Source organism: Pinus tabuliformis, chromosome 3_2 (assembly GCF_031772625.1).
Source record: "Pinus tabuliformis cultivar Carrire ecotype Pingquan chromosome 3_2, CPIR1, whole genome shotgun sequence".
NCBI lineage: Eukaryota > Viridiplantae > Streptophyta > Pinopsida > Pinales > Pinaceae > Pinus > Pinus tabuliformis.
Genome location: NC_142302.1, coordinates 794,931,124 through 795,219,481, shown reverse-complemented (window position 1 = coordinate 795,219,481; position 288,358 = coordinate 794,931,124). Strand labels below are relative to the sequence as shown.

Here is a 288,358-nt window from a genome sequence, read left to right as displayed (position 1 = left end):
AATTTTCTGAATCACTGATCTAAAACGATATTTCAGCCCATTTTCTCCCTTGAGAAAAATAATTTTCTGAATCAACGATCTAAAACGATTTTTCAGCTCGTTTTCCCCGTTTCTCTGCCTGCTCCCACAATGTATATAGTCCCATACCTAACACCATTGTACAACCCCCATACCCAGTACCGTCGTGCACATGACCACCCATGCCATCCTATTTTCCACCATTTCTCCTCCTCGCTACTCTGTTTCTTTGTCCACCATTGCTCCTCCTCGCTGCTTTGTTTCTTTGTTGTGGAAGTGTTTCACCTCCAGCACGTCAGTGGAGACCGACAGAGCTTCTGACTCTTAGTCATGGTCATGTTTTCTGAGCATTCTGAGTCATGATAGAAGGATTGTCTGGATATTCGAACACGGAACACATAAGTGGTGCAGAAACTAGAAGAGGTCGCTTCTAGCTCGACTTTAGCGAAGAATTGCTCTTACTGTTATAAAAGTTGATATCGATCACTGAGTATATACATACTCTCATAGTGTTGATGCATCCCCCAGGGAGCTTTTCTTAATCCTGTGCAATTTGTAATGAAAGCTTGGCAAGGAGGGATTCAATACAATGAACCTTTGATAAAAAAAAAGGATTTCAATATTACCATTCAACTGGATATCAATAAAACTACATTTAATCAACCTTGCAATCTAGTTCACACTAAATTCTTTAATTCCAATGTACAGTATGAGTAGACCTAACTTACATTTTCCTTTGGGCCATATCTTCTCTGTAGACTTCTTGATATCATTTTCCAACATCTTCAATACATCCACTGGCAACATGAAAGCTTTCCATGCCAAACTACACCTAGAACTCAGCCTATGTAACATACCCAAAACATAATAAAACACCTCAAGATGAAATTCCATCACAAGTTCTGAGATGAATCAAAACAAATCATTCATTCTACTACTTTATGTGGCCAAAAGAGTAAAATCCTTTCAATCAGGGAAAATTTTAAAGATGGAAATATATCTTAAATATTAGAAACTTTGGCAAATCTTACTAATCCATAATATGAAAATTATAAAATTCTTGGTGATATTTCAGTAAAAATATTCAAACTTCTAATGATTTTATATATTCTCTATCATTTTTTGGCATTTTCGAAGGTAAAATATTTGTTTTTTATAAAATTTAGGTGAATTATTTTTAGGAAAAAATGAGAATTAACGAATATTTTTTTTGGATAAAGCATGGAAAATTAGCCCATTTGTGAATATTAGCTCCTAAAATTTTCCTTACTTTCAATCAATCAATAAATTTGTTTCTAGTTGTAAAAGGGGAAATTGGAGAGCATTAAGCATCAACAAGAATGATTTTATCTTGCGATTTAAACAAGTTTTTAAGAGCCCATTGGAGAGCGTTGATGTTCTCTTCAATCTCGTCTATGGCCACCAATATGAGCCTTCTTGATTTCTTCTGCTCTCCCATGGTTTCCAACCAAAAATAACACAAATTTTTGTCTCTGCTTCCCTTTCGTCCTCCCAACTTACATTGACTCATTGAACAAAAACAACCAAAGATACATGTATCCAAAGCTGCCGGTATTGGAATTGTTTAAACTTTGGTTTACGGTTTCCTCTGATTATAAGAGTGGTAATTACACTTTCCCTGATGCATGCCTTCTCATCTGCCACATCTAAAGGTCTAGAAATGTAGAAAAATTATCTTCCCATGCTCTTCAGCGTGCTGACATGCAATTTTCAGAACTTGCGTTAGGAGAGGAGAAGAATAAACGACGTCTTTGGTGGCAGTAACAACATTCCCTTACCAAGAAAAGGTTTTAACTCAAACTAGCCCATGTGTCCTCTTTATCTCCTTTAGGGGCAAGGAACTAGAGGCCTAAAATAAGCCAACACGATGTCACATCTACGGTTCGGGTGCATTCTCATGTCAAACTTGTAGTGGTTGATCTACAACTTTTGGGATAATACAGGTAAATGATGTTGATGGTAAGTGTTTACAGAGGAACTCTCTTGGAAATGGTAATTAACATGTATGTATGATTTTTTAAACAATTCACTAGGAAAATCTCTCTCAGTATTTCCAGCCTTGGCCAAGGTAGATCTTTTCATTTCCTCACCTTTCTCTTGCTCTTGTGCAGGACTCACAAAAAAACAAGATGGGTTAACTCCCTCCTGCCTAGTTTCGAGCAGTTCATTATATATATATATATATATATATATATATATATATATATATATATATAAAGTCATAAAATGCAATATATAGTCCAGTTGTTGGAAATATTAATCCCAACCACCATGTTAAACACTTGTCAAAAATATTTTTCGCAGGTTGTGTTTTTGTTTGAAGATGGAAGGACTGAAGCCAGAACTGAGTACCACGTGAATCATTTCTCAACACAACAAAGAAGTTAAGGCATTTAATGTATTTTGGTAATTAGATATGGACAAGCATTCATTCCATGATTATTGCCCATACTCCATAGACAAGTGTGTGATTTCCACACTCAACAACAATAACAACATATTAATTATTTTTCTATGTCATGTATCTCAAATTGTGTGTTGAGATAAATATGCATGTAAAAATCATTTTGCACAATAACAACATATTAATTATTTTTCTATGTCATGTATCTCAAATTGTGTGTTGAGATAAATATGCATGTAAAAATCATTTTGCAAACAAAAAAGAGAGAAAGAGAGCGGGAGTCTCTAAGGAGAAAATGGTGGAGCAAATTTTAGTGGGCCCATGAAAAACAAAAGTTATTATGTTTTACTGTGTGTTATTTTGCGTAAGTGTAAATCAATGTAAAACCTTTGTTTTACCTAGTGAATGAGCCGCAGTCTCATGTGAATGTATTTTCATGATTTAGAATTCAATCCTAAGTTTTAGTGTGTTGCTCCAAACATACTCTGTTCCTTTTCTTCTGTGAGTGAATACTGGTTTTTTAAGTCTCTGTGTAGCTGCGCGAAATCTAGCTTTGTGACTGCGGGAAATCGAGCTATGCGACTCTGCGAAATTGAGCTGCACGAAATTAGCTTCACGAAAGTCACTACTCTGCCTCTCCGTGTAAATTTTGTTTAATTTTTCTAACATGGTACCAAAGCAGGTTAAACTCTATTAGTGTAAAAACAGGTGTTTTTATCAGCAGTTAAAATTGTTTTGAGGGCAGAATTTTTGGAGCATATTTACGAGTGTGTAGAAAGTTTTTTTTCACTCAAAAATGGCAACAAAAATTATGATTATTGGGATATTACAATGAAGGCCCTGTTTTCGTCTCAAGACATTTTGGATTTGTTGGAGAATGGTTTTCAAGAACCAGCAGATGCAACAGCATACAACGCCTTATCTCAACTAGAAAGAGATTTGTTAAGGGACAACAGGAAGAAGGATTCAAAAGCCCTGTTCTATATTTTCCAAGCAGTTCATGAAAGTATTTTCCCAAGGGTTGCAGCAACAATGAAGTCCAAGCAAGCATGGGACACCCTCTAGACAACCTACCAAGGCATGGCAAAACTCAAGACAACAAAGCTGCAAATGTTGAGAAGATATTTTGAAACACTTTGTATAAAAGAGTCTAAGAATGTAGACTCGTTTTTTACACATGTAAGTGGGCTGGTTACTCAAATCAGGTCTCATGGTGAGACACTTGAGGAAAGAAAAATAGTTGAGAAAGTTTTGAGAAGTTTGCCAGCAAGGTTTGATGCCATTGTTGTGGCCATAGAAGAGACAAAGAATCTCTCATAGTTTTCAGTGGATGAGCTTAATGCATCACTGATTTCTCATGAACATAGACTGAATAGAGAAACAAGCTCCCCATTGGAGCATACCTTCAAGACACAAGTATCATTTGGTCAAGGTCGAGGGAGAGGAAGATCATGTGCTAGAGGAAGAGGAAGAAGCCCACACAAAGGTGGAAGAAGCAGCCCTTCAAGCTCAAATAAAAAAGGCAACATTCAAAATCCAAGTCAAGGCCCAAGCCAAAATGAAGCACAAGGTCAGAGGTATAATAAATATCAAGTTCAATGTCTTTGCTGTAAGAAGTATGGTCATTATGCAAATGAATGTAGAAAGAAACAATATGACATTAGTAACAAACCAAGTGTAAATTTCACAAAAGAAAATCAGAACCATGATAGCATGTTTTTAGCTTGTAATGTAGCATAAGAAAAACAGAGTGATATATGGTATCTAGATTTAGGGTGCAGCAATCACATGTCAGGAAACATAGAAATGTTTTTCAATCTAGATGAAAGTGTGAAATCTGAAGTGACATTAGGGACTAATAGCAAAGTATCTGTCATGGGAAAATGAAGAGTTAATATCCTAACAAAGAAGGGGGAGAGGAAGTACATCTTAGATGTTTAATTTGTCCACGGTCTATAGCATAACCTCATAAGCATTGGACAACTCATGCAAAAGGGCTACAGTGTATTTTTCAAGAATGATGTATGCACAATTTTCAATAAGCCTCCAAGCAGACAGCCGATTGCAAAGTTTCAGATGAAAAACAATAGAATGTTCCCCCTAAAATTAAAATCAAATTTGCAAAAAAAAGGTGCACAAGCACAACTCTCAATGAACTTACAACAGAATGGAAGAAAATATGCAGCTGTCACACAAGTAAACTTTCAAGAAGAGGTCAAAGATGAAAATTGGCTATGGCATTTGAGATTTGGACATCTCAACTTTGGGGGTTTGAATTTGCTACATAGGAAAGGCATAGTGAAGGGACTACCACTCATAGAAAAACCAGACAACCTGTGTGAAGGATGTATCTTGGCCAAGCAACATAGAGAGACATTTACAAGAGGAAAGTCAGTAAGGGAAAAAACACCTTTGGAGATTTTCCACAAATTTATGTGGACCAATGCAGACACCATTAATTGGTGGCAGCCACTATTTATTGACCTTCATATATGACTACACAAGGAAGGCATCGGTATTTCTCCTAAAACAAAAAAGTGAAGTGTTTGAGCGCTTTTGCCAATACAAGGCTCTTGTTGAAAAGCAAAGTGGACACTACATCAAAGTTCTTAGGACTGACAGAGGTGGAGAATACATATCAGATGATTTCCTTCGTTTTTGTAGGGAGCATGGAATTCACAAGCAATTTACAACAAGGTATACACCTCAGCAAAATGGTGTGGCAGAAAGGGAGAATAGGACCATTATGGAAATGGCAAGAAGTATGATGAAGGCAAATCATTTGCCAAATGATTATTGGGCTGAAGTTGTCGCTTGTTCACCATATATCTTGAATAGATGTCCAACCAAGAGCATCCAGAACTTAGTTCCTGAAGAGGCATGGAATGGAAGAAAGCATAGTGTCACTCACATAAGAGTTTTTGGATGTGTGGCTTATGCACATGTCCCGGATGAGTTGAGGAAGAAGTTGGATAGCAAGGAGGAGAAATGTATATTTGTTGGATACAGTGATGAATCCAAGGCATACAAACTCTACAATCCATTAACCAAGAAGGTCATAAGCGGCAGAGATATGCAGTTCATAGAAGAGGAAGCATGAGATGGAAGTTTAGAAAAAATAGCCAATGTCAAAGCATGTATACCACATGAGGACAAAGAGGAATTAACAACAGCAAGTAATTCCTCAACAGTGACTCCCTCTACTCCTATTCAAGTGCAACAAAGTAGGCAACAAGCAACACCATCAACAAATAATAGGACAGCTTCACGCAGCCAAGCAAGTGCTTCTCCAAGCACACCGCAAAGTGCAACACCAAGTGACATGTCAAGCCCATCTTCAGCAAGCACAAGAAGACCAAAATTCATAAATTTAAATGAAATTTATGAGCAAGATGAAGTTGATAGTAGCACTGGTCTGAATTCCTTATTTGCCTTGTTTTTTCATGTAGATGACCCAATCCATTTTGAGGATGCAGTCAAAAAAGAAAAATGGGTTGTCACAATGGAGGAAGAAGTAGAAACAAGAGAAAGGAATGACACATGGGAGTTAGTGAACCTTCCGAAAGGAAAACATGTCATTAGAGTGAAGTGGGTTTATAAGACCAAAAGTAACATTGAGGGAAATATTGAAAGGCACAAAGTAAGGTTAGTTGTCAAAGGATACAACCAGTAGCATGGAAGAGATTACGAGGAGATGTTCGCACCAGTGGCGAGGATGGAGACAGTGTGCAAAGTTGTGGCGATTTCCATGCAGCATAAATGGAGAGTGTATCAAATGGACGTAAAATCAGCATTCTTGAATGGAGTGCTAAAAGATGAAGTGTATGTTGCGCAACCACCTAGTTATGAGGTAGAAGGCCAAGGAGACAAAGTGTATCAGTTGAGGAAAGCTCTTTATGGGTTGAAGCAAACACCACGCGTATGGTATAGCATGATAGATGCCTACTTGTTGGACAATGGTTTCGACAAATGTGACGATGAATCCACTCTCTACATCAAAGAGAGTGAAGGTAAGATTCTCATTGTCGTCTTATATGTAGATGATCTGTCTTTTACAGACAGTGATGATTTCCTCATTGCTGATTTCAAACAAGTCATGAAGAGTGAATTTGAAATCACTGACTTGGGATTGTTAAGATATTTTTTGGGCATAGAAGTGAAGCAAACATGAAATGTCATTTTTATCTCTCAAGCGAAGTATGTGGCAGACATTTTGGAGAGGTTTAAAATGCAGAACAGCAAGCCTGCACCGACTCCAACTATCATGGGGTTGAAGTTGAGCAAAGAAGATTGCATCAACAATGTCAATCCAGCATTATATAAAAGCATGATAGGGAACTTGATGTATTTGACTGCCACTAGGCTGGATATAATGTATGCAGTAAGTTTGGTGTCGAGGTTTATGGAGACACCCAAGGAGACACATTGGCAAGCAACGAAAAGGATTTTAAGGTATGTCAATGGGACAAAACATTATGACATTTTGTACACAGCAACAAGTGATTTCAAGCTGCTTAGATACACTGACAGTGATTGGGCTGGAAGTGTCAATGATAGAAGGAGCTCTTTAGGATATGTTTTTCAATTGCGTTCAGAGCCATTTCATGGGCCTCTAAGAAGCAGCCAATAGTGTCACTGTCAACAACAGAGACTGAATATGTCGCAGCAACCACAACAACGTCTCAGGCAGTTTGGATGAGAATGATTTTGAGGGATCTTCGTCATGACCAAGAGGGAATAACAACTATTTTCTACGATAACACCTTAGCAATTGCATTGTCAAAGAATTATGTCTTTCACAAAAGGACCAAGCATATTGATGCTAAATATCATTTTATTAGAGAGTTGATTAACAATGATGAAATTTTGTTGTAGCACTACAGGTTACAGGATCAATTTGCTGATATCATCACAAAGCTCTTAGCACGTGAAAGTTTTGTTTATCTTAGACACTATTTGGGAATTGTCAATCGGGGCAATTGTGATTAAGGGGGAGTGTTGGAAATATTAATCCCAACCACTGCGTTAAACACCCTGACATCAGCCATACTTGTCAGAAGTATTTTTCGCAGGTTGTGTCTCTGTTTGAAGATAGAAGGAATGAATCTAGAACAGAGTACCGAGCGAACCATTCCTCAACACAGTGAAGAATTTAAGGCATTTAATGTATTTTGGTAATTAGATATGGGCAAGCATTCATTCTGCGATTATTGCCCATACTCCACAGACACCTGCCCAATTTCCACACTCAACAACAACAACGTATTAATTATTTTTCTCTGTCATGTATTAATGTCAAATTATTTGTTGAGATAAATATGTATATAAGAATCATTTTGCAAAAACAAAGAGAGAAAGAGAGCGACACTGTCTCAGGAGAAAATGGTGGAGCAAATTTTGGTGGCGGCCTGAAAAACAACGGTTACTATGTTTTACTGTGTGTTATTCCGCCTAAGTGTAATTCACTATAAGACCGTTGTTTTACTAATGTATTTTCATGATTTAGAAATCAATTCTAAATTTTAGTGTGTTGCTCCAAACTTACTCTGTTCCTTTTTTGCTGTGAATGAATATTGCTTTCTTAAGTCTCTCTGTAGCTGCACAAAATCTAGCTCTGCGACTTCGCGAAATTGAGCTTTGCCAAAGTCACTACTCCGCCTCTCCGCGTAAATTTTTACTTTAATTTTTCTAACATGAGTGACTACTTTCCCGACACACAAAGCACTGACGAAATAGTGGTTCAGATAAACAAAACCCAATATCTACAAGATAATATTTCACGACACGTAATTCCCATTCATGAAGTAAATGGTAAGTATGTATCGCAGGAGAAACTCGACATGATCCTTGAAGCAATGACGATAGGCATCCAGGCATCCAGGAATACCAGGTGATTAGGAACAACTTACCTTACAACATTTCATTGGGTATACTTGTAAGTATGATATATCTCCCAAATTCTGCGCAGATGGCGCCGCTCAACATGCCATAGTTTCACGGTTCACCTTCTTCTTGCTATAAGTCAAATGCCATAGTTTTTCTATGACGTAGCCATAGAAAATTTGACCATGAATTTGGTCAGCGACTTACCTCATAACACTCACTTACAGTTTCATTGAGATTTGTCCAAAAATATCTCATTCTACAGTGACATATTACTGGAAGAATATATCAAATTTCATTGGGGGAGTGGCAAAATTCGTTTTTGAAAATTTTTAGATTCATTTCTTGAGAGACATAGATAGACAAATCTAAACACATATCAAATATATTCACAATTTTATTGCTAAAATTTGCATACAAAAATAAAATCTTAAGTTTACTAGGGAGTATATGATCTTGTTATGAATACACAAATTTGACAGAGCATAGCAATAATCACACCAAGAAGACAAAGGTATGCAAGTTTTATGCATCTAGCTGAGGGCAAAGAGCATTCTTCGGTGTGAAGATTAAAGCTCGATCCTAGACAATAGAACAAACATAAAGTTCAGGTCAAACTAAATTTGATCTGCCCCTTCGTAGAATTATTTTTTATAGCTTTAAGTTTAGGTATGTGTTTTCTCAATAGAAAATAATTTTAAAACAATAGTTATATCTTGTCTTTTTAATATTTAATATTTGAAAGTGTTGTGAAGTTATAGTTCTAGAAATATTGGTGATTACATCTTTTAATATTTAATATTTGAAAGTGTTGTGAAGTTATAGCTAAATGCTCTCTTTTGTTATTGCCAGATGCTGAGTAATGCAATGATATGGGGAGAGCTACCAGCCAACAAATTTGTCGAGACATCAGAAAATTGCAGAATCTTATTTTTCTTTTCAGAAAATTTGATAGTAAAAATGTTTGAATTCAGTTGAATTTAATTTCAGCATTCTTTGTACCTCTCGATACAATTGCTAGTTTAAATTGTATGCGTGAACTATCTCCCTATTTGGAAGATATGATATTGTTATTAGGAATGTACCATTCAACAATTATGCGAATCCGTCGACCTCATGAGTGAATGGAGCCATACCCGCATAAAGAATCCTCTCTACATTTCTCGATTCCCTTCGGTGCTTCTCCTCCATCGTTTCAGCGCCTGCAAAAAACTTTGATTCATCGTGATTACACAATTCACTTAGTTGCTCCAACTCATCAATGCGGGCAATGAAACCGTGATGATACGTTCTGAGATCTTTGAAATACTGCGACTGAGAAATCTTCAATTCAGATTCTTTTTTCAGTAGAGCTTCAGGTTGTTGCTGCCCCTTGCATACATCGGTTCCCCACTTTATCACTGGATTCCCAAAGTGAAAATTCTCTCCATTAAGCAGAGATTCCACCACATTCTTCTGCCCTTTTGGAAGCAATGCACGCAGTTTGCATCTCTCTGCTGCGCTAAGATTTTCTCGCCACGTCTTCACTGTTAAAACATTTCTCAGGTCATCCAAAAGAAGTATATTCAGGGGCAAAACAGTGGTTTCAGCTATCCCACCTTCCCTTATCTTGTATTCACCGCTTATACATTGTTTAGTTATGCCAACCGTTAATCCTTCGGAACTGCAAAACAATTATTGATACAGTTAATATACAAACAGTAAATTGAGCAAACTTCGGAAATTATGAGCATTACCCACCTATTTGTTATGATCTTCCTTCTCTTAAAATTTGTTGGTAATCCAATTTCGCTCAAGTTGTCCGAACCTACTCCATCATGGGAAGAGATAACGGTCTCATTTATTTCAGGTTCCTTTATCTTGGCTTATTATTGTTGTGTGACACAGTGGTTTCAGTTTCAGTTATTTCAGGTTTCTTTATCTTGGGTTTATTATTGTTGGGCGACACGGTGGTCTCAGTTATTTGAGGTTCTTTGATCTTCAACTTATTATTCTTGGGTGACACAGTGGTCTCAGTTTCAGTTATTTCTGGTTCCTTCATCTTGGGCTTATTATTGTTAGGCAACACAGTGGTTTCAGTCTTCAGATATTATTTCAATGGTTACTGGTAGGACATTGTCTTGCCAGACCGATCTTCGATACGTGAGACCTGCAGAACAATTCATGCGAGTTTTAATATAAAAACTGGAATTTGCGAAAAACATGGAAAGCGAGGAGCAGTATTGTAATAACAGACCTGTCCTTCCTAATTTGCTTTCTCTTGGAAGAATATGTTCGCAACATGTCCCGATGATGTTCGCAGTAACTGCTACCCTTCACCCGGAGATTACAACACCGCCAATGCCTGCTATCAGCCCGATTGCATCGCAATTCTTCTGCCAAATTGCATTCGACTTGCTTTCATCTTGCTTTCTCGTGATGATGATGTTTATTATTTAGCTGAAAATCAGGTTTCACAACCTTAGATCACCGATTAAACTATTCCAAATATAATTTTGTATTATTAATATAAGCCTCTGAAAATTGTGAAGAATTGATGTTACATGTTGAGGTTAAAAATGTTAATTTGGACCAATCCTGCAAACAAATTATATGATCCTCCGGTCGATGTTTGCGTTGGAGAATGAGGGTATCTTCACAGAATAGGTCGGCCTTTTATATGTTGATTTCTTGTGGACTTGAGCGTGAGTCCGCCGACTTGTGGTGTGCCACAGACGACCGTTTTGTTTTTAAATTACAATACATTTTAAAATTAATCCCCACATTCAACTGCACATAAGTATATATCTGAAACAACAGATTATCCCCGTCCCGACCTTTGGGGAGATTTATTGGTTTGTTATTTATTAAAATGCATAATTGCCTCAAATAAATAAATAACATAACATTGAGAGTTTTTCATCTTCAATCCTCTTAGTATCACAAATGTGACAAATTCTTTCATCTCACAGTTTTTTGGGAATAGCTCAATGTCTGAGTTCACTTTGAAGTTCATTAGAATTATTTCTTATTATCTTTGCAATGTTCATTTTCTTCTTGGTATTGGTCAAGACAAAAAGGTAAAATTGGTTAGCAATGGTGGAGTTGATCACCTCCTTATAATAGCTTAGCATTTTTTTCCCCCTAGCTCTTTATCATCCCACAATTTATCCTTAACTTTGGAGGTAATAGTATTTTTAATACTATCCTTATTCCTCAAGATGGTCTCCTCCTTTATTCCGCAATGGTGGTTGAGCAAACTCGACATCCTTATGCCATCCACACTTGAGACAGAGGTGAGGATCTTAGCTAGAGTTAGAAGTGATTTTGGAAAACCTCTTAGCTTCTATGTTGTAAATCTTCTTCTTATACATAAGATACCTAAACATAGTCATGTTTTCAATGGGGAAATACTATGATAGACAATATTTCCTTTAATCTGACGTTGTAGGTTATAAATTACTTTTTAATCATCTCGATCTTCCTCCATGACTCACCTAAACATAGTCATGTTTTCAATGGGGAAATACTATGATAGACAATATTTCCTTTAATCTGAGGTTGTAGGTTATAAATTACTTTTTAATCATCTCGATCTTCCTCCATGACTCTCTAGATATACTGCAACCCCAAACCTCACATCCATATAAACCTCACATCCATATAAAATAACAGGGTTGGCGAGAGTCTTGAAGTCTCAAAAATTAACATTTTTTTACTCCAAATCAAAAGATCCACTGACTTACAAATGTTTTTAGGCTCATAATAAGCGTTCCAACCTCCAATAATTCCAATTGCGCTGATGAAGAATGTCAATACCTAAATATTTGTATGATGAAACCTGCTCCAATTAATTGTTATCATAGATCAAATTACCATGGTTGATATTTTTAGATTTAATTACCATCACTTTAGTCTTGTCATCAAACCCATCTTTGAGTTGTAATCATTGAGGATCTTAAGCTACTTGTCGAGATCATCATGGCTTCTAGCTAGAAGATCGATATCATCAACATAAAGGAGAAGAGTAATGACCATACCAGTGAGTTCGGGGCCATTAGTTTCCAAACACTCTTTTAACTTATCAATATAAATATCAAAAAATAAGAAATAAAAGACACATTTACTCACCTCTGATATCACATTTAATTTCTTTAAACTATTTTTTTTTGGGTGTTATTTTGGTCTAAAACTCATAATTCAACATATATAAATTTATATCAAGTTTAATATAAATTAAAATCAATATATAAAATTTGAAACGGATTATAACTTTAGATAAATACAATTTATATAAGTAATATATATTTATATTAATTTTTTTTATTGAAAATATTTTTATATAAATGTAAATTAAATATATTTTTATACTTAAAATATTTTATTCAAATTTATTTATTTTATTTAAATTTATTAATAGTTAAAAAATATTTAATAAAAGAAATTATAATAAAATTAATTAATTAAAAGCCTTATTTAAAAAATCTATATTATTATTATTATTTATTGATTGTATGTTTCATAAGATATAGATATAATTTAATATTATATAAATCTATTTTAATAAATAAATTAAATGCATATTATACAAAATTGTCATAATTATATTTTAAAAATATAGTTTATAATATATAAGGTATTTGTCATAGTTTTAAAATCAAATTATTTATTATGATAATGGATGAAATTGATAAAGTTTGTTTGTTTTTAAATATGTAATTATTTAATATCATTTAGATGATGTGTTTGTGTTGAAATGAGATTTTCAGAATTTTAATTTAATTATCAATAATTATTAAGTGAATGGTAGAGATTTAATATTTATATAATATTTTAAAATATTTTTAATAATAGTCATAAATCAAAGCCTAGTAAGCCACAATATTGTAACAAATTCTATTTACAAGTTAAGAATAAAGTGAAAGTGAATCTCCATAGTTAGAAACTTGTTATTAATTTCACATATTAATTCTTTTATAATTATTATTAGGAGTAACTTAAATTAAAGTTATAATTTAATTTTTTCCCCTTGGAAAAAAATAGCATACTTGTTATTTCATTGAAATCAAAGTATACAAATTATTGTTCAATTACAACCTGGACATGTCTGTTAAGAGCTATGGAACCAATCCAAAACATAAAACAGTGAAACATAAAAAACATCCAAGGTCTCAATGATTGCAAACAACTTCAGTTTCATAAAATGTTGTTGGTATTCACCCTAAGAACATTGACATTTTTTTCTTAATCACTAAATGTCCTATAGGCTAAAGTAATGCTTCCTTTTATTTTCTATCCACATTAACATTGTGTTCCCTGTGGATATGTGATACCCCCAACACCTCAAAAAAAAAACTTGTATTTGGAAAATTATTTGTTGCTAAGGATTTAAGGCTAAGTGTGTAATGTATTGATCCCAAAGAACCAATCAATAACAATTCCATAATTGTCAAATATTTGTAAGAACTTCACCTTCTTGTACATTGTAAATTCAAGGGAAATCCAAAGCCCAATTAATTCATATTTATTATTAGATCTAGGCTCTAGCCCAAGGCTAATAACGAAAGTGTGATGATTGTTTGGGTCAAATGTAACTTTCGCTCCGCGTACAACCCTGACATGAATTTTGGCTCCATCAAATAAGTCCCAAGCCTTCGAAGTATCTATTCTGGGCCAAATTGTAATTATGTTCTTCTTCTTTAAACCTTTTGTTCTAATCTCCTTCATTGTTGCGTTTATTTTGTGTGCCACCTATCATGTATTTTGGATCTGGCTATCAAAGATGGTAGGCTATTACGACATAACCATATATGCCAAAGGACTAATCTCGAAATTCTAGAAAGATGCTCAAAGGGCAAGGGTTTTGTCCACGCTGTGAGGCATTTCCCTAATGAACTACTCGAACACGTCCCCATGCAAGCATCCTCAAACAAGATTGTTTTCGACACTGCTTGTGAAAGAGCACAATCCATGAACATGTGTCTTGTTGACTCTTGATTATTGCAACAGATTGGGTAACTTATAGGTCCTTCCCAGCCTCGCCTCTAGATATTATCCTATGTGAGGATCCTATTATTTAGCACCAACCATAAATAGAGGTATATATTTAAAGGACAACACCACTTCCAAACAACTTTATACAATTGAAAAGCGTCTAATTTTACTTCTTGTGTCACCATCTCTTCATAAGCTAGTTTCATCGTCACCACCCTACATTCTTTGTTTATCTTCCACATGAGTTTGTTTGAGTCTCTTCTCACTCTGATGCCATTATATGCAAGTGACAAGAAAAAATTGGTCCATTCCCATACTAGATTCGTTGAGAGACCTAGAGTAATAAAGCTATTTTCCAATACCTCAGGAACATCTCAATGACTAATTTTTATAGTTGTTTTCAAGTTTAATTTAATTAATTTTAATGATTTTTTTAATCTTGGAAATATGAGATGTATCATAAAATAAATGTTCTGATGTTTGTTAGCATTTACTAGCCATTTGAATTATATAAATAAATTAGTTAATTATAAAATTTTGCTGATTTATTTTTTGGTTGTTTAAAAGAATCCAAAAAACACCATAGAATTTAGCCTCTTGGAGGGGGCAACCTCCTTTACATTACACAAATGAACAATTCTTGGATGATACAAATGAAAAGACCTCCTTTCTATATATAGGAGTCTAAGGGGTCATAACATAATCAGAGCCGGCATAACAATAATAATGTAAGGGCACAATAATAACATTAGTGGGCTTCTATGGGGCACAATGGTAACAATATGGGAACTACATGGGTACATCAATATAATAAGTGGGTTTTACTAATAACAATAAGGGGTTACACTAGTAGTATAGGGGCCTAACATGCCCCTCTCCTTCAAAAAGCGTTGTCCTCAACGCTTGAGTAGTTCTTGATGCTTCTGTATAAAATTCTTGTCCTCCCATGTGGAATCTTCAGCGGGTAAGTTCTTCCACTTGATGAGATACTCTGAAATTGATCTATTTCATAGCTTTCGGGTTCTTGTTTCTGTGACTGCTGCAGGTTCCAATATGATTTTTCCTTCCTCTTCAATTTCTGCAAATATTGTTTGAATTGGGATCTTTTGCAACTTTTGAATAAGTGGCCATACTTCTTCGTCCTTCTTCCATTCATCCCTTGCTTCATTTATCCAATCTAGTTGGATAATAGAAATAGCACAAAACGATGCTTCCACATCCTCATCCTTGAAGAGTCTTCCCATTCAGTAAGGTTGCCATTTTTTAAGTGCATGTAGTATTGCCAACATTTCCTTCTCATAAATATCTTGCTTGAGATGTAGCAGTAAAAATACCCAATCACCTACATCAAAACATTTTTCACTACGATGTTGATCTACTTGCTGTTTCGTTTGATTTTGCACCGAAGTGGCGTTATCCTTTAAAAGTTGGAGAACTTGTTGTTGATGCTCGATGTGATATTTCACTGCTTGAACCTTTTTCTTCTTGATATGTCCTTCTATCTCTAGAGTTTGAGGAGTGGTAATTTCTTCCAATCCTTTACAAGATATGGTTGGATTCATTTCTTGATGCTCGATGTGATCTTTCACTTCTTGAACATTTTTCTTCATGATATGTCCTTCTATCTTGATAGTTTGAGGAGTGGTAATTTCGACCAATGAATTACAAGATATGGTTGGGTTCATTTCTTCTTTCTCAATGTGATCTTTCACTTCTTGCACCTTTTTCTTCTTGATATGTCCTTCTATCTTGAGATTTTGAGGAGTGGTAATTCTTGCCAATGCTTTACAAGATATGGTCTGATTCATTTCTTCTTTCTCTGGGGTGGGGTCTTGGCGTATATCTTCTTCTTTTGATGTTTCTTGATCCTTTTCTTCCTCCTCTTCATATTTTATGTAAAATAATTTCTTCTCAGCACACTTATGACCTTTAGTGCATTTGCTATCACAATTGTAATGAAGCCCTTTTTCTCTTTTTTCTTCCAATTGTTGTGTTGTAAACCTTGTAGGTTGTGGAAGGCTAGGAGAAACAACACTTCCATCTTTATAGTTGTGAGGGGTATGCTTCTTGGTTTCCATAATTTTGCTTTCCACTATGTCACAAAGCCCTTTTACTCTTTCCAATTGTTGTGGTGTTGCTCTAAAGAAGGTGTTGCTCTTTGTATCCTCATAATGTGCTATCATTTCCTCTGTGAAAATTGACCACGTAACAAGTTTTTTATGAGAACAAAGCCCTTCATACCATAAAAATTGATCCAGTTCTAAATATGAAGATGCAATACATACCTTTTGTAATAGTGGTACACCATGTAGATCAAAATATTGCTCCATCTAAAGTATCCAATTTACCGGATCCTTGCCATCAAACTTCCTCATCTTGCTTTTTCTTGATTTTAGGAGCTCGATCTAGAAACGACTGAAACTCTCTACTTTCGGATCTTTAAGTTCTAAAATTGCAACCTGTAGTAGCCCTCTGTGTCCTCTTTCCAATGCCACCAGTCTGATCCAAATTGGATTCTCCAAGAAAGAGTTATGCGCAATCTCCTAAGATACCCTGATTATAGACCTTTCCAGAAGAGCGAACTTGTATGAAGTGCCATGTGTCACTGTTTTGACCTTTGGCACTGAAAAATATCTACAAGAAACTACAGTCCGTATTCTTTCTGTAACTTCTTATGAAATTTCAATCCAATGCTCAGAGAGAAAGTTATGACGATTTTCCCCAGGTCACCTGTTTGGAATGTAATTCAGGAGTCTGGAAAAAGACCAACTTCCTTAGATCATATCTTTGCAAATATAGCGCGAAAAGCTCTGAAATTCAGACCCGAGGTTTAGCGCGATGTCTTCTCAAATGGGTTTTTTTTAGCTTCTGAAACGTCGCAGAAAAAAGTTATAAGCGAAAATTTCACAATGACCTATTTGGAGCAGCGAAACCCTAGAATCCAAAGCTCTGATACCAAATGTTATGAAACTAGCTCACAAAAAGATAGAAAAGAGAGATAAATGCCTTAGAATTCAGCCTCTTCGAGGGGGAAACCTCCTTTACATTACACAAATGAACAATTCTTGGATGATACAAATGAAAAGACCTCCTTTCTATATATAGGAGTCTAAGGGGTCATAACATAATCAGAGCCGACATAACAATAATAATGTAAGGGCACAATAATAACATTAGTGGGCTTCTATGGGGCACAATAGTAACAATATGGGCACTACATGGGTACATCAATATAATAAGTGGGTTGTACTAATAACAATAAGGGGTTACACTAGTAGTATAGGGGCCTAACAAATTCTCACTCATTTTAATATCTCTATCCCTATTTAAATTATTCAAATTGGTATACAGTTAATTATCTTTATAACCTCTAAAATGATATTTATAATACATATTTTATATTCCAAAAAAATAAGCATTTTACAAACACATGGTCATAGAAAATTTTAGGCACGAGTCTTAGCCTATGGGTGAAATTTAAGGGGTTTTATATTTTAGAGGGGTGAATTTTTTATATTATGCCCATTTTGTATAGTTGGTCCAAAAATTACTTAAAAAATAAGTAATTATTATATTTTAGCCAATGATAAATAAGAGAAAATAAACATTCAAGGCTCAATTCGCCTAGTTGGTAGGTTGAATTTGCTTCAATCACCCCAATTTCATGTCAGATTTGCTTCCAATTGCCCATATTTCCAGGAATGGCACTCGTTAGGGGCTATTTTGCCCTCTACCATTCTTGGAAAATAAGGGTAGGGTTGAATTCACCCTGGAGTTTAGGGGTTTTTTGTTTGATTTGCTAGCACAAATTTGTATCAACATACTACAATCCTCCTCATTGTTGAGCTACGGGTGTGTAGGGGTTCCATGTATCACTATGTTTCTATCCCAGAGTTTCTCCTACATGCACGATATTCTTGTTCTCTGGATATTATCTGCGATTCAAACCCAAGTCAACAATGTGAAGGGGGCATAGGACTCGTGAGCCACAAAATACTAAAAACCTTTACAATTTACTCATCATCTATGAATTAAATTGTACCCTTCATTTTAACTAAACCCACTATGGTTGTTGAGCAGATCATCTGTTGGGTGGATATCAAGGCATGCACATGTCTAATTTGGCAACCACTTCACTCTAGATCTCTACTAACTAGTAGCGGTATGTATTGAATTTTTTTTCTTTGACTTACATGGGTTTGTATGATTGGGACGCTGCCCTTGCTTCTGAGGCAATTTGTAAATACAAACGTGATAGGGGATCAACATATTTGTATCCTGAAAAAGTCAAGGTGCGGGAAGTTAGAGTTCCATATTATCATTCTGTATGTAGCCTATCCACCACAGATCACAAACCCTCCAGTGTATAATGGCAAAGATATGACCTTCGATCTGAGTAATAGGTCCATTCCACCTCAATACATTTCTAATTGGATGTACCACAAAGCTCAAGCAAATCCAAACTCAAAGTAGGGAAATTTCAACATAAAGCAATATCCCCACCAGAGTATGGATGCACTTACAGATACTTGCAAAAACATGATTTATTGGCTTTAGATTTTATAACAACATCTTGATGACAGCTCAGCTGCTTTGATACAACAAAGCTGCATCTTTACAAAATTAGCATGAGTGGATCTATGGGTTATGGGCCCACGTATATATCGGAAGCCTTCAAATCAGCGAACTTCAACAAATCCCAACCAATCACCATAGGTCCTTCGTTGAACATTTATGGCCAGAACTCAACGAGGTTTTAATCTCGTTGTATAGAACCTTATCGCGTCTGAATCAAATGTTAACCTTCGCACACTTTTGGAAGTGATATGCGTCTGATTACCATTAAACGAAGGGTCCAATCATCTTGAAGTATAAACTCTTTTCAATGAGTTTATCGGGTCCGTTAGTTGACGTAACTTGCTTGCAAGTTTCCCACGTGATCACCATATATCTTCTTCCATCGAATGGTTATCGCATCGTTAGCTCGCCAACTAGGCCAGATGATCTCCACCGTTGATGTGACCTCGCTTGATCCAATGGCTGTCGCGCGATCTCGTGCTCCAATTAGCACGATGGTTAATACTCTGAAAGCACACGAGAAAAGTTATTTTTCTGTGCTACATGTCAATCGCTAAGATCAATCATGTAGAATTTATAAATATAGCTTCCCAACTTTAGGGCACACGAGATACCACTTCCCATCTTTGAAAACCGCCCACGTGCTTAAATCAAAACCTTTAAAAAACTTGACTTAATAAAGGTTTAGCGCTTAATCTCTGCCATTCCTCTTCCGTCGATCTGGCCGATCCGACAGTTTCTATTGTGTTGACTCCAGTTTCAATTGAAACTCCCCTCTGTTGATTTTTTCTCGATCCAACGGATCTCTTGGTTGCTTATTGGTGGAATTTGCATTACACAGGAATCCATCTCTGCCATACTTTATCTAAGTCAAAGTTGATAGGAACTTTGTCCTTTATACTCGCACACTCATATTTATTAAATGACAGTAAACAACTAAACGTAAACCATACATAGACACATAAAACTCAGATAACACGCAGATGTATAATAACACGTATATTTTAATTATGTACAAGAGTCGATTACAAGCTAAGGCCTCTCGGCCTTAGTCACAAATTTCCCTGTGTCTACATTGTATCCTTCCCTCCTCCTTTCACACAACACAGACTCTTTTATATAGGAAATTACAAAAATGTGGATCATCTAAGATCCACGATTTTCTCCTACAAATTGCCTAAATCTCTATATTCGCATACATGGCAAATATTTACATTTAATTAAGCCTTCTAGAGACTTATCAATTCCATCAATTTAGCTATGTTTAAACAGAATTTTCCCCGGTTTACAAAGATTGTCCATGTTTCCTCTTTCACAACTTTGAATTTGAGTTTTGATTAAGCATTGTCAAATGCTCTTGCATCACATATCTTTACGTTTTTATTGATTTGATGACTTGGACAATGATTCATTTCGAGAAGAATTGGAATGTGAATTTCTCATAAACAACTTAGTTAATGGAAACATCTATGATCCTAAATTCAATTCAAGTGAGTAGAAATTCAATGGGATGTGTATTTATGATTGTCATGAAGGCCCCAACACTCATTCTGGCACAATGGCTATGTCAACTAGTTTCATTTATGTTTTGACACTCACAATTATGATTTGCTTGTAATAAATGGGCTCAAATATTTATCCAAAATATGGTGTGAATGGCAAAATAAACCATTACAAGGCAACACATCCTAGAACCAATATTTCAATACTTTCACATGGGGAACATTGGTCTCCTCACAATGGATTGGTTGTTTTTGTTCTTCGTGACATGTCATGCTTAATGCAGAACACAAGAAATGATGATTGTCTCTTGTCTATCCTCATCATAAATATTGATCACAAAAATGTTGTACACCAACCTTAGATGAAAACTGATAGAGTTGAAATTGTTGTTATCTTGGCTATGTAGTCTAAACCAAAAGCCATGGTTTCATAAACTAGTGCAATCAATGATCGATATAGGATTTTAAGGAAAAGTATTTAGGCTAGAAGGGAGGTTGTGGGTCGAATGGCAGTTGCTTGGATTGATTGATATAGGATTTTAAGGAAAAGTATTTAGGCTAGAAGGGAGGTTGTGGGTCGAATGGCAGTTGCTTGGAATATGTCTCTCCAAAATTCCTTAAGGCGTGTTGGGTCATTGGCCTTGATAAGGGAACATCTTACTCATGGGTAACAATTGGTAGCATGACATAATTGGAATTATTTTTAATGATGATAAGGGAAACATAACCACTCCTTCCATGTTTTCTTCCACCCCATTATAAATATTAATTGGAGTTGCCACCAACTATTAGGTGTCAACTAATCCGCAAAACTCTGTCTTCATTTCCAAGAGACTCACCTAAGGGTGATACAATGGTCCTTGTGTTCAGAGTGACAGAATACACTGCCCCTTCACTGTTGTTGTAGGAAACAATGGTCAACCAATTATCCAAATGGAGTACAAAGGTAAGTTAAAGTAGTTTGTAGTTCAGGAGATATCTTCTATGATTTTAATGAAAATGAAAAAGATAGCTAAAGGTTTCCTAGGTTGTGATGTGAAAAAGGTGGGGCTCATTGTGCCTACCTATTTTAACATTTCCCAGTGGAGGGATACCAAAGGTGTGACAAATGTTGTTGGTCTTAGTGTAATGAAAATTATTAATGAACCCACCATTACAACTATAACCTATGGATTTCACACAAATGTTTATTCGTATAATAAAAGTAAGGTAATCATGGTTTTTAACTTAGGTGGAGGCACCTTCGACATCTCCATTCTTAAATTTTCATGGTGGTAAATTTGAGTTGAAGGAAAACATATTGTTCAGTCATTATGTTTAACACTTCGAGACTTCATTCAGAATGTGAGAAGGAAAACAAAATCTATCTTTTATAATAAATACTTATAGATATTGATTGTGTCTACAAAGGATTAGATTTTAACATGAAGATCACAAGACCCAAGTTTGAAGAGATCAACACTAATTTGTTTGGAAATTCCATGATAATTTTGAAGAAATGTCTGGAAGACACCAAGATAAACATAGAGAAAATTGACGAAGTTGTATTGGAACAAGGGGATATTCATTTTGGATGTTGTTTGGGCTACATTCTGTGGTTTTTTTCCATAAGTTGTTTGTGTTGTGATAAGAACTACAGTTGATAGTCCTTACTCCAACATTTGATCCAAAATAATTATCTGGCAGTTCTTTGCCGAGATCTAGTTTGGTGCTTAATTTGGCATAGGTGAATACTCTAGTTTTCCTATTCTTGATTCTTGAGTTAATATATTTTCCAAAGGGATTACCAATTATTTAACAGACTTATTCTTTTCAAAAATGGAGTGGAATATTTTGGAAGCCTCACCCACACTGGTGTCGTGGTGACAAACATTTGCTGGAATGGATTCTGGAGACCATGGCTTCAAGAAGAATCCCACTCTTTCCCAAAACCAAGGTCTGCTAGTTAAGACTATATATACCTCCTCTGAAGTTTTGAGATAAAACATAAAGAAAACTCTAGAACAAAAATTAATGTAATAATTCTAGCCCAATTTTTGGCTATCTTTTTATTACGATTTCTCCGTTCTTCCAGGTTCTGTTGAATTTGTAGATGTATATGCATTATATGTAATGATGGAGCTTGTTTTTAGCTTTATTCTAAGATTATTATAAAGATTTTTATTTTCCAATTTATTTATACTATATAATGAAGCTAATCTGTTATATAGGGTGTTTCTTTGCTTTGATGTCCAATACATGTTTTCCTACTTTGAGTGCTTATAAGGGAAGAAGAGGATAATTTCCCATGTAGGCTTGATCCTTTCCTACTCAAAGTTATATTCACATTGTTGTTTTCTAGGAAATGGTTGAGGTTTGTTGGACAAAAGTTGAAGGGTGGAGTGTTGTTGTTGGAGAAAGTTCCATAGTTTTTGGATTACAAATGATGGAGAAACGGGTAATACATATTCTATTCTTTATATAGATGGGAATGGATGAGGGATATGTTGGGTGTGCCTTATATTCTTTCCATGACTAGCCCTATGCGCAGGGGGGTCACGGGGGAAATATTACCCCTTGTTCGTCGCGTTGGGTGCAACAGGGGGGCAGCAACCCCCCTCTACGTGGTCGGGGTCAACGCCTTGGGGAAAAATATTTGGACCCTATATTAGCTGGGTGGACCTACCTAAGGTTTTGTGCATGATTTTCACAATTTTTTTTGGGCATGATGGTTTTCTGTCCATGGTATTTTTGTAGGTCTGGTCAAGGGAACTATGGTTATGTTTTAATCCAGGGTTAATGGATTGGCCTTTATGGATTCTTTAGCATGTATAAATATGTATTGTAACATTGAAAGGAATATAATGAAAAATCATTCTGGTAGTCCCTATTTTTGGATCCAGGGGAAAATCTTTGTGTATATATGTTTTATGTTTTATGCTATCGCCATTGTTCATTTTTTGTTTTTTAGAATTCGTATGCAAATAATTCTTATACAGGGTTAAAACCTACATTTGGTGTCACGGCCAAGTTTTGGCTTCAAGGGGACGCCTTTGCTACTGAGGGGTTTTTCTTGGAATCGTGGTAGATCCTGTTCAGTGGGATTGATTCTTGTGGTGAAAGAAGATGGTGAGCAGTGGAAAGATAGAGATCGAGAAATTTAGTGGTCATAGTTTTGAGTTGTGGAAACTCAAGATGGAGGATCTACTGGTGGTTAAAGATCAGTGGATCACGGTAGATACATGTACTAAACCAACGACAATGTCAGCTAAAGACTGGGCGAAGTTGGATTGGAAGGTAAAGAGCACAATATAATTGTGTATTTCAGATTTAGTATTGTTGAATGTATCAAGGGAAGCTCCGGTAAAGGCTTTGTGGGATAAGTTAGGGACTTTGTACCAATCTAAGTCTTTGGTGAATAAATTTTTCCTATGGAAAAAGTTATATAACCCGAGGATGAAGGATGGAGACTTGGTGACAGAGCGTTTGAACACCTTTAATACTGTGGTAAGCCAATTGTTATCTTTTGATATAAAAATTTTAGACATAGATATGTGCATTGGTTTGTTATGTTCCCTACCAAATTTGTGGTATAGTGTGGTTGTTGCAATAGTTAGCAATGTGACCACCTTGCAGTTTGATGAAATAGTCTCATCCTTACCATTAGAGGAGATGAGATGGAAAAATATGGTGGTCCAGAATGGTGATGCCTTGTCTGTACAAGGACGGTCTCAAAATAGAAACAAAAATAAATCCTCGAGTCAGAGATCTAAATCTCCAGGAAAACATGTGAAGGTGTGTTGTAAATGTGGAAAGGAAGGGAACTTTAAAAAGGAATGTAGATCTAAAGCTCTTGAGAAAGGAAATAGATCTGATGATGCTCCTTCTGCAAAAGTGAAAACCACCCCAGATGAAGGTGGGGATGTGTACTTGGCTTCTTCTTCAAGTACACATGCAGATCATGAAGCATGGTTGATTGACGCAGGTGAATCCTTTCACTTCACTCCCCATAGGGAGTGGTTCTACTAGTATGATAAATATGATGGTGGTGATGTCTTCTTAGGGGAAGATAGGAAGGGTAGAATCATTGGGCACGGAAAATTCAAGTTGAAGTTGCAAGGTGTAAAATAGTGTTCAAGAAAGATACCTACAAGATGGTTTGGGGAGAACTGGTATTGAAGTGGGGAGTTCAGATTGGAACTTTGTACAAGCTTCAAGGTAGCATTGTTATTGATGGGTGCAACAGTTATGTTGTTCCTAAAGGTGGAGTAGAAAATCTAGTGCTCTCTGGAGAAAAGACCATGCTATGGCATCAAAGGCTTTAACATATTAGAGAGAAGAGCATTCAAATACTTCATGGTAATGGTATGATATAAGGTACATCTAATTTCTCTATGGATTTTGATTTATGTGAAAATTGTGTATATGGGAAGTAGAAAGGGTGATTTTCCCCAATGGTGCTAAGAGGATGAAACAGATATTAGAGCTTGTGCACAGTGATGTGTTTGGACCTATGTTAGTTCCATCACTGGGTGAGTTTGTGTACTATGTATCATTTATAGATGACTTCTCAAGGAATATATGGATATATTTCCTCTGGAAGAAATCTGAAGCCTTTGACAGGTTTAAAGAATTTAATGCTCTGGTGGAAAACCAAGCATAGAAGAAGATAAAGGTGTTGAGGATAGCTAACGGTGGAAAGTTTTGAAAGAAGGAATCTGAAGAGCTCCGTAAGAAGTGTGGTAGAGCACGACAGAAGACTACTCCATACACACCTCAACAAAATGGATTTGAATAAAGAATGAACAAGACATTGATGGAAAAGGAAAGAAGCATGCTTAGTGGTGTTGGGTTAGGACAGGAATTCCATGTAGAGGCGGTGGAGACTGCATGTTACCTGGTTAATAGATCACCTCCATCAGCATTGGAGGATAAGACTCCACAAGAGGTATGGACTGGTAAGAAGCCCTCTCTTTCACATCTGAGGGTATTTGGATGTGACGCATATGTACATGTTCCAAAGGAGAAAAGAACCAAGTTGGATAGTAAATCTTAAAGGTGCATCTTTATTGGGTATAAGGATGGTCTAGAAGGTTATAAGCTTTGGAACCCAAAAACAAGGAAGGTTGTGTATAACTGCGATGTGGTGTTTAGAGAGGTGAATGATGTTATTAAACATGATGTTCTAGCAAAGGAACCAAGAAGATAGAGTTTGAGCTAAAGGAAGATGAATCATACTCTACAACAGAAGAGAAATCAGAAGATGAAGAGCCACAAACTCTAGCTGTGAGAAGATCAGTTTGAGAAAGAAGGCAATTAGAAAGGTATAGTCCAATTCTTTTTGTTCAAATTTTTATTTACCTATTATTGATGATGATCCCAGAACTATTATGGATGAACTATATTAAGAGGAAGGCAAACTCTGGAAAAAGGCGATGGTTGATCAAATGGAATCTTTCCAAGGCTTGGGATCTAGTGTAGTTGCTTGATGGAAGGAAACCTATTGAAAACAAATGTGTGTTTAAGAAGAATATGAATGCAGAGGAAAGGTGGAGAAATACAAAGCTCGGTTGGGAACGAAAGGTTATTCCCAGGTGTCAGGAATTGATTTTGGTGATAATTTTTCTTCCGTTTCCAAGGTAGCTTCTATTAGATTACCTTTATCTGTTGTTGCTGCTTTTGATTTTGAGGTAGAACAGATGGATTTGAAGACAACATTTCTTCATGGGGATCTGGAAGAAGAGATTTACATGAAGAAACCTGAATGTTTTACAATGAAGGGTAAGAAAGATCTGGTGTGCACATTAAAAAAGTCTTTGTATGGGTTAAAACAATCACCAAGAATGTGGTATCATAAATTTGATACATATATAAAGGGACTTGGCTTCATGAGAAGAAAAGTAGATCATTGTGTGTATTTTAAATTAATTTGTGACCATGTTATTTATTTGGTATTGTATGTGGATGATATGTTGGTGATTGGAAATAACAAAGAAATTATCGAGGAATTGAAGACACAATTGTCCTACAAATTTGACATGAAATATCTTGGTGCTGCAAACTATATTTCGGGCATGGAAATTAAACGAGATTGGGAAAAAAGGAAGCTCTAGTTAAACTAGAGGAAGTATGTCGAGACAATATTGCAGAGGTTTAATATGCAGGATAGTAAACCGATGAAGGTTCCTATTTCTGTCATTGTAAAGTTATCTGTTGAACAGTGTCCCAAGACACAAGAAGAGGAATAGGACATGTCCTATGTTCCATATGCAAGTGTAGTTGGTAGCATAAAGTATGCAATTGTATGCACTAGACCAGAAATTGCACATGCAGTGGGATCATTGAAAAAGTTTATGTCAAAACCAACGAAGGCGCATTCGACAACAATGAAGTGGGTTTTCAGCTATTTGGTTCACTAGTGATTATGGTCTGTGCTACCAAGGAAGACAAGGATTGGATAGATTTTTGGACATCCATGGATTTGTTGATGCGTACTGGGATGCGGATCTGGATCAGAGAAGATCTACAAGTGGGTATGCATTTAACATGTTTAGAGTTGTAGTCAGTTGGATGAGCAAGAGACATTTTGTAGTGATATTTCAACTACAAAAGCAGAATACATGGCAGCCACTCATGTAATCAAGGAAGCAGTTTGGTTGTAGATATTGTGTTCAATTATGGGGTTGGTACAATGAGCTATAAGGATGGACTATGACAACCAAACTACAATTTTCTTGACAAAGAACCCTGCTTATCATTCAAAGACAAAGCACATTGATGTTCAATATCACTTTGTGAAGAATATGGTTGAGGACAAAAAGGTGTTACTGGTAAAGATGGACACTTTGAATTCTATAGATGCATTGACGAATTCTGTGAGCATTGAGAAGTTTTCTTGGTGTAGAGAAACAATGGGCATTCGAGGGCTGGACCAATGACTAAGTTCTCTTGTGGCCCCTCGTGGAAAATCTTTGTGTATATCTATTTTATGTTTTATGCTCTCGCCATTGTTTATTTTATATTTTTTAGAATTCGTATGTAGGTAATTTATGTATAGGGTTAAAACCTACAGGGTCATGGATGAGTTCCATTGGAGATACTATGTGATCCATGGATGTGTGCTTATTTTGTAAGCTATGGTGGTGTCTCTATGAATCTATATAGGTTCAGCAAGAACCCTATGAATAATTAGAGGGGATTAGTTTGCTTCCTTACCATCTTATCATCTACATTGAACAAAAGAATCATTAGGAAAAACTAGCATATATCAATCACTAAGTAACTAGTGCAATGCAATCTATAATATATTTGTTATATTGTTGGTAATAAAAGTTCAAACCTAAAAACCATTTAAGGATCTCTCTCTCTCTCTCTCTCACACACACACACATACAAAAAAACCCATAATAATTATTTCCAAGCAGTATACTATAGGGAGAGAAAATCCATGATGACAAAAAATTCAATAAGACTAAGAAAAACTACTAAATTACTCATTGAAAATATAAAATAGATAATAGTAAGGTGGTGGTGTAAAAGAACTCCTTTAAGCTAGCTATGAAAATAATCAAAGAAACAAAAATGATGGCAAATGATAAGGTTCCATTGTACAATCCACAACCTCTTTCCATTGAAGAAAATAAAATTACCAGAATGGAAATCATATGATTGGATCTACTCATGCTTTATGGAGGTATTATTGGTAAGGAATAACACAAACTGAAGGAAGTTGATCAGGAAAGAAATAATGTACATAGTGTGTTTGGTTAGATTGACTAAAAATTATCTCCAAAACCTAGAAAAACCAATGTCCAAGACCAAATGTCCTTAGGTCACACAACCATATATTTCAGAAGTTGAGGCCAGTGCTAGACAATGGGATTGGAAATTGGATTGGAACTATTACTTTATTGAGTCCATGATGCTCCAAAATTATTGTGGTTACACAAATACAAGAACTACTAAACCAAATTCTAGTTATATGTCTTTGGTCACTTGTATGTTGTTTGCATGTAACATTTAGTTTGGTCAAATTGGAAAGCCTAGAAGCTTCTCTTGGGATTGTTAAATCCATAGTGAAATTTTATGCTTTGTCATAACAACTTGCAACTTGCAACTTAACATGTTTAGATTCAAGTTTTGCATAGTTATAGATTACATTGAAATAACATGCATAGGGACGGTCCATAAGTACATAAAAAATGCATAATTCAGAGTTATGGGAAGCATGGTTACTAGATTTGGTCCTTGTCTACATAGAATCATACATCTAGAAGCTTCTCTTAGGATTTCTAAATCGACAATGAAATTTTATACTTTTTCATAACGATTTGCAGCTTGCAACCTAACATGTTGAGATTCAATTTTGCATAGCCACAAATTACATTGAAATAACATGCATGGGGACACAAAAGTACTTAAAAAATACATAATTCTAAGTTAGGGGAAGCATGTTTACTGGATTTGGCCCTAGTCTGCGTAGACTCATGAGTATAATTCAATTGGATTACAACATTTGGTTGAGATAGACCTGGCCTAGCAGACCCAGTCAATGATTCCATAAATTGGTTAGAACAGGAGAAGTTTGGCATAAACTTAGTTGTGTATTTGTTCCTGCAGAGTTGACTTGCCAACAATTGGGGAGTTAATTCAATCAATGTTTGCAAAAGGGAAGAAATCACCGATAAGGTCATTTCTACATCTTCCTTTTGAAATTTTTGATATCCTCTATGGTCCTTATCCAACAAACTCAGGCCATGTTTGACATGCATCCATGGCACACCAACAATGCTCTTTCTTTGCATATTTTGCACCACTTTTACCTTCATAATTTCCTCAAACTTTCACGGTGTTAGCTAGGGTACATGAACACGAAATTTTCAAATAATATTTTTAGTTTATTTTCAACAAGAAGGGGATTATCTTCACCGAAAACATTTAGGAATCATATTTTTGGAGCTAGGGAAACATTTTTGTAGTATTTCTGAGTATTCTCCCAAATTATTTAAGTAGAAACAATAGTGTTTCTAAGAACTTTTCTAGATTTGTTTTAGCTAGTTTAACTTGAAAAATGCCAATTGAAAGGGATTTTTCTCGAAACTATTGCACACCAATCAAATGGGTCAAGTGAAATTGATCTTTTGTAAAAAATAAACTAACATGACCATCAACATTTTCAATCTTCAAAAGTCATATCACCCACCCCTAAAGGTGAAGTGGAAAATTGTACAAAGTTGATTCATGGTGTTCAACATCAATCTAATCTAGCTTGGAAGCCATTAAGGTGGAAGATAATTACAGGAAAAAAGTCTCATTAGTGGGTCAAACAATATAGTAAATGGCTATGTGCCCATAGTGTTTTCTAAAGAGCATTCTTTCATCATTCTTAAATGGAATCATAATTATGCTTTCATCATAGATGGTTCTATAGTCATGTTTGTGAGAGAGATTTTTTGAAGCCTAAGAAAATAAATGGGGAAAAATAATGTAGTGTGTGGCACTGTGATAATGCTTTTTGATCTTGATGATAATCATAATTATGCTTTCATCATTGAAGGTTCTATGTTTGTGTCTATGAGAGAAAGTTCTTTAAGCCTTAAAATCCAAGTGGGTAAAAATAATATGTGAGTGGTATTCTACCCATATTATTTTCTAAAGAGCGGGCTTTCACCATTCCTAAAACATAATTATAATTATGCTTTCAACATATATCTTTTTATGTCCGTGTCTATGAGAATATTTATTATCCAAAAGATAGAGAACCGATCACTCGACAATCTATGTTATTTAGAGAAAATCCTATTACTTGTCATTGTAAATTGGATCTTGCATGATTGAGTTTATAGTTGGTTGTGTTCTTACTAATGATGGTAAGTTACAATTTGAGTGGATCATAATTTTGTATGATATTGTTGGAAACATTAGCTATAATAAAAGACAAAGGGTACATTGTTATATTAAAAATATACATATCTCCTCACCATACGTAATTCCAATAAGGTGCACAACACAAATGTGTTTTATATATATATATATATATATATATAGTCTTTGGATGGAGAGGTGTTTTGTAAAGGATGATTAAAGTTATTGTAATACTTTGTTATTTTGTTTAAAGCTCCCAAGTGTTTATTAGGTGATTTAGAGATATGAATTAATTTAATGAAAAGTTTTATATATTTTACATTTGAATGATGTTCTTTGTTTTATAGATGATGAGTCATGATGTTATTGTTTTGCATATCATGATTTATTTTTTCTTTTGGGCTTGGCATAACATTTAATAAAAAATTGTTTAATGGTTTTTGCGAACATTGCATTTATTTTACATTTAAGACTACTTACAAATTTAGTATTGATGCAAGTTTCTAGATTGATTTGAAATTTTACTTGTGGAATATTCAATGAGATGAAAAAGATAATAATGGGAAGAAACCATCAAGGCAAATGGATGTATTATCATACTTTCAAAAGCCTCCATCCAAGAATACACATTCTCTTCATGATTCAATCTCCTTTGAACAATCTATTACTATGAGAGATGTTAACTCTTGTGAAAATGCATATGATATCCATATGATGGATGAAATAATAGGTTCCCCAAGTGGTCAGTGTGAGATAAATGCAGTTTCAACAAAAATTGATGATGAAAATGTTGAACATTTTTTTTGGAAGGTGACACAATCCATTCACGGAAAAGGAAAAAAGGCCATTGGACCAAAGGGAGACAATTCCAAGAAGATTGAGTCTCAAGTTTTCCATTTATTAAAGAAATACCTCCTACAAATGAGAATGAGGTTTCCCAAGAATTTAGATGTAATGCATGTAGTTGGAAAACTCACAAGGTACTAAAATTTCAGATGAATATCGATGGAATACAGAAGCATACAAGAAAGGTGTATGAAAAGAAAATTGTAAATGGTGAAGAGAAATATATTCTCATATGGAAATCTTCTGAGGAATTTTGACATATCCAATATGCATAAGGATACAGGAAATAATTAATAAGTAAAAGAAAACTTGAGGCAAGTGGAGGAACCATCATATCTCTATTTGAAAAGACTACGGAAAGAAGTCTTTTATCCCATACAATACAATTCAACATTGTATTTAACATCTTATCTAAATATCATCTTGTGACAGATTATCCAGATCAGATGACATATATGTCTTTTCTTCAAGTGTCAAACTGTCCATATTCTCATTGGTCAGAAACCAATGGTTGGGAATGGGCAAGATATCTAGCTCAAGTATAAAAAGATGATTTGAAAGAGAAGATTGCAAATGCTAGGTTTTTGGCATTTTCTTTGGATGACGTTACGAATATAGATAATACTTCATGGATTTGCATAAGCATTTATATGGTTAATGACCATATTAGGCAGTCCTATATACTTGGGACTAAAAATATGAGATAGACTTCTACAACTGAAAACATTTGTGAATATGTTCTTAATAGTTTGAAGGAAAATGGCATGGACTATTTAATGATTGGCAAAAAAATTGGCCTTTTTGTTAGAATACAACTATCACCTTCACCACATATGCTTAGTATTCATTATATGGATTACAGGATGAATCTTTCATTTTAAATAGTAAGAAAGTTTCCAATAGTTTCAAAAGTTGAAGATTTTGTACGTGAGGCTCATATATACTTTTCTTGTAGTCCGAAATGATTTTTAGAGTTTCAAAATTTGCAGGTGGTGTTACGGATGGAAAAAAACTATTGAAAAGATATTGATACAAGATGGATCTCATTGAATGGACCATATCTAAGACTATTTAATGAGTTCAAATCTTTGGTAGGGGCAATGTATGAAAATCTCTACTATGTAGACAAAGCTCAAGATATTCTTTTTCGACTAACTGATATAGATACATTATTGACATTCTATTGAATTCTTCTTATGTTACATGAAATGAATGTCCTTGTGAAAATATACCAAAATCTCACAATTTATATTACAGAATACACAAGTGCAAGAAAGTTAGCATGCCTTGCATTAGATAATTTGTATATGATTCGAGAATCTTTTACTGGTCCAAATTTTACAAGTTTGACTAAGATCATCCATATAGAAAATACTGATTTTTTTTATTTTTTTTTTAATGAAAAAGGGATACTATGTATCACAGTGCATTGGTATATGGTTCCATTTTATTATATCAGTAATACAAGACAAATCACCAAAGATTTCCTTGTGTCAAGGGACTAATTTGATAATATTGTGATTTCAGTGAGACAAAATTTGAATGAAATTGCAAGATCACTAGCATCAGAGATAAGAGAACAATTTCCTTGAGATGAATTATTGGAAAAAATGTCAATGTCAAATAACTTTAAAAGCCGATTTTCAAAAGAGATTACATGGAGAACAAATTGAAGGTATTTTAGATTCATCAAAATTATATAAAAAAGGTGGACACTTTATTGAAACAATGTGGAAGAAATATCCTTTTTGGTAGAATCCTAATGAAAATGGTGTTATAACAAGATTATGGACTACTTTAAGTGCTAGCCAATACTTGCAAAAAACATATCAAAATATATTTCAAATTAGCATATTTTTGTCAAACCATCATTTTAGGATCAGTGGAGGATGAGAGAATGTTTAGTGCGCTATCATTCTTGAAGTCAAATTTGAGGAACAAACTTGATAAACATATGGATACATGTTTAAGATTATATGTAACAATTCATGACATTAACAATTTTCTATATGAAAGAGCACTAGCTCTTTAGCAATCAGACTCTGGTAGAAGTAGAGGAAACTATATAACAAATTTCTCCAATGAAATTGATACATAAAATAATTTTTTGTAGGCTCATAATGACAGTTCATTTGGAAAATATCATGCTCACAATGTAGAAAATGAGGACCAAGATGAGAACTATGAAATTGATATACCCTAAGATGTAATCTATTTCGATATGTGTGAGGGGACTCTTATTTTGGTATACATGTTCCATTGATCATTCAAGATTAATATATGTCAATTTCAAGTAAAAACATATTCTATATTTTGTATTTTTCATTGTAATATAGCAACTACATTTCTTTGATGTGTGTTATTTGAAGATTGATATTTCATATTTAATTATTACATTGTATGTTTCTTATCCGTGACATGAAATGAAGTTAGATTTGATGAAGTTGGGACCAATTTCTTTTCACATAGATAATGTCTAACTAGTATTAAGTGATAAATAACTAATTTAACAAGACTAACACAAAGCAAAAATGGGCTCATTCAAGTACATGAAACTAACTTGATGTCTAGCTCCGATATCTTGGAAAATTTTAATGGTTTATATGTTGCTTGTGTTTGGGGCATTTTGTTGAGTTTTGAGTTTTGGATTTTTTTTGGTCAAAGATTATGTTAGTCCCTTGAATGATTTTAGTTCTTATTTCATGCTTAGATTCATAGATCTAATTTTATAATTAATATTGTTTTCTTTATATATTTGGTGGTTTGAAGAAAGTTGTTTCTATTTCCTTTCACTTTGTGGCATGACTTTAGCATCTTAACTTTTAGAATCTAGTAGATTACTATGCTTATTTCATATTTTCTTGGAAAATGATTATTGATATTTGGAAAGGGAAATGAGCCATGGGTAGCTAAGAGAGGAGAAAAATGGTTTGTACTAGGTTCCTGCACATTAATCGTAGGAGACCTATTGACACGAGACTGACATTTTTTTGTATAGAGTCTTCTCGGTCACTTGTTGGCAATGCGTTCAAGTCTTTTAGGTACTAAGTTGTTCGGGTCCCCGCAGTACCTTATGACCATTAAGGGATGAGATAACATGAGTCAGTCCAACTCATGCCCTGAATATGCTTTTTACCTATTGATGTAAGTGTTTTGTGACCACTTCTTATCACCAACAAAATTCTACCATAACATAACCCAACTTGAAGACAATGCTTCTCATCTTCCTTTTACATAAATTCTCTATGGATCTCCCTTCTATACTTTGCTAGGACCAACTTTCCTTCATGGTAGGTCTCTCCACCATACCGCTAATCACACAATAGACACACACTAGTAACTACCACATTCTATAAATCTCTCTAGTCTCAGTTATTGGTGTCTCTATCACACTCAACCAATATAGTATTGCAGGTTTATTTTTTTGTCATATATTTACTTTTTGTTAATTTGTGTCTTTAACTTTAGCACCATCTTGTATTTCAACATTTGTAGGTAGTGAGAAATGGTTACTATGACATAACACTAGCAACTCAATTGTCAGCATAATTATTGATTACAAGAGTGTGGCATTCAATATCACAAAAGGAGCTATTGATTTTTTTCGTTGCATGAAGGTTGATTGAATTGACATTGAATTGCTACCTATCTAGTAGTGTTGATATTGAGTATTCAATGTCTTACATGATCATGTTAGATTTAGAAAAGTTCAATTTTTGTCAGGGATATATTTTTGTTAGGTTATGAAAAGGATTATATGAGGGGTCTAAGTGGTTAGGTGTTAAGATTTATAGAGAGTGCTCGATTTTATATTGGTACTAGAAATGAAGATGGATTTGATCTTCGACTAGAAATCAAGTCAAATTTGATGGCATTGGGAATTATTTATTTTCACATAGATAGTGTTCTAGTATTCGATGATAAATAACTAATTTAAGAAGACTAACGCTAAGAAAAAATGGGCTTATTCAAGTATATGACATTGAGTTGATGTCTAGCTCTGATATCTTGGGAAATTTTAGTGGTTTGTTTGTTGCTTGTGTTTAGAGAATTTTGTCGAGTTTGAAATATTTGACTTGTTTTTTTCAAAGATTTTGTTAGTCCCTCGAATTCTTATAGTACTTAATTCATTCATAGATCCATAGATCTAGTTTTATTATTGTAATTATTATTGTTTTATTTATATATTTGGTGGTTTGAGGAAAGATATTTTATTTTCTTTCACTTTGTGCCAGTGGCTTGATTTCAACATCTTCACCTTTTAGAATATAGTAAAATATTATTCTTATTTTATATTTTCTTGGTAAATAATTATTGACATTTGGAAAAGGAAATAAGACCTGGGTAGCTAAGCGAAGAGAAAAATGGTCTATGTACTAGGTTCCTGTGCATCCATCATAGGAGACATATTGGCATGAGACTGACATTCCTTTTATGCAATTGCAATTTTGATGCCAATTCTAAAAGAAAATATGTTTCTTTCCTTTGAGGATGGTTTTTTTTGCTTGTTTCATAATTTTCTATGACTATTATCATATGCCTTTTAGACTTCATGAGTAAGAACACTAATCTGTGTGTCGATATGGAATCACACGAGTAGAATCTATGTTTCCATCTTTCAATATTCATCAACATGTGTAAGGGTACTGTTAACACCCAGGTTGTTCCCTTTGCCTCCTGAGGGAATACGGCCGGGGTAACCACTAACCAAGCTTTGGATTACAGGCTCTAGCCTACCTGTAATCAGAGAGGGCTCTCTCTTTTAGTTTTAACTTTGTTCTTTGAAGATTTTAGGCTAGCTGTGAGGTGAGAGTTTTGTTTAGAGTTTTGGTTGGATGATGTCTTCCAGTAGCTGAGATGAGATCTTCAGAAGGTTCAGTCCATTGGGCAATGGAGTCTGTGATTATGGGTTGTTTGGGATATTGAGTAAGATTGCTACAACTGCAGGGCCATTTAGATATATCATGAAACAAACTTAAAATTGGGAATATGAAATATGTCTAGCCAGTGAGAGGCAACTAAGAGTCTTTCACTAAGCTGGTGATGTGGGAAAAGGATATATCACTCAGTAGAAGCTTTGAATTCCTGAATAATACTCACTGTGAAAGTTTTAGTATGAAGGTGAAGCAAATAAGAATTACACTTTCATAGCTAATACTGAAGAAAACACTCATAACAACATATATTGAGTTCAGGGTGTTTAATGGACAAATCCTGAACTATTCTTTTTTTGTGCTATTAAACTGTGAAATATAGAGCATGAACGGATTATGATAGAATGAAATGCATAACAAGAAGGTTCAGGAAACTTATTGTGCCATGAAATACGCAGGAATCCTGTAGCAGTAAGAAATCACACCACAAAACATCAAAACAACTCAGAACTTTAGAAATTCCATCAGCTCCCTGTATTAAAAATCTAAAATTTACAGCATAAGTTCTCCAGAAGAGAAAATCAACCACCCCAGCAAGCTTATGTGAGGGGATATATATACAATCAGTTTTACAAAATATCTGAACGCTGAGTCATTTGCTCAATAACTGCGTTCACCAACTTTTTGAATAGTAGATAAGAAAGTTATTGCTATTTTTAAATATACAATGAATACCCTTCAGTTATGTCAGAAACCTTTTTGACTTTTGGAGGCCACTGAGTCGGTTGGGCACTTTGTATTAACTCTGAATGATAAGCTCTTTATTGCTTTATCGTGCTGTAGCTTTCTCGGCCCTGTCATCTGCATCTGTCAGTGTTTCTTTAGTGTCCAAATTTGTTTGCTGCGTTGGCTCTGTCCAGTCCTCTCCAGTCGTAAATGAATGTATCGATTTTCTGAACATGATGATACAAGTTTTGATGAAAGTTTGTTTTTTACAGCAATGTCTGTATCATGCTTGTCCACCATTCCTGAGTAGGCAACTGATGTCTCAAAATTGTACCTAATGTTTCATCTGCCTCAGTATATTTGTAGTAATTAGGAGGCACTTCAAACAGATGTCTGATCTCATTCATGATAAAAAACAAATTTTCTATTCTGTCATAGAGGCTCTGCCCAGATGCAGGCCCTGTTTCCTCTGGGGTACTTGATGCTGCAGTGATCTGATTGGTGGCAAATGTATTTACCCTTTTGGCATAGTTTTCATGGGATAGTAGCCTTCCTGCGCTGTTCAGTAAGCTGGGAAGGCCTCTGTTATGTAATGTTGTGAATTTCTCTGTGAACTTGTTCACCTCTGTCTGCATTTCCTGACATCTTCTATCCAATGTTTGCACAAGACTTCTTAAAGTGAGCACCCTTTTCACCAGTAAGATGGTGTCAGTTCTGTTGGGGATTCCTATTGCTGCCAACTGAGGGCCTGTGCGGTTGTTCAGGACATTGATCATCCTATTGGCTATCTCAGGAATATTGCCTAGAGATGCCCTTGCTCTCTGACTTTCCTTGTGGGCCCTGCCGATGAGATCCATGTGCTCATGAATGGTTTCAATATACTGCCATTGATCTGTTATGGATTGACCAATATTGGCCCACAGGACTTTCTTGATTTCTGCCACCACTTTGTCAAGAGAGAGCTCTTTCTCCAGCTCTTTTATCCTTTTCTCAAGAGCCTTCACCTCTCTTTTTTTCTCAGCTACAGTTTTCTTTGATTTATCATATTTTTCATTAAGTGTAGCCAATTTTTCCTTGGCTTCATTTAGCTCTGCCATTTGGGCCTCTAGAACTTGAATCTCCTTCATCATCTTCTGCATATCAAGGCTCGGTGCCTGATCTGATGTTGTTGCTGGTGCTGATGTTGATGGGCCTGTCCCAGCTGTTTGCTCTGTGGGAGGACTGATAATTTGAGGAGGCTCCTCAAGATTAATCACTGGCTGAGGGGGCTAAGATGTCTGGCCTCCTACTTTCTGTTTCAGGGCTGCCTGTAATGCACCCTCTGTTTCTACCAATTTCCCTTCTGTTTCCACCAATTGTTTGTGTAGTGTTAGCAGCATGGCTGCTACATCTTGGTCTTTTCTCTGCTGAGCAACCTCTTCTGTTTGAGGGTGAAGGGTTGCTGGAATCTTGACCATCTTCCTCAAAGCTGCTATATCTGCATCTCTTACCTTTAATAATGCCTGCACAGCTTTGGGATCACTTGGGTCATGCCCAAGCTCTATAATGATATCTTCCAAAGACTTAATCCTGTTGTCTTTGGCTTGTGAAGATGCTTTCTCCAATTCTAATTGTGCAGTAGTATTATGGAGACTATTTTGCAATTTGTGTGCAAGGAAGGTTTTGTCTGCAAGAGTGGAATAGACCATCTCACCCATTTGCTAATGAAGCTCTATCTGGTCCATTGGGTGGATGTCTTTTGCAAATACCTCCAGGTTGGTCCTTATATAATCTGGAGCTCACTGTGGCTGCAGCATAGTAGGCATGAAATGACTCATGGTCATCTTCCCCTCTGTTATGTCATATGCCGACATAAGCCTCTGCTGGTTTGTGGGAGCCGTTTTGAGTAAGTGATTGTATAGCTGGAGTCTAACTGGCTCATTTCTCTTCTTGATGTCAATAAATTTCTGTTTTATGCTTGATTCTACCCTTTTTTGCTAGCTTGAGGAGCTGACCTCTCCTCCAAGTGTTCTTTCTTGTTCCTGTTGGAAGGAACTGGCAGATGCTTCCATGCTAGGGGGGGCCATACCCATGGATGGCCCAATAGGCATCTCTTCTTCAGAAAGAGGATTTAACCTTTGCATTTTCTCCCCTTGTTGACTTGTTGAAGTAGTGAGGGGAGTTTCCTGCTCTCTATCCCTCTTCCTGGTCTTTTCTTCATTTAATGGAGTTTGGAGCACCATGGCATCCACTACTGTTTCCCGCCTTGGAGGCACACTTTCTTGAGCCTGTTGCTCTGTAGATATGGGGGCCTCAGCCATTTCCTCTTGTTGTTTGGGCTCCTCTTTTTGTTGTTCTGCTGTTGGGGGTGGCTGCTCCTGTTCCATCTCTTTTCCTTTACCTGTGCTGGCTGTCTGAGGAGTAGTTTGAGCTGCCTGCTGGGGGGCTGTGGAGGATGAGGCAGCTGCTCCAAATTGAATTTGATAAGAAGAGGAAACCTGCCCACAATTTTCCAAGTCAGCTTCCTTCTCAAGATTCTTTGCTTCTTTTTGTAGTATTTCCTCTTTAGTACTTGCCTCTTCTAATGTGCCTTCTTTCCATCTTAACAGATTTGCATATTTTTCAATATGAGGCAGCCTGACATGATCATAGCTAGCCAACTTATACTTAACCCTTCTAAGGCTAATGAAATGATTGGGATCATAGGGTATCCAGAGGAAACTGGTTTGCAATCCGAGGCGTTGCAGGATCTTATCTGCTTCTTGCCATGCCTCTTCTCTTTTATTATAAATGAATGGGCCTAGCTGATTTCTGACTTTTAGTTGCACCTTCTTATTTTTGCTGTGGAAATGGACCATGTCTGCATTTCCAAATTGTCTGAAATACTCTAAGGCAAAGAGTCTCATAGGGACATATCTTGGTAGCCTATATGGAGCCAACTCACAGCCATATATTCTGATTACTGTATGGTGTTGGTAAAAGTACCAATCCCCAATGCTGTAGGCCTTTGAGAGCTGGAGGATTCTTTGCATCTCATCTGTTAATCTTGGAGGAGGGGCACTCAACAGCAAGGACATGGCTGGATGGATAAACAGGTCTATGAATTCACAGTAGTTATATGGTGAAAAAGATATGTGATGGAAAACTGAAGACCAAAATACTACAGATCTTTGGTTCCCTTGGGCATCAAGCTTCTTGAGAGTAATAGGGAAGCTATCAGGCTGATAGAATAGAAACAGTGATAGATGTAAGAAGTGTATCTGAATATCCTTTCTCTCTCTAGATTCATCAATTGCTCATGAATCTTATTGGCAATGTAGGCAGCATAATCATAGTGAACAGAAGGAGGCTTTCCAGGGGAGAAGATGGACAACATCGCCAGAATGGTTTCATCAGCATCCTCAGATGACCTATAACCCAGGACATAACTGATCATATCCACAAGCATCCTGCCCAACTCATTGAAATATACATTTCCTATGGGAGGAGTCCTCACAGTTTCAGAGCCTGGTTGAATGAATAATTGATTGATCTTTAAAATTTGGGCACTAGACAGCTTGCCTCCTTTCTTTAGCAAGTCCATCATGGAGAGAGGAGTCAATGGCTTTGCAGTATGAAAGTGTAGCATCTCATTTATGGCCTCAGGGGTGACATGGAACAAAACTGAGCCTGAGGAATTGAGGACAGCTCTCTGACATGGGTCATAGTTGGCACTGCATCTATGTATCAAGTCTGGGAGGATATTGACCTGAGGGAGATTGAAAATGGGCAAATTGGAGTCCCAAATCCCTAGGATATCATTTCCACTGAGATGCTTGGCTTTAAGGTCATTGAGTACATGAATGTGGTATTTGCTGTAGTCTGGGATTCCCTCTGCCATTTGGTAGTCTCTGTCAGCCAGGGCCTGCCATTCTAGCTCTCTTTGTGGGGCATTTAGAGGTGTTACATTCAATGCCACTGGTGTTTCCATGGTTTTGGTACTTTGAATTATATTTGACCTTAATTTTTTGGGCACAGCGATACAGAGTAGTGAATTTTGCAGTAGCAGGGCAATTTACAGAGGAAACAGGGTGAACTATGGTGAAAACAAGTTGAAATGCTCCTGAAAAAAGGTTTAATGAGCAAATGCTGGGACTTAAGAGCTGTTTTCCCGGTGGACTTGTGTAGCAGAGGTTTTAGTTTGCGAATGCGCAAACAGACTGTAAACTTGTGGAGATTGGACACAATGGGGACTTTTGTAAGTAAAATTGGGCTTACAGTGTGGAGAAATACCAATGGTTCCTGAAGATTTGTTGAATCTTACAGTGTTTTTTTTTCCTTTTCTTAATTTGCTCAGAGAACTATGGGAAAAACCAGGCGCGGAGGGGAAGCTTTGATAAATACCTGGTAAACTCGGGCAATGGTGGCAATGCAGACGAATTGAGGGTGCCCACGGTCTCTAAAATCAATTTCTGCAGGTTGGCGGTGAGAACGTCGTTATATTTCATGCAGGAGCACAGTAGTATTTTGGTGAACAAATGAGAAAAAACACGATTTTTGGCGAAAATATTGGAAATTTTGGGCTTCTACCGCGTTTTTGGATGACGTCAGCATGACATCATCGGGTGGGGTCAGGTACGGAAAGGTGACGTGGCGGCCTGTGAGTGGTCCACGGGGATTGATGAGGTGGCGGACAGCGTGGAGCAATGGCGAGCCATGCGCTGATGCGGGGTCGACTTGGCATGACGTGGGCATGACGTGGGCAGGCGGTATACGGAGGGCGGTAAGCGGTATTATCGGACCGCTTATAGTACGGGAGCAGTTTTGGTAGGCGGCCTCCCGATACAATTTGGGAGCGACGCGTGTCATTGCCCTGACGTCATGGTCTGACACTTTTCGGGAGGTAACGTACCGCTATCGGGGGCGGTCCGATATCAATGTGAGTCGTCGGATGGGTGGGCCCAGATCCGACGGTTGACGGGGTGCAAAGCTGATAGGACAATACGACGGGACCCGACGGCATTATATTAATAATTTCCTTTGTTTTATGTGAAATGCGCATTTTGACAAAACTTTGTATAAGCGGCAAAAGTGGGTTTTTAACAATGTTTTGCAAATAGTGCGGGTAAAGTATTGGTGAAGGGGTTGTAAGGGGAAAAGGGTAGGGTTTAGGTTATTAAACCAACCAGGGGTTAGTTTAATCCCAGAATTTAAACAAACCATATACAACAAGACTTTGATTCTGCATGGTTTTCTAATATTTGAACGTATGGCTATAATGCCAAAGGGGAGGGATATATACATATTTTGGGTTATTTATACACAATAGTGATATAGTAATAGGGAAAGGGGAACATAGGGAGTTAAGTGTAGATAGAGTTAGTAGTTAGTATTGGAGGGGAATGTGGAAGAGACGAGGCAAAGACTAAGTTGTTAGGGAACAAACTTAGTTAGGAGAGTAGATCAAAATGAAAAGATTTTTACACAAGAAATGTGACTCTTTATGCTACAAGGATCAATGAATGAGTTTGATTTCTCTCATAAACCAAGGTGATAGAGGGATGTTAGCAAGGAATTTGATGGGGGATGATTGGGAGGTTAGACATGCTCCACTTTGTTGCTCCAAAATTGCTTAATAGGAATATCTGCACTGGCCACCATGTGTTTCCTTTGCTCAGGCCAGTGATGTGAAAGAAATCATGCTTCTGCAACCCCATCTACCTACCCATTCTATTGCCTAGCATTTTTTGTTACTTCAAGGAGGGTGCACTTAGACTAGCAAACCCTTATGTGCCTTTTTCTTTTCCTTTGGCATTTTCTTTTGATTTTCTATCTAAGGCTAGCCTTATTACTTCCAAGGCCCCAGATTAAGCAGTTGGGCACCTTCATTCTCTACCTAACTACTTATCTGCCAAGATTGAACAACTTGGACAGATTTCTTTCTCTAGTCTACAACAAAAAATTGAAATATGGCATGACCCAGCTTAGATTGTTGGATCACCCATTCAGAAGTAGGACTGGTATCAAGCAACTGCAGATAGGTGTTTTCCACACAAATATGAGATCTTTGCACCATCAAAGTAGATCATATTAGCACTTCCCCTGCCAATCATGAAAAATGAAACCTATGGGTATAGGTAGCTAACAGTGGCTCCACTTGGGGATGGTTTTTCTACTTGAAAGACCAAGAACAGCAGGTCAGAATGCCTTGGCCCTTGACTTCTTCTCAAAACTTGAAAGCTTTCTCATTGGACTTCAACACTGGAATCTGTCACCATTGTGGAACTTCTGAAATGAAAGCCTTTTCCTGCTTGTTTACAAAACTTCTTAAACTGAACTATTTATATGCTGAAAGAAAACAATATATACAACTGACAATGTACAGGGCCGAGCCATGCTATATACATGGAAAGTAATCAAAATAGTGCTTTAACATGCGGCCATTTACAGGGCCCTCTTCTGCTTCAGTGCCATCCAAATTTTTCAAGAAATAAGTGTTATTTCCTTGCACTGCTTGAATTACAAAGGGTCCCCTCCAAAGGGAATCAAACTTACCATGCTTTCCCTTGTCTTCTCTTCTTGAATCCCATTTAAGCACTTTATCCCCAATGAAGAAATCTTCAGCCTTATTTCTTCTATCAAAGGCTTTCTTCAGCTTCTCTTGTAGGACTTGGACTCTGCTATACACTTGATCTCTGGTTTGCTGTAAACATATTATCTGGTTTATTCTTCTTCGCATGTCATTTGGTTCAGCTTGACTTTCTTGAAGTAGCTTCATGACAGGGACCCCTAATGATGAAGGGAATTTGGCTTCCATTCCATAAACCAATTCATATGGGCTGACCCCAATAGATCTCTTGGTTGTTAGCCTGTCTGCCCACAAGGCATTTACAAGCTTTTTGTGCCAATTTTTCTTATTCTCTTCCAGTATCTTCTTAATGATGTTGATAAGACTTTTGTTAGATGATTCAGCTAAACCATTGCCTTGAGGATAGTATGCAGTAGAATGGCCCAAAGTGATATGGAATTTGTGACAAAATCTCACCATCTTCTTGGATCTGAAATTAGCAGCATTGTCTGTTATAATCTTGTCAGGACAACCAAATCTGGAAAGAATATTAGTTTCAAGGAACTGAATGATAGTAGAATCATTTGCTTGTCTGCATGGAACAACCTCAATCCATTTAGTAAAGTAGTCTGTGGCTGTCAAGATCCATCTATGTTGGCCTGAAGATGAAGGATGGATTTCCCCAATGAAATCCAAGCCCCATTGCTGAAAAGGCCTTTCTGTTGCAATAGGCTTTAAGGGAAGTGGTAGTAACTTTCTTTTTCCCTCAAACACTTGACACTTATGGCATGTAGTGGTGAAATTTTTAACATTAGAGAACAAAGTGGGCCAATAGTAACCAGCCCTTAATATCTTATCCACAGTGGACTTCCAGTACAAATGTCCACCACAATCACCTACATGAAATTCTTTCATAACATTGTTAGTCTCATCCATATTCAAACAGTTTAGCAGTATACCTTCATGATTTTTCCATAGTAAATTACCATTTATAACACAAAATCTTGAAGCCTTCATTTTTAAAAATCTAGATTTGGTTCTGGACAATCCTGGGGGAGCACACAGGTTTTGCAATATATAACAGATATCAGAATACCACAGGGATTGTTCAAAGGCTGCATTGATATTTGGAGTCGCCAGCTCCGATTCATTGTCCAGTTGGTTAATATCCAAGGCTTGGAAGTTTGCTTCAGACATCAATTTAGCCAAACATTACCCTTTTATCAGTTTTGTAGGTCTGATTTCAATGTCAAATTCTAAAATGTTAGCAATCCACTTTCCTCTTCTACCCTCTAAGTTTTCTTGAGTCAGTATGTCTTTCACAATTGGATTTGGCACATAAGCAATAACATGGGAGTATAGGATGTAGATCCTAAAGTCTTTGATGGCTTTGACCAAAGCATAAGCTTGTTTTTCCATGATCTGATATCTCAGAGGTGCATCTCTAAGGGCTCTACTGAAGAAAGCAATAGGTTTTGCATTCCCTTGATCATCTTTCTGCAATAAGACAGCATCAATGGTATGCTGGGAGGAAAAAGAGAAAATGATAAATTCTCTGTCAAATTTGGGATTTGTTAAGACTGGGGTTTTGGTGAGGGCCAATTTAATACCTTCAAAAACTTGATTTGCTTCTACTATCCATTTCACTTTTGAATCCTTTTTTAGCATATTGTTTAGTAATCTGATCAATTCTGCTAGGTTTGGGATAAATCTCTTTAAAAAGTAGATCTTTCCCAAGAAGGCTTGTAATTCTTTAATATTTCTTGGATGGGGCATTTGCAAGATGGCCTGTATTCTGTCTGGGTCAATTCTAATGCCCTCCTTTGAAATGATATGACCCAATAGCTTACCTTCTTCCAAACCAAATAGAGACTTCTTAGGATTTAAGGAAATCCCATATTTCCTACATGTTATGAATATTTGTCTCAAGTGTTTCAGATGTTCTTGGTCAGATTTTGAGAAAGGTGTGAGGTCATCTAAGTAAATAACAAGGAATTCATGAATCTCTTTAGCAAAAGCAATATCCATTGCTCTCTGAAATGTAGCTCCTGCATTTTTTAACCCAAAAGGCATTTTAACATATTTGAAAGTTCCCCATGGGGTTGTGAAAGCTGTTTTATCTTGATCATCAGGGTGGGCTAGGATCTGATTGAAACGTGAAAATCCATCAAGTAATGAGATTCTTGAAGCCCCTACCACTCTTTGGAGAATGTGATCCATTTTAGGTAAGGGATAATTGTCTTTGAGGGATACTTGATTCAAATTCCTTAGATCAACACAAAGCCTAATCTCACCAATCTTCTTTCTTGTGGGGACCAAATTTGAAATCCAGTCTGAAAAACTGATTGGTGCTATGATACCAGCTTTAAACATTTTTTGTATCTCTTTCTCAATTGAAGGGAGAAGCATAGGATTAATTATTCTCAATTTTTGCTTGAATGGCTTTTGATTAGGCTTGAGAGGGATGGTGTGTTGAATAACAGAGGTTTCATAGGATTTCAAATCCTCATAACTCCATGCAAACACATCTTGGAACTCTTTAAAGAGGTCAATGTATTTAGGCTTCTGGTCAGGAGGTAAAGATGCAGACAATTTTATTATCTTGGGTTTTTCAGTAGTTCCAATGTTGCACTCTTCTATGGCAGCATTAAGGGGTTGCATTGTTGGTTTTCTAGGAACATCATTTGAGTCAAAAATGTCCTCCAATGGAGTTAGGCCTGTTGGTAGAAAATTGTCTTTTAGCTCTATGATTTCAGCCTCTGCACCAGCTATTTCATCAAAATGCAATTGTTCAAGTTCTTGTAATTTTTCCTTGTCAAAGGTTGTTGGACAAAGTATTTGATTTGCTGTTTTGGGTGATATAGCTGTTTGGTCCTTTTCAGTTAGTGGCTGCGTGTCTTTCACAGAATCAACATCAATGTTCAAACCTGCAAATTCATGTTGTAAGGTCAAGAAACTATTTATCTGTGTGTCATCCTCAAATACTTGCCAATCTTTAATATTGTTTGGGATAGAAGGTCTGTGTTTTATCTCAGCTGCAAAACAATGGTTGGGTTCAAAAGGGAATTTGCATGTACTGGCAAATGTAGCTAAACTGTGTGCATGAAGGTTGTGGGTCCTCGGTATTTTGGTCATCTGAAATTCAGTGAAAGCCTTAAGTATTTCAATAGCAGCAGATCTGTATGATCTTAGTCTTTTGTCATTGGTGACAAAATTACCTTTCACTTGTTGAATAATTAAGTCTGAGTCTCCCATGATTGAAACTTTTGTGGCCTGTAAGGATTTTACCAGTTTGAGGCCTAGCAGAAGAGCCTCATATTCTGCCATATTGTTAGTACATCTGAAATTAAGCCTATAGGCTCGACCCTCTGCATGATTTCTTTGTTTGTTATGAATCCACACTCCAGCTCTTGCCCCTAATTTGTTGACTGATCCATCAAACTCAAGGAACCAAAGGATCTCTTGATTTAGGGGAGACTTGGAAGCCTCTCTATGACTTGGAATTATGAGCTGGAGATTTTGTTTTTCATCGGGTTTGTCTTCTAGCATTGTCACATCAATTGATTTCTCCATCTTGATTTCTTGGGAGCTTGATTTCTCATCCATATGCAGATCTTGTTCAAGTAAGACAGATTTGTCATCACATATTGGACCTATATTGTCATTGAACAGAATGAAGGAATCCATGTTTGAATGGACTGCATAAATAGGGAAATTTTGGGGTTTTTCTGCACTGCTGACCATGTATTTCATGAGTGACTCTCTGTATAGCCTCTTTGGCTGCCCAAAAATAGTGATAGTGGCATATGACATATCCAATTGCAGGGAACCTTGGAGTTTGGCTCCCCATGATCTTGATAACAGCATTCCATATTTGGGTGGGATATCAGCAACTACGACATCCATTAAGATTGTTTTATTTGGGTACTGGACAAGGGACACACATAGATCTTTTATCATGCCTAAACACTTAACTTGGCTGGAGTCAAATGAAAATAGGTCCTTATATGGTCTTGTGATGTCTAGATTTAATCTATCCATTACTAACTTAGGCATAAGGTTATGAGAAGCGCCTGAATCAAACATTGCATTGTGTAATATCTTATCATGAACATGCAAGCTGACATAAAAAGGTAAGATTCCAGTGGCTGCTATTTTTCCATCAACCTCTGGACCGAAAAGTAGTTCTCGGGTATCATCCAACACATTGACATCATATTTGTTGTGGGTCAGTTGAAGGGACTTCTTCATTTGTTGTTTGTAAATGTTATGCTTGGCTAGCTCTGAAAGAGGAATGGCTATCTTTAATTTGCCAATTTCAGCTTCTAAGTCAAAAAGTCTTTCAGATTGGATCTTGGTGTTCTGGTTAACACCCCTTTCTTTCTCAATTGAGTTTTTAGAGTCTTCTTCTTGATTTTCAATCTGATCTTGAGGTTTGTCCTTTTTTCTCACCTTTTGAAAAGTGTTACTTGGATTGTGCTGTAAAGGAGGTGTAACCTTTGTTTCTTGATTTGAGGGAAATGGTTCGGTTACCTCTTCAACTGTTACTTCATCTACAATTGAATCAGTTTTGTTAATAGGCTCTGTGACAATAAATTTCTTAGGCTGCAGGCTATCCTTTGTTTTCTCAGGCTGTGGCACATTTGCAGTTCTGCTTCTCAATTTGTATTGTTTATGAACTTCAAAAACAGTTGTGTCATAGCCTTGTTTGAAATCAAATGATTCACCTGATCTAGTTTGGAACTGGCTTATGTCTTCCTCTTCATGATCTTCTTGACTCAGAAAAACTTGCCGATCATCATTCTGGCCCATCAAATTGATGTGGGTATCATCTATCTGCTCACTAGAAGTAGATGCTTCAGCATAGTTTTCTTGGAACGGAGGCCTTATCTCTGGTTCAGGGCTGGCCTTGCCAACATTGGGATTTTGATTTCTTCTAAAATTGGGATTCCTGATTGGATTATTCTGTGGTGCTTCCCATGATGACTTCCTCTCAACTGATTCTACTCTGTCACCTAATCTATGCATACCAGTGATTATTGCATCTAATTTTTGATCCCAGCCTGAAGGCTCTTCTTTGAAGGTAGTCTTTCTTTCAGTTCTGGTCCTATTCCTCTTAGCTATCAGGTTGGCTTCTACACTAACTGCTATGTCTTGCATCTCAGCTAAAGTCCGGGGAGCCCTTTCTCTTAATTGGTATGCCATATCTGAATCAAACCCATCAGGGAAGGTATATAGAGCTAGATCAGGTGGGGGTCTGAGATTTTGGGGAATAGCATTGTAGACACTGTTGAACCGAGCACAATAATCCAAGACAGTTTCTTGGGGACCTCTTTTGATAGTATTGTATTCAGATAAAATATGAAGTGGATCCTTTTTCTTCTCCCATCTGTTGATAAAGGTTTGATACAGGGCTTCAAGGTCAGCTATGGAGTTTGCTGGGAGCGACCTAAACCATGATCTTAGATCTCCTGTTAGGCTTTGCACAAAAATTTGCATTCTAACCCCATCATCATCTATCTCATAATTTTCAAAATAATCCTGCGTTTTCTTAGTATGTTGAAGGGCGGGATAAGAGATAGTACCATCAAAATATGAAATCTTGCTTTGGTAATCTTGAGGCATAGGCCCTGGATTGGCAGGTAACTGCAATGGAGCATACCTATTAGCCATTTTTGGTGGGACAATAGGGATAACAGGAACTAATGGGACAAGTGGAGGAAAAGGGATGAGAAGGGTACGTGTAGTTGATGGAGGGGTTGAAAGGACACCTTGTGAAGTAGATGAAGAACTAGGAGGTTGTGGCACAGTGGTGTGAGGATGTAGAGAAACCTTAGCAGGGGTTGGAATATCAGTCTGAAAACCTGCTTCAGAACTTGAATCTGATAAAGTCCCTTCTGATTTGTGTCTCTTAAGGATTCTTGAAATCAAGTTTGGATTTTGGAACTCAAGTGGTGGATCAGGATCTGGGTTAGATCTTGTATAGCGTGTTTTCTTCATAGGAGCCAGTTTCTGTGTTTTTCTTTAGGAGATTTTTTTTTTTTTTTTAAGAAGGTAGTGATATTTGACAAGGACTGATCAGGTATAGCACAACTGTATGGAACTTAAGACTGAATAAAGATTGACTGAGGCAGCTTTTATGTACTCCTGCAAATGCAAAGCAGAGGCAGTTTCTAAGGTTGTCTGGCTGTCACTCAGGCTTTATCTACAATATTAAGAATCAAACAGGGGGTTTATGAATTTCATTCAGTTCCCCGGTGGAGTCGCCATTTATGTTAACACCCAGGTTGTTCCCTTTGACTCTTGAGGGAATACGGCCGGGGTAACCACTAACCAAGCTTTGGATTACAGGCTCTAGCCTACCTATAATCAGAGAGGGCTCTCTCTTTTAGTTTTAACTTTGTTCTTTGAAGATTTTAGGCTAGCTGTGAGGTGAGAGTTTTGTTTAGAGTTTTGGTTGGATGATGTCTTCCAGTAGCTGAGATGAGATCTTTAGAAGGTTCAGTCCATTGGGCAATGGAGTCTGTGATTATGGGTTGTTTGGGATATTGAGTAAGATTACTACAACTGCAGGGCCATTTAGATATATCATGAAACAAACTTAAAATTGGGAATATGAAATATGTCTAGCCAGTGAGAGGCAACTAAGAGTCTTTCACTAAGCTGGTGATGTGGGAAAAGGATATATCACTCAGGAGCAGCTTTGAATTCCTGAATAATACTCACTGTGAAAGTTTTAGTATGAAGGTGAAGCAACTAAGAATTACACTTTCATAGCTAATACTGAAGAAAACATTCATAACAGCATAGATTGAGTTCAGGGTGTTTAATGGACAAATCCTGAACTATTCTTTTTCTGTGCTATTAAACTGTGAAATATAGAGCATGAACGGATTATGATAGAATGAAATGCATAACAAGAAGGTTCAGGAAACTTATTGTGCCATGAAATACGCAGGAATCCTGTAGCAGTAAGCAATCACACCACAAAACATCAAAACAACTCAGAACTTTAGAAATTCCATCAGCTCCCTGTATTAAAAATCTGAAATTTACAGCATAAGTTCTCCAGAAGAGAAAATCAACAACCCCAGCAAGCTTATGCGAGGGGATATATATACAATCAGTTTTACAAAATATCTGAACGCTGAGTCATTTGCTCAATAACTGCGTTCACCAACTTTTTGAATAGCAGATAAGAAAGTTATTGCTATTTTTAAATATACAATGAATACCCTTCAGTTCTGTCAGAAACTTTTTTGACTTTTGGAGGCCACTGAGTCGGTTGGGCACTTTGTATTAACTCTGAATGATAAGCTCTTTATTGCTTTATCATGCTGTAGCTTTCTCGGCCCTGTCATCTGCATCTGTCAGTGTTGCTTTAGTGTCCAAATTTGTTTGCTGAGTTGGCTCTGTCCAGTCCTCTCCAGTCGTAAATGAATGTATCAATTTTCTGAACATGATGATACAAGTTTTGATGAAAGTCTGTTTTTTACAGCAATGTCTGTATCATGCTTGTCCACCATTCCTGAGTAGGCAACTGATGTCTCAAAATTGTGCCTAATGTTTCATCTGCCTCAGTATATTTGTAGTAATTAGGAGGCACTTCAAACAGATGTCTGATCTCATTCATGATAAAAAAACAAATTTTCTATTCTGTCATAGAGGCTCTGCCCAGATGCAGGCCCTGTTTCCTCTGGGGTACTTGATGCTGCAGTGATCTGATTGGTGGCAAATGTATTTACCCTTTTGGCATAGTTTTCATGGGATAGTAGCCTTCCTATGCTGTTCAGTAAGCTGGGAAGGCCTCTGTTATGTAATGTTGTGAATTTCTCTGTGAACTTGTTCACCTCTGTCTGCATTTCCTGACATCTTCTATCCAATGTTTGCACAAGACTTCTTAAAACGAGAACCCTTTTCACCAGTAAGATGGTGTCAGTTCTGTTGGGGATTCCTATTGCTGCCAGATGAGGGCCTGTGCGGTTGTTCAGGACATTGATCATCCTATTGGCTATCTCAGGCATATTGCCTAGAGATGCCCTTGCTCTCTGACTTTCCTTGTGGGCCCTGCCTATGAGATCCATGTGCTCATGAATGGTTTCTATATACTGCCATTGATCTGTTATGGATTGACCAATATTGGCCCACAGGACTTTCTTGATTTCTGCCACCACTTTGTCAAGAGAGAGCTCTTTCTCCAGCTCTTTTATCCTTTTCTCAAGAGCCTTCACCTCTCTTGTTTTCTCAGCTATAGTTTGCTTTGATTTATCATATTTTTCATTAAGTGTAGCCAATTTTTCCTTGGCTTCATTTAGCTCTGCCATTTGGGCCTCTAGAACTTGAATCTCCTTCATCATCTTCTGCATATCAAGGCTCGGTGCCTGATCTGATGTTGTTGCTGGTGCTGATGTTGATGGACCTGTCCCAACTGTTTGCTCTGTGGGAGGAATGATAATTTGAGGAGGCTCCTCAAGATTAATCATTGGCTGAGGCGGCTGAGATGTCTAGCCTCCTACTTTCTGTTTCAGGTCTGCCTGTAATGCACCCTTTGTTTCTACCAATTTCCCCTCTGTTTCCACCAATTGTTTGTGTAGTGTTAGCAGCATGGCTGCTACATCTTGGTCTTTTCTCTGCTGAGCAACCTCTTCTGTTTGAGGGTGAAGGGTTGCTGGAATCTTGACCATCTTCCTCAAAGCTGCTATATCTGCATCTCTTACCTTTAATAATGCCTGCACAGCTTTGGGATCACTTGGTTCATGCCCAAGCTCTATAATGATATCTTCCAAAGAATTAATCATGTTGTCTTTGGCTTGTGAGGATGCTTTCTCCAATTCTAATTGTGCAGTAGTATTATGGAGACTATTTTGCAATTTGTGTGCAAGGAAGGTTTTGTCTGCAAGAGTGGAATAGACCATCTCACCCGTTTGCTTATGAAGCTCTATCTGGTCCATTGGGTGGATGTCTTTTGCAAATACCTCCAGGTTGGTCCTTATATAATCTGCAGCTGACTGTGGCTGCAGCATAGTAGGCATGAAATGACTCATGGTCATCTTCCCCTCTGTTATGTCATATGCCGACATAAGCCTTTGCTGGTTTGTGGGAGCCATTTTGAGTAAGTGATTGTATAGCTGGAGTCTAACTGGCTCATTTCTCTTCTTGATGTCAATAAATTGCTGTTTTATGCTTGATTCTGCCCTTTTTTGCTGGCTTGAGGAGCTGACCTCTCCTCCAAGTGTTCTTTCTTGTTCCTGTTGGAAGGAACTGGCAGATGCTTCCATGCTAGGGGGGCCCATACCCATGGATGGCCCAATAGGCATCTCTTCTTCAGAAAGAGGATTTAACCTTTGCCTTTTCTCCCCTTGTTGACTTGTTGAAGTAGTGAGGGGAGTTTCCTGCTCTCTATCCCTCTTCCTGGTCCTTTCTTCATTTAATGGAGTTTGGAGCACCGAGGCATCCACTACTGTTTCCTGCCTTGGAGGCACACCTTCTTGAGCCTGTTGCTCTGTAGATATCGGGGCCTCAGCCATTTTCTCTTGCTGTTTGGGCTGCTCTTTCTATTGTTCTGCTGTTGGGGGTGGCTGCTCCTGTTCCATGTCTTTTCCTTTACCTGTGCTGGCTGTCTGAGGAGTAGTTTGAGCTGCCTGCTAGGGGGCTGTGGAAGATGAGGCAGCTGCTCCAAATTGAATTTGATAAGAAGCGGAAACCTGCCCACAATTTTCCAAGTCAGCTTCCTTCTCAAGATTCTTTGCTTCTTTTTGTAGTATTTCCTCTTTAGTACTTGCCTCTTCTAATGTGCCTTCTTTCCATCTTAACAGATTTGCATATTTTTCAATATGAGGCAGCCTGACATGATCATAGCTAGCCAACTTATACTTAACCCTACTAAGGCTAATGAAATGATTGGGATCATAGGGTATCCAGAGGAAACTGGTTTGGAATTCGAGGCGTTGCAGGATCTTATCTGCTTCTTGCCATGCCTCTTCTCTTTTATTATAAATGAATGGGCCTAGCTGATTTCTGACTTTTAGTTGCACCTTCTTATTTTTGTTGTGGAAATGGACCATGTCTGAATTTCCAAATTGTCTGAAATACTCTAAGGAAAAGAGTCTCATAGGGACATATCTTGGTAGCCTATATGGAGCCAACTCACAGCCATATATTCTGATTACTGTATGGTGTTGGTAAAAGTACCAATCCCCAATGCTGTAGGCCTTTGAGAGCTGGAGGATTCTTTGCATCTCATCTGTTAATCTTGGAGGAGGGGCACTCAACAGCAAGGACATGGCTGGATGGATAAACAGGTCTATGAATTCACAGTAGTTATATGGTGAAAAAGATATGTGATGGAAAACTGAAGTCCAAAATACTACAGATCTTTGGTTCCCTTGGGCATCAAGATTCTTGAGAATAATAGGGAAGCTATCAGGCTGATAGAATAGAAACAGGTGATAGATGTAAGAAGTGTATCTGAATATCCTTTCTCTCTCTAGATTCATCAATTGCTCATGAATATTATTGGCAATGTAGGCAGCATAATCATAGTGAACAGAAGGAGGCTTTCCAGGGGAGAAGATGGACAGCATCGCCAGAATGGTTTCATCAGCATCCTCAGATGACCTCTAACCCAGGACATAACTGATCATATCCAAAAGCATCCTGCCCAACTCATTGAAATATACATTTCCTATGGGAGGAGTCCTCACAGTTTCAGATCCTGGTTGAATGAATAATTGATTGATCTTTAAAATTTGGGCACTAGACAGCTTGCCTCCTTTCTTTAGTAAGTCCATCATGGAGATAGGATTCAATGGCTTTGCAGTATGAAAGTGTAGCATCTCATTTATGGCCTCAGGGGTGACATGGAACAAAACTGAGCCTGAGGAATTGAGGACAGCTCTCTGACAAGGGTCATAGTTGGCACTGCATCTATGTATCAAGTCTGGGAGGATATTGACCTGAGGGAGATTGAAAATGGGAAAATTGGAGTCCAAAATCCCTAGGATATAATTTCCACTAAGATGCTTGGCTTTAAGGTCATTGAGTACATGAATGTGGTATTTGCTGTAGTCTGGGATTCCCTCTTCCATTTGGTAGTCTCTGTCAGCCAGGGCCTGCCATTCTAGCTCTCTTTGTGGGGCATTTAGAGGTGTTACATTCAATGCCACTAGTGTTTCCATGGTTTTGGTACTTTGAATTATATTTGAACTTAATTTTCTGGGCACAGCGATACAGAGTAGTGAATTTTGCAATAGCAGGGAAATTTACAGAGGAAACAAGGTGAACTATGGTGAAAACAAGTTGAAATGCTCCTGAAAAAAGGTTTAATGAGCAAATACTGGGACTTAAGAGCTGTTTTCACAGTGGACTTGTGTAGCAAAGGTTTTAGTTTGCGAATGCGCAAACAGACCGTAAACTTGTGGAGATTGGACACAATGGGGACTTCTGCAAGTAAAATTGGGCTTACAGTGTGGAGAAAGACCAATGGTTCCTGAAGATTTGCTGAATATTACAATGTTTTTTTTTTCCTTTTCTTAATTTGCTCAGAGAACTATGGGAAAAACCAGGCGCGGAGGGGAAGCTTTGATAAATACCTGGTAAACTCAGGCAATGGTGGCAATGCAGACGAATTGAGGGCGCCCACAGTCTCTAAAATCAATTTCTGCAGGTTGGCGGCGAGAACGTCGTTATATTTCATGCAGGAGCACAATAGTCTTTTGGTGAACAAATGAGAAAAAACGCGATTTTTGGCGAAAATATTGGAAATTTTGGGCTTCTGGCGCGCTTTTGGATGACGTCAGCATGATGTCATCGGGTGGGGTCGGGTACGGAAAGGTGACGTGGTGGCCTGTGAGTGGTCCATGGGGATTGATGAGGTGGCGGACATCGTGGAGCAATGGCGGGCCATGCGCTGATGCGGGGTCGACTTGGCATGACGTGGGAATGACGTGGGCAGGCGGTATATGGAGGGCGGTAAGCGGTATTATCGGACCGCTTATAGTACGGGAGCAGTTTTGGCAGGTGGCCTCCCGATACAATTTGGGAGCGACTCGTGTCATTGCCCTGACGTCATGGTCTGACACTTTTCGGGAGGTAACGTACCGCTATCGGGGGCGGTCCGATATCAATGTGAGCCGTCGGATGGGAGGGCCCAGATCCGACGGTTGACGGGGCGCAAAGCTGATAGGACAATACGGCGGGACCCGGCGGCATTATATTAATAATTTCCTTTGTTTTATGTGAAATGCGCATTTTAACAAAACTTTGGATAGGCGGCAAAAGTGGGTTTTTAACAATGTTTTGCAAATAGTGCGGGTAAAGTATTTGTGAAGGGGTTGTAAGGGGAAAAGGGTAGGGTTTAGGTTATTAAACCAACCAGGGGTTAGTTTAATCCCCGACTTTAAACAAACCATATACAACAAGACTTTGATTCTGCATGGTTTTCTAATATTTGAACGTATGGCTATAATGCCAAAGGGGAGGGATATATACATATTTTGGGTTATTTATACACAATAGTGATATAGTAATAGGGAAAGGGGAACATAGGGAGTTAAGTGTAGATAGAGTTAGTAGTTAGTATTGGAGGGGAATGTGGAAGAGAGGAGGCAAAGACTAAGTTGTTAGGGAACAAACTTAGTTAGGAGAGTAGATCAAAATGAAAATATTTTTACACAAGAAATGTGGCTCTTTATGCTACAAGGATCAATGAATGAGTTTGATTTCTCTCATAAACCAAGGTGATAGAGGGATGTTAGCAAGGAATTTGATGGGGGATGATTAGGAGGTTAGACATGCTCCACTTTGTTGCTCCAAAAATTGCTTAATAGGAATATCTACACTGGCCACCATGTGTTTCCTTTGCTCAGGCCAGTGATGTGAAAGAAATCATGCTTCTGCAACCCCATATACCTACCCATTCTATTGCCTAGCATTTTTTGTTACTTCAAGGAGGGTGCACTTAGACTGGCAAACCCTTATGTGCCTTTTTATTTTCCTTTGGCATTTTCTTTTGATTTTCTATCTAAGGCTAGCCGTATTACTTCCAAGGCCCCAGATTAAGCAGTTGGGCACCTTCGTTCTCTACCTAACTACTTATCTACCAAGATTGAACAGTTTGGACAGATTTCTTTCTCTAGTCTACAACAAAAAATTGAAATATGGCATGACCCAGCTTAGACTGTTGGATCACCCATTTAGAAGTAGGACTGGTATCAAGCAACTGCAGATAGGTGTTTTCCACACAAATATGAGATCTTTGCACCATCAAAGTAGATCATATTAGCACTTCCCCTGCCAATCATGAAAAATGAAACCTATGGGTATAGGTAGCTAACTGGTACCAATATGTGGAGAAGAACTTGGTTCTTAGGATGCTTTATCCCTAGGTTTAAAACATTCCTCTAGGTAATTCAAACTCTTCTTCAAGCATAAATATAAGTTTTTTGTTCATAAGAAGTGCATGTTCATGTGCAATTTTGTAGATGTGTAAGAAATTCATGTTCATAAAAAGTAATGAAGCATCAAAACTTCCAAATTCTAGAGGAAATCAGTGAGATTTGACAGACAACACTGTTGAAGAATCTCTAACAATATATTTAGCTTTCACTTCTCATTTTTTTAATTTGGTAGATATGTACTGGTAGAATTTGGTTGCAACAAACTGAATTATTAAGTTTGTATCATCATCCAATGTTTGCTATAGATATAATAAGTTAAAATACTTTATATTATTATCTTTCTATAATGCTTGATTTAAAATTATGTAAGTTATCCTTTTGTGTTTTGTCTTTTTTGTGAATTGGAGATAATATAGACACCTTTGGATTAAGATATTTGAAGTTTTTTTAGTCCTTGTGTGATTTTGGTTTCATTCTTTATTGTTGTTTTTCTAACAATTTATGATTAGGGAAAAAAACAATTTTGCCCATACCAAACAAGCATCTAGGATGAAGTTGAAGCATTGCATTTGTGAACTATCTGGTAGATCTTACAAGATTTCTCTCTTTCAGGACCAACACACATTCTAGTTGTTCATGGTTTAGATGAGAATGTTGATGAAGATATGTTACATTATGAATGTTTATACCATGCTCCTATAAATGTAACCATGATAGATTTGATTACTCTGCTTCATGTGATTAATGAATAAGTTACTCTTTCCAGATAATAAGTGTCACAAAGTAACCTTTTTGTAGGACCTTTGACTTGTTCGTGACAAATTTACTCATGTTTTAAGTGGCTGTGAATTTGTACCTTTTCAATTAGTATTGAGTGTCATAAATTTATCTATGAAATCTCCAAAGTTGATTCCCATTCTTTGCTACTAATTTTCCTTTTTCATATGCATACTTTGTTTTGATATGCATGAGTATCCTTCTAGGTTAAAGAAGTAACGAAGGCATTGAAGGAAACTAACGGATAAAAGTTGGAAAGGAATGGTCAAGTCTTGAGGGTTGCATATGCAAATAGTAATCATGGTCTAGGCTCCTCTATTGGTACTTCTCAGTCCAATAGCCTTGCAGTGCTACAATTGAAGTTGCAACCTTTGCACATCAGGTTTTTTATTATATCATCTTGTTTTCTAAACATCATTTAAGCTTTCAAGAAAAGTAATTTTTTTTTTTTTTTTTGTATAATTTTGTTGCATTGGATTTCAAGATAAAAAAATTAGTTCTCTTTTTAATTTGCATAAGTTGATAATTACTACTACTTGACACAATATATTGCTAAATAAGAAATTGGATGCTAGGAAATTGTGCTAGATTCTACCTCCATTGTCTAAAGTATCATTATTTTTACATCGCTCATCTATTTCTTTTTGCAGTATGGCTCTATTGGATGGTAACCTAAGGAGTACAACCTGGATGATAAGTGACACATTGAAGGAAAAATGATGGGCACAAATGTTGAAGGTTATGATGTAGGAAATTCAACTATTGACCCTTTTGAAGGAGGCACAATTTCTTAGTCTGAGTTTGTCTGGGATAAAGCATTCGGTTTTTACTATGATGGTCATACTGGTATGCATTTATTTTGTCTCATATTACCCCTCTTTTGCTAGGTTTTTTTCATGAGTTCATGCCCTTCTAACGTTAGGTATTATCATTGAGCACTAGTTGCGTAGTTTGGAAAATGTGTATTATGGATGAGACTTACAGCACCAAACACTAGTCTTATGTTCCTTACCTTAATTATTTGGACAATCATATAGGCCTTTATTATGATGCTACTAATGGTACTTGGTATTCTTATGACCAATAGACACAATAGTATGTGCCTTATGTGGATCAAGCTAGTGACATGAATAATACATCAAGCCAGTCTACTGAGGGGAAACTAATCATTGAAAGATGGTCATTTAAGCTCTAGATGCAAAAATCACTACTAATAATGAAGATTTAGAAAAAAACCCTCTTTACTAGATGATGTCCACACTGTTGCAATTGCTGCACAGGAAACTACAAAGAAAGATAAGGAAAAAATAAAAGAAATTACGCTGGCCTCTAAAGGAAATATATTGGCTAGTAAAAAAAATCAACATTGTCTTAACAATGTGGAAGCAATGTAATCATGAAGGGCAGGTTTCTCAGATTATCCTAGATGATGATTCCTCCCTAGAAACATTACCTACCTCTTTAGATGAGAAGCATAATAATACTAATAATGAAAATTTGTTTGGTAAAGGTGTAAGTGCTCCAAAATTTAAGTCTAATACGGTAAATGTCAAATAAGCTAATCAGGGACTGTCATCTCTAAGACATGGAGCATGAAATCCATTTGGTGGTAGTTATGAAATATATTTTATTAGCCTGGTAGCAGATGCTAGGATGGTGAATAATTGTTGTGTTGGTTGGAAAAATTCATAGTTTCCATTGATATGGATCACATCTGCTTTTTCTTGCCTCTGTGTTTTGTAGCTTTAGGCTCTAGTCTATGTACCGAGTACTTTCGTTTATATATTAGCAGTTGGTTGGTTTTGCAGTTTCTCTTTTGTATATTCATGATTCCAGTTATGTTTGAATCCATTATACCTGATTAAGAGATTTTTTAAATTACACTAGAATTTGGTCAAGTGATGTGTGAGGTTTTTAAAACTAGTGAGTTCTATACAAGCCAACTTTTCTAAGATTTGGAATTAATTTATATTTTAACTACTTCAAGAGAAACCAAAATTGTTTCTTTATTTGATTTGCAAACTCATTTTCTTTCAATTATTTTCCTTTCCTTTATCAAATTGGGGAAAATTTATTTGGAGATGAAAATTATGAAGGCTTATAAAATTGATGTTGTCTCAAAGCATGATACCAAGAGGCTATGTCCTGTTAGGGGTCGGGAACAAAATTCAGCACAAAAAAATGTCCTTTTAGTGGGTGGCGTCACTTAGGTCAATTTTACTATTTATGTAATGAACTACTATTTTGTCATTCATTTGACATTTTTGTAGCATTTTATGCTACTGTTGAATAATTTTTTTCTTGTATATACATAAGTTTTTCACCTTCTTAAATTTCCTTTTCCAAAATCCTGTTTATATAGTCACTTTCTCTATTTGCTATTTTAATATGGTTGTTTCCATCATTTTTAACATAAAGTGCTCTAGACTTATACAATAATGCAACGAAATATAGATATCAACATAAACATAAACATAGAGATGCAATAGAAATAAAACTTCATTTCATTAAAATCAAAGAACTGAAATATGCTTACATACAGAATGGAAATAATCTATCTTGGGCAATGGTATCTTATCTCTGAGAAGAGATGTGGCATCTACATGCCTCTGAATTGTGTTACAATGAGTCTCAAAGGCCTATTTATTATTAAGAAATAGTGGAAACCTTAAACATCCAAAAACATAACCCTGGGTGATGAAGCGCCAAAATTGTGGGCCCTATTTGGGTAAATTGGTACATCAACTTCCCGATGTTGTAAATTTTGACTGAAAATGTTATTGAAAGACTCACATTTTCCCATTTTCCAAAAAAAAGTCGTTTAGGGCCTCAAAATGGCTTTGAAAATTCAGGACCCGAAAACATGCCAAAAATAGTAAACTATGCTATAATTAAGGAAACTAAAAAATTGAAAGAAACAATGGTCGGGGTACAAGTGGAATAGGTGGGTGGCCACCAATATCCTTATGGATCAGTGCTCTTCCCTTAGTAAGGAATGGTAACCATTGCTTTTAATTCCTCGATGAGATGGGGAAACTTCTGCTGAACTTGGTCCTTGGAAAGCCACTTCCCTTGGTGCAGGAGTTAGCTAGCTTTGACAACCCAATACAATTGGATCCTCTGTTGGCGAGTGTTCTTGATATGCATGTCCATGATCTGATCAATTATGGCCTATTCCATGTAATCTGGATTTAACTTTGTTGGTGTGAGTTGTTCTGCAACATCTAGTGTGTCCAGTAATGGTGGAAAGTATGGTTGAAGGCGGTCCACATTGAACACTAGGTGAGGCCAATGAATGGTGGAATGTCGAGCTTCAAATAATTGTCCCCTATAGCTTTAATGATGGTGTAAGGCACATATTGGAGTAGGCAAAGCTTGTGGCGGGGCCCAATGAGGTGCTTTTCTACAAATGTAACCAGACTTTGTTTCCCTCTTGGAACTTGTGTGGCACCCAATGTTGATCATGATGTTGCTTGTACTTAGCATTCAATCTGTCCAATATGTTATGGACCTACTTGTAGATGTGTTGAATACACTCAATGAATTTTCTAACCATGCTAGCTTCACACTAGACATGAACCGCATCTATCTTAGTAATTGCAAATGGTATGGCCACATCAATGGGATGTAATGGATGGAATCCCATCCCCACTTGAAAGGTGCCTTGGCTAGTTGAGCTATGGAAAGATATTTTGTAGTTTTACTAGACATAAGGGTGGCTTTCATCTCATGTGCGTAGATGCTTCTAGTTGTACATATGTAGAATGTGCATGATCATCCTATTGACAACCTTTGTTTGGCGATCAATTTGGGGGTGGAAGGTCATGGTCTTAGTAAGCTTGGTATCCAACATCGACCACAGGCTTGACCAAAATGTACTTAGGAACCTACTATCCTAATTTGAGATAATGGAATTTTGGATCCCAAAGTGTACTCATTCAAAGAAGAGCTTAGCAGTGGATTATGCTATGATCCTGAGAATGGCAATCTTAGAGAATCTATCAACAACCACGAAATCACATTCATTTCCATGCTTAGGAGAAGGAAGGCCTGATATGTAATCCATGGATATGGATTCCCAAGGCTGACTAGGAGTAATCATAGGAGTATATAGGCCTTGATTCTCGATTTTCAGTTTGGAAATGACATAGGAAATGAAGGATATGATGTGCTTCCCAACATCACGTCAAAGGTTCGACCAATAAAAGTACTTCTGTAGCATTGCCACTATTTTCTTTAATCTAAAATGTCCAACGATTGAACTATAATGTGCCTCCCAAATCATCTTGCCACACTCGCTTGAAGTAACACAGAGGTGTCCCAGGTGGTATAACAATGTGCCCTGGAGGTCAAAATATGGAACTTGCTTACCTTCCAAGAGCATTTGGTATGTGCTTCCAAATTCTGGATCGCTCTTGTAAATTTGTGGCCACCCCAAAGTCTCATGTCCATACGAGTCGAGTAGAGTGGTCAGTGCATAACCAATGGTTAGTTAAGGTATTCTAAAAATTATTGGTGTTTCCGTCCTTTTACTTGATGTTAAGTTGTGTTATACAACAACCACCCCCCCCCCCCACAATTCAATTTTTAAACTCTTAGTCTTAAAATACTAAATAAGAAATGGGTTCGCTTTTGAATATAAATAAAAGCAATAAACTTTTAAATAAAATAAATTTTCCATAGAAGTCATATCAAAATTGCTTTTCGAAGAGTTAGAAGCGCTCATCACAAATCGCATTTCTTTAAGAACTCGTGAAAATCGATTTGAAGAGCTTGTGATGCGATCATAGTCATAATAAACCCTCATTGCAAAGTTTTATCAAAGTAAACCTTTTATACGCATGATGTAATAAAACTATCGCATCTCGCACAACGTTAATCCCACGGATGACTGAAAGCGACATTGAAACTTTGTGATGCGATAAGGCTATTTCCAAATTGCATAACACTGATTCATAGTAAATCATCCATCAAACTCCATTGAAATCTTGTGATGCGATAAGGTTATCACAAATTGCATATCGCTGATTCATAAAGAAACATCCAATATATCGCATTGAAGAATCGAAATGTGATTTAATTATCGGCAAAGGAATAAATTGATAAATAGAAAAATAACATGATTTGCCAATATTAAAGCCAGTTGTCTCCCTATGCCAGCTCAACACTCATCGCAATCGCAACTATGCAAATAAATCTTTTAAGTATGGCACTTGTAACTCTCGATTTATGATGCACGATTATTAAACAAATATTAAAATAATGCAATCGCTGATCACAAATCGCGGAGTCATGACACCTATTCTACAAAAGATGGTTACAAGACTTGCGATGTGACATATGGTTTCAGCATTAAAATTTCACGTTGGAGGTTACGACGAAACATTAAGGAGCAGTTATGGGTACGCCCTTCGAAGATTTCATCTGAGATAGCTAAGTACAACATAACATCTCATGAAACTAAACCACTTAACTGCATTTAGTTTTTAATTTGTATTATCTATGTTCAAGTTTTTTGACTGTTACGCTCCTCTTTCTCATTTTGCAGAATTGACTGAGTATCACACATCAAGTAAGATGTCTAGGAAATCTCGGCAAGCAAAGGCCCCTGTTGTAGTGGAAGAATCACCAGCAAATTGGTGGTAATTGCAGATACTACCTGTCTAGGACTCAATAAAATCTCATGGGAAGGCATCTATACTTCACTTGAAGCAGAAAATATAATGGAGATAGAAGAAGAAGCAACATCAGATGGAACCTATAAAACAAAGAGCACGCTCAATGACTTCGCTAGCTCCTTCCTCCATAAAATAGCAGACCGAGCCAAATTTTTACCATATAATGATCTAGTGAGATGGGTGATTGAAAGTATTAATATAACAGATCGAGACTTCTTCATAGCTGATGGGAAGATGTTCAGGACATTCAAGCCTGGAGATGTTAAGAAAATGTACCATTGGAAGCTTTCGCTAAAGAGAATGACCTAGAGTCAGACCCCATCAAACAGTGGAGACATTTTCCAAACAAGCATAACCACGAATCCTCTGGTATGTACTTTGTGGACTCTTTTGCATCTCAGCATTGTTATGGTGCTGCAATGGTATGTAGGCTCTTTGGGAGCCCAGATTCCACTAGGTTTTCTATAGAAATGGTCTCACTAATAGAAGCAACAGCCAAGTCTTTTATTATGGATTGGGCAACTATTCTATCCGATAAAATAGCAAGCCAAATATTAGATTATAGAAGAAACAGATTTCTCACCACCAGATTCATGCCCCCATTTTATATGAGCACCTACATAATGGACACTATGTGTTTCAATTCTGACTTTACTATTCTGGGTTGGAAATGGAGTGTTCAAGACCCAATCCCTATCCACATTTATCACAAGTATCTATGGAAATCAGACTACAAAAATCAAATCTACAGAATTTGCCATGGTTTTGTTTTACTTGTTCATCAAGACATTTTTAACAAGCCTACTCCTTGAGTCTCTCACGAAGCCAGCATTGACTTAACTTCAATCGGCAGTTGGTTCGAAGAGGAGAATTTCACCTATATTAGAGTTTTTGGGAGTATAACAGACCTTCATGTCCTTCCACTCTATATGTCAGACAAGCTATTAGCTAGGTAAATAGCATACCAAATGGTGGAGAAGGGAATGACTAAAAACCTCAGAGACTCTAAAAAACAAGTATGGCCTCCATTTCTCCTCTGTTGTGGCACTTACAGATTGCATGAATTTAAGCATGCTGAGAGAGAAGCAGAGAAAACTAAGGACCTGAATCTAGCAGTAATTCCTAAGAGACAGTATGATCCAAACAAGGTCGCTTACAATTTCACCAATCAGGTGAAAATTGCTAAATTTATACATGAAGAGGATGAGTTTGATGATTTATTGACTTCTGCAGAGCTATTTTCACAAGTAACTCATCCGGAAAGATCCAAACTAGGAACCACAAAGATGAACTAATTCATGGAATACAGGGCAAGGAAGTTACAGACATTGCCTCTAGATTTATTGAATACTACTCTTACTGTTCAACAAGCAGATCAAAGTTGTGAGCATACTATTGAAGAGATTTTCACGGAAGGGGGAATAGTTGAAAGGACCAGTAAACCCATTAGCATAGATGTTAATATTTACCCCATCTTGATAAAATAATGGGAACAATTTGATCAGTAGACCAAAATCTAGAGTGACCCCCAAAATAGTATTGCATCAGCATCGCCCACAACTCAATAGCCCATCGTTATAGAGAGCATGATTGAAAAGACACCCAGTATAGTCATACCTTAGAAATAAGCTGAAATAATCCCTGAAAATCCTTCAGGTGAAATCATATTAAATATTGAGGATATACCACCTCTAAATGTCTTTTACAGTCCTAAGCACAGGGTTGTAGTCAGGAAACAAAGGAAAATGAGGAAATTGACCAGACATCATTCATAGCTCCTCAATCGGAATTTATGAATGTTATATGGAAGGATTCAGAGGTCAATCCTTCTGAAGATTTGACTAAGCTATCCCAATATGCAGGGGCTTACATAGCTCCCACAATTGATAAGGCCACTGAGGTTAATATATTAATCAAAGAAAAAGATCCAAGGATTTCCCAACTTGAAGAGCAAACAACAGCGGAAGAACAGAAGATTAATTGGCTTGAGGAATAGTTGGCTAAAGAAAAATAGATGAACGAGCAACTCAAAGTTCAATTAAACCTCGAGAAACAAAATATTGACCACCACGCCATGCAGAAAGAACAACAGTTGTCCCAACACCTCGAACAACTTCAATTGACATATCAATAAGGAATGAAGTCAAAAGAGGAGGAAATCTCACAGCTTCAACTATATACATAACAGTTTAGAGATTATCCTAAAGTCGAGGAATTCAAGAAGGAAGCCCTAGAAGCAAATAAGGCCTTATTGCAACAGCTCAACCTCCTTTGCCATAAAATATTGCTCGTCGACCCACTATGCATCATAACTGCATCGCTGATCGATCAGGCAATTAATACCAGATTGGAATTTGAGGACGCAGATGACAAGGTCTCAAATTTCCTCAAATGGCAAAGCACAGTGGAAGGCAGAGCTACTAACCTACCAAAAATTCAAGAGTCACATAAAGAAGTATTGTTTTTAGAATGGGAAACACAGTTAATAACGGCAGAAAGGGCTACTTCTAGGGTGAGAGCTATAATGAAGAATGTGATAGAGTTGGTAAATGATAATTTATATGGAGTAAATTTGATTTCTGACTATTCCCCTGGAAGGCTCCCAAAAGCGAAAATTTTAGAAAATCAATGGAAGCGGGATTTGGCCACCAAATAAGAACAACTTAACGGAGTACAAAGCCTTACTTGGGATGCATTTTGGTCCTTTTTGGTTAAGCGACACAGTCAACAGATGACCATTAAATTCCTTACCAATGTTGTTGATCGCATGGTGCCCGAGCTTTCAGATGCCACGTACACGGGACAACTACACTCAAGGATGAGTCATCCTCCAAAAATTCAAAACATGCCCTCAATTTGTCAGTTGTCGGTACAAGAAGAGAAATAGATACAATGAATCCTTTTTAAAGGCAATCACACTACTATTTTTGCAATGCAAATCCCAGTTTTACATATTTACAGTTCCAACAATTCTAAGTGATTTATGTTGACAGTTTGTTTTAGTTCTATTATATAAACCCTTTCAATGTATCGCAGAAAGGGTCCTCAATTTGTACAAAAACTAGACTTGAGAAGTTTCACTTCTGCGCTTCTAAATTTATTTTTTTTATAAGCAGTGGATCAAGGTTTCAGATTTTTGTGTGAAAGAAATTTTTCAAGACCTACATTTTTGTATCTCCTGGAAGTTTCTGGAATAAAGAGGTGGAACCGTAATGTTATTTACAGATCAAGACTCAAATGCATGCGATATTTCTATCATTGTTCTTTTAGTCTTGATTTAATTGTCATTTCATTTAACGGTTCTATTGTTGATATATTCATAGGCTTCAAATAATTCTATATTGAGTCATTTTTGAACGATTTAGAATTGTTACAATTAGAGATATGTATCAGAAATAAATATTACGATGTCATGAAATATGTTTTCATAATTACTTTGTTTAATTTCTTAAAAAAAGTAATCATTATTTGAATACACCTTTCCATAGATAAGTAAATCATCTATATGATCATTTGCCTGTTAGGAATTGTCAAGAGTTGCATTGTTATTATATTACCTGGGTTATGTAGGTATATTTGTATATTTTAAAGTCATAGAATAAACCACTTACCATCTTTGATATACATTAAAACATTCATTCATCAAACCACACACATTATTTGGAAACTAGTCCCATAACCCCCAGTCGAAGCCACCATCCCAAATAGGAAAGGAGTTGTACTAAGGTCCAGACTGGGTGGTTATCCCCCAACATTGGTGCTACGATTTTAGAGGCATCAACATGTTCAAATGGAACTATTTCATATATGTGGATAATTGTTTATGGCGATTGTTCTGCAACTTCCCTTGTGTTTGTATGAACTGCAAGGGTCAGTTGTCTATGTGGATGATCGTTTCCTTCCCCAGAATGTAATACTTCCATTTTCGGTAGGCCTGTAATGGAATGCATCTCTTCCTCATAAGTGGGGTACTTTTTCACTGTATCTGAAAGCGTCTCGCTATGGTATGGCACCCAAAGCCCCTATTGGGTAAGAACTACACCAATAGTCAGAGGCCTCTGTCTCAATTTCAAATGGTTATTCTAGGTCTAGAAATGTGAGCACTAGTGGAAAGCAGAGGTGATGCTTCAACTCGAAAAATGCCTTCTCTTTTAGATTCATACCAAAATAAATTTGCTTTCACTCTACCCTTAGTGACTTGACTCAAAGGCCAAGTGATATGAGAGAATCCCAACATGAACCTGCGATAGAAATTGGCAAGACCTAGAAAGTTGCGGAGCTCTGTTAGGGTGGCTGGGGCTGGCCAATCCCAAATAACTTTTATCTTGGATGGGTCCACATGCTCACCTCACTCATCAATAATGTACCCTAGATATTGAACCTTAGTCATCCAAAAACTGCATTTCTCCAAATTGGCACACAATTAGTGCGTCACAAGGACTAGAGGACCTGTCGGATATGGTTTATGTGATCTTCCCAAATCTGGGTGAATATTAGGATGTCGTCCAAGTATACTACCACAAACAAGTTGGTGAAGGGCTGCAATATGTTGTCCATCAGCCACATGAAGGTTGCGTGGGAATTTATCAACCCAAAAGGTATGACCAGCCATTCGAAAAGACCCTCCTTGGATTTGAAGGAAATTTTATACACATCGGAGGGTTCAATTAGTACCTAGTGATAACCAAACTTAAAGTCAATATTGATGAAATTTTTGGCACCATTGACTTAGTCTAGAAGGTCATCAATCTATAGGATTGGACACCTATTCCAAATAGTGATGTTATTTAGTGCCTGATAGTCAATATAAATCGTTCGGGTTCCATCCTTCTTCTGTACTAACACAATCAAGCTCCCACATGGTCATGAACTTGGCCTGATGAGCCCTTTCTATAATAGCTCCTGAATCTTCCTCCTAATATCGTCGTTCTCCATAATAGAGTGTCGATAAATTTGTCCATTGGGTACCAGCGTGAACAATATCATATCAATGGAGTTCTTGACTTGACAGTGTAGGGGTACACCTGTGGGTGAGGTGAAGATGTCCTTGTACTCCTCCATGACCTTGCCCATTTGTTGTTTGCATGTGGAGAAGCCTTGTTTTGAGGCCATGTTGGTGGCCATAATCTTCTCCTTCTTGCCCTGAGTGTGAATCATAAGGAAGAAAAATTTCTTGGTATGGGAAATGATCTTACTGCATTTCTTCATAGAGATTAAAGAGATGGCAATAGGTGGCGCTACCTCTGTTATCATGTATAACTTATTTCCCAGAGTAATAATAACAGTGTGAGGCCTAGAATCATACATAGCATGACTCTTCCACAACTATGGTTGGCCTAATAATACATCACAAACTTCAATAGGAGCAACATCACATAATACCTCATCTATGAAGGGCTTGATGTTGTAGGGAAAGTGGCACTATTAGCTGATGTGGAGATCGCGTCCTTGGTGAAGCCACTGATGGTGTATGGATGTGGATATGGTGTGGTTCGTAGGCCCATCCTCTTCATGAACTATGATGAAATGAGGTTCTTTTGTCTCCCATAGTCTATAATGAATTGTAGTGGAGAACCCTTCACCCACATCTATGAGTGGAAGAGGTGCTCCCCATCCTCTGGTTGTTCAGGCTTAATCTTATGGACCTTAGTGGTGGCAATGGTGGAACTGTACTCTGTGTTAATAATCTTCTTCTCTTTGTCATTCCTCTTGATGGGTTTTGACGCAAAGTTAGAACATGCATCTAATTCAAAAGCCTTCAACTCGGCCACTAGTGAGTGCTTGGCTCAACACTCACTTGTGTTGTGAGTGGGGCTCTTATGGAACTCACACCATTTTCCCATTTCATTCTTTGTCGTTGTTGTGTTGTTATTTTCTTGTGGCATCGACCATTTTTCCTAGGTTGCCTTGACTTGGCTTTGTCCTTTATTCTGTGTTTTGGCAATACCTTTCCCCTACTTTGAGTTCACATATCCAAAGTCTCACTTATTATGTTTAAATTTCTTCTCGATCTTGACGGCGTATCGATAGGCAGTGTCAAGCAAGGAGATGTCCAAGAACCCCATGTCATTCTGGATGTAGTTGTGTAGAAACTCACGGTACTTGAGTACCAAATGTCGCTCAAAATCCTTGATACCCAACTTCGTGCAAAGGGTATGAAAATATTTTTGAACTCCAGCACGCCTTGGTCCCTTCCCTTGCTGCAACGTGGTCCATTTTATGTATTTATCTTCATAGCTCTTGATAGGGTAATACTTCTCCTTGATGGTGTCTCAAAAAGAATTCCAAGTGGGTGTGGCTATAAATAGTGAGGTTTCCCTCTTGTTCCTCTTCTTACAGTAGGTTTCCCACCAGTCCTTGATGTGGGGGGCAGATTTGAGTAGTGAAAAAGTAATATTTTCTTGATTGGAAAATTTATGGACTGAAAAATATCCTTCTAACATATTTAACCATTTATCTGTGACATCTCCATCTATTTAGCCTTCAAATATGGGGACGTCAAAGTTGACTTGTGCCTTAAAGGGAGTAGTGCCTCCAGTGTGGCTGTTAGATGAGGATGCATCGCTTGTGGGTATCCGACAAAGGATCTGGAGAAAATTTTCCATCATCGTGTTCCTTTGTCACTTGAGGGATTCCTTGAGTAATATTTTGAAATAGCCTCCTACTTCCTCGTCTTTATTTTCTTCCTCCATGGCAGGACGTAAGGTTTTGCGAGGATGGTCTTGCAAAGCTTCAACCAGTTTAAGACCTAACTCCTTATACCTTGACCTTGTTGGGGACATGCAAAGAAAAAGAGAGAAAGAGCAGACCACTTTGATACCACTAATTCAAACTTATACAGGAACACAATGGAATATAGATATAATGATAAACACAAAGATGCAGTAGAAATAAAACTTCATTTTATTAATATCAAAAAACTGAAATATGTGTAGATACAGAATAGAAATAAACTAGCTCGGGCAATGGTAGCTTATATATGAGAAGAGATGTGGCGGCTACATGTCTTCGAACTATGTTACAATGAGGCTCAAAGGCCTATTTATTATTGAGAAACAATGGAAAACCCTAAACATCCAAAAACCTAACCCTACGAGATGAAGCGCCAAAAAGGTGGGCCCTGTTTGGGTAAATTGGTACATCAACTTCCTGGGGTGGTAATTTTTGTATAAAAACATTATTCAAATACTCATATTTTCCCGTTTTCCAAGAAAACATCGTTTAGAGCCTCAAAATGGCTCTAGAAGTTCAGGACATGAAAAACTGCCAAAAATAGTAAATTGTGCTACAATTAAGGAAACTGAAAAACTGAAAGAAACAATGGTGGGCATCCAAGTGGAATAGGTGGGTGGCCACTAATATCCACCTGGATCATAAAGTTTATTGTTTAATTATTTTTTTTAAGTTTTATCATAGAATGATATAAGCTTTTTACTCTAATTGCTCATTGTCCATCTTATTTTTTATCTTTTGTGTCTTTACAAAATATTTTCAAACATTCAAGGCATCTTGTAGGAAGGCATCATTTATGGTTGGCATAAGTATCATGTTGTAATGAATTATTAATTAACAGTTTGCTTTTATACTTTTTGTAAAAGATATTTAAATGGATTCCACATTCATGTTGTGGTTGTCCAGTCATATAACTTAGCATATTTAAATTGAGTTGAAATAGTTGGCTACTGTAGATGTATCTAGAACAGTGCTTGAGTAGTGTTTTGTATTATAAATTGCTCAAACTAGATGTAAGGAAATGGGAGGCTTCAATATTATTTTTGTATTTTGTGTCAGTATAGCCAAGTGGATGCCACCTTATTTGGTTGATGCCTATCTAAATTGAGTTGAAACAGTTGGCAATGTTTGGTATTACAAACTTCTCAAACAGGATGTAAGAAATTGGGTTTAATGAAGTTATTGTATATCTTACATTGCATCTTTCATCTTTTGTGTTGATTCCTGACATTTACTCTTACATCTATTAGGTTTTATTAGATCCTTTGGATCCAATCATCTACCTTCATGATTAGTGTCAACCTTACAAGTTACCCAACACATGAAATTCTCATACTCTTGCATAGGAAGTTATGTGATATGAGCTATACTAAAGGTCCCCTTGCATAGGAAGGTAGGTGATATGAGATAGAGTGGATTGTTGTTTGTCATTGAAAAATATTATCAATACATGATGTTCCTATCAACTCACAAGTCAAATTTGTGAGAGTTTCCTTGTGTCGAAATTAGACAGAGAAAAGAAAAATTTTCAGTGTCAAACAACTTTTTTAGAAGGATCTCACAAAAAATGTATGTGCAATGCAATGAAATACTTAGGCTAATGCTATTATTAATGATTTTTGTCTGGTTACCCAAATGACCTATGGTTAGGATTCTGGTCTACACCTCTCCGAAAGTATTCATTTGAACGTCCATGTTCAACCCATATTATAATAATTAACTACAAAGGTAATCATGAGAAGCTTAGTGAGTAATGTACCTTCATTCTTTCTTATTACTATTCTAGAGGCATGTTGTAATGAAACATACATGTAAGGCATTGAAAGAATTGTAATATTATCTCTGATTCAAAGCATGGTAAGGTCCTTGTACACAACCCTTATTGTAATAATTAATTATGAAGTTAATCATGAGAATCTTGAAGTTAATAAATAATGTACCTTTTGTCTTTCAGGAAGATACAAATAGTAAAGCCTGGGATCTGAGAAAGGACTAGTGACACTAGGTAGGTGAATGCAAATTATGTATTAATTTCATGCAAACTACAATAAGGCAACAACAATGCTTAGTACAAATTTTGGCTACATCTGAGAGGCCACATGTCCCTGTAATATGGTAGATGCCATGCAGGGTAGTTGATAGCTTGCTAGTATTTGAACAAGTTGTGGCATATATCTATTGAATCATGGCCCTCTTATTGTGGGGTAGGAGGGCATTGAAGTAATCTTTCTGAGCAGGGTTTTCTCAGGAAGATACAAAGGGTAAACCGTAAGATCTACACAAGGACTAATGGTACTAGCTAAATCAATGTAAACTGTGCAATAATTGCTTACAAGCTACACCAATGTTTGGTACAAATTGTTCTTTCCAAGCAATCTGAGTTCAGGAAGATATGAAAGGTAAACCCTAAGATTTGAGCAAGGACAAGTGGTCCTAGATAGGTCAATTCAAAGTATGTATTAATTTCCTGCATGCTATAGCAAGGCAACAATAATTCTTGGCAAAAATTGTGGCTACATCTGATAAGCCACATGACCCTATAATATGGCAGACCCCATCCAAGGTAGTTGATAGCTTGCCAGTATTTGAAACTACTATGTTGTATATATGTTGAACCCTGGCCTTTGAATTGTGGGGGCGAGGAGGGCATTGAAGTAATATTTCCAAGCAATGTGAGTTCAAAAAGATATAAAGGGTAAACCCTGAGATCTGAGCAAGGTCTAGTGGTACAAGGTAGGTCAACGCAAATTGTGTATTAATTGCTTGGACGCTACAACAAGGAAATAACAATTCTTGGTACAAATTGTTCTTTCCAAGCAATCTGACTTCAAGAAGATATGAAAGGTAAACCCTGAGATCCGAGCAAGGACTAATGGTACTAGGTAGGTCAACACAAATTATGCATTAATTTCTTTCACGCTATAACAAGGCAACAATCTGCTAGGCACAAATTGTAGCTACATCTGAGAGGCCACATGGCCCTATAATATGGCAGACCCCATGATGGTTAGTTGATAGCTTGCATGTACTTGAACCTATTGTGTTTATTGGATTGATAATCTGTATCCATAGAAAATTTAAGGGTGAATCTTAGCCCATGGATGAAATGGAAAACACTCTAACTTGAAACTAGACTACACATTGCCTTACCAAAATTATGTGTGTTGGTACCAAGTTGTAATAAACACACAATAATTATAATATAAAAATTAAAACAATAAATGAATTGACATATATTAACTAAAGTACATGACTATCCTCTCAACCATTGTGACTAGTCAATGCTAAGTACACCATCATATGGCTTTGTAATTATATTATTCATTACATATCCTCCATTTTTTTCAATACATGAGAAATATCTTTATATTGCATGTGAAAAATATACATATTTCCGTCCTTGAGGGATTGCCTAGACAACAAGGACCATAACCATTACAAGAAATACTCCTTATGAGTTCAAGACATTGTCACATGTAGGATTTCTCCCTACCACCTATGCTAAACCTTATTGACTTTCCATGAGAAATATCATTATATTCCATATAAGGAATATACTTGTTTTGGTTCTTGATGGATTTCTCAGCAAGTCTTGAAGCCATTACAAGAAATATTCAATATGAACTTTGTTAGCCCTTTACAAAGTTTTTATTTAGTGAAAGATTCGCTAAGATCTTACAAGATTTTATAATTCAGTGAAAGATTCACCATAATTTTACAAGATAATATAATTTGGTCAGAGATTCGTCCCAATTTTACAAGATAATTTAATTTCGTGAGAGATTCACCAATGTATATATATATCGGTAGAATCATCATCCGTTTTTCCTATGTATCATGAGGATTTGCTCATTTATTATACATATAAATTTAGGAAAAATCTTAAATTTTTCCATACACATGGTACTTGATGATAAGAAAGTGTTCCACTAATATCAAAATATAACTACATTTACATTTATTATAAACATTTTCATTACATTCTTTAATAATAAAGATTAAATTTACATTATACATTACTTTTCATACGAACCTACAACCTTATAAACAACCTTGAGTTAAAAAAGATCAATAATATCATTTACAAGCCTCAAATCAATAATCTCTTTTACAAAACTCACCTTATACCTTTAAGAATTTTACAAAAGAGTAAAACCTCTATCTTCCTTAAAATTACTCCATAAATTTGAAAAATGTACTTTCTTTATTTTGTATTTATAGTTATGAGACCTAAAACCCTTCCCACCTCTTTAAAAACACTTCTAACATCACCTTTTTTATATATATATATATATATATATATATATATATATATAAATGCTAATACATCTATAAACATATATTACCTTTAAATTTAAGTTTTATTTAGTATATCTCCAATTTGCTGATACCAAGTTAATATACAAACGTTATGCACAAAGAAATTTAGTTTTCATAAAAGAACACACATAAAAGAACTATGAGGTAAGGGTGCCATCTATTATTATTACACCAAAAAAGTGACAAGATAACAATTACACATGTCATAGGTTTTCAATTAGACAACAATTAGGAAGGTCATAGCTTTTTAATATCTATTGCGAAATCCACCTACGGGGAATGCCCTTTATGGCCTTTGCAAAACTAAATGATATTAAAAATACATTTGATAATAAATATTACAAAAATATAGTAATATTTATTTTTTAGTAAATAAAAGATATATAATTTAATTAATAGATAAAATGATATTTTTTATTAGAATTTGATAATATAATTTAAAATGTATTATTAAATATATAAATAAATTTAATATTTAAAAAAATCTAAACACTTAAAACATTATAAATTAAACAATTTAAATTATAATTTTTAAAAAACTTTATAAAAACTAAACGAAAAAAAATCATCATTTAATTAAACTGCATAAATGAAACAACTTCCGTAATGTTAAAATTTATTGCAAAAAAATTACTATCACTCATAACATATTCAAAAAAAAGGTTAATAGCTAAATCTTCACATGCTGAAGATAGTCGCAAACTATCATAATGGAGTTTTTGATACATTTCATCTTGATTTTTATGGTAAGGAAAAAGGTAAGACCCCTAATTCGATATATTTTGTAACGAATGAACCCCCATTAAATCTCACATGGAAGAGGTAAATGTATAAAGTATGGTGGTTTGCATATTCTTTTATTTTTTTAATATTTAAATAAATAATGTTTAAGTTCTTTGAATGGAATTATTATTTAGTGAAATATTATTTTATAATAATTTAATTTAATTAAAATTAGTAATGGCTTTAAAAGTACTAAGATTATCATTCTAAAAATAAAGCAAAAAATAAATTCATAATTAAATTTTAAAATTCGAAATCAACTACATAATTTCAAAAAAAAAATTTAATAACACAAATAATCATAAATTTTTATTTATAAAATACAAATAAGTAAATAAATTTAATTACATACAACATAAAGATGACAGATAAATATTCATTTTTATTAGACTTTACATGCACACAAAAAATTGTAATAAAAAAAGTTCTATATCTTACACCATATTTAATTTTAAATATAGAATTTCAAAATAACAATAATTATTTTCATATTTTTACATGTTAATATTTCACCCTATATCATTTTCACATTTTTACATGTTAACAGTTCACCCTATTTAATTTTACATAGTGTGAATTCATACTGCAACGTTTGTTTGACACAGGTGGGTTCCTCATGGAAAGGTCTTAAGGGATGCATATCAACGCCATTGGTGTTATATTTCAAGCATTGGAAAAGCCAATTCCAACTCTGTCATCACATTGAAGAAAGACATCTACAATAGGTAAACATTTCCATCGCATTGTCGTTTTGAGAAACCATGTTTGTGACTAGTGTTTATTTTTCTAGCTTGGGCGGTACTCCAAGCGTTGAGGATCGAGGGTTTGGAGGAAGGACCTCCACAAGTGACCTTGTGGGCTTGAAACCCAAGCTTGGGGTTTTTCACCCATCGATGTTGGGGACAAAAATATGGAGATATTTCGACATGTGATGGATGAGGATAATAGTACTCATCAAGACGAATCCAATGCATTGAAAATCATATGATTCCGAGTTATGGTCGAAAAGAAATGAATTTTTGAAGTTAAGATGGGTAAATTTGTCTAGTTGGGCAGGTCGGCTTGAGGTTAAAGTAATGCTCAAAGACAAATTCTTTGGAGCCATTGATGCCTATAAATATAGGTCAAGTTTGAGGCATTTAGACACATCCATGGTGCAACACATCTATAAGAAGATCTCTGAAATCAGACAAAGAAGGAAGGAGATAGGGCACAAGGGATGGAGCACATGTTTTTGGGAGGTTAGTTCTATTTTGGTGTGAATTTCTCTCTGAGGGAAATCCACAGCTCTAGGGAACCTTGCATAGAGGTAAGGAGGAGTGTTTTTTAGTAGTTTTACCTCCCAAATGTGGTGCGATTTCATTGTAGGTCCTAGTCGCAAGAGAAGAGGGATGTTTGGGTTTGTTTTGGAGTGTCATTGTGAACATAATTCCCTATGGTGGCCACAGCCAAGGAAAGACGGTCGAGACTATTGGAGGATGGTCTTAGGGTCTGTTTTAGGGGATGTGTGTTGCAGGAAAAGGGAGCCCATAGAGGAGAAGAGTGACAATTCTATGGTGGCCACAAAACATAAGAATCTTCAACAAAGGGAAAGGAGTTCAGTTTGGCTTCTTGATGATTGTTTGAAGGTGCAGAGAAGTTTGCTAGAAGGACGAATTAGAAGAGAGTTGTTATGGGCTAGTAGAGCGAAGAAATTCCTTTCTAAAGTAGGTCGAAGTGATGACCTTGCTGGGATGATTAGGTCATAGGCCTATAGTGGTTATTTTGAAGGACAAACAACCGTAAACAGGGAGCTATAGGAGCCTTCTCAAGTAGCTAGGTCACCAACATTGTGAAGGGAAGGAAGCCGCAATAAATAATTTGACATTTGGTTGGATTAGTGAGCTATTGTATGCTACAAGAGAAGCCCTAACCAGTGACTAGAAATGTTGAAAATGGCTACAAGAAATGCTAAAAATAGAAGTGCTAAAAATAGCACTGCTATAAATAGCAGTTTGGGTACCAGTGCTGGATTGAGCAACAGGGAATGAAAAACGCAGTTCAGGATGGATTCAAATTTTAGTCAGTCCCTAAACTAAAATATTGAAGTAAAATTCGAATTTGAACTTAACAGTTGTTTGAAAATAAATAAATTAATTCACCATGAGTTAATTAGTTGTGAAAAGTCAAACATAAAGTCTATGTGAGGACATGAAACAGTTTCTCCATTAATTGAGGAATTTATCCATCAGTTAAAGAGATAAGGATGAGTTCTAATTTGAGTTGTAATTAGTTGGCTCAGTTAATTGAGGCAAGTCCAGATAGATTGATTTAAACAGTTTGTTTAAATTAATGTGAGTTCAGTTAGTAAATGCATGCTTGCATATAACTGCTGCACTTAAGATAACTGAATATTCTCTCATGAATAACTCATGCATGTCAGTTCAGACAAAGACCCAGTTGAGATCAGAGGAGGGACAATGTACTATTAGTTGGATAGATTTTTCATATAAAGGAAGCTCATCCATGGAGAAGGATTTATCTCCTTCAGGATTGCGCAGTTAGATCAGAGGTTGGTGAGTGTGTGAAGAGGCCAATTCACACAAGTGGCTGCACTGAACCCCAAGGAAAATGTGCAAAGAAATAGGAGGCTTGGAGGGCAGAGGAGAAGGTTTGAGAGAGGCCTTTGACTATCTATGAGTAGCAGAGGGATTGTAGAGAGAACAGGATAGCTTGTGAGCTGATTCTTTTGTAATCCAGACTATATTTCCACTTGTATGATAATACAGAGTTGGGTTTTTAGTCTAAGGCTTTGCCCGGGTTATTTATTTTGTGTTATGTGTGATTGCTTCTCATTCTTAGTTATATGTGTTCTCATTGATCGTGCTCAATTTGATTAAGCTTCCGCAAAGTGTTGTAGAAGTAGATCTTGTATTGCGTTTTAGTATATTGCATAATCTGTTGATCTACAGTGGGAATTTCTACAAGAAATTTGTCCATGAACAACAGTCAAGAGGTATGTCATTTCTCCATTGATGAATTATGTTGGATCCTAGGATTTGGATCAGTTTGGATGAGATTAAGTTGCATCCTGTGGGAGCCATGTATTGGGGTTTTCTTGGATGTTAAGAAACCATAACTAGGATCAGATTTCACAGTGGTTTTGTGATAGTTGGATGAGCATCCTAGAAAAGGAAAAATTGAGGATTTTTTTGGCAACCAAGAGGAGGGATTCGTAGGTGTGAGGATGTCCTAGCCAGAGGTAGATGTTACAACAAGCATTGGTCACTCATGGACTGTTGGAGGGCAGCATGAGAGTGGACCAAGTGTGGGTGTGGATTGGTCATTTATGGTATGCTCGAGGACAATGTGATAGTGCCCAAGTTGGAGCCCAATGTGCACCATCTTGATGGACCTAGATGGTTGCTAGAGTGGCAAAAGTTGAGCTCAAGGGTTGATGATCCAGAGTAGTAGTTGAGAAGCCCTAGACTTGCGTGTCGAAAAGGACCTCTATAGTAGATGATGGGAAATCCTCCTAGCCCATGTTCATTATGAGAGATGGAAATATTGAGGTGATAGGTGGCACCGTGCCTTATGTTTGTCTTCATTGGAGTAGCATAGGAAGACCATAGTGGCACATTTAATTGTGGACTCAATAAGAATTTCTTTCAAATATTATATACATCCATATGGCGATCCTTTATATCACATGATATATATATATATATATATATATATATATATATATATATATATATATATATATATATATATATATATATATATATATATATATATATATATATATATATATATATATATAGATATATATATGTATACCTAGATTTATTTCCTACCATAATTTAAGCAAGTCTTTCCACCAAAATAGATAGGGTTTGTATACCTAGTTAGAGTTACTACCCAATAGTAGTGATGTCTTTCTTAGAAAAAAAATAGATAGAAGTAAAAATTTGATAGTTGCTTCACTTAACATCTATTTTAACAATAAAAATTTCATATAAAAATACATATAGGATAAATTAATAATTATTTATTATTTATTGATTTATATAATTAAAGTACAAAGAAATGATGATTCACACTTATCAATATATATTAATGATTACATTATATAATGATTATTTTATAAATATTATCATATTATAATTATTTATGATATTATGATATTAGATTTAATATAAGCTAGATATCTTACAAGATATTTCGTCCTATTAAGTTATTTAAGTGAGATAAGATTGTTGTATGTTTTGGAGATGAAGGTGATGCTTCTCTCATGGAATTCATGAAGATTTTGTCGGGAATAAACTTCAAAATGATAGAAAAAGAGGTGAACACTGCCCCTTTGGACATTTCTATCCAATTTTCCCTTACTATAACTTGAGAGATGGATGCAAGTTTAGGTATTTGAATAATATAAAGAGTTTTAATATAATATTGGGTTTAATATTAATATTAAATTTTTAATATTATTATATTGTTTATTAATATTTTTAGCTTTAATAATTATGTATTAATCTAATATTGACTTTAATAGAATACTAGGTTTAATATATTATAATATATATATTAATGCATTAGTATAGAGAGATTTAATATAATACTATAATACAAAATACTAAAAAAGGGAATTAATATTATTTATATAAAATAATTTACATTGGTAGATGCCTATAGCATTCTAGAGGCTATTATAGCCCAAAAAGGATTCCCAAATGGCATGAGTTATTCTTATCCTCACCTTATGATAAATTTTTGTAGTTCCTTCCTTATACATTGTCAATATGGTATCAACATAGATAGTTGAACAATCACAAAATGTAAACAAAGAGTAGAATCTTGAAATGTCCCATGGGTGTGCATCTTAATTTTATATTATGATTTGTAAATTGTTTTCCATGCATCCTTCCTCTGGAATGAGAAAAATGAAATATTTCCAACTGATTTCTCATAGAAACAAAGAAGTTGAAATGCTTGAGATATCTTAATTTAATTATTGCCATAGGTTGAGAAGATGTTTTGTGATATGGAAATCCTTTTGTTCGACAATATTTGCACTTCCCTCTTCCATTTCCATTCCAATCTTCGAGAGATCACCAATGCATTGATTCATGTCTATATGAATGTGCTCAAATGTGATATGAGTGAAGTGCATAAGATTTGTAATAATTATTTGATATACAGATAGTAATGTGTATTTCCTCAATCGAGATGTGTCATTCATCCAGTCTATAACAACTTTGGAGTCTCCATAGATATGAATGGTGGAGAGGTCCAAATTTTTTACAACTCTTAGAAGGATGTTCAAAGCAAACGTTTTTGCATAATTATTGGTGATTGTGCCTATGTTTCCTAGAAGGAGAAGAAATGTGAATTGTTTATCAAGATTTGGTCATTGATTCCTCCTTTTGGAAGGGTATGTTTAGTTTCTCCATCAAATAATTCTCGATTGTTTTTATTTTTGATAATAGTGAGGGTTAGGACTTTACGGTCTAAAGGGGCGTGGAGGGCATAAACCAAAGAAGGTTTCCATTTCATCATGGCGAGGGAAACAATCAAATATCCATACATAAAGTAACCTCCCTTCTGATAGCATTCCTTGCAAGCATGGAATAAATCATCAAGTAAATACTTATACAAATTAAGTTAAATGCCTTGAACACACAATTCGACAATAGAGATGGTATCTAGGTTAGAGTCTCATTTTTTGTAGTGTCGTGTGACCTTTCTAGTGATAAGGATGCATGAAAAATTAATATAACATTATTAATTAGGTTGATAGTAGGCCCTCATCCCCGACACTTCAACCCATATTTCTGGTACAAATTAGTAGTGCTTGTCTTCTTATTGTGTTTGGATCCTCCTTGGAATGCGGTAGAGACGTCCTGGCCCACCATCAATAATATCGTCAATTTATGAATGTCATGCACCTAAATGGGATACTCCTTGTTGAGCTGGAATGAACCATTATGGATTTTGTTGATGAGGAATTTCTCGCATCGAGAAACTTCTCACAACACAAGTAGCGTGGCCTCATATGACAACTTGAATTTTAGTTTTACTTGAGGATCAATATTGCCAAACATCATGGGAATGAATTCCATATATACTTTGGGCTTGAGATATGGGAAAAAACTACCATCAATATAATCATTATTAACAAGGGTATCCTTCTCATATTATCCATACAGATCATGTAAGGGGTGGGCACGAGGGTCAAACAATTCAAAATGGATGGCATATTTAAGAGAATGAACCATATTTGAATGATTACAACAATAAACTTAACACATATGGGGACGATGGAAAAAATCAGAGACCAAAGACACATACTCAAATGCCAGTGCAAAAGCTCAAGCAAGACTAAAAAACAGATCACTAAAAATGACGCAATTCTCAATACTTATAGACTTGTGTATCAAATCCCAACAATGAATTTCCCATTTAGCCATTGAATAAAATAGGTGAGGAAAGGATGGAAAAAATTGAACTCAATTTGAGAAATTAATTATAGAAAAGACTCATATCCCAAACCAATACACCACTAATCGAAAAGGGTGATAAGACAAAAATAAAAGGTAAAGAAATCAATAGACAAAACCAAAAAGTGATAACTAACTCAACAATTTTGACTGTTAAAGAAGGGATGACTCGGGATAATCAATAAAAATGAAAAGAAAAATACTGAAAACTATGTGACATGTCAACTCTACCTCCTCGACCACAATTGGTTGTGGTATAATACAATAGGAAAAAAGGACACAACTGACACAACTACAGTAAGTGATCAGAATTGAAAACACTGGCTAACCGACTCTAACCTAAAACCTAACCTATGCTCTTGGAAAGAGATCAATGATTAATAAAAGAGTTAGGGACAATAGTAAGGCTTCAGGAGAGTCTCATTCACACAACTAGGCTGAAGAGTACCATTAATTTGTGCAAGCGTGACAACTCCCGAATCTCTAATATCCATAATTGTAAAGGATCCTAATTATTGCATTTGAAGTTTCCCAGGATGCTTCAAGTACTTGCTACCATATAGAAGGACTTGCTCTCTGAAAAAAATATTTCCTTTTGATATGGTGGTCATGCCAAACCTTCTTCCTTTGCTTCTCCACAGTTTGTTGAAAATATGCCAGAAATTTGTACTCATCTAATTCCCATAGCTGCTAAAGCCTTACCACAACAAATTCATCATCAGTCATCTTGATATATTTTTCAATATATAAATTAGTGTTGATAGTGTTGGATACTTCCAACATGCAAGGGGTCTCCCTGATAAAAAGTCCCAATTAGACTTCACACAGTTTGGTGTAGGAGCCATTCTGGAGGCTCGATCGCTATATTTTCTTAGAGATTTTCCTTGGCTACAATTTTTAGCATGAGAGAGTAATGTGCATGTGTTTTTGAATGAAAAAGTGAGTATTCTTTGTGTAATGTTCATTTGTAGAATTTATTAAGGTTCTTTTACTGAAAGGGGAAATAAAAGTCAGCCTTTAACATAAGGGTAATAGTACTAATCTAGTAAAGACACGAGAATATGTATGAATGAATCATTGATCACGTAGAAAAATAGTTCACATAGAAGAAATGATTGTTAAAAATAGTACAACACATCTTCAACAAGATAAGCACCAAAGTGACTGAAATACTTCAATTTCTTTAGTACAGATGAAAACAACATATATTGCAAACGTTCAAAGAGTAGTCTTACAACATTTACGACATACACATGAAATTTTGTTGTATCAACAAGCTTCAATTATTAAGAAAAAGTTCCAAGATACATTAGTACAATATTGAACACAACTAGCCCCAATAGTGGAGCATTAGAGCAGCCACTTGCTCCTCCAAAAGAACTGTCTCCCTCTCTAATGCTTGGTAGGAGGAGCCAAGGTGAAAATTCCTTTGCATGAGCTATGAGGGAGTATATATAACAAATGGGGTGACTCTTCACCTCTCTTCTAACTCTTAGATTTCCCTCATGACCCTTTAACTTCCATATGACCTTTACACTCCCTCATGACTTTTCACATTCTATAGGTGACTCTTGGATTTCCCCTTTACATTGCATTCTCATATTTTGAAAATTACATAATGATATCCACAAATGATGTGGAAAATGATGACTCATATAACATCTTGACATGACACCTTGACAAGACATGACATGGCATTGATGACATGGACTACATGATGATATGGCAATGTCAAGCCATTCTTTCTACTGCTATATTTGTGTCCTCTTGAAATATGGTGCATGTTTTTCTTATTCCTCCTCTATAAGGCTTGAAGGTAGGGAGTCTTCACTGGTGCATGTTTTTCTTCTTCCTCTCTATAAGGCTTGAAGGTAGGAAGTCCTCACTATGATCTTGATCTCCAACTGTTGTTGCAATCTAGTATCCTTTCATCTTCTCGTTGAATGATCAACTTATCTTTGCAGTTGTATCGTTGTCTTCTAGCATGATCTCCTTCCTTTTCTCCTTCATCATTGTCCTGTCATGACATATAATACCTGCAACTAGAAACCAATCATGATGAGACAACATCAGTCTAATAAACTCCTATTCTAATATGCTTCATGAAAACCACTAAATGAGATGGAACTGGGTGTTGGACTAAGAGATTGGCTCAGGGATTGCAGAGTTGCATTTCTCAGGAGGTCAACAATCAAAACTGAGGCTTGAGACTATGCAGTGCATAATTTAGGAAGGCTAGGGAAAGCTGATTGTGCAGTCGAGGGGCTCAAGGAGGCAGAATTGAGGCTTTATGTTTCCCACTACGCAATTCTAGAGAGAAAGAGGCATAGGGATTATGAAGTTGTACAATTCAAGGATTCAGTATGGAAGCTTGAGGCTTGAGACTATGCATTGAATAGAAGGAGTTGACTGGGAGGCTGATCTGTGTAGTTCTGGAGCTCAAGGGTTAGTGTTGAGCACTGATACAATGAAGTGTGCAGTCTTGGGAGGCAGGAACTGCACATTGTGTAGTTCCAAGAGGCAAGGTATGACCTTGAGTGATGATGCTACACAATGTGCAGTTCAGGAGGCTTGAGTGAACTTAACTTGCTTGGGTAGGAACTTTTCAGGATTTCGTTAGCTATGGGATCAATGAGGTCAAAGTGAGTAGGGAAAAAACCTAAAAATGATAGCACATTTATAACAATTGATGACACAAATTTGATCACTCATAATGCATGAAAAACATAATCCCCTCAATGTGATGAAAATACAACAACTTTCCTAGAGTGCAACATTAAAGGTACACTTTGCGATGACAGTGACGACACTTATGCGACAGTGAATACAACTTTTGGAATGAGTGTAATACATGAATACATGATAAATGGAACTCATTTTCACCAAGATTACCCCTTGAAACAAACCATAACTCCACTTATGTGGTGTGTGACAATCCCCACGCCAAAAGATGAAAATTTTGTTTTCTTACAAATGGGACTTGAAAAGTTAGAGGATATAGATGGAATGAATCTTGTTTTTATAGATGGAAACATGCAAAGTCAAGGTAGGCTCTGAAATTGTATGTAGGCCAAAATTTTGGAGGGGGTTGTAATAGCGACAACAATTAGGAATGAGAAATTTTGAAAGAAATACAACTTCCCTTCTGTATAGTAGTTGGAATGGAGTGTACTTGTGTAACCTTTTATTAGCATTCCTATAAGCCCAAAGTGTAGCACGAACTCTTTCATTCCAATCATCTTTATTAGCAGAGAATAATTTAGTAAGGACTTCCTCCAAAAAAAAATTAATGCTTCTATGGTTCCATCGGCTCGAGGATGATAAGTATTTCCCTTGTGATGCTGATTTAGGAAATCTTAGGTTAAGGTTGCATTAGTATAATTAACGAAGTGAGCTCCTTGATCATTGGTTAAGCTTCTTGGACAACCAAATTTGGTAATGATGTTCTAAAAAATTAATCAGGTTGTAGTATTGGTGGCGTAATCTTTTACAAGATTAGCCTCTAACCACCTTGTAAAATAGTCAGTTGCAGTAATGATATATTTGGCATGTGAATATTACGTAGGAAGGTTTATGGGTACAATGAAATAACACACCCATTTTTTGAAAGCTTGCAATGCATGAAATAGATTCAGTGGAATTTCATCTCACAAGGAAGGTCTCACAACCCTTTGACAAACATCAGAGGTCGTAGCAAAATCCTTGGCATATTTAAACATCATTGGACACCATAACCCTGCTTGCAGTACCTTGCGGGAATTTTCCTTCCCTCTGACATGGCCTCTCGCATCTCCATTATGACACTCCCATATTAGAATGTCATCCCTCTGATGACTAAAAACACACTTGTATGAAATATTATCAAGGCCAAATTTATATAAGTTCCCTGCAATCAATTGTTAATAGGTTGCTCTAACTACAAGATGTCTCTTTTTGGTGGTGGAATAGTTTTTAGGACACATAGAAGTAGCTAAGAAAAGTGCAATATCTTCTAGATAGTCAATAATAGCTTCAACTTGAAACAGGTCTTCACTAGGAATCTAGTCAACAACGAAACCTTTAGATTCTCCTTACTCCAAGCGGGAAAGATGGTCTGGCCCTACATTGGAACATATAGACTTCACAATATCCTTGAGAGAAAAAAATTTAAATAGTAGCAACCAATGATGGATCCTCCCTTATAGCACAAGCTGATTTACTAAGTACATTAAGGTTTTGATCTGTAAATAATTTGACATTCCTTCCAAACAAAAATTTACAGAGCTTTTGGAGAGAAAATACTATTTCTAAAGCCTCATGCTTAGTTTTAGTGTAATTACATTATGTAGTAGAGAGTTTTCGACTAGAAAAGTATATGGTATGGTCCACAATTCCTTCTCTAGGTTGTGTAAGGATAACACTGAGAGAATTGTTGGAGGCATCAATGTGCACATGGAGTTGTTTGTTCTAGTTAGGATAGACCAGAAATTTAGCACTTGCTAATTTTTCCTTAACTGTCTCAAATGAAACACCACACTCAAAGGTCCATATAAAAGGCTCATATGTCTTCAGGAGCTTCTCTAATGGAGTAGTAAGAGAAGAATAGTTGCAGATAAACCTGTGATAATAACCTATGTGTCTTAGAGTGGATATGAGTTTTTTAACACTTGTTGGAGGTGGCATGTTGAGATGATAACAACTTTGGTTGGGTCAACTTAAAAACTCGCCTTACAAACAATATGCCACAATAAGTTTCCAAATGGTACAAGAAAGCTACACTTCTTCGATGAAGAGAGATATGTAGTTGTCTACATCATTCAAATGTTACTCTATGAACACTTGAACACTTCTTTAAAATACTATAAATAGTTTAATCATCCATATAGACTTCTAGGAAATTATGTATGTACTTGCAGAAGGTTGCAATAACAATTCTAGAAAGGACTGCAGGTGCATTCTTAAGACTGAATGACATCACATGATATGCATATGACCCCCATTTAGTGGTAAAAGTAGTTTTCTTCTTATCCTCTTTTTTTACTTCGACTTAATGATATATTAAGAACCTGTCTATAAATGAATAAGCTTCCCAACCTGCAACATTATCTAAGACCTCATCACTGAAAGGAGTAGGAAATGGATCATGGACACAATTTTTTTTAGGCTATGATAATCAACATAAACTCTAATCTCCTTAGAATCCTTCTTATCTTAGATGACTATAAGGCTTATCCAGTAAGCTTCCTCCATAGGGAATATAATTCCTACTGCTATCATATTGTCAATCTCCCTTTTGATTTTTTCCTTTACCCTAGGATTTAGTCGATATGAACGGTGCTTTATTGAACATTGACAGCACACAATAGTCAAGTTGATGGATAGTGATAATTTTTCGTTCATGAGGAAAGAAAAGAAAATGGAAGACAGACGAGATGATTGCGGTCATCACATAAAACTAGCTACGGCTAAGGAGTAGGTTGTAATCTAATGAGGCGTCGATAACTCTGACGTCAACATATATAGTTTTCCCTCTTATCTAAATGGAAAAATTTGGAAGAACCCCTTGAGGTATGAAATTGTGACCGTCAAAGGCTTGGAGAGTGGTGTTGGATGTGGTGAGCACTGAAGAGCCAAGAGCCTTCCATCATGATACTGACATAACACATGTGGAAGAGACTTCATCCACGAAAGTGTGATGAATATTCCTATGGAAGATGCGCATGATAATCTGGAACATAATTTTATGAGAAAGGTGAGGAGCAGCTTTGTTGGCATTGAGGTAGTGAGACTAGAGTTAGATAGATCCACTCCACCAATGGTAGACAAAAAGCCTTTGCACTGCTGATGACATTTTTGCAAGACCTCCAAGGCAGACATGGCACTAGGAGCCTAGGGAATATCTTCATCAATACTATAATGTTGAGCAGCCTTGGCAGAAGGATTTTGTGTTGACTTATGAAGAACGCCCTTGGGGGGGGCGATAGATAGGTTCAACAAGCTTATCCAACGTAAGAGGTCTAGTGGAGGTAGGTGGAGTAGAGGAGTCCTTAGAGAGAGAACTCGACTCAGCTACATCATAGGATTTAGCTCGCATAGTCACATTTATGTCTTCCTTGCACGTAAAGACGAGTGAACTATTAGGGGGATGAGAAGATGACCCCCCTTTTGCCCTCGTGCAAACATATATGAGGTTGAGAAAAAATCTACTGCTAAGGTTGGGTAGGAAATGGATGAGTCAAAATAATAGTTTGTTGAGTAGATGGTGGTGAATGAAACCTATGGAATTCATCCATTTGAGGGCACTCATGAGTGAGGTGGTCGCCATGACAAATTTTACTAGGAAATTTCATTTTACGATGACGTTCATTAGTTCCCCCTCCCTGATTTTGGGGGTTGTTTTGGGATTCTTGAGCATTTTGGTTCTTTTTTTTATTTCTCTTATTATTATTTTTACCACCATATTGTTGGTTGTTCTTCGGTTGAGTGGAATTCACCGTTAGAACATTGGTGGACTACTCAGGAGAGGGTTCTTTAGTAGAGCCAGATGCACTTACTGGGGCTTGAGATGTTATAATCAATTGCCCAAGTTGGGTAGCAAGTTGGCTCATGGAATCGGAAACAGACTCGATCATGCCATCAACATGTGGGCCAGGAACAAGTTTGGGAGGGTCAATAGAAGGCCTAGGGGTATTAAGAAACACTTTGTAGATCATACACCATTGTGAATAGATAATATCCAACTATTGGGTACCTAAAATAGCTTGTTTCTCAATAAAATCTCGAAACATAAACACATCCTTGGCAATATGGGGTCGGAGGGAATGAATGAACCATTTACATAATATTTCATCATGTAATTTGGTTCTCACTAACCTTTTGGGACAACACCACTCATGAATGTGATCTGAAATCAACATGGCATCATCGTGTTTGAAGTTGGACAAGAGGTCAAAGTTGATATCACACTAAGTAGGCAACTGGAAGTGTGTTAAGAAGGTTTGAGTTGGGGAGGCAAAGTCACCGTAGGATGCAGTATCTAACTTCATATACCACTTTGCAGCACCCTGAGTTAACGTAAGTTGGAATAAGCGAAGTTTAATGGAATAATCCACCAAATAATTAGATGAGAATGATAAGTGATAAGTGGTAATGTGAGTGGATGGATTCTCCCCAAGTTTTCCTTCAAACTTGGGAATATTCAATGGCAATTTATCAGGCATGGGTGGCCACCAGGGATCATGATGGATGGGGTCATTAGTCAGTTTCGCCAAGTCTGGTAAATCAAGAGAGGATAGGAATGAATTATGGACTTGACTAAATGGATCATAGGTAGGAGAAACCCCTAACCAACTTCGTCAGCCCTCCATGTAAGGAGTAGAATGATACATTTGTTGTTGAAGAAAAAGGGTTTGCCCTGACATGAGATTGTTGTGGGCCTGAATGATTAGTAAATGGATGTTTCCACCTAGGTTATGTACCTCCAGAGAGCAAAGGAATTCCAAGAGCATGGATTCTTATGGGTTTGTACCAAGGATTAAAAGAAGGACCACTCTACGTAGTAGAACTGACATAGGGAGGATAACCTGTGTGAGAGGTGACACTAGTGGCGAGGTTGCCCTCAAGTGAACTAGCCCCTCTAGGAAAAGTACTAGTAGGTGACGCCCCTCCAAAGAGAAAATTGCACCAATCTTGTGACATACTAAAAGCAAGGTTCCCCCCAGGCTGACCAGGAGCAACAGATGATCCCCTCCACATATTTCCAGAAGTGACCATGACTAAGTGAGGAATAGGAATAATGGGTTGAGTGAAGAAAGGAGAAATGAATCCAGACCCTACTGGCTGACTAGGTTGAGGCACCGTGATCAGTATAGGAGATGGTGTGAACATGAAAGCATTCGAGAAATTTGCAGGAGCTATAGATGATACTGGTGGAATGCCCCAAGAATAAGTGAGAGGTGTGGACATAGGAGTAGGTATAACCACACTACGATGCAGTAATGATGACATGGTGGTTGATATCGTTGATGCAGAAGGTAAGGAGCTCTCATACTTCACCATAGGATAAATAATTGACAAATGCATGAAACTATAGGCTGGTGTAGAACCATCAGGGTTCAGCCGCAATAACTCAGGTCCAAATGGATCGATTAAAGGTAGGTTGGCAGGAGCGGTATAAGTCTCAAAAGGAATAAGATCATTACCAAAAGGACCAGGTATATACTCCGAGAATATATGGTGGTCTAAGTCTTGAGCACTGACAAGAACTGTCTATGCAGTAGTAATAAGTCCACCTCATTCAGGAGGAAGACCGTGAAGACAATGTGACTGTTGATGAAAAAATTCAACCAGGGTGATAAATTATAAATTAAACATGATTGCATTAGTGAAAACAACCTAAATCAAAAACTACTCAGCCAGACCAAACATCACACACTAGAAATGTCCTAAAAGATAGCACATGTAGACCAAAATATAAAGAAGATGGCAGTGGAACAATTATACTAGTGACCTCCTTCCCAACCCTTTTAGTTGTGAACTTGGTGCAAGTACCCTTATTATCTGTGGGGCACCCTCTGAGAGGATTGAAAGAGTATGGATAATATTTGTCTCAGGTACAGAGAAGAAAAACCAGACCCTGCACCCATGTATGAGCCCTGAGAGATAGGCCACTATGGTTACCCCCAATAATAACACGACATGGGGGGAAGTCTGATCCAGATTTAAACAGGAACGCAAAAAATTACAGAGATAACCATAAACACAAAGATGTAGTGGAAATAATACTTCATTTCATTAATGTAAAATACTGAGATATGATTGCAAACAAAAAATGGAAATAAACAGCTAAGGCGATGGTAGCTTATCTCTGAGAAGAGATGTAGTGGTTACATGCCTCTGAACTATGTTACAATGAGGCTCGAAAGCCTATTTATTGTTGAGAAACAATGGAAAGCCCTTAACATCCCAAAACCTAACCCTAGAAGATGAAACGCCAAATTGTGGGCCCCGTTTGGGTAAATTGGTACATCAATTTCCCAGGATCGTAACTTTGGCATACGATCTCTGTTTGATGCATATAATAGCTCGTTAGAAAGATCTATCTGAGCACTACCACTTTGGGAAGGGAAACATCGGTCCATGGACCCATGTTGCTCCTAGATTTCCCAAAAAACGTCGTTTAGGGCCTCAAAATGGCTTCGGAAGTTCAGGACCTAAAAAACTGCTAAAAATAGTAAACTGTGCTACAAATTAGGAAATTGAAAAGACTGGAAGAGATAGTTGTGGGGGTCCAAATGGGATAGGTAGGTGGCCACCAACATCCACCTAGATCATTCCTCCCCCCTTAGGAAGCAATGGTCCCCATTGCGTTGAGTTCTTCCCTGGGATGAGGAAGCTTCTGCTGAGTTGGGTCTCTAGTGAGCTGTTCTGCAATCTTTGATGTGTCTAGAAATGGTGGGAAGCATGGTCGATGACGATCCACATTGAACACTCGGTGCAGAAAAAGGAATAGAGGAATGTTGTGCTTCAAAGAATTGTTTCCCGTAGCCTTGGTACTAGTGTAAAGACCATGTCGGAGTGGTCTGAGTTTCTGATGGGTTCTGGTAAGGCGTTCTCTCTGCAGATGCAACCAAACTTTGTCACCCACCTGAAACTTGTGTGGTACCCCTGTGGGTGAGGAGAAGTTGTTCCTATGTTCTGTCATGACCGTATCCCTTTGTTGCTGCTGCTACGTGGAGGAACCTTTTGCGGGGGTCATGGATGTAGCAATGATCTTCCCCTTACTTTGGGAGCGAACCATACAGAAAAATAATTTCCTAGTCTAGGAGATGAGCTTGCTACCTTTCTTGGCAGTGATCAAAGAGGTGGCAGTAGGTGGGGCTACCTCCGGTATCCGGTATAATGAATTATCTAAAGAAATAATGACAACACGAGGTCTTGACTCATACATAGCATGTTGCCTCCACAAGTATGGCTGGCCTAATAATACATCACAAACATCCAGAGGTGTAACATCACACAATACCTCGTCTGTGAAGGGCTTGATGCTGTAGGGAAGGTTGCACTGTTCGAAAACTTTGAGATATCGTCCTTCATGAATCCACCCGATACTGTACAGCTGCGGGTGTGGTGTAGTTGGTAGACCCAACCACTTCATGACCTCTACTGAAATAAGGTTCTTTTGGCTACCACTGTCAACAATGAATCGCAGCGGCAAACCCTTCACCCACATCTGTGAGTGGAAAAGACGTTCCCCCTCCTCTGGATCTTGGTGGTGGCAATAGTGGCGCTGGGATCCACATCAATGATCTACTTCCCTTTGCCATTCCCCTTGTCAGGTTCTGGCTCAGGGTCGGAACATGCATCTGATTCGGAAGCCTTCAACTCGGCCACCAGTGATGGCTTGGTCTGACACTCACTTGTGTTATGAGTGGGACTCTTGTGGAACTCACACCACTTTCCTGTGTCCCTCTTCGGCTTCGTGGTGTTGTTCTTTTCTTGTGGCTTCGACAGGTTGTCTTGGGTCACCCCATTTTGGTTTTGTATTTTGGGCTTCGGATTTGCAGATCCAAAGTCTCGCTTCTTCTATTTGAACTTTTGCTTGATTTTGACAGCGTATCTGTACACCGCACCGAGCGAGGAGATGTTCAGGAACTCCATCTCTTCCTGGATGTATCTGTGTAGGCATCCACGGTATTTGAGTACCAAATGCAGATCAGAATCTTTGATACCCAACTATGTGCGAAGGGTATGAAAAATGTTGGTGAACTCTGGCACATCCTGGTCCCTTCCCTACCGTAGCATGGTCCACTTTATGTATTTTTCCTCGTAGCTTTTGATAGGGTAGTACTGCTCCTTGATGGCATCCTGGAATGAATCCCAAGTGGGTGCGGCTGAAAATAGTGAGCCTGTGATTTCATCCTTTTTTTTTGTAGTAGGTTTCCCACCAGTCCTTGACGTGGGGGGCTGCTTTGAGAAGAGCGAAATTGATCTTTTCCCGGCTCGAAAATTCATGAATAGAAAAATAACCCTCTAGCACATTTAACCATTTATCTATGAAATCTGTGTTTATCTGACCCTCGAATATGGGGATTTCAAAATTAACTTGTACCTTAAAGGGCGTGGCATTTCCAGAGTAGCTGTTGGAAGCCGATGCGTCGCTTCTGGGTAGCCACTGAAGGATCTGGGCAAAGTTGTCCATCATCGCGTTCCGTTGTCGCTTGAGGGCTTCTTCGAGCAAGATTTTGATAGGATCTCCTACCCCCTTATGTTTCTTCTCATCCGCCATGGGAGGCCGTTGGGATTTGCGAGGCTGGTCTTGCAAAGGTTCGACCAGTTCAAGCCCTAACTCCTTATATCCCGACCTTGTTGGGGACATGCAAAGAAAAACAGAGAAAAAGCAGACCGCTCTAATACCACTGATCCGGATTTAAATAGGAACACAACAAATTACATAGATAACCATAAACACAAAGATGAAGTGGAAATAATACTTCATTTCATTAATGTAAAATACTGAGATATGTTTACAAACAAAAAATGGAAATAAACATCTAGGGCGATGGTAGCTTATCTCTGAGAAGAGATTTCACGGCTACATGCCTCTGAACTGTGTTACAATGAGGCTCGAAGGTCTATTTATTGTTTAGAAACAATGGAAAACCATTAACATCCAAAAACCTAACCCTAGAAGATGAAATGCCAAATTGTGGGCCCCGTTTGGGTAAATTAGTACATCAATTTCCCAGGGTTGTAACTTTGGCATATGATCTCCTTTTGACATGTACAATAGCTCGTTAGAAAGATCTATCCGAGCACTACCACTTTGGGAAGGGAAACATTGGTCTATGGACTCATGTTGCCCCCAGATTTCCCAAAAAATGTCGTTTAGGGCCTCAAAACAGCTTCGGAAGTTCAGGACCTGAAAAAATGCTAGAAATAGTAAATTGTGCTACAAATGAGGAAATTGAAAAGACTGAAAGAGACGGTTGTTGGGGTCCAAATGGGATAGGTGGGTGGCCACCAACATCCACCTAGATCAAAGTCGCGGGACAAATCCACATGTAAGGGAAATACACTTAACTTAGAGAGCCAATACTGAAACCCCCTTGAGTTTTTCCTCCCAAGTGGTCCCCAATTGCTACAACAAGTTCTGATAGTACCATTTGTATGTGTGCAAATTCCACTATATTGTGCCACCCAAAACTAAGTGAAATTGGTTGTGTCACCTCACATAGTTGTTATAGACATTTTTGTGCCTTACAGCATGGAGCATGAAATGTCCATAATCTAAGGGATCCAAAGTCCCTAAACATGTTGTTCCTACCCCTAGAGGAACAAGGCAAACCAACCACAGCAATTCACAGAAGTTCTCCACCTGAAAACACTCAAAAACAAGCCAATTCTGGATCATGTCAACTGCTCCACTGAGCATCTGCACTGAATGTCAACTGCTCCACTGTCTACCTGCGTTGAATGTCAACTCCAACAAAGGCTACCTGCGCTGAGCGTAATTGGACAAGTGGCAGATTCATTTCTCAATGTGTCAATGCCCAGGAAGCTTCCAAAATGACACTTGCATCAAGGAATTCGACTGGTGATGAGTAAGAGGTTCCAAATCTCCAAGTGGAAGCAAGAACCTCCAAGTGGACTCAAGAACTGAGAGAGGGAAAGGACACTAGTCAGATCTCAAGCTGACTCATCCTCTCTCCAAAATAACTATATATAGATCTCTCCTCCATGGGATCTACAGGCTGGAATCTTGTCATTGCAAAGAATTGTTGTTGGTTTGGGACTAGAAACATTGGGTGCTTAATGCTTTGAAGGGAGCTGAAGAAGGAATTCCATTCTGCTGGGAAGGAGATGCTGGATTGGAGCCCTCTGGGTTGTATCTCTTCCTGAACCCTGTTATCAATCAATAAAGCTATCTTGGTTCTTTCCTACATGCTGGTGTATTTTGTATGATTGCATTAGTATATTTGATTTACTTCTAATCCTGAATCATTTATGAATATGAATATATGCCTTTGTGTTGTGTTCTTCTCTTGTTGCAAGTAGCTGTTCTCTTGTCACAGGTAGCTGTTCTCTTGTGATCTCGTGGGAATCAAGTAGCTGTTCTCTTGAGCAAGCGAGGAGGCAAGTAGCTGTGAACACCCAAAGAGAAGAGGATCTAGATCGAGGGACAAACGGAAGACAACGGTAAGTCTATCGATCTCCCCTATTTCACATTTCATAAAGGAAGAAACCAGTGTAGCTGTATTCGTTTGTTGCTAAGGTACTGTCACACCTTAGGTGGATAGGATCATCCTGCATAGGCATTTTTCCCCACATGCTGGTATTGAATTGAATCAAATTGTATTTCCAAAAACTTAAACACATTAACCGACTCATTAGCAAATTATGTGTTAGATAGACATTTGCGACATTTATAAAAAGAGACACATCATCAATGATTGTACATATGGATCATATAACTCAACCAGAATAAAACTCGAAAATCAAAATATATATAAGCTGTTTATCGTTCATACATAATGTTCTGTAACCAAGACAAAATCGGTCATATGACCCAAAAACTCAAAATTCTAGGGGGCACCCTAGCCTAGTGGTGCTCATGATAGCACGTCACGGCCTGCGCAATCATGCGCAAGAGACGAGTCCATCGTCTAGGCACACCAGTAGTATGTCGCTGCAACTGTAAAGGTAACTCATCAATCCTCACATCAGGAATGCCGAGAGTAAAACTCTCAACCTGCTCCTGCACAGCTGTAAGAGTCTCTGCCACATCAAGGTCGCAGAGAATAACCCTCCCAGCAGTCTCCCCTGCTGGGGCAGCAACTGGCACTTTCGGGCGAGCTGCTGGACGAACAGGACCAACATCTGCATGCACACATGAGTTTGATTAAAGTCTTGATAGAATAAAGCACAAGGACATTATAAATAAGAACAGTAAACAGTAATATGGTCGAAGATTTTACCAATAGTGCCCCACTGTTCGCCATCCGGTAACACCAAATCCGGATCACCTCGGAAATCCATGCCAACATATGGGTACTCGGAATAGACCATCTCCTGGCGCTCGAACCACCTGAAGAAGGCATCAGTGAAAGTAATCTGAGATTGACCAGCATGCCTAGACATGTGATCAACCCATCTCTGCATGCATGGCTCGGTAGGAGAAGGCAAGTCGAGTGCGATATACTGAGGCTGCATCAGTGGTATTTTCTCCAAGGCAAAGGCAGTCAGAATAGAACCATACCCAAAGTTCTTCAGCTTCCCGTCCTTTACCTTGGTCAATTGACTTTTCATCTGAACAAGCACTGCATCACACCAGTTGAATACTTTCGGTTGGAGACACTCCAAGGCGTGCTGCACATAAGATCTGTTGGCAACATGTAGAGATGCGCTACCGGCCATCCTACCAATGGTATACAGAATGGACCTGAGAGACCTGTCAGTAATCTCATGGATAACAACCTTGCCGTCTCTGCTCGGCTGGGAACCTTCCCTGCAATACTGGCGGACATAATCTCTCACGGAGTCATTCCCCCGGGCCGAACCTGACAAAGAAATGGGGGCACCCCGCCTTGACAACCCAGTCAAGAAGTAAATGTCCACTATGGTCAAGGGAATGGATTTTCCCCTAATCTGGAATACTTGGTTAATAGGGTCCCAAGCATCAAGCATATACTGCAGTAAAGAGATCTATGCTCTCATACTAGAGATACGGAAGAACTTCAGCAGGCCACAGTTCCGCAGCGCGTTCACCGTGACAGGGTCATGGAGGGCAATCATGTCCTCCTCTTCATGTTCTCGTTCTCGCCATGTAAGGGACATTTTGCTCAAAGATCCCTGCAAAACAAACAAGAGGAAGAGTAAGTTCCTGGATTTGATGAAAAACTGGCAAAATTTCATCGAAAAACTGTGCATAGAACTGCTTTTCTGAGATCAGCGCAATTGACAAGTGTCCTACCTGCGTTGAAGGTAAAAATGCCTTAAGGCATCTTGACATTCAGCGCAGGTTTTGAATGGACTGCCTGCGCTAATGGCAGAGCGCCCTAGCAAAACCCCAGGGGCTCATGGGAATAGGAAAACAGGCACAGAATTGAAAAACGAAACCATGAAAAGAAAGAGCTAGGGTTTAGCTCCTACCTGGTCTAGACGGCGCTGAAAATCGTCCGCAAAATCTCCCAGAATCAGCTGGTGAAAATCAAGGGAGAAGAGGCACCTCTAGAGCTCCAACAAACCAAGTTCAAATGAAATGGTAAAGTGAGAGGTAAAAACACCTTTTAATGGCTTTTTACGAAGTTCAAAGCGAAATATTAGGGTTATAATCTCATTTTCATGCAAATGTTATTCATTTCTAACTAAGTTTGATGCAGCAATTGAGAATGCAGTACTATCCTTGAAAAGAGAAAAGCTAGTTATGGTAAAAAATCAAGATTTGACTGTATAAACGAGCAGTTTTAGCATAAAGTTCATGCTCGTTAAAAAATAAACGTAAGATCCGAGCAGTTTTAACGCGGTCTTCATGCTCGTTAAAAAATAAATATAAGCAGTGAGCAGAGTTTCCTCCAGTGTTTAAGCTCATTTTTAACTAAAAAAATGAACCTATCCCGGTAAATAACCATTGTGAATGTAATATCATCAGCCATTAAAGCCTTGGTCGTGTTTGCACCTGCCACCTCCATTTTTCATTTGGCTGATCGTTCACCTCCATATGATTGTTTACCCATTTTGAGGAACAGCTGCGATGAATGATTTCACCTAGCCATCCTTGTGACACTGCCGTGATTGGAAAATTCCAACCTGTACCTGGAATCAGCTACTATCCCTGTTTATCACTCGTTCCTCAAAAGACGAGTCTTCTTTAAGCTATTTTCAATTGACTCGTAAAATATGAAAAGATTGCCGAGTTTTGGCCTTCCAGCTCGTTAAAGGACAGGAAGAGCTATCCCTCCTCTAGATTTTAATCTTTTTGGACCTGAGGGATTATTGCACAAAAAGATCGAGCGCTTGTTTTTTTCGGCTCGTTAAAGATATCAAAAACTCATCCCTTCTATATTGTTTTATACTTTTTAGGACTTAAGGGATTAGATGACGAAAAAGGAATTTTGGAGTTGACTTTACGTACCTTTTCAGACTCTCTAAAAATGAAAAGGACTGAGTTATCCTTGTTGTTAGACTCGTTAAAATTGTTAAATAGCAACAAACTTGTCTTTAGACGAGAACGAGTTTCACTATCGCTAAGCTCGTTAAAACATAGCGATGAGCTTGCCCGAAGGGCAGGTTATAGAACAGGCATATGTTATCCTCCTCAAGCTTGACAAAAATAAAGAGGTACTGGTCAGCAATGACTGGGGAAAAAATTGGGAGAAAATCAAGAAAACTTTGATGGTAGCAGGTTGCTCTTGAACATGACACTTTTCCTCCATACCACAATCGGGTTGGGTTGTTTCATTCATCGGTCACATCACCATGGTCTCGCCATACCATCCATATTTGGGGTAATGCTACCGATCCATCGCATCAGTGTCGCCATATGTTCAAGAGAAGTCGTTCAGAAAGAGTCAACCGGGTCCCATCCACTGCCATACATTATCCTTCATCCATTCATGACCGCCACCCTGAATCATATGTCACAGATCGTTTTCACCTCTATTAAAATCATTAGCTCTGTTCCGTGTCACTGATGTGGGATTCATCAAGGCCCTCCTTTGACGGATCGCTTCTTGTCGACATCAGCTCATTATCCAGGAAGTTGATCTAGGAACACCCCCTTCAGTACTTTGAAGCTTGCATGCCTCAATGGCAAGTTTCTCACTTCCGGCGACAGGTATACATCAACGACCTTCGACCAGAAGATTTTGCGTGGTGTTCGACGCCAAGTCCTTTATTCACACCACGTGAATTGTACTGCAGTACCTTGAGGGTCATTATCATTATCGGTGATTCCTCTCGCGCTTGTTAACGGTTTACATCATTGACCGGTAATCAAGCGATGTCTTTCCATGTTCGACTTCAGCACAATTCTCACATGGATCGACTTGTACTTAGAGTGAAGATCGAATGAGTTTGAAGACCCCGGATCTAGTTTCATCCATCCGGGCTGCGATATATATATTCAGGAAAGATAAAGACATTTTACATGTACATCATTGCAGCAGATGATCATCCTACTCAAAGGATGATAATTTCGCCAAAATTATCAGTCTACCATCAGACGATCGTCTGTTCTATGTACAAAAATGAATTTATAAAGCTGAGCATGGGAATGCCCACCTCAGCTAGATCATGAAAGCAGTATGAATCATAATGTATTGTATTGTATCTTATTACAGGTCTCCTCCTAGCAGATGGATGAACTTCGGACCCTCCTGGATAAAGCATTTCACCCGATAAACGGCCTCATACTTTAGGGGTCAACTGTTATAGACATTTTTGTGCCTTACAGCATGGAGCATGAAATGTCCATAATCTAAGGGATCCAAAGTCCCTAAACATGTTGTTCCTACCCCTAGAGGAACAAGGCAAACCAACCACAGCAATTCACATAAGTTCTCCACCTGAAAACACTCAAAAACAAGCCAATTCTGGATCATGTCAACTGCTCCACTGAGCATCTGCGCTGAATTTCAACTGCTCCACTGTCTACCTGCGTTGAATGTCAACTCCAACAAAGGCTACCTGCGCTAAGCGTAATTGGACAAGTGGCAGACTCATTCCTCAATGTGTCAATGCCCAGGAAGCTTCCAAAATGACACTTGCATCAAGGAATTCGACTGGTGATGAGTAAGAGGTTCCAAATCTCCAAGTGGAAGCAAGAACCTCCAAGTGGACTCAAGAAATGAGAGAGGGAAAGGACACTAGTCAGATCTCAAGCTGACTCATCCTCTCTCCAAAATAACTATATATAGATCTCTCCTCCATGGGATCTAGAGGCTGGAATCTTGTCATTGCAAAGAATTGTTGTTGGTTTGGGACTGGAAACATTGGGTGCTTAATGCTTTGAAGGGAGCTGAAGAAGGAATTCCATTCTGCTGGGAAGGAGATGCTGGATTGGAGCCCTCTGGGTTGTATCTCTTCCTGAACCCTGTTATCAATCAATAAAGCTATCTTGGTTCTTTCCTATATGCTGGTGTATTTTGTATGATTGCATTAGTATATTTGATTTACTTCTAATCCTGAATCATTTATGAATATGAATATATGGCTTTGTGTTGTGTTCTTCTCTTGTCGCAAGTAGTTGTTCTCTTGTCACAGGTAGCTGTTCTCTTGTGATCGCGTGGGAATCAAGTAGCTGTTCTCTTGAGCAAGCGAGGAGGCAAGTAGCTGTGAACACCCAAAGAGAAGAGGATCTAGATCGAGGGACAAACGGAAGACAACGGTAAGTCTATCGATCTCCCCTCTTTCACATTTCATAAAGGAAGAAACCAGTGTAGCTGTATTCGTTTGTTGCTAAGGTACTGTCACACCTTAGGTGGATAGGATCGTCCTGCATAGGCATTTTTCCCCACAACAATAGCCCAAGTGTGATCTCGTGCTTGACCCTTTTGTGAGGAGGGATTCCTAGACCACACTACTGCAAATGGATTTAACTCCCTACCGCAAGTTGCTAAGTTAATTTTGTAGTCTTGGAGCGGTTAACTCACACTCTTATCTCCAAGACCCTAACCTAAGTTAGTGTTACTGTACTACTAGTAAAAATAAAATATGAATCTAGCTATTTTTATTATCACATTTATTTTAAGTGCTTTTTATTTACATAGTTGGCCTGTGACGTGAAACTGAGATGGTGTGAATGACATTTTGTTAGTCACCCTAATGCATCTATATGCAAATTTATTTTCTCTTCAATGAAGTCTAACTATAGAAGGGTAAGAGCGTTCACAATACACCAATGCCTATTATGATGCACCTCTTGTTAAATCTTCTTAAATGCAATGTATCCCAAATTTTGTGAATTAATGACCCAAAAACAAACCAAAAGGAAAATAAAAGTAACCAAGAAAAGACCAAAGAAAATTTCCCAAGAAGGAAAGAAAATAACTCAAAAAGTGTCACAGCTAGGAAAACAAAGCCCAATTAAACAAACATACTCAAAGCAATCAAACTGAGAGCCAAAAGTGAAGTAAGGAAGGAAATTTCAACAAGCTAGGGCTGTAGCACAATGGCTCAACTAAGGCCAATGTTCTAAAAAGGTCAAAACTAGACCCTAGAGGTAGGAAGGCCTAAACAAGATCAAATGAGGGTGATAAAAAGCAATGAAAACACACTCAAAAGAACTTTTCTAGATGACAATTGCACAACCAATCACAACACCACCAATTGTGATGAAAATGACCAAAAGAGGAAAGATATCACCCAACAAGAAGCGACAAAAGTGAGAAAAACTACAAAAGTCTGAAAGTAAAATGTAGATCAGGTCTAAACAGTCACTAAAAACAGCCAATCAGATATGAAAATGAGATCTAGAGGCAAAAATAAAGCCTCAACCCAAAGCATCCAACAAAACTTCAAGAGCACCTTGAAAGATAAAGGGTAATGGAAGACCTTGGATAAACTGATCAAAATGGATCAAATCAAACACACACAACAACTGATCAACAACAACAAACCATAGATCAAACAAATCTCCAATAGATCAGCGAAAGACAAGAAGATCAATGCCCAATCAAAGACAAAAACTCCTCTCAATGAAGAATAACAATCTAAGGAAATCAAGCAAAAAGAGACAGATTTGGACCAAATCCAACAAGGAAGTTGGAGGCTCAAACTAAGCAAGGACAAAAGTAGGAACTTCAAAAAATCAAAACTTGTTTTCTTTCATTGGTCAAATCCCATATGCATGCACAATACAGGGAATAGAGTAGCCAGACACTCGCAAGATAACTACAAGAGTGTGTCTGGGATCTCCCCGACACACGAATGACTCCCTGTGGAAGTGTCTGGGGAGAAAAAATAAAAATTCCCCAAAAACCCATGCACAAGTTGAGAAGAAAGTAAATTATATAGGGAATAAGCCCTAAAAATTGGCAAAAAGAGTCAGAAAAACAAGATAAAAATCGAAAATTGCACAAAAGACAAATCAATAAAAATCAGAGGCAAAGCAAGCACTAAGCAAGTAAGCTCTCATTGAAATCACCACTTATGTTGCATCTAAATTTACAAGGAGGTGTTGCTCCGTGATCTCGTTTCCAAGTCAAATCGCTAGATAGAGAAAGAAAGACCAATAGAAAGATAAGAAATTCCCAATCCCAAATGATCAATCATGCATCAAGCAATCGGTTCTAAACTATAAGGAAATAAGAGCACACCTGGCCTCCTCACAAGTTGGGGAAGGGTTTTGATTATGATTCAGATCCCTACACTCCACTTGAGTGATCTACCTCATCTGCACCTAATCTTGATCCCTACACACAATCACAACCAAACAGAGATGACAAGTGACCTTCCTCAGAAGATCATTAGATCAGAAAGTAATAGAATCAACCATATAGCATGTTGACTAAAACTTCATATAGGGAAGGGACATTGGTTTCCATTAATCATGAAAAACAAATTACAATGCTTATACCTTCACCTCAAATCTTCCTCTCTACGATCCAACAGAGTTTTCCCACTATATCCAGAAAATGAGTCATGAAGAGAAACACTCTAGTAGAAAATACCTAACAAGCTCTCTCACTGGCAGCAATATGGAAGCATAGAATCAAGATCTCTAGCCCATAAATTCATCTCTCTAAAAATTTGCCTCTCAAAAACTAGTTTGACCCTCTCAAATGATTAGTATAAATAGGAAGAAGAGAGGTCCCAATAGGATGTATGTCGATGCTCAGGATGACGAGAAGTCATGGAAAATTTTAATTGATAAGTCCTAGCCAACTCGGATATGTGACAAATCAAATCGGTCTCCTAGGGACTAAGGCACTCTATAAGTCATCCCCAAACGTCGGCATAGAAGTAGTGAAAAAGACCCTGGACGCTCCCATAAAGAAGTGTTGGGAGAATCCAGGAGGCTCTAGATGCTCCCATAGGCCTCGATCCATTAGTTAAGGGGTAAAACTTGAGAAAAAGTAGGTCACAGGTCTAGAAAAATTCAAACAGCCATGAGGACTAGGGGTCACTGATCTAGGGGGGTGAAATGGGTTGGTAACAACAACTTAGACTGCCCTATTTATTTCGCAACTAGAAAACTTTCTAATGCAGAGAAGAACTTTACCACCACAGAACGAGAAGCCTTAGTGATGGTATACTCTCTCCAGAAGTTCTGACATTATTTTTTAGGAGGCATGTTCAAGTTTTTTACATACCAATCATCGTTGAACTACTTAGTTAATAAGCATATGCTTGAAGAAATAATTTGTCAGTGGTTGTTGTTGTTTCAAGAGTTCATATTTGAATTCATTGTCAAACTTGGAAGGTTAAATGTGGGGCCAGATCATCTATCCAGATTGGATTTAGGAGAACAGGGAGGGTTGATTGATGATGAGTTGCCAAATGCTCATTTGTCTCACATTGAAGATGTCCCTGACTATTTAGAAGATATTTCTACCTTCATTTCTATAGGTTAGTTCCCATTTTATTACACCACAGTGTACAATATCATCAAGTTGTTTGAGAAAAAAACTAACAATTGATTGTAGGATAGTTATATGAGATGGGGATTGATGAAATTCTACGTCGTTACGTCCTTAATCATGAATGTGAAGCAATATTGTGGGAATATCATGTTGGAATCGTCAAGGGACATGTTGGAGGTAAAGCTACTGCTTGAAAGGTATTACAAGTTGGCCTTTGGTGTCCAACTCTTTTAAGGGATGCAAAGGAGTATGCCAAAGCCTATGATGTTTTTCAATGGGTTGGTCGACCGTCAGGGTGTGATGAAATTCTTGTGAATCCATACAAGAACTTGTTGCGTTTGAAAAGTGGGATATTGATTTTATTGGACCTATCAATCCTCCTGCTCATCATTCTCATGCCTGATATATTATTACGACAACAAACTATCTCACCTATTGGGAGGAAGTTGCTCTAGTTAAAGATTGTACTATGGATACAACTACTAGATTTATCTTTGAGAACATTATTACCATGTTTGGTTTCCCTCACAGCCTAACGAGTGATCAGGGTTCTCACTTTATTAATGAAACAACTCAGAATCTGTTGCAGAAATTCATGATACAACATCACTATAGCACCCCATATCAGCTGCAAGCTAATTGAACTGTTGAAGAATTTAACAAAATTTTGGAGAATGGACTCACTAAGGCATGTTATACAAATCATGATGTTATCAGGAAATCTAGTGTCTATGCAGAGCTTCTAGTCCCACTAAGACTGGTAGCTATCTTAGAAACAAACAAACTAAAACTACTTTCGTTTTCCTTTATGAGAAGTAGATAAGAGGGGAACAAAGGAGACCAACCTCTGTCTTGTGCTTGGTTCCTTGCTTGATTCCTCTCCCTTCTGATAGATCTTTTCCACTCGCTTCCTCGTCTACCCACCTTCAAAGAGCACCTATGGAATCAAAGCAGCATAACACTATCCAAGAACAGAGATCTACTATCATAAACAATATATGACCAGATATATATTGACCACACAAATGCATATATCATCAATCATACAAGAATGTGGAGGAAAACTTGAATAGCTTTATTAATATAAAGAATAGCAAAGAGGATTACAACCAATTGTTCTGACCCAGTGTCATCCTCTCAGAAAGAAAGCCATTCTTCACCTCATGAAAATCTTAAATCACCCAACACTATGATGTTACACCAAGAAACCAGCAGCACTTCCTTACAAGATACAAAATTCCAGCCTCTGGATCTCTGGGATGAGGGATCCATATATAGATGATTGCAGGGAGGTGAGTCAGCTTCTGAGATTTGATTAGTGTCCTCTCTCTGATAGTTCTTGATTCCACTTGGAGATTGATGATCTCTTACTCATCCCTGGGTGAATGCAGAGAGGCAAGTGTCACAGAAGAAGTTTCTGGAAGGTTCCATGATCCTCCACCTCGCAAATTGACTCTGCCATTTGTTCACTCTCACCCATCGCACCCCATAGAAGGGATTTTCAGTATGCAACGCACCTCCCGTGTGCATTTAGGTGGGATGCAGTGCACTTTGACCATGGAGTAGGTGAGATGGTCCAGCTTTGACCAGTTCTGAGTAGCTGTTCATGGAGAACTTCTGGGAGATGATGTAATCAGCTGACCTTGTTCTTTTAGGGGATGGAACAACACTTTTAGGGACTTAGGAGCCCTTGGTTTATGGACATATATGATTGGGGTTGCAGTGCCCAAAAATGTCTATAACAGTTGCCCCCTAAAGCATGAGGTCGTTAATCTTTTGATGTCGGGTGAAATGCTTTATCATGAGGATCTGAAGTTTTTTCGAGCTGGAAGGCGACCTGTAATAAGATACAATACAATACATTATCTTCATAATATTTTCATGATCTAGCTGAGGCGGGCATTCCCATGCTCAGCTTTATAAATTCATTTTCATGTACATAAGACAGACAATCGTCTGAGTGCAGACTGATGATTCTGGTAGAGCCATCATCCCTTAGATTGGATGATTATCTATGTAGCAATGATGTACATTTGATGTCTTTATTTTCCTGAATATATATCACAGCCCGGATGGATGAAACTAGATTCGGGGTCTTCAATCTCATTCGATCTTCACTCAAAGTACAAGTCGATCCATGTGAGAGATGTTCTTTAGTCGAACATGGAAAGACATCACCTGATTACCAACCAGTGATGTAAGCTGTTAACAGGCATGAGAGGAATCGCCAATAATGATGATGACCCTCACGGTACGACAGTACAATTCACGTGGTGTGAAAAATGGACCTGGTGTTGAACACCACGCAAAATCTTTCGGTCGAAGGCCATTGATGTAAACCTGTCGTCGGAAGTGAGAAACTTGCCATTGAGGCATGCAAACTTCAAAGTACTGAAAGGGTTGTTCCTAGATCGACTTCCTGGATAATGAGCTAATGTCGACAAGAAGCGATCCGTCATAGGAGGGCCTTAATGAATCCCACATCTACAACGCGGAACGGAGCAAATGATTTTAATGGAGGTGAAAACGATCTTATGATATAAGGTTCAGGGCGGCGGTCATGAAACAATGGAGCATAAATGTATTGCAGTGGATGAGACACAGGTGAATTCTCTGAGCGACTTCTCTTGAACATATCGACGACACTGACATGATGGATTGGTAGCATTAACCCCAAATGTGGATGGTGTGATGGACCAATGGTGATATGACCAGTGAACGGAACAACCCAACCCGACTCAGATGCGGAGTGAAAGTGTCATGTTCAAGAGCGACTTGCTACCAATAAAGTTTCTTCAAGTTTTCTTCCCAATTTTTCCCCAGTCACTGCTGACCAGTACCTCTTTATTTTTGTCAAGCTTGAGGAGGATAACATATGCTTGTTCTATAATTTTCCCTTTGGGCAAACCCATCGTTATGTTTTAACGAGCCTAGCGATAGTGAAACTCGTTCTTGTCTGTATGGACAAGTTTGTCGCTATTTGGTTTTAACGAGTTTAACGACAAATATAACTCGGTCCTTTTCAATTTTAGAGAGTCTGAAAGGAACGTAAAGAAAACTCCAACAATCCTTTTTTGTCATATAATCCCTTAAGTTCGAAAAAGTATAAAATTATAGAAAAGGGATGAATTTTCGGTAATTTTAATGAGCCGAACAAAACAAGCGCTCGATCTTTTTGTGTAATAATCCCTCGGGTCCAAAAAGATTAAAATCTAAAGGAGGGATAGCACTTCTGGTCACTTTAACGAGCTGGAGAGGCCAATTACTCGGCAATCTTTTCATATTTTACGAGTCAGATGAAAAGAGCTTAAAGGAGACTCGTTTTTCGAGGAACGAGTGGTAAATTTGGGTAGCAGTTAATTCCAGGTGAGGTTTGGAATTTTCCAATCACAGCAGTGTCACAAGGATGGCTAACAGGATCACTCTTCGCATCTATTCCTCAAAAAGGGTAAACAATCAAATGGAGGTGAGTGATCGGCCAAAACAGAGTGGAGGTGATGATGAGAACACGACCAAGGCTTCAAAGGCTGATGATAATGCATTCACAATGGTTATTTACCAGAAATTGGTTCATTTTTTAATGAATGAGCTTAAACTCTGGGGGAAACATTTGCTCATTGCTTATGTTTAATTTTTAACGAGCTTGAACGCCACATAAAAACTGCTCGATCCAGTCATATAATAAGGATGTCTCATCTAAGCTCCATTTTTTATGGAGCTTGCACCTTTCAAAGCTTTGCCCCGACGCCTCTCGCATGCAAGCTAGGAACGACCAACTACGCCTCTCTACTTAACTACCAAGATCACCGCCAAGGTTAGGTAGGAAACTTTCTCCTTTACTTTGTCGGTGCCATTTGGCCCCTGCGAAGATGAATGGTCGATTAGACCACTCACCCGACCTAGGTGGTTGAAGTCAGCGGAATCATAGAGCTAATGTTAGCTGGTCATTTCTCGCTTGCTTACAAGAGGTTTGCATGCCCCCAGGTATAGCGAAGTAGAGTTTCTGGGTTACCCCTCAATTTGCATACAAAACATTTGTTCTATCGAGAAAGGCCTACCTTTTAACGGAGGTATCTTATTTGGTCTAATCCCATTTTCCTATACAGACGGGTGTTGGACCAATCATATATCCATTGCCAAAACCTACCCTATACCTGAAGTTTTCCTGCCGAAGCAGACGAGGGTGCATGCCCCTTGGGTTTCAGTCATGTCCTCCCAAATCACTCGCCCTCATCAAGTGGACAGACTCGAGATTGATGAGACATTCCTTATGTGAAAAGACCATTTAGGGATGGCATTTGACTATTAGCTATGTGTGAGCCGAGAAATGATAGCTGGTCTACGAGCTTGACCACTCTGCCTTCATGAGGAAAACACATTACTCTAAAGAGTGAGGAGACAATGGCTCCCATGCTATAAATATAGTCGCGTCCAAGGAGTAGATTATAATCTAGGGGTCCTTGGACTACCATTACGTTCATGTGAATGGTTTTCCTTCTCAACGTTATGGGCACATTGGGAAGGATCCCTAATAGTCGACTGGTTCCTTTATCGAAGCCTATCAGATTTCTCATCTCAGGCAGAAGCAATGGCAAACCAAGCGCTTCCCAAGCAATTGAGGAAAGGATACTCACAGAAGCCCCTTCATCTATGATGGTACCAGCCATGACCATTCTGTATATTTGAGCAATGATTCGAAATGGTACACTAGCCGGTAAACGGGGTCTGCCTAGTAGATTCCAATCGAAGGAAATAACTAGGTTGCTTGGATGTGGGACCAAATAGACGGCTGGATATGACTCTGATGAACTTCCTTCTTGTGGTAAAGGAACGGGTAGACTGCCCCCATGTTCATCGGAGCCTGTGTTTACAAAGAGAATTTGAATGGTGTCGTTCTTGTTCTCTCCGGTGACTATATCATTTGAAGATGGATCCTCTGAAGGCAAGATCGGGTCAACTGCCGCCTCGACCTTTTGACTTTCGTCTGGTGTGAATTCAGATGGTTTATCTTCAATGATAGATGCTTTGACCAACCACAATGGCGTGTCAGTCGAATTTTCAACTAGTGATGGACTTGGCAAGAGTTTCTTATATCCAGGAGGAAGTCGTAACGGTGAAACCGGATGGTCGTCCAAAACTCTTTTAGCCTCGTCTAGGAAGGGACAACGGTGGACGGCGTGATTGCCTTCACACAGTTTACAAGGGAATTTACTTTTCCTTTTCTGTCCCAACGTTTCGCTTTCACTAGTTGACGGTGTACTTTCAACATGATCATCAGAGATTGCTGACACCGGATTGTGCAAACGAGGAGACCAGTCCCTTAAGATCCAAGGATGCAGGGACAATCTCGATGATAGTGATCTCCTTTGCAAATGACACATGGAGATTTAGGCTTTGACAGTGCAGTGTGTGGATTTTCACTAGATGATGCCTGGTTGCCCCTTTTCGCCTTTGGCTCCTTCTTCTTCTTCTCTTTCTTCTCCTTCCCCTTCTTCTCCTTCTTAGTTACTTGATTTTTGGCTTTACCAGCTTCATCAAGTGAAGAGGAAGGAGGAGAGGGAGAATTGGACGAAGTAGAAGGTTGGGGGGTAGCTTTGGTATCGTCTAGTTTCTTACTTGATTGCTCAGGAATCATGGTGTTCTGAACAACAGAGGTCGAGAAGAGCCATACGGGCAGGCCGATTGTCAATCCTGGAAGCGACAATGTGGCCATATGGGGTGCACCAACATCTCCCCAAGAGGAGAAAGGACTAGGATTTCCTCCAAGGGGAAATCCTTGGTTGGTGGACTCCATTTTTCTCAACCTAAGACTAACATAGGAAAGGTGTTGTTTATTCCGATTTAAAATAAATTTTGGACACTTTGACACAACTTGTTTTTTCAATTTTTAACAGTCGAGAAAAAACAAAATATGGCACTAGTCGCCTTCGATTTTTAATGAGCTTGAAGTGACAAGTGCTCAGATGGACCTTTTCCTTTAAGGAGTCTAAAAAGGAACGAAAGAGACTACTCTAGAAATCTAGACAGAGGGATTACCAACCCAATCGCAAAACTGTAGAATACTTTTTACGGTATGGCAGTCAATCTTCCCGAATGCTATGTTCAGTGCATTGCGATCAATAGGGAGGCAGACACGGCTTCCTATGGATAAAGGATATAGCCTATTGTGGTCTCCCAATATATACTTGACGGTACGTGGGAGCACAAGTCCGTACTGGCACTTGTCATCTCAAAGTGGAGGAATCACCCAACCAGTAATGAAAACAACAGTTAGCAGGCTTTACGACGCCGGAATACGTCTCTAGCCTAGACTTATAAATGTTGTGCATTAGGTTCCAAAGTGTTTTTAGATTCATTAAATTTATTTTACAATTGATCTTGTTTAAGAAATTTTCCTTTCAGGTTCACCGCTTGATGTAGATATACAATTCCTAAAATGCAATCTAAGATGATAAACAATCGTTTAATCTTCTTTTTGCAATGAAAATCCTAGCTACTAAAGAAAGAGAGATGATATTCTTTCAACATAGAGCAGAGAGCACACATTATATGCATTGTCCTAAATCAAACCAACAAACAGTCTAAATGCAAATGCACATGCATGTATTTTTTTTCAGCCTTCTTAATGTGTGAATGATAAAAAGAAAGCTAAGTGCAAATTTGAATTATTTTTCAAAGAAACATTACTAACAAGCTTCTTTTCAAGACAAAATGAAGACAATGATGACACTTTGCGATTTGGAATGGAAAACTTGCATTCGACACTTGAAAAACTACTAATTCAAATCAAATACAAGAGTAACAGTGTAATTGACTATCAAGAACAATCGAATTCTCTTCTATGACTGAAAACGACACTTGCGACACTTCCAAATCAAGAAACGACAGTTCAATTACGCTACTTCTTTGTAAAAGAGAGCTGAAAATGGCTCACAATACATAAAAACATTTACAGTTCTTTGCACAATGGAGGCGGAATAATGGCAAGGAAGGGGGTTTCCATAGAGGTATACTGACTACAGACAGCAAAACTCCTGAATAGAGCTGAAAAGAGTAAAAAAAACCAAAGTCTAGAGGCAAAATTAGCCTTCTCTGATTAGCGCACCTGTTACACAGGGAATCCAGTATGCATCCCACCTACAACACACGGGAAGTGCGATGCATACTGATATCCTTGAAGAGAGGGTGCGATGGTACAGTGCGAGACTTTTGATCCAGTTCTTGATCACATTTTGCAGCACAGTTCAGGGATTTAGGCCGAGCAAGTGATAATCAGTAAATAAATCACAGGGGTAGATCTAAGGAGATTACTAGAGCCACCACAAGGGAAATTAGAGAGTTTGTAAATCGATTGTTCAGTTCATAAACAAAACCCAGAGATAGACTGAAGCAGCATTGATCTACTTTGCACTTGCATAGCAAATGCAGTTCGAAGGCTAGCTGGCTTGACTTTAGGCTCCATCTGTAAGTTTATAAAGCAAACAAATATAGACAAACAAACAATCTATTCGCTCCCCAGTGGAGTCGCCATTTTTTTATCGGGAAATCTAGTGTCTATGCAGAGCTGCTAGTCCCACTAAGACTGGTAGCTATCTTAGAAACAAACAAACTAAAACTACTTTCGTTTTCCTTTATGAGAAGTAGATAAGAGGGGAACAAAGGAGACCAACCTCTGTCTTGCGCTTGGTTCCTTGCTTGATTCCTCTCCCTTCTGATAAATATTTGCCACTCGCTTCCTCGTCTACCCAGCTTCAAAGAGCACCTGTGGAATCAAAGCAGCATAACATTATCCAAGAATAAAGATCTACTATCATAAACAATATAGGACCAGATATATATTGACCACACAAATGCATATATCACCAATCATACAAGAATGTGGAGGAAAACTTGAATAGCTTTATTAATATCAAGAATAGAAAAGAGGATTACAACCAATTGTTCTAACCCAACGTCATCCTCTCAGCAAGAAAGCCCTTCTTCACCTCATGAAAAGCTTAGATCACCCAACACTATGATGTTACACCAAGAAACCAGCAGCACTTCCTTACAAGATACAAAATTCTAGCCTCTCGATCTCTGGGATGAGGGATCCATATATAGATGATTGTAGGGAGGTGAGTCAGCTTCTGAGATTTGATTAGTGTCCTCTCTCTGATAGTTCTTGATTCCACTTGGAGATTGATGATCTCTTACTCATCCCGGGGCGAATGCAGAGAGGCAAGTGTCACAGGAGAAGTTTCTGGAAGATTCCATTATCCTCCACCTCGCAAATTTACTTTGCCATTTGTCCACTCTCGCCCATCGCACCCCATAGAAGGGCTTTTCAGTATACATCGCACCTCCCTTGTGCATTTAGTTTGGATGCAGCGCACTTTGACCATGGAGCAGGTGAGATGGTCCAGCTCTGACCAGTTCTGAGTAGTTTTTCATGGAGAACTTCTAGGAGATGATGTAATCAGCTGACCTTTTTCTTTTAGGGGATGGAGCAACACTTTTAGGGACATAGGAGCCCTTGGTTTATGGACATATATGATTGGGGTTGCAGTGCCCAAAAATGTCTATAACACATGATGATTGGGATGAACATTTTCCTACTACCTTATGGGCCTATAGAACTACTATCATGAAACTGAATACATGTACCCCATTCGATCTAGTTTATGGCAGGGAAGTTGTTATTCCTACGAAATTTATTGTTCTAAATCTCTTCATTTCTCACGCAACTAAAATTTCAGAGGATGAGTCTCCTCCTGATTGAGTAAACTAGTTACCGCAACTGGACAAATCTCGACTCCTTGCATATTTTCATGAGATAGTTGAAAACGAATGCCTGAAGGCTTGGCATGATCATCACATCAAGAAGAAGTCCTTCTCTATAGGTGACCAAGTCTTACTCTACAATAGCAAGTACCACAAACATCCTAGTAAGCTCCAAATGCATTGACTCAGTCCTTTCTATGTTGTTGATATTAAATATTTTGGTGTTGTCCAACTTGCTTAGCTCGATGGTACTCTGTTTTCTAGATGGGTGAATGGTGCTCACATAAAACCCTACTTTTATGGTTCAAAATCTAATTATGGTGATCTCTCCTTGCGAGAGTCTTATGTAGGAGTTAAGATAGTTGTATCAATAATTGTCTTTCCTCTATCTAGTAGTTTGTAGATTTTGTATTTTCTGCAAGAGTCTTCCAATTTTCAATCACGACTCAATGCAACCAATTGTGGTCAGGGATATTTTGTGTATCTTGTCTTTTCATAGTCATTATTACTTGTCCTATCTGTCAGTGTTTCCAATCATGCTAGAGTTAGTTACCGAATCCGTATTTCAATTCCTGATAAGATTTTATTCTATAGTTAGATTTTCTGTTATGTCACCACGTCCCTTGGTATGTGTCTGGATCAATTTTCATTAATTCAAAAGTTAAGTCCCATTTCCCACGACTAATGGCTATGTCTATGCCAATTTCCCTATATCTTCATGCATCTTGTCTTCATCCTCATCTTTCCCCATCATACATTCTTAGTTTCCACTCCAGCTCCACTATCATCCACCCTTTAACCTTCTTTATTTTCTTTTCCTCCTGTCTGATTTGTGTACACCCGTCACCATGTGAATATGGTTCACTCAATTAAACTCGATCTCAGTCTTTACCCCATTGATTCTCATATCCAATCTGAAGATGATTTTTTGGGAAAGTATGATAAATCTCATCTTGTGGATAGCGACTTGTATGATTCCACCTTGTTCGCTGTGCTCTAGACTAGTATTTTTATGGATCCGTGTTGGCTTTACGGGGTTAGACCCAGGTTTAGAGTTAGCTGTGATTACCAACAAAACCCTTTATCACTGGCCCTTTCAGCATCGATCTGCGTGCGTAGACCACAATCTCACCCGAGGCGATATTGGGGGATGCCAGGTTTCCATATCTAGAGGGCTTATAGAGTGTGGCTCTTGACTTAGTATGACTCACCAATAGATCTATTACTACGCTACGTGATCTTAATTAATATTATACCAAATCCGATCTATTCTTACAAAGAGGCTACTTTGCAGATCTAAAACTCTATCTATTGTGCATTAGTCAATAGACCTTAACTATAATTAACTGTAGCAAAATTCATTTATTAATTATGATATTATCGTAGCACAAAATTAAACAGTAATTGCATGAAGTAAACTAAAAAAAGTAAGTACATAGGTCTCCCTTCAAAATATTCTTTATTATCTTAAGATCTTCACAATTACAATCCTTCTTACCCTACGCACACAGCTGCAAACTTGCCAAGGTCTCTGCACACACAGCTGCAGGATCCTTCTCCTTCAATCTAACACAGAAAGGTATTACAATTACACACTTAAAACCTCAAAACATATCCATCATCAAATATGCTTTTGATTTACTAAGAAAAACCTTTATATATTTTTTTCTCTTACAAAACCATGGTCCACAAACCATGGGCGAAGCTCAAAACATACAAATTGATCCCATCCTTTTATAAAATAAGGGGCTTTGACCCACCCTAAAGCCCCTATGACTCCTAAAACACTACGCGAATTGCAGTCCACTACTCAAAATGCAGGCTGATTACAAAACTTTGACAAAAAATTGACCTATTGGGACCCTACCCAATAGGCCCACAATAGAAAGATGTGACTCATCCCAAGTCACTCAGCTCGTATGTCTTGAATATTTCCTTTGAGATCGTTGTATCCATCCCTCAAAGGTTGAAGTGTCTCTACACACTGCATGGCGACCTGTCGTACTTCCTCTACCAACTTCTCTGTCCTCGGCCCGACTATCGCCAGACTGATGGTTCTTTACGTCTGTCTTATGATCTTCATCTTTCTCTCTACTTTCTTTATGCATGCCCCACCATCACGTGGGTGTAGACCTCAAAGCTATATCCAAGGCCTGGAATCGTTGTTCTGCCAGTACATCCCTTTCAAATTCATCAATAAATAAGCTGGCATCACCTATCCCATCATAGTAAGGTAAATTACGTACCTCTGTTGAGATGCAGTGAAGAGATTTTGTAAGTCTGTTACAATGCAGAGTAGAAACTTCATGCAACTGGTTCTGCCAGTTCTCCAATTCGTCATCAGAGTGAGAGACACAAAAACTATCATTTTCCTAACTTATCCTCCCATTTACAGTGGAGTTGATCCAATCCTCATCGTGTGCAATTAACTTATATATATTTTCAATATCTTGATTTCTATATTCATCGTGGATAGGTTCTATATACTGCACTCCTTCAAAGGGGTCCAAAGGAACAACGACCCTGATACCATTCTTCTCGAATACCATACTTCATTTCAGATTGATTATAGAGTCCATATCAAAAGCCCAATCGAGTCCAAGTAAATCCGGATACGGATTTCTATCATCCACAATCTTAATAACTTCAAAGTCTACCACCATGCTTACTCATTCAATGTCCACAACAATGCCATGCAATCAACCCATCAGGATGATTTTGTATTGATTGGCCATGTGCAACTAAACTAGTGACCATTGTAGCTTTGGTTGCCCCATTCGCTCTCAGGTTTTCTTGGGTAATACATTTTCATTTGATCCCAAGTCAAGAATTACTTGATCCATTTTGAATTCACCGATATGTGCAGTTAATCTCATCTCTCAGCTGGTTCTTTTCTTATTTCTGTATACTTTGTTTATTGCGCGTTGTTTAGGCTATGGCTTCTCTTTGCCAACGCAATTTTTGATTAGTTCTTGCAATCCTTCCACTACTTTTTTATCCCTTAGCAACTTCATACATGTCTGCAGAAAGGACTTTAGGATTTTTGGATCATGGAAAATTTTAGGGGCGAATGTTCGCCCTTAGGCGAAATTAAGTGGTTTTAAATTTTTAGTGGGCGAATATTTTGTATCATAGTACATTTTTACAAATCACCTCAAATAGCCCACCTTGTTTTAAGGGAGAGGGTGAAAAAGGTAATTTTAGCCCTTGAAATTAGGAGTTACAACCTTCCATTTGCCCTAATTTCCAAGAATAGGTTTTATTTAAGTGAATCCTATGGGCCAAATACCATATTTATAAAATAGGTATGGTAAATTAATAAAAATATAAATAAAGTGGAGGTATGGTAAATAAATAAAACCTCTTTTTATATTTAGTCCATAACCCTCCTTCTATTTATGAAGGTTCAAAAAATAGGTTTTATTTAAGTGAATTCTATGGGCCAAATACCATATTTGTAAAAGAGGTATGGTAAATTAATAAAAATATAAATAAACGAGAGGTATGGTAAACAAATAAAACATTTTTTTATATTTACTCCATAAGTCACCTTATATTTAAAAACACTCAAAAAATGCCATATATTTAGGGGAAACCTATGGGTAGAATACTATGGGCCAAATACCATTGGTTAGATTAATATTAATACCATGCAAAAAACTATTATTAACCCTAATATTAGTATTAATAAAAATAAAAATGGCACATGGTATTGACCCATGGTATTTATGTGTAATGTAGCCTATTTAAATGGGGGAATTAAACCAACATAGACCCATCTTTACTCCGGATCTACTAAGCCGCGAGAGGGATCAAATATTGTGATATGCAAACTAGCAGAGAGTGAAAAAATATTTGATCCCTCTCAGGGCTTGGTGGATCAAGAGTTAAAATGGATGTTGTAATTTAATGTATGTTAAACATTTTAACTTGGTTAAAATAAAAAATAAAATAAAAATGAATTATTAATTTTATTAATTTTTATAAATTACTAATAGTAATTTTTAAGCTCTAGGTTTATGATAACCCATGGTAATACTATGGTATTCATGTGAGCGTAGACTATTTAAAGGGGAAATTATATCATCTTAGATCCATCCTAATTTTGGGTCTACCAAGTGCTCAGAGGGATAAATAGATTTCATCCCCCTAAGAGTGGTAGATGTGGAGTTAAGATGGATATAGGTTGGTTTTTATGATAATGAAGATATTAAATAGACTTAGGAAATTATATTGTAAAAACATCTTAAGGTGAATGGTTAAAGCTACATTTAGTGACTTCACAAAATTTAGTAAAAAATACCAATATCTCCATTAATATTGGTTTTTAACTTTTTCTGATTTAACAAAAAAATTCAAAACAATGAGACCTTATCACTCTTTCCGCATCACCCTCGCTGAATATTTCTCACCATTTTTCAAACATTCTCAATATGATATCTTCATGAAAAAGTTTAGGTACTGATGTTGGATTAGTTGTTTGAAAAATAAGCTATTTTGTACAACCTTTCATCTTCTGTGATATTCTTAGTTTGTCCTAATGATCTGTAGGGGTTGGAGCCACTGCACCATATTTTCCTAAAAGGTGGAGATTGCTCACCAAAAAGGAAATTAATCTACATGTTATAACATTGTTAAAAAACGCGAGACCTATGAGGGTAGTGAATTATGCTAATAAGAAATTTAGATTGGGAGAGACGTAATTAAATTTATTATTTAATTGAAGATTTCCAATTAAAATAATAATAAATCTACATGTATATATTCATATATTGACTGGAAGGATTCTCACAATGGTCACTTCTTTCAATTAGATCCCCTTCAAGCCTTTGGGATACCTAATACTTTCTTATATAATATAGTTGGGGCTTGCTACTTGTTGGCGTGTTGGGGTAAACAAACTTGATGTGTTTTTTTTATCTCACAGTTGGAGTCTATGTAATAAGAAAGAAATTTGATAACTTGAAAAAAGTGGTAGCTTGACAAAAGTTGTAGAGAAAAGATTAATCTCTCCTACCTTGAGAGAACTCATTATCAATATCAACACCTACAAGAACTTTGTTGTGGAATATTATCAAAACTAATAGAAGGATATGAAAGAGTGTATTGTAAGAACCTTGACAAACACGACCACTGAAACTTGGAACATTGTTTGTAGGAAGAGAAAATTATGTTTCTTTTTTCCAAACATGTATGTTAGTATATTACAGTTTAATGAATATGTTTTCTTATTATCATATATGGTTTCATACTTTAACAAAACATTCACCAAGACTTCAGGTTTGTATAGAGGAGGCCAAGGTTATTGCCAAAGTTGCTCAGTTCCATCATCGTAAATTCAAGGAAGCTATTGAAATTGAAAGAAGGCCTAACAATATCAACAGAGATGACAGCTGGAAGATCAGTAGCTGTTGGATCCCTGCCCTTTCTTCCTAGTCTTGCTTTTCCTTCCCCCCCCTTTTTAACCTTTTCGTGCTTTCGATGTTCCCCTTAGAGCCTTGTCTTTTCCTTCCTCCTAGGGTTTCTCCTTTTGGCTCTGTGGTTTGCTAATGGTCCTATTCCTGACCTTCTTCTTATTTATATTTATATTTATATTTATATTTATAGTTATATTTATATTTATATTTATTTATTATTATTATTTTTTAGCTGAATATTATTCTATTCTAATATATTTATTTATTTTTATTTTTAATTTTTATTTATTTATTTTTGTTTTTGTTTTTATATATTTTTATTTTATTTTATTTATTTATTAGTTTTTTTATTTTTTATTTTTTATTTTTATTATTATTATTATTATTATTAACTGAATTTTATTTTATTCTAATATATATATTTATTTATTTTTATTTTTTTTTCAACTAACTTTTAACTTAACCTCCTATTTTTAAAAATTTTATAATTTTAATTAGTTAGTTAGACCTCTATATCTTGTTAGTTATACGTTCTACTCTAATATTTATATTTTCTATTTATCTATTAAATAGTTAATACTTTTAACGATTTATTAAACAACCTATTTAATTAAATTTACTTTATACATATAATTTATATATAGGTAAGGTCCCTTTTTTACTTTTAATTTATAACTGGTTTGTTTGACCCTAGTCCCTCGTCAAATTTAGACGTTGTCCTAGTTAGCCGTTGGAGGCTCTGCTCAAAGTATTTAACAGGCAAAGATAGATCTGATTTTTCAACAAGTCCTGATGATGAACCACACTGGTTGGTTCGAAATGTGTCGACAATGATTTTCTAAATGTGATTTACGCCGAAATTTCTTCTTATAAATTTTTTATTATTCAGTAAAAGATTTGCCAATATCTTACAAGATTTTATAATTCAGTGAAAGATTCTGTTATCTCAAAATCAGACCCTGGAAGGCTGCTGACCAGGAAGACCTTAAGTAACTATTTCAAACCTACTTTAGGCTGAGGCTTAGCCTCCCCAACCTGAGAGGGCTCTCTCAAAGGATTAATGATCTTTGATTATGATTAAGATGGCTAACTCTTATAAAACAAATGTAAAAATATGAGTGGTGGAAACACAACTAGAAAGTATCCATTGGGCTTATGGAGTCAAATTCATTTTAGTATAACAATGATATCAACCTTACATAGAAGTCAGGACATCTAGAATTCAACCATTCAGAACACACCAGAAACATACAGGACAACACAGTTTATAAATATGTGAAGGAAATTAGAGCATAATTAGTGATTTCTAAGTCATCACATATCTATACCACTGCAAATACTAAAGAGAGGATGATACACAACATTCTGAAAAGTAAATTCCTTCTGATTCCTGAGAAGTAAAGCCCAGTATTGTATTACTAAAACAGAGTCATATACATAGCACAATAGTTCCAATTTCTCTGAAATTTTCCAACCCTTGGTACATTTCCCTCTCTCCTATATATAGAATTCTTTACAAGGCTGAGATTCCTCCTCCAGCATGAGGGGAACTCGAATTCTACTTGCCATGACATCTATTCCAACTTTAACTACTTATTAAATGCAACAAACTGCTAACTAGATATTTTTGAAACCTAAGACAATTAGGAGTCTAACTCCACATCATGCTGGTAATAGCATTAATTACAATCAAATCTCATTCTCTGACAAGTGGTCTCCTTCAGTTTAGCTTTGGTGGATGTTTTAAAACTCCTTGCTGGCCCTTAATGTATCATCTCTTTACTGCTCCTGAAAAGTAGGAAACTGCCCCTGTTTTTCTGCTTTAGGTTTCCTTAATGATATTCGAAACCAATTCACCACGTCCTTCTTCTTTGATTATACAAAAAATGTGTTAGAGTGCCACGTTCTTTATGTGCTGTCGACCTTTCCCATGTGTGAAGACAAAACCTCCTCTAAGCTGTCTGACATATCATGAACTGTAGTAACTGTGATCACTTTATAACAAAAAGTTTAGAGTTCATATATATGTTTCCTCCACCTGTTTTTCCCTTGTTGAATGTTGACACCTTTTAAATGATCCTTTGAAGAGATTCCTTTTCAAAAAGATTTCCCCTTGATTACCCAAAATTGGTCGGCTGAGTTTAATTATGCAGCTACAGCAGTTTCGTAGCGCGCTACGAAACTGCTGTGTAATTTTAAAAACACATCAGGAGTGGCCTCATGGAAGTACTCTAAAAAATGTTCAATTTCATAAACAGTGCTTCTATAATATTGTCGACTGATTTCTGATATCTTTTCCATTACCCCTCGCCAATTCATACTACGAGGTGGATCTGGGGGATGTAAAGTTGCAAGCAAAACAACAGTTGTGTAGATTTCTAGTTGTCGCACTGCTGTTTGTGCCAAGCCAAACTTTGCCTGGACCATTTCTTTCTTTTAAACTAGAAACTGAGTCTTTAATTACTTGCTCCATGGGTGTATAAACGAGGCCCAGGTCAACAAATTTCTTTGGAGGATTCTGAACTCGTAACAAACCAGGTTGTGTCACTTCAGTGAACCTGTGTATTTTATATTCAGGGTATAGTTTTGCCACCATCTCAGCAAAGTCACTCCATTGGTTTGTTGCTTCAATGCAAAGGTGCCTTCCTGATGCTGATGGGGTTTCATATAGTAATATATGTCCTTCCGCAACATCTTTTACATGTACACAGCCCATGTAAAAATTCTGATATCCTTCTGTGCCACCTTGAAGAAGCTGAAGAAACATGGCCATACTAGCATTAATGGCCGGAGGCAGAATCGGTCCCATCACAGTTCCTGGATTGATAACAACCACATCCAAACCAGTCTCTTTGGCAAAATCCCAAGCTGCTTTTTCAGCGAGTGTTTTTTATGCAGGATACCAAATCCTATTTTCTTTGCAGTAATCAAGATCAGTACAACAGTTCTCATCCTTCGGTAAATCTGCAGGCCAGTTCGGACTGGGAATAATTGCAGAGATTGAGGAGGTCAACACCAGACGTTTCACATTGGCTTTCTGCGCTGCTTGCAAGACATGCATGGTACCCTTAACTGCAGGATCCAAAAGCTGGGCTTGTGGGTTCTTGACTTCTTCGACAATACAAGGAGACGCTAAATGGAAAACACCAACAGACCCATTAATGGCAGTCTCGATAGAACCATAATCCAGCAGGTCTATTTGAAACAATTCCAGTCTCTCCTTGGCTCCTTCCATGGCCTCTAAGTGCCTAGTCTCCTTCTCATTTCCGAGATCTTGAACAATTCCCCGCACAGAGTAACCTCGTTCTAGCAGCAAACGAACAACCCATGACCCGATGAATCCACTAGCTCCGGTCACACATACAGTTTCTTTGCTGAGCAACCTTTAGACAAAACTGTAGTGCAATAAGATAAAACCGCCCAGAATAAACATACACTTCTTCCCAAATGAAATCTATGATCAGCTAGCAGAAGAAAAGCATCGGGTATTGAATGAGATGTAAACCAACTCAATTCAGTCCAGAAATCATAAATTAAGACCAAGAATTAAAGGAAAGTAGTTCGCCCTCCTCTTCTGCTTTGTTTATCAAAAGCTGTGTTGAACTTATCGATAAGTTCGTTCATGGTACTGGAACAATTTGTGATCATGGTTAGGTAAGCCATCAATAGTGTATCGTTATATTCCATTAGAAAATCATCTTGAAACTTTGGGGATTCTATGGCAGACAACCTTCTTAGAAGACTGGAAATTTTCCGAAGCAAAGAATTTTCGTATGGAATTTCACCTCTTTGCATTGCTGACAAGAAATGATAACGAACTCTAATACGGATGTTAAGCATTTTTATGGCACTGTGAATTTCGATTAGATGTGCAGCCAATTGAGTAGCAGCTGAGCCTCCATCTGAGGATTTTAGGTGTGCAACATGATCAACAGAAATCCGCTCTGTCTCCACAGTCTCTATAGTGTAGTTTGACTTCACAAATATATGAGGAAAGCTGCCTCGCTTGATCTTCAAAGAATTTAAATTGAAAACCTATTAATTTGCTTCCCCTGTATGAACCCAAAGATCATCATGATTGTGAACACTCGGCTCCTTTTCGAAACTTGCAACCTGTGCGTACCAAGACACCTAATGACCTAATGATGAGGATAAGCGGTTGAATTGACAGGCAAAGTGTATGAGCTGATAACTGGCGATGTAGAAAGATAACGGATTTTGATAAATATGACAGCTGGGTGAAATTTGCTATGGATCATAACGAATCTCCGATTTCGTAGCGCAGCTAGTTCAAAATATGGGTTTTGCACTACGAAATCAAAACGAGTTTCGACATATGATATTCATGTGAGATATGAGACCAATGATAAACTAAAGCAAATAATTGACCCCTTTTGACATACCGACAAGACTCTTATTCAAACTCTTTAGACTCTAAAATAAGATGAAAAGACTAGACCCAAAACTGACACCAACCCTTTGACAAATTTAAAAAATTGATATTCAGAATTTAAAATATTTTTTCTTAAGTGATAACAGATTCTCCATCACTGTACAAGATAATATAATCTGTTGAGAGATTCGCCAAAAAAATTATATATACATATTATATTATTGATAAAATCACCTCCCATTTTTCCTATGTATCATGGGGATTAGCCCATTTATTATACATATAAATTTAGGATGGTTCTTAAAATGTTCCCTAGCTTGGATCAAGGTTCTCCGTCGTAGTAACCATTTTAGGATTATTCTTCCGTGGTACTAGTTGCATCCGCATCTTTGATGTCAAAGCTCCTAGGTCCATGAAACTCTTCAATGCTTACATGAAGGTATCTTTCTCCCTTTGCATGTTGAACCCAATACTCTTTTCTCTAGCCTTCCTGACCCATGTATCTACCATAGTATTTTTTATCTCTATTTTATCTCCTCCTGTATCTATGCCACTTGGTGTCACTATGTTAACACTTGGATCATCTTCGTGCGGTTCAACCCTCATCATTGCAAGTTCTGTGCGGGTTGTTGATTCTTCTTTTCTTGCATTTTATCCATCAAAACAGGACAATCCTCTATTACATGGTCGAAATGTATACAATACTTATAGGAAGGGGTAGTGGGGTTCTAACAATCCCACACAAAATGTCCAGCTTTACCATAGTTATAACATATAATCTGACCCCAACCTCATCCAACGTCCCCTCCTCGACCACGTCTTTGGCCCTGAAATCCTCCGTGGGCTTTAGGTCAACCATGATCTTCCTATGTGCAACCTTGAACTTGCATTATGTACACTACAATTTTCTCTATCATCAAACCATAGTTGTGATAATATCTTTCGTGATGTCCTACTAACCAACATAAGTTACAAAATAACTTCTTTGAATAATGCACATACTTCTGTAACAAATAACAGTGGTCAGTTGGGTGTTGGCCTGCAATTCGGAAAATACTACACCAGACAGTCGATTTGGTACTCAGTCCAGCACTAGGTTCCAGCTTCAGAGGATTAGGACCTCCAACAACCAAATAATCATGATAGAGAGGACAAAGGTCCTTATAGTGACCTTCCGCCTTACACTTTATGTGCCAAACTTCTAAGTGCATATCAAGCCGAACTTATTTTTTCTTTCTCAAATCTTGTATCTCCATATGGAAGCTCACTAACTGGGTCTATATCTTCTGAACTCCTATGTGAGTATCACGTGCCAGTGATTCTTCTAGATTCATCGCAATTTATAATTCCTGATCTTGTGATGTGATCTTTTGCTATGATAGTGATAATATGAGATGCAGTAATAGTGCATCTATATACCACTCTTTGTGCTGCTCATCAAAGATTTGAAAGTTGACATGTCCCAACAAAAATTCTAATCTTTGATCTAATTCCCAAGAAGTATCGTTGACTACTTTCTTAATCACTTTTATCTCTGTAATGCATTGTGACTGTGACTTTGGTTTCTTGAACTTTGCATTCAGTTCTTTCTTTGGTTTAGCTAGTGAAGCGACTCGGTTTGTTTTACTATACTTAATATACCATGACAATGCTCTATCCTACAGTGCTGTGACAATTTGATCTTTATATCTTCATCATTGATTTTTTGTGCTTTCCATACAGCTTCTGCGATAAAACAAAATTGCTCGAGATCCTCTAATCCCTAACCCTTAAAAACATGCATATTTACTGCATTAGCCATATTAAATGGGGGAATTGGAGGTGGAGGTGGAGGCGGACGTGCAAGTGTATGAGGTGGAGTAGTCAGATAGGGAATCACAGAAGTGCCTTGATTTTATGACTGCGATGCATCTCTAGGTGTGCTAGGGTTTCTCCTTTCTTCTTCACTTTCTGATTCACCCAATAACGGATAGTAAATAACTTTAGTGAAATTATCATGATCTATTCATAATCTCTTTCCACTCTGCTTAGATCCAGTATTTCTTCCTTTAAACACCAATCTTCTTGCATACGTATTACGCCCTTCTCACATAACAACATCTTCATCTAGTGCTTTAAGGAATTCAAATACTTACCTCGCGGACCCTTGAAAAACTAGCGCTCAGCTTCACTGTAGGATACTGATGTGTCAATAATAAATCAATAATAAAGCCTCTGAGAACACTATTGATCCAGTAATAGAAAGATCTTGTAATATTATTTTTAGTCTCCTTGATTCGCTTAATCAGATCTAGGGTCCACACAGTAGCCTCGTCGCACATCCAACAAGACTTACTTTCAGCTAGTTTTGAAATCCACTCATGCAACTCATTAGCGAATGATGCGAAAAAGATATCGTGTTTTTTTGTAAAGATATACCTCTGCAACCACCTTTCTGTTGAGAGCCATGGATTTCTATTCTCTTGTGCTGTAAATTCGTGCACCTTCAGATCAACCCAATCTTGAATCTATTTTCTAGTCAAATGCTACATCACATACCCCTCAGATAGATCCCTGTCAAATCAACTATAGCAAGCCCAAGGGTCATATTCTAGATGAGATATGTCAACCCTTCCTTGCAACGTGACTACTCCTTCCTTGAAGCTTCCTCCATCTGCACCATCCTCCTGAATACCATGCAACATTTCCTCCTTGACGAACTCCTCCTTTGGCATAATATTTTAGAGTTTTGTGCTTCCTTCCAACTGCCTGTAGCACTAAAAAATTTCTCTGTTCATATAGTCATTGCACAGTCCGAGGGACAGAATCATCCTTGTAGATTTCAACCTAATACCATTTACTCGCACAGGAAAGAATTCTCCATTGCTCTTCGCAACAGAACCATTTGTTTTCTTGAGGGGGTTGGACCCAGGTTTAGAGTTAGTTGTGTTAAACAACAAAAACTTTTATCATCGACCCTTTTGGGAATGATATGCCTGCATAGACCGCAATCTCAGCCGAGGCAATATTTAGGGATGCTCGAACCAGGTTTCAACATCTAGAGGGATTACGGAGTGTGGCTCTTGACTTAGTCTGACTTACCTAAAAATCTATTATTGAGCTACACGATCTTACTTAATATTATACATAATCTGATCTATTCATACAAAAAGGCTACTTCACAGATCTAAAACTCTATCTACTATATTAGTCAATGGACCTTAACTTTAATTAACTGTAACAACATTCATATATTAATTTTGATCTTATCATAGCACAAAATTAAACAGTAATTTCATAAAGTAAAGTAAAAAATGTAAGTACATAGGTCTGCCTTCAAAATATTCTTTATTATCTTCATATCTTCACAATTACAATCCTTATTACCCTCCTCACACAGCTACAGGGGCCTAAGCACACAATTCTAGACTTACCAAGGTCTCCATGTACACAGCTGCAGGAGCCTTCCCCTTTACTCTAACACAGAAAGATATGACAACTATAGACTCAAAACATAAATCCATCATCGAATATGCCTTTGAATTACTAAGACAACCCTTTATATATATTTTTCTCTTACAATACCATGGTTCACAAACCATGGGCGGAGCTCAAAACATACAAATTGATCCCATCCTTTTACAAAATAAAGGTCTTTGACCCACCCTAAATCCCATATAACTCCTAAAACACTACGTGAAATGTGCTTTGCTCCTCAAAATGTGGGCTTGTTACAAAACTTTGACCTAGGGGGACCTTACCCAACAATCCTAATATGTGACCCAATGCCTATTCCATCATGAAATTAAGAACTATTTTCCATCAATTGAAGCAATCTTCCCTTCTCCTTCCGCGAGACTTACCTGTGTTTGGCACCACTGGTGAGGTAATGTGTTGTACAAAGTTTTTGCCAGACGACTTAATGGGGGTTCTCTTTGGTTGGACCGTGAATACCCCATCCATGCAATTGACATTCACAACATCACTGGACTATCTTCCTATGGTGTTGATGTTAAGTCAACCTTTCAGAAAATAGCTAAGAATGGAAAGAAAATAGATGAGAACAACCTGTACAAGAAGTATGGTACTATCCAAAAAGGCCAAGGAGTGGTTCTAGATATGATCAACAACATGTCATTCCTTTTTTATGCTACATAAATGGCCACCAATCTCATGTGCCACTACACCAGAGGGGAATGTACACTGGGTACCATTTATATTGCTAAAGCTTCCGTTCGTGGCGATCAACTCAATTGGTCCAACTATCTTCTTGAAGAATTATTTGAGGCTTCTAATGATGCCTATGCTTAGTCCATTTATTTTGTTTTATGATACCTACTTATTCCACTTACCATTTCCAGATGGTGTCCTCCAAAGGGTCGTGACCTTGCTACAATTTCCGAAGAGGAACCCTGTGCTTATATATATGCACCATGGCATATCACTGAGGACATTGTAAACATAGAATTTAATGACCTTTCTTTTGGTAACTAGAACAACAAGATGGTCATCGTGTTGAATGTTATTTCATGAGGGTCGCTTCCTTTATTGGACCAATACTTTCCTTAAATTTAGGTTGGTATCTCTCATATTTCTTGCTATATTCGGCCGATGCATGTTTCCTTAGACACTTTCTCCATGCATCCATTGTAATTTTATATCAGCAAAAATGATTTCCACTTTGAATTTTGTAGTTGGTGAAGGGTTATTGCATGGTAGCAAGATGGGAAAATTTTCTATAACCTTGATGCAATCAAACCTACTAAAGAAGCCCCTTAAACTTCTCGAAATCATTATAAAGATGTACCTAAGCATCTCCAGACACTTTTGAAGAAACATAAGGAGTGTGTAAGCTCAACTTATGCTACTTAGTCTGAGGTCGGTTCATATGTTCAGAAAAAATTCCAAGTACATAAGCTTACCCCGATTTCCATTGCACGGTATATTATTGCACCCGTGATTCCGCCTGCTACTATTTTTACTCCCTTGTGACCTTGTCAAGTCCATAGCACTCCCTCTACCTCCACTTTTATTGACCTTGATGCTGAACCAAAAGTCACATATTCTGCAGTGCCTATTCAAGAAGAATCACTTCCATCCCCACATACAACCTCTAAAGGGGCTCCTCCTTCATCTTCTGCTACTTTATTTGACTGCCCCAATTCACCTATCACTCTTGATGACCCTTCAGATATGGAAACCGACTCTGCCCTTATTGTTTATGTCCATATGCCTACTATTGTTACTTCCTAATCATTGATCACTCCATCTCCTTTTTCCACTTTGTCTCATCTATCACCCCTACTCCTCCACCCATTTCAACAAAACAAGTTTCCGACTTCATGAAGGATCCCGAACAGTGTTGTCAAATAATTTCCCTTGCAACCCAATAGCATGACCTCATCACATTCATTCCAACCCGTTTTTTACATTGCTTTGCGCATAACCAAAGGGTCACTATTCATCACGAAACTTCAATGCAAGATCAATCAGATAGGTCAATTTCTAGTGGCCAACCACTATAATTCAGACTCTCGCTAGATGAAATAATTGCAATCGACACTCTTAGTACCTAGTCTTCCCATCAACTAGTTCAGTTTATTCATGCCTCTATTTCTTAGTTGGAGCACCATTTGGTTCAGATAGAGACTAGGTGTACTGATCTACAGGTCACCTATGAAGAACAACAACATTAGTTGAATGTTGCCTCAACACTACAAACACAACTACATTTTGAGAAGGAAGGATTAGAGTCCCAAGTTAGTGTGGTTCATTCTCAATTGCAATTTCTATGGATGACTCTTTCTCCATATGCCTCCGAGCAACCTGAAGATTTTACCACATGTTCCCCTACCGAATGTTGTACTATGGTTGAAGCGACATGTCAACAACTATTTTCCATGCATGCAAAGCTCCAGGATATTGTCACAAAGATGCACCAATCTTCCTCTAATCCTTCTGCCATGTATCACAGTCAGCTTAGTGAGCGATTACAGACTGTCATTGCTCTTCGTGCTACTCTACTCCAATTAATGCAAGAATATCGACATGTGTTTCGCCAGATCTCCAATGTCGGTCATATCATCGCAAAGAAACATGTAGCTATTGATCCCTTGCACGAGAATGTTGATAATTTATACCAGCAAGTATTAGTGAACTCCGATATGGAAACCAAGAAACAACTCCTCGACCAAGATGATGTCCTTGATGCCCAAATTAGTCAACTAGAAGATGCATCCCAAGTCACCAAGTGGGGCCTCTGTGACCTTTTACTAGAAGGTAAAAAGCATTTTATGAACTTGAGCACACTATAGACCCTTTCTGATCAGTAGATTCAAGAATTGGTTGAGGCACAACCCAGTGATCCCAGTGAGCAAACTATTACCGCGTTCTCGGCCAAGGTTTCCACACTTATGGACTCATGGCAATCCTCTATTTCCACATTCACCAATTTCAAGGAGTCCTCTCTTCAGACTATTCCAGAGTTGGGTCCTTCATTTGAAGGTACCACAACTAAAGCTAGTGGAAGCCAACCTGCAACAGATTCAGAAGAAACAACAACAACACATTGACTCGAGGGCAAGTCAATAGGATGTGGTCGGGGCATGTTGGGTCCTTCAGTTTTGAAAGGATAACAGTCGCGAAGCACATTTTGGATGAAACTGCCAGGAATAGAGCACTGAAAACCAAAAATAGAAATTGGATGACTTAGAATTTGCGCAGTGGAAAATAAGGGAGTGTGCCAAAGAACTAGGAGTCGATTTTGATATTTTGATACAGTTAAACAAAAAACTAGAATGATGGCCCTAGTTATTGAAAACCATGGATCAAGCGAGTGAGGTATTAGAGCAAGCGAGTGTGGTTATAAAAGAAGATAGAAGGTAGTGAGAAACATGTTTTTTAGACCGTGCCGCAAATTTCATATCAAGCCTGAAGGATAGATGGTGTTGAGTGTCCAATTTTGTTTAGTTCTGAGATCTGGATTTGTAATGTTTTTCTTATGTATTTCCTATAGACTTTGATACTGTGTGCAAAGTTTGTAAATGTCATAGGTTGTAAAATCTGCTGAAAGTAACATAATTGTTCTCTATCAATGATTAATATAACACAGATGGAATTTATGGCATTTAAATGTGTAATTTATGGGCCCCTTTAAAATTTTCTGCATATGTTAAATTTCCTGTTGAATCTACAACTTGAATGGTTAAGAGTGAATTATGTGGTAGTTGTGAAAGTCACATAATAGGCATATCCAAATCCTCTTTATCCTTCCATGGTTCTAGCTCGCCTCGTGTGAGACTCTTCTTCTTTTTGAACGAGTGAAAATGTCGGCGAAGTGCTAGACTACGTGGGCTTTTTTTTAGCACCCTCAGTCAAACCCTAAGTCAATTTCAAAGTAAATTTCCTTGCCAATAATTATTACCTTTCTCTTCTTGATATATCCTTCTATCTTAAGAGTTTAAGGAGTGTTAGTTCTTTTCAATGAATTACAATATATGGTTGGATTAGTTTATTTTTTTTCAACCCTTGGGGTAACTGGTTTCTGGTGTATATATTCTTCTTTTGATCTTTCTTGTTCCTTTTCTTCCTCCTATTCATAATAGATGTAAAATAATTTCTTCTTGACACATTTATGTCCTTCAGTGTATTTTTTATCACAATTGTAACAAAGCCATTTTTGCTATCTTTTTCTCTAGTTGCTTTGGTGTAAACCTCGTAGGTTATGGGAGGCTAGCATTGACAACACTTCCATCTTTGTAGTTGTGAGTGGTATATCTCCTTGTTTCCATAATTTTGATTTCAAATTTTCTTGCCACCCTGAATGCATTTTCGAATGAATTATGTTCCCAAAGGAAAATATCATGTTGGATGTTATCCTTTAAAATCCCTATGAAGACATCAATTTGATGCTCCTCTAGAATATTAATTACCTTGATATTCAATCATTGGAAGTCCTCATTGTGTTCTGCCATTTAACCCTTTTGTTTGAGATTTATCAATTAGCTAAAGAAGGCACTGCTCTATGTATCCTAATAATTTGTTATCAATTCCTCTGTAAACATTGTCCAGGTGACAAGCGATTTATAAGAAAAAATCCATCGATACCACACAAATTGATTGGGACCTAAATATAAAGATGCAATGAGTACCTTTTCTGTGTGTTTCACATTTTGTAGATCAAATACTTTCTCCATCTATAGTGTCCATGTTACCAGATCCTTTCCATCAAAATTCCATGTTTTGGATTAGAACCTTTCCATCAAAATTCCTCATATTGATCTTTGGAAAGTGGTGGGTCTTCAAACCAAAGTTGGAGTCTCTAAAATCATGATTCAACTTCATTTCTTTCTCATCATGAGTTTCATGGAATACCTTATCACCACTAGCAAGCATTTCTTGTAGAAAATTTTCCAAACCTTCCTTCAAACCTTCCATTTTTCTTCTAAACCATTCTTCAAACTTTCCATGTCCCCTTTTATTTTTTCTTCTAAATCATCCATATTAACATTTACCATTGCTTCCAATTCTTTTTTATTTCTCTTTGTGAGAGCGAAACTTGTTGCACTTGGTCCCGAAATTTTGATATATCATGTTGCATTTTTCTTCTTCATGTGTCATAATATAACTTTTTGAGGGATTAATGGGTGTGGAAATTTTTTTTTTGGGAGCCATTTTGGAATCAATTAATGATATCTATGCTTCACTATACCCTTTGAATCATTTCAAACTAAATTTTCAAACAAAAATTATGTAAATTTAAAAATGCACACATTTTAAGAGCTTGATGTTGAGCTTGTTGATAAGGTTGACCTTGAAACTATTGTATCTATTTGATTTCAGCCTCCCAAGATCAGAAATTTCATCTTTTGGTAGTCCTATATGTATTCTTTCCAACCCCACTTGTTAAACCGAGATTGGATTATTCAAGATAAAGTTATGTCAAATCTCCCGTGATGGCCTTATTATGGACTTGTTCGATAGATAGAACTTGTACCGAATTCCACCAATAACTTATTTAACCTTTGCCCTTAAAAATCATACACAAGAAACTATAGTCCGTGAACTTTTGGTAAATTTTTACAAAATTCAAATCTGATGCTTGAAGAAAAATTTATGATGATTTTCGCTGAGACACATGTTTGAGACTGAATTCTAGAGCACACAAAAATCCTATATTCCTTGGAACATATCTCCAAAAATATAGCAAACAATGTCTGAAATTGAATGCAAATTTTCATCAAGATTTAGCCTACACATGGTAACAATTTCATGATTTGATGCTTCATAAACAAAAAAAAAAGTAAAAATCTTATAGCGAAGCTTCCACAATGACCCATTTGAAGCAGTAAAACCTTAAGATCAAGAGCTCATATACCAAATGTTATGTATACAGATCCAAAAGAGCATAGAAACACAAGAAAAGATATCTCGATAACTAGATAATAAGCCACATCAAGATGGAAACCTCCCTTTATATCACATAAATGAAAAATTATTGGATGATTCAAATGACAAGACCTCCTTGGTATATATATAATTATGGTCTACATAAAAATAATAATGTAAGGGAACAAAAGTAACAACAGTGGGCTTCTATGGGGAAAACCAATAACAATAAGGGGGCTACACAAGTATTATAGGGACCTAACAGACAAATGGGTTATTTGGTTGACAAATTATTCTCCATGCCCTGAGTTGTCTAAAGGATAGATTCAGGCTGCAATTTATTGCATTCTGCCCATAATTTGTACAAGTAAAATGTAACCTGAAAATATGTTTTCATACCTAGGATAAAATCAATTTCTAAGGATTGGCTAATCTACTCTCTGAAAAAAATTATTTTCCTCTCCTGCGTTGCCAATCCTTTTCTAAATTGAAATTTATCTTCTATTTTGCAATAGCTAATTTGTCTTTGGATGAAAATTGGACTGTGCAGTCCATTTTTATTCATGTTTTTGTGTTGGATCATCTTTGGGTGTTCCATTGTCTGCATTTTTTATGCTTACAAAAATCAAAGAGGATTCTCTAATATCTAAGAGCCACAATGGACTATGTACTTTGTTACCCTAGATGTAAATATTTTTCACTAAATGTTTTTATTGACACTGATTAGGAAGGTGATGCAGATGACCGAAAAATTACTAGTGGTGGTGCTCTCTTTCTTGGTGAATGTCTTGTTTCATGGTTGAGTAAGAAGAGAGCTTCCATTTCTATCTATTGTTGATCTAGAATATATAACAACAATTGCTTGTTGCACTAAGCTATTATAGATGAAGCAAAATTTACAAGATGTGTAAGTAATATATGATCAATCAGTACCAATTATTTTTTATAATACAAGCACAATCAACATGTTGAAGAATCCTATTTTCCACTCCAATACAAAGCATATTCCAATCAAGTGCCAGTTCCTAACAGAGCTAGTTACAAATAAGATTGAAATATTGGAGTATGTACCTACAAAAGAGTAGGTTGTTGATATATTTACCAAACCTATGCTAAGAGACCAATTTGAGTACTTAAGGAAAAGAGTGGGAGTAGTTCTTCTTACCTCCCTCCATTAGATGTTCCTCAAGCGGAAGAAAGGTAGCTAGAAAGAACTTGGAATATCAACGAGAAGTTGTTAGGTCCACAGAATCAACAAGACAGGGGGAGATTGGTTGCAGGGGGAGCATATTATTTTCTTTTCCATTGATTTTAAAGGGGAAGAGGTACACAAGGGGAGAGAAGTAGGAGGAGTACACTTGATTTTATTATTGTATTTTTGGTTATGCCATAAATTCCAAAGGGGGAGAATGTTGAAAATATGTTGGCATTGATGTCAAATGAGTGGTTGCAAGAAGATTGGTTATGCAGAAACTTTGTAGCCATTTTTAGTATAGAATAGCAGCTCAAGTGCACTTAGAAACTACTCATATGGATAGTGCTCAAAAAGATATTTCCAATGGTATATTGAAAACTAAAAAAGTCTTCATTGATCAAAATATATGGCTGGTCAAAGTTATGAGGGTAAAAGTCAAATTTTTGGTGTCTTTAGGCCAATGGCTTTGTAGCCATGTCAACATGAAAATGTGGAAAGCACATTGACATGGGCACATAGGTCAACTAGTCACAAGTGCATAGGAGGGATAGCAGTGTTGCTTTCCTGGGACATGTCACCTTCATTGATTCTCCCTGTTAAGAGTAATGAGGATGTGCAAGTTTAAATTTAGGGGATAGGCAGAGTGAGGTGACATGACAAGATGATAGAGAAGCAGGGTGAGATGGCATAAGCATGGTGGTTAAGTGACGTGGTGTGGAAAGAAGTGATTGGTGAGAATTACAGAGTGAGGGAACCCCACTTCCAATCACCCCTGCAGTCCATCACTAGTGGGATTTGAGGGAGAATGCGAATTTTATTTCTGGGGAAGATGTAGCAAGGTGACAAGTTGGTAGAGTACATGGCATGAGTTAGAGCAGTGACAGAGCATGGGCCAATCAAAGCATAGGGTGGATTGCGCAAGGGGTACCCTGTGGGACACGTCACCATGGAGGTCCTTCCTTAGAAGATTCAAAGGGGTCCCTTTAAGTTTTGTATGAATAAACTCTACAAAAAAACAAAGGGTTGGGACCCCCCTTTCTGTTGTACTCTTGATAGCATGGACGAACTAGAGAAGGACATGTGACATGATTTGATTCGACAGCATGAGTGACATGGAGCCACAATGGCATGATGACACCAACGAGACATGTGGAACCAATAGGTAATTTACATGTGGCATGCAGATTTGGCATTTTTGAGTTGTCAAGTGGGCCAAAAGTGGATGACATGTGGCACTAGCTAGCATGTCACACATGTCAATTTGGAAAACATAGGTGGCATACAAGTTAGCACTATTGACACATCACCTTGGACCTTGAAAGCTTAGGCACCCCGACAATTTTTTAATGAGCTACATGTTATATTTCTAGGCTGTTGAAGCATCAAGATGCGGTGGCATGTAAGCTAGCACTAACATGTCATCATAGCGATGTTTCAATTATTCAGTGTATGTGGGGTGTCCCTATGGGACACACCGCCCCAACAAATCAACCCTGGCAGGAACCAAACACGTTGCATTATGTATTTCTGGGGAAATAAGGTTGGGGATGACAACATGCTCTAGGACTCTATTATATGAATTTATGTGAGCAAGGGCACAAGCCCAGCATGAATGAGTCAACAACATTGAAATTTGGCAGTTTTGCACCATATTTGGTGAATTCAACCAAACTAGTGGTGTGTTAAAACTAGCTATGTGCATGGACATAGTTAGAGGCATATTTGGAAATTTTGGCCAAATTTGGGTAGTTTAACTCAAATTTTCTCATAGACATAGCAAAGAATAGTTTCAAAACTAATTAAACACATTAAGAAGACTTAAAAGAAAGTGAAAAACAAGAAGGTAATGAGATCAAAACTTTTGTTAAGTGCAAATTAAGAGTTGAACTTAACTAAAGTTTTAAACCTAAAAATATCAACTCTAATTATTTATAAGCATAATTGAATTATCAAGGAAGTTGTTGATGTTGTTGGTTTTGCTAGCGTGTGATGTTGAATTGATCAGATATAAGAGAATGCTAAAGCTGATTTTGTGGTGATTAGGGTGCATGGTTGAGGAGAGAATTTATTTATTTTATGAAAGAAAGTGGCCTTCATGATTTGAGTTTGAAAATAGAAAGAAATATGAATGAAGGAGAAAAAGCAAGTGACAACTCACATTTCAGGGGTTGTAGCTCCTTCCAGTAGTGGCTGGTAAACAATCAGGGGTCAAAGCTCCTTTCAATAGAAGCAAATAAAACTAGGGGTAACAACTCCTTTCACTGGCAATCGTTAAATTGGGAAGTATGAGCTTCCTTTAAGGGGTTGCAGTGCCTTTCAATGGTAGTTGATAAACTATGGAGTAGTAACATCCTTCTAGTTGGAGCCAGAGAACTTTATAATGACAAGTTGAAGCTTTCCTTTATGAAACTAATTGAAGAGAAGTTTGAAGAATCTGTGTGTTTAATTTGTGCTTCTTGTGTTGATTCTTGTGATGTTTATATGTATGGTTTTTAAAGAGTTTGTTGGTGTTTTCGACTGTTGTTTACTTTGTAAGAGAAATTGTTAAAATTCTCACGCTATTGATTCACCCCCCTCTTAGTAGCATTCTAGTTTCAAACACTCTTGTTTTAGCTACTTCACTTCATTATTGAGTGCTAACAACACATTTTCTTTTACCAACAATTCTTGTTGTAGTAATTCTATCAATTTTCCCTTTTGATCTTGAATTTTAAAAAGATCATCTACCCATTGATTTATTTATGTAAATATTTCCTCTAATATGTTGATGTAGTAGTTGGAGGTGGCTCCTCATCATCCTCCTCGACATTCTAATCCTTTGGCTTAGATTGAGTCTGTATCCTTTGATTCAATTCATCACATGAATTGAATGTTTCCCAAGCATGCCATTGACTTGCAATTAAGGCTAATCCTCATGCTCTATTGGTAGTTTATGTTGTTACACACAAACAAAGGATAACAACACAGTCTAGTTGACCACAAAATACACCATCTTTCTTGGAAATTCTCAATGTAGTAACCAACGGAAGATCATTGTTATTCCCTACGGCATAATACATCCATACACCTCCCCAAACATACTCTTTATAGTAGCCAGAAGAATTGTAGAATTTGGAAGCATCACTTCCACCAACACTATATTGACCTCTTTGGTCCCTTGAGAACTTGGAGAGCATTGTAGCATCCTTGATGAGTTTTTTTGAGTAAAGTTTCTTATCCTTGAAAATAATAGATGCTACAACTAGGGAAACAATAATTTTTGTACCCAAGTCTAAACAAGAATGACAATCATATACAGGGTGTGGGTATTCAATATCTTCAAGCCTCATCCAGCAATAATGATCATTGGGACTAGAAGTACCAGCTAAGGTATCTCCTTGCCCAACCTATGCATGTATCAAACTTATAGTATCTACAGAGAATTTGAATGTCTTTAGAAAAATATATGCTCCCCATTTGATAATGTCTTTAGCATGATTGAGCTGTCCTTCAACTTCGTACTTGGAATTGTACTCAACAACACTCCAACTTAGCACAGTCATAAAGAATGCAATAGGGAAATTGAACTTGATAGCATCCATAAAACACACTAGCCAAATTAGCGTGGGTTGCTCTAGGATCAGATATCTCACCACACATGCCATAGTTTCCTCGTCAAGATATGTTGTTTTGCTTTAGAAGAGGCCCATGTATCTGTTTGTAAAGTGCCTTGGTATAACTATTAGTAGGCGGACCATACTGTTTATTTCTTGGCACCAATTTGACAATGAAACCCGAAAATAAAATTGATTTAAAAATCCACTTGAAAACAATCCTATTGCTAATAATGCATGCTAGATCCACGTGCTTCTTCTTCTCTTCATTATCGCTTTCAAATTTCTCTCATTTGTCCAAATTCTCTAGACCTATTTATAGAGCTTCTAATTCTCCGGAAAACATTTGAGTAGGAATTTTTTTCGATTGGTGAGAGGTTGATTAAAGTTTAACAAATGCATAAATGATCACGAAATTATTCTTATTCGCTTTGCATAGATACACTTCTCTGCAGTGCTTCTTTCATCATCATTTTGCTGGACTTCTGCGACGAAGGTTTTGCTCGCAAGGACTGGACAAAGTTCCTATAAATCCCAGTAGTTCATTCCCAACATTTTTGACACCTATACTCACTGGGGGTGAGTGCTTATCGCAGATTGGTTGGCATGAGAAAACATGAAAAAAGTCCTTTGAGTTATTCAATGATGTTGACTTCATTGATTGGATGAAATAGGCACTCCTGAATGTTGGAACTACTACACACCTACATGCGAACTCTTAGTTAGAACATGGGACTACATGCAAGATTCCTTCTGCATGATTTACTCCTTGATTTGCTCCTTGTTTAACTCCGCAACTGGTTAGTTCTTCTGCATGATTTACTCACTGATTTGCTCCTTCTTTCACTCCACAACTGGCTAGTTCTCTCTGGAACTTGTTGTAGTGTTGAGTCTTCTCATTGATCACCACTATGGTGCATTACCATGGAATCTTCACCCAGTAACGCTATATCATGAGCATTGTAACCTATTTTCTAATGAATCATTCTTTTGTTCTTTCGATTTTCTTTTATTGTTTTTTCTCTACAAAGTTGTGTGTTGAACCTTTACTAGCTAGATTCATCTATGCAGATTTTCTAACACATTTACTTGGTATTAGAGCCCACAGGTTGCTAGATAAAAGGCGCACCAGTACTTTATTTTGCAGGTATTATAGCTTAGAGATCGAAGATCAATAGAAAAATGGAGTTTCCCAAAGCATCGATCCTAACACCGTACAACTATCACGAATGGAAGGACCAAATGGCTCGATACCTTCGTCAAAAAGGGTTGTACAGCATTACCATGGCTGCAGAAGTGGAACCCACTTCAGCCATAGAGAAATCCAAGTACCTCAACTGTATGGATGAGGCCCATGGATCCATATGCATGTGCATCTCTCCAGAGTTACAGTTTCATCTATCTGCCTGCAATACTCCCAATGAGACTTGGAAAAAGGTTGAAGAACGCTACGGGAAATAGAATGAGATGAAAGGACATCTGCTCAGAGTGGAGCTACTATCATTGGATCCACATAACTATGATAGAATTCAAGACTTCTTCACCAAATATAATGATCTATTGCTGCAACTCAAGGGTTGTGGAATTGACAAATCCAAGGAGAAGAGTCGCCAAGTTCTCTCTATTATGTCAAAGCTCAGACTAGAATACTCCGTCTTTGTGTCTACATTTCATTCAGTGAGGCTTGCAATAGTTAAATCCTACACTATGCCTTCTCTCAAAGAGTTCATGGAGTCCCTTACTTTTGAGCAAGATAAACTCATTGGCATGGGGAAAATCAAACCTCCAAAAGTGCATGCACTTGCTGTGCATGATGGCAGCCACAATAAAAATCACAGATCTGATTCAAATCAGAAAAATCAGTAGCAAAAAGACAAGGGAAAGGCGCATTCCCATCCAAAGAAAGAAGGGTACACCAAGCCCTTCAATGACTCCTTTGGCTCGAGAAATGAGAAAGGGAAGAAAGGAAATAGATGCACCTACTGTCAAAGAGGATTCCATCCAGAATCCTCTTGCATGAAGAAACAAATTGACCAAATGGCAGAAATCCTTCAGAAGCACAACCTTGGGGACCACATCCCTCAGGGCGCCAAGAAGAAAACTGAGGATCTGCCACACGGGAAAGGTAACAATTTTCATGTTTTAGTTGCAATTAATTCTTCCCCTGATGCATGGATTATAGATTCTGGTGCATCACATCATATGGCTGCTACAAAGGAAGTCTATTCCTCTTTGGATGTATGCAAAGGACCTCCCATCCTTATGGGAGATAACTCACCTATTGAGGTCACTGGAAAAGGTAGAGTGGAACTTTTACACGGAAGCTTTGAAGATGTGCTTCATGTTCCAAAACTTTCGGTAAACCTACTTTTAGTTTATCAGATCACTCATTCCAACACCAGAAAGAGAGTGGAATTCACTCCCGATGCAGTGAACATATATGACCTACATAGCAGCTCCAAAATTGCAACCGGTGAGGTAAACAGTGGAGCCATACTGTATACATTTTCTGGATTTATTGAATCTGAATCCTCCTTATTGCTTACACATGCTAATGATAGTAGTAGGCTTTGGCACTAGAGGTTTTGTCACTTAAATTACAGGTATATGCAGCAGCTAAGCAAGCATGAGATGGTGGAAGGCTTGCCAAATATCAGTTTCTCCAATGGAGTTTGTGAAGGGTGTGTCCTTGGCAAACATCCTAGAGAAAAGTTTGACACTGGCAAGACTCACAGAGCATCCTCTCCTCTAGATCTGATCCATAGTGATCTCATGGGGCCTTTTCCTCATCCTTCCATCAACAAAGCAAGGTATGTGCTTACATTTATTAATGATTTCTCACGGTATACTTGGGTGTATCTTCTCATAAACAAATCTGAAGTTTTTGCGCACTTCGAAGATTTCAAAGCACTAGTTGAGACACAGTCAGAGAGAAAGATCAAAGCCCTCCGTAGAGACAATGGGGGGGAATATGTTAACACAAAACTTAAGAACCTTTGCCTTCAGTCTGGCATACAGTTGTAGTACACAGTGCCATACACTCTGCAACAGAACGGAGTTGTTGAGAGAAAGAACTGATCTCTCAAAGAGATGGCTTCCTGCATGTTGCATGCTAAGTCACTACCTCATAAGTTATGGGCTGAAGCACTTAATTTTGCTAACTACATCTAGAACAGATCTCCTCATAGGTCTGTCAAGGATCAGATCCCCTTTGAGGCTTGGAGCGGCACTAAACCAGAGGTCACCCACTTCCGTGTTTTCGGCTCCCAAGCATGGGCCAGGATCCCCTATGAAAAGAGGAAAGCTCTTGATCCACAGAGCATTGGGTGCATCTTTGTTGGATACCCTGATGGTGTGAAGGGATACCGACTCCTGATTTCCTCTACGGACAAGCTCATCATTGATCAAAGTGTCAAACTTGAGGAAAGTCTCTCGTATGCACCTCAATTGCCGCATGCAGACACCTTTTATCTACCTCATGTCCGAGATGATGACTCAGTATACTCAGATGGAGATACAGAGCATGCAGATGCCATGGTAGAGCATGCAGATGCAGAGACAAATTCTTCATATACAAACCCAGTGCATGCATATGATGATCCACATCCAAGCCCAGATCGGGCTTCCAGCAGTGAATCAAATTCCCCTGTCATAAATCAGAGAACAAGGAGTTTACATGAGATATATGCACAAGACCACCCAGCTGCTAGAAATGGTCTTGTGGGGGATAATTCTGCTCTGCAAAGGACTAGCTTAGAGTTTATTGAGCCTCCTCTTATCCTCACTACCACTGAACCATCGCCATCCTGGCATTGTCATTTGGTTCAATCTTCTGATCCATAGTCTTATGCTGAGGTTGTTGGGCATCCATTTTGGGAGTCTGCCATGGAGGAGGAGTATAACTCCCTCCTCGAGAACCAGACCTGGGATCTGGTCTCCCTTCCTTCAGAAAGGAGACTTGTCCGATGCAAATGGGTCTACAGGACCAAGAGTGCTGCAGATGGGAAATCACCAGATGGAAAGCAAGGCAAGTAGCCAAAGGCTTCCAACAAGTGCATGGCATTGATTATGATGAGACCTTTGCTCCAGTAGCAAAGATGGATTCCATACGCCTTACACTTGCCATTGTGGTTGCCCAGGGATGGGAAGTACATCAGATGGATGTGAGGAATGCCTTTCTTCGTGGAGATCTACATGGAGCAGCCACATGGTTTCATTCAGGATTCATCTTTGGTCTGTAGACTGAAGAAATCTCTCTACGGAGTTAAGCAGGCCCCAAGAGCCTGGTATGCGAAGATGGATTCTTTTCTCTTATCACAAAACTTTGAAAGATGTAAGTCTGATCCGAATGTTTACATGCTTAGGACACATGATTCTCTTCTTATCTTAGTTTTGTATGTGGATGATCTCCTAATCACCGACAGCTCGACTTCAGCCATTGCTACAGTCAAGAGGGCCTTGCATGATAGGTTCTTGATGACGGACATGGGTCCATTACACTTCTTTCTTGGTCTTGAGATCAGCCAGGATGCCATAGGCATCAAACTCTCTCAGGCTAAGTATGCACGGGATCTCCTCGAGAGATTTCACATGACTGACTGCAAGCCAGCACCGACTCCTTTTCTATTTGAGGTCTGCCTTGAGGATGGAGTTACCACTCCATTAGTTGACAGCACTCTCTATCGATAGCTAGTGGGGAGCTTATTCTACCTCACCCACTCCAGACCATATCTGTCATATGCAGTAGGGGCAGTTTTCATATACATGCAGGAGCCACATGAGCTACACTGGAATGCTGCCAAGCGCATCCTCCGATATGTGCAGGGCACCATCACCTTCGAGATTCACTATGCTACAAGAAATGTGTTGAATCTCCTTGGCTTCACAGATTTTGATTGGGCGGGAGACAACATTGATCACAAGTCCACCTCTAGATATTCACTCAGTCTAGGATCTAGCCCTATCTGTTGATCGAGCAAGAAGCAGGCTGCTATTGCTCTCTCTTCAGCTGAGGCTGAGTACAGAGGAGTAGTCAACATCACCATTCAAGCTCTGTGGCTATAGCACTTCCTCACTGCGTTGGGTGTCCAGTTCCACCAGCCCATTGTCATCTAGTGTGACAACTAGAGCACTCTCAAATTTTGCAGGGATCCAGTACAGTGGCAGCGAACGAAGCACATAAAGATCCATATGCACTACATCAAAGACTTAGGACATGATTGGGTCATTGACTTGCAGTTCTATCCTTCAGCAGAATAGATTGCAAACATCTTCACCAAGACATTCACTGAGCAGAAGTTTCGCTCTCTGCGCGATCGTCTTGGAGTGAAGGACACAGTTGCTTAGCAACTGTCTTTTCTTCCTCTTTTCTTTTGATTACATTGTATTTTGAGGGGTGGTTTTTCCCATGATTTTTTCCCTCTTTTCTCAATTTTAGTACATTGAGTTGCACTATATTTTGGGTGACCTCTGGCCTTAATTGCCAGGGCCCATTTTCTACTTTTCCCCATAGTGGTGTTCGGGGGAGTGTTGGAACTACTACACACCTACATGTGAACTCTTAGTTAGACCATGGGACTACATGCAAGATTCCTTCTACATGATTTACTCCTTGATTTGCTCCTTATTTAACTCCACAACTGGTTAGTTCTTCTGCATGATTTACTCCCTGATTCGCTCCTTCTTTTACTCCACAACTGGCTAGTTCTCTCCCGAACTTGTTGTAGGTGTTGAGTCTTCTCATTGATCACCACTGTGGTGCATTACCTTGGGATATTCACCCAGTTATGCTATATCATGAGCATTGTAACCTATTTTCTAATGAATCATTCTTTTGTTTTTTTTATTTTCTTTTAGTGTTTTTGCTCTGCAAAGCTATGTGTTCAACCTTTACTAGCTAGATTCATCTGTGCAGATTTTCTAACACATTTACACTGAATGGCTTGTGTTACTGACCCTATCTCTGAAGTTATGGAACAAATTTTTTAATAGGTTTTGACTATATAGGATCATCTATGTGCATATTGTACATGATCTTGTGAGGGATTCTACGGAGTTTTGTTGTGCACTAACAGAAAGAAAGGTCTTGAATGGCTTCATTTGTTAGACAACATTGCTGATGGATGGCAGGTCACAGTGAAGATAATAGAAAATTGGATTTTTTGGTTGTTTCTATAGTAGGAAGCAAGTGGATCCTCCCTGGGAATCCTCATTGTCATGGATTTGAACTTGACTTTAATACCATTGATCTTGATTTTGAGGCCAAGACTTAGAAAATAAATAAAAAAGTTGGACACAGGCAGAAAATACATAATTAAAAAAAAAAAAAAAATTATATCTATATATATATATATATATATATATATATATATATATATATATATATATATATATATATATATATATATATATATATATCTATGAATAAAATAAAGGAAACAATTACCATTATATTAAGGGACAAATTTATCTTTTTACAAATTGAGATATATTATCTATAATATTCATAATATCTTCTTTACATCATACAATACCATGAGTAAATACTATGAGTAAAAACCTCTTTTTATTCGGATCAAATAATATAATATCAATATAGAAACAAATCTCTTATAAACTACAACAATGCAATATTCATCACTTAAGTATTACTTGTTAAAATGTATATCAAGGCATAATATATCCAACAAATGAAAATTAAAGACAAAAAATAGAAAAGGTAGACAACTTACTTGAAATATATATTCGCGTGAATTATTGAAACAAAACTACGTCAACGGTTTGAAATCCAATTAACAATAAGTGATGGAAATGTCAAAATTCATTTACCAATAATAATAATAATTATTATTATTATTATTATAATATATATATATATATATATATATATATATATATATATATATATATATATATATATATATAGATATGAGAGGAAACAAAAAAGAGTAATGTAGAATGATTTAAACAATTAATCTAGTCAATTAAGTAGACCAAAATATGAATCAAAATGTGATCCTACAGAAAAATGGAAAGACCATTGTATAAATGTTATATTTAAAATTGTATAAACAGGATCATAAAAATATCATGATTGGTCAGTAGTGGCAGGGATAAACAATTAGATTATTTAAAAAAAAGTCTCTCATTATATACAAAATTTTAGATAACTTTTTAGAAAATTTGTCTTCATAACTTGCAAGTTAAATAAGTAAATAAATAAAATAAATTAAGATTGATTCTGAGAAACATTCTTACCCTTCATAGACACTTTTGTCGTTTTCTTCGGAATGGTAGTTGGTATAGGAATCTCTAAAATCATCATGCTCTTCTTCATTGGATTAGGAAAGATGACCATGGATTCAATAATTGAATCCTCATTGTGTTCAACAATAGATTGCATAGGTGGAATTGGTGTGATGGTATGCAAATTTGAAGTGGGAAAAGTAGGTTGCTCAATTTTTTTTTTTTAACTTTATGAACTTGTTCCAATCAAGGCTTGATACCCATGGCATGTTCTTGAGAGTTGACAGAGTGACAATGAGTTTTGATCTACTTTGGTACTTGGTAGTTGATACTTGTTGTATCATTTTGTCCAGGAGTATTAGGATGTTGAATTCCCTGAGGAAAAAATTGACGATTAACTGGCTAGAGATAGCTACTTCATCATTATACGAAAAAACTCTAAAGTCATGTTTTACCTTTTTTAATGCTTCCTAGATTCCTTATTTTGCAATTACCCAACCTATATTGGTCCAAAGTGAAGGGATATCAAATCTTAGTATGTGGTTGATCAATTCGGCCTTAAGCTTGTCAATAATTCCCATAGACTTAGAGATTTTATCGTTAGCTTCATGAAACACCTTTTTATATTCTTTGATCATTGTGAGAGATATGATACAATCATCCCTATTATAAAAAAAAAAGTGCTTCCATCTCTTGATCAGTTAGAGAGTTAAGACGATAAGTTGTCGAATCAATGTTAGTTTCACTCTCTTAAAAATCAATAATAAATCCAATTATTAAATTAAATAAAAAAAATCATGAAAATTCCTCAAACTAAGGAGTCTAGTTTGGATGAGAGATTCTCTCCAACTAGCTCTCCTAAATTAGTGTGTAAGTTGAGAAATTGTCTCAACCAAGCTAGTCTAAGATAGACGCACTATGTTAAGACCACTTACTCATGTATTTAAATGTATTACTAAATTATTTGAATAATGTGAATTACATGAGCATGAGAGACCACATGATGGCTCTTTGCCTCTTCCGCCAGTTTAATTTTTGTGTGTTAATTTGTTGTGCAAATGGTTATATGGCTTTGTGAATCTTCTTCATATGGTATCAGAGCTAGTAGTCATGAGGACTTAGAGTGCAGAGATAAAGCAAAAAGATCAAGAAGCCATGTGAGTTTTCCTCAGTGAGATGAAGGAAGGAATTGACTATGGCTTGGTTTCGATGAAAATTTTTACATTTGCGTGAGTGTTGAGCTAGTTTTGTAGCTTCTTCCACTGGCATATCCTAGCAGTACCCACTATCTAGGACACCATAAGCATGAGGTGAACCAGATCCAATTGTCCACTTCTAGGTTCTTCCACTTTGTTGCAATAACCTAGTATTCAAAGGGCACATAGAAAGATTTTGCATAGTCTTCCAATCTACACCCAGTCTCTTTAATTTTATCTACTTTCCGTTTTGAACATTTATCTATGCTGTTTGGATTTCTTGAGGGTTTTTTCATTGTCTTCCAGGCCTCATGATCATTTGAGACATCAATGTTCTCATGCCCAATTGGTTGCTCATCAGGAAGGAAATCTGAATCCTCTGTTTCTGATACTAACACCACAGGAATTATTCCAATGCTTACATTTAAGGATCCATTTCCAACAACTTTCTCACCTTTTTTGGGACTTCCTCGGCCGCCTTTCACCCGGGACGCTTCATGCTCACACACAGAAAGAAGAATGTCGACTTCAAAAGCTGCAACGTTGTCCTGCGGCGGAACAAAATTGGACAACCAAGTTCGGGAAATAGGATCTGCCTAACATTCCCCGCAATCTGATCAGAGTTATGTTTTACTTTGACTTTTATTTATAACTTTTGGTTCGCTCCATTATATATAAGGCCGATTACAATGGTAGCCTCAGTCTTTTATGTGCTTGTGTCGATATATATACATGAAGTGGATTATAGTGCGACATCAAACTTAAATTTTTATCATAAAAATATGTTGATCCGAGACTAAAGGCTGAAAGGCCTCAAATTTTATTATATTTTTGAAGCCTGAACTTTTGAAGGAATGTGTAAATGAGCCTGTGAGTATAGTGTATTGTATGAATGTGCGTAGAAACTTGCCGAGCAGACAAGTGCTTCATAGAGTCCACCTGAAGCTAAGTTGCAAGAGTAAAGCCTGCATGTGGATGATAAAGGGAAGCTTTTATGGTACAAAAATGGTAAGGTTTGATGCAATATCAAAAGCTTCAATGAATTAAAGCTATTTGAGGCTGCAAATGCTTTCATTGGTAACAAATTCATATCCAAAATATATTCTACGTGGTTTTGAATGAGAAATCTTATTGGCATTCCAATTCTGAAAGGCATTCATTCCTGTACATGCCATTATGGCATTCAGTGTTCCTTTTCAATGATGAGAAGTGAAAAATTGAGCCAGTTCGTTGAACTTGTTCTGTCCATGAAAATATTAGTTGAGTTTGTTTAAGAGCTGCATAAAATCCATGAAATCGAATACCAAAAATGAGACATCAAGAACTCATGGTACAATTGATGCGTGAATTTTTCTGAGGAGTTAATGCATACACTATCTATGCTTTTTGAATTACATCTAGTGTCTGGTTGATGCACCAACATGGTGTCAAGCTCATTTTGACCAAGAGGGACTTTTAAACTCAATTATGGGTGTGTATGTGGATTACATGGTGCTAACAGGTGATTTGTTCACGACATGTGACTTGTATCACTGTCAAAGGTAATTTTGTAGAAGGGAATGTTTATTTTGGGAATCATAAAAGGTTATGAAAATAATGTTTTTTTTTTGGAGTAAGAAGAGGTGATTTTTGTACATTTTGGAGGGATAAGGAGTATTTTAATGGATTCATAAGTAATTTTGTGGAATCATAAGGTGCATATTTTGCAAATTTGGAGTGACAAGTGAATTTGTTTGGGTGAAAGTCATTATTGTAATCCAAAGTAATCTTTTACTTTGAGAGCGATTGAGCAAGTGCAGGCAATTTTTTTGAAGACAAAAGTTTGCAAGTGTGAAATTTTCATTGCTTGAGAAGGTGAAGGTTGATGTACTCCCATATTTAAATAAAAACATATCTTTTTTGTGGTGCTTGTGTCCTAAAACCGCCTGAAATTGAATAAGGGGATCTTAGGTACACCGTGTGTAATGAATACATGTGGATGACTTCTGTTCAAAGTATCTCTTTGTATTATGCTTAAACAACTACATGCACATAAGCAAGCTTAAGTATAAAAACACTTAATCAAGCTCCTGTAATCAAGCTTAAGTACACAAGCACAAAGCATCACATCATCAACTTGATAAGATGATCTTCCAAGCAAGCACATTTCACATCATGTAATCAAAGCAATCAAGTTAAGGATGCTACAAAATCAAGCATTTCAAGTCAAGACATTTATGCATCAACATCCAATCAAGCTATCATCTACATCAACAATCTTTGCAGCAATTCAACAACATTTTTTTGGAAATTGCACTTGCACCATTATTTTTTAATAAGCTCAATACAAAAACTATAACTTGAAAATCATAATTAGTAAGTTGGATTGTAATCAAAGTCAAATTCAGTTGAATTGTAAGGGTGCATACTCAGTTGTAACCAACACCCTAATTTGAATTGTTAAGGTGAATACCTTAAGTCAAGTAAGTCTTCAACTGATTCATTTGTCATTTGTCATTTGTCTCTTGGGTGCATTTTCGACAATGTTCGACACCCTTCCTTTTCTAAATCCACACATTTATTGAGTACATTCAAGAAAGAACAAAGTGTCAGTAATCAATCAAGTAAGTGCAAGCAAAGCAAGCGAGTGTGTCATTCAAACAATCAAAGCAATCGAGCGTGTTAATAAAATAACCAAGGAAGCGAACGTGTCAAAATCAAGTGTGAAAGTTCAAAGCATGACATCTACAAAAAACGAAGCATTCAAGCAAAGTGATCATCATCAAGCGAGCGTGAAATCAAGAGTTCAAACAACAAAGTCATAAAACACTAGCAAGTGTTTAAATCATTAGCAATAAGCAACAATACAAGTGAGCCTGAATTCAAAGTGAGCAAGCTAACATGGTGACACACATTCAACTGTCCCAAATTCTTAAAAATTTGATTTTATCATCAGCTCACGACATGGTGAACATCAACAAAAAAACTCTTGTTGATATTCAAGTGCATCTTCAACATGCACATGAAATGATTGATTTTCTTCAACTGGAGTCGCAACTTCAAAGAACTGAGTTGCTAGAGAAGAGTGACGGTTCCAAGTCTTTGAACAATACAAATACAATTGTTGATTCCAAGTCACTGATCCAACCAACTTCAAGTGTTGAAGTGGTCCCTGATCTAGTTCAACTTTCTTCCAAACCAATCATCAAGCCATGGGAAGAACTTCAAAGTAACAAAAATTGACAAGGATTAGGATATGACAAAGATGAACACAACTTGCATATACTCGATTATTCTAAGATGATCAAGTTCATCAGTGCAGGATTTCTTGATCCAATAACATCAACAAGACATGAGACAGTTGCAGACAAACAGAAATACACCCAAACTAAAGTTGCAGAAAAATAGAAATACACACAGACTGAAGTTACAGTCAAACCAAAATGCCTTCTATGTCAAAGAACCAGCCATATGGAAGATCGGTGTTTTGATCTCCATCCTTGTCACCATTGTGGCAAGTCAAATCATTCATCAACACAATGCAACAAACAACAACCATCAACCAGATTGAAGATCGATTATTCATGGATTGATCCCTCAGAATGGTCATCCACAGTCTGAATATTGTATAAGTTTTACAATCAAATTCACTCACACATATTGCATCCAATAGTAAAAATGAAGATGGTACTCTCGTAATGTCGAATGGGGGAGTACACCAATGAAACATTCCTACGCCTAAAGGGGGGGAGTTCAAAATTCGAAAATCAAGTGAAGAATATTGTCTCTCCTTTCAGCTGACAAAGGGGGGAAAATGCCAATGAAATTGACAATGGTTGTCAGACTAAAAGTCTCGACAACATCAGCAAAGAAGCCATTGGGCATTTTCATCAACGAGTGAGCATCAACAAATTCACCAGTGGTCGATCAAAAACAAAGTCAACCGTGAGCAGTTTTCAAACATAGCAAAAGCAATAGTGAGTTGTTTTTCAATGTCATCAGCCAGTGGGCGTTCTATATATTTTGTCAGTGGACAAAGGATGTTGATTGCAAGCAAAGGACAGATGGATCCTTTTGTGGCTTGGCACATGATGGAGTTGTCAAGTGACATTCTGAGATGAATCAGTCATGCAGCTGACTCATGGTCTCTTCATATTGTAGTTTCTTAACATCCAGCTTTGGCGGTTTTTCAGGAAAATGTTTTTTGAGGATCAACTTGAGACCTTGGAAGATAGTTTCTTGTTCATTTTGGATTTATCATTGAGGGGGGGAATGTTAGCCTCACTCTCTTAAAAATCAATAATAAATCCAATTATTAAATTAAATAAATAAAATCATGAGAATTCTTCAAACTAAGGAGTCTAGTTTGGATGAGAGATTCTCTCCAACTAGCTCTCCTAAATTAATGTGTAAGTTGAGAAATTGTCTCAACCAAGTGAGTCTAAGATAGACGCACTATCTTAAGACCACTTACTCATGTATTTAAATGTATTATTAAATTATTTGAATAATGTGAATTACATGAGCATGATAGACCACATGATGGCTCTTTGCCTTTTCCGCTAGTTTAATTTTTGTGTGTTAATTTGTTATGCATATGGTTATATGGTTTTGTGGTTCTTCTTCAATCAACCTCTTTTAATATTTCTTTGACTAGAGGACTCATTTTCTTAATGTCTATATTCAAATTTAAAATTATTTTTATTTCTCAATCTATTAGACTATTGACATATGGCCTTAGTTGAGAGATTTTCTCATCAATGATGTCACATATCTTCTCTTTACCATCAATTAGGGTCTCTTTTCACAATGTAGCCTCTTATAAACATTTTTGTAGAGATTGAATTTCATGTTCCTTATTCATCAAGATAGCCTGCAATCCTTCAATAGGTTTTATTTTCCATTCAATATGATTGTTCCTTTCCTTTTCTAGTTCTTCTCTTTCAAGTGTTTGCTCTTTTATTTCCTTTTATAGTTCATCAACCTTGGCTTTAAACAATTCCATTTTATCAGGATCCACCTTTCCTGAGGATTCTTCCTTCAAAGTTGTATGAAGAGCCTCTTATACTTTTCTATTTCATCCAAGAATCATTTTTCCTTTTCCTTTGGTTCCTTTAATAAATTGTCAACTTTTTCCTTAAATTATCTACATTGAGCTTCTTTCATAATCAATGATTTTTCCATTTCTTGTAGACTTTTATTTTGTTCTTCTTTCTATTGAAAAGTTTCCACTATGTTAGTTAGATCATAATATGGATTCTTCATACTCAATCTTAAACTCTTTATTTCTTTATCTTTATCTTCCAACAATTGCTTGGTTACTAAAACATCTTTTGGCATGCCTTATTTTTTAATTATTCCTTCTTCAAGGTCCTTTATTTAATTAAATCTAGTCTTAACAACAACCTTAGCATGATTGGGTTATGCTTGGACTTTTGTAATAAGAGTCTTATATTTTTATTATTCAATGCAAATTCCAATAATCTCTTGCCACTACTTCACCATTTTTTCTGCACCAATCGACTATATCAGTATCATTAATTGTGGATAGGTTGATATTAATAGAAGTAGCTCTGGAACCAAGTAACTATGCATTTGTATTTGTTCCTAGTTGAAGGACATTCAAATTAAACATATTGCTATCAAAGTGAGTCTTTGATAAGAACCTTGGCCCTAGATATGAATCTGTTTCCTTCATTACAACATCATCTATGACTTTCGTTTCTCTAGATACTAACATTAATTCTTTGTTTTTTTTTCCTTTATAATATTTTCAATGATTGCACTATTATAAACTAATATAGGTTGTTATTAGGAGTCCTTCGGTTTAGTTTCTTCTAGAGTATCCTCCAATTATTTTAACAAATCATTATTGGTTCTTTGGAACATGATTGATTCTTTATCATTGTCACTGCTATCCTTTACTGATTTCACTAACAACTATGTTTTATCAGGGTTGATTTCCCCTGCCTTTATTTTCAGAGTCTTACCTTGAAGGTGATCACTTAGAATATTTGTTTTTGCCTGAACTATTTTCCCTTCTTCATGAATTGTTGAAGATGCACTTTGTTTCACGAGGCCCTTTTTGACAGAAGTTCGCTCAACAACGGCCACTTTAGATATCTACATTTCAATTAGGTTTGTATCACTCTAAGAAGAACATTCAATGTTAGGTAGCTTTTCAAGCTCAAGCTTTGGATCATGTACATATACAAGAAAACCAACCAACATTCTTTCATTTGGTATAATTTGGAAATGATCAAAATGGAAAGATATATCTTTGTCAATACCAAAGGCTAATAATTAATTTTTCTTTGAGTTCCAAAGCAATTTTATGTTTGATCAATAAATGAACTATAACAAAGGATGTAAAGAACACAACCCTTTTATTTTTTGAGACAAAATGAAACTCATTAAGATGTATCTATTTCTTGGCAAGCTCCAAAGAAAATAGTTGGGAAGGGATGAACTTGGGAAAACAATATGGTTCTCCTTCGAAACCATAAACTTGGATAATAGAGTAGTCAGGTAGAAGAAACCAATGACTAATACTATTTTCCTTCATTAAATATGAATTCTCCTAGCTTCTAATGATATTTTATGAGGAGCCTTTTCTAACGTTTTAACATGTAAATAAAAGGAGAAATGATCTATGAACTTCGTATAACTTTTGGGAATCATCCTCTGATACACATTTGTGTCATATGGTCTATCTCTTTTTCTTTTCCCATCTCATCTTTAGTTTTTTCTATCAATTTGGTGCTAGTGAAATATTCAAGATAATTAAATAAAACTAAGTGTACCAAATATGTACAATATTTGAAGATATGAAAACTCTGAGCTGCATTCAAGTCCACAAATATATCTCTGGTTAAGTAAGCTGAGAAATTAGTAATTTCATTAGGGTCCCTCAGTATCTCCCTCATCAATACAAACATTGACTCATCCATCTTTGAATAATCTGAATATCATTGAATAATTGCGAGGAGGGAGGTTAATGTTTGGTATAAGCGTTTAAAAGAGTTGGTAGAGATAGACAAGGAAACTTCACAGACTTCACTAGGGTTTTTGAGAAGACTCTATAAGAACTTTAATTTTTCTTCATCAACCTATATAAGGAATAACCTATTCAACTCCTTATTAGAGAAAACCTGATCAAAAATAAATAAATTTAGCATTTTAACTAAGGATTCTTCAAAAAAAAATTGGAAAATCTGACCATCCGCGAGAGGCATGATGTTTCTTGACTCATGGTGTAAATTATTTACGAGCAACATAATAGAATACAAGTCAAAATGCACACGGAACAAAGTTGCCCACAAGAGTCATTCATTTGTGGTGTGACTAATTCCAAACTCTAAAACCTTTCTTAATGTATAAATATGAGTGTTAACTACTTGTGTATCTCGTACATGGGTCAACGAGTCAAGAAAAACCTCGTATGTTGCATTTTGGCTCATTTTCTTCCTATAAACTCAAGAAGAATAGGTTAACAACAATGTCGAAGCTTAAAGGTTGGATTACGGGTATTTACTAGGATCGCAGATGCTTTTCTCAACTTCGTAACAATAAGCTCAAATGTCCAAGGAATGACCAGAACTAGAGCTCAGTGGAGGTAAAAATGAAAATTGCATCTTTCTCTACATTCAAAATTACATTAAACTTCACATGTTATGCTTCTACCACATGGCATGCCACCTTTTCTATCATTATTTAGGTTTAATTTTTGATAGGTTTATAAATTAAATGCAATGATATGACCACGACGTCATGAATCGTACGAGAGTATTAGGTGGAGGGATTTCTCATAAGGTGAATGCTAGTTACGAGCCAAAGGAGAATATGAACCATTAATTTATCAAGTCTCGCATCATTAGATCATTTCAGGCGGCAAAAGTGGTGTTAATGAGGCCCATCAACCATTAGCTTAAGGCTTTTACTACCATGCAATCATTTTGGGTCGTAGAGAAGAGGTTAAGTCTCGCATCATTAGATCAGTTTAGGTGGCGAAAGTGGTGTTAATGAGGCCCATCAACCATTAGATTAAGGCTTTTACTACCATGCAATCATTTTGGGTCGTAGAGAAGAGGTTAAACTCCACGCTAGTTGTGAGATGAATGATCGTTAGTCATTGGATTGTTTTCAACTTAGTCATTGGATGGCTTCGAGCTGAGGAGGAGGCACTAACGAAGGCCTAATGCTAGCATCCGAAAGCACATAAAATTTTTGTTTTGCACGACTATAAAATGATTTGAGGTAAATGAAAAACAACAGAATTTACATATGGAAATTCCATTTTGGGCTCGCGGGTTTATGATTTACAAATTATAAAATAAGCATTAAGATATCATCTAATGCTTGAAAGCTAAACTTAAGCCATAAGCAGATATACCTCTTGAGAATTCAAATGATGATCAGCAAAAAGTGCTCAATTTGCTATATTTATTGTGAAGGGGATATGTATTGATTTATTTTTTTAAGAATTTGAAAACATAACAAGTTAGGCACAAATGTATCTACAATACCATGTCGCCCCCTCTTCCTTTGTTTCTCTGCCACTCCCACTCATGATTCTTCCCTTTGTGATTGAAGGGCTAGATCATGCTTTAGACCAAAGTCGCCCCCTCTTCCTTTGTTTCTTTGCCATTGTCACTGGTGATTTTTCCCTTTGTGATTGCAGGTTTAGATTAGGCCTTAGACCAAAGTGAAGTTATAAATCTTAATTTGCTCAACCTACAAGAACTAACTAAAGTATGGAAGGGAAAAGACCCCTTCCCTCTCCTGAAATATCAATTCAATCTATTCAGTCATGTATATCTCAAATTTTGCCATGTAGCCTCACAACATAGGGATGAAAATAAACATGGCAGGAAAAGCAATCTGTAACTCTGGGATGAATTTGTGAGAATGTTGGTTAGGGAGAATCAAAGTAATAATAGAGGTTTTTCATGCCTCCTGCAAACCCCAACATGAAAATTATCTTATGGAATATAGGGGGCATGTTAAGCTCCATTAATTTAACACAAAAGCTACCTTGATTTATGGAGTTGCAACTTTTCTTAACTTATGGAAACCAACTGCAGTAGTTTCCTTAAGTTAAGAAAATCAACTGCAATTACTAAATTAATAATTGGGAGCTACTAAAGTGGTCCATTACTTTGATCTCATCTCTACCTTGATTTGTGGTTTTTCTAACACATAGCATTTAGAAGCTTGATGGAAGCTTAGCTATATGTTCATCTGTTTGGTCCCCAAGCTCCGATCTCAACCCCCTTCAGTTCTACACCATCTAGCTGAGATAGCAGAGCTCGAAAGTGCCTTCAGAATTCTTGTGTTCTTTTTCTTTTGCTTGGATTGAAGCTGGAGTGCTGAAGACGTAGCAGGCAAGTGGACTGTGGCCTTCATCAAACATCACCAATGGCTGGAGGTAACTCGTATCCCTGGGCATTAAGTTTCAGTGATTCTTTTCAGTTCTTTCCGCATGCAGAATCACTGTTTAAATTTATTAGTTATCTAACAGTTGGTATCAGAGCCCCTTTTACCTCTGCCTTGCTGTGTGTTGGCTAAAATATTGTGTTTACCCAAGACTCTCTGTGCAAGCACGAATTTGCATTTATTTCTCCATTACGTGACAGACAGGGTTAGGTGATTAATTAACTATCGGAGGATCAACTGAAATTGAAATTATATACCAATCTTAATTTCCAAGAAACGGTAATTGGTAATTACTCACGATCTTCCTTGCCGCACAAATGGTGATTTCTTAGATTCGTTTCTTAGGTTATAGAGACTTGAATCACCGTTTACTAGTATATACCAATATCCGTTTACTAGTATATACCAATGTTGCCTCTATTGGTGGCGTGCGTTTTGTGTGTCTAATTCTATCGTTGGAGTTAGAAATCTATGAAGAGGTAGCCTGGTTAAAAACATGTTTTATAAAATCTTTACAAGAGGCTGCCTGCGGTTTGGAATATCATGATACATTGTAATATCCAATTTGGTGTAAAAACACTAACGTGTGGATATTTAGCTTAGTTTCTATTATTATTATTTTGTTTTTTTTCTTTTTCGATAAATATTGACATAATTATGGATTTGATATTGTTTGATATCATTAATTATGCAGCGTCATAAAGATGCAAAAATCAAAGTGAACTTGTATAGTTTTTTTTTTTTGAAAGGTGACCGTACATCATCCATTAAGTTTTTGATATTGATCCATAGTTGTCGCGAAATGTCTTTGGAATTTCTTATAACCATGTTTTGGGAAATCCTGGAGGTTTAACATTGCCATTTTCATAAATGATATTTGGGAATAAACATTGAATTAATTACGTCTTTCCATATTGGATTAATTCTGTTTTGAATGCGTCATATTGTATGATATTTAAAAGTTAATATCAGTATTTGTATAACCCAAGACTGAATTCTTAGGACGTTTTTTTTTGGAAATTAAGATTATCTGAGTATGTGGTCTGCATATAAACGGAATTGACAAATTGGCTACTCAAGTCTAGTGAGGCACAGGGTTCTGACTGCGTCATTCTTTGATATGAGTGCTTTTCTTGTCTCGGGCAAAATAGACTGGATTAGCAGGTATGGGCTAAATTTAGCTAAGCTTTTCGAAGTCTTACTAAATTCTATGCACTTTTTAAAGTTCTGTTATTTTAAGATTCTTTATCCACTGGGAACAGAGGGCCGTTTTACTGTACACATTTAAAAGATCAAAATTAACTTCAGCAAACAGTTTTGATCATTACGTCACAGTGAAGATCTTAGGTCTATTTATTAATTTGATCTGGTTGGTGAACAATCACGGCTCACAATTAATAATATTAATCTAATCTTCGTATCATATGCATATTTGGAAAAAAAAATTGCAAATGATTGCGTTAAGTCCATTAGTCATGTTTACATATGGTTCGATAAGCATGCTTTAAAATTTCTCTGAATTACATGATGGGCATACGATTGGAGCCTATGCCTTCCGCCATGTCTTTGGCTGCATGATCCTATTCCAGATTACAGAAATAAAATTCTCATTTTTCACGTTCCCTATGGGTAAATGAGATGATGTTCTACTCAGTCAAAACGAGACAAAAGAAGAAACATATTGGAAATATAGTATAGTATTTTGTGTCTTTGTTTTTTATTAAAGTGAGTATTGAACCACATCTTTTCATGGCATTACTCTTTTGAAAGACATTGTTAAGCAACATGCGAAGAAACTAAACGATGCATCATGTCTAAGAGTTTAGGGCTGACCTAACTCTGTTCGTATAATTTTTATATTTTATCTGTTTTCATGCCCTATAATAGTGTCCACAATCATTTTTAATTTTTATGCTTCAACCGACATATATGTAAAGAAGTCGGAGTTTTGATAGCACATGATTGTTGTTCAAAGGGTGTGTATTTTGCATGTAGGAATTTTGTGCCATAGTTATAATATCGCGCAAATATCAGAATGTCACTGTTTTTGGCATTTTCTTTAATGAATTTCAGTTTTATGATGCTGTAAATTTATTCCAATTTGGAAAGCTTGTTTACTGGTCTATTATTTTTGTTTGTTTAATAATGGAGTTGGTTATATATATAACCAACCTTATATTTAGACCACTATTAAACTCCGTTTCATACAATCAAGAGTCCCAAACTTAATTTAAAAGGGTATTTTACTGGATTGCAATATATAGGAGGATTGCTAATTTTGCATTAACAAATGGGTTTATGTTAGCATATTTTGGAATTTGATTATTTTGCAGAGTGTTTTCTTTGGTTTTATATTTACACTGATTGCAAAATAAAGTTGCTTTGCAACTCTTCATTAGCAAAAAGTTTATGTTTGCAAATTAAAGGAAATAGTTTATGCATTCTTAAATATTTGAATATTTCACTATTTGAACAGTTGAAATAGTTTAGTCTTTGAATTTGCAGTTTGTTTGCAAATTGTTTAGAGCCCATTTTGTAATTAATTTAAGAATTAGTCTTAAATAAATTATGGGACAGTTAGACTAAGGAATGTAAATTTGATTTTAATTTACATTATCTTGTGAGCAAAATAGCTTGTTTGCTGGTCAATTTTTGTTGTTTTATAAACTTAAGGACGGAGCCTGAAGTCAAGCCAGCTAGCCTTCAAACTGCATTTGCTATGCAAGTGCAAAGTAGAACAACGCTGCTTCAGTCAATCTCCGGGTTAAGTTTTGTTTATGCAACAAAATAATGTCTAGTGATCCATATGATTTTAATTAATTAGAGAATAGCCACAGCATCTTTAATTAAATAAAATTATATATTGATTGGCAAGATCACATAAAGATTATTTAGACATTAAATTGTAATTAATTACACTGAATATAATAAATTTTATCCCACAGGAATTTTTATTATATTTATGTGATTAATTAGGATAAAATTTCATAACCTACCCACAGGAGTTATGAATTAATAAGTTTTATCATAAAGTTTTATTGAATCTGTTTGAATTGAAAATTTAGCCAACAGGCAATTTTCATGTCATTTGATTCAATTCTTTTTAACATGTTTTATATTGGTAAAACATGAAAGTTCATAAAGTTTTACTGAATCTGTTTGAATTGAAAATTTAGCCCACAGGCAATTTTCATGTCATTTGATTCAATTCTTTTTAGCATGTTTTACATTGGTAAAACATGAAAGTTCATAAAGTTTTATTGAATCTGCTTGAATTGAAAATTTAGCCCACAGGCAATTTTCATGTCATTTGATTCAATTCTTTTTAGCATGTTTTACATTGGTAAAATATGAAAGTTTATTAAGCCTCAACATAAGCATGTGATTCTTTATTTTGATGCAGTAGTACAACCTGCAAATTTCTCTGAAATTCGTTCTGACATTCCCGAACTTGAGGAAGTAATCTCGTTTGTTTGTTATGAATCTGATATGGTTAATGTTAATATTAACACATGGTGGATTGATTCTGGATCAACAATTCACATTTCGAATTCCTTGCAAGGTTTGCAAAACCTAAGGAAGCCAGTGGGAGGTGAGCAAAGCATCTTATCAGGAAACAAGATGGGCTCGCATGTGGAAGCTATAAGAACATGTTATTTAACTTTAAGTAGTGGTTTTGTTTTGGAGTTAGAAAAGACCTTTTATGTTCCAAGTTTTCTAGAAACTCGATCTCAGTTTCAAGGCTTGTACCTTTTAGATATTCCTTAAACTTTTCAGAAAAATCTTTCAGTCTATTCTATAAATCTGATTATGTTGGGAATGGTATTTTGTCTAATGGTCTTTACTGCATTAATTTACAAAACAATGTCACATATGATTCAATGCATTTTCACACTGGTACTAAAAGATGATGATTAATAACACTTCTTCATTAATGATTGATAACACTTCTTCATGAATAACACATCTTCATTGATTCCCCTCTAGTCATGGTGAGCAATTGGTTTGCAAGCTCAAGAAGTCATTGTATGGTTTAAAACAAGCATCCTCCCAATGGTATTTGAAATTCCATAATGTAATTTCTTCTTTTGGTTTTGTAGGAAACATTATGGATCAATGTATATACCTGAAGGTTAGTGGGAGTAAAATTTGTTTTCTTGTTTTACATATGGATGACCTTTTTGCTAGCAACCAATGATAAGGGTTTGCTACATGAGGTGAGACAATTCCTCTCTAAAAGTTTTGATATGAAGGATATAGGTGAAGCATCTTATGTCATTGGCATTAAAATCCATAGAGACAGATTTCGAGGCATCTTGGGTCTGTCCCAGGAAACCTATATTAATAAAATTTTAGAGAGATTTCAGATGAAGGATTGTTCACCAAGCATAGCTCCCATTGTGAAGGGTGATAGGTTCAATTTAAACCAATGCCCGAAGAACGACTTAGAAAGGGAACAAATGAAGAACATTCCATATGCTTCTGCTTTCGGAAGCCTAATGTAGGAATGTTGGGACGATGTCAGAGTGATCCAGGTTTAGACCACTGGAGAGCTGCAAAGAAAGTAATGAGGTACCTTCAAGGGACCAAAGACTACATGCTTATGTATATCCTGTTTGAGGTTGCTTTACATGGTGTATGGCTTAAGAATTTCATTTCTGGGCTTAGAATTATGGATTCTATATCTAAGCCATTGAGAATATATTGTGATAATTCAGCTGCTGGTTTTATGGCTAAAAAAGTGGGAGTCGAAATAAACACATCGACATTAAGTTTTTAGCTATAAGGGAACGTGTTAAAGAAAATAAAGTGGTCTTTGAGCACGTCAGCACTGAGTTAATGATCAATGATCCTTTGATTAAGGGCATGCCACAGTTAATTTCAAGGATCATGTATTGAATGTGGGACTTGGTTCCATTATGCAGTTTTTTCATTGTATGGACAATGTTAATGAAATTCTTAATTATTGTGATGTTTTTTCTCATATTATGTGCACCTTAAGTTGATTTGAGAAAATTCATTTAAGAAGGACCAAGAATAAACATAGGGTTTATTCATTAAGAAATTGTTGCCACATAAATTATAATAAGAATAAATGCATAGTAATACATGGAAGGTAATACTCGTCATTAGAGGACTTATCGCCATGATTCATGTATCTATTACTTAATACAGATTATCAATGGTTTTTAAGTTGAGACATTAAGTTTGGAAGTATGGACCAAGTGGGAGAATGTTAAGCTCCATTAATTTAACACAAAAGCTACCTTGATTTATGGAGTTGCAGCTTTTCTTAACTTATGGAAACCAACTGCAGTAGTTTCCTTAAGTTAAGAAAATCAACTGCAATTACTAAATTAATAATTGGGAGCTACTAAAGTGGTCCATTACTTTGATCTCATCTCTACCTTGATTTGTGGTTTTTCTAACACATAGCATTTAGAAGCTTGATGGAAGCTTAGCTATATGTTCATCTGTTTGGTCCCCAAGCTCCGATCTCAACTCCCTTCAGTTCTACACCATCTAGCTGAGATAGCAGAGCTCGGAAGTGCCTTCAGAATTCTTGTGTTCTTTTTCTTTTGCTTGGATTGAAGCTGGAGTGCTGAAGACGTAGCAGGCAAGTGGACTGTGGCCTTCATCAAACATCACCAATGGCTGGAGGTAACTCGTATCCCTGGGCATTAAGTTTCAGTGATTCTTTTCAGTTCTTTCCGCATGCAGAATCACTGTTTAAATTTATTAGTTATCTAACAGGGCATTGTTAGAGCTGACAAAGATCCCATCCAGGTTGCTTCCATGAACTTAGATCCTTGTGTTAAACTTTATGTCATGGTCCTATCATATTGGTATTTTGTTCCTAATGTCTACTTCCATGACTAATCAAACATGTTATTCAATTTTTGTATGTTAATTTCTGATTTTCCTAGTACTCAACTACCTCAGACTTCTCTACAGAGAGTATATTTTTTTCTTTGGTCAAGTCTTCCTAGCGAGAGACTAACTTAAGATTACTACTAATAATATTCTAGAATATTCTATGGAGGCTAAATCCTTACCATCCACCTAACAATTAAATTAAACTTTTAAAAACCTATTTCAAAATTAATAGGCATACATATCTATATTATTAAAAAAAGAATGTAAGTTATGGTTTTTTGGGCATATGGTATTAGTAAACCATATTATTATAATAAAGACTATTTACAAGGTTGAATCTCCATGGTTAAGACACTTGATACATGTTTTTTCTAATGTATACATATATTTAACTGATATATTATTTTCTTTTGTAAATAATAATAATAATAATAATAATAATTAATATTATTATTTAAAATAAATTTATAATCAATTTTTATATTTCTTTTTAATGTGAAATATATTCTAGAATAAATATTTAAATATTTATCAATATTTACCCACCATTTAATTTTAAAATTTAGTAATTATACAGATTACATAATTAAATATAATAACCAATACATTATTAGCATAACATTATCCATATGAATTCCAAATATAAATCTTAACTATTCAATCTCTCATGAACAATTTCATTTTATAAATAAATTTATTAAACATAATGATTAAAATATAAAGAGATTTTTAATTGATATGTTTGGAAATATAATATTATGCTCATACTAAAAGAAAGAGTCATGCAGCTTTGATTATCGTGACATTGTAAGATAATTTACCGCCGAGAAGACGGGGTGGCTTTCAATTACCTTAAAAATTAATTTTTATTTTAACTATATAGTTTAAAGGATAACCCTATTTTAATAAATATAGATAAATAATAAATATAAGTTGTATTTTATTTTTTATATTATTTAAGAGTTAATTTTAATATTTATTAGTGGATTTTGAATATTTTAAGTTTGACATTAATTATATATTTTTATAGTTGATTTATTATTTTTTCAAATTAATAATTTATATATATATATATATATATATATTTCATCATTATAGTTTGTTATTGAGGAATTAGACAAATGATGAAATTGAAGGATTTTAATCCAAAATGATTTAAAATTTGGATAATTTTTGAGACAATAGTCTGCCATGTTAGTGTTGGTATTTTCATCCCTCTATCAATGATCAAATTTCTCTTTTTGCATGCATATTAGGTGTCTCATTCAATCAGTTGCATTCCATTAGGTCATGGATCAACTAATGGTAGTGGTTCTTTGTCAATTTCCCTCATGCCATTTATCTGCTGGCCTATTTTCACATGTACAAGTCATTTGCTGTCATTTTATTTCATTCCATTTGCAAAAGTCATTTTAGGGTTTTTAGGTCTCACTAGGTCTAGGGTTTGTTACCATGGTCTTTAAAAACTCAATAAGAGGTTAGCAGGCACATGAGGATGTCTAATAAGTTCATAAAATTACAAAATTCACTGATGATATGCTTCATAAAGGGTTTTTACCTCAAAACTCTGTTTTGAGGTGAAAACAGGGTTTTTTCTATTTCATGTACAAATTTTATGTAATTTCAATGTTTTCATATGTAATAAGCTTCAGCTACTGCCCTTGGTCACCTTGCCAACTCCAGCCACTGCAAGAAACAAAAATATCAAAGCATCAGTTCATCAAATGATCAAGAAGAGTCAAACTGCAAAATGAAAAACAGGGTTTTTAAAGCAAATTGAAAAAGACCTTAGAAAAGTGGGTTTGTAAAGGAAAAATTAAAATTAAGAGAATATAAAGTTCTTCTTGGTGTTTGCAGACTTCATTTTGCGCAAGAGAGAGAGCAAAAGGGAGAAAATCGCATTTTGTGGGAGAAAAAAGGAAATTGCAACAACAATTCAAATTTTCATTGGCGCTACGCACCTGGGCGTTGGTGCGATGCACTTGCCTGGTGCTACACACCGGGCGTAGGTTTTGAACGGGGATTTGGTCGTGCGCTACGCACCTGGGAGGTAGCGCTATGCATCTGCCTGGGGAGCTCCAAATCACATTTCATTGCTTTCCTCTGCCTCCAATTTCACAAATAACCTCTCAACAAGTAAGTAAATCCTCTCATTTGATCAAGCAAGGGATTTTTTCATCTATGGTGGTGATTTGAGTGTTTAAAAATTAAACCCTAGCTACCTCCAAAATTGTATTGCCAAGCTTGTCTAGGGTTTCATTTTCTGCTAGTTTGATTCCTCTGTGATTATCTCCCTACACTCCATGCCCTTGCACTAAATTTCCCTAAATCCCTTCCTCTTTCCCTCTCCCATTGGCACTCACCCCCTATTACCAAAACCTAAGCCCTATACATAATTCCTAAACATTAACCCTATCCATTCCCTAAAACCCTACTTCCCTCATCAAAACCCTCAATTACAGTTCCACTATCATTCAATCCCTTTATTCCCAAAAGAAAAACAGCAGTCACCCTATACTTAAAAAAATCTCTTCATACTCATCATTTTTCACTCCAAATTTGCAAGTATGGAAACAGATTCAGCATATGAGAGGGATGATGAAATTGTCAGTGATTCTTCCCAAGAGGTTCATGCACCAAGAAAACCACATAAAGGAGGACAGCACATCCGGGAGGAGCCCACCACTCTCTCAAAGTTACTAGCTTCCCCTCTTGCAGTAACATGTTTTAAACATCAGTCTTGTTACTAGTTTTGTGAAATGGTGGAGAGGGTGAAATATCACCATGAGCTTGCTAGGTTATTTTTTCTTCATCCTCACAATGGCTAGGTGAACCTAGTTGGTGTCTCTTTCACTTTGACACCTGAAACCATTGCAGTAGCAACAGGCATCCCTAATGTGGCTGAAAAATGGAATAAGGGGCAGCATATGGGTAGAGAGCATTATGAGCCTTACATCAAGGCTAGTTATCAAAGGAAAATCAGTAGGGTCTTTCCTTTCAGATACTTACAAGATACTTATGCTCCACTCATGAAACTCATTATCAAGTCTTTCACCTATGAAGGGAGGTTTTCTCGCTTGTATACTTACCATGTTAGATTGTCGATGCATTTCACAAGAGTGACAATGATGAACCTCCCATATTTTATATGCAGAAATATTGAGAAGATGGCTACATATGTGCAAAGGAAACCTCTTCCTCAACAGTTTAGTAGCATTTCCCATTTTTCATTGATTAAAATTGTTGTTTTGCATCAGATAAGCATGTTGAATATTTCATGGGATACCTTCATTTCACATGAGCTTTTCAAAAGCCCTCAGGTGACCCCATCAGTGCTTCAAGAGTACGGAGGGCCTTCAAACCAGCCAGATGTTCATGAGACTGAAACTACAGGTGTGCCAGTGTTTGTCACTTATGAAAAAGGCACAAGGAGACTATTTGCAGCTGCCAAACGAGTATTATCTCCACCAGGGGTGGAAGGGGTCTCGTTTCCTTCACCAGAACACAGGCAAATGCTATCTTCACCTAGGGTGAAAGGGGCTTTGCCTTCTTCTTCAGCAGTACAGGTACAGGATAAAGGAAAGCAACCTTTGCATGATGAAGGGCCTTTTGAAGGTCAAGATAGAGATTTTGTTTTGATTCAGGAAGAGGACACTAATTTGGGCTCCCAAAGCTCAAGACTCAAGGAGGTCATCAAAGAGAAAGAAGCTGACATCCATGCCTTATCACTTGACCTTGAGAGGGCTAAGTGGATTATTAACTTCCTTGAGCAAGAAAACAAGCAGCTTACCAACAAACAAGAACTCCTAGAGCTGCAGATCATCAAAGAAAACCAACAAAAGTCCAAGAAGGCAAAGGGCAAGTTGACATCCATTGAACAAAAAGACAATGACCGGGAATATTTGTTGGAGAAGGTGAATATGCACTTGGAGAAGCTGCTTGAGAAAGCTAACAAGGAGAAGAAAATGTTGTGCCACATGGCTTATCACTATTTGGCCCGGAACAAAATTTGTAAGACAAGGATAAGAAGCCTAAAAGCCAAGTTAAAGAGAGCTTTGAGGAGAAAAAAAGAGCAAGATAAGCTCAAGATCTTGGCTGAAGCATCATTGGCCCAACATAGCACCTAACAAAGATCACTCATGCCAAATTTCAAGAAATTTGGTGAAGTTTTGGACATTTTTGAATTTTTGAGGCAAAAAACAGGTTTTTTCGGCAGGTGCGTAGCGCCACCGGTGCTACGCTTTTGATGGGGGCCTCCATTTGCAAAAAACTTTACATTTTTGGAATCACCATGAAAAGTTATGCATGCTCAGAAATGGCTGTGAAGTTTTGACAAGTTCTGGACCTCCAAAAGGGCCAAAAACACCCAAAAATGCCCTCTCTGCCACTTTTTGGCCACACAGGAAGCAGTCTTGGGAGATTGCATTTTTGGAGGGGCAAATGGACTCCAAATCAAAATATTCAAGTTGTACCAGAAAGTAGAGTCACCAAGATTTCCAAAGAGCTATCCTGTACGTGATTTGGACTTCGGTAAGCTTTCCAAAAGTGGCTTGGAAAAAGCGTTACGCACAGAAAAATGGCGCTATGCATAGGAGGAAAATTTGCCAATTTTGCCTGTTTACTCAGAATTTCGCCTAGTTTTCTACCAGTTTGACTTTTTCTCTCTCATGGTCAAATTCATGATTTAATATGATGTAAATTGATGAAGTATGATATAAAAATGATGAAAATTGACTTAAGGAGGTAGATACATTAGTTGTAGGTGGTTTTGAGCTGTAATGAATTGGTTTCCTAAGTTTTAGAGGCAAGCTGTTCCATTGCCTACTTTTGTGTTCCTAGTTTAGATATGGTTGAAACCACCCCTTTTCTCATGGATTCGACCCCTGATGGATAGCATAGGTGGTTTGGATGTCTATATCATGTGTTTTTTCAGTCATTTGTCAAGGTTGGACTCTTGTGGATGCTTTGAGCACTATTGTACATCACTTTTGCAGTTTGGCAAGGAAATAGACCAGGGTTTTGCAACATTTTGTGGGATTCTTGTGGCAAGGTGATTTAGTATTATTTTCTCCTCTGTTATTCAGTTTATCATATGTTTATGTGTGCCATTATCTCTCTCTTTTTCTGCATAACTAAATGGATCAAGTGTAAAGGTGGAATTCATTGAAGTTTCAGTGCTCTACCTTGGGGTTTATTTAGTTTTACATGTTTTCTACTGTTTGAAGAGGACTCATGATACTTGCATGCCCTCTCCAACTCCTCACTAGTCTTTAGACTCACCATTACATCTAATTTAAAGTACTAAAACACTTGCCTACCTCGCCCCACAGAAACCTCTACAAATCTGAGTTCATTCCCCGGACCCAAAACTGCCTTCCTCATTTGATCCAGAAAACAACCATAAAAATCAATAAAACTCCTCTGAGCATATACCTAGCCTAAAATTAGTATTTACATAAGTCATCTTTTGCATTATTTGCCATATTTCCTGAGATTGATAAGGAGAGAGCCCTCTTCTAACCTGGTAGGGCTAGCTACTAGGTTAAGCATGGTTTGATGTTACCCTAGACCTACCTTTCTCAGCCTGAGGTAGATTTAGGCTATAACATGTCATACTAATTATATTGAGAATTTTTGGCATGAAAGATGATTTGGAGCATGATCTAGAAGGCTTCATACATATCTAGAAAATTATAACTACATCATCAAGAAGAACTAAACAGAGAGGAGTCCAAGAATAACATTGCAAAAAATTGATAGCCTTCCGGAAAAAGTATAAGAGGATGTAGAAACGTCAATGGGGTCAGCAAGGGTGCCTTGCGTGGTTTGACCTTTACCATGAACTAAAATGGATTCTATCCAAGCTAAGCGATGTGCCATGCTTTTGTGTGCATCCTACAGATCATCCAATTGCAGAAGGATCTCCCACTAGGCCTCTTTCCTCTCCAGGAGGACCTTGCATAATAGGTCCTTGATCTTCCAATGCAGTTCTATAGTGTGGAGATATTTATTTTGTTGAGCTCTGGTGTGACCGGTGTTCAACACCCAATCAACAACATAGGTCAATATATCAATGTCAATGAATTCTCCTTCATTTGCTAAAACTTCCTTAGTGGCATATTGGATCTCTTCTTGTATCCCTGAGGGGGTGTGAAGGTGGCAAATTCTTGTTGTTGAATGAGCTCAAGTTTGGGTACAAGAACTCCCTTCCCCTTGGCTTAACAAGCCTCACCTGCTATGGTAAACTTGGTAGGGTATGGTCGGGGAAGCAAAAATCCAAATCTTAGTGAAAAGGGAGCCCCACGAGATGGATTAGAAGTACAAACAAAGAAGGAAAGGGCTAGTGGTCTTGAAGAGGCAAGGAAAGAGGATCCGATACAAGGCAAACAGACACCAACCCTCAATGGAAAAAATCCCTACATCTCCAGCAAATAAAGATAATGTGCTTGCAACAAGGAGACAAGAGTAACAGAAGTCAAGCAAGCATATAGAAATCTCTAATGAAACTAAAATAAACCATAGCCTAAATAAACATTATCTAAGAAAATTGATACCTTCATCAAAGCATCGATGAGATTTTTTGAGATTGTATATCTTCCTAAGAATTTCTGCCATATTTTAGTTTATGCTCTAGACTCCCCAAACAAGATACACAACCACTAACCTTGCAAAACCCCCATACATACATAGGAGATGTGATAGTGGGGAAGGCTAGCTCGGGAGGACCTAGACCTTCCCTTAGAGGTGAATTAGGAATAAACTTAAGCAAAGCAGAAACACTTGCATTGATAGCAAGACCCAGCCAGGAAAGCTCCAACTGAGCGAGAAAGCAACTTGTTGCCAAATACCATCGATATTCCATCACCAAAATTACCCAAACACTATCAAGAACCTTCTCATCTTGGCCACCTTGAGCCATTAATTGCAACATCATGTGAACGAGTGTTAACAACAATGTATCTCAAGTTATGACAAATGGGGGTGGGTGGCATCCATGCCTACCCCTCTATTGAGCGAGGTGACGATGGGGGTACCAACCCCCCACCACCCCCCGCGCCCCCCAACCCCCCCACACCCCCCCCACTCATCATGTTTATCACCCTACACAGGGTATATTTGGTTTATTATTTAAATGTACAAATAAATTTAAATTTATTAATATAATAATTAATATAATTTAATTTTAATAATTAGGGAAGATAATTGTTTTTATGTCATTTTGCTACTTCTTAGTATTAAAATGGTATCAAAAAGTGTACAGTCAACATTATCTTTCCTATCACTGGGGAAACCAAGTCAACTGAGATATTGGTATAAAAACATCATATGTTCAATTATAAATGATCACATTGTTTAAGTGAGAAAAGCTGGAAAAAATTATATCATTGATCACCTATTCTATCATACACTGTAAGCTCATACTAAAATAATAAAAGATGGGAGAGAGGTTAATGATCATTCCCAATAGCAATGGTGTATGGAGGAAGGAGACTAGGCCTAGAAGTCATCAAGAAGCTATAAGGCTACCGATTTGGTGTGTTTCTACTTTGATGCCATGTCCACCAAAATTGGATTTGATAATGTGGCTCCCAAAACATGGCTTGGGTCAACATGTAGCATTGTGAATCCAGAGGGTCCAATTGGAGAAATTTTAGAAAAAAACATGTGGAAAACCTTCCAAAATATATTTAACTTCTACTCTAGATGATGGAGTTTGTCCCAAAAGGAAAAGTGAGGGTGACTATACTCTTCCACAATTTAAGCGAGAATTTGTTCAACTAGTAGAGTTCTATGAGTCTATCGAATTTTGTATCTTTGGCTTAAGAGAGCTCAGGGTCATAAATCCACTCCTTAAATTTAGTCTCCATTTGTTCTCTCGAGGCATGTTGGAATTTCAACTTGATTTCACTCTTCATTTCTTTAGAGAAACAAAGCTCAAGGGTTATGATTGCTTAAATGACATCTTTTTGAGCACATGTTTGTCTTGGGGAGGCTTTCCACATGGTTAAGAACTAGGGACATTAGAGAACACTTTTGGGTGTCTTTGTGCTTTATTAAAGCTCCTCGAGTGAGGGTGGAAAATTTCATGGTTGTAAAACAAGAGATAGCATAGGAGATTGTAAACTAGAGGGGCCTCCTAAGTTATTCTTTAGAGGTAAGGAAAGGATGATGAGTAGTTGGGCCTAGGTCTTAGGTTTAGAGGATAGAAACAAACTAGAGAAGGGGAACTTACTAAATAGGGGGATTAAACAAAAGGCATCACTTTCCTAGAAGAAGAGTCAATAAGGAAAAGGAATGATTTGAAAAGGTCGTGAAGCCTCATAGACAAGAGGGATTCATATAGGCATAAAAGATATAATGTCAAATTGAGTAACACATAAAAGGAGATTCCAAGGTAAGACCATATTGTAGGGGAATAGAATTAGGAGAGAAATCCAAAGATAGACATAGAGGAGCAAAACCAAGATTAAAAGTGCAAAGACTTTAGATAGAAGTTAACCCAGTCAGTACCCATTTTGGAGAAGTTAATGCCATAAGAGACAGGGGTTGTTGTAGTTAATTGTCGTTCACTTCCTATAAATAGACATTTTGCGATAGCCAAGCCAATAAACTCCATGATGGAAGTGACTATGAAATGTCTTGCACAAATAAGAGTCATAGCCATGAATAAATGCCACATCTTGCACAATAAGGTGTCCATATACTGCATTTTACTTTCCCAACAAGGGGAACGAGAGTGAGGGATTGTGCCCAAGGGTGGAGGCATTAGTACATTACCTTTGAGTGATGCCTCATTCAGGGGCAGAGAAGAGAAATAATGTTCTTATTGAATTTAGGCTTCTGTGATCCATATCAAGTTTATTAAGAAGGTTTTCGGTGATAATCACATCAAAATACATTTGACGATGTGTTTCAAACCAACAAGTGTGGTTCATCGTCAGGACGAGATGAAGAATCAAATCATGGCAACAAGTTAAATAGAGACGCTGATCATTCAATGGCTATAAAAAACAACTACTTTTGACCAAGGAAACGACTACAAAGGACTGGGAAACAACTACATTTGACTGGACCAAGAGACAAAGAAAGGAATATTAATTAGTTAATTAATTAATTAAATAGTTAGTTTGTTAAATCAATTCATTATTATTTTTATTTGTAACAAATAAATCTATTTATATTTAACTAAATTGTTTTAATGAACTTAAACTCAGAACCTAAAACCTAAATAATTTAATATCCTCTTTATTATTTTAAAACTAAATAAACTACCCAAAGATTTGTATTATTATAGGAATATTATAAAACTAATAACTAGTTAGTTAATTAGTTAACTTGATTACTAAGTTTATTTATTTTCACTATATATGTAACTAAATATGTAATAAAATAAGGGTTAATTCTATGAAGAATTATGGGATAAATTGTTTATAATTAATTAGTTAATTTAAATATTAAATTTATTTATTTTCATTTACTAAAGGTATCATGGGATAAATAGGGATTAATCCTAAATGTTTATTAATTAATCAACTAATTAATTAATATAATTTATATTTAAATTTTTATATATATCACAAATAATAAAAACTAAAAAAAATAAAACTATTTATCAAAATGTGAAATAATGTTCTCTTTATCATATTCAAAATTATAAAGAACATTAATAATAATATTAATTTAATGGATTCCATTAAAAAACAAAATTAATTAATCAAAAGTTATTAATATTCTTATTATAATGTTGATTGTATAAATCATAAAATATTTTTTATTTAATTCAATTAATATATATATATATATATATTTTTAAACATAAATTTAGTACAAAATTTGCTTACAACATTAATATTAATATTAATTTAATGAATTCCCTATTAATTATAATGTTGATTCTATAAATTATATGATATTTTTTATTTAATTCAATTATATAATTTTTTTTTGTTGAAACATAAATTTAGTACTTGATTTGTGAGGTTATTTGATTTTTATTTATTGGAAATATTTAAATAAAATTAATTTAAAATGAGAACATTTTATTCATATATTATAAATAATTTTTTTCAAATTTTATTAATGTAATTAGATTTCAAGAGTTGTTTTTATCCATAAGTGCGTTTTAGTTTAGTATAACAATGATGTAATGTCAATATAAACATTTTTTATTTTGTCAAAAATAAAAATAAAAGGTACATAAATAAATAAAAAGTATATATATATATATATAAAGTAAAATTAAACTACAAAATTACAATGATTTACCAGGTATCAGGTTATGGTATTGCATAGTCTATAGTATTTGTTATGATAAAAACTTATTTGAAAAATTGAGAAAATTCATTGTGAAATGTAAAAGCATCAAATTAGTTCCATCTTAATGCTAAACCTATTCCTCTCTGTACTTAGTAAATATAAATTTAAATTAAATCTAAATTGACATACGAGTGTATGTTGTAACGGTCAGGGAAGACGGTTTACTTGCCCCGCAGCCGGTATCGAGTCCTGCAGGGATGAGCTGCAGCATATGCAGCATATTTGGGCCATGGGCCAGTGTATGTACATCAGATTGTATTATGACAATATATATAGCTTCTTCAGCGGGCCCGCCCCCGATAAATCTAAATTGATTTTAAACTTATGTTAGTAAAAAAAAATACTAAAAAGATATTTAACCATATTAAAAAGTAATGTAATACAATTTTAAATGATTCTAATGAATTAAATATTTAAAAAAAATCTTAAAACATAAATTAATCTTACAGTTTATAAAAATATTAATAAAAATATTAAATATTTTAAAAATATAATTTCTTAAAACACAAATTACGCTTAGGATTTATAAAAATATTTATTATTAAATGTTTATAATCATTACTTTTATAATATATATATATATATATATATATAACGAGTATTATTGACAGTTAGTATTATGTATATAAGTTCGTGCAAACGCAGTGTACGTTATTTATATATATAACAAGCATTATTGAAAGTTTTCAGGGTAAATTTATTGTGTACATGAAGTCAAACTCCTGCGGTATATATTATATTTAGAATATAATATATAAAACAAGCTCATTGAAAGTTTAAAGTGTAAATTTATGCTCTATATAAAGTTTTTTTTGTTGATCAAAATTAAAGATTTCAAAAGATGTCTCAACGATTCTCTTTTCCTTATTTTGATTAGATTTGTTGGAATAGAGGGTGGGATGATGTCATAGATAGAGTTTTACAGATATTATTTCCGTCTAGCACAGTGGTTATATAGTACTTGTAAAAAAACAAAAAAGCAACAGAGACCAACAACAACATTTCATGGTGGGGGATGAGGAGGGAGCATTGGTGGGGCTGCAAAATAGTCATCACACTCATGCATGTGAAAATTGATATGTTCCACTCGAGCTTCCAGGTTACAAAGGTGGTCATTTGTTCTGCAGTGGTTCCAACGAAGAGAATCCAGTTGTTCCAATATCTCATTCTGACTATACTGAATATCATTCATATATGCGACGAGTTCATTACGGTCTTCATACTTGTGGTCGTGAATGATGTCAAGATTGAGTTGAATGTCTCGAAGTTGCGTAGCTAAGGATTCCATTGTTGTGGGAGCCTCAATTCTTCCTAGAGAGCGAGCTAGGGAGAGCGCCACCTCACCCTCACACTCCATGTTGATTATATTTCCCGAAGACAAGCAATTGTGAGGAGTGGGCCGACCTGCATTAACGAAATTTCCATCCCCATGACGAGGCTTCCCTCACTGACGAGGCATTTTTTTGGTAGCAGGGGTGTTGAGCAACCAAAACTCGGAGCACCTTGAAGTGTACCTACAATATAAAGAGCAATAACACCTACTAGGGGAAAACGACACCCGACAAGGTTGGGCAAGACTAGAGACACCACTAAGGAGGAGACAAAGGTTTACCCAACAATTCGCCTGGAAATATTCAGACCAAATTTCCCCAAGCCCATAGACACCACTGAAGACCACCCCAGCAACCTGGATGGGGACCCCTGAGACACCAAAGCCGAAGAGAAACAAATGCAAACTACTACCAGACCAAAAACCAGAAATGGACAACCCTTTAACCAGGTAACAAACAGAGAGGGTAGGTACAGGAAAAATAAGGTAGTGGAATCTACCATGCCCAAACAAAAGAGGCCCAGAGGGTAAACCAAAGTCAACAAACCCATAGTAGCCAAGAAACACTTACAAACACCAAGCCCCAGAGGCAGAGACAAATCCATCCCGGGCCTCCTCGAAAGAACACACAACGTAAAAGATATACCTCAGAGCTTGATTTAAATAGTATAGCACAATTACTAATTCAAATCCAGTAAGAGAGACCACCTAAAGCCATCAAAACTAGAGAAGGCGATTGAACCAGAATTTATAGCCCAAGGTAGTGCCGAGACGCAAATTTCCTCCCACGAAAGAGCCGAGATCACAGGTACTAGTTTGAAGGCCAAAATCCTACCAAGCTAGAGCAGACCAGACTTCCACTATGTCGTATCTTCAGAGCCAAAACCCCGATGAGATTCCATGGTTACTATTGCCCACTCTGTCACCCTCCCTCTTGCCAATATACATCGCCCAAACTTCCAACAACAAGAAGAACTTCGCTACCCTGCTTAATATAACTGTAAGACCATCCCAAAAGATCGCCTGAAAGGAGTATAGGGTAATGAAAACAATGATTAAATGAAACATATGCATTGCTTGGTGGAGGGGGAAAGCGCCAAGGACTAGCCTCGCGTCGTTTGATCACCCCCATCAAGGGATTGTGTACATAAAGTTAGTGAAAATGCAAAGTGTGCATTTATTGTGCACATAATGTCACTTAACCATTGATATTAAAAAATAATTTTTATTAAAGTGATGTAATGGTTTTCATTTTCTTAACATTTATAACATTAAATATTATATATCTAAATTATATTTATAATAATATTAAATATTATATTTATATTTATTTATATTATATATAATAGTATTTTATTAAATTCATGTAAAATATAAATTTTATTAAAACATCTTTTTTGGTAAGTTGAGGATATCTTTACTACCGCAAAAGTTACATTGTTGTTTGTAGATTTTCAAAATTCTACCAGTCTCATTCTTACTGGATTTGCTGACCAATAGTTGATTCAACAAAATTTTAATTATAGCTAAGAAAGATTGATATAGCCAAACATAAAATTTCCAAGGAACCACGAAACCATCAAAATCTGAACACAACTATAAACCATCTAGGAATCGGAAGAGGTTATAGGAGCAATGTTCTCTGAGCTAGAACCAAGGGGTGGTGTAACATACCCCCTACTATCCCTAGCCTCATACTAAGGGTAGAAGGAGGAAATTACTTTGATGACCCAACTGCCATTGTCACATTCTTATAACCGATGACATTGTTGCATTCAACTCATTGAGACCTTTTCAACGATATAAATTTGCCCCAATCCAACTCCCAAATTAAAAGATATGGCCATTCAAAGATTGGTCTATCAACGAATCCCACATCATCCTGACCTGTCATGTGGCATCCACATGGATATCTGAGTCACCTCACCTCATCGACATTTAGTAGTATGTCCCAAGTTGTTGACCCATTCATACTGAGTTACACATCACTCTCATTTCATGGTTTAATGTCTACAGTTGCGGGCCCTCTATGGCCATGTTACCTTAAGAAATAAAACTTGGTAGGGATCAACCTTGTCTGTTGTTGGAGATACCAGGGAAACAATCTTCCGAGCTACATGGCATATGCACTAGTTATAGGCTTCGGTACCTCTCCTTTGAATCATACACAATGCATTCACTCCACGTGGTGCTCATCCCACTGAAAGGGCCCCACACAACAAGTCACTATGGGACTTAAATCCAAGTGATTGCTACTAGTCCCTCCATCCAAATCTCTAGGGTTTGGGTTCCCAGGTGATGTCACCAGTTCTAAATTCCAAGGTGGCTTCATCCTCCATCACGTCCTCCACGTGGATTGGGTCCCACCTAATATTTGAGCCTTGCAATCAATGAATTTTGCAATATACGAGAATTTGGGCTTTACGCATAGTCAACATATGCGCCCATATGGGGGCCCACCATGCCACATCATTATGGGGATTTGATCCCAATAGTTTCTCCTTTGCACTCCATTCAAAACCTTTTGGGAGAAACCTCCAAGGAACAATCTCCAAGTTCATCAAATGACCATGGATGCTTGCCCATTCACATTCTTGATCTCCCTTACTTACAAGCTTCATCCTTGTTATTGGTTCCTTGAATTATTAGGTTTGAACCTCCTAGCTCCTCCAATTCCAAATATTTCATCCTTGTGGCCTTTGAAATATGAGAATACTTGGGCATTTCCACCCTCAAAACTCAGTCATGGCGGTTCTATTACACAGGGTCTATTATGGCTAAGTGTCGGAGTCGTTACACTATTGAGGCTTAGCTCTGCTTGATGCATTGCATGGTATGGGATTTTTATCCCTTGGCATTTGGTCATAGCACCCATCACACAGGCTTACTCATCATGAAGGCTAGGCCCTATGGCTTAACCCCTCCACCAACTCATTTCATATATGTAAAAATAAGCATAAAGCTTGGATCTGGTGATTTTTCAAGGGTTTCTCCCTTAATGCCTAGAAAATGATAATGCACTTAAGAGGAACCCTTGTCTAGGCCTTTAACACATAGTTCGTAGATACATATATATAAAGAGATATATACACAAGCCCATAAGTGTTATCCCTCCTGAGCTTGAACTACTTTGGCCCAACTGAGCCAACAAATGTGTGACTAAACTATATGTTCATCAAATATATATATATATATATATAGGCCTATCTCTTCTAAGCTTAGCATTATTTACACAAGGCTTTAATAACCATTACTTCTAATTTTGTAACACATACACGTGGGTCTTCCCATTCATTTTATTATGGCTCTTTAGATGAATTTCATTCTCATAACGACTCACCAATCTAAATTCCTTTTACCAATAATATGTCGCAGAAAACAAGTCATGGATACATATAGGAAAACTTTTATTACTCGCAACATATACAAGATTTCACCATTCCTTAAGCAAGCAAAAGATTAAGTTCAACTCTCCACCCAGCCATAGACAAGTTGCAACCATTTTTTTTCTTACGGTTGTCACCCTTGGTCCAGATTCCAATGCTCAAGGTAGAGTCTGTATAGAGGAGTTTTGAACCAATATTATCAGTTAAAACAAGTTGTCTCAATGTTGCCTCACCTCCACATCAAATTAACCAACCAAAGATAGTGAACCAATCATTGGCATGCAACCATCATCCACATAGAGAGATAAACCAATATCATTAGAAGAAATAGGGTGTCTCCAAGCCACATTTCCTTCACCCATTAGCTATTCAACAATTTCACTTCAAGTAGGGAACACTTTCTGTTATTCAAAGCGACTTAAAATACAACATTCCAAGATCTCTAGGGACTTGGACACAAAGAGTTTTAATTCAAATGTGGATATATATATATATATATATATATATATATATATATATATATATATATATATATATATATATATATATATAGATATATATATATAGATTGTTAAGGAGGTTTTATCAGTCGATTTACTTCTAAAGTAATAGGAGGGAACTATCCAACAACTTCTCAGTGGGACTCCCACGTATGTTCTTAGCCCAATCCCATGTAACTACCATCAAGGTTATTAGCCCTTTTTCCGTTGGTGCCTCCACCTCTCAAACATTATCAACCAATAGAGTCTCTAGTGGATTTATCAACCATTAGTCTCTATTGGATTTATTAGTCAGCAAGCCCTCATGGGTTTCTCAGCTAGACTATCATCTGAGCTCACTCTATGATTATCAACCATCAATCCCTCATGGGTTTCTCAGTGGTGCTATCATCATAGTTTCTCTACTCCGTGAATTCTCTCAATCCTTTTATCTCTTTTATGCCCTCTCAACAAATTTGTTGTACCATCAAGATCCTATTAGCCTCTCTACCTTTTCATGCTCCCTTCTCTTCTTGTGCATATGAAATCACATATTATTTGTTTTCAACATGAGCCTCTCGGTCTCCCTCTACTTTCTTCAATAGGAGCCTCTCATCCAACCTCTATTTTCTTCAACAAGAGCCTCTCGACCTCCCTCTACTTTCTTCAATTGGAGCCTCTTAGCCTCCCTTTGCCTATTTTCCACAGGAGCCTCCCAGCCTCCTCTTCTCGTTACAATAGGAGTCTCCCAACCTCCTCTTTTACTATGTTCACATAGGGTCTCCTCCCCAGTGTGAGACAATTTGAATCCAAAGAATGTTTTTTTTATGAATGTTCTCCACCTCTTCACTGTGGTGCTTTTTTCATTCAGAGTGGCCAATGTGGTCCAACCACCCTTGACAATGCAACCCATGCATTGCATTAAATGTTTGTCCTTTTCTTACTTGCAGCCTTTTCCCAACAGGGAAATGGGAATGTCCTTATTTTGTAGTTGAGTTAGTACACAGTCAACTCATGAAAAAAGCGACTTAGTTAGCCCATGATTGATATTTAAAATAACCTACTTCCTCAAGAAATGGAATTTGTGTCCCTCTCTTAGCCATTTTAAATTTTATATTTACATAACTACAAGGAATTATTTTAAATGTTTACAAGCAGAATTAAACTACATAGGATGTCATAATCCCCACCCCCTTGGAGGAACATTGTCCCTAGTGTTATGATTCCCAGCACAAAAGAAAACATGATTAACCTAATATTAAATTATTTGGAGCTTTATATTTACAATGCAATTACAATTACAATTCACATATACAAATACTCAACCAGCAACTAAATAAACATGAAAATTATCCTTTCATCAACCACTTTCTATGGCTAATTTGTAGAATTCTTGGTGGTTTAGTTGTGCACTATGATATCTTCAAGCTACTGCAGTCTTGTTTTCAGTTAGCTTCATTCACCCCACATTCACCTAAATTGTGCAATTCCCATGCTTTCCTGTTAACATGGCATACAATCTCTCATGAGATTCATCATAAAGAATTTGTGGAAATTTAAATTATACCTCTTGTCTTGTCATTTGAATGGATTCTCAACCATTCACAAACATCTTTAACAAAGAACATTTATTAGGTTGTCTCAACAACTCCTCGTTGTTACACCATAGTGGCTACAAATTAGTCATTAACAAATCCCATTTATTAGGTGTTCTCAACAACCCCTCATTGTTGCACTATAGTGGCCATAAATCAATGCAGTGGTTCATGTTGAGCATAGAGAGTCTCAGTTCTACCTTGGAGAGATAGATATAGTTAATAGTGAGGAAGTTTTATCAATTGTGTTACTCCTGAGGGAATAATACTGCATTCTCTAGCAACTTAGTGGAACGTCCACCTATGTTCTCATCCTAACTCCATGGAACTACCATCAGCTGTTATGAACCCACTAGCCCTATGTGAATACCAGTCAGAAGTTGTCAACCCATATAGTCTCCAGTGGATTTATTAGATTTCTAAGGCACAATCACTACTCAACGATTATCAACAAACAAGACTTTTTGGTTTCTTAGTTGGACTATCATTTGATCTTACTCAATTATTATTAGCCAACCAACCTCATGGATTGCTCAGTTGTGTTATTATTATAGCTCCTTTGTGATTAATAGCCAGTAGACCTTTTGGGTCTCTAAGTTATGATATCATCATAGTTATGATTCAAGATTATTAGACAAAAAGCCTCATGGGTTTATCAAGTATGTTATCATTAGAGCTTCACTACTCTTCCAAAATTTCTTATGGAATCGACACAGTACTTAGTGGAATACATGCCCAATCCTACAATCAAGGATTCCAATTATTAGTTAATGTACCACTTCCACAACCATCAACATTTCATTGCCATTTGCATGACACATGAGCATATAAAAATTATATTCTTATGACATTAAAATTATCCTTAAGTTATGTCTTTCCCTGCCCCATCGATTCCTCTTTCAACTAGGAATATCATTAGACAACTTATTATGTCATCCATCTAGCCATTTGAATTTTCATTAATAAAAAATTTATACAATCATTCTTCCACAAGAATGAATCCTGACAAGACTCTGTTAGACACAATGGAATATATATATATATATATATATATATATATATATATATATATATATCAACATGATCATGAACAAACATTTGCATATGTAATTAGAGTCAGGGTCAAGAGAACCTTTTTTGAACCATTTTCGTGGTTTTCATCTCGTTTTCCATTATCCCCATGGAACGAACCAACCCACTTGGTTGTCCTACTATTATCCACTTAGTCATGGCCACAACATATATTAATATTGTCAATTAAAATATGAGTTGAGAGAACTCCCTACTTTATGCAAGCAAGCATTGGTCACAGTAATTCTTTAACCATAATTCCTCCCTTGACCTTTTTCACCTTGTTGTTTACTCCAACACCTTTGGCTACTATTTTGTATCAACATTATTTGTGTAGTTAAATTTAAGTCATTCATATTTTCTTATTTACAGTTGCTTCCATATTCAAGAGGAACACTCCTAGGTATTCCAACAATGGCATTTTCTGGCCCATCTACCCATTCCCAACCTTTCTCATCATTTAATTATGCTCTCAATCACACTTCTATTGGGTTCCCTCTATCCTCTTCTAGAGATCCATGGATTTTTTCCATGCCCAAAAAATGTTCCCAAGGCTCCCAAAGTATGAAAATGAAAGGAAAAAATCAAAGAAAAATAGGGAATCACTAAAAGAAGGGAATTCATGACATTAATTATAAAATTAGAGAACAATAGCATTGACATGCTCAAATTAATAGCAAAAATGGAAAATAACTCATAAAATCAATCAAGGAACAAAAAAATAGAACATTCAAAAACCATAACAATTCAATCCCCGTGAGTTCTGGTGTTTCCAATGGTTCATGAATAAAATCTTAGTCTAAGCTTTCTACAATATTTCATGGCAGCCTTTTGAACTTGCATTTCCCCTCCATTTTCTCCCGAGAGGAGCCCTTCAATGCTTATTAGTGGGTCTTGAGGGAATCCCCCCTCCTCTTCCTTTTCTTCTAGTATTATACATTATTGTCTCAAGTGTCTGAGAGCTCTTACTAGATACTCTTGTCTTGTTGTACCAATCTCTTTACGCACTTCCACTTCAATTGTTAATATCCTTAATACAAAATACAAATTGGTTGTTGTGTTTCCATGTTATACCAAGCATGTTTTCCTGCAGCTGCACACATATCTCAGTTTATTCATTAGTCCCACGTCTCAAAATGCAGGACATAATTATGCATAATTATTTTTATGGGAAAAAAACTCAAAATTAGAACTTTCATGCACATGATCATATCTGTTCATCTATAATCATGCATACACAACTTTAGAAATAAGTCTTTTACAAAAACCATCAACATTGATTGTAATCAACCTCTTTACCAAGGCCAACAACATTAATTGAATACTAGTCTCTTTACCGAGACTATCATTATAATATTTTAAAAATCAGCCTTTAGCATTTTTGTTTTTTGCAGCCAACCCTCTTTACCTAGGCCAACAACCATTGCATCTGCAATATCAAGGTGGTTAGTATAAAAGCATACATCACATAAGCATCTGTCATCCCATAATATATATATGCCATGTTTATACATGTATCATGGTTATGCATGCAATCAACTCATGACCATTCCATCACAATGCTACACCCAACATTCACTTGCACAAGAAAACAATCAATACACAATCCATGATTATAGTGTTGTAACTAGCACCTATAGCAAACAATAATCAAACCACTTGACTCTCGAATAGTCACAAACTTTAGACCTTCATTTCTTCTATGAAAAAGCCCATGTAATCCAAATGTTGAAGCTAGAAGCTCTAATACCACTCTCTAACATACCCCCTACTATCCCTAGCCCCATATTAAGGGCAAAAGGAGGTAGTTATTTTATGACATGACTCCCATTGCCACATTACGGAAATAGAGTCTAAATTTTTTTACCTTTTTCAACATTCTCAAAACTTATAACCGTTTACATCATTGAATTTTTATCATCAAGAACTTTCCAACAATATAAAATTTGCTCCAATCTGAATCTCGGATTAAAATATATGGCCATTCAAAGACTAGCATATCAATGAATTCCACGCCATCCTTACCTGCCACGTGGTCCCCACATAGTACCACATGCTATGTGAGTTATGTCACCTCATCGACACTTGGAAACATAAACCAAGTTGTCGGCCCATTCATACCAGGCTATCCATTACTCCCATTTCATAGTTTAGCTGCCCCAACATATAGTATCCATATAATATATATCGTGTCTACAAGTTTTGGCCCTCTATGGCCATGTCACCCCAAGAAATAAAACCCGACAGGGATCAACTCTGTTCCTTGTTGGAGCTACCAGGGAAACAATCTTCTGGTCTTCATGGCATATGCATCGATGATAGGCCGATACCTCCCCCTTGACTCATTCACAATGCATACACACCATGTGGTGCTCATCCCACTAAATGGGCTGCATGCACTAAGTCAACTCAAGATCGTGTCTACAAGTTTTGGCACTCTATGGCCATGTCACCCCAAGAAATAAAACCCGACAGGGATCAACTCTGTTCCTTGTTGGAGCTACCAGGGAAACAATCTTTTGGTCTACATGGCATATGAATCAATGATAGGTCGATACCTCCCCCTTGACTCATTCACAATGCATACACACCATGTGGTGCTTGTCCCACTAAATGGGCCGCATGCGCTAAGTCAACTCAAGATTTAAATCCTGACAAGTGCTACCAACCCCTCTATCTAAATCTCCATGGTTCAGGGTTCAGGGTGATGTCACTGGTTCTAAATGTTGGGGTGACATCATCCTTCTTCACATCCTCCACACTGACTAGGTCCCACATAATCTACGAACCCTACAATCCATGAATTTTGCATTATACAAGAATTCAGGCTTTCCACCTAGTCGACCGTACGTGCCCATACGGTGGACCACCATGTCACATCATACTAGGGATTTGATCTCTATAGTTCCTCCTTTGCACTCTATTTGAAACCCCTGCGGAGAAACCTCTAGAGAAGGACCTCCGAGTCATCCAACAACCATGGAAATATTCCCATTGATGACCCAGATCCCCCTTACTTACACACTTAGTCCCTACTCATGGTCACCTAACTTAGCAGGTTCATGTTGGACATTGGATAAACCAATGCTCCTCGTGTGTTTCATAACAAGGACTAACCACCTCTCGTGGATCCTTATCTTTAGTGATGTGATCGTTGACTAACACCTGCGGGTTTTGGTCTGACAACAATCGTGATTCCCAACAAGTAGTATCAGAGCATAGGTCACGAGTTCAATACACACTTATATTGTGTTGTGGGGGGATATTGTTATCGATCATTGACTAACACCTGTGGGTTTTTGTCTAATGACAATCGTGATTCCCAACAGTTTGACCCTCCTGACTCCTCCAAGTCCAAATATTCCAGCCTTGTGGCCTTTGAAATATTATAATACTTGGGCCTTTCCACCCTGAGAACTTGGTCACGAAAATTCTATTGCACAGGGTCTATTATGGTTGAGTGCCCAAGAGCTTATATTATGAAGACTTAGAATAGCTTGATGGATATGTGCATGGTATGGGAATTTTATCCCTTTCCGTTTGGTAATGGTGCCCATCACACAAGCTTACTCATCCCAAAGGCTAAGCCCTATGGCTCAATGCTCCCCACCCCTCCACTCATTCCATATATGTATAAATAAGCATAAATCTTAGATTTGGTGGTTTTCCAAGGGTTTCTCCCTTAACACCTGGAAACCGATAATGCACTTAAAAGGGACCATTTCCAAAGCCTTCAACACAAAGTTCACACACACACACACATAGTTATATGTATATTCTGAGCCATGTCTCCTGAGCTTAGTATTATTTAAATAGGGATTTAATAACCATTCCTTCTAATTCTATAACACATACATAGGGGTCTACCCATTCATTTCATTATGGATCTTTATACGACTTTCATTCTCATAAAATATCACCAAGGTATAGGTCTCTCAATTAATAATTAACATAAAACAAGCCATGGATACATATAAGAAAACTTTTATTACTTAGAACATATACAAGAATTCCCCATTCCTTGAGTAGGTAGAAAATCAAGTTTCACGCCATATCACAAATATTGAACCAACACATTAAATCCATATCAGTACAGGCCTTGGGCCAACACAAGAACTTAAACCATTCATTATCCATAGCTTTAAACATTGATTCCCATTCAAGAAGGAATACCACATGCCTCAACATTATAAGCCATGATAAAACAATACATTAAACAAGCACAAGGAATTTAGGACATGAGAGACATAAGTAGATACTTATCTTTGATAAATTTAGTCAGGAAACCGGGATTGGAACTTCAACTCTCCACCCAACCATAGATAAGATGCAACCAAGTCTTTCTTGTAGTTGTCACCCTCAAGCCAAATTCCAGTGCTTGAGGTAGAGTTATTTCATAAGAGTTTTGAACTAATATTATCATCCAAAACAAGGTGTCTCAAGGATGACTCACCTCCACCTGCTAGATATTAGATTAACCAACCAAATAAAATGAACCACTCACTAGCATGCAACCATCATATATCCAAATAGTTAAACCAATATTGTTGCAGGCCATTTTGTCACATCTATTCAATAGGCCTGAAAATGAGATCAATCAACATCCTTGAACACTTTGTCATAATCCCTTTGCAAATCCCTAAGAATCATCTCTCCAAGAAGTTTGAGTTTTTGGGTTAATCAATGAAAAAAATAATGTTTTTATCCCTAACACACCCTACATGCCTGTCCATCTACAATGGTTGCAAGTTGCATAACTGAGCACCTGTACTGATCAACACAGGTTACTCTACTTTGCAGGTGCAATGATTCTAGAATTTTTGGAAAATTAATTATTTATTTTGAATATTCTCATTCCAAAAGCTTCTAAGATGGTTTTAACCATTTAACATGGATAGAGACCTTGAATTCCTTCTCTAGAGTTCTTATATCTTATCTTTTGAGCTTATCATCCTTCATATGTGGATCTCAAGCATAGTTTGTTAAATCCTAAACCACCACTTTCACCCTATCAATTTACTGCCTCCCATAGAGTGTGGGTTGGATTTTAGAGATTACTAGTGCCCTCATATTGTTGCTTTGAGCTTAAGGAATCATCATCCATTTGCATTAGGGTTGAGAGTGAAGGTTTTTCTTTATGAAAAGGAAATACAAGACAATTGGGGAGGCATCTACAAAGTCAACTTCTATATATGGTTGTAAATCTCTCCTTTATTTATTAATACAAAAAGCACTCTGGTTTCCTATACTTTTGTCATTTTGATGCCTATGTATTTAAATTCCATGTTGAATCATTGATTAGAGACATTAGATTGTGCTATGCACATATTGTAGTTCTCTTTCTTGTTTTAGTCATTGTTGTAGGTCCCATTTATAGCATGTGGAGCTAGAGTTGGAGATTACAAGCAAAGAGAAGAGGAGGACTTACTACATATTCTAGGTAGATCTCTCTTCCGTGTTTTTATCTCTCTAAGGAAAACATATATCTTTTTTCCCTTTGTTGCTCTAGATTAGACCACAATATCTAGGGAGTTGATTTTTTTCCGCAAAAGTGAATTTTCCATATAACAAATATCATCAGCAAAAACAAGGTGTCTCAAGGCCACATTACCTTCATCCACCAGTTATTCAACAATTTCATCTCAGGCAAGGAACACTTTGTTTTATTTTGAGAAAATTAAAATGTAAAATCCCAAATTGTTATTGAATTAGACACAAAGAGTTTCACTTTAGATGTGGAGAGAGAGATATATAGTTAATGTTAAGGAGGTTTTATCAGTTGAGTTATCTCTAAATAAATATGAGGGAAATCACCAAAAAATTCTCAGTGGTACTCCTGCTTGTTTTCTCATCCCAATCACATGGAACTACCATAAGGTGTTATCAACCCACTAGCCTTGGGTGCCTAAACCTCTCAAAATTTATCAACCAGAATGGTCTACAGTGGGTTTATCAGCCATATAAGGCACAATCATTGCTCAATGATTATCAATGAGCAAGCCCTCACAGGTTTCTCAGTTGGACTGTCATCTGAACTCACTCTGTGATTATCAACCAACAAGCCCTTATGGGTTTCTTAGCTACACTATCATCAAAGTTTCTCTACTCCCTGAATTCTTTCATTCCTTTTATATCTTTTCTTCCCTCTCAAAAAATATGTTGGATTATTAGTAACCTCTTGGCCTCCCTATCTTTTTTTGTTCCCTTCTTTACTTGTGCATATGTGATCACATATCATTTCTCTTCAATGGGAGCCTCTGCAACCTCCCTCTGTTTTCTTCAATAGGAATCTCTCAACCTCCATCCTCTTTCTTTAACAAAAGCATCTCGACCTCCCTTTTCCTATTTTCCACAAGAACCTCTCAGCCTCCTCTTCTTTTTTTAACTAGAGCTTCTCAAACTACTCTTTTCCTTTGTGCACATATGATATCCTCCCTAGCGCATGAGAATGTGAATCCAAAGAATGTATTTTTCTAAATTTTCTCATCCTCTTGGTCACCATGGTCTAATTATTTGGAGTCATTCACGCTATCCAATCACCCTTGATAGCGCAACCCATACTTTGCATTAAAAACTTGTCCTTTTCTTGCTTGTATCCTTTTCTTAATAGGAACATGGGAACATCCTTGTTTTGCAGCTGAGTTAATACATGATTAGCTCATTAAAAAGACCACTGAGTCAGCCCATGACTGGTATTTAAAAAAAACCCATTTACTTAAGCAATGGAATCCATGTTCCTCTCTCAGCCATTTTAAATTTTATAGCTACATAATTACAAGGAATTATTTTAAATGTTTACAAGAGGAATTAAATTGCATGGCATGTCCCAGGTCGCGACAGTGGGAACTCGCACTGAATTTTCTTCTCTATGTGGTTCATATGAGCATCCAAATGAGCCAGGTGAGTGTCCAAACAAGCCACATTATCTTGCATCCTCCATTGATTCCTTTGATTCCTTTGAGAAATGACATGATTTCATATTGGTCATCATGTTTCTCCTTGAGGACTTGTGCCAATAAGATCTTCAACTACCAGTGCAAGGTGAACAAGTTAGTATATTTAGTTCTCCTCCCCTTGGTGTGTTCTGAATCTGGGTTCCAATGTGAAAGTTCATAAATAAGTTCTAAATCTGAGAAAAATTGTGTTTCTCTATGGATAGCTTATTCCAACATATGAATATTGGCTTGGGTGCATGGAGGGATAGTGACCTGATAGGAAGTGGTTTCCTCCTAGGGCTAAGTATCTATGCCAGACTGGATGGACTTTCCACAGCTAGAATATCCACACTCTCCCCTGTTGGGCCGTTAACATGTCATTATTATTATCACTTTTGAATGCCTATTCCACCCATTTCTACTCTTCTTTATCATGTCATTTATCATGGTTTATCATATAATTCCATCTTATAATGATTTATGATCTTATGGATAAATATTATTTCTTATCCTTTATTTTTAAATAAATTGATTATTATGCATGTTTTTACCAATGATGGTTTATTAATAAATTTGTTCACCATTCTAGCCTCCAAGATATTTTCCAGATTGAAGATTTGATCTCTAGCTCATCATTAAATATTCCAACTCAGAAATTCGCTAGAATAAGAAGTGACAATTTTGCATTGGACGTTTTGGGCAAATGGAGAAGAATCTGGAAAATCCGAAACATGGGTTTTCTCTAGAACGGACTAAATTAGTTCTTTAAGGATCCATTTTCCCAAATTCGGTCTGTACTAAGAGAAATGGAAGGTTCTCTGAAGACGTTTTTATAAGATTCACTGTTGTGGCCGTTTTCCAAAATATCTCAGCTGCAATGCCAAATTCGACCTATTCCTGTTGAATGATTGATGAAGAGATATTCCAGATAGGATCTTGTTTATCAATTTGTTGTGAGCAATCCAATTTTGTAATGAGAATCATATTGTAATCATCTTTGTTGTAACTGCTTTCTGCTCTCTCTGTATTTAAATGAAAACAGAGATTAGAGAAGGGGATTCAGGATTCAGGATTCGGGATTCATGATTCATGATTCATGATGGGATATGTTATGAGAAATTAAGTTAGGGATTATTAGAGATAGGATAGGATAGGATAGGAGGAAAGGGGGACTATTGCATTACCATTGTAATTCTCAAGGCTTTTGCTGTTGTAATGATTTCACAGTTTGATGACTAATCAATAAAAGAGTTATTGTTCCATTATTTGATACTGGAGTAAGTTCGGCAGTGCTTCAATGGTAGCTAAGGGCCTGGCCCTGGTGGATCCACCTGCTACCTGTATCATTATTTTGCAGTTCCAGTCGTGTGATGGTTTGATTTACTTTTCATTGCTTTTGAGTTGCATTGCTTTCTAACTTCCTGTTCTTGTACATTTTTCGGAAATCGTTTCATGCATGAAATCGCAATTAGATCGTGTTGCTATTTTCTTCCACCATAACAAAGATTGCTATTCATTACAAATTAAATTGTTATGGTGTTCATTTTGGTTATAAAGCTTCATTGTTCACTTCAGATTCTATCGTGCATTACAGATTGATGCTTATTTAGTATTGCTGCTCATTTCTATTAATTTCGTAGTGCTGTTCATTTCCATTTAGTATTACTGTTCCTTTCCATTAATATTTCATTTTTGTAAGATGAGCTTTGCTTTTCAATTCATTTCCGCCAAAGTTAAGCTTTGTTGTTCAATTTTTCAATAGACTTAGTCGTTGTTTTTTTTTTGCAAGGATTTGATTTCATCTTTTAATTGATATTGTAGCAAGTGTGTTTCAGTAAGCATTTCCAATTGAATTTCCATTTCCATTTATTTGCTTTGGTGTGGATTGAAAGATCAACAACTGTAAAGAACATTGACTATAATTGTCTAAGTTCTCAGATTGGAGATCTTTCCTATGATTGATTTTCATTTGCATCAGTTTACAGGGGAGAGAGTTATCATTACTGATTCCTCGACTGATGATTGTTTGAGTGAATGATTTAGTTCAGAACATTTCAGTTTCTTGCTGTTCCAATTAGATTTTATTTCCACCATTCATTTGTCTTTGCATTTTAAAGAACTATACTACAAAACATTACTCATGAGCAAGTGACCGCCTCAAACTAAGTACACTCTTGAGATAAAAAATCATCTCTGGGTTGACAATTAATGTGAAGATAATTAGGAGTTAAAAAGACACCTTTAATCACTCAACATAACTCTATCCCCTGTAAACTGATGCAAATGAAAATCAATCTGAGAAAAATTGTGTTTCTCTATGGATAGCTTATTCCAACATATGAATATTGGCTTGGGTGCATGGAGGGATTGTGACCTGATAGGAAGTGGTTTCCTCCTAGGGCTAAGTATGTACACCAGACTAGATGGACTTTCCACGGCTACAATATCCACACTCTCCCCCTTTGTGGTGAAAATGGACCCTTTTCCTTGGCATAATGATCCATGCTATTAACCAAACTCTACAATGACTAGGAGGGCACCCAAAGCATCGTATCCATAAATTCCTCCACTCAAGTTTCGCTAAGATTGCTAGAGAGAATTAGCCCCCTTTAGGAATGGCCCTTCCTTCCTACCACTAAGTCTAGAAGTATAGATCACCTCCTGAATGCCTGAAAGAAGTGATGGAAAACATGGTTGCACCCAGTCGGTAGAGTAAATTCCATGCCATAAAAGGGCTAAGACCAAGAGGAGGGCATCAATAATGAACTAGTACATAAATTGGGCTAGAGCCCAAGAGGAAAAAATGAAAATATACACACAGAGGCTTGATGTAAGAGCAATTATGAGAACCTAAAAATGCCTTACAACTAATTGAAACATAGATATTGTGCTAGAGGGGCCAAGCATCGAAAAATACCTTGGATTGAATTCTTCAGAGAGGTTGGGTGACTAGCTGTAAGTCCTCCTTAGAAAATGTTGATTATAAGAAGCTCCTATATTTCAATGAAGATGTGAATTAATGGATCAACTTCATTAGACCAAAATATTCTCTAGAGTTGGCTTCCTTCTCCTGTTGTGTTAAACTCGAGACTAACCAAGCAAGAATAATATTGATAGAAGGAAATTTAATTGTGTGAAAACTCCTCACTTTCCCTACTTATCTAGAAAATTCTATTGAGGGTTGTTGCTTCTTCACATGGTTACCATATTGAATACTGAAAAAAATAGTTACAGGGTAGCTTTTGAAGCACCCCTACAAACAACTACACATCTGCTAACCTTATTGCTGCATATATTGTGGAGGAAATGTATGGAAATCCCTTAAGAGTCGAGCCTTTAAATGAGAGTAAAATCACATGTATGGTGCATGGCATTGGCATTATGGCTCAATTGTTTGGTTGGAATTGATGTCAACCTAGTAAAATTGGTGTTGAAGGATGTATTGGTGTTGGTTGTCATTGATGTCAATCTGGTAGTATGTGATTGTTTATGCACATGGTTGATTGGTTTATGGTCTCTAGTTTTTGTGTGTATGGATGAGCTACTACATGGTTGATTGGTATAGGACTAAACTTATGCTAGTGAGATGGTACTTGGCTTGTACATTGGTTATTGAATATATCTTGATGGTTGCAGATGTTAGTGCAGGTTGTTAAATTGTGTGTGGATGCCTTGGCAAGTTGTGGAGCTACTACACCTAGTTGACAGTACTAGAGACTGTCAAGTCATTCTTATGGTACATGGTGTATGTATAGATGGCTTTCATTCTGTATGATCACTTGCAAGGCCTATCTTTGATGGTTACATATTTTGGAGTAGTTGTGGTGAATTTTGATGGCGTGTTGGAGTAGCTGGTGGATGGCATTCAAGTCAACCTAGTTTGAATTTTGATGATGATGGAGTTGCTACAATGGATTGATAGATTGTTGCAGAGGCTACACTAGCTTCCTGAGGACTTATTGATGATGATCAACCAATGGATAAAGTTTGGGTAGAATCTGAGCAAAGGAAAGTTGTTTTTTAGCATCGTATGCCATAGTCGCATGGAGCCAAGCATGTGGGAGCACATAAAAGCTCTATTAACTGGCTTGCAGGCTTATGGGAGCAACTAAGGAGTTCTAGTCACATGGGTCCTGTGTTGTGGGAGTGACCAAGGCTTTTCACGAAAAATCCTCTGCATTCCTCATGCTCATCAGATGTTTATTTGGTTTTTCAGCTTGTCTTGTTCAAGTCTCATCATGTAAAGGTCAAAAAAGGGTAGTGGCTTGATTGAGTCAAGAAGAATTGAACCAAACCACTTCCAGTGTATCAATAGAGCTTCACTATAGGATTAGAGTTAATTGATCTAACCATCTTCAGAAACTATAAATATGTGAGAAAGGTGGCTCATTTGGTTTGTTCTCTTGTGTGAGAAAATTTTCTTAGTGTTTTGGAGATCCATTGGTGAGGATTGTGAATTTGCTAAAATAGAGTGAGAATGGAGGTATAGCTATAAAAGAGACAAAGGTATGCATGATTGAAGACTATTCTTAGTCAGAAGGCAAGTGACAGGGATACAAAGGATTTTGCTAATGTATTTGTGATTTTAGGGGCTGAATTATTGCTTGATTTTATATTATTGTGATAGATTGATTGCAGTAGTATCTCATGTTTTGTTATAGGAGTTATGTATTACATTGTTGATTTTATGCATATAGTTTGTTTGCAGAAAATATATTGAGGCTATGTGAGTTGAGAAAGATGTATGAATGTGAGAGAGGAGTATGATTTGAGTTTGATTTAGTGATTGATGTTTTGTGCTATGAAGATATTTCTATTGTGATGTTCATGTTGAGCAGCTCAAGTGTTCTATTTTGAAAATACATGAAAGGTGAACCACATAGAGAAGTGGGGTGGGTGCTCCAACAAAACAAGTATTGAGAAAAAAATTCTTCATAAGCCCAATGGGTGTTGGGAAAGGCTTCTCGATCATATGGGTGTCTATAGAGTCATAGATGGAGATCATATTTCCTTTTAGATAGTTTCCATATTTTACTCTCTAAGTAATTATTTGCTTAACAGATAATATAATATATTAAGCAGTGCAACAACAACAAGGTTGGTTTTTTGCCCCGGAGGGGGGTTTTCCACTAGATACCTTGTGTTCCTATGTGAATTGATGGTTTGTGTTTCATTGTGCGTGTTTATTTGTTATGTTATGGCTCTCATGTGTAGATTCTAGTTGAATTTGCATGAACAAATCTAATGCTTATTTTTTAAGTGTGAATTGATTAATATATTGGAGAAAAAGTTTTGTTGTTGTGAAAATGTTAGAACTATTGATTCACCCACCCCCTTATAAATAGTGATCCTAGTTCCAACAATTGGTATCATAGCAAGGATCTCTCAGTGAAGCTTGATCGCTTGAGAGAAGATCATGGGAAATCAAGGAAATGTTTTTGCAGATAGATTCCATATTCTTCATGATCCAAATTATGCACTATGGAAGGTGAGATTGGAAGCATACTTCATTGATCTCAATGAGGATGTTTTTCTCTCATTAGAATATAATATGTATGATGAATCAAATAATAAATCCAATAAGATCATTTTGAAGGTTGTATTATATCATGATGTTACTATAGTGAGACACTGCGAGACTGTAAGAGAGATTATGGACAAGATGCATAGTATGGATGGAAGAGAAGGATTTAAAGATTCAAATATTGTTGAATAATCCCATTGCATTCTTGAAGAGAAGGAGAATTAAAGCTACACATTCTTAGTAGTATTAGATCCAATATTCTCTTAAGGAGATATTGAGAGCAGCCATGAGAGTAATGACATGCCCATTATTGATCTAAAAGGACAACATGATGAAGTAATCAAGGAAAATGAGAGATTATCAAATCAGTTGCAAGATTGGGAGGCCTATTGTGCAAGATTAGAAGTTGAACTAGCCTCTTTGAGATGTGAGCTTGAAAAAGAAAAAAATCAACTATCTCAATATAAAAAATTGGAGAAAAGCACCAGCATTTTGGATGAGATTCTTATCAGTCAGAGATCTCCTCTTATCAAAACTGGATTGGGTTTTGAAGGAGAATATTGCCGAATGAAGAAGAAGGAGAAAGCATAGGACAATCATGTAGCAAAAAATCATAATCCTATCACAAATGAAGTCAAGCAAAGGACAAGGAAGCGACATCAACAAATACATGCAAAACATAGTCACTACATGTAGCACTTCAGAAGAAAAAGGAAGCAGCCAAGCTTTTATGGTCCCAGAATCTGCAATAAAAGGTATCAAAGTTTATTTTATGGTTATTTCTTTTCTTGCAATAGTTTTGGACATAGAGAAATGGAATGCAAATACTTTGCAAGAAAACAAAGATTGATGTTGAGGAATGAAAACCAAGGTATATTTTTTACTAATGTTGAATGTTTCAAGTGTGGTAACCTTGGCCACAAGGAATTAACTTGCAGATCTAGTAGATCAAAGCCTACAAAAAGTGTAGCCCATCCATTAAAGACAAAGAAAGTATGGAGGAGAAAAGATGAGATACAAAGAACTAGTCCTCCAAAGGTCTTCAAGAAAGCACCTCATGATTTGCTAAAAGGGAAAAGAACAGAAAATGATCCACATGCTAGAGGGAAGCCACACAAGATATGGAGAAGAAAGGAGAAGCAAATCACTCCCACTAAAAACTGAGGCCTGCATGGTCTCAGGGGGAGCATATGGTAGCATTATGAATTGCATGCAAATCATTAAAATTGTTGTTGAAAATGCAACAAGCAATTCCTAAATTAATTTTTTCCTTGAATTAAATTAGGAGAAAATTTGTAATTTCACATAAGAATACAACTTGTATGATTTAACTAAGTTAAATTGAATTAGTTGGTTCAGTTAATTTGAGTTGAGTGTCTAACTTGATTCATGTAGAGTGTCTCCTACTTTATAGGAGCCATGGTTGAGTTTATTTTGAGTTGTAATTAATTAATTCAGTTTATCCGAGTTAAAGTTAAATAGACTAGTTCCAACTAATGGAGGAACTAGTAGGAGGTCCAACAGTGGGGTGTTGCTTCACGTGTTCAACCAGTTAACTAATGATTCACTCATAAGTAACTCATGCACGTAAAATCTAAGAGTTACCCAGTTGAGATTAGAGTTCAAGGGCAGTGTAGTATCAATTGTATAATTATTTGAATTGTACTGATGGTGCATGTAGTTAGAGGAAGAGCCTAAAGGAATTGCACAATCTAGATGAGGAAAATTCCTATTAAATAGGGGCCTAATTCCCAAGGGAACAACACAAGTAAGTAGGATATTGGAAGGCTAGGAAATTGGCTAAGGGTTTTCCAGAGTCTGTCTACGAGGTAGTGAGACAGATAAAGATAGTACAGAGGTTGCTCTGGCTTGATCAAAGCATTGTAATCTTCTCATATTTTTTGACTAATGCAATATACATATAGCACGGGTTTTTAGATGTGGCTTTTCCCAGGAAATTATTGTGTAATGTTTTTATTGAATTATTTCTCTTGTATTCTTATGAATTTTTGATCAATTAATTGTTTATGCTAATGAGTAGACTAGATTCAAGTCTTTTTTTTTATCACATAAGAAGTTTGAATGTACAAGGAATTTCTACATGGTATCAGAGCTGAAATCACAATAGAAGAGAAAAATTTGAAGTTATCCTTGGAGGGGAATAGAATTTGCAGAATCATTCTTCAGCACTAGCAGGATATTGTTCTATGTATTGAGACTTGAGTAGGCCCTTTAGGGTAGCTTGAATTAAATTTCTTGGAAGGACATGATGGAGGAAGTGTTGGAAGATAATCGTGTGAATGAATTCATAGATCATGATATCCTAAGCCTCCAACATATGATGCTAAAGATATAGTAGAGTGGAAGAAGAGTGTATCAAGAACTAAGAGGATCATCTTGGAGGGTATAAGAGACCACATAGTCTTGAAACTACATGGAAAAGAGACTCCCTTTTCTATGTGGAAAAACCTCAAAGAGATATTCAGAAATAGTAGTGAAGCCAAGAAACTTGCACTGATGAAGAAATTGAGTATGTAAGACAATGGGTATGAGGTAGTATTCATATATGGGAAGGTCTACCTCAAGAATCTTGCTTCATGTCAACTCAAGAAATTTTGTGGCAAGGTCGAGAGCCTCTACGCATTAGAGAAAGAGGCATGCACAACCTTGAGGATCAAGTCAAGGATTAGAGATGTTGTGGTTAAGAGGGAGAATGATTTAGCTCTCAAGAGGAAATCTCAACCGGTTGGAAGTTGGGCTAACCGGGAGGATGATGGTGAAGAGGATCAGTTAGAGACCTCTAGTAGGAGGAGAGTTCGAGCCAAGTGGGTAGAGGGAGCACATAAATCCATACCTCTAGGTGTGAGGTGGGGTGATGTGAAGCAATAGTTTCAAGAGTTCCAGAAATTTGGCAAGGGTCCATTGAGGTGTTTTTGTCTCATGGATCATTACCTTGCTATGAGGTCCCACCATATTCAGTAGAAGGAGGATCATTGTTAGTAAGATACTAAGGAGTGTAGAGAAGAGTTGACAGTAGAGTAGGAGGCTCAATAGCAGAGTTAGTAGAAGCACATTTTTTTCCTATTAGACAATTGCAGATTGATTCATTGATTATTTTTGTTTATTTTTGGATGCTTTTTAGTTGCATATGTTGCAGTAGCAACAACAACAATGAGAAGTGTTGCATGCAGTACATTCCAAAGGTGCTGGATCGGGATAGATGTGAATCCCTTTCTTGTTGATAGGGAGTGTTGAAAATGCAAGAAATTCCTAAATTAATTTTGTCCTTGAATTAATTTAGGAGAAAAAATGTAATTCCACATCACAATACAACTTGTACGAATTAACTAAGTTAAATTAGCTTAGTTGGTTTAGTTAATTCGAGTTGAGGGTCTAGCTTAAGTCATGTAGAGTGTCTCCTACTTTATAGGATCCCTAGTTGAGTTTATTTTGAATTGTAATTAATTAATTCAATTTATCTGAGTTAAAGTTAGCTAAACTAGTTCCAATTGATGGAGGAACTAGTAGGAGGTCTGTTGGGTCCCTATAATACTAGTGATTACCCCATTACTATTGTAGTTATACCCCTTATTTATATTGTTGTGCCCCTATTACCCCCATATTTTTATTTATGTGCCCCTTAGAATCCCTCTATTGTTATTTTTGTGGCTTTATATTATTATTGTTAGGTCGGCTGGATTATATTGTGACTCCTTAGACTCCTATATATAGAAAGGAGGTTTTGTCATTTGTATCATCCAAGAATTGTTCATTTATGTAATGTAAAGGAGGTTTCCCCCTCGAAGAGGCTGAATTCTAAGGCGTGGATTTATCTTTTCTATCTTTTCTTGAGCTGGTTTCATAACATTTGGTATCAGAGCTTTGGATTCTAGGGTTTCGCTGCTCCAAACAGGTCATCGTGGAATTTTCGCTATAACGTTTTTTCTGTGACGTTTCAGAAGTCGCAAAAAAAAACCATTTGAGAAGAATTGGTGCTGAACCTTGGGTCCGAATTTCAGAGCTTTTTGCGTGATATTTTCGGAGATATGATCTGAGGAAGTTGGCCTTTTTTTCAGACTCCTGAATTACATTCAAAACAGGTGACCTGGGGAAAATCGTCATAACTCTCTCTCTCTGAGGATCGGATTGAAATTTCGTAAAAAGGTACAGAAAGAGGACGGACTGTAGTTTCTTGTATGTGTGTTTCAGATTCAAAGGTTGAAACAGTGACTCGTGGCACGTCGTACAAGTTCGCTCTACTGAACCAGTCTAAAAGCAAGTCACTGTGGGAGATTTCACATAACTCTTCCTTGGAGAATCCAATTTGGCTCAGACTTGTGGCATTGGAAAGAGGATGCAGAAGGCTACTACAGGTAGCAATTTTAGAACTGGATGATTCGAAATTACAGAGATACATCAGATTCAATATCAGGCTTCTATAAAGTGAAAAAAGGTGTGTAGTTTTTTTTTTTAAATTTTTGTGTAAGCTTGGTTTAACGGAATTCAAAGGGCATAGTAAAGCATTATTATCGGTAACTGATGCCCCGAGGAAAGAAAATGCAAACACCTAGTAAGGAACCTGAAAGCTCTAGCATGACTCATGAAGAAGAGAAGAAATGCTACATGATATATCAAAATTACAAGAACAAGTGCAACAAATGTCACGCTCACAAAAGCTAACAGAAGCTAAGATAAGTGGCGTGGAATCTAAGATAAAGGGCATGGAAGCTAAGATGGATGATTCGAAGACAGATTTGAAGAGAGACATGGCAGATTTGAAGATAGATTTGAAGACAGATATGGAAGAATTGAAGAAGTTTCTACAAGAAAGTGTCACTAATGGTGAAAAGGTAGTAAAGGAAACTCATGATGAGAACAAAAGAAATGTTAATCATGATACCATAGACGCTAATGTTGGATCGAAGACTCACCATGTTCCAAAAATCGATATGAGGAAGTTTGATGGCAAGGATCCCGCCACATGGATATTACAGATGGAGCAATTCTTCGATCTCAATAATGTGCAAAACACACAAAAGGTACGTATGGCAACTTTATATTTGGAACCAAATCAGTTTGTATGGTATCAATGGCTTTGTTCTCGTAAAAAATTTATCACTTGGGCAATTTTTACGGAAGAATTGATAGCACATTATGAGGATACAAAAAGCAACACTTTTTTTAGCCAATTGATAAGTCTCAAACAAAAGGGTTCAATAATGGAGCACATTGAGGAGTTCCAAAAATTGAACATAAGGGTAAAAGATATTCCAGAGGAGCATAGGATTGATGTGTTCATAGGGTCTTTAAAGGATAATATCCAACATGATGTGTGCCTTTGGGAACCTGATTCATTAGAGAAGGCATTCAGGTTAGCAAGAAAAATGGAAAGCAAAATTATGGCAACTAGGAAGCATACCATTCACAACTATAAAGACGGAAGTGTTGTTGCCCATAGTCTTCCACAACCTACAAGGTTGACACCACAACAATTGGAAGAAAAAAGAGCAAAAGGGCTTTGTTACAATTGTGATAGCAAATACACAAAAGGTCATAAGTGTGCTGAGAAGAAATTATTCTACATAGATTGTGAAGAGGAAGAAGAAAAGGAGCAAGAAAGGTCAAAAGAAGAGGATATATTCCAGGAACAAAGCCTAGATGAAGAAAAAATAAATCCGACCATATCTTGTAATGCATTGGCGGGAATTACCACTCCTCAAACCATCAAGATAGAAGGACAAATCAAGAAGAAAAAGGTAATAGTGTTGATTGATTCAGGAAGCACCCACAATTTTATTCATTGTAGGGTAGCAAAAGAATTGAATTGCTTCCTATATCCAGCACCAGAGTGTCAAGTGATGATTGCAAATGGAGGAACAATAAATTGTTCTGGAAAGTGCCATAATATCAAGCTATCCATGGGAGAATATGTATTGACTAGCCCAATGCTTTCCATTCCAATGGGAGGTGTTGATGTTGTACTAGGAGTCCAATGGCTACAATCCTTGGGTACAATAGCTTTTAATTTTCAAGAACTTTTCATGAAATTTTCTGTGGAAGGAAAGGAAGTTGAATTAAGGGGTATTGCAGGGAAACCAGGAAAGATAATCAGCTCTAATGGCATGACAAAGCTTCTAAAAAAGGAGCAAAGAGGTGTAATTGCACAATTATGTTCGCTAGATGTTTCCACATTGGAATCATCTATTTCTCCAGATCTCCAAAAAGTCTTGGACAATCATTCCAAGGTATTTGAGACTCCCAAAGGTCTCCCACCTATGCGTGATCATGATCATGCTATTCATCTGATTCCAGGAAGTGTTCCTCCAAACATCAGGCCGTACAGATATCCATATGTCCAAAAAAGTGAAATTGAACGTATGGTTGCAGAAATGCTAGAGGCTGGTATAATTCAACCGAGTCAAAGTTCTTTCTCAGCTCCAGTAGTATTGGTGCACAAGAAGGATGGATCATGGCGCATGTGTCCAGATTATAGGGAGCTCAACAAGCTCACTATTAAAGATAAGTTCCCCATTCCTGTCATTGATGAATTACTGGATGAATTGCATGGATCAATTTACTTCACCAAGTTGGATCTTCGTTCGGGATATCATCAAATCAGAATGAAGATTGAAGACATTCCGAAAACGGCATTTAGAACTCATGAGGGTCATTATGAATTTTTGGTCATGCCTTTTGGCCTTACCAATGCACCTTCAACATTTCAAGGTTTGATGAATTCAATTTTCAAACCATTCCTTAGAAAATTTGTGTTAGTATTTTTTGATGATATACTAATCTACAGCAAGTCTTGGAAGGATCATGTTGAACATGTTGACAAGGTGCTACAACTATTGGAGGAGAAACAATTATATGCAAAAAGATCCAAATGTTTCTTTGGAGTCCAGGAGGTGGAATATTTGGGTCATATTGTATCTCATGAAGGAGTTAAGGTAGACCCTAGCAAAATTAAAGCCATTAAGGAATGGAAAATCCCCACATCCATAAAGCATCTGCGAGGATTTCTTGGGTTGACAGGGTATTATCGCAAGTTTGTTAAGAATTATGGGAGAATAGCAGCACCTCTAACAACATTATTGAAGAAAGATTCATTTTCATGGACTCCGGAAGCAACAAAGGCCTTTGAACATCTTAAAGAGGCAATGTGCCAAGCACCGGTCTTAGCTACACCGGACTTCACAAAAACCTTTATTGTGGAATGTGATGCTTCAGGAAATGGAATTGGTGTTGTTCTAATGCAAGATGAAAGACCCATTGCTTTTGAAAGTCGTCCAATCAAGGGAAAGTTTTTAAGCAAAGCTATTTATGAGAAGGAAATGTTGGCAATACTCCATGCACTTAAGAAATGGCGACCCTACCTAATGGGAAGACACTTCAAGGTAAAAACGGATCATGATAGCCTTAAATACTTTTTAGAACAAAGATTATCCTCTGAAGAGCAACAAAAGTGGGTCACAAAGATGTTGGGTTATGACTTTGAAATCATCTACAAAAAAGGGAAGCAAAATGTGGTGGCAGATGCACTCTCAAGAAAGGATGAGGATGTGGAAGCATTGTTGTGTGCCATTTCTATTATCCAACCAGATTGGATAAACGAAGCAAGGGAGGAATGGAAGAATGACGAAGAAGTGTGGGCACTTATTCGAAAGCTACAACAAGATTCCAGTACTTCTGATACATTTAGCTGGCAAAATGATTCGTTATGGTACAAAGATCGCTTATACCTCTGTAAGAATTCCCAGCTAAAACAAAAGATTCTTATGGAATTGCACACTTCTCCCTTAGGAGGGCACTCAGGATTTTTAAAAACTTACCACAGGGTTAAGAAGGAATTTTTTTGGGATGGCCTTAAATCAGATATTCAAAAGTTTGTGGCGGAATGTTTGGTTTGCCAACAAAATAAAGTTGAAACAATTAAGACACCGGGTCTATTACAACCTTTATCCATTCCAAGCCAACGTTGGGAGGAGGTTTCAATGGATTTTATCACAGGTTTACCCAAGTCTGAGGGAAAGAGTGTCATCATGGTGGTAGTTGACAGACTTACCAAGTATGCACACTTTTGTGCATTATCACATCCATTTAAAGCCAGTACAGTTTCTACTGCATTTATGGAAACAATTCAAAAGCTACATGGAAACCCAAAGATTATTGTAAGTGACAGAGATCCCATTTTCACTGGAAATTTTTGGACAGAATTATTTTCTTGTCTTGGTACTCAGTTAGCTCATAGCTCATCTTATCATCCTCAATCTGATGGGCAAACTGAGATAGTAAACAAATGTTTGGAAGGATATCTTCGTTGCTTTGTATCTGATAAACAGACACAATGGGTCAAATGGTTGCCTCTGGCTGAATGGTGGTATAACACTTCCTTCCATACAGCAACAAAAATGACCCCATTTATGGCACTTTATGGGTATCAACCACCATCCATCACATCATATTTAAGAGAAAATTCTAAGGTTCAGGCAGTGGAACATCACATCGAACATCAACAACAAGTCCTCCAACTCTTAAAGGATAACCTCGTGTTGGCACAAAATAGAATGAAACAACAGGCAGATCAACATCGCAGTGAAAGAAGTTTTGATGTAGGTGATTGGGTATTCCTACGGCTACAACCATATAAGCAAATGTCCCTAAAGCAAGCTAAGAAGGATAATAAATTATCACCAAAGTATTATGGTCCGTACAAGGTGTTGCAAAAGATTGGTACTATGGCATACAAATTGGAGCTTCCTGCAGCTTCTCGATTGCACCCAGTTTTCCATGTTTCATGTTTAAAGAAGGTTATAGGCGACAAGCTCCCAGTTCAAACAATATTGCCAGAACTTGACGAGGAAGGAAAAATTATATTGGAACCGGAAGCAGTCACAGAAACAAGAACTCGACAGCTACGAAATCGATCAATTTCAGAGTATCTTATCAAGTGGAAGAACTTATCCGCTGAAGATTCCACATGGGAGGATGAGAATTTTATGCAGAAGTATCCAGAACTACTCAAGCGTTGAGGACAACACTTTTTTGAAGGAGAGGGGCATGTTGGGTCCCTATAATACTAGTGATTACCCCATTACTATTGTAGTTATACCCCTTATTTATATTGTTGTGCCCCTATTACCCCCATATTGTTATTTCTGTGCCCCATAGAATCCCTCTATTGTTATTTTTGTGGCTTTATATTATTATTGTTAGGTCGGCTGGATTATATTGTGACTCCTTAGACTCCTATATATAGAAAGGAGGTTTTGTCATTTGTATCATCCAAGAATTGTTCATTTATGTAATGTAAAGGAGGTTGCCCCCTCGAAGAGGTTGAATTCTAAGGCGTGGATTTATCTTTTCTATCTTTTCTTGAGCTGGTTTCATAACAAGGTCTAACAATGGGGTGTTGCTTCATGTGTTCAACCAGTTAACTAATGATTCACTCATAAATAACTCATGCATTTCATATCTGAGAGATACCCAATTGAGATTGGAGTTTAAGGGAAGTGTACTATCAGTTGTATAATTATCCAAATTGTACAAATGGTGAATGTAGTTAGAGAAAGATCCTAAAGGAGATGCAAAATCTAGATGAGGAAAATTCATATTAAATAGAAGCCTAATGCCCAAGGGAACAACACAAGGAAGTAGGAGTTTGGAAAGCTAGGAAATTGGCTAAGTGTTTGCCAGAGTCAGTCTAGGAGGCAACGAGATAGATAGAGATAGTGTAAAGGTTGCTTGGGCATGAGAAAAGCATTGTAATCTTCTCATGTTTTCTAACTAATGCAATATACATATAGCAGCAGTTTTTAGCTGTGGCTTTCCCCAAGAAATCATTGTGTAATATGTTGATTGAATTCTTTCTCTTGAATTCTTCGTGATTTCTCAATTTATTAATTGTTTCCGCTGATGAGTAGAGTAGATTCAAGTCTTTTGTTTTAGAAAATCACATAAGCAGTTTGAATCTACACATAATTTCTACAATTGCTTCCATATTAGAAAGTTTGAATGAGAATTATGTTGCATATGGTTGTTATGATTTTCTAGAACTATAACCTTATTTTTTGAAGGAGATTATTTAGATATGGAACACGTGCAGGGGGAGCATCTCACATGATTTCATTTTCTAGTGGTTATTGATGGCATCTTGGTCCATGAGATTGTTTTGAGGAGGTTTCTATGTTTCTCATGATGATATATTTTTCTAACATTGGCCATTGCAGGAGCTATTAGAGGTTGAGGGGAACTTCCTTGAGTTTATATGCCTTATATGAGTTGCATGAAGTTGATTACTTTTAGATTGATGGTTATTTTGAGCATTCATGCATTAGTTCAAATGATTAAAAGCCACAATACATTTACAAATCAGCTATGTTGGTGGTGTTTATGCTCCATATGCATGCCTATGGATTTTCTATTGCTACTAGTTTTTGTTACATATGATGTGATATTAGTGCCATCAGATATTGATCCATTGGTCACATGATCTCTCACCTATGTTCATTGTTATCATTGAGGATATTGGTGGTTACTTGGCCTATGTTGCATTTAGTAGATCTTCTTATGGTTCATTATTGCTCCATGTTGAAGATTATTAGAAACTTCTTAATTGTTGGCATTATGCATATATGGTTTGGTGGTTACCAGTGACATGATATGTTGGTACTAGTAGGAGTTTTGTTGATCAGATTTATTATTTCATGGATCCATGGTTCGTTTCCATAATAGTTTGAGGCATATCTTATGATGTGAGATGTGTTGATTTCTTTCTTTTTGCCTTGAGTGGATGATTGCCTCCTACTGCGAAGGGTGCACATATTTTTGACATGTTATTGCTACTATCGATAGATGTGCTGATTGATGCAATCTAGATGATGTGAGATGATGGTTATATGTTGTTGTTGCAAGATCATGAGCTATATTTATGCCGCTACTACATATTGGAGTTTTATGCTAATTAGTTGATATAATGATTATATGTTATTATTTTTCTCATATGTCATGATGATCAATTACTATTATTATCACTTTATTTATTGCTAGATGATGGATCTATCTTATGCACTTGGATGGTTGTATGCATGATGAGATTTATATATTGTTGACCAACTCATCATCTTATTGATTGGCCTAATATTTGTAATGTTGGTCAAGAAGCTTATTTGAGTGTGTCTTGGGGAGAGGCATGATTTTTTGGTCATGTAACAACCACATGCTTCATTTTGTGCTTCATCGGTTACTAGTCATGTATTTTTCTTATGACGCCATGTTTATGTCATTGAGTTTATGTTGACATGAGTTGGTGATAGGAAGGTTACGAGTCATGAAAAGTTGGTGTCGTTATGGTTTGTTACAACCATCTTTATAACCTTGTATCTCATTATAAAGCCATGTACTACATTGTATTGTATACCATTGGTAATGGTCATGTTGGAGAGAGAGTCTTGATGTCTAGTATTCATTGATGAGGGAAAACATTGATATGGGCTTATGGGTGTTGTTTCAATCATATTGTATAGTCAGTTCTTTGGTCCTTGAGGTGTAGCCTTCAACTATAAGGCATTGACTATAGGATGATGATGCTCAGGGGGAGCATACAAAGTATTTTGGGTTGACCAGATATGGTTTGTTGTTACTACTGCTACACTATGTTGATGATGGCTAGTTGAGAGTGGTGTTCATGGAGAGTTTGTTATTGCTGCTTCTGGAGAGAGAGGTCTATTGCTACTATTTGTTGCCATGTCATCATCTGGAGTGTTTTTTTTTCTGTTGATGCATTATGATCTGACCTTGCTGATGCATATAATGTGCAATTATTTTTTGTTTGTTATGGTATGTTGTTGTCCACACTATGTTAATGGTTATAGTTGTTTATGCTTGTTGAGACATAACTAGGGTCTAGGGATAGTAGTGTACTTTCATCTATGCTTACTTTGATAAGCTCATCCCTTTTCCATTGATGTCAAAGGGAGAGTGAATGAGGCTTTCTTCAGAGGCCAGTTGGATGGTTTAGCTGGGATTACCATCAATGCCAAAGAGGGATATTGTTGGAATTATGGCTCAGTTGTTCGATTGGCATTGATGTCAACCTAGTAATATTGGTGTTGAAGGATGCATTGGTGTTGGTTTGCATTGATGTCAACTTGGTAGTATGTGATTGTTTATGCACATGGTTGATTGGTTTATAGTCTCTAGTGTGTGTTTTGTATGGATGAGCTAATACATGGTTGATTGGTATAGGACCAGATTTATGTTAGTGAGATGATACTTGGTTTGTACATTGGTTGCAGACCTTAGCTTGATGGTTGCAGATGTTAGTGCAGGTTGTTGGTTGGTGTGTGGATGCCTTGGCAGGTTGTGGAACTACTACACCTAGTTGACAGTACTAGAGATTGTCAAGTCATGCTTATGGTAATTGGTGTGAGTATGGAGAGTTTTCAATTTTTATGATTATTTTCAGAGTATGTCATTGATGTTTGCAAATGTTGGAGTATTTGTGGTGAAGTTTGATGGCTTGAGTGTTGGAGTAGCTAATGGATGGAATTCAAGTCAACCTAGTTTGACTTGTGATGATGATGGAGTTGCTACAGTGGATTGCTAGAGTGTTACAGAGGCTATAGTGGCTTCCTGAGGACTTACTAATGATGATCAACTAGTGGAGCAAGTTTGGGCAGAATATGAGCAAAGGAAAGTTGTTTTTGACAATCCTCTGCCATAGTCGCATGGAGCAAAGCCTGAGGTAGTGACTGAAAATATCAAGTTGCTAGATTGTAGGCCTATGGGAGAGGTTGAGGAGTTCCAGTTGCATGGATCCTGTGTTGTGGGAGCAACTGAGGCTTTTCACAAAAATTCCTCCACATTCCTCACACTCATCAGGTGTTTATTTGGTTTTCCGGCTTGTCTTGTTCAGGACTCATCATGTAAAGGTCAGAAAAAGGTAATTGTGCTTCTAGATGATGGTTAAAAGAGAATATTCATTAGTAAATGAAGTTAGTGGCTTGATTGAGTCAAGAAGCATTGAACCAAACCACTTCCAGCATATGAACAAAGATCCACTACAGGATTGGAATTAATTGATTTAATCATCTTCAAAAACTACAAATATGTGGAGAAAGGTTTCTCATTTGGTTGGTTCTCTTGAGTGAGAAAATTGTCATAGTGTTTTGGAGAGCCATTGGTGAGGAGTGTGAATTTGCTAAAGCAGAGTGTGCATGGAGGTATAGTTGTAGCAGAGACAAAAGTATGCATGGCTGAAGACTATTCTTATGTAGAAGACAAGTGACAGGGCTACAAAGGATTTTGTTAATGCATTTGTGATTGCAGGGGCAAAATTATTGTTTGAGTTTATATGATTATGATAGATTGGTTGTAGTAGTGTATCATGTTTTCATATAGAAGTTATGTATTACATTGTTGAGTTTCTGCATCTAATTTGTTTGCAGAAAATATATTGAGGTTGTGTGAGTTGAGAATGATGTATGAATGCGAGGGAGGAGTATGATTTGAGTTTGATTCAATGATTGATGTTTTGTGCTATGAAGATATTGTTGTTTTGATGTTCATGTTGAGCAGCTCAAGTATTCCAGTTTGAAAATGCATGAAAGGTGAACCACATAGAGAAGTGGGGTGGGTGCTCCAACAAAACAAGTATTGAGAACAAATTTCTTCATAAGTCCAGTGGGTGTTGGGCAAGGCTCGTTGATCAGATGGGTGTCTATATAGTCATAAATAGATATAATAATTCCTTTTAGATAGTTTCCATATTGTACTCTTTATGTAAAATTTACTTAACATATAATAAATATATTGAGTAGCACAACAACAACAAGGGTGTTTTTTTCCCCGGAGGGGGCTTTTCCACCAAATATCCTGTGTTCCTATGTGATGTGATGATTTTTGTTTCATTATGCATGTTTATTTCATATGTTATGGCTCTCATGTGTAGATTCTAGTTGAAGTTGCATGATCATATCTAATTCTTATTTTTTAAGTGATTAATTGATTAATATATTGGAGAAAAAGCGTTATTGTTGTGAAATTGTTAGAACTATTGATTCACCCCCCCCCCCCCATCTCAGTAGTGATCTTGGTTCCAAAACATGGGCGGGTGGGGGGGTCATGCGATATCACCCCTGTCCTTATTCATCATGGGAGTTAGTGATGTGGTAGGCACCCATCCCCCTCGAGATCCCCTTCCCAATAATTCTCCACCCACATTGGGGTAAAATAGTTGTTTTTTTCTTAAATATATAAATTAAAAAAAATATTATAATATAATAAAATAATTATTTTAAATTTTAAATTTAATAAATCAATCCTAATTTGATAACACTAAGTGAAATCATATCCCAAAAAAACAAATAATTTATAAAAAAAAAAGAATTAAACAGTGACTCTACACTTAGTACAAAATTTACTGATTTTGTCTCACTTAAAAATTGCAAATATGGATGCTAATTTAGTTCATTGTTGATTTGGAAAAAATTTTACTATGAGCAAATTGTCAATAAAATTTGGATTTTTTTTTCCCTTGTAAAGTAATCATAATTTCATTTCAATTTTTGAAAAAATTTACAAAATTACAATTTTTTGATGCTAAAAGCATTTAGTATGTGCAACCTTGTGACTCAGAAGCAGGGAAAAAACTAAAATACAAAAATACAAAATACAATATTAAGTGATATAATAATCACTTATCTTCTCTTTCTTTCCCTTCTTTCTCTGAACCTTCTAATGGGTCCCATCAATAGGTACATTATAAGGCCCATGTTTCTATCCTCCAGCCTATAATTTCCTCTTTTCTCACATTAATTAACATCTTTTTGGCTATAATGTGCTTAATAGGGAGACTAAAGGATGTTTGTCATACTTCATGGCCTAATGTGGTTAATGTGCAGGAAATAACATTTTTGAGTGCATTTACTATGTAGAGGCACATTGGAGGAAACTAAAGGAGATGTACGAGGCTTGTCCCCTGCATTTACTCTCCTACAACATGAATTGATCCCTAAAATCCCTCACCTGCAGCTCAAGGATCTTCTAACAGCTGAAGCGCTCAAGGGGTTGTTAGCATCTAAGGTAGATAGATCCTTTTTTTTTGATATTTTAGAGGGAAGCAATCCTCTTTCCAAAGAGGTTCCCCCTCAGTCATCTTTGTATAAATAAACAAACCCAATAAATCAATAGGATTCAAAACTTTTAAGGACAGAAGAGCCACTAAGAGCTAGGAGCTTGAGAATGTCATTTTCATTTCCTTTGCATGATGTACTTGAACTTTATTTTATGTCAATGAGAAGCTTATTGTTGTCTTGCATCTGAATTTGTTTCGAAGGGTTGAGTCCCCTTGGGTTAGGGCCCAACCCAAAGGCTCTAGTCTCTCTTTGTGTATCTTATCTATGCATTACTTTTTGTAGCAACATTTATTACTTTCTTAGTAGAAGTTTACTTGCAAAAATTGTTGGCGTGGGTTTGGTTACCACCTTTCTTGTGGGAAGTGTGGTTGAAGAATATGCATTAGCAAACCAAAAATATGTGGCTATTTTCTTTTGCAATTGATAGATCTTAGATCAATTCTCTTTTATGCGCTCTGTTTTTGCAGACTCAGGAGGTAAATCACATTTCTCTTTAAGATTTCATGGATTTAGGTCATATGCATGCTATAAGTGAGATTTTCTTTTGATGCAATAAAATTCAACTCATCCTTTCTGATTTAGTACATTTTGTTACAATTTGGTTATTTGTTTAGCATTTTTTTCAAGTGAAAAAAAAGTATTGTTTGAATGGTTTTTTGGTACTACTAGTGGATTCCAAAGTTGGAACACTCATCCTATATTTATCCTATCTTCGTCAGCCTCTTCCTCTTCATCTAATATTTCCATCAAAACTCAGCCACCAAAAGTGCCTTCCTAGGTCATTGAAGGACACAGTGTGCCTTTTTTTGGTGCAAGATGGGCCTCTAAGAGGTTCCAAGCTTGGAAAAAGTTCATACGACCTTCATACACCTTCATCCACCCTTTCCCACCTTTAAACCATCTTTTCCACCCTCAAGATGCTAGCCGATCCAATCCTGTAGCAAAATAGGGCAATCCTGTAGCATCCTGTAGCAACCTTATAATAGTCATGTAGGATACTATAGCATCATGTAAAGTTGACATATTTTCTCCAAAAGATTTATTTTTGTCTCTTAGGCTTGAATAATGACCCCTATGATTTGAACCCATGATTGAGGAGGACCAAATACCACTTTAGACCTGCCTTTTCTTCACTGCAACATAATTTTGCAATTAGGGTTAGAGGACAAATTTCCAAATTTGAATAGTAATGATGATTTTCTTATAAAATGCACATGGAATTTGTCACTAAAGCTAAGTTTCTTTGAAAATAATGATTAAAAGGGTGATTTATTAATGCAGAGTATATTATGCATGTTTTCTTGAATTTATGCTTCTTTAGGGTTTCAATTACAAGCATTGTTGTTGCATAAGTTCATTTCCTTTTCAAAGAAACTTTTAACATTCTGAAATTAGACTAATGGTTACATTCTTGCAAGTAGCACAGAGTTTACATTTTGCAAGTCGATTAGTATTTCAATTTCTGCAAATAGTATAGTATTTACATTCTTGCAACTAGGGTTAGCCTTTACATTTGGATAAATAGCATTTTCATTTTTGCAAGTAGAATAATGTTTCCATTCCTACAATTAGAATAGAACTCTCTCTTTTCATGCAATTTCCTTCCTTGAGTTAGCTGAAAGAGTGGTATCTGTATGTCTTGATTTGGTTCATTTCTTGAAGGTGGCATTAGTAAAACTTGACCTACTGTGCATATAGTACTATCACCTCTTAAGTTTGTACAAACATCGGGTTAAAAATTAAATTTAGTAGCCTTGGGAGTCTCAACATTATTTTTGTGATACTGGGGCTCATCACTTTTTGGTTTCATTTTTGGGAAGGTGTCCAAGTAGGTGTCATTTCTACTTAGAAGTTTCTTTCTTCATATTTTGTTTTGCATCAATATTGTTTGATTTGAAAATTTTCTAACAAAAATGGGAAAACATAGCAAAAAAAAAAAACAAGTTCTTTCATGCCTTGTGGGATTAGGGATAATCAAGGAAAATTTCTATAAAAAAGAACTGCCCCTTTAAGCAGTGAACCATCACTCTTCTTTGGTGACTATTAGCTTCCCTCTCTGACCATAGGAGAGTTAGAAAATCCTCTATGTGAGCAACCTGGAATTTTTGAAGAACCCAGAGGGGAGGAAGAGCCTATATCACCTATCCAAAACATGGCTAAAAACAGGAAGAATGAGTTATTTCCTATCTGAGAAACTAATGGGGATGCCAGGATGAAGAATATAAGCCCCACTTCTCTTACACACTTCTATTTCCTAGCCTCAGAGGACCGTGACACGTTTATGTTTGAGTTTGTTATGGTTCGTAGGAAATATGACTATACCTCTAATGAATAGAAGTTGAAGTTGTTTCCCTCCACCCTCAAGTATGCAGCCTTCCACTGGTTTATGAGACTACTCGGAGGCAACATCACTACCTGGGAACAAATTTAGCAAACCTTTAATGAGAAGTACAAGGATTACTATAGGTATAAGGAGATGAAAGAAGAAATATTTAGGATGACCCTAGGGTCATATGAGTCCTTAGACGATTATGAGGAAAGGTTACAACTCAACTATATGAGAGATAATTGTAACCTTGACCCTAAATCACTCAAGCTTGTACTCCTTTGAGGGATTAGGGAGGATGTATTGGAGACCCTCAATATGCTATCTGAGGATACATTTACCAATTGACCTATGATGACATCAAGACAGTATTCAAGAATCATTATAGGGCCAATAGGAAGAGAGGTAGGTCCATTCAAGGCCTGGTCAACTCTTCTCCCTCCACCTCAACCATCAAACATGAGATATGGAATATGATAGAATACTTCAAGAGCGATATCTTGCATACCTTTTCCTTACAAAGAGATATTATGAAGATTAAAAGGAATCAGAAATGGCATTAGCCATCTTTTTCACCATATGCACCAAGAGGCATCCCAAAAATGAGTGTCCACTGAAAATCATATAGGTATTTTATGTTTGTGAGGAGAACCATGCAATAGACAAATGTCCCTCTCTTCTTGGCCTAATATTTTTATACCAAGGGGTAGAGAATAGCTTGGAGCAATTTTTCATCATCATCTAGAGGAGGTCACAAGGCCATCAACCATATCAATAGGGCATGTAGGGTGCATAATATCCTCCTTACAATCCAAATCGTAATGCACCCTTCCAGCCATAGTATCCTCCAACTCACCCATCATGGTCCATGCCCTCTCCTTGGACCTATACTTCTCAGTAATCTCCTCAGCCTGTAAACCCACCTTTCCAGTCATATCAACTGTAACAACCCCTCTTGTACTAGCAACAACACCCTTAGGAGACATGTCATCCACTCATACAGCCTATCCCTAAGTCCCAATGATTATTTAAGCCTTTTAACCCCTAGTCGCTCTCATGTTATAGGCATGACAACGTCCAACAACCCAAAGTCGCTCTCATAGGCCTATGTGCTAGTGACTATAGACTTTTCTTAGTATACCTATGCTAGCGACCCCAAGGTTTGAGCCAATTTTATAGACCAAAATCTCAGCCTCTGCCCAGAACTTGCTACAACCTTCAGAATCCATCAAAGACATGATAAAAATGTTGATAAATCAAAAATCAATCTCAGGACTAGGCCTGAGCATCCCTAACTAGGAATGACATTCTGTCAAACATGTGGTATCAATGAAACCTATAGGTATAGAATACAAGACAAAGCATAAATGACTGACAAGACTTATGAAACATAACAAGAAGGATCACCTCCTTCTCCATTGAACTATTATATCATAAATTAGTTCTTTCATCCATCCATTTAACAATTACAAGTAAATACATGAAATAACCATGACATAAACTAGTCACTTAACCATGCTTATAACCAACATAAAACCATATAAATATCAGAGATATGAAAACCATTATATCCACATATAAATCAGTGCAAAAGTAAGAGAAATTAGCCTTTATTAATCATAGGAAAATCCAACCTAGTGCGAGACTTCAACATACCACCCTGTTGAAAAGTGTGCAACAAGAAATGCTTGTTGAGAATGCAACAAGATGATGGAGCTTAGTGGAAAGGAGTCGCCTACACTAAGTGGGTCCGCAAGCAATTTATGGCGCAAAGTCCATTTTTGGATCACAGCAAGAGTGATCACAACAGGAGTGATCAGAGTCTATTTTTAGACTGCTAGTCAAAAATAGAAAAGTCAAATATTATTGTCTCATAATAATATTTAGACTATAAACTTTATCTTATCCTCTTGGAGCACTTCAGTTTGAGCTATAGATGTGGCACATGCAGCCGTCAGAAGGAAATACGTTTTCTTTATGAGTTAGTTGAGCTATTGCATGCAGGACATCAGTTAGAACTCATGTGGTTGAGTTCTGTGGAGTTGGATGAGCAGTTAATGGAGTTGTGTTCAGTTTGATTTAGTTGAACTAGTTGTATTTAGTCTAACTGATCAATAGACTAAGTGATGAGTTGTGTGAATTAGTTATTAATTAATTCACTAATTATTAACTCATAATGCAACTAAAGAATACATCAGTTAACTCAGTGCATGTACAGTTCAGTGGAGACAGGTGTTAGAGGTTGAGATTGCTATCAGTTGTGCATGAGATTGTGCACATGCATGGGATTGAGTTATGCCAATGATCTCTGCGTAGTGTGGGCCAATACCAAGTGAAATATATCTTGTGCTCATGTGATTTACAGTGTGGGTGATTTTCACAAGGTAAATAGGAGTTTGGATCAGCGATTCTCATTCATTCTCAGCAAGTATTATGCAGTGGAGGCAGGCAAGCAGCAGAGGAGATTTCGAGATCAGATCTGAGCTGTATTGTGTGTAACAGGTGGAGATAGTGCTGGATACTTGTGAGGAGTATTGTACTATGTAATGTTACATGTTCTCAATCATTAATATACAGATAGTGTGGGGTTTTCAGCTATAAGCTTTCCTCGGGTTACATATTGTGTTAATGTGTGCATGCTATTGATGTTTCATTGTTATTGATGCTACTAAATTGATGATCAACGTAGAGGAGCCTATGTATTGTGTATGTATTCCACAATAGTACATGATTAGGATAATCTCCATTGAATATTTGTTTATTATTCAAAATTTCTACATGGTACCAGAGCTGTTGATCATCAGATCTATTATTTAGAAAGTGTTTACATTTTATTTCTTCAGGTAGAGTCTGTGATCGGGCCAGGTAGCCTCTGGATTCATCCTTCTTTTAGAAGGTGAGATATCCGGTGAATGCCCATACAATTGATCTCTGTACAAGAAATACTTTGTTCTCACGAATTTTAGATCAGAAGCGGTTGAGTTTTTTTTTTTGAGCTGGTGGAATTCGAATTTGCAGCAATGCTTTCTTGGTGTCAAAGTTGAAATTTCTTTCAACGGATTGCGATTGGAGTATGCCCTTGAGGGCAGCTTGAACTATATTGCATGGAAGGACAGGATGGAGGCAGTGTTAGATGATAACGGGTTGAAGGAGTTCATAGATGCGGATGTCCCAAAACCTACTGATGCTGCTCAAGTCGGGGATTGGCAAAAGAAGATAGCAAAGTGTCGAAGGATTCTGTTGGAGGGTGTGAGGGATCACATTGTGTCCAGCCTCCATGGAAAGGCTTCTCCATATTTGATGTGGAAAACATTGATAGAATTATTCCAAAGCAAGAGAGACCAGAGGAAGTTGGTGGTCAAGGATAAACTCAGAAAAATTAGGTGTGAGAATGGAGACAGTATGCCCCAGTATCTCACAAAGTTCACCCAATGTCGGGATGAGCTGGGAAGTGTGGGGGTAATTGTTGAGGATGAGGATATGGTGAGTCTAGCACTCCTTGGCCTTCCTAAGAGTTGGCATAGCTGCCAGGACTCGGTGAATGGAAAGGAGAAATTTCCAGGATGGGAGAGACTTTGGTCGGATCTTGTGCAAGAGGAGATTAGACGGCGCACCAGAGACAATTCTTCATCTATGCATGATGAGGAGAACTGTGCCTTAGCGAGTAAGGCGAAGAAGGGGAAGGGGAAGGTTTCTCTTTCCAAATCTAGTTCTTCCAATGATGGGAGGAAGGTTGATAAGTCAAAGGTGAGATGCTTTCGTTGTCATGAGTTGGGCCATTATGCTACTAATTGCCCAAAGAAGAAGTCCAAGAAGGGATCTGGGGAAGGATCTGAAGGTGAGGTAGCCTCACTTGCTTCACAGTTTGAGTTGGACTTCACACTCTTCGCATGCATGGTTTCATCCATGGTGGGAAGTGGTTAGTTTCTTGACAGTGGAGCTTCTTTCCACATGACCGGTGACAAAATTTTGTTCAGTACTTTGGAGGAGAAAGATCTCCAGATACTCATAGCGATGGGTAATGATGAGAAGTATAGTGTCTCAGGTGTAAGCACGGTTATTTTTCAAAGGGAGCATGGAGCTCACCTTACCTTGGCCGATGTCAAGTATGTACCAGGACTGAAGAGAAACTTGGTGTCGATCGCGATGCTGGAAGATAGAGGCTATGATGTAGTCTTCAATAAGTGAAAAGTTTTCCTTAGACACATCATCACTAGACAGGTGAAGCAGATTGGTTCACGGGTCAAGAACCTGTATGCTCTTGAGGTTCAAGATGCATGCAAAGCCTTGAGCAGCGAGGAAACTGATGGAGACTTGGTGGTTGAGAGGGAGCGTATATTACCGCTCAACATCTAGAGCTAGAAGAAGTCTCAGACAATTGTGGAGGAGCCACGATTGGTGCAGCAGCTTTAGGAGGTTGTGGAGCAGCCACAACAAGGGAAGTTGAGAGGAGTTCGAGTAGAGACATCTACTCATGCAGAGACCTCCAGTAGGGGGAAACTTCGAGCCAGGTGGGCTGAGGGATCGCATGCGGCCATACCTCCAGGTAGGAGGTGGGGTGATGTGGATTGATTGTCCCAAGGAGGAGGGGCAAGATCCTTGAGGTACCCAACCTTTTGGATGACACCTTGCTACGGGAGCCCCGATGTGGAGTAGCAGGAACTGACTGATTGGGTAGAGATAGATGCAGATGGAGCGGCAGAGAGAGCGACAGTGTAGGGAATCCCAGGACAGTACATAGCATGCAGGCTGCAGCAATGTGAGAGGCACAAGTGTTTTGCACAGTGCTAGGTGGCACAGAGAGGTGTGCAATGGTACGAGATGCATGGAGATGTTTCAATAGTGCAGATGTCAGAGAGGGAGCACTTGTCAGTAGCAGGTAGAGCTTTAGCATCAGAGTATGTTCCTAGCCCGACAGAGTGGTCAGTTGGGAGTGTTTTTGTTCCAAGTGTTGTTGGAGCAAAGTGGACTGGGTAGATGTGTTGCATGCAGAACATTCCAGAGTTACAAGATCGGGTTTGAGAGGAAGCCTTTCTTGTTGAGAGGGAGTGTTGAAAAGTGTGCAACAAGAAATGCTTGTTGAGAATGCAACAAGATGATAGAGCTTAGTGGAAAGAAGTCGCCTTCACTAAGTGGGCCCACAAGCAATTTATGGCGCAAAGTCTATTTTTGGATCAAAACAGGAGTGATCACAATAGGAGTGATCAGAGTCTATTTTTAGACTGCTAGTCAAAAATAGAAAAGTCAAATATTATTGTCTCATAATAATATTTAGACTATAAACTCTATGTTATCCTCTTGGATAACTTCAGTTTGAGCTACAGATGTGGCAAATGCAGCTCTCAGAAGGAAATATGTTTTCTTTATGAGTCAGTTGAGCTATTGCATGCAGGACATTAGTTAGAACTCATGTGGTTGAGTTCTGTGGAGTTGGATGAGCAGTTAATGGATTTGTGTTCAGTTTGACTTAGTTGAACTAGTTGTATTTAGTCTAACTCATCAATAGACTAAGTGATGAGTTGTGTGAATTAGTTATTAATTAATTCACTAATTATTAACTCATAATGCAACTAAAGAATACATCAGTTAACTCAGTGCATGTACAGTTCAGTGGAGACAGGTGTTAGAGGTTGAGATTGCTATAAGTTGTGCATGAGATTGTGCACATGCATGGGATTGAGTTATGCCAATGCTCTCTGCCTAGTGTGGGCCAATACCAAGTGAAATATAGCTTGTGATCATGTGATTTATAGTGTGGGTGATTTTCACAAGGTAAATAGGAGTTTGGATAAGCAATTCTCATTCATTCTCAGCAGGTATTGTGCAGTGGAGGTAGGAAAGTAGCGGAGGAGATTTCGAGATCAGATCTGAGCTGTATTGTGTGTAACAGGTGGAGATAGTGTTGGATACTTGTGAGGAGTATTGTACTATGTAATGTTACATGTTCTCAATCATTAATATACAGATAGTGTGGGGTTTTCAGCTATAAGATTTCCTCGGGTTACATACTGTGTTAATGTGTGCATGCTATTGATGTTTCATTGTTATTGATGCTGCTAAATTGATGATCAACGTAGAGGAGCTTATGTATTGTGTATGTATTCTGCAATAGTACATGATCAAGATAATCTCCATTGAATATGTGTTTATTATTCAAAATTTCTACATGGTATCAGAGTTGTTGATCATCAGATCTATTATTTAGAAAGTGTTTACATTTTATTTCTTCAGGCAGAGTCTGTGATCGGGCCAGGTAGCCTCTGGATTCATCCTTCTTTTGGAAGGTGAGATATCCGGTGAATGCCCATACAGTCAATATCTGTACAAGAAATACTTTGTTCTCACGAATTTTAGATCAGAAGCGGTTGAGTTTTTTTTTTTGAGCTCGTGGAATTCGAATTTGCAGCAATGTTTTCTTGGTGTCAAAGTTGAAATGTCTTTCAAAGGATTGTGATTGGAGTATGCCCTTGAGGGAAGCTCGAATTATATTTCATGGAAGGACAGGATGGAGGCGGTGTTAGATGATAACGGGTATAAGGAGTTCATAGATGCGGATGTCCCAAAACCTACTGATGCTGCTCAAGTCAGGGATTGGCAAAAGAAGACAGCAAAGTGTCAAAGGATTCTGTTGGAGGGCGTGAGGGATCACATTGTGTCCAGCCTCTATGGAAAGGCTTCTCCATATTTGATGTGGAAAACGTTGACATAATTATTCCAAATCAAGAGCGACCAGAGGAAGTTGGCGCTCAAGGATAAACTCAGAAACATTAGGTGTGAGAATAGAGACAGTATGCCCCAGTATCTCACGAAGTTCACCCAATGCCGGGATGAGCTGGGAAGTGTGGGGGTAACTGTTGAGGATGAGGATATGGTGAGTCTAGCACTCCTTGGCCTTCCTAAGAGTTGGCATAGCTACCAGGACTTGGTGAATGGAAGGGAGAAATTTCCAGGATGGGAGAGAGTTTGGTCGGATCTTGTGCAAGAGGAGATTAGACGGCGCACTAGAGAAAGTTCTTCATCTATGCATGATGAGGAGAACTGTGGCTTAGCGAGTAAGGCGAAGTAGGGGAAGGGGAAGGTTCTCTTTCCAAATCCAGTTCTTCCAATGATGGGAAGAAGGTTGACAAGTCGAAGGTGAGATGCTTTCGTTGTCATGAGTTGGGCCATTATGCTACTAATTGCCCAAAGAAGAAGTCAAAGAAGGGATCCGGGGAAGGATCTGAAGGTGAGGCAGCCTCACTTGCTTCATAGTTTGAGTTGGACTTCACACTCTTCGCATGCATGGTTTCATCCATGGTGGGAAGTGGTTGGTTTCTTGACAGTGGAGCTTCTCTCCACATGATCGGTGACAAAAGTTTGTTTAGTACTTTGGAGGAGAAAGATCTCCAGATACTCATAGCGATGGGTAATGATGAGAAGTATAGTGTCTCAAGTGTAGGCACAGTTATTTTTCAGAGGGAGCATGGAGCTTGCCTTACCTTGACCGATGTCAAGTATGTACCAGGACTGAAGAGAAACTTGGTGTCGATCGCGATGCTGGAAGACAGAGTCTATGATGTAGTCTTCAGTAAGGGAAAATTTTTCCTTAGACACATCATCACTAGACAGGTGAAGTAGATTGGTTCACGGGTCAAGAACCTGTATGCTCTTAAGGTTCAATATGCATGCAAAGCCTTGGGCAGTGAGGCAACTGATGGAGACTTGGTGGTTGAGAGGGAGCGTATATTACCGCTCAACATGCAGAGCCCGAAGAAGTCTCAGACAATTGTGGAGGAGCCACGATTGGTGCAGTAGCTTCAGGAGGTTGTGGAGCAGCCACAACAAGGGAAACTGAGAGGAGATCGAGTAGAGACATCTACTCATGCAGAGACCTCTAGTAGGGGGAAACTTCGAGCCAGGTGGGCTGAGGGATCGCATGCAGCCATACCTCCAGGTAGGAGGTGGGGTGATGTGGATTGATTGTCCCAAGGAGGAGGGGCAAGATCCTTGAGGTACCCAACCTCTTGGATGAGACCTTGCTACAGGAGCCCCGATGTGGAGTAGCAGGAACTGACTGATTGGGTAGAGACAGATGCGGATGGAGCGACAAAGAGAGTGACAATGTAGCGAATCCTAGGACAGCGCATAGCATGCAGGCTGCAGTAATGCGAGAGGCACAAGTGTTTTGCATAGTGCTAGGTGGCACAGAGAGGTGTGCAATGGTGCGAGATGCATGGAGATGTTTCAATAGCGCAGATGTCAGATAGGGAGCACTTGTTAGTAGCAGGTAGAGCTTCAGCATCAGAGTATGTTCCTAGCCCGACAGAGTGGTCAGTTGGGAGTGTTTTTGTTCCAAGTGTTGTTGAAGCAAAGTGGATCGGGCAGATGTGTTGCATGCAGAACATTCCAGAGTTACAGGATCGGGTTTGAGAGGAAGCCTTTCTTGTTGAGAGGGAGTGTTGAGAAGTGTGCAACAATAAATGCTTGTTGAGAATGCAACAAGATGATGGAGCTTAGTGGAAAGGAGTCGCCTTCACTAAGTGGGCCTGCAAGCAATTTATGGCGCAAATTCTACTTTTGGATCACAGCAGGAGTGATCATAGCAGGAGTTATCAGAGTCTATTTTTAGACTGCTAGTCAAAAATAGAAAAGTCAAATATTATTGTCTCATAATAATATTTAGACTATAAACTTTATCTTATCCTCTTGGAGCACTTCAGTTTGAGCTACAGATATGGCACATGTAGCTGTCAGAAGGAAATATATTTTCTTTATGAGTCAGTTGAGCTATTGCATGCAAGACATCAGTTAGAACTCATGTGGTTGAGTTCTGTGGAGTTTGATGAGCAGTTAATGGAGTTGTGTTCAGTTTGACTTAGTTGAACTAGTTGTATTTAGTCTAACTGATCAATAGACTAAGTCATGAGTTGTGTGAATTAGTTATTAATTAATTCACTAATTATTAACTCATAATGCAAATAAAGAATACATCAGTTAACTTAGTGCATGTACAGTTCAGTGGAGACAGGTGTTAGAGGTTGAGATTGCTATCAGTTGTGCATGAGATTGTGCACATGCATGGGATTGAGTTATGCCAATGATCTCTGCGTAGTGTTGGCCAATACCAAGTGAAATATAGCTTGTGCTCACGTGATTTACAATGTGGGTGATTTTCACAAGATAAATAGGAGTTTAGATCAGCCATTCTCATTCATTCTCAGCACATATTGTGTAGTGGAGGCAGGAAAGCAGCGAAGGAGATTTAGAGATCAGATCTGAGCTGTATTGTGTGTAACAGGTGGAGATAGTGCTGGATACTTGTGAGGAGTATTGTACTATGTAATGTTACATGTTCTCAATCATTAATATACAGATAGTGTGGGGTTTTCAGCTGTAAGCTTTCCCCGGGTTACATACTGTTTTAATGTGTGCATGTTATTGATGTTTCATTGTTATTGATGCTGCTAAATTGATGATCAACGTAGAGGAGCTTATGTATTGTGTATGTATTCCACAATAGTACATGATCAGGAATATCCATTGAATATGTGTTTATTATTCAAAATTTCTACACACCCGACCATAGACATGGCTGAACCAAATCTCTCTTTCAGCTAGCCACCCCCATCCCATATTCCAAGAATAAATGTGGGGTCTCATAGAACAACCAATCCAAGAACAACCAAGGGAATCCAGAGGTTAACTCACATCCACCCTCACCAACTGTGATCACACCAAAACCAGTGCTCCGATCACAACCGAACTAAACTTGGAATGTCATCCAGAATCCATCAATATCCTTGAGGAATTTTTTGTCTCCTAGTCTCTCAATCTTTACTACAATCCAATCCATTATCGTTGGGCCCTAAACTAAGACCATACTCTCATGCTTTATCGAAATCCAAACCCAGATCACTAGGCCCTAAACTGAGACTTCTCGCTAAGGTTTTACCATGTATCTCACCAAAATCGGTCAAGGGATTCCTAGGCCTTTGGGAATGAACCTTGAGTCCACATCCACCCTAGATTCTAAAATCCATCCGACAAACCAAAGCTCAAAACAAATATAAACATCCCAACATACCATGGAATTCAGAAAAAGGCAAGGCTAACCCGACAAACCCATGTCGCCGACAACAAGAGAACCATACACCAACATGCAAAGCCATGCATGTCCAAACCAGCTAGGAAATCACACATGCAAAAGTTTATCTGTAAGTATTCGTGGTGAAGTTTCTTGATCCTTCTTTCCTTTCCTTGATCCTTGCTTTCCTTCCTTTCCCTTTTCTTTATTTTCCTTCCTAGATCCAAAGCTAGAGTGCTGCAAGAAAACTCTCTAACCAAGAGTGAGAGGGAGAGTGAGAATAATGAGAGAGCTCCAAACTTGAACTAACAAAAGGTTACCAACTAATCCTCATAGGCCTTTCTATTAATGAGGCCTCTATTTTCTTCATTTTCCTTTATTTTCCTCCAATTTCCTCCTCACATGCAACCTGTGACCTTTCACCTTACTTTTCTCCTAATTTCCTTTATTTTCATAAATAAATGTGCCAAAATTTCCTTTTTGCCTTTTAATGCCTTTGCCAATTTTCCTTAGCCAAAACACACATCCAGTGATGCCCACTAGGATATCTTTGCCCCATCATTCATCTTGGAATACGTGTCCCTTACCCATGGTCTTATTTCTCCTTTATTAACTTTTATTACATGAACTTTCACTAGGGTTGTTATAGAACCATCCTCCTTGGGGAACACCATCCTCAATGTTAAACCACACAATGACCTCAGCAAAACCATTGAAAAGAAAACATACTTCCTATCGATCTTTATAACACAACTCATTGCAATCTTTACAATGAAAGACCTACTCGAAAGCAAAACATCATACCACTTATTGGAGCTTGATAACTTAGCTCATGGCGGTATTTATATCCATATACATATACATACATATACATACATATACCAAAACCAGCAAAACATATGCCAAACATATACCAACATCAAACCAAAATGACTTTGCCTCAACCGACAAACAATGAAGAATACAGGGCCCGCATATGATCCATCTTCTCCCATGTAGCTTCTTCAGGCCCAAAGGGCTTCCACAGTGCTTTAACTTGCTATATGGCTTTGTTCCTAAGAATGAGATGTTTCCACTGCAATATGAACTAAGGCTCCAGCTCGAACTCTCCTTCTTGCTCCACTTGCAATACAAACCAATCAATAACATTATCAACATCCTTTATATACTTCTTAAGCAATGAAATATGGAAAACATTATGGACTTTCATTGTTGGAGGCAGTGCAAGTTGATATGCCATTGGTCCAGTCCTCTCAAGGATTGTGAAAGGCCTACAATATCATGGTTCTAACTTGGCACATGCACCAATCCTCGAAGAGCTTTTCTTGTGCCTGATGCACAAACTCACATGATCCCCAACCTGAAACTCCTTGAACACCTTATGTTGATTCGTATAACTCTTCTGTCTATCCTATGCTACCTTTAGATTCTTATTTATAACCTACATTTCCTGCTCCATGTCTGCCAACATGTTCGGTCCAATAAGTACCATGTTCACTGGATCAATCCAACTAACGAGAGTGTTACAAATTTTCCCATATGCCTTGAAAGGACTCATCCTTAACGAATCCTGATAACCATTGTTGTATGCGAACTCAACCAATGGAATATACTCCTCCCATTTCCTCTGCTGGTGCATCACGTACATCCTCAACATATCCTCCAAGATCCTGTTGACCCTTTATGTCTATCCATCTATCTGTGGATGATAAGCTATACTAAAGGCCAACTCTATACCCAAGCCTGCAAATAGCTCCTTCCAAAACTTGGAAGTGAACTTTGCATCCCTGTCCAACACAATCTTCTTCGGAACACCATGCAGTCTCACTATCTCTCTAATGAACACCTATGCTACCTCATTGGTTGAATATGTAGTCTTTATTGGAATGAAGTGAGCTACCTTTCTCAACTTGTCAACCATGACCATAATAGAATCATGTTACCTCACTGTCCTCGGAAGACCTATAATGAAATCTATGTAAATGACCTCCCATTTCGATTCTAGAATTGCTATAGGTTGTAGTAAACTACCTGGATGCTTACATTCTACCTTAACCTACTGACAATCTAAACATCTAACCATGAAATCTACCACTTCCTTCTTCAAATTCGGCTAATAGTAGAACTTCTTTACTATCGTCAACGTCTTCTGATATCTTGGATGACTTGAGTATGGATTGGCGTGAAACTCCCTCAAAATAAAATTCTTATGCTCATTGCAATTCAACACATAGATGATTTCTCTAAACCTCACCAAAACATCTGTCGTGAGATGATAGTCTACATCCTGATCACCTATATGTGTACCTGCACCTATACTTGTACCTATACCTGTACCTGTGCTCTGCTATAACCTGTTCATAATCTCCATGTATTTGTCATCCCATTTCCCTGCCTACAAGATCCTATCATGTAACTTTGTCCCATAAGAGCTCATATTTTCTATATTATTTATCTGTACCTTCCTGCTAAGAGCATTCGCAACCCCTTTCTCCTTCCCTTTGATGTATCTGATCTCGAAGTCGAACTCACTAAGGGTATCCAACCATCTACCTGACCTGGCATTTATATTTTTCTGATCAAAAAATTATCTCAACCCACTATGATCACTCATCAATGTAAACCTCTTGCCAAGAAGATATCGCCTCCACATCTTCAATGCATGTATAATTGCTACTAGCTCAAGATCGTGCGTTGGATAGTTATACTCGTGCTCATTCAGTTTTCGTGACTCATAGCACACTACTTGTCCTTATTGCATGAGAAATCTACCAAGTCCTTTCTTGAAAGAATTTGTACATAATACAAACTCCTTTTTTGTATCCACAATATTTAGCACTAGTGCATCTGTCAACAATTTCTTAAGCTGCTCAAAACTAGCCTCACATTCTTCTTTCCATTTGAACTTCTTACCTTTTCGTTGCAATGATGTGATAGGATATGCAATGCATGAGAAGTTCTAGATGAACCTCTTGTAGTAACCTGACAATCCCATAAATGATCTCACCTCATCCACATTCTTAGGCGTTTCCCACTCCATGATGGCCTTTATTGTTTCTAGATCCATTGCTATGGCATCCTTGCAGACAACATGCCCCAAGTAATGTACCAATGTCTGAAAGAAGTTGCACTTGCTAAGTTTAGCATACAATTGATTCTCTCTTAGTAATCTCAACACTGTTGCTAAATGCTTACATTCTTCCTCATTTTTAGAATATACCAGTATGTCATAAATGAATATAATAACAAACTTGTCCAAATAAGGACGCAACACACTATTCATTGAACAAATGAATTTTGTTGGAGCATTAGTCAAACTGAATGGAAAAAAAACAAACTCATAATTCCCATACCTGGTCTTGAATGCAGTCTTGAAGATATCCTCTTCCTTGATGTGTACCTGATGGTATCCCGATCTCAAGTCGATCTTAGAGAAAGTTGTTGCTCCCTTCATCTGATCAAACAAATCATCAATCCTCAGCAAAGGGTACCTATTCTTGATCATTACCATGCTTAGTTACATGTAATAAATGCACAATCTGAGAGTACCATCTTTCTTTTTCACAAACAACATCGGTGCACCCCAAGGCGATACACTTGGCCTAATGTATCCCTTGTCCAGCATTTCCTTCATCTACAACTTTAACTCAACCAACTCAAGTGTTCCCATCATGTAAGGTGCTTTTGATGATGGAGCTGCCCCTGACACCAACTCAATAGAAAAGTCTACCTCCTTGTGAGGTGGAAACTCTGTAATGTCCTTAGGAAATACATCCTAAAACTGCTGCAAAACTGGGTACCTGCTTAACACAACAACATCCTCAACCTCATTATGCTTGTCACTAGAAATGTGTACTGCAAACATCACATAGCCCTTTCTACAACTATGCTTAGCCTGCATAGTGACAACCATCCTCACTGATATAGGCTTCTTATGCCCCTGCAAAGTTCTCTTTTCCCCACTATCATCCACACACTCAATGGCCTTGTCGAAGCAATCCACTTTGATTCTGTGAAGGTATAGCCAATCCATACCCAAAATAATACTATACGAACCCAATAGCAGTACATTCAAATGTGTTGGTGTAGGCATAACATTTAACTCAAATGCACAAGCTCTTACCCAATGGTGAACTCACTTCTTGGTACCTATAGCTAGCTGTACCAACAAGGATTCTGCATGCACTTATTTTCTCAAACCATATCATCCATCAATCAAAATAGAAACAGCTTGATCACAAAGCTTACCGTCCATTTGAATGATTGATGCCTAATGGTCCACCTGCCTGTTGTCCACAACTACATAGATCCGAGGAATGCTATGACCAACATCACCAACTATATGCGCCTCCTGAGCATTGCAGATCTAGGGTCTACCACCACTCAAATACTGTGGACAATCCCTCTTATGATGATCCTTACCACATATCCAACAACGTAATGGTTCCCTACCACCACCTCTAGCTTGCTGCTCTCGACATCCATTCTTAGTTGTATTGAATCTCTTGTAAGGAACTAAATTTTCTTTCTCACTTGCATCTTGAGGTATTCCTCTCTTTGGTGGCCATTTTCCTTTAGCTTTCTCGTTTCTTTTCAAATCATTCTTAGGCTCAACTTTATGCTTCAACTGCTCATAACAATGCTTCAACTTTTGGATGGCCTCCTCCAACGATCTAGGCTCATTGAACTCAATCCAGTCTTTGTATGCAACTGGAAGTCCACTGATGAATCTCTGAACCTTGGCCTTCTCCTCCTTGAGGTAAGGCACATATCTCAACTGCTCCAATTTTTTTCTAATATATTCATCATCTATCATAGAACCGACCCGCAACTCATAAAACTCCTTCGCTTTGTCATCATAGTACCTCTCAGACAAGTACTTCTTCTTAAAGATCCTTTCAAATGCATGCCAAATCAAATCTTCCTCATGTATACTTTTGGCATTCTTCACGTCTTCCCATGAAATATCTGCTTTACCTTTGAGACTGAAGGTGGTTATATTTTCTTTCATGTTTTCCAAATAAGCATGCAATCAGAATAATTTCTTAATATCCAACACACATGCCTCTACATCCCATGATTTCTTCATCTCTCCATCAAAGGTAGGTGGAATTTCCTTCTTAAACTCATCGAACAAGTATCCCTTATCACTCCTCCTTTAAGGATGATAATGATGAAGATCATGATTCCTTTCAGAACCAAAACTAGAATAATACATGTGTCTGGAGTGTCCAATAGCCTGCCATCTCTGATTGTGTCAGATATTTCTGACATATGTCTACTAGGAGACCTACTACCATATGCCCCATTTGTTCTATCCTCATGTCCATGGCTGATTCAAATTGGTCCCTGTCGTTGCAAATCTGACAAACTCTAAAGTAGTATCACATTCACCTATGCTTGTTTCTCTTGTGCCTGCATGATTTTGTCATTGTCTACTTTGCAACTCCTTATTTCTTCCTTCAGGCTTATCAATGTATCTGCCAAGTCAGAAAAGTGTCCTACACCACGCTGCCCATATAATGCATAGGGATATTCTATGTAGTCTACCACCTTGCTATCCATCTGATCTCTTTCCTGCAAGGCATACTATGTCATCTAAACCAAATAACAATAAACCAACATACTGTAGAATAATTCGAGGAGGATACCTTGTCTACAAGATCATAAAATCAACGTGATACATGTATATCATAATCATAACAACATATAGACATATATAAAATTAATGTATCAACGCATAAACATCATTCTAGCTAGGGTCCATTCATTAATGTAAGGCCATATCAACAATGGATGCTATGAACTCATGCATGAAAACATGCATTACGTTATTTCACACATTGCCCCATGCAAATATCAACATGCATAAGCAATTCCTAATCAACTACACCTACGTATGAATGCATGTAGTCAAGCATAAGTGATCAATTCTTGTAACCTACCTACAAGGCTGATACACGTAATCAAAACATTCAAGAATGCACATGACATACAAGATGTATTCAAGCGACATATAATCAACATGTAGGAGACATATAACCATATGCAACCAGTGATATACTTCTGACGATGCATCCCACAAAATCACATCAAGTTCCCCATGAAAACCTTACTATAATCATGATCAACATGATGCAATGCAACAAGCACATGGAATGCAAGTGTAAGAGACACACATGAAATTGACATGCATGCATGACAAACCACCTTCACCCAAGGGTAGTGCAACCATGCTCTGATACCAATCTGATCTGTGGTATCAGATACGACCCAAAGAGAGCACAACCCACTTTGATACCAATTTGTAACAACCCCTCCTCCTAGATCCACCCAAGCAGCCTGCCACTGAGGTAAACATGTGACAAGAGAAGCTACTATAAGGGAATCAAATTCCTTGGTGACCTTAATGAAATGGAACCGATGGAAAATATCAAACAAACTCGTCCACATCAAAAATAACATCCTCAGGAGACAGGTTAGCTACATTTGTGTAAACTTTGAAACAGGAACTATAAACTCAAAACAGGAACTCTGGCCAAAAAACCTCGAAAAAACATAAAAAACAGTGCTAAAAATGAAAAGTGTGTATACTGGAACGATGATTTTATTTTTTAGGGGTCAATTTTGAACATGTTTTAAAAATGGCAGTGACTACGAAATTTACTATGAAATTTTCATGCAAAATATAGCTTCAAAACGAAAGTGATGATACTGGAACAATGATTTTTTTTTTAGGGTCAATTTCCAAACTTTTTAAAAAATGTTAGTAAAACCAAATTTTTATGTGCCAAACAAAGTTGTTTATGAGGAAAAAAACACATTAATGTTTTTGGTAGAATATCATTTTTCTTTCCTAAGTATAAATTCAACATGTTTTCAACCATAACATGTTAGATACAAAATAAATTGAATTTTATTCAACTATAAAATTAAAAAACCATGATATTATGAACGAATGACATCACTAAATGAATTCAAAAGTCATTATTTGTATATTGAATAAAACATACATTATATCTCTAATTTAATATTGCATTGTAGATATTTTAAACAATAAAAATTATCATAACTAAGACATATAATCCAACAATATAAAAATGCCTCATAACTTCTCATTTAACACCATATGGAAATCATTAATTTTATTTCAAGATACGATGCATACATCAGTTATATAAACTGTCTTAAACAATTATTCAAAATCACTCATATTTTCTTGCACACCATCAGAATTCACATCTTCAGATGAGTGACTGGATGTTGACGAAGATGTTCCATATTCTTCTCTTTCATCAACTAGTGCCCCATCTGAGTCCACATGCATGCCCAACACTTCAGGTTTCAAAATTCTTCTAGATCTACGACTGGTTTCAGCAGACTCCCATCTCAACACTGTTCCTTCTGGTAACAACCTTTTCAGAATCTCTATCGTCTTGAAGCGAAGAGTTCCTCTCTTTGTTAAATTGAAGTCATAAACAAGTATGTCAACATCCTCCAATTTTAATATGTCTGTGCGGTGGCGATTTATATTTGTACCCTTTATTTTTCTCTTTCTGCCATTTTTTTTGTCAACTACCATCTCTAGCTTATACACACCATTGAATGGGTGTGTATTTGTGGCATACCAATGTACTTAAACACTTGTAACATCCTCATTTTCCGTAAATACCTTTATAACTTTAGCAACCCAGAATGGATAGCCATTGGGATCTCCATCTGCTAGCACTGCAATCATGCAACCCTCCTTAATATCATGCACTGAACCCCTGTAAAGGTCTTCCATGGCTTCACGTTGTGCATGAGATCTTCTGGAACCAATATACATCACTCTTTCCTCTGCCTGTGAAGAATTAATAATACCTTGAGATTGTTGCTGTTCAACAATGTTTATTTCCTCATGTTCATTTGTCACATTTTGTGGCCAAATAAATGTATTTTTCAAAGGTATATCTTCATTTGTTGTTGTTGAAATGATATCACTTTGATTATTGAAAAATGACTCCCACCAAACTGAATCAGCAATGTCAAAGTACTCATATGTATATCTAATACATTTTTTAATTTCTTCTAGGCAATTAGAATAATTTATATCTCTATTTTGTCTACGTGCATTCTGAACTTCACCAACTGATTGTAATAACAATATTTTTGATGCAAATATTGGATGATCTAGAATGAACTTCAAAAATTGCAAACCTGATGATGGTGCCCATTCTGCAGTAGTTGAATACTTCTTGCCCCATATTAGTGTTTTCCCATCAATTTTTTTGATACGAAATTGATGTTGGAAGCTAATGTCATTAAGTTGTTCAATGCATTTCCCCTCACCAAATGATCCCAGAATAAACCTTCGCATGTCAACAGTTTCGTCCAACACATCAAAAGTAGGCTCTCGCGTGTATGATTTCTTAAGACATTCAATTAGTGATGGCAAGCTCCCAACTTTCTTCCTCCTCAATATGACTAAAAAACGACTGAACATCTGATCAATATGGTCATGAGTGTGCCCAACAAGAAGGAAACCAACCTTTACCTTTTGAAAAATTATCAATTTGACAAGCATGTTTAGATATCCAGAAACAACTTGATTTTTTTTTTCACGGCAAGTGTTGTCCAATTGTAGATACAAAACTTCAGGAAGAGTACCAGACCAATGAGAAATCACATCATGAATTATGGTTATGGTCAGATTTGCATCATTATGAATATTTGGAGCTGTGAAGTACACCCTTGGCAACATTTTCCCATTGAATACCATACAACCGACCAAGTGAAACTGAATAAAATTTTCCTCCTGTAAATTTTTGGGTGTGTGAACAAAATGTGGTAAAAGTGTTTTCTTCTGGTCCATACCATCAATTATTAAACACAAATATTTATTTGGATTATCATAACACTTCTTTCCATGCTTGTAAAACTTCTTCCTTTCGTTTGTTTTTTATTCACGATGATCCTGAAGTTCTTTGACAATTAAATCTACACAATATAAAATAAATTCATTAAGAAATATGTTTTCATAGTTGATGACTATACAATTTTAAAAGTTAAAGTTATGAATGCTTACCTCTTTTTGACCCTTCACATTTGTCCCTTTTTGATTTTAGAGAAGCACATGTACTGCAAATCCCCATCCTTGTCTTCTTAGGAATACAGACATTGTTGAATTCTTTCTTCCATACTTTCAAAAAATATTGATATGTAATAAACTGGCCATGTCCCTCAGCACCTTCTGCATATTCTTTGTAGAAGTTGTAGATTTCTCGTCTTGAAAAATTATCTGGAATATGAATTGTCTCTCTATTTTGCATACAATCTCCATGCTTTGAAAAGAAATCTTTCATCCATGACATTGCAGTATTTGATAATGGCCCAAACTGTCTTTTATGACGTACTTCTGAATAAAATGTGGGATCCTTTTCCAAATTTTCTTGAATTCTCCAGAGACGAAAATTCCCAATCGAATGAAACATTTTGAAAGCTTTTCTACAAATAAATAAAGTCCCAATATGATAATCATAACCTAACAATGTAGATTGCATGCACCCAACTAAATATGAATTTTGCATGCTTTTATTCATTGACAAATATCTCTTCCTGCTTTCTAATGCAAATGTGAAATCCATATGTTTCAAGAAATCTTTTTGGCAACATTCACTTGAAATGAGAGCACTGATAGAACTTCTTCTCATCAGATATTCTGCTCTACCCCTTGTATAACTAGAACAACTTGCATTGATACGAAAAGGTCTACTCCTACTCCTCGATACAATATTTCTTGGCAACATATCCATCATTGGATCATCATTTGTATAAGGCTTTTCATCGTCATTAAGAGGAATGTTATCCACACTATGATCAGCTCTGCTTTTCAAATATTGACTTGGAGGATATTCTTCATCTTCCGCTTCTTCAGTGCTACTTCGTAGTCCATAGAATTCAGACTGAATGGAAAATCTGACTCGATGTTTAATGGATATTCTTCCTCATGTGCATTGTCAGTGCTACTCTCATAGTCCTTAGAATTAGGACTACGTCGAAAATGTGACTATTTACTTATTGAAGATGCTACATCATGTCCTTTGTCACTGCTACCTTTATACTCATTAGAATTAGGACTAAGTGCATCATCCTGTCCTTCATCACTACTGCTCTCATAGTCCTTAGAATTAGGACTAAGAGTACACAGTGACACTCCATTCTTTTGAAATTCATCATCACGCTCTTCATAGCTATTGCTCTCATAGGTTCACGGGGCTTTGGATTGACGGTGAATGAGTGCGTTGTTAAGTCACTCCTTGCGATAGGTCACCGGTTCAAATCCCCCATGGGTACTTAGGTTAGTCTTAACTAGAAAACAAAAAACTATTGCTCTCATAGTCCGCAGAATTAGGACTAAGTGGACACCGTGACACTCCAATCTTTTGAAATTCATCTTCCCACTCTTCATCACTGCTGCTCTCATAGTCCTTAGAATTAGGACTAACTAGACACCATGGCACTCCATACTTTTGAAATTCAACATCATGCTTTTCATCACTACTGCTCTCATAGTCCTGAGAATTAGGACTAACTGGACACCGTGACACTCCATACTTTTGAAATTCAACATCATGCTTCTCATCACTACTGCTCTCATAGTCCTTAGAAATAGGACTAAGTGGAAACTTTGACACTCCATTTTTTGAAATTTGTTATCACGCTTTTCATCACTGCTGCTCTCATAGTCCTTAGAATTAGGACTAAATGGACACTGTGACACTCCATTCTTTTGAAATTTTCCATCCTGCTCTTCAAAACTGCTGCTCTCATAGTCCTCAGAATTAGAACTAAGTGTACACCATGACACTCCATTCTTTTGAACTTCACCATCATGCTCTTCAAAACTGCTGCTCTCATAGTCCTCAGAATTAGGACTAAGTGGATATCATGACACTCCGGTCTTTTGAACTTCACCATCATGCTCTTCATCACTGCGGCTTTCATAGTCCTTAGAAGTAGGACTAAGTGGAATCTGTGACTCTTTATTTATTTGAAATTCTCCATCCCCTCTTTCAACAGTGCTGCTCTCATAGTCCTTAGAATCAGGACTAAGTGGAAGAATTTACTTTCTATTCATAGTGGAAGAATTCCCACTATATTCATCAATATGAATAGAGTTGTTATGCGATGAAGATGTTGATGGTGTATAAATTGAAACTTCACTATTAGAACAATCCATCCCTTTCAAATAGAAGATGTTGAATGACACAAATGGAGAGTCTCCCAAAGATATTATATATCTTAAAGAATGAAATTTTCCCTCCAAAACGTTTCGCGAAAATATTTCCCTCCAAAAATTTTCGCAAAAATATTTCCCTCCAAAAAGTCTATTAAATTTATTTACCTTCATTATTTTGTTCTACAATTTAGTGAAAAATGTAAACTAATTTTTTTTATGAAATAAATCATTAAAATTAAAATTGTAAACTACAACTTCTACATTAATTATTTTAATAGTTAAAGTATATAATATTTACTAAACAGTTGATTTTTTTTTTTAATTTTTATAATATATTCTAAAACCAATTATCCCACATTCAACGTGTTGTAAAACAATTCTACAATATTCGCTTTATAATATTTTAAAACAAATTATCCCACATTCAACCCGTTGTAAAACAATTCTATAATATTCGTTTTATAATATTTTAAAACAAATTATCCCACATTAACCGTACAGTAAAACATCTCCGTAGTTTCACTTATATATTAGACTTTCATTATCACTATTAATCACATCATATTTAGGAAAATCATTGAAAGACTTGTGAATTTGTGGAGCAGCTACATCGCTATCAACTACATATTCAACGAAGAATTCTCACAATTGAAAGGTAAGTTAAATTTTTTTCCTTGAAAATTTTTACATTAAATTAGTTTAATGAAAAAGATTTTTTTTTTTGAAATTAATAATTTTTCTGAGCCAAAATAACAATTACATCCATTGTGAGCATGGTGGGCCCGATCAAACTCAATCGCCCAATACCCGTGGGTGGACCGCCGTGGTGTCGCGGGGTGGGCGGGGAAGTCAGGTGAGCAGGCAGGGCGTGGGGGGGCGGTAGAGGTTGTGGGGGGGCCAGCGGCTCGCCCGCCTGTCGTGGGGTTGGGCGATTCTCAGAATCGCCCAATCCCCACGGCGGGCGGGTGAGCTGCCAGGGTGGGCGCCATAGCCCGACTCGCCCCCTACCTCCAACCCCCCTCTCGACACCCTCACTCCCTTCACCCACACCCCGTGCGCCTGCCCCCTTAACCCCCTCAATGCCACCTTCATCCCTTACCACCAACCCCCAGAGCCCTCAACCCGCCTGGCCCCGTCCCATGCGCATCCCTCCCTCACGCCCCTCTCTCACCTCCCTACACCCCACTGGGCGCCCTCACCCCTCCCGCGCCCATCCTTCCCTCATCCCCCTCTCTCACTTTCACGCACCCCTCGGATGCTCTCCCCTCCCTCAGCCCCACCGGCGCCCTACCGAACCCAACCCCCCGCCCGCTCGGGCGCCTCACCCCAACCCCCGGCCCGCGCCCTCCCTCCGCCCGGGCGCGCTACCCACCCTCCCTCGACGCCCCATGCCACACCACCCTCCTCCCTCGGGTGTCCCTCGCCCCTCCCTCCTCCCCGCTCGAGCGACCCTACCCCCCACCCCACCCTCCCCCCTGGCACCGCCCCGCCCAGCGCCCCACCCTTCCCCCCCGGGTGCCGCCCTCCGTTGCACCTCCCCCCGCCCGGGTGCGCTCCACCCTATTCCCAGAATCGCCCTGCCGCCTGCCGGGTGGCGTGGCCAAGACAGGCGCCACTCGGGCGGCCCGCGCCCCCGCTCGGCAGGCGGCAGGGCGATTCCCGGGTGGTGGGGCCGAGGGAGGGTGGGGCGGGGCATGCCTGGGGGAGGGGGAGAGGGGAAGGGGGTGGCGAACGGCAAGGAGGAGGGTGGGGCAGGATGCGCCCGGGCGGGGGAGGGAGGGTGGGGCAGGACGCGTTGCGTCGGGGGAGGTGGGGCGGGAGAGGGAGAGTGGGGCGGGGGAGGGAGAGTGGGGCGGCGCCCGAGGGGAAGGTGGTGGACGGTGGGGTGGGGCGCGCTCGGGTGGGGGGAGGTTGGGTAGGGGGCGGCGCCTGGGGAAGGAAAGGGGGCAAGGGTGGGGCCGCGCTCAGGGAGGGGAGGAAGGGGCGGCGCGGGGAAGGGAGGGGAGGGTAGGGTGGAGAGGGGAGGGGAGGAAAGGGGGCAAGTGTGGGGCCACACCCGGGGAGGGGAGGAAGGAGCGGCGTGGGGAGGGGAGGGGAGGAAGGGGTGGCGCGAGGGGGGCGGGGCGCGCCCGGGCGGGGGGAGGTGTGGCGGGGGGCCGCGCCCGGGGGGGGGGATATGATATTATTATTTCATAAAGGTCTATATAAGCGTTACCTTATTTATAAAAAAATAGATTATATGTGTCTTATAATATCTTATATTATTTCATAAAGACCTATATAAGTGTTGCCCTATTTATAAAAAAAATAGATTATATATATCTTATATATTTTATAAGTTCCACAATATATTTTATATGAAAGAGTGCCTTATTTATCAAAAAATAGAGTAGATTATATATGTCTTATAATATCTTATATTATTTCATAAAAACCTATATAAGTGTTGCCCTATTTATGAAAAAAATAGTTTATATATATCTTATATATTTCATAAGGGCCACAACATATTTAATACGAAAAAGTGTCCTATTTATTAAAAAATAGAATAGATTATATGTGTCTTATATATTTCATAAGAGCCACAACATATTTTATATGAAAAAGTACCATATTTATTAAAAAATAGAATAGATTATATGTATTTTATCTTATATATTTCATACGAAACATAACATATTTTATATGAAAGAGTGCCTTATTTTTTAGAGTGCCCTATTATTTTTTAAAGGACCCTAAAGAGTGCCCTATTAATTTAAGTTAATATGTTTTTATTATTTACTGATTTATGTGTTTCTATTTTTCAGGAAAATGGCATCAAAGAAAATTTCAGTGAATCTTTCTGGACCAAAGACTCTTAAAGGTGCATCTTCAAGAAACATTGGTGAACAAACTCCACCTGAGCTCATGACTACAAATCTTTCAAGTGCTTAAAGTGATAAGAAGATGATTTCAGACTGGAAAAATTCGCAAGAGGTGAAATTTCCGTCAAGAATCTGGTATGTGAAAGAAAGAGAAAGCAAAAATGTGAATATATATCTATATATTGATATACCGAATGATAATGGAATTTTTGAGGTGATGGGAAGAGTCATAGATATGTGTTCGGTACCAGACACTGAAGTTGTTTACATACTTACAAAAGCTCCCAAGTCACATGAAAGGATTAAATACCAACTATCATATTCATTGTATGACACGAGAGAGGTATCTACAAAGTTGTGTAAACAAATCGTAAATGAGATGACACAAAAGATCGTAAGTATTGTTATTTATATTTGTATTTTGCATTCTTGAAAGTGTCTCGCTATTTTTTTAAACTTTGTTTTTTATTGACATATGATATTTTGTTTGGCAGAATTTTGTTGAAAGTTGTTCAATTAGGTTGGGAGGCATTCATTTCATAGAGCATGATATCATGAAAGTTGTCAGCAAATTTTACTCAGTGTCAGAAAAAGATAATGGAAAATAGGCAAAATGTAGTAATTGATGATGCTACAAAACTACATCCAAAAAAAGGCCTCTGGTGGATAAATCTAGCAAGGGTAAACAAGTTACTTTTGAGAACGATGAAATTGAAATTGACAGTGAAGCATATGTTTCCATTACTGAAGATGACATTGGAACTGAGAAGAGCCATAAAAAACCAAAAGTAACAATGCCCAAGAATAAATCTGTTGGGAATGTTATGACCAAGAAAAGTAAAGTTGAAGATTTTGAAGCAGTCGTTACCAGCAGTCAAGAACCTAGTGAAACTTCAAAAGGGAGCAGAGAAATCAGTACACCAGGAGCTGATTTAGAGGATGGCATTATCAAAACAAAACAAAATGTCGTTCGAGAGAATTTGACAAAGAGAAACTTAATTGATGGTGGTCACACATTTCAGCTTAATGTCAGGCAAACCTATAAAGCAAGTGAAGGACAATGTCAATATCAAGTTAGAAAGCCACATCATCTGCATGTTCAAAACTTGAAGACATTGATGACGTACAGTCCATATGCTCATGTGGTTATTTATGTGCTTCTTGTTGATCCACTTCAAGTTCCCAACAAAGAAGCATTTGATAAGTCAAAATGTTTTGAATACAATTATTATGTGCTTGGGGGGAACCATTCTGTAGAAGCTCAAAGACAATTGATGGAGGAATATCCTAATAACCCACGTTTTGAAACAATGAAAATGTATCATTTACGCTGGTTGATCAGATACAGAAGCAAAGTTAGTGGCATGGGATCATAATTCAGATAATGAATATAAGATGTCTATGAATTTCATCCAAAGGGTTAGATTTATTCATAGTGAATTTGAATAAAAATGTGGTGGGGATAGGATAAATGTTACTGTAGATTTCCGAAAGGAATGTTGTATGGAAATAGGATATCAAACTGAAGAGAAAACCAATTCAAAAGGTGGAAAAGGCAACAAAAAAAGTGATTTATTCAAAGGCATTGATAACATTTTCCAATTGGCATTTAGAACTGGAGATGTTTGGAAGTTGATTGATGAGGTTTTTAGCATGTGGGAAGACATTGCCATTAAAAGCTAGAAGGTCAAAAAGTCTAAGCCATTGATATGTGGCAACAGTAAATTAGCTCCTGAAATGAAGCAGCTTCCGGATGATATGACTATCACACCTTGGAGGGTGATGCAAGGAGTGAAAGATGAAAAAATTGTCAAAACAATATTATATCGTGTGAGGTCAGGGGAATTATCATTAGAGGAAATGTCTAAAGAATTTCAAAAGTAAGTTTGTTGAATTATTTTTATTTATTTCTAGATTATAATTATATTTTAAATAAAACATGTTGTTCTTGGTAGTATTTGTTATACATATCATTATATTAACTTTTCGTTACTTTATCTATGCAGTCACAAAGTTTATATGAAAATTCAAGAACAAATGGTTAGATTGTTGAATGAAGATAGTTGGGATGATGTTGTACACAACTATCTAGATTCAAGTTCTACATCAACATTAAAAGATTTTTATCTTGCATTTAAAAAGGTATCTTGATTTATACATTCATTTTTATTCACCTATGTACTCTTTTTAATTTATAACTTACACATATATTTGTTTATTTTATAAAAGATGAGGAAGGATGATAATGGAGCGCTAGATAGTTTCAAAACCTTTATTGAAAAAATAAAGACCGAAAGACTGAGAGACCAATGTATTAAGAATGTTCAACTTGATCCAACTCTTAATCTTTTCATTTGGAATGGGCTAGACACTATTCAATATCAAGTAATACAAGGCGACTGTGAAGACATTGCTAAACTCATACCTAAAATGGATTATGCCCTAGTCATTGCAGATATTCCCCATGGTTTCAATATTCCAAACATTGACTATGATAGTGACCCTTATACTTATCAATCTCTTAGTAAAGTGGTTGCGGGATTTGTAGAAGTCACGTCATCACCATTATGGAGATTTGTGACATTTCATTCAGACACACATTTGGCAATGACATTGTCAAGCTTCAAGGGGAAAACAAATTCAAGGATGCAGCTTACATGGTAAGACGTTTAAAATGTATATTTGATTAATGTTGAAAAATTTATTTATGTACAAGTTAATTGAACTTTTAGTATTTCATGTTACAGGAAAAAGTCAAATCTTCTTAACAATGAAGATCAACAATTTATAAATTATTGTGAGTTCATTCATATTGATAGTTGGGCAAAAGATGATAGCCATATGTCTATGATTTTTAATCGGGTAGACAAAAAGAGTCATAGCCAAATACTGACTTATGATGCTGTTGTGAGAAAACTAACATATGAAGATAATGAAGCAAAAGGAGAGATAGTTAACATTTATCAAAAACCACAATTATTGATTAACTATCTTATAGACATTTGTTCAAATGAAGGAGATTGGGTTCTGGATTTATTTTCTGGCTCAGGTAAGTTTTATTATATGGAATTGAATTTAAATATGTTATTTTTTAATTAATATGTCATTGTACTAATTTAGTTCATTATTTCTTTTGTGCTTGATAATTAGGTACAACACTAGCATGTTGCCTTCAAAAAGTAAGAAATTGCATTGCAATTGAAAAAATCTAGTATTGTGCAATTTCATTCAGCAAAGAATTAATGCTCTTCAATTTCTTCCAGATGCAATGCAAGAAATTGGGTTGAAGAAAGGGGACTTTAGTGAATCACATGTGGCAAAAAAGGCAAAGGAACCCCAACCACCATTACATGGAATGTTTGGAAAGACATACATTGGGAGATTCACAGACATCAAAGATCCATTAGAAGAGGAAAATGAGCAAAAGGAAACAGAAAATATTGTGGAAGAAGACAATGATGAAACTCTAGAGGACAAAGAGTTTGGATTATGTGACATTGTTGATTAAATTTAAGTTATGCTTGTAAATCAAGCTTTGCAATGTTTTTACTTTGACATTTATGAGAAGAATAAACACTCAATTAGGGTTGTTATACGTTCAATATTTGTAATATGTGATTTTCACATTGATTTTTAAGTTAATCATTATTTTTTGAAAAAAAAGGTGATTATTATTATTTTTTTGACATGAAATTCATTAAAAAAAAAACTATTATTTAACCATTTATAGTTAAAATTATCGTATAAAAATTGTGATTTTGACATGTCAATTCTAGCAAAAAATTATCAAAACGTGTAGTTTTTTAGTTATATTTATGTTTAAAATGGTTATTTTTATGTCCATTGTTAAAGAATATTGTTTTTTAGAAACAATTATTTCATGTAGATTGAAAAATTAATTAAGGATGTATAAATATGTAGAATATCGAAAATTCTAAATATTGACCTTCTAATTTGAAAATGCAAAACAATAAAAACCTCACTAAGAAAAAAAAATTAAAATAAAAAACAAGAAAATGTGAAGAAAACGACCACTTAAAAAATTATCAAATTTACAAAATAATTATTTACATTTTATACATTAGAAAATTTAAAGCCAAAAAATAGGTCTTTTAAAAAAGTGTGTGATGCAGAATACTCACTTTTTTAAATTAGCATGAAAATCACTACCATTCTAAAATGTAATGTACATAAAAAAATTTAAAGTGCCAAAAACTATGCTCCAAAAAAAACATGTGCGTTATGCATCACCCCTTTTCAAAATTGGGTCACTTTTTTGCTATCTCTATGAAACGAGTAACAGTATCAGTTCCCGTTTCAAAGTTTACATAGATCTACTCAGACATCCTGCCCCTGAGTCCCACTGATGATTTAAGCCTTTTAACTCCTATTCACTCTCATGCTATAGGCATGACAGCGTCCAGGAACTCAAATTCACTCTCATAGGCCTATGTGCCAGTGACAATGAACTTTTCTCAGCAAACCCGTGCCACCAACTCTGAGATTTGAGCCACTTTTCTAGCCCAGAATCCTGGCCTCTGCCCAGAACTTTCTACAACCTTCAAAATCCATCAAAGACATGATAACAATGTTGATAAATCAAAAATCAACCTCAGGACTAGGCCTGAGCATCCCCAACCGGGACTGAAATTTTGTCAAACACTTGGCATCAATGCAACCTACAGGTCTAGGATACAATACAAAGCATAAATCACTAAAAGAAATTATGAAACATAACTAGAAGGATCACCTCCTTCTCCATTGAACTATTATATCATAAATTAGGTATTTCATCCATCCATTTAACAATTACAAGTAAATACATGAAATAACAATGACATGAACCAATCATTTAAACATGCTTATAACCAACATAAAACCATATAAATATCATAGATATGGAAACCATTAAATCCACATATAAATTAGTGCACAATTAAGAGAACTTATCTTTTATTAATCATAGGTAAATCCAACTAGGTTTGGGACTTTTACATACCACCTGGCCATAGACATGGCTAAAACAAATCTCTCTTTTAGCTAGTCACCCTCGAGCCATATTCCAAGCATGAATGCGGGATCTCATAGAAAAACCAATCCAAGAACAACCAAGGGAATCCATAGGTTAAACCACCTCCACCCTCACCAACCGTGATCACACCAAAATGGTGCTCCAACCGCAACTGAACAAAACTTGGAATGCCATCTGGAATCCATCACTATCCTTGAGGAATTGTTCGTTTCCTTGTCCCTCAGTCTTTACCGCAATCCAATCCCGGATCACTAGGCCCTAAACCAAGACTAGTCTCTCATGCTTTACCACAATCCAAACCTAGATCACTAGGCCCTAAACTGAGACTTCTCCCTCAGGCTTTACCATGTATCCTGCCAAAACCGGTCAAGGGATTCCTAAGCCTTTGGGAATGAACCTTTAGACCACGTCCTCCCGAGATTTCTAAATCCATCCTCCAAATCAAAGATCAAAATCGAGATAAACATCCCAACATACCATGGCATCTGTAAAAAGGAAAGGCTAGGATGAAAACCACTATCATAACCCGTAAAAACCATGCCACTGATAGTAAGAGAACCATACACCAACATGCAAAGCCATGCATGTCCAAACTAGCTAGGAAATCACACTTGCAAAAGACTATCTGAAAGTATTCCTACTGAAGCTGCTTGATATTGCTTTACTTTCCTTGATCCTTGCTTTCCCTCCTTTCCCTTTTTTTTCTTTTCCTTCCTTGATCCAAAGCTAGAGTTCTCCAAGAAAACTCTAAGTGACCAAGAGTGAGAGAGAGAGAGAGAATAATGAGAGAGCTCCAAGCATGAACTGACAAAAGGTTACCAACTGATCCTCATAATCCTTTTTATTAATGAGGCCTCTATTTTCTTCATTTTCCATTATTTTCCTTCAATTTCCTCCTCACATGCAACCTGTGACATCTCACCTTACTTTTCTCCTAATTTCCTTTATTTTCATAAATAAATGTTCCAAAATTTCCTTTTTTCCTTTTAATTTCTTCACCTTAGCCTTTGCCAATTTTCCTTAGCCAAAACACATATCCAGTGATGCCCACTAGGCTATCTATGCCCCATCATTCATGATCGAATATTTTTTTCTCTTATAGATGCATCAGAATTTAAAAGTTACAGTGCTTAAAAAAAAATAAAAAAAATAAGCATGAAAAATGAAGACAAAGAGACGTCATCAAAAAATATCATGACACAGAGATTTGATTATGGAGTTTGTCCAATTTGGACCACATCTCTAGGCCCTACTCAATAGTGGGGAGGCCTTCTTTTTTTAAGTGGCATGAAAAGAGAGAAGTACAAGTAGATTTTTACATAAAACATCCTTATATCTCCAATATGGAAGATAGCTGGTTGATGGAGAGCCCATCTCTAGAAACAGACAACACCACTAAACTCCTAGCAAAAAATAGTGCAAAAATGCCTATCCAAACACCCAATTCAAATAATCGGGCCTTCTGCAACCTCTCGGAACCCCCTGATTGCTGAGGAACAGTTTCGGCCACCTACCAGGAGTAGGTGTCACTACTCTGCTTGAAAAAATGCATTGCTCTTTTTGCTCTCCCCTTTCTCTCACTGCGTAGATATATATTTACAGTGGCTGAATCTCTCATGCATCAGGCAATTTCGAACCAAAACCCCATTTGAGGCATACCGTTCTAAAATATTGAACAGTTTTAAACTACAACCCAAATTAAAACATGAATCTAAAGATTCTCGGACCTGAAAATAATAACTTTTGTTAAAAATATCATAATAGACCAAATCGGTGATCTAAATTGGTGGTTTTAAAACCCCACAACGCATCCTGCAAATTCCTACAGACCCGCTAAATAAAATATCAGGTCAAATAACAGGTCCACTTGGTATTTTTCCATCGGTGTTCCCATATCGGCGATCGTGGAAATCCCAACAATTTTTTTTGTGGAAAGATCCCAAACTGTGTTATGTGCATACAAAATGGACCCGCCATCACTTTTGACTGTGACCTATATAAATTTCACGTCCATCGCAAATCACAATCAGTCAAGTCTGCTATCACAAAGTCCTTTCCATATTCTGTAGTGAATGTAGACTCGACGAGAATATATGATGTACCATTATGAAATATTGCGTCTGGCGCTGATTGAAAAATCGCAATTGGAGTTTTCAGCCGGAACCACATTTCAACCATCAATCATTTTCTACGATTGTGATATGAAATAAATAGCATCACAACCAGGGGTTTGCTGGGGGCTAATTTTGATCCACTACAATATGTGATTGTGATCGCATCACAAACCATCTATGTCGGGACCGATTCGTATACTTGTTCTATCTCTGACCTACAATATGTGGTATTGCAATCGTAGTCGAGACTCTGCCCGGGCTGATTCTTAAGCCGCTTCGTCCTTTTGTGCTAATATGTGATATGCAGGGCCCAGTGGAAACCTGCCATGTGGCATTCGCTCATTCTTTGAAACTTTTCCATGTCATCTTCTCTGCCCCTTGTTCTTTTAGTCAATTTGAATCTTTGACTAACTATAACTTTCGCATACAGACTTGGATTTCAGCACCGTTCACACCGTTAGAATCAGGGAAACGAACACTTCAATCCTATTCCACTTTCATATAGGTTCTGCCACTTTGAAATTTGAGCCTTTTCCTTGCCACTGGTTCTTTATGAAGATCCACCTTCATGCCACTAGCACTTCTGAGATCCACCTGGATTAGTTCTTCATGCCACTTGTACTCTCGAGATCCACCTAGATCAATCCTCCCTACTAAGGAGCTTTTGGTCCTCCAAAAGCATGATCATAATCGAAAACTATTTTGTACCTTGTCTACATTGCAAATTTCATAACAGGTCATCCTTCCTTCTCCTTCACCCTTGTCCTTTGAATCCATAAGTGATGAACCGACACATGCATCTCCTGCAAACCTATAGTACATATATTTTTCAAATTACACAATTCACCATGTGACAAAAAATGAGCCAAGCATCCCATACCTGCCACGAGTTTATAACACACTCTGTGGTCAAGTTTACAAAAATGGAAACAATGTACAAACTATTAATACAAGGCCAAAAATATCATTTTTGCTTGAAAAAGTGATGGAAAACACATCATCGCTGCAACACATGATTTGTAGAAAGACGACCAATAATATTTTTGCTTAAAAAAAGTGATTGAAAACACATCATCATTTTATCATAAAAGAATGCAACACATGGCACACCATAAAGCCTTGACATTCTACCACACCTAGAAGAACCATATCTTACTTATCAAAGTGAATGGATCATCTCCATGTGGCACGTTCATTGTTCGAACAACTATTTCACCTGGTTCATGCTCGGATGCTCTTGTCCTTGCAATGCTCCTCTGGATGGAGCCTCCAACATGTGGCTCTATGATGACCACCTCTATCGCAATGACTACAATGAGCCTTCACCTTCTAGATCTGCTTGATCTTCTTCTTCTTTTCCTGTTGTTTAGAGGGTCTTCTATGCCTCATCTTTTTTTGTGTTGTCATTCTCTTCTAGCACTCAACAAACAAATGGTTATGCAATCCACAAAAATTTCAAGTCCTTCTATGCCATGATCTACGTCCATAATTGACAATGTGATCATAATCAAAATGAACATTAAAATACTAAGACTTGTTATAACTTTTCTGTCGGTCTCTGGTATGATCATGGGAACAAGAGCTTTCCTCAGTGCTATCTCTGCTATGCATACTGCCATAGGTTAATGGTGATGTCTTCCCATCATCCTCTTTCCTTGATGGTCTTAACAATGTCATGGAAGCTTTTGACATATTTGAGCATTGTCCTTTAGTGCACCCCAACCTTGTGAATCAAGGTCTTTTCTCAACCTCCAATGGTTGAGTTATCCCTTGGCTTCTAACACGAAGTTCTTCTTCCTTATACCTCATCTTGGTCAGGAGACTCATATTTCTCCTTGAAATTGGTATCTCCACATTTCCAACAGAAATTAAACCATGTGAAGTTGAAACTGAAGGGATTTCAACATCTTTTACCTCCACTGTCAATTTGGATAAATCTAATGACGGCTTCTCATCATCTGTCATTGATGGTCCGCTAGCTGTAATAACGTATTTCTCAACTTCCCTCCTAACATACCCAAGTATTTTTTGAGATGGTAATTCTTCTACTTTGATGGGATTGACAATGCCTTGGCCATTAATTCCCAAGCCTTTTCCTTCATACCCCATTCTCTTCAACAATTTAGAACCTATTCCTGTGGTATGATTTTTGAAAGCAGCAAATACGGCATTGGGAATCATTTTCAGGGCGAAAGAATTTACCTCACATGAATAATGCTGCATCTTTTCCAGTCTTCCTCCTTTTCTTGCAACTGTTGTAGTATTCGTTGTTTCTCCTCTTTCTTTTGTTGTATGAGCCTTTTTAATTCTGCATTCTCCTCTTGAAGCCTCTGATTAATCTCTACATTCGAGGAAGGAAATTATTGAAAAGAACTGGAAGAGGTAGATGATATATCACCCTCCGATCCCTGAGTCTCCTCTATTTTCACTTCTCATATGATGTATACATAATATCCACCATATTGGACATACACAAGAAATTCACACACATTCCCTTTCCGCACTCCATGGCTGCACACTTAATCATTCACACACACTCTAACAACAATTTTATCATATCTCTCCCCCATGAGCCTCAATACTCGCCATGTCTCCTTTTTTAAGATGCTCATCCTCAGAAACCTATCTTTGGTTAGTGCACTCATGAAATTTGCATCACTTAAGCCCTCCTATGATACCACTTGATCAAATATTTTTTTCGATTATAGATGCATCAGAATTGACATGAGTTACAGTGCTTAAAAACCATAAAAATATAAGCATGAAAAATGAAGACAAAGGGACATCATCACAAAATATCATGACACAGAGATTTGATTATGGAGTTCATCCAATTTTGACTACATATTTGGGCCTTACTCAATAGTGGGGAGGCCTTCTTTTATTAAGTGGCATGAAAAGAGAGATGTACAAGCAATTTTTTACATAAAACATCCTTATATCTCCAATCTAGAAGATAGATGGATGATGGAGAGGCCAGCTTTAGAAACATATAGCACCAATGAACTCCTAGCGAAAAATAGTGCAAAAATGCCTATCTGAACACCCAATTCTGATAATCGGGCCTTTTGCAACCTCTCAGAACCTCTTAATTGCTGAGGAGCCATTCCGACCACCTACCAGTATCAGGCACCACTACTTCGTTTGAAAAAACTGCACTGCTCTCTCTGCTCTCCCCTTTCTCTCGTTGCACAGATATATATTTATAGTGGTTGAATCTCTCATGCATCAAGCAGTTTCGATCCAAAACCCCATTTGAGGCATACCGTTCTAAAATATTGAACAGTTTTAAACTATAGCCCAAATTAAAACATCACTCTAAAGATTCTTGAACCAAAAAATAATAACTGTTGTTAAAAATATCATAACATACCAAAACAACGATCTAAATTGGTTGTTTTAGAACCCCTCAATGCGTCCTGCAAATTCCTATAGACCCACTGGATAAAATATCTGGTCAAATAACAGGTCCACTTGGTAATTTTCCATCGACATTCCTCATATTGGCGATCACGGAAATCCTGACATTTATTTTTAAGGAAATATCCAAAACTATGCTCTGTGCATACAAAACAGACCCGCTGGCACTTTTGAATGTGACCTATATAAATTTCGTGTCCATCGCAAATCACAATTGGTCAAGTTTGTTGTCACACAGTCCTTTCCATATTCTGCGGTGAACACGGACCCAACAGGAATATACGATGTAACATAATGAAATATTAGGTCCGGCGCCGATCACAAAATCACAATTGGTGTTTTCAGTCGGAACTACATCGCAGCCATCCACTATTTTCTGCGATTGTGATATGTGATAAATCACATCGCAACTAGGGGTTCGTCGGAGGCCGATTCTAATCCACTGTGATATGCAATTGTGATCGCATCGCAAACCGTTTGTGTCGGGGTCAATTCGTATACTTGTTCTATCTCCGACCTACAATATGCAATATCACAATCACAGTCAGGACCCTAAGGGGGTCGATTCTTAAGTTGCTTCATCCTTTTGCGCTGATATGAAATATGTGGGGCCTAGTGAAAACTTGCCACATGGCGCTCCCTCATTCACTGAAACTTTTACATGTCATCTTCTCTGCCACTTGTAATTTTATCAATCTGAATCTTTGACTAGCTATAACTTTCACATACAGATTCAGATTTCAGCATCATTTGCACTATTGGAATCAAGGCGATGAACACTTTGATCCTATGCCAATTTTGTCTAGTTTTTGACACTTTGAAATTTGAGCATTTTAATTGCCACTGGTTCTTTCTGAAGATCCACCTTCATGCTAATAGAACTTATGAGATCCACCTAGATCAGTTCTTCATGCCACTTGTATTCTCAATATCCACTTGGATCAATCCTCCCTACTGAGGATCTTTTGATCCTCCAAAAGCATGATCATAATCAACAACTATTATGTACCTTGTCTGCACTGCAAATGTCATAACAGGTCATCCTTCCTTCTCCTTCACCTTTGTCCTTCGGAGCCATAAGTGATGAACTGACACCTGCATCTCCTGCAAACCTATAGTACATATATTTTGTAAATTACACAATTCACCATGTGACAAAAAGTGAGCCAAGCATCCTATACCTGCCATGAGTTTATAACAGACTCTGTGGTCAAGTTTACAAAAATGGAAACAATGTCCCAACTATTAATACAAGGCCAAAAATATCATTGTTGCTTCAAAAAGTGATGGAAAACACATCATCACTGCAACACATGATTTTCAAAAAGACGACCAATACTATTGTTGCTTAAACCAAGTGATGGAAAACACATCATCATTTTACCATTAAAAAATGCAACACATGACACATCATAAAGCCTTGACATTCTACCAAACCTAGAAGAACCATATCTCACTTATCAAAGTGAATGGATCATCTCCCTGTGGCACATTCATTGGTCAAATAATTGTTTTTCCTTCTTCATGCTTGGATGCTCTTATCCTTGCGATGCTGCTTTGGATGGAGCCTCCAACATGTGGCTCTTTGATGACCACCTCTGTCGCAATGACTACAATGAGCCTTCACCTTCCAAATCTGCTTGATCTTCTTCTTCTTTGCCTGCTATTTAGAGGGTCTTCTACGCCTCATCTTTTTCTGTGTTGTCATTCTCTTCCAGCACTCAGCAAACAAATGGTTATGCAATCCACAAAAATTGCAAGTCCTTCTATGCCATGATCTACATCCATTATTAACAATGCGATTGTAATCAAAATGAACATTAAAATACCGAGACTGGTTATACCTTTTTTGTCGGTCTCTGGTATGATCATGGGAACAAGAGCTTGCCTCAGCTCTGTCTCTGCTATGCATACTGCCATAGGTTGATGGTGATGTGTCCCCATCATCCTCTTTCCTCGATGGTCTTAAAAATGTCGTGGAAGCTTCTGACATCTTTGAGCATTGTCCTTTAGTGCACCCCAACCTTGCGAATCAAGGTCTTTGCTCAACCTCCAATGGTTGAGTTATCCCTTGGCTTCTAACACCAAGTTCTTCTTCCTTATACCTCGTCCTAGTAAGGAGTCTCATATTTGTCCTTGAAATTGGTATCTCCACATTTCCAACATAAATTAAACTATGTGAAGATGAAACTGAAGGGATTTCGACATCTTTTACCTCCACTGTCGATTTGGAAAAATATGATGAGGGCTTCTCATCATCTGTCATTGATGGTTTGCTGGCTATAATAACGCATTTCTCAGCTTCCCTCTTGACATACCCAAGTCCTGTTTGACATGGTAATTCTTCTACATTGATGGGATTGACAATGCGTTGGTCATTAATGCCCAAGCCTTTTCCTTCATACCCCATTCTCTTCAAGAATTTAGAACCTATTATTTTGGTATGATTTTCAAAAGAAACAAATTCAGCATTAGGAATCATTTTCAGCATGGAAGAATTTACCTCACATGGATAATGTTGCAGCTTTTCCAAGGCTTCCTCCTTTGCTTGCAATTGTTGTAGCAGTTGTTGTTTCTCCTCTTTCTCTTGTTGTAGGAGCCTTTTTAATTTTGCATTCTCCTCTTGAAGCCTCTGATTAATCTTTGCATTCGAGGAAGGCAATGATTGAAAAGAACTAGAAGAGGTAGATGATATATCACTCTCTGATCCCTGAGTCTCCTCCTCTTTGCACTTCTCATATGTTGTATACATAATATCCACCATCTTGGACATACACAGGAAAGTCTCACGCATTCCCTTGTCGCGCTCCATGGCTGCACACTTAATCATTCACGCACAACTCTATCATTCACACACACTCTAATAGAAATTTTATCATATCTCTCCCCCATGAGCCTCAATACTTGCCATGTCTCCTTTTTTAAGATGCTCATCCTCTGAAGCCTATCTTTGGTTAGCGCACTCATGCAATTTGCATCACTTAATCCCTACTCTGATACCACTTGATCCAAGTTTTTTTTCTCTTATAGATGCATCCGAATTGACATGAGTTACAGTGCTTAAAAACCATAAAAACATAAGCATGAAAAATGAAGACAAAGAAACATCATCACAAAACATCATGACACAGATATTTTATTATAGAGTTTGTCTAATTTGGACTACATCTCCAGGCCCTACTCAATAGCGGCGAGACCTTCTTTTATTAAGTGGCATGAAAAGAGAGAAGTACAATCAGATTTTTGCATAAAACATCCTTATATCTTCAATTTGAAAGATAATTGGCTGATGGAGAGCCCAGCTCTAGGAACAGACATCACCACTGAACTCCTGGAAAAAAATAGTGCAAAAACGCCTATCTGAACACCCAATTCAGATAATTGGGCCTTCTGCAACCTCTCAGAACCTCCTGATTTCTGAGGAATGGTTTCAGCCACCTACCAGGAGCAGGTGCCACTACTCTGCTTGACAAAACTATGCTTCTCTAGCTACTCTCCTCTTTCTCTTGTTGCATGGATATATATTTACAATGGCTGAATCTCTCATGCATCGGGAAATTTTGAAACAAAACCCCATTTGAGGCATATTTTTATAAAATATCGAACAATTTTAAACTACAACCCAAATTAAAACATGAATCTAAAGATTCTCGAACCTGAAAATAATAACTGTTGTTAAAATATCGTAACAGACCAAATCAATGATCTAAATCGGCGGTTTTAGAACCCCACAATGTGTCCTGCAAATTCCTACAGACCCATTGGATAACATATCAGGTCAAATAACAGGTCCACTCAGTAATTTTCCAATGGCGTTCCTCATATCAGCGATCGTGGAAATCCCGACATTTTTTTTTAGCGGATAGATCCCAAACTATGCTCTGTGCATACAAAACGAACTCGCCGACACTTTTGAATGTGACCTATATAGATTTCGCGCCCATTGCAAATCGCAATCGGTCAAGTCCATTAATACACAGTTATTTCCATATTCTGTGGTGAACACGGACCCAATGGGAATATACGATGTAACATAATGGAATATCGCGTCCAGCGCCAATCGTAAAATCACAATTGACGTTTTTAGCCGGAACTGCATCACAACCATCCACCGTTTTCTGCGATTGTGATATGCGATAAATCGCATCGCAACCGGGGATCATCAGGGGCTGTTTCGGGGCCAATTCATATACTTCTATCTCCGACCTACGACATGCGAAACCGTAATCGCAGTCGGGACCCTGCAAGGGCCGAGTCTTAAGCCACTTCATCCTTTTATGTCGACATGCGATATGCGTGGCCCAGTGGAAACTTGGCACGTGGTTCTCCCTCATTTGTTGAAACTTTGCCATGTCATCTTCTCTGCCACTTGTTCTTTTGGTCAATCTAAATCATTGACTAGCTATAACTTTTGCATATGGACTCAGATTTCAACATTGTTCGCACCATTGAAATCAGGTCAATGAACACTTCGATCCTACGCCACTTTCATCCAGGTTCCGCGACTTTGAAAATTAATCCTTTTCCTTGCCACTGGTTCTCTATGAAGATCCACCTTCATGCCACTGGCACTTCTAAGATCCACTTGGATGAGTGCTTCATGCCACTTGTACTCTCAAGATACACCTGGATGAATTCAGCCTGGAATATGTGTCCCTTACCTATGGTCTTATTTTTCCTTTATTAACTTTTATTACATGAATTCTTCACCACAGCTGTTATATCAACCTCAACCTCCTCAATGGGGCAACCCTTCATAAGGATGGAGGCCTCAAGAATCCCAACCTCCTATCTTAATTCCGCCTCCTCCATATCAACCATAACGACCCCAGAATAACCCACCCAAGCAACCTCAAATGCCTACCCAACCTAATCTAAACTCGAACAATAAACAAGCACAACAAGTCTATAGTGGCGAACACCCTATCCTACTTATGTTATGGATATCCAAGAGATCAACCCTCGGTCTGGGAAGGTACTTCCAAATTCTCACCCACCTTCTCCACTTGAAGATATTGAAGAAGAGAAGGAAGACAATACCCCTCAATCCAATATACCTCCCTATCCTGAAATATTGGTCCATCCTAAACAACGCACCTTAGAAGAGGTTGAACTTCTAGGAAAATTTAAGAATTTGTGTGTTAAGATACCCCTTCTCTAGGCCATCAAAGATGTCCCCATTTAAAAAAAAGTCATTATGGAAGGATGTTTCAAGAGGTCTAGAGGAGAAAAAGAGATACCCCCACTATCAATGTTGTCAGGTAGCTATGTAATCTAATGCTTGGTAGGGTGATCTCCCAAAAGTACTTGGATTCTAGTATCCCAATGGTGAACTTTCAAATTAGCAACATTGTAGTCCCTAACACCTTGATTTATCTTGGGTTTGTAATCAACGTTACGACCAAGGAAACCATGCTAAAGCTCAACCTCCAAGGAGCCTTGACGAAGACCACTATAGTGTTGCATCTTATAGATAGATCCATAGTATCACCTGAGAGATTTATTGATGATGTGATGGTATCTAACAACTCCTAGGATTATTCCACATATTTCCTTATCATCTAGCCCAAAACCAAGTTTAATGGTTACCCTCTCATCTTAGGGAGGCCTTGGTTGCCCACTCCTAATGCTTCCATTAGTTGTAGGGTTGAGAACATGACCATCAAGAATGGGCATCTCTCAAAGAAGCTTGTATTATATCCCCCTACTCAACCCTCTACTAAGCATGACTTACCTTTGTGGCTAGAGGACAAGGAAGAAGAAGACCTTTATCAATCATCCCTCTACCTAATTTGTACACTAGACATTGTTGTAGAAAGTAGGCAATTAGATGAAGATGACCTTATTGACCACTTATTACATAATAAAACTCCTACTACCATGCCAATTAATAAGCTAGTAGAGGAATCCTTAGAGCAACCTCAGAGCAAGCCATGGAATGAATTTTTTTGTAGTGTTTTTGATCTAGATCATGCCAAGGTTGTGGAAATCAGCCCATCCATAACTCTAAAAATCAACCCTTCCCTCTCAGCATTCACTGTGCTGACGTAGAATCTTAATGCCTTTGATTGGGACTATAATGAAATAAAAGGGGTGCATCCCTCAATTTTTACTCATACTATCTACATTAAGGAGGGATGCAAACTTATGCTCCAACCCATGAGGAGGATGAATCTTGCCCTTAAGGATATTGTAAAAGAGGAACTACAAAAGTTATTCGATGAAAGGTTCATTTACCCCATTTTAGATAGTGAGTGGGTGTCCCCTCTTGATCCATATTATATCATTATATCGTTTTACACCCATCTTGATGCATTTGGAGTGGAAAAAGTGGAGGAATCAGCTCATGGGACCATTTTTACTAGCGGGGCCGAATTGAAGAAACAGGGTCTAAAACCTTCCTAAAGCGTTTTGAGGCATAAACTAGTGTTTTTTTGGGGGGTAAAACTTTGCTTCTTTTATGAATCACCTTTTCATGTTTTTCTACACACATATATCTTTCCAACGACACAAAAAGTGCATAAATCAGAGTCCATATGCAAAATTTGTGCCACTCATAAGTTGACCTTCTTATCTTCACACCTATAATTTGGAAGGATATCATGGTAGCCCCAATTATTCATGGAAAAGGGGATAACCATGTGATTGTGACATAAAATACTCTAGAAGAGTCTATATTGTAACTCTAGTTAAGAGTTGATGTAGTCAAATGTAACCACTAGTAGGCTATCAGGTTGTGTTATAATCAGACCACTAGGAGGAAGAGGCATTCCATTCTTTCAAGAGAATTTTGTTCCATAGCTGAGAAAAGATAGCTAGCAAGAATAGGAGGTAGAGTAAACAAGGATTATTTGTGCACTATAGCATCCCAAAGGCCACAGACCTTACTTCTTTGTACCTGCAAACATATTTCCAAACAGAGAAAGAGAGCGAAGCAGCCTCACCTTCCAGCTAGGTTTTCTCCTGAAAGGGTTTACCAGAGCATATTTTGTTTCTTATGTGTGGGTGTGTGCTTATTTTTTTGTTTCTTATGGACTAATTACAATTAAATATATATATATTAAAGTTTAATTAAATTGTAATAGTGTTGAATCTCATATTTTTAATATAATATTATCAAATTTGTTGTGACGAATTGTCTAGTGGAGTATCCATGACAATTTGCAGATCATATTGGTATCAAATCTAGTTTCTTTAGGTATTTTGTGGAGTTTGCAGGGGATATAGGTCATCAAGGTTGAAAATATTAAAACCCTAATAATGGCTGACAAATATATAAATGACCCTTGTGATCTTGCAGAGGTGAGATTTTTGAGGCTGGAACAATAAGTTGCAGACATAAATCACAATTTAAACCTCATCATGGTGGCCCTAAGCAATAAGATTGAGATATTTGGAGAATATGGGGGTTAAAATGCAGAGGGAATATCAAAAGGTGGATTGGGAGACCAAGAAGAAACAAAGAACCAGCTGAAGAAAGAACCTGGAAAATATCAACCTAGTTCAAATTTCGTGAATCAGCACTTGTTAAAAATGGAAGAAAGAGTCGATATCAAGTCATACCATGGCGATATCAACACTCTAAAGTTGAACCACTGGTTACAACAACTGGAATTTTATTTCAACGTACATCAAATTGAGGAAGGGCAAAAGATCTCATCCTTGTGGCTAAAATTAGAGGGCCATGCACTAACTTGGTGGGAAAGCCACGCAAAAACACTAAGGTTGGAGGGAGAACCTCCAGTGACTAAGTGTGAGGATTTAAAAACCCTCATTAAGCCACAGTTTTATCCCATTGGGTATTTGGAGGACTAGCAGACCCGATGGTATTACTTCAGGAAAAAGTTGGGCCAAAGCATGCGAGAGTACACAACGGAATTTAGAAAGATGGCTATAATGTTGTGTATCTCTCCAATGAACCTAGATATACTCCTCAAGTATCTAGGGGGTCTGCATCGCCATATACATGATAAAGTGATGTTATTCAAGCCCAAATCGGTGGATGATGCTTGTGTACAGGTATAGTACCTGGAGAACATAAGCTTGAAGAGAGCACAATCAAGTGGATCAAAGAAGAAGGAGAAAAAAGATGTTTCTAAGGAGGGAAATAAGAAGCAAAAAGATGGAAAAGATAAAAAGACAACAACCACAATGCACCAGTGTAAATATCCTAGCAACCACTGCAACCACTATAACATAGATGGCCATATAGAGGAGAAGAGCTGGAAGTTGCATATAGAGCTAAACCCAAAGAATAAGAAGAAATATAATAAGAAGAAGAGATCGCCATGGATTCGAGAAACCAAGTTGAAAGCACGTCAAATGTGGATGAGAAGATTATTTGTACATCAATACAGAAGGAAGTGAATCTGAGTAGCCTTAAAGAACATGGATAGAAAGAAATGACCAAAATCTTCCATATAAAGATACAGGTCAAGAAGACAAAGATTGATGCTCTTTTTTACTTAAGATCACAGGACAATCTCATTGTAGTAGAGTTTGTCAAGAAGTTGGGGTTGGAAGTTCATGATCATCTAAACGCATATCCACTGGGATGGGTGAATAAATATGTAGAGATGACAATAACTAAACAGTGCAAAATTAGATTTTCTGTTAGTGTTGATTTTATTGATGAAGTAGATATATATGTCGTTCCCCTTGATGCATTTGGAGTCATGTTTGGGAGTCCATACATGTACATGCATGATGCAATATTCATGAGGATATCCAACTAGTATCGACCCGTCAAGGATGGAAAATAGTTCATCATCAATGCACACAAAGGCAAGTCAAAAATTTCACTAGTAACTGCCAACCAAGCCAAGAAATTGATCAGTTCTAGCAAAAAGTATGTTTTATTATTCTTACGAGAAAGTTAGTCTAAAGAGGAGTCAATTAGAGGCCAAGGCATACCTGGAGAGTGTACTAAGAAAAAAAAAAAATTGGAGGTTTTGTTACAGACATACAGGTATCTATTCTTATATCTTAAATGACTACCACCTAAGAGGGAAGTGGATCAAAAGATCTAGCTATTTCCAAACTCCCCCTTGCCAAATATTGGGTTATACAGGGAGTCTGTTATAGAAGCAAATGAGGTGAATAAATAGGTGCAAAAAATCTTGGAACAGGGTGTGATTCAATTGAGTACATCACCATGTGCTTCAACCATCATCATTGTGCTGAAAAGGGATGGGACATAGCGGATGCGTATATATTACAGGGTGTTGAACAAAATCATGCTTAAGAACAGATACCCCCTGCGCAAGATAAATGATTTTTTGGATCAGTTACAACAAGAAAAATACTTCACCAAGCTAGACTTGTAGCCTAGATATCACAAGGTTCGAGTCAAAGAGGAAGATACATGGAAGACTGCCTTCAAAACTAGGTAAGGTCTTTATGAGTGGTCAGTCATGCCATTTTGCCTATGTAATGCACTAGCTACGTTAATGATATTAATGAATGATATACCACACCATTTTATAGATTCATGTGTTATTGTCTATTTGGATGATATACTGGTATGTATTGCTACCTGGGAGGATCATATTTCACATTTGACAAAGGTGCTAGAAACATTGAAGAAGCACCAACTGCTAGAAAATATCCATAAGTGAGAGTTTGCGCAACAGTCCTTAGTGTATCTAGGGTATGTGATTAGTGGAGGGGAGTTGAAGATAGATCCTTCCAAGATAGAGGCCATCATGAAATGGTCAGTGCCTACTAATGTTTCTGAGGTTAGGAGTTTCATTGGGGCAGTACATTACCTGAGGAAATTCATAGCCTCATTTTTAGTGGTAGCAACACCACTCCATGCCATAACAGCAAGTTGCAATAGTTTCCAGTGGGGAAAAGATCAACAAATGGCTTTTGAGGAGTTAAAGAAGAAGATTATGCAAGCCCCAGCTCTGGAATTACCAAACTTGTAGCAGCCCTTTGAAGTGGAGACATATGTGAGTGGGTATGGTATGGGAGATGTCTTGATGCAGGGAGGAAGGCTTGTATGTTACAATTCTGAAGTATTTCATGGGGTGGTCCTTAACAACCCTACCTACGATAAGGAGCTCTATGCCATGGTGAAAGTTGTGAAGAATTGGAAGCACTATATAATGGAAAGGAAATAGTAATCAACATAGATCATTAGTCGTTACAGTACTTGCAGGCCCAAACTAAGCTACAACAGACCAAGCATACAAGTGGACGGGGTTTTTACAGTAGTTTCATTAGGTGATAAAGTATAAGAAGGGTGGCACAAACAAGTTGGCTAACATGCTTTTGAGGCCACCCACATTAAAGATTACAACTTTGGGGACTCCTATGCACATGGAGCCATTCACCCATGATGCATACAGACATGAATATTCATAGGATGGGGTCTTCAAGGAGGTGTATCAACAATTATAGAGTAAGATTCATGTGCACAATGGAGATAACATCATTGATTACCATCTCTAGGATGGGTTACTCTGTAGATGGTTAAGCTATGCGTTCCTAAATTTATGTGATTGCATCTGATTAGAGAGGCTCACACCTCCAAGGCTGCAAAGCACTTTGGTGTAGGGAAGACCATGGCTAATTTGTAGAGGTATGTATATTGGCCCAAAATGTAAGAGTGGGTAGCTAGGTTCATAAGGGGATGCATGCTTTGTTGTACCAACAAGCCTAGTAACAGGAAACAATGTCTATATCATCCCTTACTTGTACCTACTCATCCTTGGGAAAGAATTTCAATGGACTTTTTAGGAGGTTTACCGACAACTAGCAAGGGAGATGACTACCTGTTCATGGTAGTTGATAGGTTCAACAAGATGTGTTTTCTTATGCCCTCTAAAAATACCATCAGTGGACAAGAAGAAACAAAATTATTCTTTGGACAAGTCTAGGTGCACTTTCGGATACCAAGGAGCAGCATTTAAAACAAGGATACAATATTTTTCAGTGTATTTTGGACTACATTGTGGGAGAATATGGACACGAAGTTAAAGAGATCTACAACATTCCATCCCTAGATAAATGGGTAGACAAAAGTATTCCACAGGACTTTGGTGCAACTTCTAAGGGGATACAACCAAAAGAATCTGAAGACCTGGGATGAAAATATAGTCTATATACAACATTATTACAACAGAGAATTCCACACTTCTACAGGAAAGTCCCCATTTGAAACTTGTTTTTGATATTTGTCGCTTTCACCATTGTACATTGCATATGGGAAGTAAGGAGTGGGGGAAGATCTTACAGAAGAGACTTTAAGGGCTGAAAATTTTATAGATAAGATTAGGCAAATCCATCTACAAGTACAAAATACATTGCATAAGTCACATGAGAAGTACAAGTCCATGCATGTTCATCCTAGAACAGAAAAAATCCTTCAAGGTGGGAGACAAAGTATGGCTATAGTTGAACAAGGAGAGGATGCAGGGGCTTGGTACGAAAATCAAGGTTCTAAGGTATGGTCTCCTTGAGATATTGGAAAAGGTGGGTGATAATGCCTATCGACTCCATTTACCACCATATATGTGCATTTACTTAGTTGTGAATGTAGATAATTTTAAACTCTATTAGCCTTCCATGATAGATGAGGAAGAGAATTAGGTCCTACCTTCTATGGAGGATTTAGAACTAGATGCTCAGGAAGATTTAACATAAGATACAGTGTTGTAGAAGAGGTTTATAACCACAAGGAAGGGGAAGCATGACCTTTGGCAGATTGGATTGAAGCAACAACTTCTAGGCAAAGCTAAATGGTACACCAGAGAGAAGGTGGAGGAAATATTTACTCACCTCATTCAGTAAAATATTTTTGGGGACCAAAAGCCTCAAAAAATGGCGAGGTATGATCCATATTGGATCATTGTATTTTTTTTCATCCATCTTGATGCATTTGGAGTGGAACAAGTTGAGGAATTAGCTCATGGGACCATTTTACCTGCAAGACCCAGTTTGGTGAAACGGGGTCTGAAAGCTTCTGGGAGCGTTTTGAGGCATCAAATGATGATTTATGGGGTTAAAAATTTACTGCTTGTTATGGAAGCCTTTAATGTTTTTCTACACACATATATCTTTCCAATAGTGCAAGAAGCACATCAATCAGAGTCTATATGCAAAAGTTCTGCCACTCAAAATTTGACCTTCATATTTTCACACCTATAATTCAGGAGGATACCACATTAGCCCCCATTATTCATGGAAAGGGGGATATACATGTGATTTTGATGTAAAATACTCTTTGTAACTCTAGTGAAGAGTTGATATAGTCAAACTTAACCACCAGTAAGCTATCGGGTTGTGTTATAACCGGGTCACTAGGAGGAAGAGGCATTCCATTCTTTAAAGAGAATTTTGTTCCATAGCTGAGAAAATATAGCCAAGAGGGATAGGGGTAAAGCACACATGGAGGATTTGTGCACTTTAGCAGCCCATGGGCCACAAGCCTTACTTATTTGTACCAACAACCATATTTCCAGATAAAGAAAGAGAGTGAAGTGCTCTCACCTTTCAGCTGGGTTTTCTCCTGAAATGGTTTCCCAGAGCATATTTTGTGTCTTCTGTGTGTGTGTGTGAGATTATTTTTTTGTTCTCTATTTTTCTGCATAATTTCCATTCGCATGCATGCAATAATTATAGTTAAATCTATAGATATTAAAGTTTAATAAAATTGTAATAGTGTAGAATCTCAAATTTTTAATATAATATTATCATATTTGTTGTGATGAACATTCAAGTGGAATATCCACGACATTTTACAGATCACCTCTTGTCATAATACCCAATAAAAAGGGGAATTGGAGGGTTTATGTTGACTATATGGAACTCAACTAGGCTACAAAGAAGGACCATTTTCCTTTGCCTTTAATTTATCAAGTCTAGATGGCCTTGCGGGGAATAGATTGTTCTCCTTCCTAGATGGATTTAGTAGGTATAACCAGATTTAGATCAGACTTGAGGACCAAGATAAGACCACATTCACATGTCCATGGGGGACCTTTTCCTATAGGGTCCTTCTATTCAGTTTGTATAATGCCCCTAATACTTTTATAGGGAAATTTTGAGTATCTTTGTTGACTTTGTTTATGACACTATTGAGATATACATGGATGATTTAACCCCTTAAGGGAGTGATTTCCAAGAAACTCTTTCTAATGTATGTAAAGTCTTAATGAAATTCAATGCGATGAATCTTTCATTAAGTTCCAAGAATTGTGATTTTTTTATGAATGTAGGGATTGTCCTAGGCCATTTCATATCCAAAGAGGGGATCCAGGTTGACCCCGAAAAAGTTGCCATCATTAAAAGGGTCTATTGATGGTGTTGGATACCGCCAACATGCAAGGGGGTCTCCCCGGTGAAAAGTCCCAATTAGACTTCACACTGTTTGGTGTGTGAGTCCTTTTGGAAATAAGACTCGATTTTCATATGTTCTAAAATATATACCTTAGCTTCAATGTTCATCACGATAGAGTAATACACAGGTAATTTCATATCAGAATGTGAGTATGCCTTTTGGAATTTTCAACCATGGAATGTATCAGGGTTCTTCTACCGAAAGGGGAAAGGAAAGTCAGATTTTTCTAGACAAGTAATAGTACTAATCTAGAAAACACACATGAGCATATACGTATGAATGAATCATTAAACAACTAGAGAAATAGTTCACATAGAAGCAATGATTGCTAAAACACATACAACACACCTTCTCCATCAAAATAGTTCAACTTCTTTAGTACAAATGAAAAAAACATACATCAGAAACATTCAAAGAATAATATTACAATATTTATGGCATACGCATGAAAGTGTGTTGGATCAGCAAGCTTCTGTAATTAAGTAAAAATTCGAAGATGCATAAAGACAGTGAACACCACTAGCTCCAATAGTGGAGAGTTAGAGCAACCAATGGTTCCTCCAAAAGAAATATCTTCCTGTCTAATGCCTGGCAGGAGGAGCCAAGGTGAAAAGTACTTTACATGAGAAATGAGGGGGTATATATGACAAACGAGGTAATCATTCACTTCCCTTGTGACTCTTGTGCTACCCTCATGATTGTTTGACTTCTTCATGACCTTTCAACTTCCTACATGACTTTTCCCATTACATGGATAACTCCTGGACTTCCACTTCACATTACATTTCTATAATATTGAATATATATAATCCACAAAATGATGTGGCATATGATAACTCATGATATGACATGACATGACATTGATGAAATGGAAATTTCAAGACACCATTTGTTGTTATTTGCTTCGTGACTTCTTGAAAGATGGAACATGACCTTCTTCTTCATCCTCCACATGGCTTGGAGATCACAAGTCTTCAATGTGAAGTTGATCTTTAGTTGCTATCACAATCTAGTGTCCCTTTGTCCCTCTTGATTGATGAACTTGTTTTGCAGATTCAAAGGTGTCTTCTAGTTAGGTCTTCCTCCCCATCTCATTCATCATCATCATGTCATAGCATGATATAATACCTACAACTAAAATCTGCTCATGACAAGACGACATCAGTTTGATAAATCCCTAGTATATCATGCTTCATGGTAACCACTTACTGAGATCGAATCGAGTGGTAAGCCGGGAGATAGACTTAAGGATTGCGCAACTTAAGAGGTCAAGGGTCAGGGCTGAGCCTTGATATTGTGTAGTGTATATTTTAGGCTGGACACAGCTTGTCAATTGCGTAGTAGAGGGACTCAAGAGGTTAGGATGAGGGCTTGAGGCTCAATTTACCCACTATGAAATTCTATAGATACTGAGGCCAAGGGATTGTGTAATTTCACAGTTCAAGAGCTCAAGGCTGAGGCATGATGTTTGAGATTGTGTTGTGCGTAGACTAGAGTAGCTGAAGGAAAGGATTGTGCAATTATGAAGCTCAAGGGTTGGGACTTAGCACTGTGATTACGCAATGTATAGTTCTAGGAGGAAAATACTATGCATCGTACAGTGCCAAGAGGCAAGGCTAAGGATTGAGGATTGACACTACGAAGTGCGTAGTTCGAGAGGGTTGATTGATGCAATGTTGCTTGATTGGGAATTTTTCCAAATTTTTCTAGGTGTGGTATCAGCGAGGACAAGGTGAATAGAGAAAATACTTGAGTGTGATCACACACTTAGAATACTTTATGACACAGCATAGATCACCCAAAACACATGAACAAAATACTTTCCTCAATGTGATGACATTGTGATGGATTATCCCAAGTGTGACACTAAAGATACACTTTGCGATGATAGTGATGACACTTGTGTGACAATGCTTGAAACTTTGGAAATAAGTGTGATACATGTCTACATGATAATAATAACTCATTAACACAAATAAAATCCCTTAAAACAAACTGAAACCACATATGTGCAATGTGCGACGCTTTCCTATGTTAAAAGAAGACATTTTGATTTTCTTTAAAATGGGACAATAATACTTAAGGAAAACACATGTGATGACTCTTAATACTTGCGAAAACAATATGCAAAGCCAAAGTAGGCTCTGAAATTTGGATGTAAGCCAAAAAAAAATAGGGTGTTGTAGCAGCGACAACACTGGTCAATATACTGGTTGAATTCCAGCTTCTCTGCTTTGGTTAGTTCTTTTGTATAGGGTCTAGTTCCTCAGGTATTATTAAGTCATTGTTTAGATTTCTTTAGCTTCCCCACTTACCCTGTCCATAAACATAGTCCCCTTTGTCCTTCCTCAATTGAACACAATCATAGATCCAACCACATAACAATGTTTCAAATAAGGAGAACGGTAATTTTATTCGCGAGCTTATATTTTTAGAGTGTAGTTTTTCATCTATGGTGTTGGGCCTCGACAATACCCAGACGAAGTCACTCTAGGAACACAAACATTGCTCCACTTCCAAGGAACCTGGTTAGTACCCCTATGGATTTTCTTCCTTCACCTCCCTATGCAGGAAGCCTTTCTCTTCTTTCACCCTTTATTTAGTTATTTTATATAAGATTGTGCATTGACACTTATTAATTTCATGGGCAGAAGAGGGATCTTGGATTATTGAGAGAAGAAAAGGTTATGTCAGGCCAGGAGGTAACTTCTCAAAATGAGATACTATATTCATTTAGGCTGTTCATTATTATATACATGAGGGAGTGACTATTGAGTTTCATCTCCCAATGACTCTCCATTTTCTCTATTATTTATTTACACTATTTACAGTTGTTCACCCAATCCCTATGATTAGGTGTCAACATTCCCCCCCTTAATCTAAAGGGATGTTGGTGAGTCCAAGCATCATTCTAAATCTTTCAAGCTTTTCTCTTCCAAGCGCTTTGGTGAAGATGTCTGCAATCTGCTCATTAGTGGAACAATGGCGAAGATGGATTGTTTTGGCCTCAACATGATGTCGAATCAGATGATATTTTGTATTGATGTGCTTCGTTCGATCATGGAACTTTGGGTTCTTGGCCAACTTTATTGTTGAGGTATTGTCAATCATGAGTGGAGTCGAATGTACTTGTTTTACCTACAAATCTTCCATAATTTTCCTCAGCCACACAATTTCTTTTGTTTCCTCAGTTGCTGCCACATATTCTGCCTTTGATGTGGAATCTGCTGGAACTGATTGTTTGCGTGATCTCTAGGAGACAACTCTTGATCCAAGACTCATAGCATAACCCAAAGTATATACCCCAATTTCCTTGTCTCCATCGAACTCTGAATTAGAGTATCCAATCAAGCTGAAGTCGTCCACCTGTGTATGCTTGAGTCCAAAGTCTTGAGTTCCCTTCAAGTACTTTAGAACTCTTTTTGCAAAAGACCAATGTCCCTCACAAGGCTTTTCCATAAACCTGGAGAGGATTCCAATAGCAAACGAAATGTATGGTCTAGTAGTAGTTAGGTAGTTGAGACTTCCTACAAGTTGTCTATACTTTGTTGCATCGTCAAATTCTTTTCCTTCAATGGATGTGAGATTTAAGTTTTGTTCCATTGGAGTAGTCAGAGGATTGCATTCAGCCATGCCAAAACTGTTCAACAGATCTCCAATGTACTTCTTTTGAGAAAGGAATATGGACTTTGGATGTTGAGTTACTTTAATACCAAGATAGTAATGAACATAGCCCAAATCATTCATTTCAAAACCTTTCCTCAATTCCTTCTTTATGGATGCAATGTAGCTCTCATTTTTCCCTGTCATTAAAAGATCATCTACATATAGCACAAGATATACAACTGTTTTTCCAACTTTCTCGACAAACAAAGTTGCATCATCAAGATCATAATGTTTGAAATTGAGTTTCAGAAGATGCTCAGTTAGTTTTTCATACCAGGGTCGCGGTGCTTGTTTGAGGCCATAGAAGGATTTCACAAGTTTGCATACTTATGTTCATGTCCTTTCATAGCAAATCCTTCAGGTTGGGGAATAAAAACATTCTCTTTTAGATCTCCATTCAAGAAATAAGTTTTTACATCCATTTTATGGACTTTCAAACCGTTCTAAGCTGCTATGGAAAAGAGTGTCTGAATGGTAGCCCATTTTGCTGTGGGGGAAAAAGTCTCCTCATAATCGACCCCTTCCTTCTGTGCAAAAACTTTTGCCACAAGCCTGGCTTTATGCTTGTCAAGTGAGCCATCAGCTTTATACTTGTTCTTGTAGACCCACTTGCAGCTAATTGTTTTGGTTCCCAATCGACGATCAACCAGCTTCCAAGTGCCATTCTTTATCAAGGAATCATACCCCTTTTGCATTGCTTCTTTCCACTCATCATGAGAAGAAGCTTCTTTGAAGGAAGTTGGTTCAAAATCTATAGACAAATTCAATTCACAATCATAAGAAACATCCATATCAATAGGTGAATTAGAGTCATCTACATCACCTCCATTTTTTCGGGTTGAATTTCTAGTTCCCGTATTTCCAACCTCATCAGGATGAACACTTTCAGTGTCTTTGTCAGCCACTTTGGGGGACTTTTCTGAGATGATCCAGACTACTCAACTAATTGAGTTGGGACTTAATCAATATTGAGTCTCCCAATTCTGTCAATCACATCACTCAAAGTATCATCCGTTGTTTTAGTTTCATGTGGAGGAGAGAGTGCTTCAGAAGAAGATTCCACAAGTTGATCTAGTATAGGGATCCCCCGTTCAAGATGTGGAATCTAATTATCAAATTCTTCAAATGATTTTTCATTTACGAATCTATCGAAGCAATCAAGTTGCCGCTCAACAACATTGTCAGTTTTGGATGATTCAAGAAAGATTACATCTCTAGATACAACAAACTTTTTGTTGACTTCATCATAGAGACAGTATGCTTTGGAGGTGTTTGAATACCCCAGGAAGATACACTGACGACTTCTTGCACCAAGTTTGTTTCTATGTACCATTGGTATCAAGGCATAACAGGTGGAACCAAAGACCCTGAGATGCTTTACCGAAGGAATGTGTCCATACCACATTTCATAAGGAGTCTTGTTTCTAATAGCATTAGATGGACATCTATTCTTTACATATACAGCACATAGAACTGCATCAGCCCAAAACATAAATTTTACATTTTTGAAAACCATCATGGAGCGCACCATATTTATGATTGTCCTATCCATTTTTTCAGCTACTCCATTATGTTGGGGATTATAAGGTACATTTGTTTGATGTTTGATCCCATGTTGGTGAAGATAGTTTTCAAATTCATTTGAAGTGTATTATTTTCCATTACCAGTGAGAATAGAGCCAATATGAGATTGCGCATCATTTTCAATTATGAAAGTTCTTGAATTTTCGAAAAGTAACAGATTTGTTCTTCAATAAATAAACCCAACACATTCTAGTGTAGTCATTAATAAATGTCATCATATATTTATTTCCATTTGTAGAAGGAATAGGCATTTGACCACATAAATTTGAATGAATGAGTTCAAGTTTTCTATGTGCTCTGGAATGTGAATCATGAAAACATTGTTTGCTATGCTTTCCTAGAATGCAAGCATCACATTGCTTAAGTCTCCTAGGAATTGTAGGAAAACCAGTAACACCATTTTTCTTCAACAAGCGGAGGCTATCATAGTTCAAGTGTCCAAATGTAGCATTCCATAATAAACTTGATGGAAATGTACCTTCTTCATAATGAGAATTGTATGAGAAATTTTGTGCACGAGCAGAGGTACCCTGCATCTTGAGAAGCCTTTCTTCTTCTATCTTCATCATGGAAGGTGAGTGGTCTAATGCTTTTCTCACCTCAACCTTGCCATCAAACATATAAATGGAGTGTCCTTGCTGGCAGATGTGGACCAATCACAACAAGTTTCTCCTCAGCTGTGGGAGATATAAAACATGATGCAAAAGAAAGTCTGGAAGACCAAGCAATTTAAGCTTGATTGTGCCAAGCCCTGATGGCTTGAGTTTTGATTTGTCTACAAAGTATACTACTCCATCAACATTGTGAGTAAATTCTTCAAAAAAATCTCTTCTAAAAGTCATATGGAAAGTTTCTCCTGAATCAAGCAACCAATCATTTTTCCAAGAAGCAAGTGAAGCATTAAATAAGTCTTCATTTACTCCAATATTACAGTGTGCCAAAACATAGTGAGAAGATTCAAGTGATTTACCTTTCTCTTTGTCATTAGTTTTACCTTTGGGTTGGTTTCTTTCCTGCTCAATTCTATCCTAAGGAAACTTGCATGTGGATGCATCATGTGATCCATATCTTTTGCAGCATATGAAATGCAAATCTAACTTTTCTCCTTGAGAGTGTCTGCCCCCCCTGCCTCTGAAATTTCTTCCTCTTCCTCTTCTACCAACTCTTCCTCTGGAATAATCTTGAGCAAGATTCTTCTCTCTATGTGCAAGATGCACAGGCTCTTCAGAAGACTCAAGAGTTGTCTTCTTCCCAAAATATTTCTCTCTTTCAGCAATTTTTTTCACAAGGGAGTCAAAGGTAATATCTTTGAGGTTTCCTTTTGCTTGCAATGACTCAAGATAATTTGAGTAAGTGGGATAAAGTGCCTTGAGAAAAGCTATCAGAGGAATGTCCATTTCAACATTCGTCACTTTGATATCATGCATAATAGATTCTACTTCTTATGCAAGAGCAAGAGGATCATCATTTTGTAATTCAAGGTTGAACAATTTAATCATGAGTTGAACAACTTCAAGTGCAGAGTGTGAGTCATGGAGTTTCTTCAGTTTTTGTAAGGCTTTGAAGGCATTTGAAAATGGTGAAATATGGCGACTCACCTCTTCATTTACTGATGCTGCAATCAATGCATAAGCCTTGTCGTTCTTATTTTCCTAAATGGTGAATTCCTTGTCTGAGATAGGCTGTTCTGGCTCTTTATCTCTGTCTCCAACACACACTCCTTTCCACAACTCATTAAAAATGAGAGTGTGTTTGATTTTCCATGACCATTCTGGATAGTTCTCCTTGCTGGTGAGAACCACTCCCACAATAGATATCAATGAATGCATTTTAAAAATATATGTACTGTAAAAAAAATGTACCTCTGCTACCAATATGTTGTAAGAAATTGCAATTCTAATGTATATAACAGAGCTATATATGAGGGAGGGGTTATGTGGTGTAGGGGATATTTGGGAAAGGTGTATATGGAGGAGGGAGAATTTGGGAAAAAGTATTAACTGTGTATTGACCAGAGTGTAAAAAAGAGGGCAGAGCGTTACGATATATAACTGAGCATGCTTAGTGAGCAGTGGCGCAACTGGGGGGAGGTGGGGAAAGTGGAGCGGGTCCATCATCCTCACTAATCTTGAAGATATTGTTAATGATTATTGTATATAATCAATAGCGGAGTTTGGGTGGGACTATGGCTGTGGGATGGCGGAGGGTTCGTGGTGAGCACCAGTATTGCAACAATAATGCTGCAATTCCTGGGCTGCCTACTTTACTCTTATCAACCCGGTAGTTCGTAACAAACTTGGAAGCATCGGTGTTGTATGCACAAGTACTAGTTCTTATTGCAGGTTGTCACTTGGTCAGCCGACGCAAGATCACTAGGAGCTCAAGCCAACTTCTACGGATTCTAGAAGAAGCTATATATGTAATGAAAGGAGAGAAAGATTACTCTACATATGCTACTGTGACTATAGAAAGGAGAAAGACTGAAATGCAAAGAAAGCCTAGTAAATCCTAATTAACCAACTAATTCTACTTTTGCATAAAGCACTATGAAAACCATGAAAAGAATGTCATTACCTACTCGAGGAAGCAAACAACATCTAACTAAGCTATTTCTAGAAGTAAATGGGTAGAAAACATCTTTTTGGATTTTTATGTATTTTTATGTGAATTTGACATGCATGTAATTTATTGTTTGTGAATGTGGCAGCGAATAGGTGGCGTTGGAGGGTGGTTTTGGGACTTGAGAGGATGTAGAATGGTGTGTATGGGTCCTACGAGGTCTTAGGTGGCCTTCTGGAGGCTTTTCCCACACTCGGCATTCAAAAGAAAACCTACAGAAAAATCTACAGGAGGACACAAGAAATCTACAGGAGGAAAAACAACGTTCTACAGGAGGCCTACAGGAGGAGGCCGAGAGTAGTTTTCACTGTTTTGAGGGTGTGAGAGGGGGTGAAAAAGGTGGATGAAGGTTGGAATGAGGTGTTAGGGCACCTAGGGTCTACCAAGAATCATCAGGAGAGAGGAAGAAGTTCTATGGAAAATGCAGGAAACTAAGGCAGAATTGAGGGGAGACTTGGGTGACCTGTAGGGTATGGATAAGATGGAGGATGGGATGGCTGATAGGCTGGCCTACTGCTAGAAGAGATATGCTTCATAACAAAACTAACAGTCAACCAAGGAAATCAAGAAAGCAATGAAATGAGTGCATCTAGGAAGACAGAGTTTTGCATCAAAATAGTCTAAACTATGATCTATGGAAGGAAATAATGATAAATGCTGCAAGGAAGGAAAGCATGAAAGAATACTATTGTAAATAAATAAGAAAGCATGATGAAGAATATCTAAATCAAGGAAAAACTAGACTCTTAACCTACCAAAAAGCTGCAACACTAGAAGTCCTATGAATGAGGAAAATCTATGTTTTTTGGGCAGCAAGAGGGTCTTTGCCTCAAATCATGGTCCCAAAGGGAGGAAGAGAGGCCAAGGCACTATTTCTAGCCTTTTGAATCTTTTCTTTATCACTACTTAACCTGCTACAGAAAGCACAAATGGAAGAAAACTACTGAATCATCAAAAGCAACCTATTCCTAACCATAAAAGAAATGCATCTAATAGCAACTAATCTACAAACTAAAATAAAACATACAAATACAAGTAAAGAGGAGCTTGGCTGCTTGGATTGGGCCCTAACCCAAAAGCTTCAGCCCTCTGAGGTAACTCAGTGCTAGCTCAAAAAGGATTCCATCTTTATTTTCAAAACAATAGCAAGATTACATGAAACTATCACAAAATAATAAGCTCAAAGTTGAGCAGAGTTTACAGAAGCAAAAATCCAACAAAAATATGACCTTAGTGAGGCCCTAGGCCTCTCTACTTATACAAATGAAGCTGCCAACAACTTCCTTAAAATCAGGGAGGCTTGGCTCCCAAAACTCAAGAAAATCATCAGTCATCCTTCACTTGCTCGGCTGCCTTCTAGTGCATGACTTGGCTTCTTGTACTCCGAGCTGAATGAAGGGGAATTCGAAGTGAGGAGTAATAAATGAGGGGGATTCCCTCCTATAAGTCATCTCCTTTTTCCACTTCGAGTTATTGCTACCATTTGTCCATTGCATTCTTGACTTTGACCTCAAAATTCATCAATAATCTGCATTAAACACATGTTAGACCACATGGCATCATAACTAACTCAACTCACTCCATAAGCATAAATATAATCAAAAAATCATACAATAAGCTAAGAGAATGGTTGATTTGGCTAGGTTAGGAGGTAAAATGAGCCCATATAATTACCCATTTATGAGGCTCATCATCACCCCCTTACTGAAAGTGTTCCTCATCCTCTAAGCAACTTAGTCCATCTCTTCATCTTTTATGGCCCTGGTGGCCTCCCTAGCATCCCAAGCCTCTGATGTCATCTCCTCTTCCTTGTTATAGAATCCTACCTTCCTTTCTATCTCTTCCCACTACTCCTCCTCTTCTTCTTCTCTTCTGCCTTCCAGCATGCCTAACAACAGTTGGGGACTCAATTTGAGGCCAATCCAGTTGACCTTTAGCCTCTGCATGGAGCGTTTGTACATTGGCACTCTTCTTAATGCCTCATTCATCCTCATCGGTGAATGGTATTCCCTGATCTGCAGACTGTATGGTAAGGTGTTCCATCTCCTCATGCATGCATGCACACAGTCATCCCCAAATAGAATTTGCATATCCTCAAAGTGTGCAATGGCTTGTGCCTGATCACTTATATATCTAGGGACAATCTGAGGATTATTGGCAAGCAGGTTATGTGTGTTGATGAGTGCCATGGGATCTAATGGCTCAGCTCTGATTATTAATGGCTCATTCTGCTCTTTTATCATCAACCTTCTTATTTCTGATGCCCTCAACTCTTCATGGTTCATCCATGAGGCCATGACCATTAGTTGTAGGTCCCCTAGCCTGGCATTGGGGTCCCACACATTCATGTCTGTGAGGGCCACGTTCTGTAGGTAGAATTCTGCCATTTTTTCCTTATCTTCTTATGTAATTTGGTCACATAGGTCCATAAACTGTCTGTAATCTTGGAGGCATTGTGCCTCTTTGTGCCAAAGTCTTTATCTAAAATTGCAACCATTGGTCCTTGAGATATAGGCCATAGGATTTTGCTGGTGTTCTACATTGCAATTCCTCCATGGATAAGTTGACCATGCATGCTAGATGAGTCTCCTTCTCTTGCAGCTGCCTCCTTAACAATTCATTTTCAATTTCAAGGTGGCTCCTTGTAATTGCTTCCCTATTTCTGATATCACTCAGCTCTCTGCCCATTTCTCTGAGTTTGTTTTCCATATGGCCAACATCCTCAACTCCCTTGGATTTGGCTATTTGCATCCATCTATGTGTTCTTATTCTCTCTTTCTCTAATTCAAAGAATAGTGGAATTGCAAACTTTTGTGGAATTATCCTTCCTCCCTCAAGCAGATTGTAATAAGAAGCCAGACTAGGTTGGGGATTAGTTTTTTTGTAACTCTAGTATTTCCTCCTTTCCTTTTGGTTGTTCTTCTATCCTTTTCTCAAGCTTTTGGGTCTCCTGTAGTTTTGACAATGTCTCCTATAGAACTGTCTGAGCCTCCTATAGGACTGTTTTTGGGTCCTATAGTTCTACCTTTTCTTTCCATGTAGGAGATCTAGGAGTCCCCCTTTCATATGTGATAAGTGCCTTGGAAGGGGATTCTTTTCCTTAGGTAGAGGGTGAATTTTCAATTGTAATTGGCACTTTTGAAGAGGGTTGAGGTTTCCCTATTTTGATTCTTGTGCTCTTACTAGTCCTGAAATACATGGAGACCTGCCTTTTTTTCTTTTGTTTTGGCTTGATTGGTGTACTGAGGGAAGTGAGGGAAGTTGCTACCTCTCTTTCTAGAGTCTCAGGGGACACTTCTCCTTGTTATGTCTTTTCTGCCTCTTTCTCTCCTCCTTCTGTCTCTTTTTCTGTCTCTGTTTGCTCTGTTTCTTCAATTTTCTCCTCCTCTATCTTAGTTTCTTTCTCCTTCCCTTCTTGTTCTGCTAAGCCACCAGTGGCTTCACCTTCTCCCCCTTTTTGCTCTTCCTCCTCACTGCCAGTAAGACTGACATCATAGGTTAGGGCCTTTATGTCATCTTCATCTGTCATGTTTCAGAAGATTTCGCATGCTATAGGGAGTGTAAATGTATGGAGGGCTTCTTCCACTAAAATTTTGATTAACCCATGGTGAGCTAACTGCTCTAGATTTCCTGCTTGAACCTTAGTGCTGGAATCAATGAGGAACTGCAGGAGGAATTAGGGGATGCTGAGCTCTTGGGATCATGGAGTGTCCATCCCATACCTTAATTCATGGAGGATTCTAAAGTGATAACTATAAACAATGTTGTACCTCCCCTCATAGGAAATGTATTTGATTATTTGATAACTAACTTCATCCCAAGGATAGGGTATGCTAGCCCTTATAATGCCATTTTTATCCTCTACAGGGGTTTCATTGTTTTGGAAAAAGTTTTTCTTAGCAGCATGGCCAATTGGTTTCTCATCCTTACTCCAAGGCAGTCCAAGAGGAAGGGTAGTGACCCTACTGATAAGTTCAGGTTTTATCTCCATGGAAAGACCTCTAAAGGTGATAGTGGCATGTGTTTTTGTGTGAGATACCAAAGAGTAGGAAAATTCTTGGGCAATTTCCTCATCAAACTGTCATAATTTCTCAAAAAAGTTCATCCAATTCGCTCTTGTGAATATGTCCACTACTTGGGGATGTGCATGGAGCCTGGAGGAGTTGGTGGGCTTCTTCCTCATAAATCCTTTTGTCATTTTGTTTATACTTCTTTGGGAAACCAAATGTGGAGATGGAGACAAATATTTTTGGAGAAAAACAGAGAAACAGAGGAGACTGTGTTTTTTTTCTTTCTTTTTTTAAACAGAAATTTTTTATGTATTTCCTCCTGCTAAAGGCTTTATTTCCTCAAATTTAAACCACTTCTTGCATATGTTGATATTCAATGGGGGCGTGCATGTAACCTACCTCCTCATACCGAAAATCGTGCTAAAGCCCATGTTTTCTCCCTTCAAAACAACTCACTGCCCCTCTTGTAGAAGACTGTTGTCCCTCCTGTAGAATTCCTGTAGGTTCTCCTGTAGAACCTGTAAGTGCTCCTATAGAAAACTCTGAGAGAAAGAATATGGGAGATATCAATGGAGAACGATGGTTACGAGGCTATGGGGGCACGAGGAGACTATTGTAGCTGAGTTTCGAGGAGACAATGAAGGAAAAGGTGGTGAGAGTGCTCGGGGAGGAGTATTGATTACCCTTTATGGATATTTCTGGTGATGGAGAGTGAGATGGCATAGTATATGTTGGCCATATTCAGACCATTGGTCCCCACTTGCCTTATCATCATGGCGCCTCCTCATAATCATCCCTTATGATTGCATCGGAGTTCACACTTCCTCCACTCCCTGTCCTTGACATCTTTCTTGAGTTTGACTATGCGCACGTGTGGCTGACATCTTTTGATGAGTGGAGTCAACTATATGAAGGTGGCCAAGTTAACTGGACACCTTTCCCTTGTTCAACCTCAACCATATTGTTGCTTTTGCATGCCTTCTAATTACACAAATGCAAATAGAGGAGCGGGTTAGTTACTTACCTGAGATCCGAATGTATTTGCTGTGAGGTATTATGGCTCTCTCTCTCTGTTGCATGCCTTTGTTTTTTTTTATGCATGCTCTCTGCTTGCCGATGTGTGGCTGTGTCTTGTGCAGGTTCTTCTCTAGCTGGATCTGAGCTTCAGGTGTCTTCTTCAACCTTCATGTTTGCACTCTCTTGCTTCTGTTCTTGGAGCTATGAGGATGATGCCAGAGATGTAGATAGAGATGGAGAGGTAATAGGTAGGCTTCAGGTGAGGTGGATGGTGTTGTTTCCTCTCTTATTTTTTGTGTTTTTTCTTTTCCTGAAAACTGTTTTTTCTGTGTTTTTCTTGGACAGGAAGAAGAATGATGCTTGGGGTGTGATGCAGGCTCAGAAATGATGGAAAGGAGGTTTGAAGACTGTAGGAGGGTTTATAGGTTCTTTATGAAGCTTCCCTGTCCCTCAAACTACCTTTTATACCCATTTCTGGCTCTCTGTAATTCCTACAGGAGCCTCCTGTAGAAAACACAAAGCCTCTTGTAGAAAACACAGTTCTTGAAAAAGAAGCACAGTGAGGTGAAATAAATGCCAAGAATGATGGAGAAAGGTGTGGGAAGGTAAGATAGGTTCTGGTATTGGTTTCAAGGCTCCCTTAGCACCTTCTGCTGCTTCCTGTAGTCCTCCTGCAAACCTGCAATGCAAATGAAAATTCATTTTTATTTTTCTCTTATTTCTTTTTTTTTTGAAAACAACTAGGGTGCCTCAGGGAGGTTTTCACCCTAATTGCCTGCCCTAGGTGCCTCCAAGGGAGGTTTTCACCTAGGGATCTTATTTTTCTCTCTCTCTTTTTTTTTTTTGACATCATTGGGCTACCTTAGAAGAGGTTTTTAACCCAATGATTGGACTCAAGCACCTCATGGAGGTTTTCACTTGAGTCCTTATTTTTTATTTTTTCTTTTTCTTCAGTGAGTGGGTGAAGTGGAGGCTAAGACATGCTCCACTACCATCACTGTCTTATTCAAATCTTCAATGAACTCTCGCTTGGAGAGGGGTTTCTTGTAGACTTTCAACCGGTGTCCATTAACAAGCATGGGGATGGCTTCATCATCAATGGTTCTGATCAGAACTAAACCATTGTCATTGCATTTCTCCACAGTGTAGGGTCCCAGCCATCTTGTCCTTAGCTTTCCCTTGAAATCTTTGTATCTTGAATCATAGATTAGTTCCCAATCTCCCTCTTAGAATTGCTTCTCCTTGATATTTTTGTCATGCCATATTTTTCTCTGAAGCTGAACTACCTCTGTATGGATAAGGGCCTGCATTCTGTGTTCATCCAATCCATTGAGCTAAAGTAATCTTTCTTTTTGTGTAGGGATGAGGTCTAGGTCTAGCTAAGCTTCCATCTTTAGGGTATTGAATTCAAATTCTATTGACAGCAAAGCCTTCTTCTCATAGACCAGCTCACAGGGTGTGAATCCTGTGGTGGTCTTCCATGTTGTGTTGTAGGCCCAAGTAGCCTCAACTAATCTGTCTTCCCAGTCTTTTCTACGACTTCTCACTACCTTTGTCAGGATCCCTTCCAATGCTCTATTAGTGACCTCCACCTTCCCATTGGCTTGTCGATGGTAAGGGTCGAAGTCCTGTGCTTGATTCTATGATGTGTGAGCAAGTCTTCAATCAAATTGGAAGTGAACTGACTACCTTTATCTGTGACCAACTCTCTTGGATAACTAAACTTGTAGAATATGTTGTCTCTCAAAAACTCAGCTACTTTTTCCTCTTTCGTTGCTTTGATTGCTTTTGTCTCTGCCCACTTGTTTAGGTAATCGATGCACATAATGATGTATTGTTTCTACTTTGAACGAGGGCTGATAGGACCCACAAAGTCCATGACCCACTTCTCAAATGGCTCAAAGGTCACTTGAGGTTGCATGGGCATCTTATCCTTTGGTGTAGGTTTCCCCATCCTCTGACACTGATCACACTGGCTGGTATATCTCCTCACATCCTGATGAAGAATGGGCCAGTAGTAGCCTACTTGCAGTATCTTGAAGGTAGTTATTTTTGCTGCAAAATAACCTCCAGAAGGCCCATCATGATAGGTCAGGAGGATTTCAAAGACTTCCTCCTCCCTGAAACATCTTCTCAAGATCTGATCTGGGTCAAGTTTGAAGAGATTTCCCCCAATCCAGGTGAAAGGCGTGCTTTTCCTCACTATCTTGCTCTTCTCTTTTGAGGATAGGTGTGGTGGGAACTGTGCTGAAACCAAGTAGTTTTCTATATTACCAAACCATGGAGAGAGTACTGAGATAGCAAACAGATGTTCATCTGGAATTTGGTCATCCACCATTCCTTCTTCACCTGTAGGCAAATTTACTCTAGACAAAATGTCAACAATAACATTTTCTTTACCAGGCTTATCAATAATGGTCAAATCAAACTGCTACATTAAAAGCAACCATCTAATAATGTGAGCATTTACATCTGGTTTGTTCATTAAATATCTAATTGTAGCATGATTAGTGTGCACAGAGGTTTGATAGCCTATGATATAATGTCTGAATTTGTTTAAGGAATGCACGACAGCTAGGAGTTCCTTCTCGGTCACTGCATAGTTTAACTCTGCCTTTGACAAGTTTTTGCTTATAAAGTATATGACATAAGGTATCTTTTCATCAATTTGTCCTAAGGCTACTACTATTGCTTTGTTTGAGGCATCTTTGTGAATGTGGAAAGGTAGGGCCCAGTTTGGGCCTCTGAGAATTGGGGCAGTCACTAGCTTGCTCTTCAAGGTTTCTAAGGCTTCTTGACGATTTTCCAACCATATGAACTCAACATCTTTGCCTAAAAGGCCAAACAAAGGAGAGGCTAGCTTGTTGAAATCTTTAATGAATCTTCTATAATATCCGGCTGAGCCTAGGAAACTTCTGACATCTCTCACCTTCTAAGGAGGTGGGACCCTTTGGATGATGGCAATTTTGTTGGGGTCCACCTGCAGTCCTCATTGAGATATTGCATGACCTAACACGGTCCCTTCAGTCATCAAAAAGTCACATTTTTTTGGACTGAGGGATAGGTTCATCTCAATACATTTGTCTCGAACTTTTCCTAGGTTAGATAAAGCTTCCTGAAAGTCAGATCTATAAGGAGTAAAATCATCCATGTATATTTCTACCGCATCATGAACCAGTTCAGAAAATATACTCAATACCGCTCTTTGGAAAGTGGATGGAGCATTGCGCAAACCAAAATGAAGGACCTGATATGCAAAGGTACCCCATGGACAAGTCAAAGTGGTCTTATATTGGTATTTCAGGCTGATTTGAATCTGATTGTATGCGCTAAACCCATCTAGGAAAGAAAAAAACTTTTTCCCTGCCAGACCGTCTAATACTTGATCTATGAAAGGTAAAGGAAAATGGTCCTTTTTAGTGGCTTTGTTCAATTCCCAATAGTCGACACATATTCTCCACTTACCATTTTTCTTTGGCACTAGCACCAAAGGAGAGACCCATTCACTATCAGAGATGGGATAGATGAATCCTGCATCAAGAAATTTCTACAGTTCTTCCTTAACAATATCTTTAAGTGCTGGGTTCATCCTCCTTTGAGGCTGTCTGACTGGCTTGCAATCCTCCTTGATGTATATATGATGAGTACATAGTGAAGGGTGCACTCCCTTCATCTCCTTATAACTCCAGCCGAAGGCATCTAGGTGTTTTCTCAGCAGGCTACACAGTTCCTTCTCTTAAGAAGTGGATAGGGATGGATTGATTTTCAAGGTTCTTTCGGGGTTGAACTCTATATTCTTAACACAGAGAGAAGTGGAGTCGACCGCACAGGGATCAGTTGAGGGGTTTTTCTGGGTTTCTCTTACTATGTCCTCTAATTGTGATACACTAGGAGGTGGATTCTGAATCAAATTTTTGATCATATCATCCTCATCTTGCGATTTTCCCCCCATGGCAGTTTCTAATGTACAAAGTGGTGTGGAAAAAACTCCATCCTCATCTTCCTCCTCCAACTAGAGAGGTAGATCATGTTCTAGCAAGGCTTGGGCAGGAGGATATAAGATTAATTGCTTGGACATTTGCTCATTCTTTATAGTCATGTTCCCACCTCGACAGCTGATGTAGGCATCGACAGCAGCCAACCAGGGTCTTCCCAGAATGAGGGGATACCCAGTGAGCTTTGCCTTTGGCTGGAGAACTAAGAAATCAGCAGGGTACTCCCAAGAATCAATGGGGACCATCACATCTTCCACAATGCCCTCAGGGGTCATGATGGAGTGGTCTGCTAGCTGTAGCATGGTCGTGGTCTTCCTCAAGGAGCCCTGGAGGTTAAGTTTGAGCATTTTGTCCTTTGTCATCACATTTATGGCAGCTCCCACACCAAACAAGGTGTGTGGGATCATGGTGCCATTGATGTGGACATCAACTATTGGGCTTCCAGGGTCAAGATACTTTGGACAGATTACCTGCCCTAACATTAGGTTGGACAATTATCCTATGACATTGATGGTTGGGGCATCTCTCTTTCGCCTTCTTGGATGCCTAAAGCACTTCTATTTGATCAACCTATTGTAGATAGGTACATCTTTTATGGCTTAAAGTAGTGGTATATTTACACATAAATGCTTCAATTATCTCAGGAGTTCAGTTTCTTCTGGGGTAGGCTGAACTGTCACGGATAGTCTCTTAGGAAAGGGTGGATTTGCTTTAGGTTTGATTTCCTCTTTATCATCCTCAACCTACCTAGTTTGAGGCTGGCTATTTGGGAGAACTTTCCCAGATCACAAGTTAATTTCCTGAATCTCGATAGCATAAGTTAGGCATGAAGGTTCCCCAATATACACTTGTTGATCTTGTTTGTTGTTTGGGTTCGGATTTGGCTGGGCAGGCATTTGGGGTTGCTTTGGTGGAGTAGGGGGTAATGGTAGTGGTTGGGCAGGTGGTGGAGGCAAAAGAGTGGGAAGAGAGTTGTACTGGGGCCTCCACTCTTGATGAGATGCATTCCACTGAGGCTGTGGTTGAGCATAGGATTGAAATGAATGGGTGGCTAGTTGGGCATGATATTTGTAGAGCTGTAACTAGGGTCTCTCACACCGCTAATTATCCCACATTAATAAGTCAATCCGGGAACGTTTTGTTATTGCAAGGAGTAACTCAATCAGAGGTTGTTTGTCCGAGTAATGCTTAGTAGTATAGTGTCCTAATGATTTGAAAGGAAACAGATGCTAAGCTGTAACGAAACTAAACCGAAAGATAAAATCACACAAGGTAGTTGATTAGTCAAGGGTACGGAAACAATAACCCATCCCTTTAGAAACTGATAAGGAAAGGAAATCAAAGCATGGACTTATAGGTCTGGGGCTAAGCAGCGTCTTGCTGAGGCTCACAACAGCCTTAGGCCTGCTCTCACACTAATGAACAGCAAAGGCAGGTAAATCAAGCAGCGAAAAGTAAAATGGAACAACAATCTGGAAATGGAACAACAGTAAAGAAATGGAACAGCAATAATGGAACAACAGTAATAAATGGAACAACAATAATAAATGGAACAGCAATGATAAATGGAACAGCAATAATGGAACAACAATAATGGAACAACAATCCTCAACCGTATGTACACGTTCTCTACTACTACAACAATCTGAGAATAATGGATGATACGACTATGTTCCTGAATGAAGTAATATTGCTTTCAAGTCTTACAAATACTATTTCACATGGATCTGATAGAAATACATTCATACCAACATTCCGCTACATAAATAGCTGCAAGATGTAATTCGAATAGATCCACTTATACAATGCAGAGACATGAGATAAAAGGACTCATTCAGATGTCAGTTATAATGACACATAGCATATCACATAAAAGATGTATCATATTACTGAAATAATGGAAATAAACAAAACACACAGTATAATAATACAAAAGCAAGTGTCCTTCGGAGCTGGGCCCTTGGCTACCAATGGAACGCCGCCTGAAGTTACTCCAGATGCAGAGACGAAATGAACACCAAGTCTTTTATATTAATCACATCAGCAAAAGTATAACAACGTCAGGGCTCAGAGAGACTCAATGATTACAGTTGGTTCTGGAATTGAAAATTACAAAAACAGTCCTCCTCCATTCAATGGCGTGGTGCCTTTATATAACAGAAATGACGGAGGTATCTAGATAATCAAAAGATAACTTAAAGCAGTGATCCCTCAGGATCAAAGATCCTGAGGGATTCACTAATCGTTCGATTCTTCTCTTTCCCTTCTTGCGTTCTCCGTCTCAGTATCCCGCTTTCTTTCTCTGGGCTATTCGGCTCTAATTTTACTTGATCTTGTCCACATCTGGTTCCCTGTTGGCAGGACAGTAGTTATTTTCCCTTTGCTTCTTGCTTTCAATCGCCGATCCTTTGTTTTCACGTCTTCCTGCATAGAAAACGTCAATCATTAGCACTTAAGCTTCCTTTATCGATTGTTGCACATTTTATCAAAACCCTTTATCTTCTTTGAACTCATAATGCAGAAAAGGTTACAACTATTATTGAAAAACCACTAGATTGCTAGTCAAAAGCATACCTTCCAGGTGCTCCACACACCCCCCTGCTTACCCTGTTTCATGGCCTCATGAAAACATTGTAGTTGAGATGCAAGGCGGTGAGAGAATAGGCCAGAGAAGGGATCTCGTGAGGAGGCCGGCAACCATGATGAGCAACTAGATGGTCAAAGAACTGGTCTATTTGATCTGCAGGCATCTCATATAAGGCCTGATATCCGGGTGCAGGGTGCCAAATAATTGGACTGCGAAATCGATACCCTAACCAGGATGGCCCTGCTTGCAGAATCCGTTCCCCATAAAGGTTCAACTGGCTGGCAGCCAGCTCAAAATTCTCATATTTGAATGGTTCCCTGAGCTGGATGCTTGGACTAGAAGTCCGGTATCGAAATTTTGCAGCATCGAGGGCAAGATCTTTAATAGTCAGGAAATATTCCAGACCGTTTCGGATCAAGTCTTCGTGCATGGGCCCTATTATCTCAATGACTCCTGGGGTCCTTATGAGACTCCTATGCTTTCTCCATAGCGTCACTGGGTCTCTAGGTTCAGCTCGTATCCATAAGTCTAGGCTATTTTCTTGTCTCTGAAAGGTGTTATAAGCTCTGAGCGATTTCACCTGATTAACCCCAAATGAGATGAAGGCTTGGAATTGTATATCGCCAACAAAAGGGCCAGGATTTAAGTCAGTTTCCTGGTCTAGCACAAGATTGTGCAGATAAAACTCGCATAATAACCTTTGAACTCTAACTCCATAGTGCTTGCAACAGTCTATAAAATCATTAACAGTGTTGATGTGGATAGGTGCTCCTGCCCTAACGGCTTTTATTTTCAATCTCAGATATCGTTCAAGCAAAAATAAAGCATAGTTTTTAGCAGGGGCCCTACAAGTCAAAACATCATTATATAAGGAACACACGGTGTCCATCTGCTTAACAACACTATCTAATTGACGAGTTACCTTAGCGACCTTTTCCTGCTCCTTCTGCCATCCTTCAAAGGCCTGGCTCTCGGACTGGCTAATGTCTCAAAGTTGTTGTTGGAGCTCTTCGTATCTTTCCTTGGGGACTGTCTGTTCTCGCAATTGCTCGGCTTCTTGCTGGGCTTCCTTCATCATCTTATGCAAGGTTCTGGTTTTTGGGTCCTTCTTCCACACAGCCGTAGAGGCTGGGAGTTTAATCTGGACCTTCTTATTACGTTGCTTTGAGTTTCGGACCCGAATTACGCCCGAGGGTGGTGCTTCTGTTTGGACTTCTTTGTTTTCTGTTTCCTTCTTAATGCGAACGAAGGGTTGCTGTGGTCTTCCTGCCATCAGAGCCTCTTGCTGTTCCATTGGAATATCCATTCGTTCTTCAAGGCCAGATGGAACAACAGTCTGTCCCTCCGCGCTATTTGGAACAGCAGTTTGTTCCTCCATGTCATTTGGAATAGCACCCTGTTCCTCATTATTACTTGGAACAGCAGACTGTTCCTCGACAATAGGTCTCCTGATGGGGTTTTGTCCATCAAAGCGAATTCTTATCCTTGGGGTTCTTGCTACCGTGGTCCTCTTCCTTTTCCCTGCAGTCTTTTGTATCCTCAGACTGGCTTTCAGCATTCGAATTTGCTGCCGGAGTCTGGCTATAGTGCCCAGCAACCTCTGCTGCTTCTTCCTTAATTTCGCAATTTCCCTTGTTTCGGCAGAGGGTTTGGTTCTCAAGCTTGCGTCCTCTTTATCTGTGATATCTTCCGGCATCCCGGGGACAGATTGTCCCAGATTGTTATCTTCCATTTCATTAACATATCCAGGCAGGTTTTCTCCCCCTGCCTCTTCTGCATGCATTTCCTCGGGTAATTCTCCTTCTGTGGGACCGTCAGGGACACCTCCTGTGCTGGAGTCTTGGCCATATTCTCCCATATTGGCCAGAACTGCTGCCAATTCCTCCTCACTTGGAGGGTCTTGTAACGGGCTGCCCCCTGGCTATGCAATTTCTTCTTCCTGATTGCCCTGTTTGGTGGCCTCTTCTCCCTCAGAGGGTTCATGTCCTTTTTCAATTTCTCCTTCCGGCTGGTCAGTCTCGGCCTCCGATTGCTCAGCATTTCCTTCGGAGGGTCTTCCCTCTGATTCTGGAGGTTCATCCACAATTTCAATTGGCTGGGCCGTTGTTCCCTGAATTCTTTCCAACCTTCCTCGTATCCGGGCCAGCCGAGCTGACTTCCTTGGCCTCTCAAGTTGGTCGGGAGTATCAGTAGGTTCTGCGAGTTTCTCAGGTTGTTCTGGCGTATCAGGAGGTTGCTTCCGTTTTGAAGCGGCATGTCTCTCTGCTGCTGACTTCTTGCGTTTCTCTAATCGTTCCGGTGTGCTAGAGGATTGTTCAGGTTTTGGGGGTGGTGCAGCCGATCCCCCTTCGACTATTGCGACCAATTCCTCCCAAGTGCTTTGCTGTTGAGTGAGACCATGGCTTACTATCAACCGAATCAGCCCATGGTGGCTAACGACTGTATCTATGTGCTGGGCCTTTTTCAGGCTTTGGGCCGCACCATGCAGTAACGAATTTAAAAGTGCAGGGAGATTTACAGAACATTTTCCTTTTAAAATAGCTAAGAGTTTCAGGTGACAAGGTCTTACCACATCTTTTCTCCCTTCGCAGGTGATATAGCTTTGTACTGTCTTCGCTAGCTCGGTCCAGGGTTCCCCTAGTGCTGCCGGCAGAACTCCTTTCCCTTTGACTGTCAAGCTTTGGCCTTCGTCCTGGAAAATTTCCATAGCTTTTTGTAATCTCTCCTTCTTCGGCGTCCATTTGGGTCCAGCAGCTGGTAATCCTGAGACTTCCGCGATGATATCCTCTGTAACCTCTATCCGCTTTCCTCCTACTACGGAGTAGTTTTCCTGCAAATTCTGCAGGAATTCCAACGCTACTGCTTCGTTTGATTCTTGCAGGCGGTTGAAGTAATTCAACCATCCTGCGTTTTCCAGGATTTTGCGAGCAGCATCGGAGACTATCAGCTTGTGAGGTTCACTACGGACCGTCTTTCCGCCCATGATTCAACTCAGAAATAGACTCAGAAATGGAACAGCAACTGTTTGCGGAATTTACGACGCAAAAGGGATGATCGATGCCAATTTAGGAAAGGACTACACAGGGCATGCAACAAAAAGAAAAAATCGTGGACGGCAGTCTCCGTGAGATGGAAGCATCATACCGTTAAATCATGCTATTTCCTTGTACATTATATTGCCCGAATGGTATGCAGCCACGTAATCCATGGAGTAATGAGGTTACTTCCCCCCCCCCGCGATCTGATAGGCTACCCACAGCCGTCAAAGAGAGGAGCAGCAGCCAGTCGGGAGTGTAATCATCAAGTACATCATATGAAAGTATGCCATGTTGTAAAAGAACAACGAAATGCCGAAACCGAGGCAAAAAGGTGGATCGTGTTTTATATAAGCCTGCGTGATATAATGAGGAACCGGGGAATTGGACGTCTGTCAACTGTACGAAGTCTCCAGCAGTCATTGTAAGTTCCGTTGCCATGATCGGTGGTAATGTTCATGCGATAGATATATCGGGGTGTGAAATATGATACATGCAAAGGATATAAGAGACAGAAAGATTTTAATATCATACCTGTTGGTGTAAATATTACGACTTCGATGCCATTAATAGAGCTCTGCTGCCAACAAGTGTTCATAACCTTGGCAGAGTTGTTTATCTCACCCTCCGGAACCATGATCCTTTGTGTATATTCTGAAGAGTGCTTTGTCAAAATGTAGGCCATTATGCTGGCTTGGTGACCAGATAGTCATAATGCCATTCACAAGGTAGGCGCGAAACGTGGTCAGGCCGGCTCGCGATGAGACCTCCTGTTCCAAGATTTTCTTGTTAATTTATTTTTGGACCATATCCCTGGTGTGGTGGCCATTATGGGAATGCCACTTCGCTTCCACCCTTATGATCATGGTAGGTCGGCTCTGGATGAGACCTCCTATCCTGCATTCGACAACTTTAATATTTTGTTTTTGTTTTCTTTTGCAGAGCATCTCTCTTGTTTATTTTCACATCAGGGTGGTTCCGCACTCCTTAAGAGTGGGGAATGGTGGAAGAAGTATGACGATCCCAACAAATAGATATAAATCATTCGTTCTTACTCCCAAGTAGTGATCAGAAAAAAAGATTTTTAGGGAAATCGTCATGATAAAGATTGCCAATAACAATGGTACCGGTAAATGACAATGACAGTGAAGATTAAAAGTTCACGTCCCTCCTCTTGTTCTTTTATACATACTGGCTTCATAGTGATAGCGATTAATGATGTGCTGATTTCGGTATCTCATGGTTTATGTTCACGGCATAAGTTCATTGCTGTATCTAAAAGATTGAGGAAACCATGGTCGCAAAGCATCCTCCATAAGGACGAAAACATGACAATGGCATTCCTGAGAGAAGAATTCATTCATAGGATACCATTTCTTTGAGCGGAGCAACTGAAAATCGCAAATGTTGTTCCTTTTGAGAAAGGAACAACAAAGACACTCAAATGCTATTCCTTTTGACAAGGAACAGCAGACACACTCAAGTGTTGTTCCTTTTCGCAAAGGAACAGCAAAACACACAAGTGCTGTTCCTTTTCGCAAAGGAACAGCAAAACACACAAGTGCTGTTCCTTTTCGCAAAGGAACAACAAAACACACAAGTGCTATTCCTTTTCACAAAGGAACAGCAAGACACACAAGTGCTGTTCCTTTTCGCAAAGGAACAGCAAGACACACAAGTGCTGTTCCTTTTCACAAAGGAACAACAAAACACCCAAGTGTTGTTCCTTTTCGCAAAGGAACAGCAAAACACACAAGTGTTGTTCCTTTTCGCAAAGGAACAGCAAAACACATAGTGCTGTTCCTTTTCGCAAAGGAACAGCAAAACACACAAATGTTGTTCCTTTTCGCAAGGGAACAGCAAAACACACCAGTGTTGTTCCTTTTCGCAAAGGAACAGCAAAACACACAAGTGCTGTTCCTTTTCGCAAAGGAACAGCAAAACACACCAGTGCTGTTCCTTTTCGCAAAGGAACAACAAAACACACAAGTGTTGTTCCTTTTCGCAAAGGAACAGCAAAACACACCAGTGCTGTTCCTTTTCGCAAAGGAACATCAAAACACACAAATGTTGTTCCTTTTCACAAAGGAACAACAAAACACACCAGTGCTGTTCCTTTTCGCAAAGGCACAACAAAACACACAAGTGCTGTTCCTTTTCGCAAAGGAACAGCAAGACACACAAGTGCTGTTCCTTTTCGCAAAGGAACAACAAAACACACCAGTGCTGTTCCTTTTCGCAAGGGAACAGCAAAAACACTTGGAAAAAAAAATCAAGGAAACATATATACAATATGTTATGTACAGGTTATGAAATGAATTTCTTAAGCTATAGGTGAGGAATATTGCGCTTCCTCTCCTAAAATTTTCATATCAGTATCTTGTCGCAACTGTTGACAGAAGGATTCCCGAGTGAGTGGCTTTCGATAAAGGCGAACTCGGTGGCCATTTACTTTGAATGCATATCCAGAACCGTCAATTGTGACCAAGGTAAGGGTCCCATTATCGTGTACCTTCTGGATTTCGTATGGTCCTAGCCATCGAGTCTGAAGTTTCCCCGGGAAATCCTGAAACCGAGTGTCGTATAACAGAGCCCAGTCTCCTTCATGAAAGACTTTATTCTTGATAAGTGCATCGTGCCATTTAGCCCACTGTTGTTGAATCAATGTTGTATTCTGTAATGCAGAGAGCCTGATTTCGTCTAATTCATTAATCTGCTGTAATCGATTGATTTGTGCCTCACTCAGATCTAGGCCGACTTCCTGTGCAGTTCGTAGCGTTCGGATTTCGAATTCTATGGGGAAAATTGGCTGCTTTCCAAACACTAATTGATAGGGTGAATAGCCTGTAGTGCTTCTCCATGTGGTTCTGTAGGCCCACAGTGCCTCAGGTAATCGAGCGGCCCAATCTCGCCGATGCGATGCAATGGCTTTTGTTAAAATTGATTCTATTACCTTATTACTACTTTCTACTTGCCCATTTGCCTGGAGATGGTATGGGGTAGTAATCTTATGTTGGACATGGTAATTGTTAAGTGTTGCAGCTAATTTATTTCCAACAAATTGTGGTCCACCATCGGTGATTAATTCTCTCGGAAGTCCATAACGTACAAACAAATGGAACAAGAATTGTATCACAGAGTCTTCTGTAGCCCTAGGTAATGATTCGGCCTCGACCCATTTAGTAACATAGTCTGTCGCCACCAGAATGTATGTCCTCTGATTTGATGATGGATTGATGGGCCCAACGAAGTCCAGAGCCCATCGTTCGAATGGCTCAATGACCAATTGTGGTCTCAGAGGCATCTCATCGGCTTGGCCAGGTTTTCCTGCTCGCTGGCAGCTGTCACAGGCTTGTGCAAATTTTTTCGCATCCTTGAAGATTTTAGGCCAATAGTATCCGGTCTGCAATACTTTATGTGCTATTCTTTTTTCAGCGAAATGTCCCCCGCATGGCCCGTCATGGCAAGCTTTTAGAATGTCGAAGATTTCGTCTTCTCGAATACACCTTCTGATTTGCATGTCTGCCCCTGTATGGAACAAATGGCCTCCAATCCATGAAAAGCGAGTGCTCTTCTGAACAATCTGCTTGCGTTCCTGAGGGGTTAAGTGTTTTGGTAACTTACCAACTGCGAGGTAATTGGCGACATCTGCATACCAGGGTGTTCGAACAGCAACAACAAAAAGGTGCTCGTCAGGGAATTGATCTTGCACTGCTGCTGTTTCGACTGCTTTTGGTATCCGTGAGAGGAAATCAGCTACAGGGTTCTCCTTGCCAGGTCGATCCTTGATTGTGATGTCGAACTCCTGCAATAAGATCAACCACCTGGTTATTCTAGCATTCGTAACAGGTTTATTTGCCAAATATTTGATAGCAGAATGATCTGTATATAACACAACAGGATAGCCTGTAATATAATGTCTAAATTTGTTAACAGCATGTATTACAGCCAGGAATTCCTTTTCGGTAACAGTATAATTGAGTTCGGCAGAGGATAAATTTTTGTTGATATAGTAAATAGCATATGGCTTCTTATCCTCTTCTTGTCCCAGGACTGCACCAATTGCTGTGTCCGAGGCATCAGTTGAGATTTGAAATGGCAAATTCCAGTTGGGTCCTCGAAGGACTGGAGCTATTGACAACAGGTTCTTTAATTCCTTAAAAGCCTGGTTGCATTTTTCTGTCCACAAGAAATCAACATTGCCAGTTAAAGCATATAGAGGTGCAGCAATACATGAGTATTGTTCTATAAATCGTCTGTAATACCCAGAAAATCCAAGGAAACTGCGTACCTCTGTTTGAGTAGTGGGAGTAGGGATGAGCAAAAGAATCTGAATTTTAGCCGGGTCTACCTGGATGCCAGCTGCTGAGATGTAGTGCCCTAGAATGAGCCCTTCTGTCATCATCATGTAACACTTTTCGTGGCTCAGGCAAAGTCTGGTAGCGATACAACGTTGTAGGACTTTTTCCAGGGTATCCAGAGCTGGGTCAAAATCATTTCCATACGGTGTAAAGTCATCCATATACACCTCAAGTCCGTCGTTTATTAGGTCTGCAAAGATGCTGAGAACAGCTCTTTGAAATGTAGCAGGGGCATTGCATAGGCCGAAGGGTAGTACTCGATAGGCAAACGTTCCCCAAGGGCAAGTAAAGGTAGTTTTATCCTGATCTTCAGGGGCGATTTGGATTTGGTTATATCCGCTGAAGCCATCCAGGAAAGAGAAAAATTTCTTCCCTGCTAAAGTGTCCAGTACTTGATCTATAAATGGGAGGGGAAAGTGATCCTTCTGTGTGGCCTTATTTAACTCCCTGTAATCCACGCAAATCCTCCATTTCCCATTTTTCTTGGGTACCACCACTAGGGGAGAGACCCACTTACTGTCGGAGATGGGGTAAATAAAATTAACATCTAAAAGTTTCTGAAGTTTGGCTTTTACTATTTCTTTTAGATGGGGGTTGAGTCTTCTTTGTGGCTGGCGAACAGGTCTTGCATCCTTCTCTATATAGATGTGGTGGGTGCATAATTGAGGATCAATCTCCTTCATGTCAGGGTAATCCCACGCAAATGCTCCCTTATATTTTTGTAACAGACTAACAAGCTTCATTTCTTGATCTGGTGTCAGGTTGACGTTAATATTTAGAGTCTTACCAGGTTCAATTTCCACTACTTTACTATTGGCAACAACAGTTACTGGTATTGTTTGGTCATGTGGATCTTTTAAGGGGTCTTCTTCTAGCTCACTATCGAATGCTGCCTCTATCATACAACACTGTGTGTGAGATCTAGGTTCGGTTTGACTGATGAAGTTATTGATAGCATCATCTTCTATTTGATCTTTAAAATCTAAAGCCTTCTGTACAGTCAATGGGGCTCTGATATTGTTAGTAAGGTATGACACAAGATACTGATTGGTTTTGATCATTGGCAGGCTTGGCTATGCTGGAGGATATAGAACGAGATTTTTAACATCTGGTCCTTTAGTTATAGTCATGTTTCCTTGCCGGCAACCAATGTAGGCATCGACAGTAGCAAGCCAAGGTCTTCCTAATATTAGCGGATGTCAATCTAGTTGGGTTTTGGGATTAATTACCAGGAAATCAGTTGGATATTCCCAGGAATCTACGGAAACCATGACATCATATAAAGTACCTTCGGGTCAAACTACAGATCGATCTGCCAATTCTAACAAAGTGGAAGTAGGTTCCACTGATGTGATGCCAAGCTTTTGGCAGGTGGAAGTTGTCAAAATATTGATTGCAGCTCCCAAGTCGACTAAAGCGTTGGTCAGGGTTTGCCCATAGATTTGGACAGTTACAATTGGGTTTCCGGGATCCTCATATTTGATAGGTGTCTCTTTTCCTGATAACAGATCGGATAAAGTTCCAACTACTTGGACTCTAGGGTTAGTAGTTATATTCCTCCTTGATTTTTTTATGCACAGTTCTTTTATAGTCTTTGCGTATATGGGAATATCTTGAATGGCCTGGAGGAATGGAATTTTTATATACAGGTTTTGTAACTCTCCCAGAATGTCGAAGTCTGGATGTTGCACTGGTCGTGGTATGACTAATCATTCCGGGAAAGGAGGAGAGGATGTATTTGTTTGTTGATGGGTATGTTCCTTATTTACATCCTTTTGTTGTAGCGGTTGTTCTATTGGTAACTGATCTTCAATGTGACCTATTTTGTCTCCCTCTGTTTCTATGATACGTCCAGATCGTAACTGAAGGTCATTGCACTCCCTTAAGTCAAGTCCAGTTTCCGATGTGTCTATGATTTGGATGGATTGAACTGGTCTATTATTAGGATTGGGGTTAGGTTGGGCTGGGAGTTGTGGCCTTAAATTAGACTGGGGGTTTTGTTGTAAGGCTGGCAGAGTTGGTTGAGGGAGTGGAATAGTTCTTGTTGACTGATATGTCGATCTTGGCCAATTGGTCTGCCAGGGTGAACCTTGTGATGTGGGGGGAATCCATTGTGGAGGGTATGAATTGTTCTACCAATATGGTGGGGTGTAGGGAAAATTTGGCCATCCGAATTGGTTTGTCTGATTCATCCATGGATTTGGAGAAGGAAATCGCTGTGATGACCAATTCGGGACTGGGGGTGTAGATTGGTTTTGCCACATACCATATTGCTGAGCATTGTATTGTGGAGGTTGAAAAGAAGAAGCTGGATCCGAAAACATACCTGATTGCCTCAGTTTCCATTGGCGACGTTGGTTAACAAAGTATGTTGGTTCTGATTCTTCTTCTGCTTCCTTGTATACAGCCTTCAATCCAGGAAGTGAGGGGCAGCTTTCAGTAAGGTGGTCTTTCGTACAGATAGCACATGCTTGAACTGTATCTAGCGGACATTCTTTGTGGCTGTGTTTTCTTCTGCATCGGGGGCAGAAAATTGCCAGATTTTGCTCTGCCTCCATTTGCTTTTGTTTAGCCTGCACAATATCAAGCTGAGTAGTTAATGTCCCTAGGATATCAGTTTTAAAATTTTCTAATAAATTCCCAAGTTCTACCCGTGTTACCCCTTCTGTTGATATTTTGTTATCTCTAACAAACCTATCATATTCTGTTGGTTTTATCCTTGTGCTACCCCTTGAACTGCTAATACATAAATTAATGATATCGGCAAAATTCTCTTGGTAAATATCTCATTTTCCCATGATATTCAACGTTTCAATCCATTGCTCTTTCATACCTCTAATTAATGCAGTTTTCAACACATTGTCAGGCAGAGGTAATGATGCATAAGGGGATCTCTGTAAATTATACTAGAAGCGTTCTACATATTCCTCTAGAGTTTCATTTGGTCTGGCCATCATTTGGAAGATTTCATCTTTCAGTTCCCTTGACCTACAGTAATCCTGATATTTCTTGAGAAATGACTCTTTCATTTGCTCCCAATTGTTTATGACTCCACCACCTAGACCCATAAACCATCTCAGAGCTGCTCCCTTCAAAGTAGAGGGAAACAACTTTAATTTCTGAGGATCAGTGGTGTAATCATACCCTCTACATAACACATCGAATTCAAATAAGAATGCATCAGGGTCCTCTGATGTGAGTCCGTGAAACGTTGGGATATGTTGAAGAGGAATTGCCTTCATGGGGGCATTTGCAGCAGAATCTACTATAGGATACTGCAATGTAGAAGTTTAGGTATTTGGTTGATTCTACGCCATGGGATCGAATATGTGCCAGTAACCTTCCGGGATCTCTAGGAGGGTGTTCCTAGGTTGAGAAGGGGCAGCCTTGGCAGGGGCTGTCTTAATGACACTTCCCTTATCTGGGATTTCTATTTGAAGGAATGGTGTGCTCTCAGTATTAATTCTGGCTGCGCTTCCCTTATCTGGGCTGTTTAACGGCTGGATTATCCCGGAGGGAGATTTCGGTTCCTCTATTTCCCCTGTTTCCCCCTCTTCTTCACAAAGGTTGCTTAAGTTCCCTTCTTGCAGCCGTTCAGACACAGGATTTTCAATTTCTTGGAAGTCCTGTTCAACAGTCTAACTCTGCACCTCAGCGTAGGCTCCATATGGTGATGCTGTAGCCTGAAGGGAATTGGTAGGCTGCTTAGAATAAGTCTTTCTGAGGCCTACTGATGGCTGAGATTCAGTTTTCTTGTAGATTTCGTCTATGAAGGTCGTTCGGCCAAGGGTCACCGGTCCTTTGGCTCTCTCAAGTTTGGCTGGGGTTTTGGTATTCTTTTCTAACTTTTTCTGCTTAGTCATGCACTCTAAAAACTACTAAATCCTATCAACCAGCAATTCTACTAAGAGAGCGGACGGTGGAGCAGGGCTTTTACGTGCTCCGTACGCAGGTTCTTACCTTCCATTTTTAAAATCCAACTCCCCCCTAGCAGATTTGCGCACTACTCTATGAAGGGCAAATGGCTATTACTCCTCCCCGGCAACGGCACCAAAATGTAGAGCTGTAACTAGGGTCTCTCACACCGCTAATTATCCCACATTAATAAGTCAATCCGGGAACGTTTTGTTATTGCAAGGAGTAACTCAATCCGAGGCTGTTTGTCCGAGTAATGCTCAGTAGTATAGCGTCCTAATGATTTGAAAGGAAACAGATGCTAAGCTGTAACGAAACTAACTCGAAAGATAAAATCACACAAGGCAGTTGATCAGTCAAGGGTACGGAAACAATAACCCATCCCTTTAGAAACTGATAAGGAAAGGAAATCAGAGCATGGACTTATAGGTCTGGGGCTAAGCAGCGTCTTGCTGAGGCTCACAATAGCCTTAGGCCTGCTCTCACACTAATGAACAGCAAAGGCAGGTAAATCAAGCAGCGAAAAGTAAAATGGAACAGCAATCTGGAAATGGAACAGCAGTAAAGAAATGGAACAGCAATAATGGAACAACAGTAATAAATGGAACAACAATAATAAATGGAACAGCAATGATAAATGGAACAACAATAATGGAACAACAATAATGGAACAGAAATCCTCAACCGTATGTACACGTTCTCTACTACTACAACAATCTGAGAATAATGGATGATACGACTATGTTCCTGAACGAAGTAATATTGCTTTCAAGTCTTACAAATACTATTTCACATGGATCTGATAGAAATACATTCATACCAACATTCCGCTACAGAAATAGCTGCAAGATGTAATTCGAATAGATCCACTTATACAATGCAGAGACATGAGATAAAAGGACTCATTCAGATGTCAGTTATAACGACACATAGCATATCACATAAAAGATGTATCATATTACTGAAATAATGGAAATAAACAAACCACACAGTATAATAATACAAAAGCAAGTGTCCTTCGGAGCTGGGCCCTTGGCTACCAATGGAACACCACCTGAAGTTACTCCAGATGCAGAGACGAAATGAACACCAAGTCTTTTATATTAATCACATCAGCAAAAGTATAACAACGTCAGGTCTCAGAGAGACTCAATGATTATAGTTCGTTCTGGAATTGAAAATTACAAAAACAGTCCTCCTCCGTTCAATGGCGTGGTGCCTTTATATAACAGAAATGACGGAGGTATCTAGATAATCAAAAGATAACTTAAAGCAGCGATCCCTCAGGATCAAAGATCCTGAGGGATTCGCTAATCGTTCGATTCTTCTCTTTCCCTTCTTGCGTTCTCCGTCTCAGTATCCCGCTTTCTTTCTCTGGGCTATTCGGCTCTAATTTTACTTGATCTTGTCCGCATCCGGTTCCCTGTTGGCGGGACAGTAGTTATTTTCCCTTTGCTTCTTGCTTTCAATCGCCGATCCTTTGTTTTCACGTCTTCCTGCATAGAAAACGTCAATCATTAGCACTTAAGCTTCCTTTATCGATTGTTGCACATTTTATCAAAACCCTTTATCTTCTTTGAACTCATAATGCAGAAAAGGTTACAACTATTATTGAAAAACCACTAGATTGCTAGTCAAAAGCATACCTTCCAGGTGCTCCACAATATTGAGATGTGAAGGACCAAGGAGGTGGTGTGGACCAGGAAGGATGAGCAGGGGGACCCCAAGAAGGTATGGAGGGCACTTGGTTGGGGTTGTAGTATGCCTGAGATGTCCCTTGCATCCCCTGCTGGTATGGTCTAGGTCCAAGGGGACTTCTTTGGTTTATGTAGTAGAGCTGTTCAGTGACTCCCTCAGCCCCTTGATATACAACTTTAAGTCCAGGCAAGGAAGGGCACTTATTTGTAGAATGATTTTCTTCATAGACTGAACAAACCTCTATAGAGTTCAATGGGCATTCATTCCTAGGATGCCTCCCGGTGCATCTAGGCAAAAAATGGCCAAAGCCCTCTCTGCTTCCTCTTGTTTTAT

General features: G+C 37.7%; 1 protein-coding gene and 1 pseudogene across 1 annotated transcript; both read right to left on the bottom strand.

Moving 5' to 3' along the window:
* Window positions 1–119,420: 119,420 nt before the first annotated feature.
* LOC149182986 (cinnamoyl-CoA reductase 1-like) lies at window positions 119,421–119,923 on the bottom strand. The gene has a single exon (XM_089414760.1). The coding sequence runs from the start codon at window positions 119,907–119,909 to the stop codon at window positions 119,421–119,423; it is 489 nt and encodes a 162-aa protein (XP_089270886.1). The 5' UTR covers window positions 119,910–119,923.
* On the bottom strand, window positions 119,916–276,874 carry LOC149182985 (phenylacetaldehyde reductase pseudogene; annotated as a pseudogene).
* Window positions 276,875–288,358: the final 11,484 nt, after the last annotated feature.

Coding starts and splice junctions, on each gene's coding strand:
- LOC149182986 (XM_089414760.1), bottom strand. CDS start 119,909: ATGGGACCGATTCTGCCTCCGGCCATTAATGCTAGTATGGCCATGTTT.